The 257122-nt window shown below is 37.4% G+C and overlaps 4 protein-coding genes and 1 pseudogene across 21 annotated transcripts; 3 read left to right on the top strand and 2 right to left on the bottom strand.

The window, feature by feature from the left end:
- Positions 1–15085: 15085 nt before the first annotated feature.
- Positions 15086–52981, bottom strand: KRIT1 (KRIT1 ankyrin repeat containing). Of its 3 annotated transcripts, XM_079932136.1 has the most exons (18): positions 52920–52981; positions 52572–52756; positions 48129–48254; positions 47021–47180; positions 43597–43689; positions 42304–42433; positions 41061–41304; positions 40735–40850; positions 40361–40504; positions 33838–33994; positions 32547–32654; positions 30281–30437; positions 29116–29267; positions 23952–24118; positions 23222–23309; positions 22523–22729; positions 17015–17131; positions 15086–16696 (listed from the first exon to the last, which is right to left on the bottom strand). In XM_079932136.1, exons 3-18 carry the CDS (start codon positions 48228–48230, stop codon positions 16628–16630), a joined length of 2211 nt encoding a protein of 736 aa, XP_079788262.1. In that variant the 5' UTR covers positions 48231–48254; positions 52572–52756; positions 52920–52981; the 3' UTR covers positions 15086–16627. The 3 variants fall into 3 exon arrangements, with proteins under 3 accessions (XP_079788262.1, XP_079788261.1, XP_079788263.1); XM_079932135.1 differs by having other exon boundaries at positions 52572–52974; XM_079932137.1 differs by lacking the exons at positions 42304–42433; positions 47021–47180; positions 48129–48254; positions 52572–52756; positions 52920–52981 and having other exon boundaries at positions 43597–43683.
- A 326-nt stretch (positions 52982–53307) lies between these two features.
- ANKIB1 (ankyrin repeat and IBR domain containing 1) lies at positions 53308–212544 on the top strand. Of its 14 annotated transcripts, XM_079932121.1 has the most exons (22): positions 53538–53604; positions 97725–97789; positions 124250–124527; positions 143471–143771; positions 158209–158391; positions 163198–163315; positions 170029–170237; positions 171417–171505; positions 177025–177169; positions 178325–178381; positions 178832–178998; positions 185027–185115; positions 191343–191473; positions 196736–196870; positions 197826–197912; positions 197998–198064; positions 200103–200248; positions 201605–201783; positions 202610–202661; positions 206437–206551; positions 208948–209081; positions 209437–212544. In XM_079932121.1, exons 3-22 carry the CDS (start codon positions 124340–124342, stop codon positions 210175–210177), a joined length of 3333 nt encoding a protein of 1110 aa, XP_079788247.1. In that variant the 5' UTR covers positions 53538–53604; positions 97725–97789; positions 124250–124339; the 3' UTR covers positions 210178–212544. The 14 variants fall into 14 exon arrangements, with proteins under 14 accessions (XP_079788256.1, XP_079788249.1, XP_079788253.1 ...); XM_079932130.1 differs by lacking the exon at positions 97725–97789 and having other exon boundaries at positions 53308–53604; XM_079932127.1 differs by lacking the exon at positions 97725–97789 and having other exon boundaries at positions 53471–53604; positions 206455–206551.
- Positions 175593–176624, top strand: LOC307191872 (small ribosomal subunit protein eS6-like; annotated as a pseudogene). The gene has a single exon. The product of its transcript is annotated as a small ribosomal subunit protein eS6-like (transcript).
- Positions 212545–219260: 6716 nt separating the features above from the next.
- LOC307191735 (protein lifeguard 2-like) lies at positions 219261–234110 on the bottom strand (the record flags this gene model as incomplete). The annotated part of the gene is given in 10 exon segments (XM_079931941.1): positions 219261–219428; positions 219431–219443; positions 223487–223534; positions 225000–225089; positions 226435–226522; positions 226613–226650; positions 229493–229583; positions 230615–230668; positions 231383–231461; positions 233840–234110. Coding segments are annotated over 10 exon segments (909 nt in total). The 3' UTR covers positions 219261–219291.
- An 8972-nt stretch (positions 234111–243082) lies between these two features.
- Positions 243083–254553, top strand: GATAD1 (GATA zinc finger domain containing 1). 2 transcript variants are annotated; one of them, XM_079932047.1, is made up of 5 exons: positions 243083–243614; positions 244414–244539; positions 246165–246224; positions 250948–251131; positions 252824–254553. In XM_079932047.1, the coding sequence occupies exons 1-5, from the start codon at positions 243363–243365 to the stop codon at positions 253012–253014; spliced, it is 813 nt and encodes a 270-aa protein (XP_079788173.1). In that variant the 5' UTR covers positions 243083–243362; the 3' UTR covers positions 253015–254553. The 2 variants fall into 2 exon arrangements, with proteins under 2 accessions (XP_079788173.1, XP_079788174.1); XM_079932048.1 differs by lacking the exon at positions 244414–244539.
- Positions 254554–257122: the final 2569 nt, after the last annotated feature.

Raw genomic sequence — 257122 nt, 5'->3', positions numbered from 1 at the left:
TGTGCCTCATTTAAGAAATTCTTAAATATTTACTTCTGTATCGGTCGGGGTCCCACAGGAAAGACATGATCCATTCAAATTGAGTAATTTGAGGAAAATTTAACAGAGAGCTTATTTTCAAAGGTGTGGGTAGAGTGTAGGGAAACCACAAAGGATAGCGTTGTACTCTAGGAGAGAGAAAGATACAGATAGATAGATGGTAGGTAGGTAGGTAGGTAGATAGGTAGGTAGATGGATGGATAGATAGATAGATAGATAGATAGATAGATAGATAGATAGATAGATAGATAGAAAAATAGAACCCAGATAGTGCACTGTGGAGAAAGGCCACCTGACTGGAGCTGGGCCTTTGGATGGAGAAACCAGTCAGTCTGCAGCAATGTGCTGCAGCAAGAGAGCCAAGGGAATAAATCCTCAATCTCACTCTCCTCCATTCCTCTTATCTTCTGCTGCTGTTCCCCATTTGCTGAACCCAAATGGAAGCCAAAGAGCATGAGACACACTTGATGCAGTCCATATGGTTCAGCCCCTGGGGCAGAAAGCAGAATCAGAAATTACAAAATGGCCACAAATGTTGCCTATCTCTGTATTTCCTCCAAGAGTTAGAATCAATATTTCCCCACCTCTTGTATCTCAGCTTGGCCATGTGACTTATTTTGGCCAATGGAGCATTAGCAAACATGATGCCAGCAGAGTTTTGAAAGACGTTGGGGCTTATACAACTGTCCTGTCAACAGTTATTGAGACCCTTACCTACGTGAAGTAGTCTGGGCTAGACTACTGGGTGATGAAGGACATTTAACTTGTCACCCCAGCCTTTCGCCAGCCAACACTCAGAAGCAGAGTGACCCAGCTGACTGGCAGCTGACCACAGATGCGTGAGTGAGCCCAGCCACAGTCATCAGAAGACCTGTCCAGCTGAGCCAACCCCAAGTGGCTAACCCAGAATTGTGAGCTTAATAAAGTGTTATTCAAGGAATTCCCTGGTGGTCCAGTGGTTGGGACTCCACGCTCTCACTGCCAAGGGCCCGGGTTCAATCCCTGGTCAGGGAACTAAGATCCCACAAGCTGCGTGGCATGGTCAAAAATAAATAAATAGAAGTGGTATGCAGCAAAAACTGATATAAGGTGCAGATGAAAGATACCCAGCATCTAAAACATTTTATGCTTTGCCTTTTACAGTTGGTTCTTTAATCTATATGGAAATAATTTTGTGTATGCTTTGAGGAAAAGTATCTTATTTAATTTTTTTATCATATGTCTAGTCAATTATTTCCAACACTTCATTGAATAATAAGTCCTTTCTTCACTGATTTCTAATGTTGCCTCAATCATACTTCATATATGTGTGGAAGCTGTTTCTGGACTTTCAATTCTATTCCTTTTATCTACTTGTGTAAGTTTGCATCAATACTACATGTTTTTTTATGATTATAATTTTATAATAAAACGATATCTGGTAGAGAAAGTGCTCTCACCTTATTACCATTTTTCTTCAAAACTATAGTGGTTATTTTCAATCGTTTACATTGCCAGATCAATTTCAGGATAAGCGTGCCAAGTTCCACATAATATCTTGCTTGTATTTCAATAAGAATTGAATTTGTAAATTAATTTGGGAAAGAAGTGATGTATTTATGACGTTGAATCTTCCTATTTAATAATGTGATATAGCTCTGTTACTGTTGGGAATGATATCTGTTTCCTGTGTCTTTTTTTTTAGTTTTTTGTTTGTTTTTGCGGTACGTGGGCCTCTCACTGTTGTGGCCTCTCCCGTTGCGGAGCACAGGCTCCGGACGCACAGGCTCAGCGGCCATGGCTCACGGGCCCAGCCGCTCCGCGGCATGTGGGATCTTCCCGGACCGGGGCACGAACCCGCGTCCCCTGCATCAGCAGGCGGACTCTCAACCACTGCGCCACCAGAGAAGCCCTTTTTTTTTTTAGTTTTTAAAATACTGGTATACAGGAACACTACTAATTTTTGTTTGTTGATTTTGTATCCAGCAAGCTGACCGGGCTCTCTTATTAGTTCTAATAAATTTACACATTCTCCTGGATTTTCTACAGGGACAATATCATAAATATTGGTGTTTTTTTTCTTTCTTCTTATCCAGTCCCTGACTCTTGTTTATTCTTATGGTCTTACTACACTTGTTAAGCCCTGCAACACAATGTGGAATAGGAGGAATGATAGCCGCTGTCTTATTTCTTTAATCTGCTAATGTGGTGTATTACATTGATAGATTTTCTTTATTGAACATGTGGCATTTCTTGGATAAATCAAACTTGGTCATAATATATTACTTTTTAATTTACTTCTGAATTAAATGTAACATTTACTCAGAATTTTTAATGCCTATGTCATTAGTAATTTTGCTAGTAATTTCCCTTTTCTGTACCGTTCTTGTCCAGTTTTACTGTCAAGGTTATACTATGCTCATAAAATGAGCTGGGTAACAACCTAGTTACCTACTTCTTGAAGTATTTTATATATTATAGGAATAATCTCTTCCCTGAAGGTTCTGTAAAATTTGCTTTTTGATCTCTTATTGAGTTAATGGTTACTGGTTTGTCCAAATTTTCTTTTTCTTCTTGAGACATGTGGGGAAGTAACTGCTTTCTCCTGACTTCAAGTTTTCATGCTTTCTCCTGACTTTCAAGTTTCTACTCATGCAATGCCCTTGGTCTTGAGCCTCATCTCCACTATATCTCCTCTTCAGAGAAGAGGAGACTTGGATGACGGATGAACTCAGGCCCTTTTGGGCTCCCTCCTTCCAGTCTTTCTGTCTGCAAGATTTGTGTTCTAGCCGGTTGTCTTCCATAGAATAAAAGGGCTGCATACCTGCTGGGGCAGCCAAGGCTGTCCATCTGTGTGATGACAAGGTAATTATGTCAAATTCAGTGGCAAATTATTACAAGTTCACTTAGCTGTAGACCAAAGCCACTCTCTCTAAACTGCTTTATCAGTCATAAATGTGATGTTTTGACTTCTTTGTAGCTGGTTATATTTAATGATAAGAAACTTGGGAGGGGAAGAAAGGGTGTTATTCTTTGTCCACAATTTGCAACATCTGGTGTATCGGCTGAACACTTTGAAAAATAAATACAACTAGGGAAATTAAGGCTCTGGGGGTTGTGAGGGTTCATGGTTTACAGCCTTGGAGTTTTGACCTTGGTATTTTGTAGCAGATTGTGCAGTTGGCTTTTGTGGGAATGCCTTCTTCAGGTGGCTTTAGCCCTTGTGCTTTAGTAAGCATGGCATACATGGGGTTGTGATATTGATGGGTCACCATAGTTTATGGTAGTTTTATCCTCTGGTATTTGGTTGTTTTTCTGCAAAAGGGGTGTTGTTTTGTTTTTATTGTGGTAAAATATACATAAAGTTTATCAGTTTAACCATTTTAAAGTGTACAGTTAGCAGCATTAGGTACATTCCCATTGCTATGTAACAAAAGGGTTGTTTTTAAAAGATACAGAATCAAATAAGTGTTGCTCTGGTCTCCATGTGTGGGTACCTACAGATTGGCCATGAATGCTGCACCCAGTTTGGACTGGTATTGGAGAAGAAACTGAGTCAGAGATGATATCTGTGTGTGTGTGTATATATATATATATATACACACACACACACATAAACACCCACATATATACACATATCGGGGAGATAGAGCAATCCAAAGGAAGAATAGGTGCTGGAGAAGCAACTATGATGTCTGTTTCTTAGAGATAGCCAGTGATGAATATCATATATATACTTTTTTTTAAACAAAATTGAGACTGTCCATCATTGTCCAATATGGTAGCTACTAACCACATGTGGCTATTTCAATTTCAATTTAGTTAAATTACAGTTTAGCTCCTCAGTCATACTAGCCACAATTGAAGTGCTGAGAAGCCACAGTTGGCTGGCGACTACATTATTGAACGGTACAGATATGAAACATTTACATTTCCACAGAATATAAATCATAGTTAACATACCATGGTTTGAAATCAAATATTTGAAAAGTTTATCTTTCATGCCTGAGAAATATTCCATAGAAGGATGTACCATCAATTATTTAACCATTCCCATGTGAGCATTTTTAAGGTTGATATACACAACTAAATAACATTCTAAAAATGTATACTATATTGTCTGTCCTCATTCTCACAAGCACTGAGAGTTTCAGTTAAAAACAAATATTGCCAATTTGATAGGCAAAAATAGGTACCAATACTGTTTCCCTAAATATTAGTAAGTTGAACAATGACCCAATGTAATTTGTTACAGAGCTGAAAGACATGGACGTTCAGGGAGCCACAGGGGCATTTTTATACCGTGCAGCATCGACAAATTGCTTCCTAGAATGTGAAGAAATGGCCACTGAACAGAGGCTAAAGCAACGTAGGACAGGATGCACACACTCTCGAAATGGGTATCCCAGGGGCATAGAGAAAAGGGAAGACACGCAGAGCCGCAGGTGTTGAGGGGAAACGGGAGGAGAAAACCTGGATTTGGCTTAGAGGGCCGCCAAAGTAAGTCACAGAGCTTCGTGTCACCTGGAGTCTTTCCGCAGCGAGTGGCGGGAGGAGTCGCCTCCAAGGACTCCAGCGACGGCGGCGGCCTGCTGTTCGGCTCTGACGCGAGCCTGGGCCCACGGCAGCAGTGGCCTGGCGCCTGGGTTCTGCCGCGCCCCCGCGCGTTTGTGAGCTGGCCCCCGGTCACACTAGGACACCTCGGGGGAGGCCCGGGCCTCCATTCAATTCCCCAGGAGGGACGCGCGCCGGCCTCCGCGTGCTGAGTAGAGAACGCGCGCCTGGGTCCTCGGCTTGAGCATTAGAATCTCCCAAGTAGATAAGGGTTCTGATTTAATTGGTCGGGGGCGTCCCAGGCTTCTGATTCTAAGAAGCCGCGGGGATGAAAAGCCACGGGCCAGGGCCCTGGTCCCCAGAGGTTACTACCACGCTAATCCACTCGAGTCCGACTTCACGGATAGTCATGCTCCGAGGTTTTTCTCCCGGAACCTGATTTTCCTGCCTGTGGGATGAACAGCAGGCGATACAGGCGCGGTGAAAATGGCATTTAGTGACATGGAGGACGCAGCTTGTCACCGAACCAATTCATTTGGTTTAACCAAACAGCCAGTCCAACCTCTTTTGTCTCGGTTGCTCCCGGGCTATTCTTCAGGGTGGGCGAGGCTCCCAAACCACGAACCAGGCTGAAGGAGAGCAACCCGAGCTCAGGAATAACCGAGTTTATGCTGATCTCCAGGAGGTGGCGACTGCACCTGTGTTTAAAGGGATCCCCGAGACCATGAGGATTTGATTTGGAGGCGTGTCTGCCTTTGAAGTTACCAAGAATAGTACTGGGGAATGAATGTAGGCAGGAGAGGTGGCTGAGCTTTGAGAAAGCTCTTGGGGTGAGTGTGACTTCCTTTCTCCCATCATCTAAACAACAGGAGGAGGAAAAGTTACAGGACTAATTTAGTCCTAGCCTAATATAACAAAAACACGGTATTTATCAGAAAAACAGGAATTATTTGTAGAATGTGAGAATGTAATTGAAGAACCGGATAATAGAACTTTAAGAAAAGGGAAATAGAAAACTTTAAAAGGAATTCCTTGGTTTACTAATAATGTTGCAGAAAGGGGGACCCCTTCCAGAGACCGAGAGTGGGCTCTTGTCTAACACTCGGAAATGAATTGCCCGAGGAGACACATGTGCTGACAAAGCAAGAGACTTTATTTGGAAGGGGCACCTGGTGGAGAGCAACAGGGTAAGGGAACCCAGAGGACTGCTCTGCCACGTGGCTCGCAGTCTTGGGTTTTATGGTAATGGGGTTAGTTTCCGGGTTGTCTCTGGCCAATCATTCTGACTCAGGGTCCTTCCTGGTGGCGCTTGCATGCTCAGCCAAGATGGATTCCAGCGAGGAGGATTCTGGGAGGCTGGTAGGACACATGGACTGACATCTCCTCTCTCCTTTTGACCTTTCCCAAATTCTTACAGTTGGTGGTAGCTTGTTAGTTCCGCGTTCCTTACCAAGAACTCCTGTTGTAAGATAACTCATGCCAGGGTGGGTGGTTTCAGTGTTTCCCCTAACAATACCAATATCTAAAATGTTACAAAATTGAATATACCAAGTGTTCTATCATGATTGAAATAAAGTACTCTAAAAATGCCACTTGAATTCATTCATATCTTTTGATGAACACCATCACATCCCTATTTCAAAGTGATGTTTAAAATGTCCTTTGAGTGCCGGTTTAACAGGAAAACTCCTATGCGTCATTATCTGTAGACTCATATCAAAGGCTCACCTTTCATTTGCAAGGTCCCTGGTCTAGGCAGTTGGATGCTTCCCCTCGGCCTGGATGTTGCTGCCTTGGTGAATAGTCATGGCCCTCCTGGTTATCAGGGTGGTTGGCCCACGACTTTTCCCAGTCCTTTTCCACAGCCTTCCAACCCCTCCCGTCACCACCAAATTCAAATTTGGAATTTAAAGTTGAATAATGATTACGGCTTACTTTTTAGAATTTATGAAAAGCGGTGAGGCTCCCTTCTCTATAATAATTCTACATGTGTAGCCTTTTAGCATGCTATTTTGTGGATTGTACTTGTAATTTGTCATCTGCCTAATGAGTTAAGAACTTGGTGGTTTTTAAAATTGAGATATAATTGACATATAACATTGTTAGTTTCTGGTGTACAGAATGATTCAATATTTGTATATGTGCAAAACGATCACCACAGTAAGTCTAACATCTGTCAACCTACATAGTTACAAAATTTTGTTCTTGCGATGAGAATTTTTAAGATCTACTCTTTCAGCAACTTTCAAATAGTACTTATGTCCCTAGGACTTTATGCTTTAACAGAAAATTTTTACCTTTTGATCCACTTCATATCTCCCCCTCCATCCCCTGCCTCTGGCAACCACCAATCTGTTCTCTAGATCTATAAGTTCAGGTTTTTTTTGGGTTTTTTTTTGCGGTACGCGGGCCTCTCACTGTTGTGGCCTCTCCCGTTGCGGAGCACGGGCTCCGGATGCGCAGGCTCAGCGGCCATGGCTCACGGGCCCAGCTGCTCCGCGGCATGTGGGATCTTCCCGGACTGGGGCATGAACCCATGTCCCGTGCATTTGCAGGCGGACTCTCAACCACTGCGCCACCAGGGAAGCCCTGAGTTCAGGTTTTATTACAAGATAATATTGCCACATCCTTACAAGATCATATGGTATTTGTCTTTCTCTGACTTATTTCACTTAGCATAATGCCCTCAAGGTCCATCCATGTTGTCGCAAATGGCAAGATTTTCTTTTTTATGGCCAAGTAATATTCCACTGTGTGTGTGTGTGTGTGTGTGTGTGTGTGTGTGTGTGTGAGTGATTTTTTGGTGTCAAATTCAAAAAATCATCACAAAGATGTATATCAAGGAGCTTACCCACTATGCTTTCATCTAGTTTTATGGTTTCAGATCTTAAGTTAAAGTCTTTAATTCATTTTGAGTTAGTTTTGGTGTACAGTGTAAGATAGTGATCCAGTTTCATTGTTTTGTATATGGCTGTCCAGTTTTCCCAATGCCATTTATTGAAGAGACTATCCCTTCTGCAATGTGTATTCTTGGCTCCTTTGTCATAAATTAACTGACCATATATGTGTGGGCTCATTTCTGGGCTCTCTGTTCTATTCCATTGACATATATGTCTGTTTTTATGTCCCTATCATACTGTTGGAAATACATATAATTTGCTAGTGTTCCAGAGGTCTGGTATTTGTTTAATCAAGAGCATTAGAGTACTAATTAGTATACTTACCTTCTTTACTCAGCATAAGGTAGAGGTGAAAAAAGCTTTTTAATCTTAATATTGCAATTTATATTACCTTTGGTCTTCATAATACAGGTAGTTTTCTTATCCCCCTCCTCCCGTTTCTTTTAGGGAATTTAAATACTAAGGTTCTGACTTGTGATTTAAACTCCACCTTAAAAAGCAGACTGGGATTACTTCTACCTAAGAATTGTCTCAAATTTTGTTTAGAACTTGAAAATAAGCTAAGTTTCAAAAACATTTTGTTGTGGTAACTCCTATAATAGTATTTAATCCATCTTGGAAAATGTCTATTTCTGAATCTTTCCTCATTTATACAGTAATGTAAATGAGAAGTGATATATTTACCATTTCAATGATTATGACTAAGAAAGAGGGAAAAATGTAATTAACTTTATACCACATAGTGAAACCCTGCTTTTAAACTGTTATACAATATAAAACATTGAGTGGTGTGTGAATATCCATGTATTTTAAGATAGGAGGTAACTTAACAAGTAAGCCAAAGTTCAGATAAAATTAATTAAAATCCAACTTTTAACTGTATACAGTAAATTATTTGTGAGTGAAGTGGCTGAAATAAATTAAAAATCCAGATTTGGCTTTTCTTCCTCCTAGTGGTTATATGTACGAAACTAAATTCAATATTAATTGAAAGCCAACAATCCAGAAAGGAAAAATGGTGCATATTTGAATTAAGTGAAAAATTTATCTGTTTGTCTATCCATATATGACTTGCCATTTTAGGTTCTTTCCCTTTCATTGCCCTACTAGTATGTATTCAGTAAATACAAACAAGTATTATCAGCATCTGTAAAATATAACTGGGAAGGCATGTTATTAAAACATAACATATTCCAAAATCAACAAATGATTCGCTGACTACTGGTTTGAGATTATACATACATTATTTGATCATATAATTGAGTTAATGGCATTATTACATGATCCTGTAACAACTAAAGCATTTGGAATGCTCTGGTGGAGACTTGTTTTAAAAGCAATTGCCTTAGGTATATATTATTTTTAACTGTACAATTTTCTTCCAGTTTTACAGTAATGTTAGACAACTATTACTTTTTTCCCCTGTTGAATTGCATCACATATGGTTTACTTCCTAGGCAAGTAAGGGAACTTGTGCCAGTAGAGCACTGCAAATGAGAAAGTGGGGATAGTGGGCTCATCCTTGGATTGTCCTCAATGTGGGATCATCAGGTCAAGGAGAGTAAACATTTCCCAGATGGCTTTAGCAGCAGATTAAACCAATTTTCAGTACTACCCAGAATATATTCTCATATGTTGTCTTAATCCTGCGTTGTCATTGATTTTTATTAATGTAATTAGTTGTTTTATTACTTCATACTATTTTAACTATTTTAATAAGGTTGTTTTGCATTTTTGTTAGCAAAGATTTGTATTTTTCCACTTTTTATAGTTGTCTGCATTTCTGAACGTATAAGCTGTGAATCTTCTTTGACCACTCACTATTAGAATTTGAATACTGACTTATATTTCCATTAAATCTACATATATTTTTGGTAAATTTTCAACACTTGTATAGCAAGTTGTGATTCGTTTCTTTAATGTACTTTTAAAATTTATGTAGAATCCTTTCTGATGTACAGTTTTGTGAGATTTGACAAATACACCGAGTATTTGTCAATCATGATGAGGATATAGAACAGTTTTTACTCCCCCAAATTCGTTTGTGCTGCCCCTTTATATCCCAACATCCCCTCACCCCCATCCTTAACCTCTGATAATCATTATTTGCTTTCTGACTGTATAGTTTTGCCTTTTCCAGTATGTCATCTAAAAGGAATGCTACAGTATGTAACCTTTTGAGTCTGGCTTTCAGTTACCATAATGCATTTGAAATTCATCCATTTTGTTCATCAACAGTTTATTTTTTGTTACTGAGTAGTATTCCATTGTATGGATGTACCTGAGTTTGTTTATTCACTCACCCACTGAAGGATATTTGGCATGTTTCTAGTTTGGGGCAGTTATGAGTAATTACATTTCATTATGAATTATGAAAAAATGAGAAATGTATGCTATAAATATTTGCATACAAATTTTTATGTGAACATGTTTTTGTTTCTTGGATAAATTCTTAGGAGTGGAATGACTGGGTCCTACAGTTGGTATATATTTAACTTATAAGAAACTACCAAACTGTTTTTGAAAATGGTTGTGCCATTTTGCATTGCTATTGCTATGTAGGAATTCCAGTTGCTCTAAATTCCCTGATTCTTTTGCTTTCCTTTTTATTGTGTACATTTAAAGGCATTTTAAACACCTATTTCTCATGATACCCATTAAAAAATCCATAAATGAATGTGCTCTAAAATATATTGATCTGTTTTTCTCTAGTGATATTAAGGATCCCTTTATTTTTTCTTTTCTCGTTGTTTTTCTGTTTGTTTTTAGGCCACACGGTGCTGCTTGCAGGATCTTAGTTCCCCCACCAGGGATCAAACCCATGCCCCCTGCAATGGAAGCGAGAGTCCTAACCCCTAGACCGCCAGGGAATTCCCTAAAGATTCTTTTTTTTTTTTAAAATTTATTTATTTTTGGCCGCGTTGGGTCTTTGTTGCTGCGCACGGGCTTTCTCTAGTTGCCGCCAGCGGGGGCTACTCTTCATTGCAGTGCGTGGGCTTCATTTTTTTTTTTTTAATCATGATATTGCTTATATGTGGAATCTAAAAAAAATGACACAAATGAACTTATACGCAAAACAGAAACAGACCGACAGACATAGAAAACAAACTTATGGTTACCAAAGGAGAAAGGAGGAGAGGGATAAATTATGAGCCTGGGGTTAACACATAAAATATAAAATATAATATAGGTAACCAACAAGTACCTTCTGTATAGTACAGGGAACTATATTCAATATCTTGTAATAACTTATAAGGGAAAAGAATCTGAAAAAGAATATACATATATATAACTGAATCACTTTGCCATACACGTGAAACCAACACAACCCCGTAAATCAACCATACCCCAATTAAAAAAAAAGAGATAGAATATTCCAGTACCCTTTTTGTACCTTGTCCCCGTCACTCCCCTCACAAGGTAACTACTATTCTCATATTTATCCCCATCAACTTGTTTGGCTGATTTTTGAACTTTATATAAATGAAATCATGCAGCACACTCATGATTGTACTGTTGATGGACATTTAGATATTTCTAGTTTGGGTCCATTATGAATCATATTGGTATAAATATTCTTCCTTGTCTCAGCCTTTAGGTTTTACTTGCCATAAAAGCTTTCTTTAAACTCCTGGCCTTAGTGATGTGGTTACCAACCTCCCTGCAGCCCTGCCCCTACCATCCAACACAAACCCATAAGTCATCACTCTAACGCGCAGACTTCATACTGCGGTGGCTTCTCTTGTTGCAGAGCATGGGCTCTAGGCATGTGGGCTTCAGTAGTTGTGGTGCACGGGCTTAGTTGCTCTGCGGCACGTGGTATCTTCCCGGACCAGGGCTCGAACCCGTGTCCCCTGCAGTGGTTAAGAATCTTCTGCACCACCAGGGAAGTCCCCTAAAGATTCTTTTAATACTTACTTCTGCCCATATGAAATTTATTAATATATAGTATGCAGGATGGTGCCAAGCTGTTTCTTTTCCATACTGATATCCATGTACCTAACAAGATGCTTTGTGTGTTGCCCTACCTTTGCCCATTTCTCAAATGGCATTCTTTGGCTTGCTTCTCTCTACTCTCTTCCTGGGTGACTTTAAATATGTTCCTGTAGTTTCAACTGCCACTCAAGCAGAGCCTTCTGAGCTTCAGGCCAGGGGCATCTCCACCTACATGTCCCTTAGGCACCAGGATTTCAACACATTTCTTCAAACCCTCCTCCTCCCTTCCCTATGTTAAGCATATATGGTGGTACCATTTTTCCAGTTGCCCAAGACAGAAAGAGGGAAATTATTTGTGATTCCTGTCTCTTCCTAATTCCTCATATCCAAAAGGTCACTGGTTTTGTCAAAACATTGATCCATTTCTTCCCATTGTTTTATATCTTCTTGCTCAGACCCCTTTGAGCCCTTCTGTACAGTGACCTAGGGTGATCTTTCAACACACAAATCTGAACTAGTCAAGTCCTAAATGCTCCAATGGCTCATTAGCAGGGAGCACAACATCCTTCAAGATTTGATCTTTTTTTTTTTTTTTTTGGATAAACCTCTCAGCTACCTCTCCTTTACCTGACTAATGTCTAAATTCAGAAGACAGATTGCCAGATTTTGAATTCTGATTACCACTTATTGGTTTTTGATCTTAGACAAGTAACATAACCTCTACATATAAAGTTGTACTCAGGTTATACAACATAAGAAAATGAAAACATTTACATTACTGTGTTAGGAAGTTTGGCTCCTAAGCTTTTTAAAAGATAGAAAACAAATGTTTTCTATGTTCTTTCTATGTTCTGTTTCTTCATCTGTTACATGGGAATTATAGTAACTGCCTCAAAGTTATTGTTATGAGGATTAAACATACATATATATCTCTATATATAGATATATATGAATTAATATATCTAAAAGTGCTTCAGACAATGCCAGCCATATAGTATGCACCATTTTAAAGTATTAGTTATTATTATTATTTAACTGATGGGGAAGTATTTCCTGTTTATCCTTGGTGCCCTTCAAATGAATTCTGAACAACCAGCACTTCCTCTTATAATAGAAATTGGCACAATGTACTGAAATTGCTTTTCTCATCTACACCCTAAGATGTCTAAAATATATTTCTTTGCCTGAAGCACTTTGGTTTCTAAGAGCCCCCAGGGTTTACCCCTCTTTTGCTTTAGGACCTTTTCAGTCTGCCTATCCTGCCTCTTCAAATACCAGATATGACCATGGAGGCATTCTGGCTTTACGAATACAAATGTTAAATGGGAATCATACCATCACAGATGGATTTTTGTTGAGGAAATATTTTTTGCATGTACTCAAACCAGTTTAATTTCATGATCAGTTTCCTATACACACAGTACAGCAAAAACAATTTAAATTTTTCCCATTTTCATCTGACTGACATTATTTCGGTAAGAAATAATTTCATTGTTTTTTTCTCTGTAAATTTTAAAGGAATTGATTAATAAATCAGTTTTTTGCACATATCAAATTCTTCCAATTACAGTTTTTGCCACTGAGTTCCTCAGGATCAAATTAAAATCTATATTTTATTTATGCAATTCTTCTATTAAATTTGGTCAAGAACTATGGGCAGTTTTACTTCATTATATATTTCTATCAAGTCTAATTTTTCTAGGGTCAAATTTTGCAATTTTTAATCTTACAAGACGTAGTTCTTCAGTAAGTTTTCCTCTTTACAATGCAGTTATCATGCACAGGGTTACCCATTCTAGTTTTATTTCTACAATGGAAATTCATTTGCTGTGATTTGGATAAACAACTGTTTGAATTCACTTCTTAGCTAAAAATTGTAATTCCTCTCATGAATTCTCCAAGACCATCCTTGAGGTCAAAATATCTCACCTCATTTCCTTTCCCCTCAACTCTCTTCACATCATTCATTCCTGCTTACTCCTCAGATGCCAGCTCAAGCAGCACTGGCTCGAGGAAGCCTCTCCTGATCTCTAAGACTAGATCAAGTTTCCCTCTTCTTGCTTAGATAGTACATTTTATTTTTCTTTCATCATAGTTTATGGGTGAAGATTTTTAAAAAATTTTTTAAAAATTAATTTTTTGGCTGCGTTGGGTCTTCGTTGCTGCACGCAGGCTTTCTCTAGTTGCGGAGAGTGGGGGCTACTCTTTGTTGCGGTACGTGGGCTTCTCATTGCGGTGGCTTCTCGTTGGGGAGCACAGGCTCTAGGCATGCGAGCGGTAGCTGTGGCGCACAGGCTCAGTAGTTGTGGCTCACGGGCTCTAGAGCACAGGCTCAGTAGTTGTGGCACACAGGCTTAGTTGCTCCGCGGCATGTGGGATCTTCCCAGACCAGGGCTCGAACCCGTGTCCCCTGCACTGGCAGGCGGATTCTTAACCACTGTGCCACCAGGGAAGTCCCTCATCACAGTTCATAAATATGAGTACTTATTATCTCCTTCACTAAACTCTGATCCCTGAAGGCAGGGACTTTTTCTTACCACTGGATCCCTGGCACATAAAAGGCACTCAAAAATTTATTGAAAGAATGATGAAAAGGAAAATAATATCTTTTATCCCCAGTGCTCGTATAGTGCTTGACCAATCCTAGGCACTCATTAAAAGCTGTCTGCATTTTCCCCTTATTGTTTATTTCTGGTTTGTTATGGTCTGGCAATGATGAATTTTTTTTCAATATTAACTTTGAAATTGACTTCTTAATGCTACATATTTTTAAGCTTTTAAGAGCCATGCTACTCCAATAATTTCCTCTTCCTTCTCTCAGGGCAGCCATACTGTACAACTCTGGCAGGGTACACTGTACTCAATGGAGCAGGGAGTTGTTTGATGCAGCACTGATGCATCCTCACTTCCCTCTGTGGAAGGAAAAGCATTCAGCTATTTCCTAAAGTTAATTACAACAGCAGTTCTAAACCCTAAGCTATAAATCAAAAACACCTGGGATACTTTCACAACAGAAATGCTTGGGCCCCACCTGAAAATTATTGAGTCATAAAGTACCAAAACTCCCCAGGTAACTGCAGAGCTAGTGTTGGGAAACACTGGGGTAGGAGCACAGGATGAGTGTGGGAGAATTGGTTAGAAATTAATCTAGATAGGCAGGTTAGTGTATTCAACACTTAGGAATTGGAATTTAACTTTACATCAGTGAGGAGGGTTTTAAGAGGGTAATGAAATAGTCAGATCTATGAGAAAGGTTAACTTGGCACCAGTGTGGCAGGGTTTAGAGCCTGAGCTGGGGAGGCCAGGGGAAGAAGCTACAATGAGCCCAAGAATAGACTGCGAGGACTTGAACTAGGGTGGCTGCAGTGCAAACACAGAAGAAGGGAATAGGAAAGGACTCACAAGACATTTGACAGAATTCGCTAAGTGGAATGTGTAGGGTGATTAAAGAGGGAGAAGTTATAGACCACTCCCAGATTTCCAGGGTAAGCAACTGGATGCAGTTTGATGCCATTAACCAGAGAACACAAGTGTAAGGATAGAATGGAGCAGGTAGATGAAACAAATTCCGTTTCCAGCTATGATGAAACAGACGTTGCTTGTGTAAACCATTTAGGTGGAGCTAGAATACCAAGAAATTGGAGATTAAGATCTAGACTTCAGAAGAGAGGTTGAGGCTGAAGTTTTAGGTTTGGGAGCCAACAGCGTATTTGGTAACAATTGAGGCTATTGGAATGGATGAAACTGAACAGAGAACTGTCTATGTAGAGTCAAAAGTGCTTAGCACAGAATTAAAGATAAATCAGGCTTTCTCATTAAACTTACTAAACCACATAATCTTAATTTTATTTATTTTATTTTTTAATATTTATATTTATTTGGCTGCACTGCATCTTAGCTGCAGCATGTGGGATCTTCATTACCGCGTGCAGGATCTTTTTAGTTGCTGCATGCGGGATCTTTTAGTTGAGGCATGCGGGATCTAGTTCCCTGACCAGGGATCAAACCCGGGCCCCCTGCATTGCGAGCATGGAGTCTTAACCACTAGACCACCAGGGAAGTCCCCTTAATTTTAATAAAGCTCAGCAGACCACCATTAAAAATATGCAGATGTCAACGTGAAGAGTAGATGATAATATAAAAAAATTATCTGCAACCTGTATGATAATTTTAAGTATTACTACTGTTATCTCTGGACTTACTTAGAACACAACAACCTGTTAGCTTGGAAAGACTAATTTCTAAGCTTATTAAATAGCAGATTAATCAAGTTAGCTCCTAATATGATACCTGTGCTCCCCTAAATAAAACAACCAGATATTTGGTGATCTACTTCCTACAATATAAAGGCAATATAAATACATCATTGAGCCAACTCATAAAAATACAACATGTTCTTAACAAATGCAACTAGTAATATTCAGAGATTGTCACTTAGTCTATGTGTCCATGTATGTTTGTGCTTATGTGCCAGGCAGTTCTGTGTAATTTACTTAACTTTAATAATACAAGTTCATCATTAGGTCTGGAATTATTTCAACAGAAAATTAAGTAAAACTTAAGAAAAAATTCCCAGGCCCTGCTATTTCCAAGAGTGAATGAACTTGTCTAGAACTTGTCCCTGAAATCCTTGTTTTTAAGAGGCACTCAGGTAATTATGATGCAGGGGGTTCAAGAACTATAATACTTTGAGAAATACTAGCTTATACCAAATAAACATTTTAACTAAGTCTTTTAAAAACATGTTGAGAAATGTTCAGAGATTACAAAAAAAATTTTAAGTAACAGTGTTACATATGCTTTAAGTAGAAAACACATTTTCTTTATTCAAATCATGTGACTTTCTGTACATTTTGAAATGATACACAAAGTCATAGCAAAGCTATATTTTAATTTCATCATATTCCACTCTAAATTCTGTACCATTTACCAAAAATAACTTTTTATAAAGCTTACTGTTTTGTCTAATATTATACAGACTATCAATCTACACATTTTTGTGTGTTTCTCCTAAAAATTAGATTACCTTATTAGGATATTATATAAAACTAATTGGTATATTACACACCAAACATAAGTACAGATTCTGTACAATGTAATAGTATACATATATATTACAAGAGACTAAATGCCTTGTTAAAAGTAATAGTTTAAGAAATCTTTCATGGAAAAAATCTATATCACAAAATGTGGTGGCTTAAGTATCAGTTGCTTTCCTCTCATGAATTTCTTTCGGTGGGCATTAACTGTCCATTTAGCTTCATTAGTAGTTTTACCACAAGGCCGGCCTACAAAGTAAAATACGTTGACAATAAATTTGAAACATGTAAGAATGTGTAAATGACATACATGGCAGTGGACAGACAGTTCTCTATGTATTTGAAAAGGAACTTTTCATTGTTATAAGACTGCAATAAATTATTCAGATAAGTTTCTGGCTTTGCTTAGGAAAGGCCTGCCTTTTTACCTTGGTCTTAAATATGTTAACTTCATGTTAGAGGTTTTCCTTAAAGTAAAATGGACTGTCATTTTTAAAAAAAGAAATAACTTTATTAATACAGTAGAGTTTATTACTAGAAGTCCAGAATAACTGATTAGGTACTTACCTGTTTTGTATGTACTATAAAGCTCATTTTATATTCCATACTATGGATCTGAAAACATGTATCAGCATCTCCCAACTGCCACATAAAACAACCATACTTAAGACTGATGAGTAAAGCCTGCAACATAATTAGAAATCATTATATTGAAATATTTATTAAAAACAACACCCATCTTCTCTTACTATCTACACCTATCTAGACAGGTCTAAACACAGTGGTTTTGACAGTTAGAATAAAACTTGTTCAAAGTGCCCACACTAACTTCACACAGCCTGCAGTACAGAGCCACATATATGGTAGACTCTTAGAAGACTGCCTTGAGCAATGATATTCTTATCAGAATGACAATTTTTTTTTTTTTTTTTTGCGGTACGTGGGCCTCTCACTGTTGTGGCCTCTCCCGCTGCGGAGCACAGGCTCCAGACACGCAGGCTCAGCAGCCATGGCTCACGGGCCCAGCTGCTCTGTGGCATGTGAGATCTTCCCGGACCGGGGCACGAACCAGCGTCCCCTGCATCGGCAGGCGGGCTCTCAACCACCGCGCCACCAGGGAAGCCCAACAAAATTATTTAAAGATGCCCATTCTGTGCTATGTATTTGTATATGTGTACACAGAAAGAAGTATTATTCAGCCATGAGAAATAAGGAAATCCTATCATTTGCAACAACATGGATGGAACTGGAGGGCATTATGCTAAGTGAAATAAGCCAAAGAAAGACAAATACCATAGGATACCACTTATATGTGGAATCTAAAACAGCCAAACTCACAGAAACAGGAAGTAGAATGGTGGTTACCAGGGGCTGGTGGGTGGTGGAAATTAAGGAGATGTTGGTCAAAGTAGTACAAACTTTCAGTTATAAGTTCTGGGGATCTAATGTGGGGCATGATGATTATAGTTAGCAATACTGTACTATATGCTTGAAAGTTGCTAAGAGAGTAGATCTTAAATGTTCTCACCAGAAAAAAGAAACTGTAATTATGCAATGTGATAGAGGTGTTGGCTAATGCTATTGTGGTAACCATTTTGAAACAGATAAGTGTATCAAATCAACATATTGTACACCTTAAACTTACCCAATGATGGGGGAAAAAAAAAAGATGCCCATTCTATCAGTGGCTTTCAAGAAAATTAAGTGTACTGCAAGTTTTTACTTTCTGCATCTTAAAAACAATTCCTTTTCTATTGATATATTCAGTACCTTTTGAATATTCATATAGTACTTTCAGATCTGAAATTTATGTAATAGGGTAACATGTCGATTTAGGCAATTTCATATCACTGAAAATAAGTACGCTGATATATTTATTGTAAATATAAGCATTATTTAAAAAATTAATAATATATCCTTCATATATTCAACAGAACTATTTAAAACCAATTACAGTACCCTATTCCTACATGTTGTAACATAATGGTATATTTAAATAGGAATCCAATATATTCTTTGGACTATTTAAAAAACAATTATCTCCTAGTAGTAACTTACATTTTCTTGCCCTAAAAATATATTCTTTGTATACACATATACAAAGAAAGTGTTCATGCCATCCTTTAAAATAAGTATGTTGAGAAACATTACCTCTCTATGACTAGCAGTTCTTAACATAATGATTGTAAATAATAAACTAAGGATATGCCAGAAAGGTAATGGTTTAGGGCATTCTGAAAGGTTCTGTAAGTGAAATGTAATATAATTAATTTACATGAGTGTATACCACTTATAATGAGAAAATAATATCTTGCTTTAAAATAGCTATACTTATAAAATATAACTTATAGACAGGATCTACTAAAATAGCTGTTTACCAAAGTACACAATGAAACACTGAATTAAGATATCATAAAACTTTAAACTATCTATCTTTTGGATCAGTGACTTGAAACTTCTTTAATCAAGAGACAGGAAACTGTCCATTTAATATGTCCTCAAAACAGTTTAATATACAGAAAAAAAATACATCTGTGGTATAGCAACTCCTAGATTACATGAAGGTCAAATGACCAACAAAAGCACTGAAGCCATAAGTTAAAAATAAAGGTTTTGTTTTTAAAGGACAGTGTGCAGGGAGAAAGGAATTCTTGAGAAATCCACAATAATGAAAACGGCTGAATGGAGTTGAAGAGCCCACATGGCTGTTTTGAGAGACCAGTCTGCTCCAGAAGGAAAAAGTAGCTCTCATTAGGAGGTAAAACCTACAAAGGGGAAGGTGCTTAGTGAAGGAAGTCAAAAAAGTAAGAGAAATGACAGGGATAGTTGAGAGCAGAAAAGGAAAACCATGTAAGTCAGAAGTAGACATAGCCAACCAGGACACACAGGAGAAACAGTGATGTTGACAAGTGACCATGAACAATGGCACTATATGGGTATTTAAAGAACCAGTTTTATTTCAGAAGGGCATTATGGTCTACATAAATTGACATCAGCAAAGGGTAATCTATTGCCTGGATGTAGCAGTGGTATTAAGGCTGAAGATATATCAACAAGTACAGTTCAGTTATGAAGACTGTAATGCTTTCACTATAGTAAAACATTGAACTGTAACACTGCATTTACCTATTCGATAGTGCCTACATTTTATGTAAGTAGAAAGATAGGTCTCTGATGAGTATATGAAACTGGCTGAGCTGTATTTTCTGAGGGGCAACTTTTATTATTCCAAACAATAACAAAATATAGAAGGCAGAAGTAATTGAGATTAAAAAAAACAACACAGCTGTATTCTATGGCTTTTCCTGAGATTTAATCTCTGAGGCTAATGTATCCCATATGTAGACTTTTAAATGCAAATGAATGTATTTTTGCAGATGAAGATGTTTATTTAAGCAAGCTTGTCATATTCAACCCTAGCAGATTTGGTCAATCTAAGACAACTGAGGACAAGCTGATTGTTCCTATATCGTTTGAAAATGTAATTATCTTAGAGCTTTTATAGGTGCCATAAATTTATCAGTAGCTTACAGAACACAGGGTAATGATTATGTGGACAGAAAACATTGTTACCCTTGGTTTCAATCACCTTTTTATATGCCCAATGACAGCATTTCTATTTATATTTCTAGAAAAAGCAGATTCTTAATAACACTATCATCCTCTGCCTGCTACTGCTATCTCACTTACTCAATTCCTGGACCAGAATATTATTCATAATATGAAATGTTATATTACTGAAACATCATTTGAATACTATATAAAACTTTTCATTGTTGCCTAAATTTGGAATGCTCCCAAAAGTCAAACACAAAATATAGTTTAGAGAAAAGGCTCAGTGTTATGCCCACAGTATCACCATCCAGTTCGATGAAGAAGAATTTGCAGATATTTGTATAAAATGCTCTGAAATAGCAGAGGAAAAATTTCTTGAAATGACAAGGGGAATTTCTCCTTCATTTCTTTAGTACAACAGGAATAGAAAAAGTAGTTACAAGCTAATAAGAAGCAGCTTATTTTGTATGAGTAAAATAGTCTAAATAGAAAATGATAAGCAAATGACTCCAAAGCAAGCAGATATCAGAGACTTCAAAAAATCAAGTTCCAAGTCAGTCACTGCCCTATGTCCCTGCATATTCTTTATCTCCATTCACAGGCATTTCTAACAGTATGGGAAAATAACTGTTGCCCATAATGATGATCCTGAGTTATCAGGAAATAACTAAACTACAATTGGGATACTTTCAGAAGGTATGTGATTACATAATAAAGACTTACAAAAATGATGAAAAAAGTTAGGTTTACGATGAAATTCCCTAATCTAAAATGCCTTTTAAAAATGCGTAAGCTCAGTTACTTAAACTGATTTGGAAAATAGTCTATTCGTGACATATATGAATGAACAAAACAGATTTTTATCTGCTTCCTATTACTAACTAGAAAGCTGTTTATCCTGTGAAATGTGTTAAATATGCTAAAATTAATTGATAACACCATATTTATATTATCATGACTTTGATTAGAAAAAGGGGCACAATACAGTAATAAGCCTCTGACTGAAAAGCTCTGAAGTAGGGGCGGCCAGATCAAGATGGTGGAATAGTGGGGCTTCCCTGGTGGTGCAGTGGTTGAGAGTCCACCTGATGATGCAGGGGACACGGGTTCGTGACCCGGTCTGGGAAGATCCCACATGCCTGTGCTCCGCAGCGGGAGAGGCCACAACAGTGAGAGGCCCGCGTACCGCAAAAAAAAAAAAAAAAAAGATGGTGGAATAGAAAACCTCTGAACAGTTCTAACAGGTATTCACAGTCCCATCCACACTTCATCTTGCCCCCCAAAATGTTCTTATAACTTATTCTAATTTGCAAAATGAACCACTTGTGTCAGATATTATATTTCCTTTTTTAAATCTGTATTTTTTTCATTTAAATCTAATTTTTAGAATAGGTAATACATTCACAGTTAAAAAAATTTTTTTTAAGTTGCAAAATGCTATATAATGAAAAGTCTCCCTTCTACTCTTATTCCCAGTTACATGGTTCCCCCCCTCTAAAGGCTTTAAGAGACATTTTATGCATACAAAAGCAATACTTATGCAAATATAGTATTCACTTCCCCCCATTTTTTGAGGTATAATTGACATATAACATTATATTAGTTTCAGGTATACAACATAATGATTCAATATTTATATATATTGCAAAATGATCACCACAATAAGTATCATTAACATCCATCACCATACATAGTTACAACTTTCTTTTTCTTGTGATGAGGAATTTTAAGATCTATTCCCTTAGCAACTTTCAAATATGCAATACAGTATTATTAACTATGGTCACCATGCTCTATACTACATCCCCATGACTTATTTATTTTACAGCTGGAAGTTTGTACCTTTTGACCCCCTTTACCCATTTTGCCCATCTCCCAACTCCCTGCCTTTGGCAACCACCAGTCTGTTCTTTGTATCTTATGAGCTTGTTTTTTTTTTAAAAAAAAGATTCCACATATAAATAGTGAGATCATATAGTATTTATCTTTGTCTGACTTATTTCACTAGGCATAATGCCCTCAAGGTCCATCCATATTGTTGCAAATGAAAGACTTCATTCTTTTTAATGGCCGATTAATATTCCATTGTATATATTTACACATTTTCTTTAGCCATTCATCCACTGATGGACACTTAGGTTGTTTATCTTGGCCATTGTAAATAATGTTTCAATGAACAGGGATGTGCATGTATCTTTTTGTGTTAGCGTTTCTGTTTTCTTCAGATAAATACCCATTTCCACCCATTTTTACATGAATGGTAGCATATTACATATGGTTCAGCACCAAATATATCTTAGAGATCATTCCACAGAAAAATATTCTTCATTCTTTTATATGGCTGCAAGGTATTTCAATGTTACAATTAATATGTTAACTCCCTATTGATAATCATTTCGTTTTCACCCCCCTATCCTTTGCTATTATAAATGAATGAAATTGTTCATGTAGGCTAGTACTGTTATTTTAGATATTACATAATGTGACTGGTCAAAAACAGCTGAAAAGATGAAAATCTACCTTAGTTTCCATATTGAGAAGATGAAGTCCTTTTATATTCACACCTACATACACAGGGATGACTTTATGATTACTGGGGCTTGCCTTTGTAAATATCTGTCCTATGAAAAAAGCTGCTCCATATGTAGGAATTTCCCAACAATTCTGTAAGAACATGCGCTGTAGGTGATGCATTTCTTTACTGACACCTTCACTTGTACTAAGATTCTAAAAACAAAGTAAAATAAACAGATGTGAAAGGAGAATGTACCTTTGATAATCCACACAGGTCAACTAAACAGTTTCTAAAATCAAGGCTATCCCAAAGACAAATAAAATTGTGTGACATTATACCAAAGGCAGTTTTTCTTTTGAGATCTTATATTAAAAAAAAAGAAATATCAAGGTCTAAAAATAATGTTTATCTATTCTATTACATTTTTAAGTGCCTCATGGATAGAGATAGTGTATTATCTCATGTTTTTTTAATCTCTAGCACTTACCACAGTATCCAGCATACAGACGGTATTCAGTAAAAGATTCTACATTATTAAAAATAAAACTATTTTGCTCCTTTTCCTTTCAGGCATGTGAACTATAAGATCCTTATTTAATTTCAAGAATAAAATGTAATGTACCTATGTTTAAAACATATTAATAATACTAACAAAATTTCAACTAGGCTATAAAATGTCTTTTTATTTCTATTTAACAGCTTACCTTGTATTCATGAAGTATTCGGTTTGTCCAGTGAGGTGCCTTACTTTTCAATTTGGTAATAGGTACAATGGATTTTAGATTTTCTTCACTGTAAGCAAATACACCAACATCTTTTAAATAAATCATCTTTAGTAGCTACAGTAATATAATCATTTACATGTAAATGGCTTTAATTAATATGATTTTTGAGCTGAAAAATATTATATTGTAACATATCGGAGAACTCTCAACATTTTAAGCAAAAAGTCACGATCCTAATATTGCTCAATTTAGAGAAATGTTTCTTCTTTCAGTAGCCACAAAATATTTTTGAATATTTAAAACTACAATAAACAAACTTTAAATGTGCTAAACCTCAATGTTTTCTCTCAATATGAAACATGTACTAGTTTTTGTGGTGGTATATGGTGAAATGCATCTGCCTTGTAACATTTTTTCTACTAATCCAAGTCAGGCTTTAGTGAACTTATTTAAACATACAGTAAAGAAAGATAAAGCTAACAAGTATAAGGCATATCAAACTATATTCAAATATAAGAAAAAGAACTTTGGAGAGAGTGTAACGTAAAGAATGCTTTACTTTTTTTTTTTTTTTCTCATTCCATGCCTTATATTATTTAATTCCAAACCAACGTCTAAATAGTTCTTAGTAACGTAATATTTCTAAATTTTCTTGGTTAAACTGAACCTTGGGTATAGCACAAGACCATGAATTGTATTAAATACTTACTTTAGGAAACCTTGCTTGTGTTTCTTACTCTCATAATTTCCATAAACTATCTGCAACAGTAGACTTGCCAATGTTATCAGTTTAGCATCAGGAGCCGTATAAAAGCCCTTCAATAAATTATATCTGGCTTCATCAAAGAGAATAAGAATAGCTAATGGGTCTTCAATCTTAAAAGAAAAAGTATAATTTGGTTATTAGGTCACAATTTCCTGTTATAAATGTACAACTTGCCACTATCTAATATGAAAAAGCAAAAGCTATGTAATTTCATATAAATACGCTGTTATTGCTTTAGAGCAAAGGTTGACAATTTTTTTCTATTAAAGCCCAGATAGTAATATTTTAAGCTTTGTGAGTCAGATAGTCTGTTAGAATGACTCAACTCTGCTATTGTAGCACAAAAGCAGCTATAGACAATACATCTACAAATGTTGGAGTTCTACTAAAACTTTTTATATTGATTCTGAAATTTGAATTTCATGAAATGTTCACATGACATGAAATATTCTTTTGAATTTTTTTCAACCATTAATAGCTTGCAGGATATACAAAAGTAGGCAACAGGTCAGATACAGCAGTAGGCCATAGGTTGCTAACCTCTGATTCACAGTTCAATAAAATTATCATCAGTTTATGGATATGAGTGTGTATAACTTATAGTACAATTTTACTTAAATTCTTTATATTCCTCAAACATTCTTCTACAATCTGTGCTTCACCCAATATAGTAGTGAACCTCAAAGAAGATAAAAGGAAGTATTAACTCCCAGAAGGACACATGAAGTTTGAAAAAAGCTTAACATTTTTTATTTGACTAAAAAATATTCAGTACTTTGCACTTTCAAATAACACTAAAGGAGAGCATACTTTTTTAAGTTTTGAAAACTTTAAAGTTTCACTTTATCTGATAAGATTAACAAACATTGAAAAATGCCAGCCTAAAGAATACATTTCTACTTGGAAATAATCACCAATTATAGAGATTCTGAATGAATACTTAGTATGTTTCCAAATATGATTCAAAATGACCCAAATTCCTTATGGCAAAAGAAATGTTGTCATACTAACTAAAATACTATAATACTCCATATATTGATAATATTAAAAAAACTGAAACAGAATTTCATGGGGAAAAAAAGATAAGGGGATTGCTCTAGATTAAAGGAGACTTAAAGAGACAGTAATCAAATGCAAAGCATGAACGCTGACTAGCTCCTTCAGTTGGGAGTTAAGAGACTGAAAAATTGGGGGGAAATCTGAATATGGGTCTGATATTAGAGGTTATTATGGAAACATTAATTTTATTAGGGTGAAAGTGGTACTGTACTATGTAGGTACATCCTTGTTCTTAGAAGATGCATGTTAAAATATTTAGGGATGAAGTGCCAGGATGTCTGCAACTCAATTTTAAATGGTTCACAACCAAAAGAGAGGAAAGATGAAACCAATGTAGCAAAATGTTAACAATTAGTGAATTTAATGAATGGTATATGATGGTATGAAGTTTATTACTTTTTCAACTTTCCTATGGGTTTTTAATTTCTCAAAATAATTGTTGGGAAAAAATGAAAGAAAACATTTTTCTAATAAAAATTAACTTAAAGAATTTGAAGAGTTTGAATAGAGAATAATTATAATTCCTAATAGTGTGTTCAGTGACTATTAGTCAACGATTGTTCTTTTTAAATGAAAGCAGGCTCTTTTCATCCTAAAAGAATAATCCTAACCAAAAAAATACAATTCTTCTATTTTTCAGGTGGTAAAAATAGGAATTTTTCAATTACACAATGAGTGAAAAAGAACGCAACCACTTTATCAGATGATCGTGATATTCTGATTCACCTTAAGTACTCACTAAGCCTTGCTTCTTCTCACTTGAACCTACTTTGTATTATTTGTAACATAATATGCAATTAATTAATATCCAAGTATTATCATTATTGCTCTTTCTCTACCAGCCAACTTTAAAAATATTACTTAGAAAGAAAGAAGACAGGCTGAGTATATTTAGATTATTTGCAAATTTCATACATCTATTACATTTTAAGAACTGCTAACAAAGTTTACCATTTTAACTATTTTTAACTGTAGAATTTAGTGGCATTAATTACATTCACAATGTTGTGAACCATCACAACTATTTCCATATTTTCATTGCCCAAACAGAAACTCTGTAACCATTAAGTCCTCATTCTCTCCCCCCATCACACTAATATACTTTCTGTTTATAGTATCTATTCTAGATATTTATTTAAGATAAGTAGAATCAAACAGTATTTGTCCTTTTGTGTATGGCTTATTTCACCTAGCATGTTTTCAAGGTTCATCCATGTTACGACATGTATCAAAACTTCATTCCTTTTTATGGCTGAATAATATTCCATTTTCTTCATCCATTTATCTGTTGATGAACACTTTAGCTTGTGTCCACCTTTTTGGTTATTATGAATAATGCTGTTAAGAATGCTGGAATGCAAGTATCTGTTTGAGTTCTTGTTTCCTTTAGGTATATACCTAGGAGTGGAACTGCTGGATCAAATGGTAATTCTATGTTTAGTTTTTGGAAGAACCACTCAACTGTTTTCCACAGCAGCTGCACCATTTTACACTCCTACCTACAACATACAAGGGTTCCAATTTCTCTATATCTTCATCAAAACTCAACATCTTCTTTTATAAATTTTTATTATTACAACCATTCTAGTAGGTGTGAAGTGGTTTCTCATTGTGTTTTGATTTGCATTTCCTTAATGACTGATAATGCTGAGTGTCTTCGCATATGCTTGTTGGCCACTTGTATATCTTTACTGGAGAAATGATATTTAAGTCCTTTACCCAATTTAATTGGGTTGTCTTTTCGTTGTGGAGTTGTAGTTCTTTTAATATTCTGGATAGTAAACACTTACCAGATTTATGATTTGCAAATATGTTCTTGCATTCTCTAGCTTGTCTTTTTCTTGATAATGTCCTTTGATTTACAAATGCTTTTAATTTTGATGAAGTCTCATTTATCGATTTTTTCTTTTGTTACTCATGTTTTTGGTGTCATATCTAAAACTCCAAGGCCAAATCTAAGGTCATGAAGACAACCCATATATTTTGTCCTAAGAGTTTTATGGTTTTGGCTTTTATATTTAGGTTATTGATACACTGAGTCAATTTCTGATGTGGTGTGAGATCAGGGTCTAATTTTATACTTTTTGCATATGAATTTCCAGTTGTCCCAGCATCATCTGTTGAAGAGACTATGTTTTCTTCATTGAATGCATTTGGCATCCTTGTCAAAAAGCAGTTGGCATGGATATATGGGGTTACTTCAGGACTCTCAATTCTATTCCACTAGTCTATGTCTATCCTTATACCAGTACCACATTGTTTGGATTACTGTAGCTTTGTACTAAGAAATTTGGAAATGTGAATCCCACAACTTTATTCTTCTTTTTCAAGAATGTTTTGGCTGTTCAAGGCCCTTTGCAATGAATTTGGGGATTGCCTTTCCCATTTCTGCAAAAACGTCTGTTGTTAGGGAATTGTGTTGAATTGGTAGATCACTTTGCTTGTATTGATGTCTTAACAATATTAAGTCTTCTTATCCTTGAACATGGGAAGTCTTTCTAGTTACTTATGTCTTCTTTAATTTATTTCAGCAATGTTTTTGTAGTTTTCAGTGTACGAGTTTTGCAGCTCTCTTGTTTAACTTATTCCTAGGTATTTTATTCTTTTAGAAGTTATTTTAATGGAGTTTTTAGTTTCCTTTTTTGGGGGGGGGAGTGTCTGTGGCTGGTTATAGAAACAACTGATTTTCGTGTGTTAAGCTTGTACCCTACAACTTTGCTGAATCCATTTATTAGCCCTAGTAGCTTTTGTGTAGATTCTTTAGAATTTCCTATATACAGGATAATGTCATTTGTGATCAACAGAGACAGTTTTACTTTTTCCTTTCCAATCTGGATGCCTTTCTTTTTTTTTCTTTTCTTTCTTTCCTTTTTTTTGGGCGGTGGTGGTTGGGGGAGTGTGGCTCATTGCTTTGGTTAGAACGTCTAGTTCTTGTTAAACAGCAGTGGTGAAAGCAGGTATCCTTGTCTTGTTCTTAGGAGGAGTTTTCAGTCTTTCACCACTGAGTATGTTAACTGTGGGTTTTTCATAAATGCCATTTATTACACTGAGGAAGTTCCCATCTATCCTAGTTTTCTGAGAGTTTTACCATGAAAGGCTACTGGATTTTGTCAAATGGCTTTTTTACCTTTAGATTGATAACAGAAGAGGGACAATATGGATAGTCAGGCATAAAACATTTACCAAGTTTGGACAAGGTCACTGAAATTTTCATGTGCTAAAATTTGTTTAACCTTGTCTGTTTAATATTTTCTTGAATAAAGAATCTGGAAATTGTGTATTTTTTCTTCACCAAATTTATGAGAGCCTGGAAATTTTCTTTTTCCCCCAGTTTTCACAGCTACCACTGTACTTAGATTATCACCTAGTTTAACTTGTAACATCTCCCTTAGGTTTCTTCCTTGTCCAGTCGTCCCTCAGATGACATTATTTCACTTCTCCTCTAAAATTTACAGTAATTCAAATCCAAACATACTTGTTTGGGACAGACCTTTTTTTAATCAAATGTAAATTCCATTCTCATTTTTTACTATCTATATAGTTCTCTGTTGAGTCAAAAACAGCTATTTACCGACTGTTGAGAATAACTTTTTAATGTCCCCTTTGTAAATATAATCTTCTCTATCCAGAATATTTTTTCTGTTCTCCCCTTACACCAATGCATCTCTTTGCTCCTTTGAAACTTACGCAACTGATTAGCCATTTATTAAGTTTATCTGACACTGTACTCCCTTTCTAACTACTCTAAAATTTTTTTCTACTCTAAAATCTTTCTCCCATCTGGTTGGTAATTCTCCTTAGGATGGATTCTCTATTTCTTTTGTATTCTAAGACAATGGAGGTGGGGAAATGGAAAAACCAACCAGGGGCTTTGTAAGTAGACTGACTCAAACTCTACCACTTACAACAGGGATGTAAGGATTGAACAGAAAAACAGAAATAAAACCTCCTGTAAAGGAAGAGTACAATTTTTGCCTCTAGTGCTTAAAACAGGAACTCAGTAGATTCTGAACATTTAAATGACTGTAAAAAAGATTTCTGAGCAAACCTTTTTCTCAACTTCCAAAGGAAGTCTCACATCTCTTCTTAGGAAAAGCTGTGGTGTCTCCCTTTGGGGATCCAAATTAGTCAATTCAGCAAGTATTTCTGGCCAGTCACGAACATGTTGCAATGGTTTATGATAAGGCTTGAGTTGAAGGCCTGAAAAACATCTTTCCTTTTATAAATGATAATGTAAAAATGAACCAATTATATCAACACATAGAAACTTTTTATCAAACTCTCTGTACCTAAGTACTGAACACACACAAATTACAGATCTAAATTTAAATCAATATTGACTTTAATCAACATTACTACCCAATTTGAGGTTAATTGTTTATTAAGAATATAAGAATTATGAGACTAAATCTGAAAATGAATAAAATTTATCAAATATATTTAAGATCCTTAATTCCATGATAGCCTATTTAATGAGAAAATCAGTAGAATTTGGTGTTTAAAAAAATACAATTAAATCACTAGATAACCAATCACAACCACCTCAATGAAATCCCTTATGTATCTGCAATACTTTGTCTGAGAGACAAATCTATAATGACATTGGGTCGAGTTTAAATAACAAAGATCTGATAGAAAACCAATATATAGAAAAAGAAAATCTGTATTATTCTGAGATGAGGTGAGCACTGAAAATAAAGGCAAGTTGGATGAGCACTACGTTTAACAGCATTCAAATCAAATTCATTGCCAAAGAAAAATGTTTTGGTTTTTATCATTTCAAACATTGTACGCGGGCTTCCCTGGTGGCACAGTGGTTGAGAGTACGCCTGCCGATGCAGGGGCCGCGGGTTCGTGCCCTGGTCCGGGAGGATCCCACATGCTGCGGAGCGGCTGGGCCCATGAGCCATGGCCGCTGAGCCTGCGCGTCCGGAGCCTGTGCTCTGCAGCGGGAGAGGCCACAACAGTGAGAGGCCCGCATACCGCAAAAAAAAAAAAAAAAAAAAACCATTGTATGAACAAAGAGGGGCCAGGAGGAAGCAGAGGTTTATCTGTTTCAGCAGTCTGAACATAAACAATCTGTATAAAAGAGAAGAACACTGTCTCATTTGAAAATTTAAAAGTCAATAATAATTGATGCTATACTTAAGTTTACCAACCCACTCTCAAAAAGGAATAATCAGGTTTATACAACAGAATAACAAATTTCTTACTGAGATTTTCTGAACAGATCCAAATAGTGAAATATTGCTGTGTTTCTTGAGAGAGACGCATTCCTTCCATTATCTGCTGCACTGAGGTATTATTTCCATGCTTCAGTTCAACAGAACGGTATGATCCATCCATTCTGTATATTCGAACTTTTTCATACTAGGACAAAGAATGATAATAAATTATGCAACCTGGTTATAAATTATACATCCCAATACAACAAAATGCTTTAATTTCAACTTCATCTGCTTAAAAACAACTTCAAGTGAGAATCTTCTGGCAATATTTTATTTATTTTTGCCTTGCCATGTGGCTTGCGGGATCTTACTTCACCAATTAGGGATTGAACCTGCACCCCCCCTGCAGTGGAAGCACAGAGTCCTAACCACTGGACCTTCTAGCGATATTAAAAAAAATTTTTTTTTCATTATTTATATTTTCTAACATGTTTTCCTCTGAATATTCCATGGTCAAATAAGTTTGAGAAACTAAGGCAAATGGGTTTTTAAAAAATATTCAACTTCAAAATCTTCTGAAAGTATATTTTAAAGCCATTAATGTACAATGTAAATATCAAATGGGGGATATAGACTTGGTTAACTAAATCTGGTGTTAGTCAAGTACCTCGTGAGTTTAGTGAGCCACAAATTAGAATGTAGAAATGTGTACCAGCAATAATTTGTCCTAAGAGGAATCTGTGATAGAAGACTTTGCAGATAAAAGTTATGAAACAATGGACCATGAGCCAGTTTCTTTCCTCCTGTTCAGAAAATCCCAGAGAGAAATGATATTCTCAATACATTTTTATTGTTATAGGAAGTAACTGATGCCACCAAACAACTTCCAGGACAGTTCATTTTAGATAAAAGTACCTAATTCCTTTTACACATTCAGATATAAAAATTATATAAGAAATAAAAATGGTTTTTTACAAAATTTATTTATTTATTTGTGGCTGTGTTGGGTCTTTGTTGCTGCACACGGGCTTTCTCTAGTTGTGGCAAGAGGGGGTTACTCTTCATTGCAGCACACGGGCTTCAGCAGTTGTGGCTCGCGGGGTCTAGAGCACCCTCAGTAGCTGTGGCGCATGGGCTTAGTTGCTCCACAGCATGTGGGATCTTCCTGGATCAGGGCTCAAACCCGTGGCCCCTGCATTGGCAGGCAGATTCTTAACCACTGTGCTGCCAGGGAAGTCCCTAAAAATGTGTTTTAACTATACAAATAGAAAACAAATTGCAATGAAGTATAACATAAGGGTGCCTGTACTGCTTATCTATTTCCTTGCTTTTGTCCTGTACTCAGGGAATAGTGTTTTGACAAAAATGTGTATGAATGTGTGTAATTTTCCTTAAAGGCAGAGATCATGTACTGAATAAATAAAGAATATGTATTCTTTATCACATCACTTTCAGCATTTTATGGTGTTAAATTTACAAAAATATTCAACAAATACTCATTGCCTACTTAATAGAAATGTCTGGAAAGGCTCAAACATATGGGTTATACCTGTTGGTATAAAACTTTTATCCTTTATCAGTTGGTATAAATCCTTTTATCTGTTTTTTAAGTTTCCAAACAATTTTTAAACTGATAACAGTTTTAACATCACTATAACTTTCAGGCATAACTGAGTTTTTTCTAATTGTTAATTCTTCTCTATTTTAATGTCACTGCTAATTATTTTGTACATAAGTAGGTGGAAAGGCCAGGTTGAATTGGCAGAATAAAAGACTTAGAAATCTCCTATTTTAACCCATTCACTATCTTGAGGAGGAAGATGAATCTGTAATAGATGACAACTTGCCAAAAATAAATTACCAAATGATGTGTAATATTATTATTGGGTTGGCCAGAAAGTTCGTTCAGGTTTTTCATACATTATGGAACAACTCGAACGAACTTTTTGGCCAGCCCAATATTTACAAATATATTACTTAGAAGGCCTAAGTAGAGAGAGATGCTCCAATGAATAGGCTAAAATTTGTAATCAGCACACCAAGTATACAGATTACACTGGAAATTAGATTAATTTTAACTGATCGAAATATTTATTTATGCAGTTTTATTTTGATATGCAAGAATAAATATCCAAATGTTAGGGATGATAACAAATTTAATACCTATGAAGTCTAACCATGAGGTTTTATAAAAGCAGGAAAGAAGCCATCCATACATTTATATCCTTCCACCCTTGACACAGATCCTCAAATTACTTATCAATTTAAATACAATGCTTGGCTCTAATTAGTTTATGAAGATAATTCTTACTGGTTTGTTAATGGCTTCCTTCAACAATTTTGCAGCTTCTTCCCAATTATTTTGTTTGTTTTCTTCACAAATATTTAAAGGAGATCTTCCTTGTTGGTCTGTTATGTGCTAGAAATGTGGGGGAAAAAGGTTAAAGATAAAAGGCATTACAAATGTACAAATAAGGGAAAATATCAAAGTTTCATTACAAAACTATTGTCAAGTGTTAAGTACATATTAAGCAAACTTAGTGCATGCTATACTTAAACATGAACTGCCAAAGATGACTCAAAGCACTAATCAATGTGATTACTGTTTTTCAAAAGTTCTGATTATAGGGCTTCCCTGGTGGCGCAGTGGTTGGGAGTCCGCCTGCCGATGCGGGGGACGTGGGTTTGTGCCCCGGTCCGGGAGGGTCCCGCATGCCGCAGAGCGGCTAGGCCCGTGAGCCATGGCCGCTGAGCCTGCGCGTCCGGAGCCTGTGCTCCGCAGTGGGGGAGGCCACAGCACTGAGAGGCCCGCGCACCCCCCCCCCAAAAAAAGTTCTGATTATAGTAACAACAAAGGTTTTGTTAAAGCTTTTTTGAAAAAAAATTATTTATTTAATTTATTTTTGGCTGTGCTGGGTCTTTGTTGCTGTGCACGGGCTTTCTCTAGCTGGGGCGAGTGGGGGCTACTCTTCGTTGTGATGCGTGGGCTTCTCATTGTGGTGGCCTTTCTTGTTGCAGAGCACGGGCTCTAGGCGTGTGTGCTCAGTAGCTGTGGCTCGCAGGCTCTAGAGCACAAGTTCAGTAGTTGTGGTGAATGGGCTTAGCTGCTCCGCGGCATGTGGGATCTTCCCGGACCAGGGCTCAAACCCCCGTCCCCTGCATCGGCAGGTGGAATCTGAACCACTGCACCACCAGGGAAGCCCCAAAATACTTGTTAATACAAATTCCAAAATATCCTTTTCCTTCTTAAAGATATTTTTGAGAAAATACACTATAAAGTGAAAAGAGGTTAAATTTTATGTACATTCTGTAGATGCATGGCGGTGATGGTTCTAAAACAATGTAAATGTACTTAATGCCAATGTACATCTAAAAATGGCTAAAATGGTAAATTTTATGTGAGACATATTTTACTATAATCTAAAAAAGTATGTACAAAAGCAAAGTATACCCATAAATATTACTTATTCTATATAGTAAGTGAAATTTGTTTTTATTTTTCAGCTGACCTCTCAAGTGTATAACTTACCATTTTAGTGTCATTGTTATTCACTGTTTGATCATTAAAAAAAAAAAAAAAAAAAGCCTGGAAAATAACTTACTCTGTCAACTTCTGGATGGTTTAGGAGAATCTGTACTATTTCAGCATGTCCTCCTCCAGCAGCAAAATGAAGAGGAGAACTAAGTTGTCCATTTAAAAGGTTTGGATTGCACTTTCCCTTCTCTAACAATATGCGAGTGGCTTCAACTTTTCCATACCTATAAAAAAATAAAACACCTAAAAAGTCACCTAAAATGTTTGAAAAATCCAAATTTTAGACAATATCTAAGATCTTTCTAGGGCAGAGAACAAGCAATGAAGACACAGATGTAATGTTTTCAGTGCTTAGGGATTTCTTATGAATTACTCTGATTCAGTTCAACTGTTTCTATTTCTGATCAACTGGAAGAAAATATAATCTCAAATACAAGATAGAGTAGATGACAGAGAATCACTATCACACAAAATACAATACAAAAATTATAAATTAGGGAGATAAAATTTTTAGTCAAAATTCTTTTCAGAAGCAGAAAGTAACCCATAAATTTAATAATGCTTTTTACTCAGCCCTGCCTTTGATTTACAAAATAGGCCCAAAGACGTAATTCTCCACATAGCTGCTGTATGAGGCAATGTGGGAGACACAAAGATATGTTACGATGAACGGTCTCTGCTCTGGTAAAGGCTTATAATGTAATCAGAGAGGAAAACAAAAACATAAGATAAGTTACATAACACTGTAAAATTTAAGTAACAGTTGAGGAGAACAATCAAAAAATATATATTTGTCAAATCATAATAGTATATAATTAATGCTTTAAAAAATGTTGGAAAAGGAAGATAAGATTTCAGTCTCAGTTCTGAAAAGTGTTCTGATAGAAGAATAATTTGAACTGGATTTTAAATAGGAAGAAGCTGAAGAGATGCTGAAGAGAAGTAAATATTCTAGATAGTGGGAAAAAGAGTACAAAGAATGTGCGAGACATAGTGAGTCCACCATTTGGTTATAAAGACTTATATAAGGTCGCAATCTAATGCAATGGTGGAAAGGTAATTCATTTTTTGGAAATAAATGGGTAGAAGGGGAAAGGAAATTTGCTTTTAAATATGGTGCATTTGAGGGGAAAATAGCATCTTTAGAACTAATACTATTTGCTGTCAACTTTCTTCCCCTTCACATACCCTATGGTTTTCCTACAGCCTGAACCTGCTAATTGTATCCTAGCCTTCTTATTCATATGACTGTTTGCTCATGTTCTTAGCTATTCTTGAGATGTCCTTTTCCCCCTCCTGACTTTGTTTAGGTTAAGTTCTATTATTTCTCTGAAACAGTTTAAAATCTACCTCCTGTATATTCCCACTACACTTTACCATTTCAGTTTTAGTTTTTAACCTCATTTTATCTACTTTCATCCTTGTATATATACATTTCTATCAGCCTGGAAGCTCCTTGAAGGTTATGTCTTTGCATTCTCCAAACTGCCTTATGTATATAAAAAAAAAAGAAAAAAAAATGAGTGACTAAATTGTTCAGTTGGCAATTGAAAATGCAGACTTGGTACTCAGGAGGAAGGCAAAGGCTTGAGATATCTAAGAATATGCAAATTCATCCAACTGAGAAGAATTACTGTTAAGGCTGGGAGGAATGGATGAAATCTTTCTGAGAGAATTTTGAGAAAGATGAACATTTTAGAACAATGAAATGCATCTTGAAAAACACTTTCAGGATAGGAAAAGATACTAGGGGAGCAATTCAAGAAGTAATAATAAAAATAATTAATATAAACATATTTTGTATGATTCTTTAAAGTTTTCAAGGTACTTCCTTATATAATTACTTAATATAATCTTCACAGCAAATTATGATGCAGGCAGAGATATTTCTAGTGCACAGATGAAAAAAATGAAGCTTGTACCAGTTAAGTAACTTGCCCAACGTCTCATGGTTACCAGCCAGTTAGAATCCAGTTTTCTGAATCGTGGTATAGGTGTTTCCATACTATAAACACATGCTTGGGTCACAGAATGGAGACCAGTATTTCAATAATAATAATAATGGTATCAGTTATATCTTGCATTTGTACTGACCTTTACTATAGCTCCATTATAGCTGTCCTTTCAACTGCAATTTGTTCCTTGAACAAAGGGGTGGTCAACAGCATTTAATGCAGCAGAGCAGGGAAAGAGATTAAAAACTCAGAAAAGGTTAAGAAGGTTCATGAAGAGTGAAAAAGAGAAAGCAGTGTGTGTGGCCCCCTTACCATTGAAGTCTGGCTATGAAAGGAAGGGAATAAACACGATAGTGGCCAGAAGAGGCAGCAGGTTCAAATTAAGGTTCTTTTTCAAGGAGGGAGAGGAACCATGTATGTTTGAAGACAAGAGGAAAGAAAGTGCAGAAAAGTAAGAAGTGAATTTAATGGGGAACAAGAAGGATTTTTCATGCAAACTCTATGATACAGGAGAGAGATGGGAACAAAAAAACTGATGATTGGGGTGGAGAAGAAGGACATTTCTGATGGCGTCAACTGTCTTTGAAAATAGGGGGTAAAACTATCTGATGAGAGTAGAGAAAAAAGGTAGTGGAAGTTTAAGTGCTTAAGAGTAGAAAGATTTAGAATAGTTTATAGGGGACCAAAAGGCTGCCAAGATGAATGAGACAAAGACAACACACAACTGGCTACAGTGAAGGCCCAAATGAAATCAGATGGAATAATTTGTAGGGAGCCAAATCATCATAGTTCTAAAATACTCTTTAGCAATGATAGGAAGCCTGAAGGTACTATCAGAGAGAGAAGATACTGATTTGAGAGAGGTGAGAAAATATGAGATGTCAGTGAGACTTTTACTGAGTGGCTGACAAGTTACCCATAAGGGGAGAAAGCCAACTTAAATAGTTTTGGAAAATGGTGATTCTAGTAAAGAAAATTTTTAGGCACATGTCATCAATATGAGAATTTTTGAAGTTGGAGTAATCCTAGGAGTGATTTAATTAAGTGGTCCTCAAAGAGTGATCCAGGAAACTCTTTGATCTCTGAAATCTTTTCAGGGTGTCCTCTTGGTCAAACATATTTTCATAATAATACTAAGATGTTATCTGCCCTTTTCATTATCATTTTCTCATAAGTGTACAATGGAGTTTTCTAGAAGCTACCTGACATGAAAATTGCAGCAAATTAAAGGCAGAATCAGATGTGAGAATCCAACTGTCTTCTACAAGGCTAGTCAGTAAAAAGATGCAAAAATGTAAAATAATGCTACTTTTCTCATTAATTTTTTTGTTTTTGGAAAATAAGGGCATATTTCATAAAACTTTGTTATTTATGTTAATATATATTTACTGTTATTTTAAAATGAATTAAGAAATGCTTAAAATATTTTTCAGTTTAAACTTCTAATATAGTAACACTAGATATACTTCACATAAACCAACGCTAATTGGGATCCTGTAATTTTGAAGAATGACAAGGAACCCTAACACAAAAGTTTGAGAACCACTGATCTAATAAAACCCCTCATTTTAAAGATGAGAAAACAGAGAAAGATGGGTAAAACATCTTGTCTAAGCTTATAAAGATAGGCCCCAAATCCCAGTCTCTCGATGAGATAGCCCAGTATCCCCCTTCTCAATCCTCGTACCAGTTAGTGAATAAGAGTACATTTCCAAGATAAGGTAATTTATGTTCTTTACTAAACAGTTAAATCAGTCTTCATTCAAATTCACATGAATCAAATTATCTATCTTATTAAAAGTATTGCAGGACTTTCCTGGTGGCGCAGTGGTTAGGAATCCGCCTGCCAATGCAGGGGACACGGGTTTGAGCCCTGGTCCGGGAGGATCCCACATGCTGTGGAGCAACTGAGCCCATGAGCCACAACTACTGAGCCTGCACTCTAGAGCCCACGAGCCAAAACTACTGAGCTCACACGCTACAACTACTGAAGTTCGTGCGCCTAGAGCCCGTGCTCCACAACAAAAGGAGCCACCGCAATGAGAAGCCTGCACACCACAATGAAGAGTAGCCCTCGCTCACCACAACTAGAGAAAGCCCGCGCACAGCAACGAAGACCCAATGCAGCCAAAAATAAAAAAAATAAAAAGTATTGCAAGGTGACCTATACTACTAGTGGTGTATTAAACTTGGTTATTATTTCCAGCTAACAGAAATTAGTTTTATCGAAGGATAAAACTCTTCCTTGGTGTATTGCAGTAATACGACTTTACAAATAAAAATACAACAGGTAATGAATTTTAGATTCAGACATCAAAATCTTTAAATTTTTATAACACTTTAATAACAGACAACATTTTTTGAGTGCTTATTACTGCCAGGTACCCTTCAAAGCATTTATTTGCATTTTCTCCTCTAATCTGAAGAGAGGCACTAAAATTAAGCTCATCTTTTAGATAAAGAAACAGATCCTTAGAGACATTAAGTAATTTGCTAAAGGCCATACTTTTAGGAACTAAAAGTTTCAGTTGGGTCTGAAACGTAGGTACATTCCAAAGCACATTAAATACTATACCATACTTCTGTTTTTATGTAATAGGCAATTGAAAATATTACCATTCTTTTAATAGAGAAGAAAAAAAGGCCCTGCCGCAAAAAGGGCAACAATATAGGCAAATATAAATTTGGGATTCCTAAGCTAAAATTTACTGCCTCTGTCTTTTTCAATTCCACAGTGTACTTTCTTGGAGTTTGAACTATATTCTCTACCTCTTTCTGTTTAGCTCAACAAAAAGCATGTGATTTCTTCTGGTACTGCTGCTGCTACCAGTATCTACCAGTAATCTGAAGAAACAACTGTAAGTTCAGTGTAAGAAGATTTAGGGTAACTCTTTCCAAATCTGAGTATAAAAATTCCCTGTAATGGTAAAACAATTAAGAATACATTTATAGAATAAAAGATTATATTTTTAAGGAAACAGAAAAAAAATTAAGAGCATATTTATTTAATAAAGGAGCATATTTTTAAGGAAACAGCATATTTTTAATGGAGAAAAGATATATATTAAAAGCAACTATATTTAGCTACTAGATCAGAAATATTGATCAATAAGCTGTTTGATCACAGTGAAATAAAAAGAGTTTGAGTTGAAAATGATCTAATTAATGTATTTTACATATAGATAATAAACTAAGATGCAGAGAGGTAAAGTAAAGCAGCAGTAACCTTTCTGGCACCAGGGACTGGTTTCATGGGAGACAATTTTTCCATAGATGGGGGATGGTTCAGGCGGTAGGTAACGCGAGTGACAGGGAGCGGCAGATGAAGCTTCGCTTGCTCGCCTGCAGCTCACCTCTTGCTGTGTGGCCCGGGTCCTAACAGGCCGCGGACAAGTACCGGTCCACAGCCTGGGGGTTGGGGACCTCTGAAGTAAAGTCACTTGCTCAACGTCATGCAGCTAAAAAGTTGTGGACTTTAACAGGCCGTAAATAGTGCAGGCACTTCTTAAACTAGTCAAAGAAGTTCACTTTAAACAGTAAGTCAAAGGCAACTTTCCCATAAGAAATAATAGTAAATAACTTAACTTAATTACATCCTTTCTAGAGGACAGGCTACAGCAGATAGTTAACTACTGCTATGAACATAAATTTAAGAACGTAACCCAGGCTGAGGGGAAGAGTTATTATTATGTGAGAAGAGTACCAGAGCAAGAACTACACTGGGCAACTAGTGGAAAGAGCTAACTCCAATCCTGTGAGCTAATCCCTCTCATAAAAAAAAAAAAAAAAAAGGAAGGCTTTAATTCTAATGAAAACTTTTGGTGTTTCCTGATACCACAGCTTTCCAAAGAACTAAAAGAATACTTTTCTAACATGATGCAAGGTCAAACCATAAGTAGCTAACACATGTAAATTTTATAAGGATAGGGCTTCCCTGGTGGCACAGTGGTTAAGAATCCGCCTGCCAATGCAGGGGACACAGGTTTAAGCCCTGATCTGGAAAGATCCCACATGCCACGGAGAAACTAAGCCCATGTGCCACAACTACTGAGCCTGAGCTCTAGAGCCTGCAAGCCACAACTAATGAGCCCATATGCCACAACTACTGAAGCCCACGTGCCTAGAGCCCATGCTCTGCAACAAGAGAAGCCACTGCAATGAGAAGCCTGTGCACTGCATCTAAGAGTAGACCCCACTCACTGCAACCAGAGAAAAGCCTGCACGCAGCAACGAAGACCCAACGCAGCCAAAAATAAAAAATAAATAATAACAATAATAAAATAAAATATAATAAGGATAAACAAACATAACACAACTCCAATACGAAACAATAGAAATTGCAAGGGTGAATAAGGGACTGTGTGCTGTGCAATGGCACTTGCTAGTCATTAGCTATCCTACTGCATGACCTCAGGATGCCTGAAAACATTAATGATACTTTTCCTGTGGGGCAGACCTTGTAAATCTGAACGGTGTGGCACATACACAGTAATCAAAGATTACTACAGAGAAAGCTCATAAGGCAAACATGGTATAGGAAAAAGTGGCTGGAATGAGAACAGCTTTGAAAAGAAGCACTAACATTTATAAACTAAGGATTCATTCTTTCTAAAAACAAAAGAATAATCTATTTACCAGCATGCATAATGAATGGGTGCCCAGTGGTCACTATCTAATTGGTTGACTGAAAATCTTTCATTGAGAAGTCGGCTTAATAATTCCGAATCTCCTTCACAGGCACTTCGATGGAGAGGAAAATCATCTACCCACTGTCGTTCCCTAATCATTAAAAGAAAAGAAGAAAAAAAAAAACAGGCACTGTTGAAATTCATATTGTTTTGAAACAAATGTGACATATCTATGAAAGCTATGTTTCACTGAGCAGCTGTAAACTAAATCATTTATGTAATGATTACATTGCATACTAATTGCATATATCATTTTAAACAGTATTTTAACATTAGAATTAGGTGTTTAAAAAGCAATGTGAAGGAAAACCAGAACAATACTTGTCTTCTGAGACACTGCTCATGCTTCTCTGCCATTTTTCCTGTTTGGGAATTTGGATTTTTGAGTAGTCTGGAGCTCCTAGACCAAAGTATGGATTTATTACCACTTTATCTACCTAGAAAGGGAAAACAAAACAAAACAAAAACAAAAACAGCTTTAGATACTGAGCTTTAGACACCTGACTTTGATGTATAAAAATAGAGCTAAGTACGGATGTCATCTTAATGTTTACAATTAGTAATAGATGCATTTATCTCAGGAAAAAAAATTACATTTGAAATGACATGTCTTTTGAAATCAAAGCCAAAATTCATTCAACTCTTACCCGGTTTGTATATTGAAGATCTGATCCAAACAAAGGGTTGTAAATACAGGTATCTGCTTTCTCTAGGGCTAACATTTTACTCTTTATTTCTAGTGCACTATAGCCCATATGTAGCGAGTTTTCTGTCTGACCTGATTCAGTAGCATATGCAGGGTTTATAACATTAGTTTTTATCCGCTCAAGAGGAGAAGGTCGGAATAAAGCCGGAATAAAGTGAGATTGTGCATGACGTTCATCTAACCACCTGGCAAAATAAAAAGAAGAGGTAGTAGATGTATTTGTTAAAAAGTGAAGATGAAAAAACTAAACTACTATCCAACTCTGATGTGTGATTCTTTCTAATACTACATTCAGATTTTTCTAATTTTTTTAAAAAATAAATTTATTTATTTATTTTTAGCTCTGCTGGGTCTTCGTTGCTGCGCGCAGGCTTTCTCTAGTTGCGCGAGTGGGGGCTACTCTTCAGTGATGTGCACAGGCTTCTCACTGCAGTGGCTTCTCTTGTTACAGAGCACAGGCTCTAGGTGCATGGGCTTCAGCAGTTGTGGCACACGGGCTCAGTAGTTGTGGCTCGCGGGCTCTAGAGCTCAGGCTCAGTAGTTGTGGTGCACGGGCTTAGTTGCTTTGCAGCTTGTGGAATCTTCCCGGACCAGGGCTCACACCCGTGTCCCCTGCATTGGCAGGAGGATTCTTAACCACTGTGCCACCAGGGAAGTCCCGGGATTTTTATAATTTTAATTAGTGTTAAGTACTTCATTTACTGTAAATAAAAGTTCTGTTATTGGACATAGCAAACTATTTTTTTTAATGCATGTAACAAATAATAATTAAAATCCTTTTCAAAAAACACGAAGCCCTTTAAAAATTTAAACCACTGAGATGTAGGTGACATTAGACCTGCTGTTACAGAAAGACAAAAGGCATGACAGGTGAAACGACTTGTTCACTGATAAGGGTAAATCAATACTAAATCTAGTTTTATAACAAAGGAATCTTAATTCTTAGGCCAGGGCAATCTTTGTCATTTTCTAAGAATAAACTTAACATGTTGCAAGCAAATCAGGACAATCTTGTCTTTGGGGTTTAAAATTTTTATATTATACTTCAAAAACTTACCATTTCTTAATATATATATTATTAATTTTATTATTTTCTTCCAAAAGAATTTCTATCTCTCAGAGCTAATATCTAATATGAACATGTATTTGATTTATTAAAAAATATTTTTAATGGCAGTTCTTACTTATCCAAGGCTATTAACATTCTTGCTGTAAGTGCAGCAAAGTGAGTGCTGGATTCACTACAGACTCGCATAATATCTTGTAAGCAGTAAAAAATTGGGCATCCTGGAGTATACGTATATTTAGTATTATCTGAAAAAGAAAAATGAAGAATTATGCCATCATATAAAAGGTTTACGACTGCATGATTTTTATTTAAAAGTACACAGTATGTTAAAAAAAATTGTTAAGTATAACATAAATTGTTCTAGATTTTAAATTAGTAGACTTGGATTCAATTGCTGGCCAGCTCTGTGACCTTATCCATTTGGGTGAATGCAGGATTTAGAATCCTGGAGGACTACAGAAATTGTTTCCCCTTTCTCTTCCTCAACAATGTTGTAAAATTCTGATTAATAATAAGGTTTCCAGCACCATTTAACATACTGATCTGTTTAACCTAAGTATGGCTGGGGAAAAAAAAAATTCTGTAATGATAGAGCTGGCTAATAAAATACGTGTAAGTACTGTGTAGCAGCAGTCTGATGAGATGTCCACAGTGGGTCATTAATATATCATTAGTATTATTACGGCCTTACATGAGGCCAGTACTCTACAGGTTCCAAAGTGATTTTTACATCTAATACCTCACTGAATTCTTCCAGCACGATGAACCAAGTAGGAGCAGGTATCTATCTTACAAATAAAGAGGTGAGGCTTAAAGAGGTGATTTGCCCAGAACACAAAATTAGTGGGCTGCATGGTCTGCACTGAACCTCAATATTTTTTCTATTATTCCAGCATAATAGGATAAATTCCTTGTCAAAGCTCAAATTAAATTTTCATATTAGATCTAAGTTCTTTAAATATTACCACTACTGTTGGGAAGAGTATTTTAGAACTATTACTGACACTTTCTTTTCCCAAATATAAGATAGGTTCTGATCATAATCTGTTAATTTTCCAAAATACATAAATTTTTATTTCTATTCTACGTATATAGCACAGTCTGAAAAATCCCTCATTATAAGCTAAAAACTTTTTGTTTCGATTATGGCTTCCTTCCTCACTTCTTTGTTCTACTTTTAAAAACAGAAACAAAAATATTACTGATCAGTCTGGAAGCCTGAATATTACTTTGAAATCAAACCATCTTTTTAAGTAACAAATTTCTCCATCTTCCATTATCTTAAAAACATGTATTCTATAATAGTATTACAATAGTAACTATGAATCCAAATTCCTAAGTTCCTCAACAGACTTTAGCTTAGCACCTAAGGTATACAAAGATTCATAAGGTGAAACTTAGACTTTACCTTTGACAACTGATGGAACAATAAATAATGCCGCTTCTCTGCCCATCTTCTCCCCATCCAGAGGAAATTTCTTCATTAGTACCACTCGTTTTCCTAATCATTTTTTTTAAGTCAGTAAAGATAAAAATAATGGGCCTTTTAAAATCATATATATTACCTTGAGAATTAGAAAAAAATATTTTAAAGGCAGTATTAAGAGGAACTGAAATATAAAAAGTCAATTTTATTATGGGCACTAATAAAAACTGGTAATTCTGATAATAATGTAAATCATTCTGTGGACAATCAACCAATAGATCCCCTGTTCTGACTCACTAAAAGAGAAGCTTCCTATACGTAGCAAGGAAAACCATCCTGCTAAGGACTGATAGAGCAGCTGAACAGCAACACATCCTGCAAGGTGAACAGGCATATACTTCATTCAGTTGGGATGTAGATGGTAAGAGTTTCACTAAAGTCTAAGCTGGCCAAGAAGCGTAGTGTACATAAACTGCAAAGTCTTAAAGTTTAGCAGCTCTTCATTTAATATTCAACCTCCACTCTCAATTTCAGTTTTTATTAAAATCTGATTGGGCTATAAACTGTTGTTCTGAATTGTAACCACCATTCTCTTTTTTTTTTTTTGCGGTTCGCGGCCTCTCACTGTTGTGGCCTCTCCCGTTGCGGAGCACAGGCTCCGGACGCGCAGGCTCAGCGGCCATGGCTCACGGGCCCAGCCGCTCTGCGGCATGTGGGATCTTCCCGGACTGGGGCACGAACCCGTGTCCCCTGCATCAGCAGGCGGACTCCCGACCACTGCGCCACCAGGGAAGCCCGTAACCACCATTCTTATACTTAGTCTGTTGTTCCTGATTTGGCAGCAAGGGGGCTATAAATAACAACCTACAAGTCTTTCACTCTAAAACCTTTCATATTCTGGATATCTTTGTCATAATTTTTATCAACCCTTCCAATCTCCCCATCTCAAGAAATAGAACCTTGTTCTTGACCCAGGTAGGAATGCCTGGCTGGATGCCTTCTGCGGACAGGTAGATAATATGAGCTCAAGCAGCTTCATTCATTCACAAAATGCTGGAGTCAATATTTGTGATTATTATGGCACATTATTATTATAGCCCCCAAACAATTTTTTACAAAATAGACACTTGTACAAAATATAAGTGTTAGATACATTCTAATAAATTTGAGAGGCAATATTTCTTTTGTCTGGCTTGAGGTCTTGTCCCACTTAATCTTTCCTGCCTTGCAGCTTCCCTAAATCCAGTTCTGATCCATTGTTTAATTGCCTACTTTGCAAATTATATATGCAACTGTGAGATCTGTCATGCGGGGAAAGAAAAGCACTGATTACAAGTTGGGAAATGAAGTTCTAGTCCTAACTCCTCCACTAATGGGAATATGATTTTTGTAGGTGACAACCTATGTTTGCATTTCCATTTTACAGATGTAAAAATGACTATATACTAACTCACAGGACCAATTTAAGAATTTCATTAATAAGTAATTGTGGTAGTGTTTTATAAACTATATATAGCACTGCACAAAAAGGCACAACTACTGCTATTATAAAGTCATTGGTAATTTTCATGTGATGCTTATATAAGAAATCATATTACTCTATAAAAATATTTCACACTTTTAGAAAACCTCAATTGAATAGGATAGTCAGGTATGGCATGGTTCATTGATATAACTGTCTATTTAGTTAAGTAAAACTTCTTTACTTTCATTTCTCTTATTAAAAGCTGCCTGAAAATGTATTAGTACATTCTACTGTCTAAGTATATACGATATAATTGTGCTAGACATGTTTCAGGGTGCCTATCCACTTGTAACTTCTCCTAAGAAAAACTACCCAGCCCTCTGGGCCGGGGGATATTTTTGTTAACACTGATATCACTTATATCCCCCTGCTTGGTAAATGAACCAAGTGGTAGAGTTCGGCTAATTCATAGCAAATTATGACTTGTCTATCTCAGCTCAAATATGTGATTTGGGCTCAGACTTTGTCTCAGTAATTTGATCTCAGAATAGATCCTGATAACTATAACAATTTAGTGATAGTAAAACAAATCTGGATGAAAATTTATCAGAGAAGTCCAAGACTGAGGTAGAAAAGGCTGACAAATTTGTGGCATCCAAAAGAAGAGCCTTTCACTTGCCTTGATCACCCACAGGGATAGTCCCCCTTTTTAGCTAAGATCAATTTCTAGATCATTTTATTTAAAAAGTCAATCTGATAATTAGGGAAAGGGGATTCTCTCTGTAGTACTCAGAATGTGTATCAAAGATCTGTAAATTTATGCAGGAACTTCTTATAATCTCGAGTTACAATGCTTAGAGCCCCAAGCCACAAAAACCCTGCAGGCCCTATTGAGGAGGTTACCAGTTGGGGAGATAAATATGGTGAATGGTACCTCCAGAAGTTATGAAACAGGCTTAGTTCAGCTATCTCTAGAGAACAACTATCCCAAATAACCAACAAATCAAATTACAGGATTCAGCCTTATCTCTGCAACAAAAATAGTCTCTTTAGTGAGAGATGAATTAGACAACTAATCTCTATAAAGATGAACAAATAGAAAAAAACACTAAATAAGCTTTAAAAAACTGAAAACTAGGCACAGAGAGGTATGCTTTACCTCACTATCAACAACTGTTTTCAACTGCTGTTTGACTGAAATTAGCTTTACCTTTTTAATTATAATGCCTGAATCCTGGACAGAGTATGTAATTTCTGTAACTTCTGCTATATGCTTCTTGTGAGGCCACAGCCTGATAAAATTGATCATTAATGTTTAATCAGTTTCATAGGCTATAGATTATCTAATATTTTTAATGAGGCCTGAACCTTTCAGGGTGAATACTTCTACAATTTATTTTGGCTCATTGAAAATGATCTTCTTCTTGTGACCAAATGGGAAGAAAACCTCTGCTGCCTGGTAATTTATAGGACTTGCTCTAATACACAAAATCTTAACTGTTACTTAGTTATGGAGAGAGGTTTATAGTTTTCTCTTGTCCTGGAGTAGAGAAACAAACATAGTAGTTCACAGATACTTATCTAGGGAAATATACACTTCTAACAAAAGTAATTTTATGCTTTCTTTTAATTTTTAAGCCACCTGTTGGCTTCCTCTCTCTCTTGAACAAATCATTAACACAATTTAAATATTTTCAATTTTTTTTTTACTTAAAATTATCTAAACATTTCAAAAATATTTTTAACTTAAAAAAATTGTTAAGTTGCTTTTTGAAGGGGGCTTGGCTGCACCTTAAAAAAAAACCCTAGAAATTTCTGAGTCTTTTTCAAGTTTTTCAAATGAAAAGGAACATAAAAAGAAACTGATTTTAATCTACTTTTTAAAATGTCTTTCTCCACAAGCATTTAAAGCCAACTGTGTTAAAAAGAAAAGTTTCTTACCTCTGATACCCTGGTTTGCAGGAGAAATTGGTTTGGTGGTTTCTACTACATAATCCAATATGCCTTGTGTTATTTCACTGTTGCCTTGAAGTTTAGTTTCCAACAAAACCTTCTTTCTCTTTTTTTTCTGTCCTTCAATGGGAACTTCATGCAACAAAATCTTAGATGAGAAAAATAATATTAAGAGAGTGTTTAAAATTAAATTTACTTGCCCTAGAATATAATAAGCCAGCAGTCTTTCTTAACCCTAGCTGCATATAAGAATAACCTGGACTCTTTCAAAACAGTATCAATGCACAGCTTCATCTCAGACCTATTAAATCAGAATGTCAGGGGAGTGGGGTCCTGGTACTGGAAATGTTAAAGTTCCCCAGGTGATTTAACAGTGTAGCCAAGACTGAGAACCAGTAAGTCAGAGCACTGCTGAAGCAGTAGTCTCCTCAGAACCCCTGCAGTATCCCTTAATAGGTTTCAGAAAACTAACCTTAAAAAAGCAATTAAAGCAAAATACTAGAGAAGTTAGTTCAAGTTAGATTAGATTAGAAGTATTTTATGATGCTTGAAATCTGCTGCATAGAAAAGATAACAATTCTGCTTTGGGTTTTTTTTGGCAGGAGCCTCAATCATGTTTACTAATATATGTATTCAAGACTACAGAGAAGTAACTTAATTGCCTAAAACTTAATTAAAGGTAAAGATATTTTTTAATGAACTTTTAAAAACAGTTCTTTGGGAAAACAGCCAAGAACAAAATTTAGGTTGGAATTTTGAATAAGCTGAATTTTGCAATTTCTTTTTCAATTTTTGAGAGCCATTCTGTAAACTGTACTAAAAACCAAACTCTCATAAGTTATATAAGTAAAACTCAAATAAGTAACTTTTAATATCTAATAATTTATCCATATCAATGAATAGAAAAATGGTCAAAATACATGTAGCGGAAAAGACATGATGATGGGCAGATCTACGACTGTAAATTCTAGCTTGTCAAGATCAAGGTTATCAACAAGAATTTACAGGCTATGGTTATACTTTATATGTAAATGAAAATGATAATGGAGAATGACATTCAATGGTTGAAAATCAAATGTTAGTAAATCGTTCTCACTTCATATGACTTAGCTCTGTATTCCCGAGAATTGAGACTGGCAGCATTCTTTGGCCGAATAACAGCAACGTACGCATCTTCTATGTTTTCTGGATTTCCCATTGCTTTATAAAACAAAGAAATCCCCTGAAAGATTAAATTAAAGGACACATAACCACTCTGAAAAACAATTTAAAAAATAAAATGTTGATTTTTCTATCTTAGAATACATATACTATGTAAAAAGCAAGTCAGAGATAACTGATAATATGTTACCATTCAAAACCTTTGTTTATAATTTAAGATTACCTTGTCCTTTTTTCCTTTTCTATTAAAGGTAGATTTTTGTTTTTTAAAATGAGGATACATACTTTCATAGGTCTTAACAGCATAAGAATCTGCCTTTTGGACCTATAAAAAGGTGATATGATTATAAAATGTCTTGTAAATACTAAGTAAAAAATGGCTTGAACTAGCAATTTAGAATAGTACCCACTTATTTTCCATAAATTGCACAAGTGAATGTCATACTGTTAATAGTTTGGAAGCTAGAAATAGATAGCTGCCATTGACATTCTTTCCAGAATCTTTAAAAAGAACTTTGATATCTGACATTTGGATGAACTAAAGGATAGTTTATAATTTTCATTGGAGCTGCCTATCACAGACCCAAAAACATTTAGTCAGTTCATAAAAGCTTTCTGATGATGATTTAAGAATATTTCCCACTTCCATTATCAATTCCCTACATAATCCAAAAATTTTTTCCAAATATACAATATATATATTTAAATATACATACACATGAACACTTTTTTCCCCAGACTAATTTGAAGTCTCCATTAGGCAATTTCTAACAAGTAATTGAAGTTCAAGCACTCTTGGTTGTTTGATAGTTCCATCTCTTCATTAAGTGCTATTATTAATTTTTTTTCATGGCTAGACTAAAACAAATCTCTTTGTATTGAATATATTTTATTTATTTGTTTTAAAAAAACTTCCTCTCATTTATATGCCAGTAAATTTCTAAAAGAACATCAAGCAAGGAGTTGCTTTCCTAGCCATGGTGAGATGAACCTTCTTCAGTTTTTTTTAAAGTCCATTAGGCATTAAAATGACCTGTTCATATTTAATGATTTCCTTATTGCCCCAACTCTCATAGAAAAAAAAGAGCTCATTTTCAAGAGAGGTTTTGAATATCTTTTGAGAGGAGATAGAGGACTTTACTGTTTTCTCAACTGCAATTAATAGTCATTTTGAAACCTTTAATTTGCTTCCTTGTGTAATAACAAAAGCCTTTAATTTACTTCCTTCCACTGCCTTATAACTGGAAAATTTCCTTTAAAAGAAATGTTTTTAAAATCCAGTAACTTATGACATTTTAAGTAAATGTTAGGCTAAAATTAAAAGAACCATTAAAATTATTGCACAAAATTATTTTAATTTATAAATTATTTTAAATTATAAAATTTAGTTATAAATTATAAAAAATTTTATTTTAGATTATAAAAATGTTCACTGATTTAGATACAGAGAAACTACAGCTATCTCAACAGAGAAACTACAGAAAACATTAGGATTGAGACATTTCATTTTGTGAAAAGTTTTGAAGACATTCATTTTCACTCTATACCTTGTTGAATTATTTTCAGTTCAGTTTTTCCATAAGATCATCTTAAAACCCACCTCATACAACAGCACTTTCTATACTAAGTGAAAAAGATGAGGCTTTTTTCTTTTCAGAATTTCTATTTAGCAATTACTTTTCACCTCAGATTAACAATGACTTCAAGATAATAAAACCCAACAAATTTTGAAATGTATGGATGCCTCCTTGAAGACTGCCAGCCCCCAAAAGAAAGACATTGCATTGTGAATACATTTTGTAACATATATGGCACTATTATGGAAACCCTTTTTTCTACTAAGCACCTAAAAAGAGAAATCAAGTAATTCTTAGTTTTCTAAACACGATTTAAAGCAAATCAATTCCTGCGCTGGTCAACTCATGTTAAAAAAACATCTATTAGCAAAAAAGCTTTATTTGTTAATACTTATCACTTCTCTAGAATATTTGGTATTGCACAATACACTCAATTTTTAAAAGATAAACAAATGTGATATAATTTTTAAAAACCGTGAGGGTTATAGCATTTTGTTTTTACGCCATTTAATGTTAATGTACCCCAAAGATTCTAAAAATTGAGTTTCAAGAAATAGTCATACTTGAATGTTTGAAATATACATACTTCCAGTGACATGAAAGAAGGAAACAAAGGCTTAAGTGAGGAAAAGAACAGAAGCTACTAATATATGAAGGCAAAACTGCTAGGGCAGAAACACATGCAAAAGGATTGGAAGAGGGTAATTTGAGCTAAAAATAACAGAAAAAGCTATAACTAAAATTTGTAGTGTGTTTAGACTGAATTTTAGATAAAGGTTCAAGTGACCAATAGGAAATATGTGGCATTTTCTGGAAAATGCTTAAGAATAAATGATAATATGCTGCCTAACTAATAAAGCCTTACAAATATGTAGAAGTGGTTCTCAATTGGGAGTGATACCTACCTGGGATCATTTGAAAATCTGTACGGGCATTTCTCCTCACTATGACTGGGGAGAAATGGGGTGAACAGATGCCATTTAGTCCCCATGGGGGGAGGTTTGTTAACATCTTTACTAAAAACAGTCCTGTTGAACAAACTGCCAATAATGTCTTTAATGAGAAACATTTGTTGTATAGAGTACAGACAGACAAACTTTATTTATTTATTCTGGCCGCACTGCAAGGCTTGCAGGATCTTAGTCTCCTGACCAGGTATTGAACCCGGGCCCTAGGCAATGAAAGGGCAGAGTCCTAAACCACTGGACCGCCACGGAATTCCCCAGATGGACAGACTTTAAAAGTTGTTTGCAATGAAGAAAAAGAGAAGATTCAGTACATGAATATAGGTATTGTAAATTTAGTTACCAGAAGTCAAAATTGACAAGATGATTTACAAAGTACATGCTAATAGAAATTACCAATAATGATCAGAAAGTGTACTTCATGAATAAAAACAAAAAAAGGAGCATTATCTTAGGGTTCTGTAGGATGTTCCTGATCCATTCTCCTCCATCCTTAAGCAATGTTTTTCAACCTAATAAAACCCATGTTATTATGCTTTTAAAATAATAAATGCTAACACCTATAATGTTTATTATGTGCTAGACACTGTGCTAAGTGCTTTACATGCATTAACTCATTTTATTCTCCCCCAAACCTGATGAAGTATTATTATTATCTCCATTTTACAGGAAAAAAAAACTGAGGTAGAGTAGCTACATGCCACTTCTCCACTCTCCTGGAACAATTTAATATTTTAAAGCATTGTTACATTAGACAGAAGTGATGGCAACTAAATATCTGTAAGAATTCCCCTACAGGGATATGTTGACGATTAAAAATTTCATCCTTTTGCCACTCAAATTGGTTTATAGTAATAAAAAGAGAGGAAGTAATAATAAAGCAGAATAGAAAATAGTCATTGGTGCTACTTCTAACACAGCTTGTTTTGTCCTTGTCCTTTCAACCAGTTCTACCAATCATCAGGTAGTATCAAAAAGTACCATCGGTAATTTTCAAGTACTTTCCTTCTGTTAAGTGACATTCTATTCTGTAATTTAAGATATTTAATAATCTTCAAATAACTTCTGAATGCAATTATACTAAATCTGGCTAACAGAGAAGGAACTAAGTAATAGTGGAATTGGGAAACAAATGAATTCCTACAAGTATATTTAAGGAGGTTATTTGGGGGAGCATGATTTCATCCGTAGTATATCTAAACATGCTTTATATCAACTGCTACTATAGTTCTTCAACCCAGTTCGAAGGGGAAACCAACTAACACATTAACTCGGGTTTAAGTCGAAAAGATCATGGAATGAATTATTTGTTTTCCTACTGTTATGAAAACATTTTTGAGTTTTTGACATTTTCCCCAAAATAAGATGAGGACATCATCAAAGCAGTTAAAAGACATGATGCTGAGAGAAGCATCTGCAAGCAAACTGAAGATACAAAAACTCTCCAAGAGTGAGAAGGGAATCATGGAGGTGAGGTCCCGAGTCAGGTCAGCTAGATCAAAGATTTCTGGTGAAGCTAAAAACACCATGGAGAACCGAGCAAAGAACGAAAGCCCAAAGCCTTAAAAGATGGAGAGAGGGAAAGAGAGGAGCGGTGAGCTCCAAGGACAAGTTGTGAATCGCTTTTCCTGAAATGACAAAAATCAACACTCTGCCTAGGAGGTTTTTCCTCCGCCACCGCCCATCAGCGTCCACTAACGGAAAAGGACGTGCACGCCTCTCTGCACCGAGAGCCGCCACCCAAAAAGGGTCTTTGGCGTCTTTGTAATTACTTGTAAGAAGTAAAGTCCTTGCCTGGAAAAACTAGATGTGGATGGAGATAGTTCGGCCTCCTACCTTTCCGTTTCTCTCGCTGGAGTCTGAATCGTGCTCCTCCTCGTCTCACCCGTGTGGGGGGCCGAGGACCTCCCGGGCCACTACATTCAATTCAGTGGGTGGGACAGTCACCTGGGGGGCGGGGGACCGTCACCGCTTTCTCATTTCTCCTTCCCTTCACTTTCCCAGCGGCCAGGCCCAACTTCCTGTGACAGGAAAACAGTCGGTCGCCACCAGAAGCCACCCGGCGTGTTCGGCCGCCCTCCGCACCCCGCGCCTCGAGAGCTCTGATCTCTGGACTCGGAGAGCCTCTTGTCCACAAGCTCTTTATTGGCCTTCCCTCTCCTCTCAGCTCAGCGACATACACACCTCACCCCCTCCCCAAACTAGGGGATTCCAGATCTTCAAAGGCCTTAGCTTTCCATCCCGATGCTACCGGGGCGAAGAAATCGCTTCCGGGTTCACGCCCCTCGCGGCCTCGCGGTTGGTGGTGGAAGAGCTTCCGGGTCGGCTGCTGAGCTACTGCCGTTCTTGTCGTTTCTAGCTGGGGCTGAGGGCTGTCTGGGGCAGGTGGCGGGCGGCTCGGGGACTGGGGTGGTGGCGGCAGTGGGCGCGCCAGCGGCTGAACCGGAGGCGGGGGAGGGGAGGGGGCGGCCCGAGCTGCAAGCGCGGGCCAGGCTGGAGCATGAGCCGGATTTGACCGCGAGGCGGAGGCAAGAGCCACCGCCCCCTCTTCTCCTCCCCCGAGTGAGGCGGCGCGGCGGCCGGAGAGGCATGGGGGGCGCCCGCCCAGTCTGAGCCTCGTCGCAGGCGCTTCCAGCTCTCGCAGAGTTCCCCGCGGGCCTCCAGGGCGCACCCTCGGCCCCGGCAGCCTTTGCCCGGCGGGCGCACCGGGGCCGGTGAGGAGGGGGCGCAGCGCGAGGAGAGGCGTCCGCCCGGGTGGGTGGGGCGCGGGGAGTACCTGAGGTCACCGGCTCGGCGCGAGAGGCAGGGGCGGCAGAACTGCAGAGCTGCGGAGTCCATCCGACCCTTACCCTCAGTCCGGGAAGTAACCGTAAGTCTCAGCTTCGACGTACCGGTCTTTTTGAGGCTGTCTCAACCTATTTTCGGCTCCGAGTTCAGCGCTACCGAGTTCACGCCCTTCCGGGACTCCTGCAAATGTGCCTCCCTTCATTTGTGGAGGATTGTGTGTCCCCATCCCTGAACAGTCAACATCCTCTGTCTGACCCATTGGGAGCTCTTCTCCCAGCGAATTTGCAAGCCTCTGTGTTTCGGTAGCACGTCCCATCCTCACCATCTGGATGCATCTTCTTGTCCCTCTGTCCTCAAAGGATCTATGTCCTCCCTTTTTTTCTGTTTGTACCCCGGACTTCACAGCTTCCCCCGCCCATTCTTTGAGACGTGGAAAGCCACGGGTTCGGCTGTTCTCGTGAGCTCGAGAGTCTTGAGCGGGTGGATGGATGAAAGTGAAGGGCTATGATGGGTGGGGATAGGGGCACATAGCTCTAGAGAACCTTTATTTTTGCATCTTCTGCTACCAGAAAAGAATGGACCTTTCCCCTGGACCTTCATTCCTCTCCCTTCCTGTGTATAAGCTGTTTTCTGTACGTTGCTGTTTGAGTCGCAGGAAACTGGAATTAGAGCTGTAAATTAAGAACTCCCGAGGAGGTTTTGAGGATGTCTCACAAGCTCTATTCACACGAAGTGGCATATTGAACAGCCTTGTATTGAAATGAAGACCCATTCCAGGGAAGATTTACTAGTAGGTCTGAGAAATCAATGTGAAAACAAAAGTCTGATGTTTCAAATGTATTTTGGATACCTTTAGATAATTTTTTAGTGTGTTGAATTTACATTTAATTCTTAATTTAAAGTGTGTGTGTGTATGATGTGAAAATCTTTGTATTGGAAGTTTTTGCTTTGTTAGTGGTTAAAAAAAACTAAAGTGATTTTTGATCATGTCAGATTATATTTGTCAAGATATTATCTTAAATCCTTAATTTCATAGAGACTTTTTTTTAAATTGATGTGGCTCAACCATCTACAGATGTTACACACCTTTGTGCCTGTCACCTTCCTGCTTCTTAGTTAAAAAAAAAAAAATTAACCGTGAATATCTTCAATGTGTATATCCAGATTTTAAACTAGGCATTTTTTCTCGTTAAAATTTGGTTTCCTTTTTAAACTACCACAGCAGAACTTTCCAGAAATTAGACTAAAAAGTAACTAATGCTGTCAGTGACTGGACAATAGTTCTTAGCTGACTTCATGCATTTTGTACTTTTCCAGGTACTGTAGGAAGCAAATGATAATTTAAGAATGATTTTCCTCTGTGAACTACAGGTTCTTTGTTATTGTTCTCTAAATTACTCTAGTTTAGACTGGTAGCTTTGGTTATTGTTTTCAGAAAACGTCATTTTGTTCAGAAAGGTAAATGTTTAATAATAATGATTTTTTTGTTTTCAAAACCTCCTTCTAGCAGTTGATTTGAGGTTATTATTTGATTTGTAACTGCACAGCGTTCACAAATTTTAGTTTGAACTAGGCTTAAAAGATGTATCTCTAGCTGTCTCTCTGGAATTGTACTTTACCGGCTTGTGTCAGAAGCCAAGCGCTGCACAGAGTTGAATGTATTATTAAGGGTGTGGTTTTTGCTTTTCGTAAAATTGATCAGTTTGCAAATAAGAAGAGTGAGTGCTGTAGTGAGGTGATGGGCAATAATTTGAAAAGGTCCTTCTTAGAAACAGTAAATTGACCCCTATTATTCTTGGACGTAGGGTGGAAAAGATAGGACTGTATTTTCACATTATGCTTTTTCCTGTGCCCATTGCACTGGGAATTTTGAGTTTTCAATATGAAAGTGTTCTGAAACCATGCAGACCGTGCCATAAGTGTGGGCTCTATCAGGTGGCTGCTGAGACATGGGAGAGAAGTTTTGTTTGCTACTCTTTTATACTCCTATAGCACTGCCCACTTTTGAGAGAGTTGGTTTTCTTTCTTTCCTCTTCCTTTTCTGGGGTGCACTTGAACTTGTGAAAGTGAAATATGTGTATTTACAACTTACTTGTAGGTAAAAGCTCAAGCTAATTTTCATGTATAAATAGATGGAAGAACTATGAATTAACTCTGATTCTTCTTGAATGGAAGTTAGGAAAGATTCCTCAAGTGTTTTGGGTACTTCTTACCTCTTTGAGTATGAACATTTATTTAGATGAAATTTAAAAATCCTTCTCTCTAATATTGAACTTTATATATGACACATTTGCCAAAACAGATTTGAAAGTGACTCAGTCATTATTAAAAAGACCAGTCTGAGAGGATTTTCTGTGCATGGTTCTAAAAATGCTTAGGTATTTTGTTTTCTTTCTTAAAGTATGATTTGCTTAGGGAATAGTAATTTGGTGACTCTTTACGTTTATTTTTCAGACAACCTCAGATTACCTCTTTTTTTTTTTTCTTTTCTAGATAACTTACTTTCATACTCACTTCATTTCAATAAACCTTTATTGAATGCCTACTCTGTGTACCAGGCACTATGTTAGATTCTGGAACTACAAGGATAAATAAGTTAAGATTCCTTTCCTCCCTGAATTTGCCAGTCTAGATATTTGACTGTGATTTTATCCATATGCTTTTACAGACATCTCTAATAGGTTTTTAAGTTACTTGACCATATTTCAGGGTTGTTTCACAACCTTTCTATAAGAATTAACACAGTAAAGGCCATTTATTGAGCACTTAATTCACACTAGCTACCCTGCATTTAGTTATTACATTATCTCATTTAATTCTTAGAAGTGTCCTAAGAAGTATTTTATCTCCATTTAAAAACCACACTGGGGGGCTTCCCTGGTGGCGCAGTGGTTAAGAACCTGCCTGCCAATGCAGGGGACACGAGTTCAAGCCCTGGTCCGGGAAGATCCCACATGCTGTGGAGCAACTAAGCCCATGCGCCACAACTACTGAAACCCGCACACCCTAGAGCCCGTGCTGTGCAACAAGAGAAGCCACGGCAGTGAGAAGCCTGCACACCACAAGGAAGAGTAGCCCCCGCTTGCCGCACTAGAGAAAGCCTGCGTGCAGCAACGAAGACCCAACACAGCCATAAATAAATAGATAGATAGATAGATAGATAGATAGCTAACTAACAAACCCACACAGGGCTTTCCTGGTGGGGCAGTGATTGAGAATCCGCCTGCCAATGCAGGGAACACGGGTTTGATCCCTGGTCTGGGAAGATCCCACATGCCATGGAGCAACTAAGCCCCATGTGCTACAACTTATTGAGCCTTGCTCTAGAGGCCGTGAGCCACAACTACTGAGTCTGCATGCTGCAACTACTGAAGCCCGCATGCCTAGAGTCACTGCTCTTCAACAAGAGAAGCCACGGCAATGAGAAACCTACGCACCACAATGAAGAGTAGCCCCCGCTCACCACAGCTAGAGAAACCCCGCGCAGCAACGAAGACCCAACACACCCAAAAATAAATAAATAAAATAAATAAATTTATTTTTTAAAAAAAGTCTTTCATTTCTCTTGTCCCTCAAAGGGACTGAAATAAAATCTAATTCATGACCCCCAACCAGACTTTAAAAAAAAAGCAAAAAAATAAACCATACAGATTCTGGTTTATAGTAATGATGAATGTTGTTTTACTTCTTATATGCTAGAAAAGATTTGACGTTAAGATTTCTCATTAAGGGGAAGAACTTGTAATATAGTTTTAACAGTTTTTAATTTTTTTTCCTGTAGGTGATTTAAAAAAATTTTTTTAATTGAAGTATAGTTGATTTACAATGTTGTGTTAATATCTGCTGTACAGCAATGTGATTCAGTTATATATACGTTCTTTTAATATTCTTTTCCATTATGTTTTATCATATGATATTGAATATAGCTCTCTGTGCTATACAGTAGGACCTTACTGTCTATCTGTTCTCTATATAAAAGCTTATATCTGCTAACCCCAACCTCCCTCTCCAAACCTCCCCCAATTCCCTGCCCCTTGGCAACCACCAGTCTGTTCTCTGTCTGAGATTCTGTTTCATAGATAGGTTCATTTGTGTCATATTTTATTGGGTTGGCCAAAAACTTCATTCAGTTTTTCTGTAAGATCTTATGGGAAAAAACCGAGCGAACTTTTTGGCCAACCCAATAGATTCCACACATAAGTGATATCATACGGTATTTGTCTTTCTCTTTCTGATATACTTCACTTAGTAGGATAATCTCTAGTTGCATCCATGTTGCTGCAAATGGCATTATTTTGTTCGTTTTTATGGCTCAGTAGTATTCCATTGTATATATGTACCCCATCTTTATCCATTCATCTGTCAATGGGCATTTAGGTTGTTTCCATGTCTTGACTATTGTAAATATTGCTCCTGTGAACATAGGGGTGCATGTATCTTTTTGAATTATAGATTTGTCTGGATATATACCTGGGAGTGGGATTGCTAGATCATATGGTAATTCTATTTTTAGTTTTCTGAGGATCCTCCATACTGTTTTCCACAGTGGTTGCAACAACTTACATCGCCACCAGCAGTGTAGGAGGGTTCCATTTTCTGCACGCCCTCTCCAGCATTTGTTATTTGTAAACTTTTTAATGATGGCCATTCTGACTGGTGTGAGATGGTAACTCATTGTAGTTTTGATTTGCATTTCTCTAATAATTAGCAATGTTGAGTATCTTTTCACGTGCCTATTGCCCATCTGTATTTCTTCTTTGGAGAAATGTCTATTTAGGTCTTCTGCCCATTTTTGGATTGGGTTGTTTGTTTTTTTGTTGTTGACTTATATGAGCTCTTTGTATTTTTTGGAAATTAAGCCGTGTCGGTCACATCATTTTGCAAATATTTTCCCATTCTGTAGGTTGTCTTTTTTTTTTTTTATGGTTTCCTTAGCTGTGCAAAAGCTTGTAAGTTTTAAGTCCCATTTGTTTATTTTTGTTTTTATTTCTATTGCCTTAGGAGACTGGCCTAAGAAGACATTGGTATGATTTATGTATGTCAGAGAATGTTTTGCCTGTGTTCTCTTCTAGGAGTTTTATGGTGTCATGTCTTATGTTTAAGTCTTTAAGCCATTTTGAGTTTACTTTTGTGTATGGTGAGAGGGTGTGTTCTAATTTTATAGAATTGCATGCGGCAGTCCAACGTTCCCAGCACCACTTGCTGAAGAGACTGTCTTTTTCTCATTGTATATTCTTGCCTCCTTTGTCAAAGATTAATTGACTGTAGGTGTGTGGGTTTATTTGTGGTCTCTCTGTTCTGTTCCATTGGTCCATATGTCTGTTTTTGTGCCAATACCATGCTGTTTTGATTACTGTAGCTTTGTAGTATTGTTGGAAGTCTGGGAGAATTAGGCCTCCTGCTTTGTTCTTTTTCTTCAGGATTGCTTTGGCAATTCTGGCCTTTTATGGTTCCATAGGAATTTTAGGATTATTCTAGTTCTGTGAAAAATGTCATGGATAATTTGATAAGGATCACATTAAACCTGTAAATTGTTTTGGGTAGTATGGCCATTTTAACAATATTAATTCTTCCAATCCAAGGGCATGGGATATCTTTCTATTTCTTTGAATCATCTTCAATTTCCATTATTAACGTTTTATAGTTCTTAGTGTATAAGTCTTTCACCTCCTTGGTCAGTCAGGTTAATAACGCTATGAGTAGAAAGATTCTAATTTCATAAGGTATTAGTATCTTTTATTTACTAGAGCAGATGAATTGTATAGTAGCAAAATGTAATTTTCAGCTGTTGTTTAAACCTTTGAAAAGACAGTTCTGAAGTTCATTATGGTTAACTGTAACACAGATTTTCAAGCATGCATAACTTTTTTTTTCTTCTAGTTAATTAGTGGGACCAAGAGCCTAGAAAATGTACTAAAAAATGTTCGTATTCTCCAGGAAGGAGAGAGTATTGAGCTACATGAAACCTATTTAGCTTTTAAACATTCTCAGTTCAATTCTGACAATTCTTTGATGCTTTGGAGAGTTTTGGTTTCTGCAATAAAAATGTATTCTTTCATATTTAAAAATGACCTTACTCATCTGTTAGTAGGATATATGCTTTATCAGCAGTATGATATGGTTCAGTCTAATTGTTTTTCAGACCTTCTCAAATTTTTTTTTTTTTTTTTTTGTGGTACGCGGGCCTCTCATTTTTTGCAGTACGCGGGCCTCTCACTGCTGTGGCCTCTCCCGTTGCGGAGCACAGGCTCCGGACGCGCAGTCTCAGTGGCCATGGCTCACGGGCCCAGCCGCTCTGCGGCGTGTGGGATCTTCCCGGACCGGGGCACGAACCCGTGTCCCCTGCATTGGCAGGCGGACTCCCAACCACTGCGCCACCAGGGAAGCCCCCCTCTCAAATTTTTTAAAGGATTGTCATCCACTGTCAGCTCTTTTCACCAAGTTTCATTTGTATTCTGTTCTGTTTGGTTGGTTTTAACCAAAAACTGTCAACAGTTAGTCATTCTTTAGACTAAGGCCTTTTGCTTCTGGTTATACATTCTTGTTTTTAGGACTGTAGAGCATATAATTATTCCTCCTCCAAGTTCCTAAGAAAGGTATCCTTGATATTTTTCGATCCTCAGTCTGACATATATATTTTAGCTTAACATATACAGTTTTTCCCTTTCAGTGTAACAGAATTCTTGGTACTTAGATCACTGTGTTTTGTTTTCTTAACATCTTTATTGGAGTATAGTTGCTTTACAATGTTGTGTTAGTTTCTGCTGTATAACAAAGTGAATCCACTATACATATACATATGTCCCCATATCTCCTCCCTCTTGTGTCTCCCTCCCACCCTCCCTATCCCACCTTTCTAGGTGGACACAAAGCACCAAGCTGATCTCCCTGTGCTATGCAGCTGCTTCCCACTAGCTATTTTATATTTGGTAGGATCGCTGTATTTTCTGGCTGGAATAATATTGGGGATAGAATTCCTATTCAAGACATAACTGACAAAAGTCATAAATGCATTAGGTACTGGAACCACAGAGATGAATAAGTCAGAATTCCTTTTCTCATTGAACTGTAAAATGCCTATTTAATATCCATGAAGAGAAAGGAAAGTTCACTTAAAAACATTGAGATGCCTTTACGCCAAATAGGCATAAAACATTGTCCTCCTATTCATGTATCCCCTCAGGGTATTGTAAAGGAATGTTATGTAAATAAACATATTAAGCCAAGGTTTTCATTCTGTCTCCTAGCCTCAGACAGTAGCTGCTTATCATTTGCTGTAACACCAGATGTTCTGTATCACATATTAATAATCACATTTTTTAAAAACTATTTTGAAATAATTTAAAACTTAAAAGATGCCAGAACAGTACAAATAACTCCTTTATCTCATTCATTCAGATTCCACCATTGTTAATATTTTACTGCATTTCTTCCATTGCCTGTCCTCTCTCTTTCTGTCTTCATATATATGTTACATACATGTTTGTATATGTGTGTATAAATACATATGTACATACCCATTATCATAGTCTTTTTCAGAACCTTTTGGAGCAAGCTGTAGACATGGTGTTCCATCACCCATAAATACTACAGTGTCTATTTCTCAAAAACAAGGCACTCTTACATAACCCTCCAAGTCGGAAGATAAGCATTGGTACAACACTACTGTCTAGTCCAAGGAACCTATTCATATTTCATCGACTATCCCAACAATATCTCTTTCTTTTTTGATCTAGGATCCTATCTGGGAATACATGTTGTATTTAGTTGTCATGTCTTTTCAGACTTCTTAAGCCTCATTTTCCCCCATCTTTCATGTCCTTGACAGTTTTAGGTAGTACATTCTGTAAGATCACCCTGAACCTAGGTCCATGTGATATTTCCTCATGACTCCAATCAAGTCTTGCATTTCTAGCAGGAATATCACAGAAGTAGGGCTGTGCCTGTCTCGGTGCATTGCAACCACAGGCGTATGATGTCAAATCATGCTGCTACTGGTAATTAACACCTTGATCATATTGGTGTCCTTTTGTATTTGATCAAAATTTGTGGAGAGGTATTCCAAAATTATGCATCTTGATTCTCATCAAACCTCTACTCACTATCCTCAGTGTAGGTATCAGTGATGACTCCCACCTGAATTAACTACTTTTATAATTATATTTCTCTATTTTTTTTATTCCTTCTACATGTATTAGTTGGTATTTTATTGTAAGGTAGAACTTTTCTTTCTCCCCTATTTATTTGTTTATTAAATCAGTAAGGACTTGTGGATTTTGATTTTAGTGTGTTGTGATTTGTTACTATCATTATTTATTTTGCTGTTTAAGTTGTCCCTGATTTAGACAGTGGGAGCCCCTTCAAGCTGGCTCCTGTGTCTATCATGCTCCCATCTCATCCATTGTGCACTTCTGGCAGAACATGCTGTTCCTGGTTCGTCTTGTACTTTGCCTGGTCCAGCCCTGGAATCAGCCATTTCTTCAAGGAGCCCTGTTTGTTTTTTGATATTGTTATTTGTTTTTGTAAAATATGGTGTTTAAAAACAAAGATTTAAGGGCTTAGTTTCTCATTGCTACTGGGGTGTCATTGCTTATAGGGACTAGGAAATGTATGAGTATGTAAGGATGGTTTGTATACACATACATATATGTATAATGTACTAATATACATCCATAATTATTTCTATATCTATGTGTGTGTTATAAAACCAGAAGTTGGTTCCTATACTTCCAGTTCCAATCCAATACCCCAGGGTTCTTTCTAGTCTTTGCCCTTTCCATGTTTATAATGCCTTCTCTGGTGGTAAGAAACTTAGCTTCACATTAGTCTCATTATAGTTATCACTTGTCTAATTGTTTTGTTACCATTTTCCCTGCCTTGTAGACCATCACCTCCCTTTATCTCTCCCTATCACACCCTGCCTCATTGATTGCTGGGCCTGTTGGCCTGTGCCTCTTTGTGAATCCATAAGCCCTCCCTGGGCCCACAGCTCTGTGCAACTCCCTGTCTGCACACAACACCCGGTTATCCTCACCTCTGGGCCACACCTGTGTTGGCCTTCCTGACATGCCCTCACTGCCCTGCATCCTTAGCCAGCATGCTGACTACTTTACATAGCTCAGTATTTCATTAGTTAATTTTTAAGCATATTTCCAGGATTTACAAACATACGTGTATGTGATGACATATACAACTATATAGCATTGCTATAATAAAACTATAGATTTACAAATACACATATATATAATGAAATATACAGCTATATAGTACACACACATAAACACACACTACCTGTGGTAGACTAATTAACAACCGTAAAGTTCTTCCATCCTGGTATGCATTCCCCTTTGCCATGGGGCTTTGTTGCTTCTCCCATCTAGTTCTCCATCTCTTGAGTCTTGTCTAGCCTTGTGATTTGCTTCGGCCAATGAATATGGTGGATGTGATATGTGAGTTCTGGAGCTTAGTCCTTAAGAGAAGACTTCAAAGAGTGCTTTCCTGTAGCTGCCATGTAAGGAAGCTGGTCTAGCTTATAGGAGGGTGAGAGAACCAAGACACCCCAGTCAGCATCAACCAGCAGACATGAAAGTGGACTATCTTGGACCTACTAACCCAGCTGACTGTTTAGCTGAATGCATCTGCAGAGGAACCAGAGGTGAAAACAGAAAAGAAATGGCCAGCCAACCTATAGAATTGTGAGAAATGACATTGTTTTGAGGCACTAAGTTTGAGGTGGTTTGTTTTGTAGCAGTAGATATATGAAACCATATCTGTTTTCATTTTGGACATCTGTGTTGTCTCTAGTCTTCTATTATGAACAATATTGCAATGAATATCTTGTACATAATATATAATGTTTTAATTTTAATACATAATGCCAGATTATTTTCCAGAAATGTTGATGTAGTTCTTACTGCCGTCATTAAAGTCTGAGAGTAACTATTTCCCTCACAGACTCACTATCACTGATGTTTTCTTTGACAACAAAATCAATTTTAAAAGCATCTTATACTTCTTCATTTTCGTAACTACTTGTGAAGCTGCGCATCTTTTGATAATTTTGTTGGTCCTTTCGATTTTTCAGTTTTTTGAATTGCTTATTCATAGCTTTATTCACATTTTCCTATTGGGTTTTTTTTAATTTTTGAGTTTTATTTATTTATACAGCAGGTTCTTTTCCTTTTTTTTTTAACATCTTTATTGGAGTATAATTGCTTTACAATGGTGTGTTAGTTTCTGCTTTACAACAAAATGAATCAGTTATATATATACATATGTTGCCATATCTCTTCCCTCTTGCGTCTCCCTCCCTCCCACCCTCCCTATCCCACCCCTCCAGGCGGTCACAAAGCACCGAGCTGATCTCCCTGTGCTATGCAGCTGCTTCCCACTAGCTACCTACCTTACATTTGGTAGTGTATATGTGTCCATGCCTCTCTCTCGCTTTGTCAAAGCTTACCCTTCCCCCTCCCCATATCCTCAAGTCCATTCTCTAGTAGGTCTGTGTCTTTATTCCTGTCTTACCCCTAGGTTCTTCATGACATGTTTTTTCTTAAATTCCATATATATGTGTTACCATATGGTATTTGTCTCTCTCTGTCTGACTTACTTCACTCTGTAGGACAGACTCTAGGTCTATCCACCTCATTACAAATAGCTCAATTTCGTTTCTTTTTATGGCTGAGTAATATTCCATTGTATATATGTGCCACATCTTCTTTATCCATTTATCTGATGATGGACACTTAGGTTGTTTCCATCTCCAGGCTATTGTAAATAGAGCTGCAGTGAACATTTTGGTACATGACTCTTTTTGAATTATGGTTTTCTCAGGGTATATGCCCAGTAGTGGGATTGCTGGGTCATATGATAATTCCATTTGTAGTTTTTTAAGGAACCTCCATACTGTTCTCCACAGTGGCTGTATCAATTTACATTCCCACCAGCAGTGCAAAAGGGTTTCCTTTTCTCCACACCCTCTCCAGCATTTATTGTTTCTAGAGTTTTTGATGATGGCCATTCTGACCGGTGTGAGATGGTATCTCATTGTAGTTTTGATTTGCATTTCTCTAATGATTAGTGATGTTGAGCATTCTTTCATGTGTTTGTTGGCAGTCTGTATATCTTCTTTGGAGAAATGTCTATTTAGGTCTTCTGCCCCAGGAGGTTCTTATTACTCATCAATTTTATACACATCAGTGTATACATGTCAATCCCAATCGCCCAATGCAGCACACCAATATCCCCACCCCACCCCCGTAGCTTTCCCCCCTTGGTGTCCATACATTTGCTCTCTACATATGTGTCTCAACTTCTGCCCTGAAAACTGGTTCACCTGTACCATTTTTCTAGGTTCCACATATATGCGTTAATATATATTTGTTTTTCTCTTTCTGACTTACTTCACTCTGTATGACAGTCTCTAAATCCATCCACGTCTCAACAAATGACTCAATTTGTTCCTTTTTATAGCTGAGTAATATTTGATTGTATATATGTACCACATCTTCCTTATCCATTAGGCTGTCGATGGGCATTTAGATTGCTTCCATAACCTGGCTATTGTTAATAGTGCTGCAGTGAACATTGGGGTGCATGTGTCTTTTTGAATTATGGTTTTCTCTGGGTATATGCCCAGTAGTGGGATTGCTGGATCATATGGTAATTCTACTTTTAGTTTTTTAAGGAACCTCCATACTGTTCTCCATACTGGCTATATCAATTTACATTCCCACCAACAGTGCAAGAGGGTTCCCTTTTCTCCACACCCTCTCCAGCATTTGTTGTCTGTAGATTTTCTGATGATGCCCATTCTAACTGGTTTGAGGTGATACCTCATTATAGTTTTGATTTGCATTTCTCTAATAATTAGTGATGTTGAGCAGCTTTTCATGTGCTTCTTGGCCGTCTATATGTCTTCTTTGGAGAAATGTCTATTTAGGTCTTCTGCTCATTTTTCGATTGGGTTGTTTGTTTCTTTAATATTGAGCTGCATATATATTTTGGAAATTAATCCTTTGTCGGTTGATTCATTTGCAAATATTTTCTCCTATTCTGAGGGTTGTCTTTTTGTCTTGTTTATGGTTTCCTTTGCTGTGAAAAAACTTTGAAGTTTCATTAGGTCCCATTTGTTTATTTTTGTTTTTATTTCCATTACTCTACGAGGTGGATCAAAAAAGATCTTGCTGGGGAATCCCTGGTGGCACAGTGGTTGAGGGTCCGCCTGCCGGTGCAGGGGACACGGCTTCGTGCCCCGGTCCGGGAAGATCCCACATGCCGCGGAGCGGATGGGCCTATGAGCCATGGCTGCTTAGCCTGCACATCGGGAGCCTGTGCTCCGCAACGGGCGAGGCCACAACAGTGAGAGGCCCACGTACCACAAAAAAAACCCAAAAAACATCTTGCTGTGATTTATGTCAAAGAGAGGTCTTCCTATGTTTTCCTCTAGGAGTTTTATGGTGTCTGGTCTTACATTTAGGTCTCGAATCCATTTTGAGTTTATTTTTGTGTATGGTGTTAGGGAGTGTTCTAATTTCATTCTTTTGTATGTAGCTGTCCACTTTTCCCAGCACCACTTATTGAAGAAACTGTCTTTTCTCCATTGTATATCCTTGCCTCCTTTGTCATAGATTAGTTGACCATAGGTGCATGGGTTTATCTCTGGGCTTTCTATCTTTTTCCATTGATCTATGTTTTTGTTTCTGTGCCAGTACCATATTGTCTTGATTACTGTAGCTTTGTATTATAGTCTGAAGTCAGGGAGTCTGATTCCTCCAGGTCCGTTTTTTTCCCTCAAGACTGCTTTGGCTATACGGGGTCTTTTGTGTCTCCATACAAATTTTAAGACTTTTTGTTCTAGTTCTGTAAAAAATGCCATTGGTAATTAGATAGGGATTGCATGGAATCTGTAGATTGCTTTGGGTAGTGTAGTCATTTTCACAATATTGATTTTTCCAATCCAAGAACATGGTATATCTCTCCATCTGTTGGTATCATCTTTAGTTTCTTTTATCAGTGTCTTATAATTTTCTGCAAACAGGTTTTTGTTTCCCTAGGTAGGTTTATTCCTAGGTTTTTTATTCTTTTTGTTGCAGTGGTAAATGGGAGTGTTTCCGTAATTTCTCTTTCAGATTTTTCATCATTAGTGTATACGAATGCAAGAGATTTCTGTGCATTAATTTTGTATCCTGCAACTTTACCAAATTCATTGATTAGCTCTAGTAGTTTTCTGGTGGCATCTTTAGGATTCTCTAGTATAGTATCATGTCATCTGCAAATGGTGACAGTTTTACTTCTTCTTTTCCAATTTGTATTCCTTTTATTTCTTTTTCTTCTCTGATTGCCGTGGGTAGGACTTCCAGAACTATGTTGAATAATAGTGGTGAGAGTGGACATCCTTGTCTCGTTCCTTGTCTTAGAGGAAATGCTTTCAGTTTTTCACCACTGAGAATGATGTTTGCTGTGGGTTTGTCATATATGGCCTTTATTATATTGAGGTAAGTTCCCTCTGTGCCCACTTTCTGGAGAGTTTTTATTATAAATGGGTGTTGAATTTTGTCCAACGCTTTTTTGCATCTATTGAGTTGATCATACGGTTTATATTCTTCAATTTGTTAATATGGTGTATCACATTGATTGATCTGCATATACTGAAGAATCCTTGCATCCCTGGTATAAAACCCACTTGATCATAGTGTATGAACCTTTTAATGTGTTGTTGGATTCTGTTTGCTAGTATTTTGTTGAGGATTTTTGTATCTATATTCATCAGTGACATTGGTCTGTAATTTTCTTTTTTTGTAGTATCTTTGTCTGGTTTTGGTATCAGGGTGATGGTGGCCTCATAGAATGAGTTTGGGAGTGTTCCTTCCTCTGCAATTTTTTGGAAGAGTTTGAGAAGGGTGGGTGTTAGCTCTTCTCTAAATGTTTGATAGAATTCAGCTGTGAAGCCATCTGGTCCTGGACTTTTGTTTGTTGGAAGATTTTAAATCACAGTTTCAATTTCATTACTTGTGATTGGTCTGTTCACATTTTCTATTTCTTCCTGGTTTAGTCTTGGAAGGTTATACCTTTCTAAGAATTTGTCCATTTCTTCCAGGTTATCCATTTTGTTGGCATAGAGTTGCTTGTAGTAGTCTGTTAGGATGCTTTGTATTTCTGTGGTGTCTGTTGTAACTTCTCCTTTTTCATTTCTAATTTTATTGATTTGAGTCCTCTCCCTCTTTTTCTTGATGAGTCTGGCTAATGGTTTATCAATTTTGTTTATCTTCTCAAAGAACCAGGTTTTAGTTTTATTGATCTGTGCTATTGTATTCTTTGTGTCTATTTCATTTATTTCTGCTCTGATCTTTATGATTTCTTTCCTTCTGCTAACTTTGGGTTTTGGTTGTTCTTCTTTCTCTGGTTCCTTCAGGTGTCAGGTTAGATTGTTTATTTGAGATTTTTCGTGTTTCTTGAGGTCGGCTTGTATAGCTATCATCTTCCCTCTTAGAACTGCTTTTGCTGCATCCCATAGGTTTTGCATCGTCGTTTTTTCATTATCATTTGTCTCTAGCTATTTTTTTATTGCCTCTTTGATTTCTTCAGTGATCTCTTGGTTATTTAGTAACGTACTGCTTAGCCTCCATGTGTTTGTGTTTTTTACATTTTCTTCCCTATAATTCATTTCTTATCTCATAGCATTGTGGTCAGAAAAGATGCTTGATATGATTTCAAGTTTCTTAAATTTACTGAGGCTTGATTTGTGACCCCAGATGTGATCTATCCTGGAGGATGTTCTGTGCGCACTTGAGAAGAAAGTGTAATCTGCTGTTTTTGGATGAAATGTCCTGTAAATATCAATTAAATCTGTCTACTCTGTTGTGTCATTTAAAGCTTCTGTTTCCTTATTTATTTTCATTTTGGATGATCTGTCCATTGATGTAAGTGAGGAGTTAAAGTCCCCCACTGTTATCGTGTTACTGTCAATTTTGTCTTTTAGAGCCATTAGTAGTTGCCTTATGTATTAAGGTGCTCTTGTGTTGGGTGCATATATGTTTATAATTTTTATATCTTGTTCTTGGATTGATCCCCTGATCATTATGTAGTGTCCTTCCTTATCTCTTGTAACATTCTTTATTTTAAAGTCTATTTTATCTGATATGAGTATAGGTACTCCAGCTTTCTTTTGATTTCCATTTGCATGGAATATCTTCTTCCATCCCCTCACTTTCAGTCTGAATGTGTCCCTAGGTCTGAAGTGGGTCTCTTGTAGACAGCATATATATGGGTCTTGTTTTTGTATCCATTCAGCAAGCCTGTGTCTTTTGGTTGGAGCATTTAATCCATTCACGTTTAAGGTAAATATCGATATGTATGTTCCTATGACCATTTTCTTAATTGTTTTGGGTTTGTTTTTGTAGTTCCTTTTCTTCTCTTGTGTTTCCCACTTAGAGAAATTCCTTTAGCATTTGTTGTAGAGCTGGTTTGGTGGGGCTGAATTCTGTTAGCTTTTGCTTGTCTGTAAAGTTTTTGATTTCTCCATCAAATCTGAATGAAATCCTTGCCAGGTAGAGTAATCTTGGTTGTAGGTTCTTCCCTTTCATCATTTTAAGTATATCATGCCACTCCCTTCTGGCTTGTAGAGTTTCTGCTGAGAAATCAGCTTTTATTCTTATGGAAGCTCCCTTGTATGTTATTTGTCATTTTTCCCTTGCTGCTTTCAGTAATTTTTCTCTGTCTTTAATTTTTGCCAGTTTGATTACTATGTGTCTCAATGTGTTTCTCCTTGGGGTTATCCTGTGTGGGACTCGCTGCGCTCCTGGACTTTGGTGGCTGTTTCCTTTCCCATGTTAGGGAAGTTTTCAACTAAAATTTCTCCAAATATTTTCTCTGGTCCTTTCTCTCTCTCTTCTCCTTCTGGGACCCCTATAATGCAAATGTTGTTGCGTTTAATGTTGTCTCAGAGGTCTCTTAGACTGCCTTCATTTCTTTTCATTCTTTTTTCTTTATTCTGTTCCGCAGCTGTGAATTCCACCATTCTGTCTGCTACGTCACTTATCCATTCTTCTGCCTAAGCTATTCTGCTATGGATTTCTTCTCGTGTAGTCTTCATTTCAGTTATTGTATTGTTTATCACTGTTCGTTTCTTTTTTAATTCTTCTAGGTCTTTGTTAAACATTTCTTGCATTTCTTGGTCTTTGCCTCCATTCTTTTTCCAAGGTCCTGGATCATCTTCACTATCATTACTCTGAATTCTTTTTCGGGAAGGTTGCCTATCTCCACTTCGTTTAATTGTTTTTCTGGGGTTTTATCTTGTTCCTTCATCTGGTACATAGCCCACTGCCTTTTCATCTTGTCTGTCTTTCTGTGAATGTGGTTTTTGTTCTGCAGGCTGCAGGAGTGTAGTTCTTCTTGCTTCTGCTCTCTGCCCTCTGGTGGATGAGGCCATCTAAGAGGCTTGATGGGAGGGACTGGTGGTGGGTAGTGCAGACTGTTGCTCTGGTGGGCAGAGCTCAGTAAAACTTTAATCCTCTTGACTGCTGATGGGTGGGGCTGGGTTCCCTCCCTGTTGGTTGTTTGGCCTGAGGCAACCCAACTCTGGAGCCTACCTGGGCTCTTTGGTGGGGGAAATGAGAGACTCTGGGAGGGCTCACGCCAAGGAGTACTTCCCAGAACTTCTTCTGCCTGTGTCCTTGTCCCCATGGCAAGCCACAGCCACCCCCTGCCTCTGTAGGAGACCCTCCAACACTAGCAAGTCGGTCTGGTTCAGTCTCCCCTGGGGTTACTGCTCTTTCCCCTGGGTCCCGATGCATACACTACTTTGTGTGTCCCCTCCAAAAGTGGAGTCTCTGTTTCCCCCAGTCCTGTCAAAGTCCTGCCATCAAATCCCAGTAGTCTTCAAAGTCTGATCCTCTAGGAATTCCTCATCCCGTTGCCTGACCCCCAGGTTGGGAAGCCTGACGTGGGGCTCAGAACCTTCACTCCAGTGGGTGGACTTCTGTGGTATAAGTGTTCTCCATTCTGAGTCACCCACCCAGCAGTTATGGGATTTGATTTTACTGTGATTGTGCCCCTCCTACCGTCTCATTGTGGCTTCTCCTTTGTCTTTGGATGTGGGGTATCTTTTTTGGTGAGTTCCAGTGTCTTCCTGTCAATGATTGTCCAGCAGCTAGTTGTGATTCTGGTGTTCTCACAAGAGGGAGTGAGAGCACATCCTTATACTCTTCCATCTTGGTTCCTCTCTCACCTGTTTCTTTCGTGCCACCCTAGTTTGAAAGTTCCCGCCCCTGCTCCTGGGTCACTCTTGATGTTGTATATCCTAAATTGTTTCTTGTTGTCAGTCTTTGTAAGTTCCTAGTGAATATCCATTCTCCTGAGATCATCTAGTTTCCAGTGAAAAGCACCACCTTCTGGATTTTTTTCCCTATTGATTTGTTGCTTCTTTTTGATATATTATGGATTTAATCCTTTAGCTTTGTTTGCCAAAAGTATTTTTGTTAAGATATATTATTTACTTATTTATTTATTTTGCCTGCATTGGGTCTTCAGTTGCAGCAGGTGGGCTCTTTGTTGTGACGTGCAGGCTTCTCTCTAGTTGTGGCGTGTTGGTTTTTTCTCTTTAGTTGTAGCGTGCAGGGTCCAGGCCACATGGCCTCTGTAGTTGTGGCACGTGGGCTTATTTGCCCTGTGGCATGTGGGATCTTAGTTCCTTGACCAGGAATCGAACCCACATCCCGTGCATTGTAAGGCACATTCTTTACCACTGGACCACCAGGGAAGTCCCTGCCAATAATGTTTTGTCAGTCTGTCTTTTGTTGTTTGTCTTAGTTTATGGTATCATTGGCCATACATTTTCTTTTGGTACTTCATATTATCATTTATGTCTATCTTTTTCCCTATGGCTTCCAGTGTTCTTGTCTTACAAATGTCTCTATCCTCCTGGGTATACCAACTTTTTTCTAAATATTCTTCTAACTTTGTATTGTCTTTCTTATCAATCAGAAATCATATTTAGTTGCTCTAGAAATCCAAAAAAGAGTGGTAGAAACAAATGGGGGGGCATTTTCCTTAAGTATAGTCATCCTTCTATATCTGCAGGGGATTGGTTCCAGGACCCAGTGTGGATGCCAAAATCTGTGGATGCTCAAGTCCATTACATTCAGCCTCCCATATCTGCTGGTTTCTCATCCATGGATATGGAGGGCCACTGTAATGAGAAATTAGAGAGAGGACATCCAGGGCTGTTTTTGTGGTTCCATTGGCCTATCAGGAATGCAGGTTCGTTTTTCTTTTCAGTCATCTGTAACAGGTGCTTGTCACCTTTTAGTCCCAGGATGGCATTCCAATCTGAGCAGCAACTTCTTTCTGTTTCTTCTTTCATTATCCATGGCTCTGCTTGTTTTAATTGAGGATCAAATCCAGTTTGGAAACTGTAACCTCTGGGGATGGGGCCAAGAGAAAACAGGTCCCCCATTGGTTGCAAGTACTTGTGAAATATTTTTTCTGTTCTTTGAAAAATATAACGCTGATTTTGCTTTTTGTGTCATAGTAAATGTGTGTGCTGAATAAAGCCCCAGAATCTTTTTCTTTAATCTATTAGGCAGCCAGGTGTTTTTGTCTCTCAGTTCTTTACAAGCAAACAGGGAAATAAACATGATTATATTCTCAAATTGGAAACTATTGTTGTTGAGAACACAGGACTTTATCATTATGCTCAATAAATAGTATTAATTAAAGGTGTTTTATGTGCCAGTAACTGTAGTAAACGGTGGATATAAAATTGAAAGTGGTATGATCCTGTCCTCAAGTTTACCACATAATTAAGGAAGCAGGTTAAACAGTTCATTATAGTATTAGATGGTAAGTTGAATGTATTATCAAGTTAGGGAGGCAGGACATCTAACTGTTAGCTGAGGGTTGGAGAGCTATGATCAGGGACCTTGATAGAGAAAATGGCTTATAAACTGAGGCCTGGATGACTAGTAGACGTTAGCCTATTGAGGGGGAGTTTATAGGGGCATGGGAAGAACATTCCTGGAGCTTGAGTAGTACCTACTCAGAGGTAAGTCTGAGTTATAAGAGAGAAATTCTTGTCTTGTCAGGAACTTCTCCTTAACTGCTTAAGGGCTGGAAGCCTTGGAAGGTTTTAAAATGGAATTGGACAAAATCAGATTTTTCTTAAGCTAGTTGGGGGTGATGTGCTTTGGGAGCTGGCATCTGGAAGCAAGGGTACCTATTAGGTAGGAAGTTTATCTGATATATTAAAATCTATTCCATATTAGTTAAGTAAATATTTATTGAACACCTAAGTGAATATAATGCGGGGGAATGCAGAGGTAACATAAAACATAGGTCCTATTCTTAAGGAGTTTGTATTTTAAAATAACTGAAGACTAGATATCAACAGTATGAGGCAGTATACTAATATTATGGCTTCTATCCTATGTGCGGGCAAGTAAGGACTAGAATTAAAACTTGAACCCACACAGAACTACAACAAATAATTCTAAAATTTATATGGAACCACAAAAGACCCAGAATTGCCAAAGCTATCCTGAGAAGAAAGAACAAAGTTGGAGGTAAAACGCTCACAGATTTCAGACTATACTACAAAGCTACAGTAATCAAAGGAGTATGATACTGGCACAAAAACACACAGATCAATGGAATGTAATAGCTCAGAAGTAAACCCATGTACTTACAGACAATCTGATCAAAAAATGGACAGAAGACTTGAGTAGATATCGCTAATTGTTAGAGAAATGCAAATCAGAACAATGAGGTATCAACTCACACCTCTTGGAATGGCTATCTTCAAAAAGTCTACAAATAATAAATGTTGGAGAGAATGTGGAGAAAAGGGAGACCTTGTTCCTCAAAAAACTAAAAACAACTATCATATGATCTAGTAATTTCAGTGCTGGGGATAGATCCTTAAAAAATGAAAACACTAATTTTGAAAGGTACATGCACCCCAGTGTTCATAGCAGCAATATTTACAGTATTTACAATAGCCAAGACATGGAAGTAACTCAAGTGCCCGTCAACAGACAAATGGCTTAAGAAGATGTAGTGTGTATATACGTATACATACACAAAATGGAATGTTACTCAGCCATGAAAAAGAATGAAATACTGCCATTTGCAGCAACATGGACCTAGAGAATATTAATCTTAGTGAAATAAGTCAAACAGAGAAAGACAAATGCTATATATCACTTATATGTGGAATCTAAAAAATAATACAAATAAATGTGTATGCAAAACAGAAACAGACTCACAGACATAGAAAACAAACTAATGGTTGCCAAAAGGGGAGAGGGAAGTGAGGAGGGACAGATTAGGGGTATGGGATTAACAGATTAAAAACTACTATGTATAAAATAGATAAGCAGCAAGGATTTAATGTATAGCACAGGAAAGTATACCTATTATCTTGTAATAACCTATAATGGAATAAAATCTGAAAAAATATTGAATTTTTATGCTGTACACCTGAAATTACACAATATTGTAAATCAACTATATTTCAATTAAAAAATTTTTTAATAAAAGCCCTTTAACAGGTCTTACAACACACACACACACACACACACACACACACACAACACACACACACACAAAACCTTGAATCCTGCAGATCTTTGTGACTCCTAAGTCCATATTCTTTCCACATATAGTAGGCTGCCTTCAATAGCACTATATCCCCTTACCTTATTTAATCATCAGTATGTTGCTTATAAATTGCTTCTGAATCCTTGTGAAATAAGATTAGAGTACAATTAAACTTGTTTTTAGTTTGAGACACAAAGTATCAAAGGAGCTTCACTCTGGCTTTCTCTAGGCAGTCTCTGTGTTGGATGGAGTATAACCAGGAAGATACATGTTGGTCAGAAAAATTGCCACATTACCTGAATGAAACTGTTGTTGTAAAGTGTCTTGAGATTAGTTTCTAGGAAACTTAGTATTGAACTGATATGACAGTGGAGGACTAGACTCTGGCATTGCATGCCGTTTCACTAGATAGCTGATAGCATTCTTATTAATGTTAGGGATCGTTTTTTCCCACAGTTAATGTATAGATCGAGGAATGAGAAAAGGGCACACACTATTGCCAATAAATAAATAAATAAATAAAAATAAATAAGTGATGGATTTTGATGTTATATTTATTTTTATTCCCAGAAAGCGGTTGTAAAGTTAAAATGATTCTGTCCTTCAGTCTAACATCTTACTTTATTTAAATCTAATAAACTGGCTATTTTGACTCAGGCCAGATAAGGTTGGCTGAAGATAACAATTTTATCTTTTAGTGTCTCTCTACTTTTGTAAGGATGTGCTTGTCATGTGATATCTCCAGGCCTTAATTTTCTCATGTGTAAATTGATGCCCTTGGAGAAATAATCTTCTGAAGGGTTTTTCTTGCTGTGAAATGTGACTTGACATAACATCCACAGAATTGCTTTAAAAGTTAGAATATGGTATTCTGATTGGAAAGACATTACCTGTTCTATAGAATAGGGAGGGCTAGAAAGGAAGGATAAAGGTTGTGCTTGTAACTTGGTATGATAGAATGTAGAAAAACAAGGAAACTTAGAGGGAGGGGGTACCTCTGATTCTTTTTTTTTTTAACTATTCAAAAATTCTGAATGTGGGTTAAATGCCAGTTACATAAGGCAGTCAAAAGTGAAACATAATAAAGTTCCTACGTTCAAGGATTTTATAGTCTAGTAGCCTTTTTCAACTGACATTCCTTGAGAGAATTGAGTTTAACGTTCTAAGCTAGAGGTTTTCAAAGTTTAGCATGTAGCAATCACTGGGAGAGCTTGTGAATGCAGATTGCTGGGCCCCGGCCCCAAAGTTTCTGATTTAGTAAGTCTGGAGTGGAACCTGAGAGTTTGCTTTTCTAACAAGTTCCCAGGTGCTGCTGGTTTTGCTGGCATCTATTCTATGAAATTAACTCATTTCTCTCTTATACCTCTAGAATGGTACTATTTGTATACAAATATTGGGAGAATTTTAAAAATAGTTGCTCATTGAAAATCATTTCCTGTGTTCAGAGTTCTTTAGATAACGAGCTCTGACAGGGGAGATAATAAAATGAATGAAATTAACTATAATTCCAAACCTTATCTCATAAGAGAAGGTAAAAACAAAATTGCATGTATGTAGGAAGATTAGCAGTCAGGTATAGGTTGGATTGGAGTGGGAAAAAATAGTTCCAGTCCATTTACACAGGAGCTTCTCTCATTCACTTGTTATCTAGAATATGATTTAAAAGAGACCTCTCGGGACTTCTCTGGTGGTTTAGACTCCTCCTGCCAATGCAAGGGACACGAGTTTGAACCCTGGTCCGGGAAGATCCCACATGCTGCAGAGCAGCTAAGCCCGTGCGCCAAAACTACTGAGCCTGCGCTCTAGAGTTCACGAGCCACAACTACTGAGCCTGTGCTCTAGAGCCCGTGAGCCACAACTACTGAGCCCGTGTGCCACAACTACTGAAGCCCGCGTGCCTAGAACTCGTGCTCCATAACAAGACAAGCCACTGCAATGAGGAGCCCATGCACCGCAACGAAGAGTACCCCTGCTCACTGCAACTAGAGGAAGCCCGCGTGCAGCAACGAAGACCCAACACAGCCAAAAATAAAAAATTTTTTTTAATTAAAGAGACTTCTCTTCATGTGGAATTTTGTGCCCTTAAACTCAGGTAGCATCAACCACAAATCACTGATCTGTTTTAAATATAGCATGTACCATAGCTTCCTCCATGATGCCTCTCACCACCTTCCTTTTCCTTATTCATCCCTTTACTCCTTGGTGTAGTTTGTTTATACTTCTTTCTCCTTAATTGGATTTTTGGCTTCTCATTTTTTGTATGCTATTTAATATGTTTATCCTAAATAATTTGTAATTTAGTAGTCTAGAGTAGATAGGCAGGAAGGAAATCTCAGCATTTTAAAATTGGAAAAATATGGGTGGAAAACATCAGTGGGTTTATATTTTAATATTAAATTGTTTATACAAAAAATATACGATCTGTACATTGTCAGTTCATAAACTGCATCTCCACTCCAAACTTCTCTCTTCAGCTTCAGACTTACATATCCTTTTGCCTACCTGACACCTCATAGGCCTGTCAAATGTAACATGTTCAAATATAAGCAGATCTCCTCCCTTTCCACTCACACCTCACCTCTTGCAATCTTCCCCTCTTAGTAATAACTCCATTCTTCCTGGTGTTTAGGCCAAGAACCCTGGAGTCATTCTTGTCTTTTCCTTCCCTCTTCATCCCTACTTCCAATCTGTCAGCAAATTCTGTCTGTCCTTACCTTTAGAATAAATCCAGAATCTGATAAGTATGCACTACCTTCACTGCTACCTCCCAAGTCCAAGCTACCATCATCTTTTACTTGGATCACTGCAGCTGCTTCCTAAATAGTCTCCCTGCTTCTAACCTTGCCACGATAGCCATTAGTCTTCTTAGACAGCCAGCCAGGGTGATCCTGTTAAATGCAAGTCAGGTCATTTCATTCCTTTACCAAAAACCCTCTCGTGGCTTCCCTTTTCACCCAGAATAAAAGCCTCATGATTTACGATGACTCTTCAAGACCGTAAACAGTGTGCCTGCCCCCATTATATCCCTTGACTTCATATCCTACCACTGTCTTCCTCACTCTACACTACAGTAACACTGGCCTCCTTTCTGTTCCTTGAACACATAGGGCATGCTTCTTTTCACTGGCTGTTTCCTCTGCATGGAATATGCTTGTCCCTAGATAACACATGGCTCACTACTTCAGCTACTTTACTCAGATGTCACCCTCTCTAATTATCCTATGAAAAATTACTGTGTCCCCAAATTCTATCCCCTTCCTGGCTTTATTATTATTTTTTCAATAACACCTTACACTATTGAATACAAAGTGTAAACTCCATGGGGACAGGGATTTTAGTTTATTTTGTTCCTGCTGTATTCCCCTAAATGCCTGGCACATGGTCAGTGCTCAATAAATACTTGTTTCATGAATTTATTATTTTATCTGCTTATTTTTCTTACCCTCTGAGAAATGCACCTGACAATCATGTGCTTCTAGCATAGGCTACTCATCATTGACTCCCAACCCTTAATTTTCTGCTTCTCCCTTTTCTAAAAATGATATATTCTATGCCTCTCTTTTTTCAATTTGAAATTACTTTTTGATTGATTTTTATTGCAACATACTTCCCTGGCATACATTGTAATTCCTAAGTCTGTGTATTCTTTGGGGAAATAAGCATCTTTTAATCTTCTGTAAAGTGTATGAATTTTTAATTGCTGTCATTGAATGTGGGGGTTTCTAACAGTCACAGTTATATTTTGGTATGCAACTTGCTTTTAGATGATTCTGTATCATGATTTATAACTTTATACCGTAGATTCTTTCATATTCTCCAAGAAAGGTCAATACCTATTCCTCCTTGTAAACCTGGATTGAGAGTACTTGGTCCTGATTTGATATTTGAGCATTTTGTAGGTTTTAGTGTTTTTGTGTATCCAGTGCTTATTAACTACCTTTATTGGAGCAGTTAGGTCCCATAGAGGTACCTTGCTCTCTTACTCATTTTCTCTCAGCCCAACAAGACGTGAATTGTATGTATTTGCTATGGAAGTCATAAACTTCGGGTTTTTCATTTCAGGTATTGTGCCTATCAGATCATGTTTTGAATCATGTCCTAACTTTCCAATTTTAAAAAGTGTCACTGAGCACTTATGTTCATCCTATTGCCATTTCTTCAGGATGCAGGGAAGCATTGGTGCCTCAAATGTCAATTCTTCATATCTTTTTTTAGGTGTTAAAGGTTGTTATATTCCTGTGTCCTTCGTTACTTCTTTAAAGTATATGGAATATAAAGTGAATTCAGAAACATTAAGTCAGATACATAGGATTCAATTTCTTGTTTCTGCTCTTGAAGAGTTTCCAGTCTCAGACTTGGTCTTTTGCTTGCACAGCAGACAGTAGACATGAGGAAGCCCTTAACCTTTATTTTGTTGCTATGGCAATGTAATGTATTTAATGCTAAGATTCAATATCAATAGCTAAAGATATATAAAGTATAAATGGATTCTTTCTTCCAGATGCAAACCAGGACTTGAATGTCAACATGTGTAATAATAGTAGGGACTTGGCTGAGAAAACAGATACTGCCACATGGCTTAAGACCTCCTGTGAGGGAAAAAACATAGGTTCAAAGATATATATGTTTATCCATTCTAGTGGATAAATTAGAACCAACTTAATATAAAACAATAGAGAAAGGACTAAATTATTATCTGTATGTCATTAAAATTATGTGTTCATCAAATGGGGAAACGCTCATGATAAAACTTAAGTACAAAAGAAAAAATTCCAACTTTATTATACAGCATGATTCAGTTCTACACCTAAAAGAAGGCTCTCTACAGATAGAAGAAAATATGCCAGCGTGTTAACAGTAATTATTACAAGGTTTGAGGATAATAGTGATCTTTTAATTTTTTTCTATATACTTTATATATTTTCCAAGTTTTACACTCTGTATATAATTTTATTAAGCATTTTCAAAGGAAGGAAAAAAGTTTTTGGAACTAGTTATAGCTGTGTGATTCTAGGCAAGTTAGTAATGACGATGATGATGGCTACATTATACTGAGTACCTACTATTTAGCAAATATTGAATGTATTTTATATGTTTTGTCACCCTATTTTATAATAGCCCAGCAATGGAGGCTTAATTATCTACTTTTACATATGGGGAAAAAGTCTCAAAATTTTTAAGTAGCTTGTAAGCTAGTAAGTGTCAGAGCTTGACAGAAGGTACATAAACCGTAAAACTAGGTTTTTTTTAATGAGCTTCTCCTTATAGATGTAGGCTTCTGGCCTTTTTTCAGTCCACTTCTATACATGTATTGTTCAAGCTGTTGTTAAATGTTTTCATTAACAGGTTATCTGAAATTCAACTCTATAATATTAAGCCTATAAGCTACATTTTTTCAGAGAAGAACAAAGTGAATTCATCAATTGGAATTTTGTTCTTTTATAGTTTTTATGTTTATATAGTACAATTTTGTAGTCATTTTTGGAAGTTTCATTTTCATGAGGGTCAATGATAATATACTTTGTTAAAAGGGATAAAGCTTACGTTTCTCACCTTGTTTAAAAAATGTTTTGTTCAGTGAGGTTTAGAAGGACTTCTATTCCTTCCCTGAGTTCTGAACCAATTGAGAGGTTAAAACAGTTAAGTATATCCAGTTTTTCTCTCCAGATTTACCTATATCCCTGGGGTAGATAAAGGTCAGGAATATTATATCAGTTGGGCTCCTTGCAAATGGAAGAAAGCATTAGGAAGAAAGAGGAAGTTTAAGTTTCATACTTTTCATACTTTTGTCTAGAAGTTTCGAAGTTAGTGTAAAAAGGCTGCTGAAATGCCTAAGTATGATGAATAATTGAGTCCTAGCTGATAGCTATTCTTACAGTCAACAATATAGATGTATTAGATATAGATTGTTTACTCTGATATTCAGTTACTCTGTTGCTTGTGGGTACAGTAAACACCTCCCAGAACATCCAGGGTAAGTATGATTCCAAGTATTATATTTAGGTTCTATATTGTTCTACCTGACTATCTTAAGTTTGGATTTGGGAAATATGGGCACTCTTATCTGTGAGAAATACAAAGGAGTATAAAACTTAACCACAAGTTTACATTTTGATTGGATTAAAAAAAAAAGCCCTTTCTTTAGATTTTTTGGTATGTTTTAGCTACTATATAGTTGTGCCTTGTATGATTAACCACCATTTATTTTATCTGTTCTACTAATGAATAGCTAGATTATTCCATATTTTTAAAAAACCAACTTCGAGGTAGTGGTTTTTCTGGAAGAGAGTGGGAGGGAAATGATGGTAGCAGAGGGAAAAGCTGATTATTTAGTATATCTTTTAAAAATATAGAGATTTGGAACAATTATGGGGGAAAAGACAATAATATTATATACATGAAATAAACTAATGTTAACAGTGTCTTATTTAAAATAGCTTTGCTTATCCTAGTTATGAAGATGTTCCCCCATAGTTTTGTTCTGAAAGTACTATTGTTTTGCCGTTCACATTTAGATTTGCAGTTCACCTGGAATTTGACTTTTGTTTGGGGTTTTAGGTAGTGTTCAAGATTCTTTTTTTTTCCATGTGGGTATAATTGACCAAGCATTTATTGAGAAGACCATCCTTTAAGAAGGAGATTTTTTAATGTGGAAAATAATGAGCATGTTTGCATGTTGATAGGTGATCTAGGCCTAGACCATCCCTTGATTCCAGGGAACTGATGGCATAGGAATGGGATAAGGTATATGAAAGAGTGTAGTTTTTTTTTTTTTTTTCCTTCGGTACGCGGGCCTCTCACCGCTGTGGCCTCTCCCGTTGCGGAGAGGCTCCGGACGCGCAGGCCCAGCGGCCATGGCTCACGGGCGCAGCCGCTCCGCGGCACGTGGGATCCTCCCGGACCGGGGCACGAACCCGTGCCCCCTGCATCAGTGGGCGGACTCTCAACCACTGCGCCACCAGGGAAGCCCAAGAGTGTAGTTTTTGAAAAGGAAGGAAATGTTTTTGAAAAGGAAGGGATCCATCGCATAAATAGATCATTTGCCTTTGCTTTGAAAGGGATGTACTTTGTTTCTAACAGGAAGAAGAGAAAAATGAATGCAAGTTGTTTTATAAGCTTGACTGTGAGAAGATGAAGGAATTCCTTCTGTGTGCTTCTGTTTTTTTCATGAGATGAGGGTAGGTCCTGAGAGGATAGGGGTTGTGGAGGATTGAGGAGAAATGATAAGTATGAAAGCCCAGTTCACTCATGCTTTCTTTCTCATACCTTCAAATTCTGTAAGAGAGAGAATTTGATTGGTTAAATTAGTCACTATCTAGTATAGAACGTTCTTTTGGGTAGAATTCTTGAACCAGATCTTGTAATAGGCTACTGGCTTGCTAGAAGTTTCACTTTGGGTCAGATGTTCATCCTTAGTCCAGATAGCTATGGGCCAGTGGTAATAGGGGAAACACATGATACAAAACACGGCGACTTACACATTCTGTCTTTGTTCAGAAGGAAACACTTCTTTCTTGGTCCCTCCAACAAAAGTCCTAGAATTAAGTCAGTGGTCCAGTTTGCATGACATGAACCATTCACTGTGGATACCTGAATAAAAAACACTGAGTAGCCAGATTTGGGCCTTATGCTTACCACTGGAGTGGAGCCAGCCCTATCTAAACTATGTCCTGATTGTGGTGGAATTTTTCTCCAGAGAAATTGGATTGCCCTTGCCAGAGAAGGGTGGAACAGCTGCGAGATAATAAAAATAAATTGGAATATAATGGAGGAAAGCATTTGTAGACCCTTGATCTTTAAAGAAGTATGACTGTCTTGTAAAATCAGCAAGTTAAGAAATCATGTTGTAAAAGGCTTTATTTAATCTTCTTTTAGAATTTGTCTTTACTGTTAATCAGTGTCCTTTGACTTAATAGCAACACCACCACAATGCACTATGGGTATTTCCTTTCAGCTTACATCTCTTCCTTACGTTTTTATTTAGTACATTTTGTTCAAGGGATTTAAGGGAGAAATACCCTTTGTTATTAGAACAGTTTGTGGTAGGGTGTTTGGGGAGAATCTTACTCTAAAGTATAAAATACTCATCACGAGAAGATACTTTTGCAGACATGGCAGTGGACCACACAGTGTTTACCAGACTTTTCTTGATGTTTGACTTTAAGCACAAACAACATTAAAAATTGTATATTTATCTCATAATACAATTATATATTATGCAGTGCCTGTAGGATAGGTTCACTTTCTTCTGAAATCTCTTTTGTAATAGCATGTCTTACCCTGTTTTTTAGATTGAATCATTGGGACAGCATTGAGGGACAGGAAAATAATAAAATGTCCCCAGATTCTAAACCAATTTCCTTATTAGGTTGAGGGCTGTAGTTACTTAGCAGTAGAAGAGCTTGGCTGTCATCAGATCAGCCTATGATTCTGAAATGGTCTTTCACTTAGAAAAAAGAAGCAGAACCTAATAGAAAAATTAATGTCCTATTAATTCTCCTATGTTTTTTTCTTCTTAAAGTTTTAGGGGTTTTAGTTTTACCTTTAGATCCATAAACCATTTTTAGTTAATTTTGTGTAGGTTGTCCTTTGCACCTTAGGTCATGGTTCTGTTCTTTTCTTTTTTTTTTCTTTTTGCATATGGATGTCTAGTTGTTCCAACACCATTTGCTTTTAAAAAACACATTCTCTTTTCTCTATTGAAATGCTTTTGCACCTTTCTCAGAAATGAATTGACCATATTTGTATGGATGTATTTCTGGAGTCTGTTTTTTGTTCCATGTATCTATGTATCTGTTTCTTTGCCAGTACCACACTGTTTTAATTATTGAAGCTTTAGAGTAAGTCTTAAAATCAATTAATATTTTTCCTCAAACTTTTTCTTCTTTTAAAAATTGTTTTTAATTATCTAGTTCCTTTACCTTCCCATATAAAATTTAGAATCAGCTTGTCTATATCTATAAAAATTCCTGTTAGGATTTTGATTGTGATTGCATTAACTCTATAAATCAATTTGAGGAGAATTGACATCTCTAACTATGTTAAGTATACAAAATTTTTTTTAAAGATTATTTAATATCTTCATAGAGATGAGATGTTACATCCATGATCCAAAAATCAGACACTATAGGAAAAGGAACAAGAAGATGACAAGAAAGAGCTATGGAAATTAAAATGTGATAGCTGAAATTTAAATACGGTAGAATAGTTGGAAGATAAAGTTAAGGAAATAGTTGGAAGATAAAGTTAAGATTAGAAAATTAGAGGATATAGCTCGGAGATCCATTATGCAAATAATAGGAATTCTGGAAAGGGAGAACAGAGAAATGAAGAGGCAGAGATAATCAAAGAATTTGTCCTAGAACTGAGTGAAACTTTATAGAAACAGAAAATAGAATGGTGGTTGTCAGGAGCTAGAGAGAGGGAGAAATGGGGAGTTATTGTTTAATGGGGACAGACTTTAAGTTTGGGAAAAGTGAAAAAGGTCTGGGGATGGATATTGGTGATGTTTACACAGCAATATGAATGTACTTTGTAAATTTTATGTCAAAATTTTATGTTAAAGTCAAAAAGAACAAGGGAGGAGACAACAGCAGATGAAAGACTTCAAAACAGTTTTGAAAGCTAGAGGGCAAATACACAAAAGGCAACTGATTTAGTGAACTAAACTGATTAAGCAAAGTCCAAACCTAATTCTACAATTGTGATAGAAAAAAAGACTGATTAGTGCTAAAGAAACCGAAAAAAGCACAGGAATTGGAGGCACAGGTAGCTGTGAATGAAGAAGTAAGGGATGTGGCTAAAAACAGCAGAGATTGAAAAATTTTATATGGAGTAGAATTGTCCAGATCTTGTGCCTTCTTCTGTGCAGCTGAGCTCCTCTTCTGTCTGGAAGAAAACAGGATGTATATTATCTGAACAAAGTGTGCCAAAAGCACAGGGACAGACAGCTGAGGGTGATGTATCTGTCTCGAAATGGAATTAGGTGGAAGTATACATATTAACTGGTGAGACCTATCCCAGCTTCCTTCATCCATTTAGCCTAAAAGAATAGACCTAAACATTCTGCAGTTGGGGTCCACGATGAAACCACTCAGCCAGTTTTACGGTACAGTGGAGTCTGCTGGTTGCCAAGCCCTGCTATTGTAAATAATGCCAAAATAAGCATCGGTGTACGAGTCTCTTTGAATACCTGTTAGGAGTTATCCTAGGACAATATCTGTTAATTTTTTTAACCCACAGTAAGAAGTAACATTATATATCATAACCTGGTACAAACACACACATACATGTTGTATGTGTTTGTGTGTGTATATATTTATTTATTTATTGAAACAAAAGTTCCACAGAATTACCCTTAGTACATAAATACACTCTGATGTTTTTAGCTTATTAAAAGAAATAAGTTGGCCTCATTATACCTCATTTAAATATAAAAGTAAATATATATGTATTATATAAGAATATATATAGATGACTATATATAGAAGTAGGTTTTCTAGGCCTATGATATATTGATTTTCACCATGAACAAATATTTTAAAATTATGAAATCCTTGTATCAATTTATAATTCCCACCGGTAATATATAAACATTTCGATTTGTTTCCAGACTCCTTTACCAGTCTCATAAGTAGAAATGGCATCTGTGACAGGCACTGTATGTATGCTGACCCAGTCTTTATTTCTAAATCTTTTTTTCCTTCCTGTCTCAAGTATGGAAACCTTAAAAGGTCAAAACTCTATTCTCCAGCTCTCCTTGAAGTTACAGATAACTATGTGATCCAGTTCTGGCTACTGAGACATACGAAGCTTGCAGTCTGGTGCTGTCGCAGCCATTTTATGACCAGGAGAATGAAAACTACAAGCTAAGAATGGCAGAGTATAAAATTTGGGGAGTTGAGGATATTGGTGACATTATGTAGTTTATAATTTATATAGGAGCTTTGGATTATCTCCTTCTGGATTTGTACTTATGTGACAAAAATAAACCTTTATCTGTTTAAGCCATGTTTACAGGTTTTTGGGTTTACTCCTCTGAATTGCTGGTTCATTCCTATAATAGTTAGCTTGCACTAAATTATGCTATAGAAACAAATCACCACAAAATTTAAGTGATTTATAACAACAAACATTTTTTTTTTAGATTTTTTTTTTCCTTTTACATATTCTTTATTATTACTCAGTTGAGGCCTAAAACAGTTTTAAGAAAATGTGTTGCTTTGTCTACGGAATACTCTGATTTGTTCTGTAGAAAATTCAGGCAACTTTATCATCTTATTTTATTTTTTTAACTTATCATTGTTAGCATAATTTAATAGTTTCATATCAGTACAAAGGATGATACTTGTTTACTACTTTTTTAATCAGTTTACTCAGTCCCATGTAATTAATTTTTTTTCATCTTGATCTTTCTTAGCACTTTTATGAATTCATCAGTTTTCCATTAGAGTTCTGAAAATGCTTATTCATTCAGTTCAGCAGTATAGTCAGTTACCAGAAACCTGTACTTGTCAGAGTCTTTTCTATGAATTCCTTGAAGATGAAACCCTTTTATAGGAACATTTTTGTGAAAGCATCAGAGTACACCCAGAACTGTCTGTAAATGAAAAGAGACTTAAAAATGGCCACGATAAAAGATTTGATGAAAGTTCATAATAATGCAATTGACAAGGAAATTTAGTTATTTCTGAGATATACATTTTAAAGTAATAACTAGAATTATGACTTATAACATTATACCAGAACATATAACATTTTTAGAAATTTCATGTAATGTCTGAAACATTTATATTAACGTATTTCCATACAAATAACCCAAAGAAAGTTTAGTATTAGTTTTTTTTTGGTTTTGTTTTGTTTTTTTTAATGCAGGTTCTTACAAGTCATCAATTTTATACACATCAGTGTATACATGTCAATCCCAATCGCCCAATTCAGCACAACAACATCCCCACCCCACCACAGTTTTTCTGCCTTTGTGTCCATACGTTTCTTCTCTACATCTCTGTCTCAAGTTCTGCCCTGCAAACCGGTTTATCTGTAACATTTTTCTAGGTTACACATACATGCGTTAATATATGATATTTGTTTTTCTCTTTCTGACTTACTTCACTCTGTATGACAGTCTCTAAATCCATCCACGTCTCAACAAATGACTCAATTTCGTTCCTTTTTATGGCTGAGTAATATTCCATTGTGTGTATGTACCACAACTTCTTTATCGATTCGGCTGTCGATGGGCATTTAGGTTGCTTCCATGACCTGGCTATTGTAAATAGTGCTGCAATGAACATTGGGGTGCATGTGTCTTTTTGAATTATGGTTTTCTCTAGGTATATGCCCTGTAGTGGGATTGCTGGATCATATGGTAATTCTATTTTTAGTTTTTTAAGAAACCTCCATACCGTTCTCCATAGTGGCTGTATCAGTTTACATTCCCACCAACAGTGCAAGAGGGTTCCCTTTTCTCCACACCCTTTCCAGCATTTGTTGTTTGTAGATTTTCTAATGATGCCCATTCTAACTGCTGTGAGGTGGTACCTCATTGTAGTTTTGATTTACATTTCTCTAATAATTAGTGATGTTGAGCAGCTTTTCATGTGCTTCTTGGCCATCTGTATGTCCTCTTTGGAGAAATGTCTATTTAGGTCTTCTGCCCATTCTTGGATTGGATTGTTTGTTTCTTTAATATTGAGCTGCATGAGCTGTTTATATATTTTGGAGATTAATCCTTTGTCCGTTGATTCATTTGCGAATATTATCTCCCATTCTAGGGGTTGTCTTTTCATCTTGTTTATGGTTTCCTTTGCTGTACAAAATCTTTGAAGTTTCATTAGGTCCCATTTGTTTATTTTCATTTTTACTTCCATTACTATAGGAGGTGGGTCAAAAAAGATCTTGCTGTGATGTATGTCAAAGAGTGTTCTTCCTATGTATTCCTCTAAGAGTTTTATAGTGTCCAGTCTTACATTTAGGTCTCGAATCCATTTTGAGTTGTTTTTTTTTTTTTAAACATTTATTTATTTGCCTGTGCTGGGTCTTAGATGCGGCCTGTGGAATCTTTAGTTGCGGCATGCGGGCTCTTAATTGCAGCATGCGGGATCTAGTTCCCTAACCAGGGATTGAACCCTCGTCCCCTGCATTGGGAGAATGGAGTCTTAACCACTGGACCAGCAGAGAAGTCCCAACAAACTTTTCTTGATATTTAGTCATCATTCAATTCCTGGTCCAGAGAGGAACATACCCTTACAATTGGAGATATCCTTAATAGATGTAAATTTACCTCCTAAAAGGGCATTTTCTACTTGGTTTTGAAAGATTCTCCTGGGTCTGCTGTTTCTTAAATTAATAAGTCCAAAATAATCCTTTTGTCAAATGGGCATATTTTGGGGTGGTGTACTCTGCTCCCCCCCTTTTTTTTAACATCTTTATTGGGGTATAATTGATTTACAATGGTGTGTTAGTTTCTGCTTTATAACAAAATGGATCAGTTATACATATACATATGTTCCCATATCTCTTCCCTCTTGCATCTCCCTCCCTCCCACCCTCCCTGTCCCAACCCTCCAGGCGGTCATAAAGCACCGAGTTGATCTCCCTGTGCTATGTGGCTGCTTCCCACTAGCTACCTACCTTACATTTGGTAGTGTATATATGCCCCTGCCTCTCTCTCGCTTTGTCACAGCTTACCCTTCCCCCTCCCCATATCCTCAAGTCCATTCTCTAGTAGGTCTGTGTCTTTATTCCTGTCTTACTCCTAGGTTTTTCATGACATTTTTTTTCTTAAATTCCATATATATGTGTTAGCATATGGTATTTGTCTCTCTCTTTCTGACTTACTTCACTCTGTATGACAGACTCTAGGTCTATCCACCTCATTACAAATAGCTCAATTTCGTTTCTTTTTATGGCTGAGTAATATTCTATTGTATATATCTGCCACATCTTCTTTATCCTTTCATCCGATGATGGACACTTAGGTTGTTTCCATCTCCGGGCTATTGTAAATAGAGCTGCGATGAACATTTTGGTACATGACTCTTTTTGAATTATGGTTTTCTCAGGGTATATGCCCAGTAGTGGGATTGCTGGGTCATATGATAGTTCTATTTGTAGTTTTTTAAGGAAACTCCATACTGTTCTCCATAGTGGCTGAACCAATTTACATTCCCACCAGCAGTGCAAAAGGGTTTCCTTTTCTCCACACCCTCTCCAGCATTTATTGTTTCTAGAGTTTTTGATGATGGCCATTCTGACCGGTGTGAGATGATATCTCATTGCAGTTTTGATTTGCATTTCTCTAATGATTAATGATGTTGAGCATTCTTTCATGTGCTTGTTGGCAGTCTGTATATCTTCTTTGGAGAAATGTCTATTTAGGTCTTGTGCCCATTTTTGGATTGGGTTGTTTGTTTTTTTGTTATTGAGCTGTATGAGCTGCTTATAAATTTTGGAGATTAATCCTTTGTCAGTTGATTCATTTGCAAATATTTTCTCCCATTCTGAGGGTTGTCTTTTGGTCTTGTTTATGGTTTCCTTTGCTGTGCAAAAGCTTTTAAGTTTCATTAGGTCCCATTTGTTTATTTTTGTTTTTATTTCCATTCCTCTTGGAGGTGGGTCAAAAAGAATCTTGCTGTGATTTATGTCATAAAGTGTTCTGCCTATGTTTTCCTCTAAGAGTTTGATAGTTTCTAGCCTTACATTTAGGTCTTTAATCCATTTTGAGCTTATTTTTGTGTATGGTGTTAGGGAGTGATCTAATCTCATACTTTTACATGTACCTGACCAGTTTTCCCAGCACCACTTATTGAAGAGGCTGTCCTTTCTCCACTGTACATTCCTGCCTCCTTTATCAAAGATAAGGTGACCATATGTGCGTGGGTTTATCGCTGGGCTTTCTATCGTGTTCCATTGATCTATCTTTCTGTTTTTGTGCCAGTACCATACTGTCTTAATTACTGTAGCTTTGTAGTATGGTCTGAAGTCAGGGAGCCTGATTCCTCCAGCTCCATTTTTCGTTCTGAAGAGTGCTTTGGGTATTCGGGGTCTTTTCTATTTCAATACAAACTGTGAAAGTTTTTGTTCTAGTTGTGTGAAAAATGCCGGTGGTAGTTTGATAGGGATTGCATTGAATCTGTAGATTGCTTTGGGTAGTAGTCATTTTCACAATGTTGATTCTTCCAATCCAAGAACATGGTATATCTTTCCATCTATTGGTATCATCTTTGTTTTCTTTCATCAGTGTCTTATAATTTTCTGCATACAGGTCTTTTGTCTCCTTAGGTAGGTTTATTCCTAGATATTTTATTTCTTTTGTTGCAATGGTAAATGGGAGTGTTTTATTGATTTCGCTTTCAGATTTTTCATTATTAATGTATAGGAATGCCAGAGATTTCTGTGCATTAATTTTGTATCCTGCTACTTTACCAAATTCATTGATTAGCTCTAGTAATATTCTGGTAGCATCTTTAGGATTCTCTATGTATAGTATCATGTCATCTGCAAACAGTGACAGCTTTACTTCTTTTCTGATTTAGATTCCTTTTATTTCCTTTTCTTCTCCGACTGCTGTGGCTAAAACTTCCAAAACTATGTTGAATAAGAGTGGTGAGAGTGGGCAACCTTGTCTTGTTCCTGGTCTTAGTGGAAATGCTTTCAGTTTTTCACCATTGAGGACGATGTTGGCTGTGGGTTTGTCATATATGACCTTTATTATGTTGAGGAAAGTTCCCTCTATGCCTAGTTTCTGGAGGGTTTTTATCATAAATGGGTGTTGAATTTTGTCGAAAGCTTTCTCTGCATCTATTGAGATGATCATACGGTTTTTCTCCTTCAGTTTGTTAACATGGTGTATCACGTTGATTGATTTGTGTATATTGAAGAATACTTGCATTCCTGGAATAAACCCCACTTGATCATGGTGTATGATCCGTTTAATGTGCTGTTGGATTCTGTTTGCTTGTATTTTGTTGAGGATTTTTGCATCTATGTTCATCAGTGATATTGGCCTGTAGTTTTCTTTCTTTGTGCCATCCTTGTCTGGTTTCAGTATCAGGGTGATGGTGGCCTCATAGAATGAGTTTGGGAGTGTTCCTCCCTCTGCTATATTTTGGAAGTTTGAGAAGGATAGGTATTAGCTCTTCTCTAAATGTTTGGTAGAATTCGCCTGTGAAGCCATCTGGTACTGGGCTTTTGTTTATTCGAAGATTTTTAATCACAGTGTCAATTTCAGTGCTTGTGATTGGTCTCTTCACATTTTCTATTTCTTCCTGATTCAGTCTTGGCAGGTTGTGCCTTTCTAAGAATTTGTCCATATCTTCCAGGTTGTCCATTTTATTGGCATAGAGTTGCTTGTAGTAGTCTCTCATGATCCTTTGTATTTCTGCAGTGTCCGTTGTTACTTTTCCTTTTTCATTTCTAATTCTATTGATTTGAGTCTTCTTCCTTTTTTTCTTGATGAGTCTGGCTAATGGTTTATGAATTTTGTTTATCTTCTCAAAGAACCAGCTTTCAGTTTTATTGATCTTTGCTATTGTTTCCTTCATTTCTTTTTCATTTATTTCTAATCTGAATTTTATGATATCTTTCCTTCTGCTTATTTTGAGGTTTTTTTTGTTTTTTCTCTAATTGCTTTAGGTGCGAGGTTAGGTTGTTTATTCGAGATGTTTCCTTTTTCTTAAGGTAGGATTGTATTGCTATAAACTTCCCTCTTAGAACCATTTTGAGTTTATTTTTCTGTATGGTATTAGGGAGTGTTCCAATTTCATTCTTTTACATTTGGCTGTCCAGTTTTCCCAGCCCCTCTTATTGAAGACACTGTCTTTTCTCCATTGTATATCTTTCCCTCCTTTGTCATAGATTAGTTGACCATAGGTGCGTGGGTTTATCTCTGGGCTTTCTATCTTGTTCCATTGATCTATGTTTCTGTTATTGTGCCAGTATCATATTCTCTTGATTACTGTACCTTTGCAGTGTAGTCTGAAGTCAGGGAGTCTGATTCCTCCAGCTCCGTTTTTTCCCTCAAGACTGCTTTGGCTATTCGGGGTCTTTTGTGTCCCCATACAAATTTTGAGATGATTTATTCTAGTTCCGTAAAAAATACTATTGGAAATTTGATAGGGATTGCATTGAATCTGTAGATTGCTTTGAGTAGTATACTCATTTTCACAATATTGATTCTTCCAATCCAAGAACATGGTATATCTCTCCATCTGTTGGTATCATCTTTAACTTCTTTCATCAGTGTCCTATAGTTTTCTGCTTACAGGTCTTTTGTTTCCCTAGTTAGGTTTATTCCTAGGTATTTTATCTTTTTGTTGCAATGGTAAATGGGAGTGTTTCTTTAATTTCTCTTTCAGACTTTTCATCATTCATGTATAGGAAGGGAAGAGATTTCCGTGCATTAACTTTGTATCCTGCAACTTTACCAAATTCATGGATTAGCTCTAGTAGGTTTCTGGTGGCATTTTTAGGAATCTCTATGTATAGTATCATGTCATCTGCAAACAGTGACATTTTTACTTCTTCTTTTCCAGGTGGTATTCCTTTTATTTCTTTTTCTTCTCTGAATGCTGTGGGTAGGACTTCCAAGACTATGTTGAATAATAGTGGTGAGACTGGACAACGTTGACTCATTCCTAATCTTACAGGAAATGCTTTCAGTTTTTCACCATTGAGAATGATGTTTCTGCGGGTTTGTCGTATATGGCCTTTATTATGTTGAAGTAGGTTCCCTCTATACCCACTCTCTGGAGAGTTTTTACCATCAACTGGTGTAGAATTTTGTCAAAAGCTTTTTCTACGTCTATTGAGATGATCATATGGTTTTTATTCTTCAGTTTGTTAATATCATGTATCACATTGATTGATTTGCATATACTGAAGAATCCTTGCACCCCTGGGATAAATCCCACTTGATCATGTTGTATGATTCTTTTAATGTGTTGTTGGAATCTGTTTGCTAGTACTTTGTAGAGGATTTTTGCATCTATATTCATCAGTGATATTGGTCTGTAATTTTCTTTTTTTTGTAGTATCTTTGTCTGGTTTTGGTATCAGGGTGATAGTGGCCTTATAGAATGAGTTTGGGAGTGTTCCTTCCTCCTCTGCAGTTTTCTGGAAGAGTTTGAGAAGGATGGGTGTTAGCTCTTCTCTAAATGTTTGATAGAATTCATCTGTGAAGCCATCTGGTCATGGACTTTTGTTTGTTGGAAGATTTTTAATCACAGTTTCAATTTCATTACTTATGATTGGTCTCTTCATATTTTCTGTTTTTTCCTGGTTCAGTCTTGGAAGGTTATACCTTTCTAAGAACTTGTCCATTTCTTCCATGTTTTCCATTTTATTGGCGTAGAGTTGCTTCTGATAGTCTCTTAGGATGCTTTGTATTTCTGCGGTGTCTGTTGTAACTTCTCTTTTTGCATTTTTAATTTTATTGATTTGAGTCCTCTCCATCTTTTTCTTTTTTTTTTTTTTTTTTTTTTGTGGTATGCGGGCCTCTCACTGTCGTGGCCTCTCCCATTGCAGAGCACAGGCTCCGGACGCGCAGGCTCAGCGGCCATGGCTCACGGGCCCAGCTGCTCCGCGGCATGTGGGATCCTCCCGGACCGGGGAACGAACCCGTGTCCCCTGCATCGGCAGGCGGACTCTCAACCACTGCGCCACCAGGGAAGCCCTCCATCTTTTTCTTGATGAGATTGGCTAATGGTTTATCAATTTTGTTTATCTTCTCAAAGAACCAACTTTTAGTTTTATTGATCTTTGCTATTATTTTCTTTGTTTCTGTTTCATTTATTTCTGCTTTGATCTTTATGATTTCTTTCCTTCTGCTAACTTTGGGTTTTGTTTGTTCTTTTTACTCTTGTTTCTTAAGGTGTCAGGTTAGTTTGTTTATTTGAGATTTTTCTTGTTTCTTGAGCTAGGCTGGTATAGCTATAAACTTTCCTCTTAGAACTGCTTTTGCTGCATCCTATAGGTTTTGGATCATCGTGTTTTCATTGTCATTTGCCTCTAGGTATTTTTTGATTTCCTCTTTGATTTCTTCAGTGATCTCTTGGTCATTTAGTAAAGTATTGCTTAGCCTCCATGTGTTTGCGTTTTTTACATTTTTTTCCCTGTAATTCAATTCTGATCTCATAGCATTGTGGTCAGAAAAGATGCTTGATATGACTTCAAGTTTCTTAAATTTACTGAGGCTTGATTTGTGACCCCGAATGTGATCTATCCTGGAGAATGTTCCGTGTGCACTTGAGAAGTAAGTGTAATCTGCTGTTTTTGGGTGGAATGTCCTATAAATATCAGTTAAATCTATCTGGTCTATTGTGTCATTTAAAGCTTGTGTTTCCTTATTTATTTTCATTTTGGATGATCTGTCCATTGGTGTAAGTGAGGTGTTAGAGTCCCCCACCGTTATCTTCTTACTGTCGATTTCGTCTTTTAGAGCTGTTAGCAGTTGCCTTACGTATTGAGGTGCTCCTATGTTGGGTGCATATATATTTATAATTATATCTTCTTTTTGGATTGATCTCTTGATCATTATGTAGTGTCCTTCCTTGTCTCTTGTAACATTCTTTATTTTAAAGTCTATTTTATCTGATATGAGTATAGGTTGTCCAGCTTTCTTTTGATTTCCATTTGCATTGAATATCTTTTTCCATCCCCTCACTTTCAGTCTGAATGTGTCCCTAGGTCTGAAGTGGGTCTCTTGTAGACAGCATATATATGGGTCTTGTTTTTGTATCCACTCAGCAAGCCTGTGACTTTTGGTTGGAGCATTTAATCCATTCACGTTTAAGGTAATTATCGATATGTATGTTCATATGACCATTTTCTTAATTGTTTTGGGTTTGTTTTTGTAGATACTTTTCTTCTCTTTTGTTTCCCACTTAGAGAAATTCCTTTAGCATTTGTTGTAGAGCTAGCTGGTTTGGTGGTGCTGAATTCTCTTAGCCTTTGCTTGTCTGTAAAGCTTTTGATTTCTCTATCGAATCTGAATGATATCCTTGCCGGGTAGAGTAATTTTGTTGTAGGTTCTTCCCTTTCTTCACTTTAAGTATATCATGCCACTCCCTTCTGGCTTGTAGAGTTTCTGCTGAGATATCAGCTCTTAACCTTATGGGAGTTCCCTTGTATGTTATTTTTTGTTTTTCCCTTGCTGCTTTCAATAATTTTTCTTTGTCTTTAATCTTTGGCAATTTAATTACTGTGTGTCTTGGCGTGTTTCTCCTTGGTTTTATCTTGTATGGGACTCACTGTGCTTCCTGGACTTGGGTGGCTATTTCCTTTCCTATGTTAGGGAACTTTTCGACTATAATCTCTTCAAATATTTTCTCTGGTCCTTTCTCTCTCTCTTCTCCTTCTCGGACCCCTATAATGTGATGTTGTTGCATTTAATGTTGTCCCGGAGGTCTCTTAGACTGCCTTCACTTCTTGTCATTCTTTTCTCTTTATTCTGTTCCGCAGCTGTGAATTCCACCATTCTTTCTTCCAGGTCGCTTATTCTTCTTCTGCCTCACTTATTCTGCTATTGATTGCTTTAGTGTAGTTTTTGTTTTTGCGGTACGCGGGCCTCTCACTGCTGTGGTCTCTCCCGTTGCGGAGCAAAGGCTCGGGACGTGCAGGCTCAGCGACCATGGCTCACGGGCCCAGCCGCTCTACAGCATATGGGATCTTCCCAGACCGGGGCATGAACCTGTGTCCCCTGCATCGGCTAGCGGACTCTCAACCACTGCACCACCAGGGAAGCGCGCTTCTAGTGTAGTTTTCAGTTACTGTATTGTTCATCTCTGTTAGTTTGTTCTTTAATTCTTCTAGGTCTTTGTTAAACATTTGTTGTATCTTCTTGGTCTTTCCCTCCATTGTTTTTCCGAGGTCCTGGATCATCTTCATTATCATTACTCTGAATTCTTTTTCGGGAAGGTTGCCTATCTCCACTTCGTTTAATTGTTTTTCTGGGGTTTTATCTTGTTCCTTCATCTGGTACATAGCCCATTGCCTTTTCATCTTGTCTGTCTTTCTGTGAATGTGGTTTTTGTTCTGCAGGCTGCAGGAGTGTAGTTCTTCTTGCTTCTGCTCTCTGCCCTCTGGTGGATGAGGCCATCTAAGAGGCTTGATGGGAGGGACTGGTGGTGGGTAGTGCAGACTGTTGCTCTGGTGGGCAGAGCTCAGTAAAACTTTAATCCTCTTGACTGCTGATGGGTGGGGCTGGGTTCCCTCCCTGTTGGTTGTTTGGCCTGAGGCAACCCAACTCTGGAGCCTACCTGGGCTCTTTGGTGGGGGAAATGAGAGACTCTGGGAGGGCTCACGCCAAGGAGTACTTCCCAGAACTTCTTCTGCCCGTGTCCTTGTCCCCATGGTGAGCCACAGCCACCCCCCGCCTCTGTAGGAGACCGTCCAACACTAGCAGGTAGGTCTCGTTTAGTCTCCCCTGGGATCACTGCTCCTTTCCCTGGGTCCCGATGCATACACTACTTTGTGTGTGTCCCCTCCAAAAGTGGAGTCTCTGTTTCCCCCAGTCCTGTCAAAGTCCTGCCATCAAATCCCAGTAGTCTTCAAAGTCTGATCCTCTAGGAATTTCTCCTCCTGTTGCCAGATCCCCAGGTTGGGAAGCCTGACGTGGGGCTCAGAACCTTCACTCCAGTGGGTGGACTTCTGTGGTATAAGTGTTTTCCAGTCTGTGAGTCACCCACCCAGCAGTTATGGGATTTGATTTTACTGTGATTGTGCCCCTCCTACCGTCTCATTGTGGCTTCTCCTTTGTCTTTGGATGTGGGGTATCTTTTTTGGTGAGTTCCAGTGTCTTCCTGTCGATGATTGTTCAGCGGCTAGTTGTGAATCGGTTGTTCTCTCAAGAGGGAGTGAGAGCACGTCCTTCTACTCCACCCTCTTGGTTCCTTCTTAAAAATTTGTTTTTTGTTCAGTTACATGTGAGTGGCAGATATGCTTCAGATTTGCTCCAAGTCTTCATTCTGGGACCCAAGCTGAAGGAGAAGCTGCTGCTTTGGTCTTGTGGCAAAAAAGAGCAGTGGTAGAACCACATGATGGGTCTTAAAGCTTTGGTTCAGAAATGACATGCTTTACATTTACTCGTATTTCATTGGCCAAAGCAAGTCAAATGGCCAACACTGGTATAAGTGGGCAAGGAAATATACTCCTCCTGTAGGGAGAGAAGTGAATAATTGGGGACAGTATTGCAGTGTATCACTGTATCCTTTTGGTTTTTGGTTCATATCATTTTGTAAAAGTTCTTAATGCATTCTGGATACTGAACTCGTGAGTTTAGCTTTTACACTTAGGTCTGGCATCCATTTTTACGTGTAGTCTGAGATAGGGGTCAAGGTTCAGTTTTTTCCATATGGATATCCATTATCCATGGTGTCATTTGATGAAAGGACTTAACTTTCCCCCATTGAATTGTCCTAGCACCTTAATGCTGTTGAAGTGTGAGTCTATTTCTGAGGACTTTATTCTGTTGCATTAATCTATTTGTTAAACCTTATGGTTAGTATCATACCATCTTGAAATCAGGTAATGAAATTGTCTGACCATCCCCTTTTTCAAGATTGGTAAGGATATTCTTTGGTTTTTGCAGTTCTGTATTTAGCCTTCCAATCTATGAACATAGTTTATCTATCCCTTTCTTCCTTCCTCCCTCTCTCCCTCTCTGTCTCTCTCTCTCATTCTTTCTCTCTTTCTTTCTCCCTCTCATTCTCTCCCTTTCTGCCTTCCTCCCTCCCTCCATTCCTTTCTTTCTTCCACTTTTTGTTTTTGCTGTGGTACGCAGGCCTCTCACTGTTGTGGCCTCTCCCGTTGCAGAGCACAGGCTCCGGATGCGCAGGCTCAGTGGCTATGGCTCACGGGCCTAGCCGCGCCGCGGCATGTGGGATCTTCCCGGACCAGGGCACGAACCCATGTCCCCTGCATCGGCAGGCAGACTCTCAACCACTGCGCCACCAGGGAAGCCCCTCTTTCTTCCACTTTTATTGAGATATAATTGACATACAACACTGTATAAGTTTAAGGTGTACAGCGTACTGATTTGATTTACATACCTCATAAAGTGGTTATCACAGTAAGTTTAGTAAACATCCATCATCTCATGTAGACACAGAATTAAAGAAATAGGAAACATTTTTTTCTTGTGATGAGAACTCTTAGAATTTACTCTTAACAACTTTCATCTATAACATACAGCAGTGTTGATTATATTTATCATGTTGTACATTACATCCCCAGTTCTTATCTTATAGCTAGAAGTTTGTACATTTTGACTGCCTTCATCCAGTCTCCCCCTTCCTACCCCCCCACCCCCGTAATCACAAATCTGATCTCTTTTTCTGTGAGTTTGTTCTAGAAGAATGATTGACCTACAACACTGTGCTACTTCCTGTTACACAACATAGTGATTCGAAATTTCTATACCTTTCAAACTGATCACCGTGATAAGTCTAATTATGATATGTCATCATACAAAGATATTACATAGTTATTGACTATATTCCCCACACTGTACATTTCATATCAGTGATTCATTTATTTAGCAACTGGAAGTTTGTACCTCTTAATCTTCCTCATCTATTTTTTTTCTCCCTTTGCCCATTTATTTAGATCTTCTTTAATCCTGACAATGTTTGTTTCAGCATAGAAGTCTTACACATCTGTTCACTTTAGTGGTAAGTATATTTTTGACACTAACTGTAAATAGAATTTATATTTTATAATAATTTATATATAACTATAAATTATTAACTTATAATTACATAATATATAATCTAAATCTTGAATCCTGTGTATTATTACTTTCAAACACCACACCCATAATTAGATCTAGTTTTTTTTGTTGTTGAAGTATAGTTGATTTACAATTTCAAGTATACAATATAATGATTTGGTATTTTATGGATTATAATCTATTTAAGGTTATTATAAAATATTGGTTATATTCCCTGTACTGTACATTACACCCTTGCATCTTATTTATTTTATACCTAATAGTTTGCACCTCTTAATCCCCTTTCTCTATCTTGCCGTTCCACCCTCTGGCAACCACTAGTTTGTTCTCTATTCATGAGTGTGTTTGTGGTTTGTTATATGCATTTGTTTGTTTTAATTTTTAGATTCCACATATAAGTGAAAACATACAGTATTTATCCTTCTCTGACTTACTTCACTGAGCATAATACCCTCCAAGTCTATCCACATTGTTGCAAATGGCAAAATTTCATTCTTTTTTATGACTAATATTCCATTATATATTCATTACCACATCTTCTTTATCCATTCATGTGTTGATGGATACTTTGGTTGCTTCCATATCTTGGCTATTGTAAATAATGCTGCTACGATATTGAAGTGTATATATCTTTTGAAATTAGTGTTTTCGTTTTCTTTGGATATATACCCAAGAATAGAATTGTTGGATCATATGGGTCTATATTTAGTCTTTTGAAGAACTGCCATGCTGTTTTCCATAGTGGCTGTACCAGTTTACATTCCCACCAGCAGTGAACTAAGTGTCCCTTTCTCCACATCCTCACCAGCATTTATTATTTGTTGTCTTTTTGATGATAACTATTCTGACATGTGTGAGATGATATCTCATTGTAGTTTTGATTTGCATTTTCCTGATGATTAGTGACATTGAGGATCTTTTCATATGCCTGTTGGCCATCTGTTTGTCTTCTTTTGAAAAACGTCTATTGAGGTCTTCTGCCCATTCTTTAATTGGGTTGTTGCTTTTTAAATATTGAGTTATATTAGCTATTTGTATATTTTGGACATTAACCCCTTATCAGACATATCGTTTGCAAATACATTCTCCTATTCAGTAGGTAGTCTTTTCGTTTTGTTGATGCTTTCCCTGCTGTGCAGAAATTTTTAAGTTTAATTAGGTCTCATTTGTTTATTTTTGCCTTTTTTTCTCTTGCCTGAGAAGACAGATCCAAAAAAATATGGCTAAGATTTATGTCAAAGAGTATACTCCCTATTCTCTTTTAAGTTTCTTCTAGGTTATAGTTACAGGTCTTTAATCCATTTTGAGTTATTTTGTATATGGTGTGATAAAATGTTCTAATTTCATTCTTTTAGCTGTCCAGTTTTCCCAACACTACTTATTGAAGAGACTGTCTTTTCCCTGTTGTATATTCTTGCCTCCTTTGTTGTAGATTAATTGACAATAAGTGCATGAGTTTCTTTCTGGGCTCTCTATTCTTTTCCATTGATCTATGTCTGATTTTGTGCCACTACCATACTGTTTTGATTACTGTAGCTTTGTAGCATATTCTGAAGTTCAGGAGTGTGATACCTCCAGCTTTGTTCTTTTTTCTCAAGATTACTTTGACTATTTGGGGTCTTTCGTGATTCTTTATAAATTTCAGGAATATTCTAGTTCTGTGAAAATTGTTATGGGTGTTTTGATAAGGATTGCTTTGAATCTGTTGATTGCTTTGGGTTTATGGACATTTAAGCAATATTAGTCCTTCCAGTCCATGAGTGTGGAATATCTTTCCATTTATTTGTATCATTTTCGGTTTCCTTTATGAATGTCTTACAGTTTTCAGAGGTGTAGGTCTTTCATGTGTTTGATGAGTTTATCTCTAGGTTTTTCATTCTTTTTGACACAATTGTAACTGGGATTGTTTTCTTGCTTTCTCTTTCACCGTTGAGTATGCGTTAGCTGTGGGTTTGTCATAAATGGCCTTTACTATGTTGAGATATGTTCCCTCTATACCAACTTTGTTGAAGGTTTTTATTATGAATTGGTGTTCAATTTTGTCAAGAGCTTTTTCTGCATCTGTTGAGATGATCATATGATTTTTATTCTTTGTTTTGTTAATGTGGTGTACCTTATTGTTTGATTTGCAGATACTGAACCATCCTTGCGTCCCTGGAATAAATCCCACTTGACCATGGTTTATGATCCTTTTTATATGTTGTTAAATTTGGTTTGCTAATATTTTGTTTAGGATTTTTGTGCCTGTATACATCAAGGATACTGAAGTAATTTTCTATTTCATGGTGTCTTTGCCTGGTTTTGGTATCTTGGTAGTGGTGGCCTCATAGAATGGATTTGGGAGTGTGATCTCTTTAGTTTTTTGGAATAATTTGAGAAGGATAAGTATTAACTCTTCTTTACCTGTTTGGTAGAATTCCCCTGTGAAGGTGTCCGGTCCTGGACTTTTGTTTTTTGGGAGTTTTTTGATTACTGATTCAGTTTTAATACTAGTAATCAGTCTATTCATATTATCTATTTCTTTATGATTCAATTTTGGAAGATAGTACGTTTCTAGGAATTTATCCATTTCTTCTACGTTGTTGAATTTTTTGGCATGTAACTGTTCATAGTATTCTATTATGATTGTTTATATTTCTGTGACATTGGTTGTAATTTCTCCTCTTTCACTTCTTATTTTGTTATTTGGGTCCTTTCTCTTTTTTTCTTAATGAGCCTGGCTAAAGGCTTATCAATTTTGTTTATCTTTTAAAAAAAACCAGCTCCTGGTTTCATTGATCTTTTCTTTTTTGGGGGTGGGAGGGGGTCCTCTCTTTTATTTATTTCCTCTCTGATCTTTATTGTTTCCTGACTTCTGATGACTTTCAACTTTGTTTGTTCTTTTTCTAATTCCTTTAAATGGTAGTTTAGGTTGTGTATTCGAGATTTTTCTTGTTTCTTGAGGTACCTATATTGCTCTAAACTTCTCTCTTAGAACTGCTTTTGCTATATCCCATAAATTTTGGAAAGTTGTGTTTTAATCTTTATTTGTCTCAAGGTGTTTTTCTATTTTCTTTTTGATTTCTTCATTCACCCGTTGGTTTTGTGGAAGCATGTTGTTTAGTCTCTATGTATTTTTGTTTTTCCCATTTTTCTTCCTGTAATTGACTTCTAGTTTCTTACTGTTGAGGTGAGAAAAGATGCTTGATATAATTTCTGTCCTTTTAAATTTGTTGAGACTTGTTTTGTGGCCTAGCATGTGACCTATCCTGGAGAACATTCCATGTAAACTTGAAATGAATATGTATTTTGCTGTTTTGGGTTGGAATGTTCTGTAGATACCTGTTAACTACAACTGCTCTAATATGTCAGTTAATGCCACTGTTTCCTTACTGATTTTTTGTCTGCAAAATCTGTCCATTGATGGTAGGTGGGGTGTTAAAATCCTACTATTACTGTATTCTTGTCAATTTCTCCCTTTATGTCCATTATTATTAGATCTATTTTTAAATACTTTTTTTTAATCCCAAAAAGAATAGAGGAAGAATTCCAAATACAGTTGGCATGGTTCTATCATTCAGAGTTAGCAGTGTAGTATATATTTCCTTAGTCTTTTTTCTATGGATGCATATTTTTTAGTTCGCTGTGATGATAGTATACATAACCTTATTTATTTATTGTAAAAACATTTTTCCACATAAAGTTGTAAAAATGATTTTAATGATTGTATTCTAGCATTCTGTTGAGTGGATTTACCATAATTGACTTAATTGGAACCTAAACAGAGAAACATTTGTTCATAGTTTTTTCGGTATTTAAAATTTGAAAGTAATTGAAGTACTTGTTTGTTTTAGTATTAGAATAATTTTCTTCCATATATTTCAAAAGGTACTAGAAGTATGCTGTCCCCTTAAATTGAAAATTTAAAAATACTCTTTTTACTTGACTAGTTTGTAAGAGATACTGAAAAAACTTTTTAGAACTTAAAACTCTTTATGATTTTATTTTGTAGTGTAACTCATTTATTGCATTATAGATATTTCTAATGGTTTTTCTTTTTTTTGAGGGGACTGTAATTCTGTTGTTTCTTGAGTTATGAACACTTAGTTTATAAATTTTCATGCATTGTAATAACCATCTTTACATATGGTCCAGAAAGGAAATGAACCCATTCAAAATTATTTCTAAAATTAGTTTGTGAGTTCCATACAAGGAACTGAAAATGAAATTTTCTTGAAGGAATCCATTTTATATTTGTGGAATAGAATAACAGTGATGCTTTCATTTATCTCACTTGTGTCTAGAGAATGATGGAGTTAAGTAAAGCTCCAAGCATTGTTATTACCCCCTGGGTTTCTCTCTTACTTCACTATTCAAGTAAGATGGTGACATCAGAGGTTAATCAGTCACTCATCCTTGTCCCTGTTGATAATCTTCAAATAGTTTATTGTGAATAAAAAGACTGTGACATCAGAAGAAAATTGGCAGCTTCCCTTCTTTTGTTCTTTCCACTTCTCTTGATATTATTCTCTGTAATAGGTGGTGCTAATAACTTTCCAGTACCCAGAGATTAGATGTTTATCTGTAAATGTAACAAAGCTTAAAACTCCTAAAATTGGAATTTGATTCAGTTTTTGACATGCACACACAGTTTCAGAAATTAGAAAGACCATACAATCTCATACTTATGACTTATACTGAACACAGTAAATGAAAAAACTATAATATTATTAAAAGAATCCTTTATGTGCTAGTATAATTCTAATACTAGTGATGTATATTTATAACATACTGTTTAAAGTCATAGATTTTATGTATTCATGTACTTTTCAGTGTTATAATTTCTAATTTTTTTTTCATATCTTCTTTCCTTTTTGACAGAATCATCCTTTCTAATTTTAAAATTTTTTCCTGAGGTTTCTTAAATTAATAACGTAAATTGTAAGAATCATCATGAAGTTTTGTTTTAAGGTCATCTCTTAATAGGAAAACCTTGAGAGAACATTAGTTTGTATAAAAATAATTTATTTCCTCTTAGTGTTGAATATCCAGTGGGCAGAACACCATGAATTAAAATTAGAATCTTGACAGTGGGAAATCAGCCTTTTTAACAATATTGAGTAATATCATAAGCATATTTGTCATTGTTTATAAGTGTGAAAATTTTTGTTTAAAATGAACTAACATTTTTCAAGTGAGGTAAAACATCCCTTCATTATAGAAACTATATCACACAAACATACCAGAAGTGAATGTGGGTTTGGATTGATTGTTCCATGAGTTCCCTATAAATTTTAGAAATCTCATTTAATGTTATTCAGATTCCTTAACTTAGTGGTCATAAAAGGCTAACACAGATTTATCCTATTTAAAATTTTAGTGTGTGCTTTGCATATATTTCTTTGTCTTTTCTGTTTGATTTAATTCACGTGTATTGGTTTAGCTTAAGTAACTTTCATTTCCAGGACTATTCAGAAATGAATTACAAGGAGGTAATGATAAGATACTACTTGGAAGTTGTCTCACAGCTTAGATTTGGATAGTCATTCATAACTTATCTGGTGGTTAGATTTCTCCCCCTTTCAACTGTCCTAAAGCTATGAACCAATAATTAAGGATAAAAAGGCTTCTGGGGGGAAAACACACACATACACAGGGGAAAGTACACAGATTTATAAGATGCCTTCTGTATTAGCTACTGTGCTAAATACTTCACTTACAGTTTTATTTTTCACAATAATTCATGTTCATTGTATTGTCAAGGAAGCAAATGACAAAAGATTAACATAAAGATTAGGATTCAAGTCTCTTTTTTTAAAGAATTTTTTAAAGTGCTTTTTAGGTTCACAGCAAAATTGAAAGAAAGATACAGAGACTTCCTATCTATCCCCTATGCCCACACATGCGTGGCCTCCTCTGTTATCAATATTACTCACTAAAATGGTACATTTGTTGAGTTGGTGAACCTACATCAGCACGACAAATCACTCAAAGTCCATAGTTTACCTTTGGGTTCACTCTTGGTGTTTTATATTCTGTAGGTTTGGACAAATGTATAACGATTTATATACATTATTATAATATACAGAGTACTTCCAATACCCTAAAAATTTTCTGTGCTCCCTCTATTCATCCTTCCCCTGCCCCTAACACTGTTAATCATCTTTTTAAACCTGTGGATAGTTTTATCTTTCCCAGAAGGTCATATAGTTGGAATCTTGTAGTCTGTAGCCTTTTCACGTTGGCTTCTCTTACTTAGTAATGTGCAATTAGGGTTCCTCTATGTGTTTTCATGACTTGATAGCTCATTTCTTTATAGTACTGAATACTATTCCATTGTCTGGATGTACCACAGTTAATTTATTCATTTATCTACTGAAGGGCATCTTATTTGCTCCCAAGTTTTGGCAGTTAGAAATACAGCTGCTATAAATAGCAGTGTGTAGGTTTTTGTGTGGATGTAAGTTTTCAACACCTTTGGGTAGATACCAAGGAGTGTGATTACTGGATTATGGTAAGAATATATTTACATTTGTAAAAAACCACCACACTGTCTTCCACAGTGATGGTACCATTTTGCATTCCCACCAGTAATGAATGAGAGTTCCTCTTGTTCTGTATCCTTGTCAGCCTTTGATGTTGTCAGTGTTCCGGATTTTGGCCATTCTAATAGGTATGTATCTCATTCTAATTTGTATTCCCTCATGACATATGATGTGGAATATAAATGTACTCATCTGCCACCTGTATATCTTCTTTGGTGAGGTGGCTGTTAAGATCTTTAGCCCATTTTAAAAATCAGATTGTTTTTATTGTTGAGTTTTAAGAGTTCTTTGTGTATTTAGGATAACAATTCACCATATGTGTCTTCTGCAGATATTTTCTCCCAGTCTGGCTTGTCTTCTCATTTTCTTAATGTTGCTTTTCACAGAGCAGAAGGTTTTAATTTTAATGAACTCTTGCTTATCCATTATTTCTTTCATGGCTCATGCCTTTGATGTTGCATCTAAAAAGTCATTGCTATCCTCAACATCATCTAGGTTTTATCCTGTTATCTTCTGGAAGTTTTATGTTTTTGAGTTTAAATTTAGCTCTGTAATCCATTTTGAGTTAATTAAGTTTAGCTCTGTGATCCAGTTTGAGTTAATTTTTGTGAAGGGTGCAAGGTTCTAGATTTGTGGGGGGGTTTCTTTTTCTTTTATTATTTTATTTATTTATTTATTTGTTTATTTAGCTAGCTAGCTAGCTAGCTAGCTAGCTGCACTGAGTCTTAGTCATGGCACGCAGGATCTTCGTTGCCGAATGCGGAGTCTTCATTGCGGCATGTGGGGTCTTTTAGTTGTGGCACACAGGATCTAGTTCCCCAACCAGGGATCAAACCCGGGCCCCCTGCATTGGGAGCATGGAGTCTTAACCACTGGGCCGCGAGGGAAGTCCCCGTGGGGTTTTTTTTTGCATGTGGATGTCTAGTTATTCCAGCACCATATGTTGAAGAGACTATTTTTGCTCCATTGTATTGCCTTTGCTCCTTGTCAAAGATCATTTAACTTATTTATGTGGGTCTGTTTCTGGGCTTTCTGTTCTGTTTTGTTGACATATTTGTCTATTCTTTCACCAGTACCACACTGTCTTGATTATTCTAGCTTTACAGGAAGTCTTCAAATTGGGTAGCATTAATCTTTCAACTTTGTTCTTCTGCTTCAGTATTGTGTTGACTATTTTGGGTCTATTTTCTCTCCAGAGAAGCTGTAGAATCAGTTTGTCAATATTCACAAAGTAACTTGCTGGAATTTTGATTGGGATTATATTGAGTCTGTAGATCAATTTGGGAATAATTGACATCTTGACAATACTGAGCTTTCCTATCTATGAATGGGGAATATCTCACTATTTTTAAGTTCTTCCTTGATTTCATTCATCAGAGTTTTGTAGTTTTTTTAATATAGATCTTGCATATATTTTGTTAGATTTATACCTAAGCATTTCGTTTTATAGATGGTTATGTATATAGTATTGTGTTTTTACTTACAATTTCACTTGTATTGCAGAGCAATGAAGTATCACTGTTCAGTTTTTGTCCATTCTTTTGGACTTTCTGCATAGATGATCATGTCATCTACAAACAAAGGCAGTTTTACTTTTTCCTTCCCAATCTGTATACTATTTGTTTCCTTTTGTCATCTTATTGCATTGTCTATAACCTCCAGTGTGATATTGAAAAGGAATAGTGAGAGGGTCATCCTTGCCTTGTATCTGTTCTTAGTGGAAAAGCTTTGGGTTTCTCACCTTTAAGTTTGATGTTACCTCTTTATCAAGTTGAGATAGTTCCCCTCTATTCCTTCTTTATCTAGAGTTTTCAAAATCATGAATGGGTGTTGGATTTTGTCGAATGCTTTTTCTGCATCTATTGGTATGATCATGTGAGTTTGTTTTTTTTTTAGTCTGTTGATGTCAACCTTTCTTAATTTAATTTTTATTTGATATTGGGGTATAATTGATTTACAATGTTGTGATAGTGTCAGGTGTACAGCGAAGTGGTTCAGTTATACATATATCCATTCTTTTTCAGATTCCTTTCCCATATAGGTTATTACAGAATATTGAGTAGAGTTCCCTGTGCTATACAGTAGGTGCTTGTTTATTATCTATTTTATATATAGTATTGTGTATCTGTTAATCCCAAACTCCTAATTTATCTCCCCCCCAACTTTTCCCCTTTGGTAAACATAAGTTTGTTTTCAAAGTCTGTGAGTCTGTTTCTGTTTTGTAAATAAGTTCATTTCTGTCATTTGTTTAGATTCCACATATAAGTGATATCATAAATACTTTCTCTGCCTGACTTACTTCACTTGGTATGATAATCTCTAGGTCCATCCATGTTGCTGCAGATGGTATTATTTCATTCTTCTTGATGGCTGAGTAATATTCCATTGTATATGTGTACCACATCTTCTTTATCCATTTCTGTCAATAGACATTTAGGTTGCTTCCATGTCTTGGCTATTGTAAATAGTGCTGCAATAAACATTGAGGTGCATGTATATTTTTGAACAGCGTTTTCTCTGAATATGTGCTCAGAAGTGGGATGACTGGATCATATGGTAGTTCTGTTTTTAGTTTTTTAAGGAACCTCCATACTGTTCTCCACAGTGGCTGTACCAGTTTACATTCCCAACACCAGTGTAGGATGTCTCCCTTTTCTGCACACCCTCTTCAGCATTCATTGTAGACTTTTTTTAAAATTTAATTTTATTTATTTTTTTATACAGCAGGTTCTTATTAGTCATCCATTTTATACACGTTGGTGTATACATGTCAATCCCAATCTCCCAATTCATCACAACACCACCACCACCACTCTCCGCTTTCCCCCCTTGGTGTCCATACATTTGTTCTCTACATCTGTGTCTCAATTTCTGCCCTGCAAACTGATTCATCTGTACCATTTTTCTAGGTTCTACATATATGTGTTAATATACGATATTTGTTTTTCTCTTTCTCTTTCATACATCTCTGGATGTATCTATGTCTCTACAAGTGACCTAATTTCATTCCTTTTTATGTCTGAGTAATATTCCATTGTATATATGTACCACATCTTCTTTATCCATTCGTCTGCCGATAGGCATTTAGGTTGCTTCCATGACCTGGCTATTGTAAATAGTGCTGCAATGAACATTGGGGTGCATGTCTTTTTGAATTATGGTTTTCTCTGGGTATATGCCCAGCAGTGGGATTGCTGAGTCATATGGTAATTCTATTTTTAGTTTCTTAAGGAACATCTATACTGTTCTCCATAGTGGCTGTATAAATTTACATTCCCACCAACAGTGCAAGAGGGTTCCCTTTTCTCCACACCCTTTCTAGCATTTGTTGTTTGTAGATTTTCTAATGATGCCCATTCTAACTGGTGTGAGGTGATACCTCATTATAGTTTTGATTTGCATTTCTCAAATAATTAGTGATGTTGAGCAGCTTTTCATGTGCTTCTTGGCCATCTGTATGTCTTCTTTGGAGAAATGTCTATTTAGGTCTTCTGCCCATTTTTGGATTGGGTTATTTTTCTAATATTGAGCTACATGAGCTGTTTATGTATTTTGGAGGTTAATCCTCTGTCCATTGATTCATTTGCAAATATTTTCTCCCATTTTGAGGGTTGTCTTTTTGTCATGTTTATGGTTTCCTTTTCTGTGCAAAAGCTTTTAAATTTCATTAGGTCCCATTTGTTTAGTTTTGTTTTTATTTCCATTACTCTAGAAGGCAGATCAAAAAAGATCTTGCTGTGATTTATGTCAAAGAGTGTTCTTCCTATGTTTTCCTTTAGAGTTTTATAGTGTCCAGTCTTACATTTAGGTCTCTATAATCCATTTTGAGTTCATTTTTGTGTATGATGTTAGGGAGTGTTCTAATTTCATTCTTTTACATGTAGCTGTCCAGTTTTCCCAGTACCACTTATTGAAGAGACTGTCTTTTCTCCATTGTATTTTCTGATGGCATCTTTAGGATTCTCTATGTGTAGTATCATGTCATCTGCAAACAGTGACAGCTTTACTTCTTTTCCAATTTGGTTTCCTTTTTTTTCTTTTTCTTCTCACTGCTGTGGCTAAAACTTCCAAAACTATGTTGAATAATAGTCATAAGAGTGAGCAACATTCTCTTGTTCCTGATCTTAGCGGAAATGGTTTCAGTTTTTCACCTTTGAGAACGATGTTTTTTCTCCATTGTATATTCTCATCTCCTTTGTCATAGATTAATTGACTGTAGGTGCGTGGGTTTATTTCTGGGCTTTCTGTCCTGTTCCATTGATGTATATTTCTGTTTTTGTGCCAGTACCATACTGTTTTGATCACTGCACCTTTGTGTTATAGTCCGTAGTCAGGGAGCCTGATTCCTCCAGCTCTGTTTTTCTTTCTGAGGATTGCTTTGGCTATTCGGGGTCTTTTGTGGTTCCATACATATTTAAAATTTTTTTCTTCTAGTTCTGTGAAAAATGCCACTGGTAATTTAATAGAGATTGCATTGAATCTGTAGATTACCTTGGATATTATAGTCATTTTGACAATGTTGATTCTTCCAGTCCAAGAAAATCATATGTCTTTTCATCTGTTTGTGTATCTTTGATTTCTTTCATCAGCAGCTTATAGTTTTCAGAGTAGACATCTTCTGTCTTCTTATGTATATGTATTCCTAGGTATTTTATTCTTTTTGATGCAATGGTAAGTGGGATTGTTTCCTTAAGTTCTCTTTCTGTTCTTTCATTGTTGGTGTACAGAAATGCAAGAGGTTTCTATGTATTAATTTTGCATCCTGCAACTTTACCAGATTCACTGATAAGCTCTAGTACTTTTCTGGTAGTCTCTTTAGAATTTTCTATGTATAGTATCATGTCTTCTGCAAACAGTGACAGTTTTACTTCTTCTTTTCCAATTTGGAATTCCTTCTATTTCTTTTTCTTCTCTGATTGCCATGGCTAGGACTTCCGAAATTATGTTGAATAAAAGTGGCAAGAGTGGGCAACCTTGTCTTGTTCCTGATCTTAGAGGAAATGCTTTCAGCTTTTATCATTGAGTATGATGTTAGCTGTGGGTTTGTCATATATATTGCCTTTTTTATTTTGAGGTAGGTTCCCTCTGTGCCCACTTTCTGGAGAGTTTTTTTAATTATAAATGGGTGTTGAATTTTGTCAAAAGCTTTTTCTGCATCCAATGAGGCGATCACATGGTTTTTATTTTTCAGTTGTTAATGTGGTATATTACATTGATTGATTTGCAGATATTGAAAAATCCAAACATCCCTGAGATATATCTGCCGGATCATGGTGTATGATCCTTTTAATGTATTGTTGGTTTTGGTTTGCTAGTATTTTGTTGCGGATTATTGCATCCATGTTCATCAGCGATAATGACCTGTATTTTCTTCTTTTGTGATATCTTTGGTTTTGGTATCAGGGTGATGGTGGCCTCATAGAATGAGTTTGGGAGTGTTCCTTCCTCAGCAATTTTTTGGAAGAGCTTGAGAAGGATAGGTGTTAGCTCTTCTCTAAATGTTTTATAGAATTCGCCTGTGAAGCCATCTGGTCCTGGACTTTTTTTTGTTGGAAGTTTTTAAACCACAGTTTCAATTTCAGTGCTTGTGATTGGTCTGTTCATATTTTCTATTTCTTCCTGGTTCAGTCTTGGAAGATTGTACCTTTCTAAGAATTTGTCCATTTCCCTCTAGGTTGTCCATTTTATTGGTGTATAGTTGATTTGTAGTAGTCTCTTATATTCCTTTGTATTTCTGTGGTGTCCATTGTAACTTCCTTTTCTTTTCTAATTTTATTGATTTGAGCCCTCCCCCTTTTTAAAACATTTATTTTATTTTATTTTTATTTATTTTTAAAATTTTTTTGGCCCCATCACACAGCATGTGGAATCTTACTTCCCTGACCTGGGATCGAACCCGAGCCCCATGGAGTGGAAGCGCAGAATCTTAACCACTGGACCGCCAGGAAAGTCCCTCTCCCTTTTTTCTTGATGATTCTGGCTAAAGGTTTATCAATTCTGTTTATCTTCTTTAAGAACCAGCTTTTAGTTTCATTGATCTTTTCTTTTTGATATAGTAGTCTGTATATGTACAAGATTGTTTTAAGTTGCTGGTCTCTTAATTGCCAGTATATTTCCAATATCCTGCATTTGTACAGTCCTCATGATTGCATTGCTGGTTTGGATATCATATTTGTGTGTGGGTGATTTCCTACCTTTACTGTATGTTTGCCTGTACCCATGAACTTGCCCATGTGTCTCTTTCTTGTTTTTAGTTGTGACCTTTTCTGCCTAGAGCAGCAGTCCCCAACCTTTTTGGCACCAGGGACCAGTTTTGTGGAAGACAGTTTTTCGACGGATGGGGGAGGGGAGATGGTTCAGGCGGTAATGTGGGCGATGGGGGGCCTGGTTCAGGTGGTAACGCAAGCAGTGTTTCAGGTGGTAATGTGAGCGATGGGGAGTGGCAGATGAAGCTTTGCTTGCTCGCCCACCCCTCATCTCCTGCTGTGCGGCCTGGTTCCTAACAGGCTGCCGCCCAGTATCTGTCCATGGACTTGGGGTTGGGGACCCCTGGCCTAGGAAGTTCCTTTAGCATTTGTTGTAAAGCTGGTTTGGTGGTGCTAAATTCTCTCTGCTTTTGCTTGTCTGTAAAGCTTTTGCTTTCTCTGTCAAATCTGAATGAGAGCCTCCCTGGGTAGCATATTCTTGGTTGTAGGTTTTTCCCTTTCATCACTTTAAATATATCATATCACTCCATGCCTGCCTGCAGAGTTTCTGCTGAAAAATCAGCTGATTACCATATGGGGATTTCTTTGTAAGTTATTTGTTGCTTTTCCCTTGTTGCTTTTAATATTTTTGCTTTGTCTTTAATTTTTAACAACTTGATTAATATGTGTCTCGGCATGGTCCTCCTTGGGTTTATCCTGTATGGGACTCTGCGCTTCCTGGACTTGAGTGAGTGTCCATTCCCATGTTAGGAATGTTTTTGGCTGTTATCTCTTTAAATATTTTCTTAGGCCCTTTCTCTGTCTCTTTTCCTTTGGGGACCTATATAGTGCGAATGTTGGTGCTTTTAATGTTGTCCCACAGGTCCCTTAGACTGTCCTCATTTGTTTCCGATCTTTTTTCTTTATTCTGCTCCACATCAGTGATTTCCACCAACCTGTCTTCCAGCTCACTTGTTCATTCTTCTGCCTCATTTATTCAATTGATTCCTTCTAGTGTGTGTTTTTTTGTTTTTGTTTTTGGTTTTTTTTTTCAGTACACGGGCCTCTCACCATTGTGGCCTCTCCCATTGCGGAGCACAGGCTCCGGATGCACAGGCTCAGCGGCCACGGCTCACGGGCCCAGCCGCTCCACGGCATGTGGGATCATCCCGGACCGGGGCAGGAACCCGTGTCCCCTACATCGGCAGGCGGACTCTCAACCACTGCGCCACCAGGGAAGCCCCTAGTGTGTTTTTTATTTCAGTTACTGTATTGTTCGACTCTATTTAGTTGTTCTTTATAATTCTTTGTTAAACATTTCTTGTATTTTCTCAGTCTGTGCCTCCATTCTTTTTCCTAGATCTTGGATCATCTTTGCTGTCATTACTCTGAGTTTACTTTCAGGTAGATTGCCTATCTTCACTTCACTTAGTACTTCTGGGGTTTTATATTGTTCTTGGTCTGGAACATCTTTCTCTGCCATCTCATTTTGTCTAACGTTATGTATTTGTGGTCTACGTTCCACAGGCTGCAGGATTGTAGTTCCTCTTGCTTCTGGCATCTACCCTCTCTTGGGTGAGGTTGGTTCAGAGGCTTGTGCAGCCCTCCTTGTGGGAGGGACTTGTGCCTGCCCCCTGGCAGTTGGAGCTGGGTCCTGTCCCTCTGGTGGGCAGGGCTGTGTCAAGTTGTGCGTTTAGAGGCAGCTGCGGACTCAGGATGACTTTAGGCAGCCTATCTGCTGATGGGTGGGGCTCTATTTCCACCACGTTGGTTGTTTGGCCTGAGGTGTCCCACCACTGGAGCCTGCAGGCTGTTGCGTGGGGCCAGGTCTTGGTGCCAAAATGCCGACCTCCAGTAGAGCTCACAGCAGTATATATTCCCTTGGGCCTCTGCCACAAGTGTCCTTGTCCCCCCAGTGAGCTACAGCCGACTCCACACCTCCCCAGGAGACCCTCCAAGACACACAGGTAGGCCTGGCCGAGGCTTCTATGTAGTCACTGCTTTGCCCTGGGTCCCAGTGCATGTGAATCCTTGTGTACGCCCTCCAAGAGTAGAGTCTCTATGTTTCCCCCAGTCCTGTGGAGCTCCTGTACTCAAGTCCTGCTGGCCATCAAAGCCAAATGCTCTGGGGCTCCTCCTTCTGATGCCACACCTCCGGGCTGGGGAGCCTGACATAGGTTCTACTGTAGGAGAACCCCTGTGATGCAGTTATTTTCCGGTTTATGGGTCACGATTTGATTATATTGCGAAAATGCCCCTCCTACCATCTCATTGTGGCTTCTTTGTGTTTGGAAGTAGAATATCTTTTTAGGTAGGTTCCAGCCTTTTTTTTCCCGATGCTTCAGCAATTAGTTGTGATTTTAGTGTTTTCATGAGATGAGGTGAGCTCAAGTCCTACTCCGCCTTCTTGTTTCCGCCTCCTGATTATTATCTCTTGAAAGAATATTTGTATACAAATTTCTAACCTTTTATAAGTGGTGTGTCTTTTTTATCTTTATTTTTCAATTGAATGTAGAGTTGATTTAAGTTTAGGGAGCCTCAGTTTGAGGCATAAGTAATTTCATCTTTTTCTCAACTGCATCGACTTTAAGACTTTGACTTCCTAATACCAAGATAAAACACTTCCAATTTAACATTTTTACTTATTATTTATGAAGTAAGGACAATATAGTATTCAAAAATTATGAAGGCAGATACTGCTGAATAACCAGATATGCCAAAGTTGCTGAAATTAAACTCTTCGCTGACACCACCATAGCATTAGAGGCTGAAATGTTAATTTTCAGTTCTGTATGAAATTCTGAATTCAAAGTATGAAAAGCAGTTGTTAAGGAATTAAAGTATAACACATAACATTTTGAGTAGTTGTAAAGACCAGTGTATGAAAGCTGAATATTGCCTAAGAAAAATTTTAGCTATTTGAAAATTTTACTAGTGGAGAGTTCTGAGTCGTATGATCATTGCAGATAATTATGTTTTAATAGGAAATAGAAAATTAAGAGTGATGTTTCATACGGTGGTTGCATCCCATGTTTGGACTGTTTTCCACTTGTGGACCTCATGCTAGCTATTTTCAGTGTTCATCTGCTAGTTTGGCAAAAAGAGGCAGTCAGTTGCTGCCCTTTGCAGCTATTTTATTTCTTTCTTTACTAACTGCAGCATCCTTTTCCACACTGTGAAAGCTATATAGATATAAAAGGTATCCAATAGCAGCCAGAAATTGTTGGATTATCTGTTTCCTTGGTGGCTCAGAAACCTCAGGCAGCCAAACTGCCACAATGAGTTTTCTAGTATTGTCATGATTATATTTTTGTGTTTGTGTAGCCATTTTATTTTGAATACTGCCATATTAAGGTATTGTAAAAACAGCAAAGTGAATTTTATTTCTGGAATGCATATTACAGGGAATTTCCTTTCTTTGTTAAAAGACTTTTCTTAGCTCAGATCATTTTTGTAGTATTCTCTAATACTCATAAATTTTCCTGTAGAATATGGATGTTCATGAACTTCTTGCAGGAAGCCACCAAGATTAAAGCCACACTTGACTTCAATTTAATATGCAATTAGGCAAGCTAATCCCCAAATCTCTTAACCATACTTCATTTTTAGCAACATTTTGGACTAAGACCTCTTGCTCCTTGCCTTAGATAGGGGTGTGTGTGTGAGAGTGTGTGTGTGTGTGTGTGTGTGTGTGTGTGTGTGTTTTCCATATACCTCCAGTGTGAGATTCTGTCTCCTGCTCCGGCTTTGTACTCAATTCTATGTCCCTTTCACTTAATATTTATAAGGGCAATTACATTGAAGAGACCTTTGTTAATAATGGTAGTGACCTAGAAAAATAGCGAAAGTGGAATTAACTTTGGTTCAGAAGACTGTTGAAAAAATATATAGTTTTTAACTTGCCAGAGGTCAGACACCTAATAAATGATGAAGTCTAGACTACCAGTTATATATTTTCCTGGTGTAGAACATGGAGTTGGTGACATTTTTCTTAAGGTGTCACTGTCCTTTGAAAAGAATGAGTATTGAGTTCTTCAAAGGCAGCGACTAACTCTTTTCCAATGGCTTGCAGATCCTGATAGGAGAAGGGAGATAAAGTTTATTGAGTACCTGCTATGCACTGTATTACATACTTTACCTAGATAATCATGACAATTCTGCAAGGTAGGTGGCCTTATCCCTTTTTTACAGATGAAAAAATTGAGGTACAGAGAGGTTAAATGATTTGTGTTAGCACTAAGGAGTAGTAGATGTGGGATTCCAGCCCAGATTGTTCTACTACACTGTGTTCCTTCCACCAAATCAGGGGTTGGCGAACTACATCCCGTCGGCTCAATCCTAGGTCTTATTTTTGTAAACAAAATTTATTAGAACACAACCACACCCATTCTACTATTACATGTTGCCTATAGCGTTCAAGCTGCAGCAGCAGAGTTGAGTAGTTATGACAGAGATCATATGGCTCATTGAAGACAAATGATTCACTAAGTAAATATTTTAATATTTCCTATCTGGCCTTTTACAGAAAAAGTTTGCTGACACCTGCACTAAACCATACATTGTTTAGAGGTGCTGTGAACTGAGTGTACATTCAGTAATATAAATTTCAGTCCTACTGAAGCATTAAACTTCAACAAGAGGAATAAAGTAGATTTCCCAAAATATAATGATGAAGGCAAACAACAAGCCATGAATGTTCAAAATCTTTTAGTATTAAATTTGGAAAGATAGGCTGGGATGATTTAAATGTCGTTTCTGTTTCTATGATTCTATGCATTATAATTAATGAAAAATCAATACTTTTATAACATTTCAGTTTTCTTGTTACAATAAGTTTAAATTGTTTTTGTTATTCTTTGTTTTATTTTTTTTTGTGGATATAAGCTAACACTTCAATAGTATATGTGACATTTAAACTATACCTCCAATTGTGTTAATTCATGTTTGCACTCAAAGAGAGGTTTTTGTTTATAATAAACTATAATATGGCTTAAAATTTTTAAATTTTTTATAGTAATAGGGTTAACATCAAGGGGCATATGTTAGGGGGGCAGAGGTGCATAGAGACCAGCTGCTACAGTAAGTAACTTTACAAGTAGATGTAAGATTCCTCAATAGACTCACCAGTTTGACATCATATTTCTAAAGGCTATCTTTAATACCAGTTAAACAAAGAGTGGGAGCCAATAATTTTGTTGAGATCAACCTTCAGTCCATAATAATGACTTTAAAAGTAATTTACTTTTGTGGAAAATGATAAATTACATTAGGAGTTGGTTATTTATTTCTGAAGAACTTCATCTTCTATGAAAGATTCCTGGGAGTAGTTTATTAATTTAAGTGCACTTGAGTTTTTGATGTAGATTATTAACCTATGAATGGACAGGTTGAGAGACAAAGATTTAAAGTAAAAATTATAGAGCCCTTCACATTAAAAGTTATTCAGGAAATTAGGGAAAGTTTTCTGGAGTCTGTTGACAAGTTACATTTTTCTTACTTTTTCATTAAATACTTATCAAGTGCTGTGCTTTGCTAGTCAAAGATGTTGAGACTTTGCCTAGATTTTAGAAACCCAGAATAATGAATTATTTTTGCCTCTTTGATAGTCTGTCATTTGCTTCATAAAGCTCTATACATAGATTTATCTTGGAGTTTGAAGTGTTTGATTCAAACAAAGAGGGAACAGTCACTTCAGGCTGTGCTAGCTGTGGCTATGAAAAAGTGAAAGGACACATCTGGCAAATTCTAGGCAAGACTTGTGAGAATAAATCTGAGAGGGAATGGAGCTGTGAATGTTTTAATGCCTTTCCTGGTACCTTTCAGGACTATTACACTCATATTTTAAAAATGAAACAGACTTGAAAATAACTGAGAACCACAAAAAAGTTTCTAGATACCATTATGCTTTTCAACATGTGACAGTCATATTTAATGCACATTTAGAGTTTTATTGATTTTTTAAGTATCTTAATATTATAAGTAACCACCCCAAGATATTATTGCCTTCTTAGATGTTTCTTTTTTCACATCTTGGGTAGAAATTATTTTCTTACAGAACATTTCACTAAAGGATTAATGTAAATCAAGGAAAGCATGTTATCAATCTAATCCAATACTCTAACAATGTTCATAATTTGAGCTACATTCTATCAGAGATGAAAGATAAGACCAAAACAAGTGAAAGTATCCAAGTCCTTAGGAAAGACCCTTTAGAACCCACATGATATCCTTTATATTTGGTTATAGATTAAAATATATTAATATAATAAACTAGAGTTCTCATTAAGAATAATAAACCCGTAAAATGCTTAAGGCAGTGCAACAAAAGTACAGATGATTTCACTGAGAATAAACACAAGGCTCCTAGGTTCTATGAAAAACAAAAGTAAAAAATAAAATCTAGGCTGTTGCTAAGAAGATCCCCAAAGTGGTTGTAGTATATTGTGATAAGCATAGAGTGTAGAAGGGATTTGCTCCTCATTCAATATTCGAGATGATAAAGGAGTAGTAGTTTAAAGATTCAGCAGCCCTCTGAAAAATTAAATAAAAAATTTATAATTATGTAGTATGATCTAATTTATGTATATAAATATTTATACTGTACATATGTATACAAACATATTTACATATGTTATAAATAGGATGAGTACTTATCAAATGCTACCAGTGGTTAGTAAATAGACTATGAGTTCTTTGTCCTTTTTCTTTATCCATATTGTCAAAAGTCTCTACTATGCATTGTATTTGCATATTTAAAGTGAGAAATCAATAACAAAGAACCCTTAAAAGACCCAAGTAATGACCTCATTAAGTATAGATATGAACCAGAAAATGTGTGTGTCTTAAGTAGGTAGTTAACGCCTATCTCTAAAACAGGCTTAGCAGATGTCTTACCTTGCCTGCTCACCTTCATCTCCATACTCTGATGTGACCATTTAGCTAGAGGGATCCAGGAGCTTTTTAAACGGTGGTGTATGCACATTGAAATCACCCAAAGAGCTTAAATACCAGTGCTTGTGACCACCCCCTAAGAGATTCTTATTTCATTGGTCTGAGTTACAGCCTGGACAATGGGATTCTTTGAAGTTTTCCAGGTTATTAAATGTACAGCCAAGGTTGAGAGCTTCCGTTTTATAGGAAGCTTCAAAAACAGCTCATCTGTTTTTTGGTCCTTTAAATTGTATTCTGTTGAAACTGTTGCAACCCTGTGCAACACTTGTGTTGAACAAGTACATATTATTTTCAACTTTTTTTTTTAAAGCTATGTTTTAGTGTCTAGCCTGCCAGCGAGTTAATTGGGTAACGTGATAGACTTTTGTATTCTGCCTCTAAGTGTTTCTGCCTCTAGTCTATCTTCTACAGTGTCACAATAGCTAATATTCTAAAGCATATAACTGCCCTGCATAAAAGGCTTTAATTATCTGTTCTTTACAACTTAAAGTATACATTTCTTAGTCTGACCCCAACCTATCTTCAGTTTTATCTCCTGTTAGTACAGCCCAAGAGACCCTAAACTCCACCATACTCACCAATTGAATAAGCCTTTTATTTCATACCTGCCTTTGCATAAGCTGTTTCCATTGTCATTAATTTTGATAATGGTTCAAGAGTAGATTCAGAAACATTTATTGAAATGGAACAAAACTAGCATTTATTAAGCACATTAGCCAAGGGCTGTGGTAGCTACTTAAAGTTTCTTAATAATCCTTACTGTCGTCCTTAAGAAATGTTTGTTTTCTTTTACTGTACACATAGGAACCTGAGGCTTTTGGAGGGTAATTACAATTACACAGCTAGTGTAGGTAAATACGAGATTTCAGACTCCAAGTTCAATGATTGTTTCCATGTCCTTCTTCCCCCACCGACCTCACATTGCTTCAGTTAGTAAATACCCGTATGATCTTTATGATAACCTCTTTCCAAACATAGTAGGCATAAACATTGCATGTTTCAACCTTGTTTTGAATTACTTACAGTAGAAGGAAATAAGTTTAATAGTATTGTGGTAGAATAATCACTGTTTCCATAGTTCTGTGTATAATTAGTTATAATCACTTGTATTCGTTTGCTGTGAGTTTTGTAGTCCTACTATATATTTACATTTTAAAAATCTTTTCTCTGAGGCTCTTATAAGTAAGTACTGAGCAGTTTCACTTTTCCTTTACTGTAATTTAACACATTCTGGAGTTCCTTTTTTTTTAATTTTTAAATTTAATTTTATTTATTTTTTTATACAGCAGGTTCTTATTAGTCATCAGTTTTATACACATCAGTGTATACATGACAATCCCAATCGCCCAATTCATCAGACCACCACCCCCACCCCCCTGCTGCTTTCCCCTCTTGGTGTCCATATGTTTGTTCTCTGTATCTGTGTCTCAATTTCTGCCCTGCAAACCAGTTCATCTGTACCATTTTTCTAGGTTCCACATATATGTGTTAATATATGATATTTGTTTTTCTCTTTCTGACTTACTTCACTCTGTAAGACACTCTAAATCCATCCACGTCTCAACAAATGACCCAATTTCATTCCTTTATATGGCTGAGTAATATTCCATTATATATATGTACCACATCTTTAACCATTCGTCTTTCGATGGGCATTTAGGTTGCTTCCATGACCTGGCTATTGTAAATAGTGCTGCAATGAACATTGGGGTGCATGTGTCTTTTTGAATTACAGTTTTCTCTGGGTATATGCCCAGTAGTAGGATTGCTGGATCGTATGGTAATTCTATTTTTAGTTTTTTAAGGAACATCCATACTGTTCTCCATAGTGGCTGTATCAATATACATTCCCACCAACAGTGCAAGAGGGTTCCCTTTTCTCCACACCCTCTCCAGCATTTGTTGTTTGTAGATTTTCTGATGATGCCCATTCTAACTGGTGTGAGGTGATACCTCATTGTGGTTTTGATTTGCATTTCTATAATAATTAGTGATGTTGAGCAGCTTTTCATGTGCTTCTTGGCCATGTGTATATCTTCTTTGGAGAAATGTCTATTTAGGTCTTCTGCCCATTTTTGGATTGGGTTGCTTGTTTTTTTAATATTGAGCTGCATGAGCTGTTTATATATTTTGGAGATTAATCCTTTGTTGAATGATTCGTTTGCAAATATTTTCTCCCATTCTGAGGGTTGTCTTTTCGTCTTGTTTATGGTTTCCTTTGCTGTGCAAAAGCCTTGAAGTTTCATTAGGCCCCATTTGTTTATTTTTGTTTTTATTTCCATTACTCTACAAGGTGGATCAAAAAAGATCTTGCTCTGATTTACATCAAACAGTGTTCTTCCTATGTTTTCCTCTAAGAGTTTTATAGTGTCTGGTCTTACGTTTAGGTCTCGAATCCATTTTGAGTTTATTTTTGTGTACGGTGTTAGGGAGTGTTCTAATTTCATTCTTTTATATGTAGCTGTCCACTTTTCCCAGCACCACTTATTGAAGAGACTGTCCTTTCTCCATTGTATATCCTTGCCTCCTTTGTCATAAATTAGTTGACCATAGGTGCATGGGTTTATCTCTGGGCTTTCTATCTTGTTCCATTGATCTATGTTTCTGTTTTTGTACCAGTACCATATTGTCTTGATTACTGTAGCTTTATAGTATACTCTGAAGTCAGGGAGTCTGATTCCTCCAGCTGCGTTCTTTTCCCTCAAGACTGTTTTGACTGTTCAGGGTCTTTTATGTCTCCATACAAATTTTAAGGTTTTTAGTTCTAGTTCTGTAAAAAATGCCATTGGTAATTTGATAGGGATTTCATTGAACCTCTAGATTACTTTGGGTAGTATAGTCATTTTCACAATATTAATTCTTCCAATCCAAGAACGTGGTATATATCTCCATCTGTTGGTATCATCTTTAATTTCTTTCATCAGTGTTTTATAGTTTTCTGCATACAGGTCTTTTGCCTCCCTAGGTAAGTTTATTCCTAGGTATGTTATTCTTTTTGTTGCAATGGTAAACGGGAGTGTTTCCTTAATTTCTCTTTCAGATTTTTCATCATTAGTGTATACGAATGCAAGAGATTTCTGTGCATTAATTTTGTATCCTGCAACTTTACCAAATTCATTGATTAGCTCTAGTAGTTTACTGGTGGCATTTTCAGGACTCTCTATGTATAGTATCATGTCATCTGCAAACAGTGACAGTTTTACTTCTTCTTTTCCAATTTGTATTCCTTTTATTTCTTTTCTTTTCTGATTGCTGTGGCTAGGACTTCCAAAACTATGTTGAATAATAGTGGCAAAAGTAGACATCTTTGTCTTGTTCCTGATCTTAGAGGAAATGCTTTCAGTTTTTCACCATTGAGAATGATGTTTGCTGTGGGTTTGTCATATATGGCCTTTATTATGTTGAGGTAGGTTCCCTCTATGCCCACTGTCTGGAGAGTTTTTACCATCAACTGGTGTAGAATTTTGTCAAAAGCTTTTTCTACGTCTATTGAGATGATCATATGGTTTTATTCTTCAATTTGTTAATATGTTTTATCTCATTGATTGATTTGCATATATTGAAGAATCCTTGCATCCCTGGGATAAATCCCACTTGATCATGGTGTATGATCCTTTTAACGTGTTGTTGGATTCTGTTTGCTAGTATTTTCTTGAGCATTTTTGCATCTATATTCGTCAGTGACATTGGTCTGTAATTCTTTTTTTGTAGTATCTTTGTCTGGTTTTGGTATCAAGGTGATGGTGGCCTCATAGAATGAGTTTGGGAGTGTTCCTTCCTCTGCAGTTTTTTGGAAGAGTTTGAGAAGGATGGGTGTTAGCTCTTCTCTAAATGTTTGATAGAATTCACCTGTGAAGCTGTCTGGTCCTGTACTTTTGTTTGCTGCAAGATTTTTAATCACAGTTTCAATTTCATTACTTGTGATTGGTCTCTTCATATTTTCTGTTTCTTTCTGGTTCAGTCTTGGAAGGTTATACCTTTGTAAAAATTTGTCCATTTCTTCCAGGTTGTCCATTTTATTGGCATAGAGTTGCTTGTGGTAGTCTTTAGGATGCTTTGTATTTCTGCAGTGTCTGTTGTAACTTCTCCTTTTTCATTTCTAATTTTATTGACTTCAGTCCTCTCCCTCTTTTTCTTGATGAGTCTGGCTAATGGTTTATCAATTTTGTTTATCTTTTCAAAGCACCAGCTTTCAGTTTTATTGATCTTTGCTATTGTTTTCTTTGTTTCTGTTTCATTTATTTCTGCTCTGATCTTTATGATTTCTTTCTTTCTGCTAACTTTGGGTTTTGTTTGTTCTTCTTTATCTAGTTCCTTTAGGTGTAAAGTTAGGTTGTTTATTTGAGATATTACTTGTTTCTTGAGGTAGGCTTGTATAGTTATAGACTTCCCTCTTAGAACTGCTTTTGCTGCATCCTATAGGTTTTGGATCATCGTGTTTTCATTGTCATTTGCCTCTAGGTATTTTTTGATTTACTCTTTGATTTCTTCAGTGATCTCTTGGTTATTTAGTAATATATTGCTTAGCCTCCATGCGTTTACGTTTTTTACGTTTTCTTCCCTGTAATTCATTTCTGATCTCATAGCGTTGTGGTCAGAAAAGATGCTTGATATGATTTCAAGTTTCTTAAATTTACTGAGGCTTGATTTGTGGCCCCAGTTGTGATGTATCCTGGAGACTGATCCATGCGCACTTGAGAAGAAAGTGTAATCTGCTGTTTTTGGATGGAATGTCCTATAAATATCAGTTAAATCTATCTGGTCTGTTGTGTCATTTAAAGCTTGTGTTTCCTTATTTATTTTCATTTTCAATGATCTGTCCATTGGTGTAAGTGAGGTGTTAAACTTCCCCACTGTTATCATGTTACTGTCGATTTCGTCTTTTAGAGCTGTTAGCAGTTGCCTTACGTATTGAGGTGCTTCTATGTTGGGTGCATCTATATTTATAATTGTTATATCTTCTTCTTGGATTGATCCCCTGATCATTATGTAGTGTCCTTCCTTATCTCTTGTAACATTCTTTATTTTAAAGTCTATTTTATCTGATATGAGTATAGGTACTCCAGCTTTCTTTTGATTTCCATTTGCATGGAATATCTTTTTCCATCCCCTCACTTTCAGTCTGAATGTGTCCCTATGTCTGAAGTGGATCTCTTGTAGACAGCATATAAATGCGTCTTGTTTTTATATCCATTCAGCAAGCCTGTGTCTTTTGGTTGGAGCATTTAATCCATTCACGTTTAAGGTAAATATCGATATGTATGTTCCTATGACCATTTTCTTAATTGTTTTGGGTTTGTTTTTGTAGTTCCTTTTCTTCTCTTGTGTTTCCCACTTAGAGAAATTCCTTTAGCATTTGTTGTACAGCTGGTTTGGTGGGGCTGAATTCTGTTAGCTTTTGCTTGCCTGTAAAGCTTTTGATTTCTCCATCACATCTGAATGAGATCCTTGCCAGGTAGAGTAATCTTTGTTGTAGGTTCTTCCCTTTCATCACTTTAAGTGTATCATGCCACTCCTTTCTGGCTTGTAGAGTTTCTACTGAGAAATCAGCTGTTAATCTTATGGGAGTTCCCTTGTATGTTATTTGTCATTTTTCCCTTGCTGCTTTTAATAATCTTTCTTTGTCTTTAATTTTTGCCAGTTTGATTACTGTGTGTCTCGGCGTGTTTCTCCTTGGGTTTATCCTGTATGGAACTCTCTGCACTTCCTGGACTTGGGTGGCTATTTCCTTTCCCATATTAGGGAAGTTTTTGACTATAATCTCTCCAAATATTTTCTCTGGTCCTTTCTCTCTCTCTTCTCCTTCTGGTAGCCCTATAATGCGAATGTTACTGCATTTAATATTGTCCCATAGGTCTGTTAGGCTGTCTTCCTTTCTTTTCATTTTTTCTTCATTCTTGTCTGCAGCAGTGAATTCCACCATTCTGTCTTCCAGGTCACTTATCCATTGTTCTGCCTCAGTTATTCTGCTATTGATTCCTTGTAGTGTAGTTTTCATAGTTATTGTATTATTCATCTCTGTTTCTCTGTTCTTTAATTCTTCTAGGTCTTTGTTAAACATTTCTTGCATCTTCTCGATCTTTGCCTCCATTCTTTTTCTGTGGTCCTGGATGACCTTCACTATCATTATTCTGAATTCTTTTTCTGGAAGGTTGCCTGTCTCCACTTCATTTAGTTGTTTTTGTGGGGTTTTATCTTGTTCTTTCATCTGGTACATAGCCCTCTGCCTTTTCATTTTGTCTATCTTTCTGTGAATGTGCTTTTTTTCCCATAGGCTGCAGGATTGTAATTCTTCTTGCTTCTCTGGAGTTCTTATATGAGGAAGATTTCCTACATTTTTCACTATCCTACAAATTGGCTGAGTCAGATTTATATATAATTTATACAGGGATTTAAGTGTATTCATCCATAGATTTAATCAAGCTCATTTCCTGCCTATGTGAAGGAGAAAATTGAAAAGTACATATATGTAGGTAACTTTTATAGTATAAAGTGCAGCCTGTGAAACCTTAACAGTTTCTGTGTGGAAAAATGTTATAGTTTAACAAGTTAATTGGGGTAACATTAAAAGTTTGAGACTTTTTGCCTATTAAGATAAATTTGGTAAATTTAGTATAATTTGTTCCCTTACATATGCTTCCTAGATTTTATTAGTGTTCCTAATTATGATACTGTTTATTTGGGATACTGCTTCATAATTAGTTTTTCACAATCTAATTTAATAATTTTTTCCTCCATTAGAATGTGAAACATGTTGTAGAAGCATTCAAGAAGTGGCTGAAGGGGGAAGGAAAAAGTGCCACTACCTATCAGAAAAAAGCAAAACAAAACATGGGAAATACAACCACCAAATTCCGTAAAGCACTCATCAATGGTGATGAAAACCTGGCCTGCCAAATATATGAAAACAACCCTCAACTAAAAGAATCCCTTGATCCAAATACATCTTACGGGGAGCCCTACCAGCACAATACGCCATTACACTATGCTGCTAGACATGGAATGAATAGAATATTAGGGTAAGTATTACTGTAAAGCAATTGATAACAAGTTAGAGAAAGGAAAGAAAAAACCTGATCTTTAGAAAATATATGCATACATGTGTGCATGTTATGTGGTATTATAGTGAATTAAACTTTGTAGAATTGAATATGCATAAATTATTAAGTATGATTTTTTATTATGCCTAAATTAGACCAAAGGTTTCAGTAGTGAGGTTAGTTCACATATTATTTTTACTGTAAATACAATTTGATCCTCAGTATGTTTCATAGTATGAACTTTTTATAATAGTGTAGTTTTTAATTTACAACATTTCAATTCTAGAAAAGTACTTATCAACTCAAAAAATTGCAGGGAATTGTGCCCTAGGCAATTTAAGTTGAAAAACTAATGTGTTTACCTTACCTATTCATGATCAGATTTGAGTTTTCTTCTTTTAATGGGGTTCAGTTACTGGAAAAAACTTTTCTAAAAGCAAACCATTTCCTTGGAACTGAAAATACTAAGAAACTTAAAAAAAATCTCTTCAACAAGAAAGCATTAGTGGCAGCAAATATGTGAAGATTCTTCCTAATTACATGGTGTTTGCTAGCTTATAAGATGAAAGAAGCAAAGGATAGAAAAGTAATTCCAAAACAAATTTAGTCTTTAGAAGTAGATTATTCAGTTATGGAAGTCTGATGCTAGGAGACAAAGAAACACTTCTTTGCTTACGCAGTGAAATATAATTCTTCAACCAATATCCTGAGCACTTTAGAACTTGACAAAAAACTTTTCAGTCCTTTCTCTATTTCTTTTTATACAAATTTGTCGTTCAAAATAAGCTGCTCTTTTTGGTATCCCTGAATCATGCCATGTGTGTTGTCTGCCATGTTCATTGTGCTCTTTCTGCCAGGAGTATCCCACTCCTCTCAGCTTTCTCTTTCTTACCTAAATTTTAGCCTTCCTTCAAGGTCCTCGGCACACTTTATCTATCTTCTTAGCCTGTCACAACCCATAGGAACTTTAGTCTTTTTTGAACTTCTATGATTCTTTTTTGTTTGTTTGTATTACTTGTTTGGTATACACTATGTCATTGTATTTTATAATTTTGTGTATCTTCTCTTTGCCTACCTAAAGTACAGCTTTTTTAAAGGACCTTCTTAATACTTCTAGCATCTAGCATAGTATCTTACACAAAGTAAGTAGAAATATCATAAAATCATGGCACAGGAAATATCTTTATGATCAGGATTTGTGAATGACAAAAATTCCATAAATAATTTACGTTTTCCAGGCCTATGACTATCAAGTAGTTATTTTTGTAACCTCTTGAAAATAAAATAGGTATTTCTCTTTTTTTTTTTTTTTTTTTTTTTTGCAATACGCGGGCCTCTCACCGTTGTGGCCTCTCCCGCTGCGGAGCACAGGCTCCAGACGCGCAGGCCCAGCGGCCACGGTTCACAGGCCCAGCGGCTTCGCGGCACGTGGGATCCTCCTGGACCGGGGCACGAACCCGCGTCCCCTGCATCGGCAGGCGGACTCTCAGCCACTGCGCCACCAGGGAATCCCCTAAAATAGGTATTTTTTGACTTAAAAACAGGTATTTCTATAACCTCTCCTTTTTGCTTTTATTTTCATTTCTTGTAGAATACCCACTTAGAAGCCGCCTCCAACTCATATTGTTATACTTTTTCTTCCAAAACTGGGTCTTCCCTATGTTAATGACACTAACATATTGTACTAATAAAATAATGGCAAACACATTGAGGCCTTGCTATTTTCTTTTTTGTTTGTTTTGTTTTTATTTCCATTACTCTAGGAGGTGGATTATTAAAGAACTTGCTGTGATTTGTGTCAAAGAGTGTTCTTCTTATGTTTTCCTCTAAGAGTTTTATAGTGTCTGGTCTTACATTTAGGTCACTAATCCATTTTGAGTTTATTTTTGTGTATGGTGTTAGGGAGTGTTCTAATTTCATTCTTTTACATGTAGCTGTCCAGTTTTCCCAGTACCACTTATTGAAGAAACTGTCTTTTCTCCATTGTATATCCTTGCCTCCTTTGTCATAGATTAGTTGACCATAGGTGTGTGGGTTTATCTCTGGGCTTTCTATCTTGTTCCATTGATCTATATTTCTGTTTTTGTGCCAGAACCATATTGTCTTGATTACTGTAGCTTTGTAGTATAGTCTGAAGTCAGAGAGTCTCATTCCTCCAGCTCCGTTTTTTTCCCTCAAGACTGCTTTGGCTATTCGGGGTCTTTTGTGTCTCCATACAAATTTTAAGATTTTTTGTTCTAGTTCTGTAAAAAATGCCATTGATAATTTGATAGGGATTGCATTGAATCTGTAGATTGCTTTGGGAAGTATAGTTATCTTCACAATGTTGATTCTTTCAATCCAAGAACATGGTATATCTCTCCATCTGTTGGTATCATCTTTAATTTCTTTCATCAGTGTCTTATAGTTTTCTGCATACAGGTCTTTTGTCTCCCTAGGTAGGTTTATTTCTAGGTATTTTATTCTTTTTGTTGTAATGGTAAATGGGAGTGTTTCCGTAATTTCTCTTTCAGATTTTTCATCATTAGTGTATACGAATGCAAGAGATTTCTGTGCATTAATTTTGTATCCTGCAACTTTACCAAATTCATTGATTAGCTCTAGTAGTTTTCTGGTGGCATTTTCAGGATTCTCTATGCATAGTATCATGTAATCTGCAAACAGTGACAGTTTTACTTCTTCTTTTCCAATTTGTATTCCTTTTATTTCTTTTTCTTCTCTGATTGCCATCACTAGGACTTCTAAAACTATGTTGAATAATAGTGGTGAGAGTGGACATCCTTATCTTGTTCCTGATCTTAGAGGAAATGCTTTCAGTTTTTCACCATTGAGAATGATGTTTGCTGTGGGTTTGTCGTATATGGCCTTTATTATGTTGAGGCAGGTTCCCTCTATGCCCACTCTCTGGAGAATTTTTATCATAAATGGGTGTTGAATTTTGTCAAAAGTTTTTTCTGCATCTATTGAGATGATCATATGGTTTTTCTTGTTCAGTTCGTTCATATGGTGTATCACATTGATTGATTTGCATATACTGAAGAATCCTTGCATCCCTGGGATAAATCCCACTTGATCATGGTGTATGATCCTTTTAATGTGTTGCCGGATTCTGTTTGCTAGTATTTTGTTGAGGATTTTTGCATCTGTATTCATCAGTGATACTGGTCTGTAATTTTCTTTTTTTGTAGTATCTTTGTCTGGTTTGGGTATCAGGGTGATGGTGAGGCCTTACTATTTTCTAGGCACTATTAACAGTGCTCTACATGCATTGTCTCACTTAATCCTCATTACAGCTCTGTGAGTTCGTTAATCATCTGCATTTCAGAGGTGAGAAAACTGAAGCACGGAAAGATTAAGCAACTTGTCAGAACTCTGCAGCTTGTAAATGGTAAAGCTATTTGCCCAGGCAGATGACTGTAGGCTGTAGACTTTTCAACACTGTGATAACCTCTTATCTCTATAGTCAAATAAGCCTATATGTCAGGGCTGCCTAAAACACTTATTAGCAAAACAAATTAGTCACTCTGAACTTAAGTTTCCCTGTCTATAAAATAGATACACATGAAACTTGTGGGACAATTAATGTTTTATATGTCTCATGGTGCCTAGCATATAATATTATTACCTCTCATGTTTGTAACCCTAAATAACTTCCAATCATCTTTGACTTACTCCTTACTCTTCCTTTACCTAACCTGCTACTAATGCAAAGTTCACTAAGTCTTATCTCTTGGATTCTCTTCTTTGCATTCCCGTTGCCCCAAGCTTTGTTCACTCTTACCAACCCCTTCTTCCAATACTGAAAATACCTGACTCCTGAATGATCTTTTTACAAGTCTTTTTCTCCTATAATCTCATGTCCAGGTTAATCTTGCTAAAAGTATAGCCTTTTCAATGTTCTATCATGAGAAAACTGTAACTACACTACCATCTGCCTTATTCTATTTGGCTTCTGAAGCCAACTTTTCTATGCCCTAATTCTACCGATTCAGCCTAATCTCTCATTGTTCTCTAACATGATCATATCAGTCAATCTGGTTACTCTCCCTCTTGCTTTCCCCACTTTTAAAAATGCCACCCCCTTAGCTTTATTCCTGTTGGTCCTTGATTCTGAAATGTCTTCTTTCTTCTCTAATTTCTTGTCCTTTACGTCCTCCCTTGGTTTCTGTCTTTTCATGAATTCATTACCAACTATTCTGACCTGCAGTATTCTTTCTGTTCTCTGAAATTCCTACAACTTAGATTTTAAACCATCCAATTGTCATTAAACTCATCTCTTTGACTAGATTGTAAATATTACAAATACACTGCTACACAGTTAGTAATGCTCTCAATAGATTAACTCTTGATTACTTAATGTATTAAGGCTTTCTTTTTTTGAGTTGAACATTTTCAGTGAAATTATAAAACCGTTGCTTTAGCTTCTGAATATTGAACACTATAATAATATTTAATATCAAGTCTTGTTATGTGATTAATTAAAACTTGCTTAGAATACCAAGGTAAAATGTATTTAAATATTATTATTTCTAAGTAATATGTATATTTTAATATAAAAGAAATCAAGTAGCAAAATATATTCTAACTATTTATAGTATAATTTAAAATATACTTTATGAAATTAGGAAACATTGTATAAGAAAGTTATCTAATCCAGTGAGTCTTTTTTTTAATTTATTTTATTCAAGTGTAGTTGATTTACAGTGTTGTATTAATTTCTGCTGTACAGCAAAGTGATTCAGTTATGTGTTTATATATATATATATACACACACACACATTCTTTTTCATACTCCTTTCCATTATGGTTTATCACAGGATATTGAATATAGTTCCCTGTACTGTACAGTAAGACCTTGTTGTTTATCCATTCTGTATATACCAATTTGCATCTGCTAATCCCAAACTCCCACTCCTACCCTCTCCTACCCCCCACCCCCTTGGCAACCACCAGTCTATTCTGTGTCCCTGATTTTGTTTCTGTTTCCTGGATAGGTTCATTTGTGTAATATTTTAGATTCCACATATCATGATATCATATGGTATTTGTCTTTGTCTGTCTGACTTACTTACTTAGTATGGTAATCTCTAGGTCTATCCATGTTGCTGCATATGGCATTGTTTCTTTCTTTTTTATGGCTGAGCAGTATTTCATTGTGTATATGTACCGCATCTTCTTTATCCATTCATCTGTTGACATTTAGGTTGTTTCCATATGTAATCCAGTGAGTTTTAAAGTGTGTTCTGAGGACTCCTCGATCCTGAGACTCTTTCAAGGAGGTGCAGTAGGTCAAAACTATTTTTATACTAATTTTAAGATGTTATTTGCCTTTTTTTCACTGCGTTGACATTTGCAGTTGTAGTTCAAAAAGCAGAGGATAAAACTGCTGACGCCTTTAGATGAATCAAGGAAGTGGCACCAAACCTTACTAGTAATTGGATTCCTCTCTGCCGGGCTCTTGCTGTTTTTTTTCTTAAAAAAAAAAGCCGTTTCACTTAAAATGTCCTCAATGAAGCATTAAAATTACTAATTTTATTTAATCTCCATCCTCGATTACACATCTTCTTAATATTCTATGTGACAAATGTGAAGAATTCATAAATCACTTCTGCTGCTGTATGATGTTAGGTTTGAGAAATAGCACTTGTACTTTTGTTTGAGGTATGAGTTGAACTACTTATTTTTTCGTGAAACAACATTTTAAATTAACAACATTCAGACTGGGATACTGGCTGGCTGACATTTTTCTTGAAAATGTATGACATAAGTGAGCCTATCAATTCAAGGGAAAACTGAGAGTATTTGTTGCTAATGATAAAATTTGAGTTTTCAAGTGAATATTGGAATTTTGAAAACTTATATTTGCTGCCTTCAGCTTGATAGTTTCTCATTACTTAGGGACTTTTCTGAATAAGAGTGGTGGTGATATAAATTAATATGATTTTTTAAAATATTGTATAATGAAATGTGACAAAAATCTAGAAGCTCTGTGTAACTCACTGAATTAGTATTTTTCAGAAGATCAGTATATGGTTTTTTACAATTATGCATGGGTAAAAGATTTATTCAAAATGCAAGGTAGACCAATGGATTTTAATGTAATAGAGTACAAAAGTTCATTTCATAAGATATCATATTTTATATTGCAAGTAATCTTTAAGAAATGACCACTTGTTGAATTTTTAGCGTAGTATCAAATATGACTATTCACAGTTATTTGAAAAGGCTATTTTAAAATACTTCTCCCTTTTGTGATTATATAAGGCTGGATTTTTTTCATATGCTTGAACCCAAATGACACATATCACAACACATTGAATGCTATGAGAATCTGTCTGTCTTCTGTTAGCCAGATATTAAATAAAATTTGTAAACATGTAAAACAATGCCATTGTGCTCACTTAATTTTCAAAAAATGTATAGTTATTTTTTCATTTTAAGATATTAGGAATGTTAACTATGTAATGATATTAGGAATGTTAAATATGTAATGAGTTTATTTTTTTAATTAATAAATGTTTTAAAATATCTTTTAATTTTTAATATGATGAATATCTATATAATTCACATAAACAAAGTTCTTAGGAATCTTTTCATTTTTAAATTTTTATTGGGGTATACTTGATTTACAATGTTGTGTTTCTGCTGTACAGCAAAGTGAATGAGTTATACATGTACATATATCCACTCTTTTTTAGATTCTTTTCACATTACAGAGTATTGAGTAGAGTTCCCTGTAATATACAGTAGGTCCTTATTAGTTACCTATTTTATATATAGTAGTGTGTATATGTCCATCCCAATCTCCCAATAGGAATCTTCAGTAATTTTTAAAGTTGTGAAAGTTGTAAAAGTCTACTACCAAAAAGTTTAAAAATTGCTGATCTGATCAATATTCCTGGTTCCTCTAAGAAGGAATATATCTGTCTCCATCCTCTGGTTATCATTCTATTGAATGAGTATTTAAAGACCTAAAGAAAGGGTGACTATATATTCTCTTTTAATTACTGTTTTTATGATTTAGCCATATACTTCACACTTATATTTTTACTTTATACTTAACTTTCAACTTCAGCCTGAAGTGTTTGGTGTTTTCTTTTAATTTTTATTGGAGTATAGTTGCTTTATAATATTGTGTTAGTTTCTACTGTACAGCAAAGTGAATCAGCAATACGAATACATATATCCCCTCTTTTTTGAATTTCCTTCCCATTTAGGTACCACACAACATTGAATAGAGTTCCCTGGGCTATTATAGTAGGTTCTCATTAGTTATCTATTTTATACATAGTATCAATAGTGTATATATGTCAATCCCAGCCTCCCAATTCATCCCAGCCTGCCTTATCCCTTTAGTATCCATACATTTGTTCTCTATGTCTGTGTCTCTATTTCTGCTTTGTATATACGATTGTCTAAACCAATTTTTTCAGGTTCCACATATATGCTTTAATATACGATATTTGTTTTTCTCTTTCTGACTTACTTCACTCTGTATGAGTCTCTAGGTCCATCCATGTCTCTACAAATGACCCAGTTTTGTTCCTTTTTATGGCTGGGTAATATTCCATTGTATATATGTACCACATTTTCTTTATTTCATTCTTCTGTTGATGAACATTTAGGTTGCTTCCATGTCCTGGCTTTTGTAAATAGTGCTGCAGTGAACATTGGGGGTGCATGTGTCTATGCCCAGTAATGGGATTGCTGGGTTATATGGTAGTTCTGTTTTTCGTTTTTTAAGGAATCTCCCTACTGTTCTCCATAGTGGCTCTATCAATTTACATTCCCATCAACAGTGCAAGAGGCTTCCCTTTTCTCCACAACCTCTCCAGCATTTATTGTTTGTGGATTTTTTGATAATGGCCATTCTGACCAGTGTGAGGTGATACCTCATTGTAGTTTTCATTTGCATTGCTCAAATAATCAGTGATGTTGAGCATCTTTTCTTATGTTTGTTGGCCATCTGTATGTCTTCTTTGGAGCAATGTCTATTTAGGTTTTCCACCCATTTTTTGATTGGGTTTGTTTTTTTGATATTGAGCTGCATGAGCTGTTTGTATATTTGGAGATTAATGCTTTGTCAGTTGATTTGTTTGCAAATATATTCTCCCATTCTGAGGGTTATCTTTTCATGTTGTTTATGCTTTCCTTTGCTGTGCAAAGCTTTTTAAGTTTAATTAGGTCCCATTTCTTTATTTTTGTTTTTATTCTCATTATTCTAGGAGGTGGATCAAAAAAGATCTTGATGCAATTTATGTCAAAGAGTGTTCCGCCTATGTTTTCCTCTAAGAGTTTTATAGTGTCTGGCCTTTCATTTACGTCTTTAATCCATTTTGAGTTTATTTTTGTGTATGGTGTTAGGGAGTGTTCTAATTTCATTCTTTTACATGTAGCTGTCCAGTTTTCCCAGCACCACTTATTGAAGAGGCTGTCTTCACTCCATTGTATATACTGGCCTTCTTTGTCATAGATTAAGTGACCATAGGTGCATGGGTTTATCTCTGGGCTTTCTATCCTGAACCATTGATCTATATTTCTGTTTTTGTGCCAGCACTATACTGTCTTGATTATTGTAGCTTTGTAGTATAGTCTGAAGTCAGGGAGTCTGATTCCTCCAGCTCCATTTCTTTTCCTCAAGATTGCTTTTGCTATTCGAGGTCTTTTGTGTTTCTGTGCAAATTGTAAAATTTCTTGTTCTTTTCTATGAAAAATCCCATTGGTAATTTGATGGGGATTGCACTGAATCTGTAGATTGCTTTCGGTGTATAGTCATTTTCACAATATTGATTCTTCCAATCTAAGAACGTGATATATGTCTCCATCTGTGTCATCTTTGATTTCTTTCATTATTATCTTATAGTTTTCTGTGTACAGGTCTTCTGCCTCCTTAAGTAGGTTTATTCCTAGGTATTTTATTCTTTTTGTTGCAGCGGTAAATGGGATTGTTTCCTTAATTTCTCTTTCTGATCTTTCATTGTTAGTATATAGGAATACAAGAGATTTTTGTGTATTAATTTTGTATCCTGCAACTTTACTAAATTCATTAATTAGCTCTAGTAGTTTTTTGGTGGCATCTTCAGGATTTTCTATGTATAGTATCATGTCATCTGCAAACAGTTACACTTTTACTACTTCTTTGCCAATTTGGATTCCTTTTATTACTTTTTCTTCTCTGATTGCTGTGACTAGGACTTCCAATACTATGTTGAATAATAGTGGAGAGAGTGGGCACTCTTGTCTTGTTCGTGATTTTAGAGGAAATGCTTTCAGTTTTTTACCATTGACAATAATGTTTGCTGTGGGTTTGTCATATATGGCCTTTATTATGTTGAGGTAGGTTCCCTCTGCCCACTTTCTGGAGAGTTTTTATCATAAGTGGATGTTGAATTTTGTCAGAAGCTTTTTCTGCATCTATTGAGATGATCGTATGGTTTTTATTCTTCAATTTGTTAATATGGTGTATCACATTGATTGATTTGCATATATTGAAGAATCCTTGCCTCCCTGGTATAAACCCCACTTGATCGTGGTGTATGATTTTTTTAATGTGTTGCCGGATTCAGTTTGCTAGTATCTTGTTGAGGATTTTTGCATCTATGTTCATCAGTGATATTGGCTTGTAATTTTCTTTTTTTGTGATATCTTTGTCTGCTGTTGGTATCAGGGTGATGGTGGCCTCATAGAATGAGTTTGGGCACGTTCCATCCTGTGCAATTTTTTGGAAGAGTTTGAGAAGGATACGTATTAGCTCTTCTCTAAATGTTTGATAGAATTCACCTGTGAAACCGTCTGGTCGTGGACTGTTTGTTGGAAGATTTTTAATCACATTTTCAATTTCAGTATTTGTGATTGGTCTGTTCATATTTTCTATTTCTTCCTGGTCCAGTCTTGGAAGGTTGTAGTTTTTTAAGAATTTGTCCATTTCTTCCAGGTTGTCCATTTTATTGGCATATAGTTGCTTGTAGTAGTCTTTTATGATCCTTTGTATTTCTGTGGTGTCAGTTGTAACTTCTCCTTTTTCATTTTTAATTCTATTGATTTGAGTCTTCTCCCGTTTTTTCTTGATGAGTCTGGCTAATGGTTTATCAATTTTGTTTATCTTCTCAAAGAACCAAGTTTTAGTTTTATTGATCTTTGCTATCATTTCTTTCATTTTTTCTTCATTTATTTCTGATCTAATCTTTATGATTTCTTTTCTTCTGCTAACTCTGGGGTTTTTTTGTTCTTCTTTCCCGAATTGCTTTAGGTGTAAGGTTAGGTTGTTTATTTGAGATGTTTCTTGTTTCTTGAGGTAGGATTGTATTGCTATAAACTTCCCTCTTAGAACTGCTTTTGCTGCATCACATAGGTTTTGGGTCGTCGTGTTTTCATTGTCATTTGTCTCTAGGTATTTTTTTATGCCCTCTTTGATTTCTTCGGTGATCTCTTTGCTCTTTAGTAGCGTATTGTCTAGCCACCATGTATTTGTGTTTTTTACAGATTTTATCCTATAATTCATTTCTAATCTCATAGTGTTGTGGTTGAAAAAGATGCTTGATATGGTTTCAATTTTCTTAAATTTACCAAGGCTTGCTTTGTGACCCAAGGTGTGATCTACCCTGCGGAATGTTTTCTGTGCACTTGAGAAGAAAGTGAATCCTGCTACTTTTGGATAGAATGTCCTATAAATATCAGTTAAGTCTATCTGGTCCAATGTGTCATTAAGGCTTGTGTTTCCTTATTAATTTTCTGTCTGGATGATCTATCCATTGGTGTAAGTGGAGTGTTAAAATCCCCCACTATTTTTGTGTTAATGTTGATTTCCCTTTTTATGCCCATTAGGGTTTGCCTGATGTATTGAGGTGCTCCTATGTTGGGTGGATAAATATTTACAATTGCTATATCTTCTTCTTGGACTGTTCCCATAATCATTATGTAGTGTCCTTCCTTATCTCTTGTTAGTCTTCATTTTAAAGTCTATTTTGTCTGATATGAGTAATGCTACTCCATCTTTCTTTTGATTTCCATTTGCATGGAGTATCTTTTTCTGTCCCCTCACTTTCAGCCGGTATGTGTCCCTAGGTCTGCAGTGGATCTGCTGTAGACAACATATATTGGGTCTTGTTTTTGTATCCATTTATCCAGTCAGTGTCTTTTGATTGGAGCGTTTAATGCATTTACATGTAAGGTAATTATCAATATGTATGTTTCTATTACCATTTTCTTAATTGTTTTGGGTTTGTTTTTGTAGGTCTTTTTCTTCTCTTGAGTTTCCTACCTCGAGAAGTTCTTTTAGCATTTGTTGCAAAGCTGGTCTGGTGTTCGTGAATTCTCTTAGCTTTTGCTTGTCTGTAAAGCTTTTGATCTCTCCATCAAATCTGAATGAGAACCTTGTTGGGTAGAGTAATCTTGGTTGTAGTTTTTTCCCTTTCATCACTTTAATTATATCCTGCCACTCGCTTCTTGCCTGCAGCGTTTTTGCTGAAAGATCAGCTGATAACCTTATGGAGATTCCCTTGTATGTTATTTGTTGCTTTTCCCTTGCTGCTTTTAATATTTTTTCTATGTATTTAATTTTTGTTAGCTTGGTTAATCGTGTCTCGTCTTGTTTCTCCTTGGGTTTATCCTGTCCGGGACTCTGCGCTTCATGGACTTGATTGACTGTTTCCTTCCCCATGTTAGGGAAGTTTTCCACTATAATCTCTTCACATATTTTCTCAGATGCTTTCTCTTTTTCCTCTGGGACCCCTATAATTGAAATGTTGGTGCGTTAATGTTGTCCCAGAGGTCCCTGTGACTGTCTTCAATTCTTTTCATTCTTTTTTCTTTATTTTGGTCTGCAGTAGTTATTTCCACTATTTTATCTTCCAGGTCACTTATCCTTTCTTCCACCTCGGTTGTTCTGCTGTTGATTCCTTCTAGTGTATTTTAAATTTCATTTATTGTGTTGTTCATCACTGTTCATTTGTTCTTTAGTTCTTCTAGATCCTTGTTAAATATTTCTTGTATTTTCTCCATTCTATTTTCAAGATTTTGGATCATCATTTCTACCATTACTCTGAATTCTTTTTCAGGTAGATTGCCTATTTCCTCTTCATTCATTTTGTTGTGGGTTTTTATCTTGCTCTTTTGTCTGCAACATATTTCTCTGTCTTCTCATTTTTTACTAACTTACTGTGTTTTGTCTCCTTTTGTCAGGCTGCAGGGTTGTAGTTCCTCTTGCTTCTGGTGTCTGCCCCCAGTGGGCGAGGTTGGTCCAGTGGCTTGTGTAGGCTTCCTGGTGGCGGGGACTGTGTTCTGGTGGGCGGAGCTGGATCTTGTCCCTCTGTTGGGCAGGGCCACGTCAAGTGGTGTGTTTTGGGGTGTCTGTGGGCTTAATACGACTTTAGACACCTGTCTCTGGTGTTTTCTTTGTTCTTAATTGTTTGGAGATCAGTGGCTCATAATTTCTTTATTAAAGCCTTTAAGATCCTATACTAGAATCAGAAATTACCTTATTGCTCTCCTTTACTAAGAATAAGCAACTGTCATCTCTTTAATCTGTGTATCTTTTGTTTTTCAAAATTTATTTACGTAGTACAGAGAAAATGACAAATCATGATTATTTTAAATGATTAGTTGATTTTGGAATTAAATTACTCTTCTTAACACTATGTCATATAGAATAAGGATAAATAGCATTTACGCATCATCATTAAGTAAAATACCAACTCTGTTTTAACTATTTGTGTTTTAGATAGCTTCAGTTATTTCACCATGTGTAACCTTGCTTAAACTTTCTAACAGATTGATGGCCATTATTTTCTCATGCTGCCTTATGTAATCTGGCATACCTGCCTGCTAGCTTCAGTATAGACCCTGGCTAAGCTTGCCTAGATTCCTGACACATGACATATATGGGTATACAAAGGAATATACCTAGCCAGAGACAAAATACTTTAGTTCCCATAAAGTAAATTACCCATTTGCAGTAAGGCCTTATTTTATCCCCATTTCCTTTAGCTTTATGGTACCTGCAACAGCAGGCATCACTTTCCCCTCTTCTCAGGCAGAATAATACAGCAAAAGAAGGGTAGTTTACAGTTTAGGAGCTAGTTTGCCTCTGTATCTCTCTGAACCTAGTTTACATTATACCATATCACAGTGCTTCTTTCATGGGAAACTAAATTCATATTCATAAATAGTTACTACTTAATGTAGCAAAAAGACTGTTTAGACTTTGGAGTCAGCATGTTCTAGTTTGGATATACAGTTCATTATTTGTAGCTTCTTAGGAAAGTCATGTATAAAATGGGGAATTAGAGTGCTTATTCCTTAGATTTTACAGGGTAGCTTCTTGTGCTTCCTTGGAAATAAAAGGAGCCTGTCTTTTGGTATAAGTAAAATATAAAATCTTTATTAAAGCATGTCTTTATCAAAGCATATGTTAATACTAAACTTTGAGAATTAAAATAGAGTTTCCAGTTATTGATATCTATTTTTTTGACTCATGTTTCAGGAGTTATTAAATTCTTTTAAATTGTTCAATGCAGTTCTTTTCTCCTAACCTCCCTTGTATGCAAACACTATAAGGGCAGGGAGTTAATCTGTTTTCTTAACAATATGCCTAACTTCTAAAATAGTACCTGGCAAACAACGACTGCTCAAAAATAATGTTGCATGGAAGAAAAGTTTTAAAAGCAACTGAAAGTGTATGTGTATGTTAAGTGACTGGGAGGATAAGAGTGTTATGGCAAGAAACTGAGGCCCTAAGAGAGAAGACTGTTATTTTGGGGGGAGCTCAACTGAATATGATATAATGATGAAATATGCAAGAGAAATGGGACTCTGAGAAGTTAGAATATGGTCTAAAGGTCACATTAGACAGGGTGAAAGAGAATTAAGAATTATCACAGAAATGATAGTAGAAGCCCTTTGAGAGAAACCATGATTCTGCTACCACAGTCTATTATTTGGGTTCTGATAAAAGTTTACAGCTTACAAAGTGTATTCATAGAAACCATTGAAAGATAAGTGACTTTAAGAGTAGATGTGCTCTCTGAAAGGAGGGAATGTGTATGGAGAAGTAAATAGATTCAGGAAGTGAATTTGCTTCCAGTAAGGGGATAGGAAAGTGAAGCCATCTTCATGGGTAAAAGATTGTACTGAAAAAAATTAAGAGGTCTGTTAAAAAGATGTGTAGTAGGGCTTCCCTGGTGGCGCAGTGGTTGATAGCCCGCCTGCCGATGCAGGGGACACGAGTTCGTGCCCCGGTCCGGGAGGATCCCACATGCCGCGGAGTGGCTGGGCCCGTGAGCCATGGCCGCTGAGCCTGCATGTCCGGAGCCTGTGCTCCGCAACGGGAGAGGCCATGGCAGTGAGAGGCCCGCGTGCCGCAAAAAAAAAAAAGTGTAGTTATGGAAACCGAGGTGATACAGAGGTCAGGATATAAATGGATTATTAGTAGTTTCAGATTAAAAACAAGAATTGAGGACAGTGATAAGAATTTAGCTCTTAGGAAGTTCTTAGTGATGTGAAAGAGTGCAATTTTAGTACAGTGATCAGAATAGGGTCATACTGAAGTGGAGATTAAATGTAGAAGAAATATAGGTAGCAGATATAAACTGACTGTTTGATATTTAACAGTGAAAGAATCTAGAAAAACAGATGGCTTCTGGATGGGTTATTAGGATCAAATGAAAGGGATTTTTTTTTCCAGGTTAATGTTTTCCTTATTCCATCTTCCTGCCAATTATCTCCTGTCCTTGTTCCAGAATTAACCTTATATGCAAATAGTAAAATATACTTCATACTTACTGGCATAGTTATAGAAAGGTGCCTATCTAAAACTTACATATCAATTATAAATTTATAGTTCTGTTTATTCATTCATGTAAATTAAAGAAGGTACTACTTTTTAAATTAAACATAATAAAAAAGTAGTAATATGAATCAATAAAATTAGAATATCCGGCTTTACAGTTTTAGTACAAAATATTATGCAGGTATTGTACTATGTCTAATAAATTTGAGAATCTTTCCTGAATAAATATGTATAAAGAAGCTATTTTAATACTTTAACTTCAGAATAATAACGTTTGTTTGGTTTGATTAATCAGAGTCTGGCAGATTGGGTATAAGAACATTTGCAAAATTATCACACTATCTCTTCCCTCTATTGGGGAGGATCTAGAATTGTTTAATGAGAGAGAGATTGATAGAGAAAGAGAGCTTTCTCCATATCAGCTGACATCCTTCCAACTTGTATTAAATTCCGTGCTGATAATTCCTTGTATTAAATTCCATGGTTTGTTTCTCTCCTGAACAAACTAAAAGAGAAAATAAATGATATATTGGAAATAGTGATAGGAAAGGCTAAATAAATGTGGTTGTACAGAATCTTATAGACTCTGAATTAATTTTAATAATTTATTTCTAAATTAAATTTTTAAGAATATGAAATCTTTTTTATTCTTAATAATGCCTCTTAGAAGAAGTTTTAATCTTGAACACATTTTTAGAGTATTGTCTAGATTTTTGTTATTCATTATAATCCACTATAATTCAACCATTATAAATACAGGGAGATATCACTGAGAATATTATCATCAGTTGTTGACTTAGGGAAAATATTTTTCCTTTTTTTTTCTTTTAAACTATGAAGCAACATTATGGTTATATAAATAAATAAAACTATTCACATTCCTGCCTCCCTTAAACAACTGTTAGAATTATTCCTTGTTCCCTTCTAGTTTTAGCTATAAGTGTTCATAGATAGACTTTTCAATGACTTTATAATTTTCTATTGTATAGAAAGACCATGATTTATGTTTCCCATTTTTCCTATAACCAGACATTTAAGTTACTACAGATTTTTCTATTCAAAATAACAGTATATTGAATGTCATTGTTCCTATTGATTTTTATTCTTTAAGTTATTTCCTTTAGGATAAATTCCAGGAGTAGGTTTACTTGGTCAAAGACTATCAACCATATATTAGTTGGTTATATATATTACATATATTAGGTATATATTTATGTTGATTATATATATAATATATATGTTAGCTATTATGTAACTTGTGTAAGATCATATAGCTAAAAAGTGACAGAACTGGGATTAGAGTCTGGCAGTCTGTACTAGATACCATGTTCTTGACCAGTCGGCTACACTGCTGGCTTGAGAGAGCTACAATTCTATCTTAATATATTCCCAATAAAAGTAATATTCATTCAGTTCATCTATCAAAATTATAGCAAGAGTCTGCTCTGTGTCTGACACTGTATTGGGGATTCAAGAAAGAACAGGATATAGACCCTGCCATAGAAGGCTGTAAACCAAGTGGGAGAAGGGAAAAGATATGTAAGAAAGTAACTATGATACAATGTAATGAATTATATAATTAGAATATTATAGGAAGACAAAGAAGGTAATGACCAAATGCCACTGGAGGAGGCCGCCTTGTGTAAAGAGGCTTCTAAGTAGGGCTGGGTTTGTTTAGATGGCTAGGTCAGGTCTTGGGGAACCAAAGAGCAGAGCAAGCAATGAAGAGCCTACAAATGTACTGCAGGGGTCAGAATGCCATAAAGGCTATGTAGGACTGTAGAGAAAATATGCACAGTTAGGGTTTTCTGAGCAAATTTTATCAGAACTTGGGACCTGGGCTTAAAAGACAAGCCTTGGAAGTTAAACTTTGACTGAGTAGAGATTGAGAACTCCAGAGAGGTTTACCTCTCAGGAGATACATGTTTACATTTGAATAAGGTGTGGATGAGACCTAAGACCATTGAGATGTTCCCTAAGTTGTAAGACTCAGAGATGCTAGTCTTATCTTCTGCCCAGAAACATATTTTACATTCCAAACCATAAGAACCCAGGATCTTCCCTAGGACAATTTGTTCACACTCAAGGATAGGTTCCCCCACTCTGACACCCCCCCACCCGCTTCTCTCCCCACCTCCCCCCATCTCCAGAGGGGAGGAGGTCTGCTATACAAGCCTTCCAGAGTCTTATTTTTGCAGCTAATTGCTTTATTAACTTCCTATTGTTGCTGTAACAAATTACCACAAACTTGGTGACTTAACGCAAATTTACTATCTTAAAGCTCTGGAGATCAGAAGTCTCAAATGGTTTCACTGGATTAAACTCAAGGTTTTGGCAGAGCTGTATTCCTTCTGCAGGCTCCTGGGTAGAATCCCTTACCTTACCTTTTCCAGTTTCCAAAAGCTGCCTGCACTTCTTGGCTTGTGACCCCTTCTACCATTTTTAAAGACAGAAGCATAGCATCTTCGAATATCTCTCTGATTCTCACCCTCCTGTTTTTCTCTTCTAAGGACTCAAGATTACATTGGGCCCACCTGGATAATCTAGGATAATTTCCCAATGTCAAGAACCTTAACTTAATCTTATCTGCGAAGTCCCTTTTACCGTGTAAGGTAACATATTCACAGGTTCCAGGAATTAGGACATAAACCTCTTTGGGGTGGGGACATTAGTCTGCCTGTCACATTCGCCCACAGTGCAGACCCCAGTACATGTATTGTACTGTGATGTCTGATCGGGCTTGGATTGCATTACCCCAGTGGTAAGAGTTGGGTTATGAGGGACTGGCATGGTTATTATAAGTAATAATATTTCATTTGTTTCTGCTTCAGAGACTTCATGTCTTACTTTCAGGCTAGTTTTGAAGGGCTATATTGCCGAGCTGTGTAGAATCTTGAATTATAAAAACAGGAAATATGCAGAGTTGTTCTGAAAGTCGTCTGGGACCTTCTACTACTTTAGGACAACTTACTCAGCCTTTTTCTGATAAGAGCGTTCCACCTTGGCTAACTCATTCAAATTGAAAAGCCCATCCTAGTTCCTTTTTGGTCAGGGTTTTTGTTTTTTCTTGTTCTAAGCTGAAACTAACCTAAAAACAATTCAGATGAATCTAGGATTTAAGAGTTTGACTCTGCTTCCTTCCCATTGCTCTTCTGCACTTGGACATAGGAACGCAAATGATACCAGCCCTCCGCAGTAAATGTGATTCATCTTCAGATATGGGACTGTATGCCCATTTCATAGTGTATTTGTGTTTTTTAGTACAGGCTGACTGTATTTTAGTAGGTTTTATCCAACTCATTTTCCAGTATCCTATTATGGCCACTGAACTGGCTCAAATATTAATCCATTGACCCTAGCTCAAGGATGTAGTGGATGCTAGGCATGGATGCTAGGCACAACTCTCAGATCTGGGTTTGGCAGTAGCTAAGGCAGCTCACCTAGACCTACCGTTGGTAAGGGCTGCCACCTTGGAATTAGATCTTTTTCTCCCAGAACTAACCATAGCTTACTCCCCTCAAAAAGTATTACACCGTGTAATATGTGCCTTATTCTTTCAAAGCCTAGCCAAAGACTTAGGTAGAGAAATTTTTCCTAGATTTAACATTTAACATTCCCACTAGCTCCCAGACTTATGCATTGCTTGCTTCGCTTATATTGTCACCATCCTTATTAAGTAAATATGTACTCAAGAAAAAAAATAGAGCAGAGCAATAAACAAAAAAAATTGGTGTGGTATGTTTAATACTGTACCTAAGGCATTTATGTTAATTGACATATTAGTCTGTAAGTGGCTCTTTCGGTTCCTTTCCTTCTTCCTCCCCTTCCTTTTATCTTCCTTGTTTCTTCACTTCTCTTTCATTTTCCTTTTCCTTACCTTTCTTTTTTCTTCCTATGCCTTTTTCTCTTTAATTAGCAAATACTGTAAAGATATGCAACTTTGGTTTTTGGGTATTATTATTCTAGAATGGAGTTTTTTATAACTAAGGATTAGTCATTCAATGTATTTTGAAACAGTGCTTCAATAGAAATTGGATTAGCAGCTTAAAAGTAGAGGTTACCTTTTAAATGTATCTTCTGTGTACTATTTCAAGGTAGGAAAAAACTGATTTTCATCCTTTTCCTTTACCATTTTAGGACCTTTCTTTTTGGTAGAGATGGAAATCCAAATAAACGGAATGTGCACAATGAAACATCTATGCATTTGTTATGTATGGGCCCTCAAATTATGATATCGGAAGGAGCCCTTCATCCTCGCTTAGCACGCCCCGCGGAAGATGATTTTAGAAGAGCAGACTGTCTGCAGATGATTTTAAGATGGAAAGGAGCAAAACTTGACCAAGGCGAATATGAGAGAGCAGCTGTTGATGCAGTTGATAACAAAAAGAACACACCCCTGCACTATGCTGCTGCCTCAGGGATGAAAACCTGTGTAGAGGTAAAACTTTGTTGGTGTTTTTTTTTTTAATATTCTGCATGGTAAAATCTGTGTCTTGGTAATGTGTAATAATCAGTTTTGTTTTACTTATCTTAACAGTTAATTTAGCTAGTCATTTCTGTCCCTTTTGTGGTTCTAAAAGAATCAGGAGCCCTTGTTTTAGGGAAAACAAACCCATAAACATTCATCCTTGGAAATAAAATGGAATTAGGAGCAATTGAAAATTTGCTAACATTCCTGAAGATAACAGTCATCATACAAACTCTATCATATTGAGAGTAATAGTTTTAGTAGAGATATGTTTTACATTTTTTGCTTATTTTTAGAAGCCAACTTATAAAATTTATACATTTGGCAAATCTTGACAAGTGGGACCTTTAGCTATATATAGAATTGATCAGTTCCCTAAGCAATTGATAAATATTAATGAATACATTTATTGGGGTCTTTTAAAAACATATATATATTAAAATGTGCTGGTTTTTTCTGTGTAGTCTGCATTAAAGTGCCTGAATACTATATTGTAATTGAGTTTTTCCATATATGTTTTTCATATATATATAAATATCTAACAACAGGCTTAGATAAAATCAACCATATAGTGTAGGATCTTAACTAAGCTAAGAAATCATTACTCTTTGTACTGTCATCACTACTCTACATACAGAAGAACAGGTTTCTCTCAGCTATGTAGAGGTCAGTCCATACATAATTCTTAGAAGTTCTTTTGTATAGATGTACTTAAGTTTCAGTGGGGAGAATTATAGATTGAATCACAGAGTATCCAGTTACCAAAAATGTAGGACTTTATTGGAAAATCAGTGATCCAGATTAAATATATATTAATCAGATTAAAATACATATCTGAAAATTTAGTATTTCCTTAATATTATTCATCTATATAAACTTTATATTTCTAAATTGATAAATATACCAAAAAACATGAAGGTCCTTCATTTTCTTACTCGTGATAAAAGGTTATGGCCATTTAGGGACTTCCCTGGTGGCACAGTGGTTAAGAATCCTCCTGCCAATGCAGGGGGCACAGGTTCAGTCTCTGCTCCAGGAAGATCCCACATACTGCGGAGTAACTAAGCCCATGTGCCACAACTACTGAGCCTGCGCTCTAGAGACCGCAAGCCACAACTACTGAGCCCACACACCAAAACTACTGAAGCCCGCACACCCTAGAGCCTGCGTGCTGCAACTACTGAAGCCCCCGAGCTCTAGGGCCCGCGTGCAACAACTGCTGAGCCCATGTGCTGCAACTACTGAAGCCCGTGCGACTAGAGCCTGTGCTCCTCAACAAGAGAAGCCACTGCAGTGAGAAGCCCACACACTGCAACAAAGAGTAGCCCCCACTCGCTACAACTAGAGAAAGCCGGCGTGCAGCGAAGAAGACCCACTGCAGCCAAAAATAAATCTAAAAAAAAAAAAAAGGTTATGGCCATTTATATGATTTCTTTAGTGTATCTGAAGTGTCAGTTATTTTCACTTCTAGAACCTTTCTGATCTTATCTTGTGTGTATTGCTGTTGTTTGTGATACTTACTAATCTTTTAGAATCTTTGTCATTTCATCTCTTGGGTTTGTGTCACCTTTGCCCACTAGTTAATTAGTGACAGTCATTAACTTGAAACTAATTTTAAGCTTTGCTTTCTAACTTTGATTCACGGTGTGGTGGAAGGATGTTCTAGGATTTTGCGGGAGGGAGGCTATGGGCAGAATTCCTGAAGGCTTTTTACACAAGTCTTTTTGTATATTGTTCTATGCCCACTTCTTATGAAAGAATCACTGCCTATAGTGACTCATCATTGTTGACGGCACTGCATCATATTTCTCAAGTGAATTAGAGTAGAAAGTATCTTATTCTTGATCGTAATAGTAATGCTCTTAAACTGCTGCTTTAATATCTTGCTTCCAAAAATTCTCTATAAGCATTGCTTTAGTAGTTGTTCATTTTGAAGTATGTTTGCAATGACATGTTATTAAATTATTTTTAAAAACTGAATGTGGTGTTTTTACCAACATTGTTTTTTGCTCAGTGAAGGAAATTAGTACCAGGTTTATTCTGAACTGACAGGCCTGATGATTTGCTTGGTGTGAATGTATGTGTAAGTTTTAACTGTTTGATCTGTCAGCAAATCACTTTATACAAACCACACCATTTAATGACTGTTTTCATTTTTTTGTGTTCAGAAGAGCTCTTTGACTTAATGTAAAACACCTCAAATAGAGCCCTATAAATACCTTCATTGCATTTATTCTAGTTGTCATCAACAGATTTTAGCACATCATTTTACCCATATAAAGCTATCTTAAATCTCTTATATATACTTGACTGTATACCCAGCCTTAGGTCTTAAATGACTTTTGATAATGTTTACTGTTCATTAAACCAGAAGAGTTTCACAGGGAAGTGTACATTAATTTCCAGAGGCCTTATGTTTTCTAGTTCTAGTGAGTAAAGCAAATACATTGAAATACATAACCTACTATATAACTGTACTTCTTAGAGAATTAGTCCTCAAGTGTCTTAGTGTTTGTATAAGGTCTTCTAACATTCACTGTGCTCATTGGTACCAAGTATGATATAAAGGGTTTGGGTTGAGTAAAAGACTGTTATCAGATATTTACTAATTTTTTTCATTAAGCTAAGCTATCATAGTATGGTATATAGGGCACTGGTTTCTAGTCTTGGTCCTCACAGAGACTGTCTGTAAGACCTTGAGCGAATCACTCAACTTCTTTGAGATTATCAGTGTCAACCATCCAATAGGAAACTATCACAGTTATCTCAAAAGACCCCTTTTAGTGCTAATTTTCTCTTAATCTGTGATTGCAGTAAAATATATCCCATTTTCAGTGTCTAGCCTTTGAGTTTAAATTGATTATTTTACTCCATGGTTAAGGCCAAGCTATTTTTTTTAACTCTTGAGGACATATCTATGGAAATACGTCTTTTCTAGTTGTTGATGTTTTTCTCTCTGTGTGTTTATTTAAGGACAGAGCTGATAAAGTCAACAGCAGACAATTTCATATGTGCATTTAAACACATACTTTCCTATGGCTTATTATTTTGAACCATATAAATGAAATGTTTAAAAACTTCCCCTTCTCTCTGTAATAATTGTGTTCCATAGTCAGCTAAAGGGACGCACACATACACACACAGAACATAACATAAAAGTATCCTTTTTTTAAATTTATTTATTTTATTTATTTTTGGCTGCATTGGGTCTTTGTTGCTGTGGGCAGGCTTTCTTTAGTTGCGGTGAGTGGGGGACACCCCCCATCGCTGCCCGCTGTGTGTGGGGGCGCCTGGGACCCTTGCTGCGGTGGCCTCTCCCCCTGCAGAGCATGGGCTCCAGGCGCACAGGCTTCAGTAGCTGTGGCTCGCCAGCTCTAGAGCACAGGCTCAGCAGCCGCAGTGCACGGGCCTAGCCGTTCCCTGGCATGTGGGATCTTCCCGGACCAGGGATTTCTGAGGTCCAGCTCTGTGCAGGTGAAAGGTCCCGCGGGGGTCCTGTTTTCTGCTTCCTAGTCTGGGAGAAGAGAGTGTCTGGATCTCTTCAGGGAAATGCAGGAGGTTCAGCAGCCACAGGAGGACAGGGTAGAGGGAAGACTGAATCTAAACGCCTCCCTCCTTTTTCTCTTGTGCTGCTGGCTGCTGCCTCATGCTTTTGCCTCTCTTTCTATCTCTCAGAAGTTGTGCTGAGAGATAAAAACATAGGCCAGAAAAGGGATGCACCCTGGACTGGTGTTTGTGGTGTGTGTGTGTGACTGGTGTTTGTGGTGTGTGTGTGTGTGTGTGTGTGTCCCAGAGGCTGGAACCACAGTTCCTCTGTTGAACCCTGGAGGCGGCCCAGTTCCTGATTGGTGGTTACCATGGAGACCCACCTAAGCCTCTTTCACCTGAGCTGTATTATCTGAAGAGGGGGGCTCTCTGACCTGACAGTCACCTGAGAAGATCAGGGGGTGAGAGAGAGCCTGTGTCCAGATGGCATTCTCTGCCCTGTCCTCCCCCAGCAGGCACTTGGGGTGGCACAAACTGGGGGTGCCAGACCATGCTCGCTGCACCCTCTGTAGAGCCCTAGGTGGACCTGCTCAGGGCAGATGTTTTCAGCTACTTGGTGAATGGTTCCTGGCCAGAACCCACTCTTTCTACCCCCTCCCTCCACCAGGAGAGGGGTGATTCAGGAGCAGAGGGCAGGGGCCTTCACCTTTAATCACCACACCCTCACCTGTCCTCTTTGCTAATCGAAATTCTCTCCTTCCCTCAAGTCAAGCTCAAGTGCAGAAAGTTCTTCTGATGTTCTGGAGGAGGGGCGAGACTAAGGAAATAATCCAGGGAGAGGAGGAAAGATGGACTGTGATTATTGAGTTTGAGGTATTTGAGCTAACATGAGGGGCTGGCAGGAGGCCTCCTGTTGCTCTTCTCCCAAATCCCACATTCACATATGGGCCTTCTGCCTGTCTCTGTGCTCTGGGCACTGTCACTTGCAGACTATGCTGGCTTCGGGCCCATGTGGGCCAGACTGCCCCTAACAGACATCAGAAACCGATGCATGCTGCCTTGTGGGGGGCCTCAGGGGTACTCGAGTGGGCACTAAGCTGCATTGTAATAGACCTCAAGTGATGCTGCACCAGGTACCAGGTGGTAGGGTGACTTCTGGATACACCTTGTCCTGATTGTATTGAAAATAAAGCAGAAGGCATCGCCAAGAAGAAATTAAACCATGCCTGATGAGCTGCCTCACACTGCTTACCCGCCTGCCTGCGTGTTTTGACTGTGTTCCTGGGTGAAACGCCACTTTGCGCTTCCTCTGTGGCTGGTTCCATTAGGCATATCTGCTGTCCCTCCTCATCCAGCTGCTCAAGCAGGGGTCTTGAGTCAGGAGCTGGACCATATACCTCTCTTGACGAGTTCACAGCCCAACAGTCCCAAAGATTGAGAAGGTCTCTTGGGGACGGGAGACTCCCATGTTTTGAGGAGCTGAAGTTGACCTCCTCACACTCACAGTTCCCTGGTGGCCTCCACCCCAGGACCAGCTAAGGCCAGAGCAGCCTGGGGCAGGTAGCCAGGAGTCCCCACCTCTGAGCATCCCACCTCTATCCTGACACAAGGGCAGAAATTCCAAGGCATTTCCATGCTGGGGAGAAGGGAAGAGTGGGATGAGAAGGCTTTGCTCTCCCTTTGGGAAAGTTGCTAAAAAGTGACGAGAAGAGGTCAGTGACTAAGTCACAAATTCGTTCATGCAGCACGTATGTCTAGAGCACTGTTGTGTGCAGGCATACCAGTTGCTGGCTGAGGGTGTGTGATCCCATTCCCCTCCCCCTCGCTCCACACTTCCCAGCCAAGCCCCCGTGAGGCTGGGTCAGATGAGCAGAAGGTGGAATTCTTGTAGGAGAGTGGGGAGCAGAGACAATATTAGGGTTCAGAGCTAAATGCCTTTATCTTCCTGCTGTATAATCTTGGGTCCACCACAGACCATTCTATTTGAATGAAAAAATTCATCCCGTGGATTAGTCTTAAAACCTCACCCTCAAACACACACGTGCACGCATGCACACACACAACGCACACACACACGCAATTAATGTAAAAGAGATCATGCCAGTTCTGAGCCATCAAAGGCAGATCCCTCTGCAGCAGTGTGCTAAGGACTCCTGACCTGTGACTTTGGGGAACATGCACCTAGATGACCAGGTTCTTAGCATCCTCCCTCTCGACACAGCTGGCCCCTTCCCTGTACTTTTCAGTGATGCCTTCAACCAGGAGAGGGGGATCATCTCCTCTCTCCTCCCTCCCCCACCTGCTGCCTTGACACCACAAAGAGGGCTCGTTGTTTGTGTTGACTGCCCATTTCTTTTCATCTGTTAACCTGTGGAGGCTTTGTGATTATCCACACTGAGTGTGAGTTTGTACTGGGGAGAGAAGGTGGTTGTGTTTTTTTTCTCTCATTCCACATCAGTGGAGGTTGTCAAAGCATAGGTAAATATTCAGCAACCATTCAAATGGAGAAACACCAATGGGGCCCGTGACATTGCCTCACAAATGGTGTTTGATTAATAAATTGGAGATGTGGAATTGCGAAGCCATTGCTGCAGGGCTGGATTAAAAACATCTTAATCATAGAGTTCTTTTGGGAACTTGCAGGTGTGACAGTATCAGTGGCTAAATATTTTATATATATATGTATATACATATATATACATTTTTATATATATGTATATACATATACATATATATATATGGAATATCTAGCCCTGAAGTTTCTTATGTTATATTGCTGCCTAGTTGACAGTGGACGTTCCAACAGTCTCTCAAATTCATTGTTTCCAAAACTGTACTCAGTCTTCTCTACCAGGTCCTCCTCTTGACTGCCTTATTCCTATTAATGATGCTACCGTTATCCCCATATCTAGTCTTGATACCTGGATTTACCTTGGGACTGTTTTTGTTTTGTTTTGTTTTGTTTTTGCGGCAAACTTATGCCACTCATTTGCAGAACAGAACTCTTCCTTGCCGCTTTTGGCCAGCCCCTTCTTTTTATCTCTGTTGGCCACCTTCTAACAACAGGTGCTTATATCAGATCCTCACTTTGTATTTTTCAGAACTTCCTTGAGTAGGAAAATCTGGAGTTTCACAAATATTTATCATTCAAAATTATTTATGAGATAAAAGTAACACAAAGAGGAGTGGGCTGCAATTGTTTGAAAATTAGAAATGCTTATATGTTGAACATTTATTAAGGCAAACTATAATTAAAGCCCCTTTAATTTTAATTTTTTCATATTTCAAAGAATTATTTCAAGAGTAAGCAAACTTTTTTCTGTGAAAGCCCATATATTTTAGGCAACTGCTCAACTATGCTACAGTATCCTGAAAGCAGCCATAGACAGTGTATAAGTGAGCATGGCAGTGTTCCATTAAAACTTTGTTTATGGACATTCCCACTTGAATTTCTTATAATTTTCACATATCACGAAATAATCTTTTGATTCCTTTCAACCATTTTTAAATGTAAAAATAGTTTTTAGTTTGTGGGCTATACAGGAACAGGCAGCAGGCTAGATTTGGCTCACAGGCCTTAGTTTGCAGTGGACCCCTGCATTATGCAAAGATTGGGAGAGGAAACCAAAGATGACTCCACACTATAGAAGCTTATTTTAAATATGTAAAATAACGTTATCAATATGTAGCAAGTCCTGTATGCTTTAAGTATACAAAGAACTTAAAAAATACTATGTAATGGATGCCCAGCGTACAAAAATGGAGCCCCATTAAAATATAAATTTTACAAGAATTTAATACTATAAAAAACACACTTTTGTCTTGGTTGCTGAGTTTTTGTTTTTCCACTTTGGAATAGAGATGGACTTTGGAGAGGAATGATGTGTTAGGTCTATTAGCAAGGCCCAATTAAAAGTTTAGTGATTTTTCTTCCCCTTTGCGGACTTCCCTAGATCAAGCCTAGTCATTAGGCCTCATTTTATTTATATTGGTGCTTCACCCGTCACAGTGATTCAAGAACTGGTTGATGTGACAGAGGTGGTGGTTGTGTTTGATAGTGCTTCAGCTCTTTGTGAAAAGCATTTTTTAAAATGAGTGTTATCTTTAGATATTTCCTATGCATCCTTGTTCCACTTGCTTATTCAAAGTTTTAAGTGTAGCTGCTCATTGTTAGATCAAATAAAGGTCACTAGAAAACCAAAGGTCATAAATCACACTTCCATTTACAGCTACAGGGGCTATTTGACACTTTGGCAGCTATCAGAGTATTTCACACTTCATTGAAAAGCCAAAAAAATCATTCACAAATCATACTGAAGAGCTTTACTTAATTATATTGTGTTTTTAGCACCTGGGGTTTTAAAACTGTAAAAAGAATACAGAAATTGTAGTCTCAGCTCAGCAACTGAGTAACTTTGCCTGTTTCTGGGCCTCAGTTTTCTAATTTTTAATCAAGAAAGTTATGATTTTATTATTGCATCCAAAACATTATGATGCTAAGAGCTATTAATTATTTAGGCATTAACTGTTACAGGCATTGAAGGGAAGGAGACATCATTTAAATTTTACTTAGCCCAGGGGCTTCCCCGGTGGCGCAGTGGTTGAGAGTCCGCCTGCCGATACAGGGCACACGGGTTCGTGCCCCGTTCTGGGAAAATCCCACATGCCGCGGAGCGGCTGGGCCCGTGAGCCATGGATGCTGAGCCTGAGCGTCCGGAGCCTGTGCTCTGCAACAGGAGAGGCCACAGCAGTGAGAGGCCCGCGTACTGAAAAAAAAAAAAAAAAAAAAAAATTTTACTTAGCCCAGAAGATTTCATGGGTAGTAGTAATATTTGAGTGGATGAGATTTCAGTTTAAGTATTTGGAGGAGGCTACTCAAAATGTGGCCCTCAGCACATTTTGTACATCAGTAACGCCTGGGAGCTTGTTATAAATACAAATTCTTGTGTCCCACAGACTTCCAGATTCCAAATCAGAATCTCTGGGGGTAGACTCCAGGAATGCTTTAAGCAAGTTTTACTGGTTATTCGTTTGCATGTTATAGTTTGAGAAGCACTGTTCTAGGTCTCAAACAAATGCAGATTGAAGTATTTTGCAGAGGTTTGATAAGACAGATGACTTAAAATGAAGATAGAAGCCATACTAAGTAGAAATACTAATGCCAAGAATTTTGGATTTATTTATAGAAAATTGAGCCATTTAAATTTTTTGACTGGTGGAGTGCTATTATGAAAGCAAATATAGTAAGATTAGCCTAATGGTTGTAATGTAGAATAGAGTTGAAAGGGGGGACTTCTAAAGGAGTGGTTCTTAAAGCCTTGCTACCCAGACAGTGGTCCTCAGACTGGCATTGGCATGAATTTGGGTACTTGTTGGGAATGCAGAATCTCAGGCCTCATCTCAGATCAGCTGAGTCTGAATTTGTAGTTTAACAAGAACCCCAAGGTGATTCATTCATACTCACATTAAAGTTTGAGAATCCTTGGCTTAGAGCAGTAGTCTGTGGGACATAGAATGGAATCACCTGTAAAGAGTTCATATATTTAATCCCCACTCTAGATCACCCTAATATGACTATCAGATTACCTAGATGATTCATAAACAATTTGGAAACCTTTGTGCTGAAACAGTGGTTGTAACCATGTCTGCACAAAAAATCCCATAGTGTAGACCATATCTCAAATCGATAAAATTGGAATTTCTGAGAGTGGACCCCCAGACACTAGTATATTAAACTTCTCCAGATGATTCTAGTGTTCAGCCAAGTTTGAAAACCAGTGTACTAGAGGGAGTGACAGGAGTTAGAATCTTATTGCATTAATTCTGCTGTGAACTGATAAAGGGCCTGGATTTGTATGGTGCTATTAGAAACGGAAAGAATGAGGCAGATGCATTTAGGTGACTTGGTCAGTTGATACAAGAAAGTAAGGGAGAGAAAAGTTTAAAATGATGGAGACTTTAAAATGTTAATATTAACAATGTTGAGCTATCTTTAGATAATATAATTTTCTCTCTTTGATTTTTTTGCATTTTCTGTAACAATCTGCTATCATATCTATAATTAGAGTAAAATAAATTAACTTTATTTTTAAGTAAACTGAGGATGGTTTTGAACCTAGTTCACTTTGAACGCTGCTAACAATTGACAGATATTTTAAAAATGAGATGAGGTGTTGTATGTCAACTACACTTTAGTAGTAAAAAGAAGAAAAAAATTAAGTGAGATGAGGTGAAGGAATTGGTTAGAAGGAAGGGAGAATATCTTGCGTTTTCATTTAGAAGGAGATTGAGGTCTTAGATTATCCACATGAAATGGTATTCAGGCTATTGAAGGCTATTGAAGATTAGAACTAACTGGGAGTAATGAATATAGATTTAGAATTAAATGTTATCTGCAAGATAAGGTATAGATGAGAAATCCAAGGAAAAGACTTTATAGATAAAATTACAGAATTAAAGTCACAGCATCAACTTGGAGAATGCCTCTGTTTAGAGGGAGTGGGAACAGTAAGTGGCCTACAACAAAAACCAAAAAAGCAGAGAAGAGAACCAAAATAATACATTGTCGAGGATGCCAAGAGAAGAATTTCAAGGAGAGGAGGTAGTCAGTCATTTGATGTGCTTCAGAAAGGGCAAGGAATTACAAGAGTGATAAGGCTGTTGGATTTGAGAGGTATTAATGACTTTCAGGAATATTATAGTCAAGTGGGCAGAGTAGAAGTCAGATTGCTGGGAGAAATTGAGTAATTTGCTGAGGCAGTAGAGAGACAGCGGGTGTCAGTCACTAATTTGACAAATGTGGCCAAGAGAGAAAGTAAAGTATTGGGGAAGTGACAAGAAGGCTAACAGAATTAAGATAGGGGACTCCTGTACCAGGAGCCAGTAGAAAGTCAGAGAGTGAAGATGAAAGGAATAATGGAGTGCTCAGGATCATAGAGGAAACAGATGAGGAAATGGTAATTTTACAACCAGAAGAGACTAAGAATCATCTTTTTTTACATTTTTTCTCAAGATTATGTAAGCCTCATTTTATAGATGGACCTGGTAAACTGAGACTTACAGAAGTTAAATGACTTGTTCAGAATCAACCAGCCATTTAGATGATGGATCAAAGGGGTGGGAAGGGATTTGTCATGAACTAAGGGCTGTCCTTCCCCTCTTCCTCTGGGATTATGAACAGAAAGGAAGGCAAAATCGATAAACAGATGCGCTGAGATAGTGATAATTGTATGTTTCTTTTAAGGTAGAAAACTGTATGTACCAACAAGTGTCTGAGATAGGCTAAAAAACATTTGAATAAAATATTCAGTTCTCCTTGCTTGAGAGTGGAGAAAATGATACTTAGAATGCTTTGGTTGAAGCATTTAAAAACTACCTCTTCAGAACCACGTGTAACACCCTATTATATAAAAGCAAAACACCTGACTTCATGCAGCAAAAGTTTAACAGATATCTTGACATCTTCTGCTTTCTTGTGTTCCAGCCTTAGGCCCTAAAGTTCAGTATGCTAAAATTCTTTTTTAAAAAGTAATCCTCCAATGTCAGGCAGTACTGGTGATAGCTAGCTAGCTTCTATGCCAAAGGTAGCATATACGTTGATTTTCCTTGCCAAGACAAATGCTGTAAACATGGACCCTCCATTCCATCACTGATTATGAGTTTCTGTCCAGGTACCAATTGCAGCAATGAGATACAGGTTTTTGTGGCCCCTCACCCCACTCCCATCAGACTCATCTGGGGACTCCTTTCGAATTACCAATCAAGGCAAGAAGTCTCAAATTCTAAAAATAGTCAACAGTGACTCTCAACAATGACTTCTGACACATCCTTTTTTTGTTTGTTTGTTTTTAAACCCCAAGGAATGCAGTCTATACTCTGGAATGTTCCTCTTACCAATATTCTGGAATGGCACAGCCTCTTAAATTTTGTCTTTGCTTTTGCTAAGGAGTAGGGTGATTAAGTTAAAGATGATTTATCTTGTTTGCTAATATTTAGAATCTCTTCTGTGGTAGTATCTGTTGTGGAAGTAAATCAAGTCATGGCTTTGAAAGCCATCCCAGTGTGCATTTTCTGCTACTCTGAATATCAAAGAACCATAGAGTCAAGTCAGCTCTCAGTTCTGTAGCAGCCAGAAGCAAATAGTCTGTTTTGTGTTAGTGAAGCAGAAAGGCTGAAAACAGTAACAGACCCTGCAATAGGTATGATAAGTCTGTGGACTTAATACAAGTCGCCAGTATTGAACAGAGAAGGTAATATAAATATGTCAGTTTCCATGCCACACAGGCCATAGTCTAGGGTCATTGCTTGTCAAACTTTAATGTGCATAAGAATCTCCTGGAGATGAGAATCAGATTCTGATTTAGAGGCCTGGAGTGGGAGGGGCTTGGGTGGTAGCCCTGAGAGTCAGCATTTCTAACAAACCCCCTGGTGTCCCTGGACCACATTTAGACTAAAAAGGTTCCAGGTGGTAAATAGCAGCTGATATGACCTTGCCTTCAGGCTCTAGAAGGTGGCTGCAACAGTGACTGCTGAGAGCTATTGCTTCACAGACTTTTTTTCTGTAAAGGGCCAGATGTAATGGGTAAATATTTTAAGCTTTGTGACCACAAGTCTATGTTTCATATTCTTCTTGGTTTGTTTGTTTGCTTGTTTTTACAACTTAAAAAATGTTTTAAACCATCTTAGCTCTGAGGTATACGTTTGGCTTAGATCAAGAAGCCTAAGTCATATCCATTGGGCTTGTCAAGTTAGCCCATGGCTTCCAGGCCTGGCATTGGTATAAGTCCCTTATTTTATCAGGGCCTCTTGGGATGACTGTGGAGGAACCATAAGGATTAAGGATGACAGTTCCAAAAGCAATAAAAGAACTTTACAGGAAGATCCGTGTGTTTGTTGGAGGGAGAGGAGATAAAATTATTTGGAAGAAAATGAAAAGAACCTACCATTTTTATTAACCCACATAAAAAATGAAAATCTCTAAAAAGTATTCACATTTAGATCATAAATAAGATCTGGCCAGAACTTTATGGTGGGCCCGGAATACATTTGACTTCTTTATTTTGTGATCAGCCTATTCTTTGGGTCAGTACAATGTCCAGTCATGGTTAAGAACTTGGTCAAACTTGTGTCTGAATCCCAGTTCTACTGCTTATTAGTTGAGTAACTTCGGTCAACTTGTTTAACTCTTCTGAAACATTATAATATCCCTGCTACTTGGGGTTGTTAATATTAAGTAAGAATATGTATTTGAAGTCCCAGCATAGTGCTTAGCACTTAGAAAACAATAAATGGTGGCTGTTACTGTGTTGTTATGGTTGTGACTGAATTCTATAAAAGAATCAGCTCCATGACTAATTGTCAGGCTGTCCTTTAGGGTTGTCCTAGATTATGGCCTTCATGGTATTCATGTCCTTGTTAATGTCTCTGCAGACATACTGGGGAAACTTGAACCTATAGCCCTTAATAACAACATATTTAACTTCTGCAAAACCAGCAGAAACCTCAGTAGTGCACAAGACAAGTCCCTATTCCATGTAATTTTAAAAGTGGGATTTCCTTGGGCGAAATCCTACCTTTAAATATCAAGAGATTTGATAGAGTATCTTCCCAACTTGGCTATCAGTAGCTATTCCCATTGCTTATTTTGAGGAATATTGAAAACAGTTTTGCTCTCATTGCTTATTTGGAGGAATATTGAAAACAGTTTTGCTTCAGTGATTTGCTCAACCGAATTTTATTTCAGCGTTTAGCTGGATAATGAATGATACAAATGAAAACTTTTGTCCACCTTGTCAGGACATCCAGGTATTAGTGGTTAAAGTAACAGTATTGGCTGTGTCCTTCTTTTTTAAGAAAGATTTATAGAAATGTATAAAATTTAGAGCATTGAATGACTATAAAATTATTGATTTTTAAGTAAACTTTGGACAGAATGCTTAAGAATTTCTTTGTAAAGTTTAAGAAATTGGTTTGTTGTTGTTTTTAACCAAAGGAAGTCATCTTTTTTTTTTTTAATAAATTTATTTCATTATTTATTTTTATTTTTGGCTGCGTTGGGTCTTCGTTGCTGTGCGTGGGCTTTCTCTGGTTACAGCAAGCAGGGACTACTCTTCGTTGCGGTGTGAGGGCTTCTCATTGCGGTGGCTTCTCTTGTTGGGAGCACGGGCTCTAGGCGCGGGCTTCAGTAGTTGTGGCACGCGGGCTCAGTAGCTGTGGCTCGCGGGCTCTAGAGCGCAGGCTCAGTAGTTGTGGTGCACGGGCTCAGTTACTCTGCGGCATGTGGGATCTCCCTGGGCCAGGGCTCGAACCCGTGTCCCTTGCATTGACAGGCAGATTCTTAACCACTGCGCCACCAGGGAAGCCTCAAAAGGAAGTCATCTTAACGCTAATAAGCAAGAATTGCTAATCTTAAAATTAGAAGCCACTGGTATCTAAATAACTTTTATTGTCATTTCAGATACATACTGTTGAATTTTTGTTGTGCTTACTTTATTAAAATTTTTCTAATAGGCAGCATGAAATAACTTGTCATTTAAGTCTATAGTTGCAAGGTTTTTTCCTTTTTTTTTAATAAATTTATTTATTTATTTTTGGCTGCATTTGGTCTTCGTTGCTGGCGGGCTTTCTCTAGTTGTGGCGAGTGGGGGCCACTCTTCCTTGCGGTGCACGGGCTTCTCATCGAGGTGGCTTCTCTTGTTGGAGAGCAGGGGCTCTAGGTGCGCCGGCTTCAGTAGTTGTGGCTCAAGGGCCCTAGAGCACAGGCTCAGTAGTTGTGGCTCACAGGCTTAGTTGCTCCGCGGCATGTGGGATCTTCCCGGACCAGGGCTTGAACCCGTGTCCCCTGCATTGGCAGGCGGATTCTTAACCACTGTGCCACTAGGGAAGTCCTGTAGTTGAAAGTTTTTGAAAAAATCTTTTTTAGCTTTTAGTAAAACATGGAGGAGACTTGTTTGCTGAGAATGAGAATAAAGATACTCCTTGTGATTGTGCTGAAAAGCAACACCACAAAGATTTGGCCCTCAATCTGGAATCTCAAATGGTATTCTCACGAGATCCTGAAGCTGAAGAAATAGAAGCTGAATATGCTGCATTAGACAAACGAGAGGTAAGTTTTTTTTAATAAAAAAATTATATGGATTTTATATTAAATTTTATTTTTTTCTTCTTTAAAACCCAGTTTGTGTGGTCTTCTTTGCAATGTGCTAAATATCCTGTGATCTACATAGCCATAAGTATGAAAATACATCTAGAAAACCTGGAGGTGGTGTCTGTCCTTTAGCATATGTAAGTATGTTTAATTACATATAAATAGAGATGCTGACTCCAAGACTCCAGTCCTGTACTTCAGTCTCTGCCTGTCTTCTGGATTGCTCTTATCAACAAACATGCTTTGGTAACTCCCATCTTAAAAAACAAAACAACCTCTCCATTGACCACTCTTCCCCAGCCCTGTCCCTGTCCCCCTTCACTTGTAGCCCCATATCTCTGATCTTCATATGAGAAAAACAAAACTTAGGAGCTGTCTATACATACCAACTTCCTCACCTTCCCTTCACTCTTCAGCCCATTGCAGTGTGACTTTCTTCCCTTCTACTCTGATGGAACTGCACTGATGTGGACATCAAGAGTCACTGTGCTGCCAAATCCAGTAGGTGCTTTTCTTACTTGAATTCTTCAGCACCACTTGACATAATTAACCACTCCCTTAGTGAAACACTCTTCCCTTGGCTTCAGCGACATTGCTTTCTGGTTTTCCTTTAAGTCTTCCTTGTCTCAGTAAACATTACCTCCATCCACTCAAGCATAAATGTGGCAAGCATTCTCGATTCCTCACATCCAAGCAGTCTGGGAATTCTGTCAATTTACCTCCAAGGTTGTAACCTAAATCCATTTACTCCTCCCATTCTCTACTCCTACCTCCCTAGGTCCTCTCCACCTTCACTTCTCATCCGAACTACTATAGTAGTTTCCTTACTGGTCTCTTTCCTTCTGTTCTCGTCCCCTTAGAATCCATTTTGTGCACAGTAGCCAGAGTGCCTTTTAAACTTAAATTAGATCATATCACTTAAACCGTAGAGTGACTTTTCATAGCACTTAGAATAAAATCCAAACTATTTGCTCAGATATAAGACCTTATATGGTCTCGCCACTATTTACCTCTCCAACATCATCTCACTGGCACACTTTGCTCTAATTGTAGCACCTAGACTATACTAAAGCTTTTGCATTTCCTGTTCCTTATGTCTAAAATCATCTCCCAAGTTTTCTCTTGACTATATCAGTTCTGCAGAGAGGCAGTCTTAGACCATTCTTTCTGAAGTAGACCCCTCTCCTTCCATTATTCTTTACCATATACCCTATTTATTTTTTGTAGCACTTATCACATGCTATAATTATTTTGTTTATATATTTTTATAGTTTACTTGTTTACTGCCTTTCTCTTTTATTAGATTGTCAACTTTATGAGGGCCAGAACCATAACTGCCTTATTTAGCAGAATATTTTCAGTGTCTAACACACTGCATGCACAGTGGGCATCCATAAATATTTCTTAAATAAAGACATTATTATAAGACACAGTAAATTTTTTCCTCTAAAAACGATTCTGATTCTTCAGTATTCAGTGCTAACTTGATTCTGAGAGGACTTATATAACTATTGTTTGTATGTGTTTAGGCACTTTTATTTGCCATTCCTCTTTAAATTAGTTTTCTTTTTCTTTCTTTGTATCAGTATTGGACTGCTTTGAAGGTTATTGCTGGTTTGTGTTAATCTGAAAAAGAAGCAGTTTATCTTTGCAGCAGGAAAGAGAAAGGCACCTTCATCTTAATCCCTCCTGCAGAAGAAAGGGGTACTGCCCGCTTGGAACTGAGCAATGTATTGAAATGCATCACATGGCCTAGTTATAGTTCCATTGCAGAAATTCAGAGTGAATATGTTACATGTTCATGAAGGGAGTATGTCTTTCTCCTTCAAGGACTATTTTTCTTCCATTGTAACCTATTTAGGTTTTAAACTGTGCATTAAAAAAAAAGAATCTATACAGATTGCTTTATATCAATATTATTCCTTTCTTAATGTATCTAAAGTAAAATTTTATTTGGTTCAACATAAATTAGGTAGAATGATGGCTAATCTGAAAAAGAACATTTAGGAAATATACCAGGAAATAAACAGTTGCCACCACTGGGAATATCAGGAAATATTGATTTTCATTACTGAGGCAGGAAAGATACCTGGAGTCCCAAATCTGAACTTGGAACACAGTTTCTAGAAGCAATGTTATATATAGTGTATAAATTCTAACTGCAATGAGTACTACAAATTTAATCATAAAAGGATTTGGTAGATTTTTGCAGGACAAAGTATGGTTCATAAATTAGCTTAAAAGCAAACTGTATATGATGATTTGGGGGCACTTTTTAAAGGATAGTTGGGTTAAATTTCCCCTTTTTCCTTTTTTAGTTAATCCCTATATAGAATAGTTTAGGTTAAATTTTTATTTCTTTTTCTACTTAAGGTTGTAGGATACCTGTAATATGTAGAGATTCATGGCAGTATAGCTGAATGCATATATAGGTGTAGTAGACTATTAATACAGTATGATATGAAATGTATTCAGCATTAAGTTTTTACTATCATTTGTAAAAAGAGTAACACTGCAGACTGATTGAGTGCGTGCTCTGCCCCTGTTTAAAGCTTTTTAACATCCCCAGTGATTTTTCTTTAATTTTTCTTCTTTTTGTGGCCGTGCTGAGTGGCATGTGGGATCTTAGTTCCCTGACCAGGGATCAGACCCGCGCCCCCTGCATTGGAAGCGTGGAGTCTTAACCACTGGACCACCAGGGAAGTTCTTTAATTTTTTAATTAAAGTTTTTTCAGCCAAACACCCCTTTTATAAGAAGAAGCAGAATGAAAATTTAAAATATTCATTATTCTACCACTTATAAATAATACTTGTAACATTTTGCCTTCCATTTTTCATCAGTGTGATGATATTGTACATTTTACATCCTGTAGTTTTTTTTTTCCTTAACATTTTTTGATATTCACAGACTCATCATGGAAAACATTTTGAATGACTGCTAACTACTCTAACATGTAGATGTCCTATAACTCCCTGAAAGTATATTTGGGTTCCTTGCATTTTGTCACTTTTAAAAGTAACATTGCAGTTGACCAGTTTTGTTCACATTGTGATTAGACCTTAGGATAGATTCCTATAAGTAAAGTTATTGAGTCACAAGATCAGTATTTTAAAGGCTCATGATACGTGATGCTTAGTCATTAAATGATAATCCAATTTCTGTTTTTACCCACAGTACATCAGAGGGCCATCTCACTGCAACCTTACCAATATTGAGGGGTGTTTTTGTTTTTTTCCAAACCTTGGCCAGTTTGTTAGGTAGAGTTTGTATACTTAAGGATGTTTGTGTTTTTATAACTTTTGACATTTTAAATTTACTGATTGTCACAAATTCCTTATATATTAAAAGCAACACACTTTTTATGTTTAAACCTTGGCAGTTTCTTTTGCAGTCAAGTTTGTCAGTCTTTCCTGTCATTACTACACTCATTGCTTGTATATGCTTCCCTGCCAGAAGACATCTTAGGATCAGGAAACATACATCAACTGAGAGAAATTACCCCTGGTGAATAGAGTTCCCACCATATGGGGTTAAGTAAGAATTGATGAAATGGTTTCCATGATAATCAAAAAAACAAAGCAAGAAATAAAGATAATATCTAGTTTTAAAATATCTATAAATCAGCTGTAAGGGATAGGGCTTACTGACTGCCCAGAACTCTCTGGATGTTACCAAAGGACTTCCTCAATGGTTGTTATTCTGATAAGTATTTGAGAATTTCTACTGCTTTTTAAGTTATGGTCTTTAGTTCTATGCTTACTGCAGTAAGCTGGTTACATCTGTTTAAAGGATTGAACTAGATATGTGTATCATTATTAATAATAAAAACACAGTACTGAATAAAAATAAAAGCAAGTTGCTTAGCGATATATTTAATGTTATGCCATAATATTATGATAGCTACAAATTAAATTCATGATAGTGATTGCTGTAAGCAAGGATGGGGAAAATTAGGGAAATGTAATGGGGAAAACATGTCACAGGTTATTTTAGCTTTTATAAATTTCTGAATAGTGAGACATTTGTGATTTTATTCCTTGTATGTTTGCTGTTAAATGCAAAGAAAAAAAAGTATAAAGGATAACAAAAGAATTTTAAAAACAGTACCTTCATGAAGAAAACTGAAATGATACAGTACCTTTATGAAGAAAACTAAGAAGCATTAACACTTGAATAAACAGAGAGAATACATTTATGATAAGAAGTTGAATAGTATGTCATAATCACTTCTCTCCAAATTAATTAATAGGTATCATATAATCCCACTAGCAATCCAGATTGTATCTTAATAAGTGTAAATGTTGGTGGTTCAGTGATTAAAAGTGAGTCTAAGTGAAAACATATATTGATATATTCACACACAATTGATTTGCAAAAAGAAAAGACTGGATAAAAATACTTGAGAACTTTAATCATGACCATTGCTCAGTGGTGGGATTATAGATTTTTATTTCTAATTCATTTTTGTATTATTCAGATTTTTAAAACTATGAAGTAAGATGGTTTTGTCATTATAGTATGATTCTTTTGTTTTAGAATGATAAGGTACATGAGACTAGGCATCCACTTTCCATCTTAAAAAAGACTTGTGAGAGAGTAGTTTGAAGTCCATGATAGTGGAACATACAGAGCCTTTTTAACTTCATTGCCAAACTGGAACTGGAAGGTTAAATAAATGATAATCATATATATTTATTTATAGGCATTTAGAACTTCCTAATAGTATAATAGCCAATTTAACTTTGTTTTTCTTCTTTTTAAAGCCATATGAAGGATTAAGACCTCAGGATCTTCGTAGATTGAAAGATATGCTTATTGTGGAAACAGCAGACATGCTCCAGGCTCCACTATTTACTGCTGAAGCTTTACTTCGAGCTCATGGTAATGAAAGAAATGTGCTTCTGATAACACGAGTGCCTTTTGAAACTTTTCAGAGTTAAAAGGTGGCTATTTTAATGTTTTAATATAAAACAAAATAGTTTGCTAAACAAGCCTAAGTTCATTTTTGTGCAGTAGTTACTGCAGTACTCAGCATCCTCATAACATTTTGTATTTTTTTTTTTAACATTTTGTATTTTGAAGTATAAACTAGCTACAAATTGTAGAGAGAAACAGGAAATTTCTTTTAAAAATTGAGCTACTAAATCAACTTATAGATTGTCTAATTTTAGAAATGTATCTGATTCAAGCAGGGTTGAGAGTTGGAATCCATAGTCCTAGTCCTGGTTTTAACATTAATTTTTACTAAAGTCAATTAAATAAAGTTAACTAACAGTTGTGTTATCAGTATTGTCAGTTGTATTTATTTTATGTAAAAGCTGTTTCTCACCATGAAATGCACAAAGAGAAATTTAGAGAGTCAAGGCAGGAATATGCTATTCTTTTAAGGTGAGGTTTTTTGTTTGTTTTTATTTTTTTGAGGACATTACCAGATTTACTTAGGAAAAGTGCTCAGCTTATTTTAAGTTCTCTGTGATACTTAGCATAGCCATTCTGGGAGTTGTTACATGCTGAGTTGGACCCTCTCATTGCACACTTGATATTTGACATTTTGGCTTATTTCAAAGAGGTTTTTTCTGATTTAGAAATGCTTTTTAAAGATAGGAAGGTAAATGGCTATTCTCATCCAGTAATTTTGAGGCATACTGGTCTGTTTTAACTATAAATCTGTACCATCTATCCTAAAATAGAATGTCAACTTCCAAAAACTTTTATATAACGTTTTGATCAGAAGAAAATTTAAAACTGCATTTCATCATCCTTTGATCACCTCTGTGAATAATTTGGTGTATAACCATCCAGAATCACTAACTTCATTATTGATATTTCCCAGAGTTCTGTGGCTCTATATTTTAGTATAAATAAGGATAGCCTGGGAAACTAACCAGAGATTCCTAGGTCGACTTCCAGAGAGTCTAAGTCTTTAGGTGAGGGATGCAGCATAAAAACGTGTGTTGTAAACAAGCCTTACAAAGTAGACCGTTTTCTGAGAAACATTGCTGTGCACATTTATCTCATGAAACCAAGGGTTTCAAAAACCACCTAAATAATAAAGAATATATCTACCACCTGACCTTAATAAAGTATTCAAGGCTTTATTTCTAAATGCCTTTTTAACATTTTCTCCTCAACCTAAGGGTGTCCACACCTGAACTCATCATTTCTCCCACTGTCTTGATAAATGGACTGCCACATTAATTTAATCACCCTAACTAGAAACTGGGAAGTCATACTTTCCTTCTTCATCTCTATTACATTTGGCCACAGTCTTATCATTCCTCTTCCTAAATATCTCTCATCCTCTCCCCATCCTCCCTAGCTCTTTCCATTCTCACTGCCACTGACTTAAATTCAGGTTGTCATTATTTTTCATCTAAATTGTAGTCTCCGCTGTTGCCATTCCTCTTCATCCTTATTCATTTTTTATATTGCATTTTAAAATTTTGAGCATGTAACTCCCCTGCTGAAAAACCCTTCACTGGCTCTCCACAGACTTAAAATATCCCAGCTCTTTAGTAGACCTTCATGACCCAGGCTTCTTTACCTGGGCTGTTAATTTTCCCATTTATTTACCCACTCCTGCTTGTCCTTATTAATCACTCTTCCAGGAAACCTTTTCTGCTTATGTGTTCCCAAGTATTCACTGAGAGCCTTCCTGTCTCTTCCCATTATATCCTGTGCATGTTATGTGTCGTACACTTAGAATACAATATTGTAATAATCTCTTTATTTGCTTTTCTTCTACATGAGCCTGGGAGCTCTTAGAGGACAGCTTTTTATTGTTTTTTGTTTCCACAATATCTGGCATCCCTTAAGCCCTCAGATCATAGTTACAAAATGAATAGATAATATATCTGAAATGTTATTTATATATTTTTAAATCCATCTTTTTATTATAAAACTATTTTTCTCCATTGCCATCTTTTAAAATTTTGAAGTAAATCCTTTGGGAAAAAAATTTAGACCTGGTTTCAAAAACGACATTGAGAAATTCAGAATAGTTTTTAAAATCTTAGAATTTAAAGATAAAATATTTTCCTCTTAGTAATAATACTTAACATTCATAAAAACTTGTAAAGAAATACCAAATACCTTAAATTGTTTTTCTTTTGTGTGAGGTTCACAGCACCCCGTCCTTTGCTTGAGCTTTCAAATAAAGAGAGTGCATTTAAATATAACATAGAGCTGGCATAAAAGTGGAAGCTATTCATCTGTGAGGAGCTATAACGTGACAGTTGTATTAGTTAGGGTAGGCTGGCTGCTGAAATGAAAGTATCGAGTCAAACACAGTAAACATTTATTTATTTATTTTGTGGTATGCGGGCCTCTCACTGTGTGGCCTCTCCCGTTGTGGAACACAGGCTCCAGATGTGCAGGCTCAGCGGCCATTGCTCACGGGCCCAGCCGCTCTGCGGCATGTGGGATCTTCCCGGACCAGGGCATGAACCCGTGTCCCCTGCATCGGCAGGTGGACTCTCAACCACTGCACCACCAGGGAAGCCCAGTAAACATTTTTTAATCATAATAGTCTAAAGTGTTAGGAATGGGACAGGGGCTGTGCTCCACACAGTTACTTGGACTGACTGAGACTCTGCCATATTAACAAAGTAGCTTCTGAGGTTGCCTGGATTATCTCCATTCCAGACAACCAATCAGAAAGGAAAAAGTGTGGAGAAATAGGTGTGGGAAGTTTTTTGACCCAGTCCTGGAAGTGGCATAAATCACTCCTGCACCTATTCCACTGACCAGAATTCAGTCACATGGTCACACTTAACTGCAAGCAATAGTTCTACTCTGTAGAACTGTTGTGTAGTACTTATGGCCATTTCTGCCACAGGTATCTACATTCAGCTAAATTATATAATATATCATAATTCTAACTTACAATATTATATAGAATCTAAGGCTAACTTAACTAGTAATTTTATTGTAATTAAAACAAAGATTTTCTTCTCTGGTGTTTACACATTGTGTCATCAAGTATTTTTAAATGATCACCTCCATTTTCATTCCATTGATATTTCCCTAAATTACTTCTTTTATATAGTAGGGTCAATTCTAATAACCTGATATCTAACTGAATTTTATTACTTGACCTTTGTCTATTCTGTGATAACTTTTTTGATAACTTAAGAGTTCTATATTTCAGTCTCCTATTAAGGCATATAATAGAGGCTAATGCAGGTTTTCAGATGGACATCTCTTCTATATTGTTTAGGTAATATCAGTGATATTTTGATAATCAAATAAGATTTTCAGAGATAAACCATGCTAGTGAATAAAAAAGACAGTGCACAGAGCTGCAGTTTATACTAATTGCTGTCAAAATCCGGATGGGCTCTGTTTCAGAGCTATTAAACTGAACTATTTGTTAGATTTATAGATTGTATCCTTGGTAACATTCATTCAGCTTTCCACAGGAAAATAGATTTAAGTATTATGTTATCTACTGTCAAATTTAGTCCCAAAGTAATGAGGTTGAAGACAGAAGACAGAAATGTTTGGCAGTATTTACTAAGTAGTAATTGAATTTTAAGGATGACTCTGTTAAGAATACAAAGGTCATTTTCTGAGCATTTCCTCAGTAATAAAAGTAACTTATATAGTTCAAAGCTACCTAATGAGAAAATAAGTAAAATTTACTTACCTGTTTTTTAAAATATGAGACCAAGGCTAGTTTGCTTGTCCTTAGAGTAAATGTATACTGAAGTATTTTTTAAATCTCCTTTGGAGACTCATCACTTCTATAGGTACTTAAACATCGGTATTCCACACCTCCTCTCACTCTACTCTCTTCCTAGGAAATGACATCTTCTCCCACGGCTTCCATAGATACAGATTTCTCCTTCTAAAACTAGACTTCTGAGCTCTGTACACTTATATATAACTGCCGATTTGAAAGCACCTCTAGGATATCTCAAAAGCCCCTTAATCTCATCATGTCTAAAATTAAAATCATGCTTTTAAACCTGTACCTGAGTCTCTGGTATTCCCTATTTACATAGATGGCAGCACCAACCAACCAATGTGGAAGACCTGGGACAACAACTTTGACATTTCCTCTCCCTCAGACCCTATATCCCATTGTTACCAAATTTTCAGTCTCACGTCCCCGATCTTAACTTCTTCCTTTCTCTTCATCTCCACCGCAGCCAGCCATGGCCTTGGCTACCATAATCTCTCACTGGTATTTCCCAGTAGCCTCCTTTCTAGTCTACCTTTCCCTCCACTCTCACCCTATCCAATTTCTTTGTTATTCCATACTGTAGTCAGAATGATCTTTTCAGATCTAACTGTGACAACCTGTTCTTCCTAACCCTAAGCCCAGTTTTCACTGGCTTTCTGTCACTTCTAAACTGATGATAGGAGTATTATTAAAAAGTTCTACATGGCCTAGTCCCTGCCTGTTTTCAGCCTCACTCACACAGTGCTTCCCCTCTGGTCTCCATGCTCCAGCTACATTGACTTTTTTAATTTCACAAGGATGCTACCTTTTCTCCTACCATAAGGCCTTTTAGCATGCTATGTACCATCTGTCTAGAATGTCTTTCCCTCTTCCTTTTACCGAGTTAGCTCCCACTCATCCTTCGGATGTCCACTCCAAGCCATGAGCTTCCTGAATGGGAGTCTCTACCTCTTCTTAATGGTGCTTCTGACAGTGATAATTTTTTTTAATGTGTTGATTTTACTTAATGTCTTTCTCCCTACTAGACTCTAAGTTCCATGAAAGCAGGAATTATGCCTGTTTTTTCCTCCTGTTATGTCCCTACAGCTTGACATAGTATATGGCACATAAAAGACATTCAATAAATGTTTGCTAAATGAATGATATGATAGAATCCAAGCAGGAATTGTGCTGGAAAATATTTGTAGCAGATAAGACTAGAATTTAATTTAATATGTGTGTATATAAATTATAGTAGTTCTTTTCTCCATTTATGAAAAAGTATTGTAGTGGAGATTTGAAAAATAATATTGTTCTAAGAAAGTTTTAACTTTTTAAGTAAGTACAAGTATACCTCATTTTATTGCACTTTGCTTTATTGTGCTTTGCAGATATTGCATTTTTTACAATTTGAACATTTGTGGCAACCCTACATTGTCAGATGATGGTTAGTGTTTTTTAGCAATAAAGTGTTTTAATTAAGGTACTATAGTCTGTTAAGTGTGTAATAGCATTATAGCTAAAAAAACAATGTAGTGTAAACATAACCTTTATATGCACTGGGAAACCAAAAAATTTGTATAACTTGCTTTATATTTGCTTTATTGCAGTGGTCTAGAACCAAACTTGCAATATCTCCAAGGTATGCCTGTAATGTCCTATCAAAACACTCAGGTCCATTTAGCAACATTTCCTAGAATGCACTCATGTGCAGTGTTTTTCAGTTGTTGGATTTTTCTTCTTTTGTAATGACTCCTGTTTTCAATCTTATCTTCCATCTCCCCAAACCACAATATAGTATACTGTAACTTTACAGAGCTGCTCATGTCTCTCCATTATATTTCTGTGCCTTTGCACATATGGAAACACACTGTATCTTCATTGCATGTCTGAATCATAATTATCCTGGTAAACCACCAAATATATTGACTTCATATGGTTGAAAAAGTCTTATATAGAAAGTTTTCACAGTTATTTGTATTTGATTTGTAAAATGATATAGAATGGGCCCATGGTAAATAATTGACTCATATTACTTTTGACCCTATGCTTTATTGGGCTGCAGTGGAAAGAACACAGGCTTTGGATTCACAGAAATTTGTTTCAAATCCTTCATATCTGTGTGAGCCTGGGCAAGTTGTGTAATTTCCCTGAGTCTTGGTTTCTTCACCTCAATAATGATTGAAAAGTTTGTTGGGAGGAGTAAATGAAATATATATATAAAACACCTGGGAAAATCATTGGCTATATCAGTTTATTGTTTTGAATGGGTTAGGTTTTTATGGCTCTGGACTTATAATAACATACTTCACTTGACTATTTTTAAAGTGTTTGTACTAGGAAGGTATCCTTTTTTTAGTTAAGTCAGAATCAGTCTCACTTAATGTGCAATTTATATCAAATTCACTAAAACTTTATAATCATAATCTCTTCAGAAGTTCCTTCTGCTTTCAAGCTGTTTATCAAATGAGTTTTAGGACTTGTTGGCATTTTGACATGCTTATAGTTAGCTGTGTAATCATTTTACAACTTGACAGCAGTGAGGCCAATTGTGAAGTTACATATTATTCTTGAAAAAGTAAAATGGCCTAATCAAACCTATACCTATAAAAATTTAGTAAATTCCAATGACATGTGAGCCACCACTTTTGATTATTAGTAGAAATGACTGAAAATTTTGACCATATTATTAGATATTGACATGGTTGTAAGCCATGATAAATTATAAAACTTTAAATTCTGTTTAAAAATATGAATGGATATAAAATCATAAACATTCATTTGCGATTACTATTTTGATACAAATAGTTTTTTTTCCATAGATGACCTATATCTCTCTAACTTATTCTCTTTTGTTATTATGAAGCTCTTAAAACATCACCGTATTTTCTCTGTTATTTGAGAGATATCCATTCTATTTTTCTTAAAGATTGGGACAGGGAGAAATTACTTGAAGCTTGGATGTCCAACCCAGAGAACTGCTGCCAACGATCAGGTGTTCAAATGCCAACTCCACCACCAAGTGGGTATAATGCCTGGGACACACTCCCTTCTCCAAGAACTCCAAGGACTACACGTTCTTCCATCACGTCTCCAGATGAAATAAGTTTATCTCCTGGGGATTTGGACACCAGTTTGGTATGGTTTAGTATTCCGTGTACTTCCCATAGTTTTAGTTTTAATATTGTTTCATGGAACCTCTAATCATAATTCTTGTAATTGAATCCTATACCCTACTTAAAAGGTTCAATTATTTCATGCTTTGGTAAATATTTATTATCACAGACTATTTTTGAGATCTCTGAATTACAGATTGAAAAGCAAAAGGGGTTTCTTTTTCTCTTTTAAAACAAAACATAAGAGAATTTGGGAAAACCATCTACAATATTTTCACTTAAAATCTCCAATTGCTTAAAATTTTGAGCACACCATACTGAAATATTAAAAGTTGAGTTTGTGATAGGCACCTGAAACCCAAAGATATGAAAATATTTTTATATTTTTCTGAAGACATTTATCATATGTTGATGATTATGTATTTGTTTCAGTAAAACTTCTGGAGTTTGTCATCTGGATACATTTCCAAAATAAATATTTGCTTTTTATTGAGAAACAGTACTGCCATTGTGTGCATTTTTAATTGGCAAACCATTGGTGTACTGTTACAGGAACTTTTTATGTTTCTCGAATAATTCAGCCACACAAAATATGTTATAAATATGAATGCACTCCAGATTTTATCTGGGCCTTCTTGGAAAACAGAATCTTACTTCTGTAATTCACATCTGTAACATTATAAAGGTAGTTATTGTTTAGAAGATACACAGCTTTGTAGCATGGTTCCCTGGGTAGAAATCCTTAAATTGCTCCTCTGAATATCCTGAGTTGCTGTATTGAAAAAACAGAGTTACTCCGTTTTTGTAGATTTTCTGGGGTGCGTATAGGGTGAAGGACATGATATTGAAGTGGTTATTTTGCAAGGAGCAATTTGATCTTGACTTGAATAGATTGCAATGATTTGTTCCTTGTATTTCCTTTTCCAAACAAATAGTTGCTGGCTAATTTAACACATACGTTTGGAATTTAAGAATTTCACTTTTGCATTAAAACATTTAAATCCCACAATAATTTATAATGAGATAAGCATGATATTTGTTATTTAGTCAAAGGTAGGCACACTAACTTTAATTTCCCTTATAACTTTGAAACACTGTTTATAATTACTATGCTAGTATTTTTGCTATAAGCTAATGAACAAAGAGATGTTCTATCTCCAAGGTATGACTTTGTTTAAATCATTTTCTTCTTCACTTCCAGTGTGACATTTGTATGTGCAGTATTTCTGTATTTGAAGACCCAGTGGATATGCCCTGTGGACATGACTTTTGTAGAGGATGTTGGGAGTCGTGAGTATATGTGCAGCTTAGTATTTCTTACTGCATGATAGCACTCTGATTTGGCAATAAAATTGCTTGCTTTCAGTATTTAATGATATGGATTATTTATATTGGTTTCAGAGTTACACTCAAATGTGTTATATTTTACTACTAAAGAAGAATTCTGTTTTTATTTTGACATCTTCCTATCTATTAATTTAGTAAAATTATTTAATTTAGTAAAATTATTTAATTTAGTAATTAAGGTTATTTTGCTTAATGTAAGGTACTTTGGGGAACAAAGCAGATGTAGGTAAATAAGTTTTCTCATCTATTGTAAATTTTAAGGCTGCACCTCAATATCAAGGATCAGTTTCTTATATCCCAAGATTGTTTAAGCATTTGTTTTTACGCTTTCTCTGAACTTTTTGTGACAAGCAGATAGCCTTGGAAATCTGTAAGAATATGGACGCTTAAAATTCCTTTTTAATCAATTCAAAGTTAGATGTCTCTGCTAAGCATGGTTGGTCTATATTACAAACTGAAATTTTATTTTCCTCCTCATGTTTATCTCTGTTCTCCTTCCCATTACCTTGCCAAGATTTATACTTTCTCACCATCCATTAATGTTGCTCTAATGTTGTACTTTTTGAGAGAGGTTTATAAACTAAATGAAGAAGATCAATATAATGAGCAATACGTTATCAGGTTATCTCTGGAGACACGTAAATCTAATGATTATGACCTCAGCAAAGCATATCACTAATATTTAAGGAAAAAGTTTTCAAACTGTTCTTTTTCGTAGAATACTAGGAACCAAGTATAGGGAACTAGGGAATACCATGTTGCGTGAAAGAGCAAGAACCTGAGGAAATTTTCTGTTGTTTTTTTTTTAATAACTTTGTCGTGGTATGGATAGCATACACTAAAACACATATTCAAAATAAATAATTCAGTAGGCTTTGACATACATATATACCCATGAAACCATTATGACAATCAAGATAATGCATATATCCATTACCCCCAAAAGTTTCCTCATTTCTCCTTGAAATCCCTCCCACCCTTCTCTTTCTGCCTCCTTCTTATCCTTCCACCACCACCCTCCACGTCCCATCTGTAGGCAACCACTGATCTTCTTTCTGTCACTGTGGTTTCATTTTGAGTACATTTTCTTTATCTGTTTTCCAAATTGGGATATAAGGGAAGATTATATTTGGATTTATATTTGTATAAATGGATTTGTATATTATATTTATATTATTTATTTGGAAGGGAAAAATAATCTGCTTTAAAAAAAATCAGAATAAGTAAGAATATCTGGTTGTTCTTTTTAAAACATAGATTAGACTCTACTCTGAATCTAATTAGATGGGATCAAATCAGTGCAGCTGATACAGATAAATTAATTGGCAGAGGTCAGAACTCACAACACAAAGCAAACTTTGAGCTGGTTCTGAGCACAGAAAATCTTCCACAGGTTTAGTACTTTATTTAGCTTAAAATTGTCAACTGTATTATATTAGGAAGTATTATCTGGGTTCTACCAAGTTTGTTACTGTTGATGTTGATTTCTCTGTGAAAATTGAGCCCCTCTAAGGGATTTACTTGAATTTTCTTGAACTTCCTTGACCTTCCTCTCCAAACTCCTATCACAGGAACCATCTCCCATACTTAATGGTAAGATTTAAATTTGAAAGCTCTAATTATTGTTTTCGATGGTACCTTATCAGCCTACCTAGGATATTCCTCCTCTCTCCTACCAGGTAGTTCTTGTCAAATCAAGCATCAGTAAAACAAGTACCAGATTGAGTGACTCGTATGTGAATAAAACCATTTTAAAATTAATTGCAGTCCTTTCATGGGCATATAGAAAAACTCTTCAGTCTAAGAAGCAAGGAAGAATTTTTAAAGGTCCCTAGATAGTTTTGAAAACATCTTAATTTATCTTACTCTTCTCTACCCCCTTATCTCATCAGTCTATACAGATGCTTTGAAGCATCTATGCCAAGGGCTTAAATGAAAGAGAAATTACTATTTTCTACCCAGCCTAGAATATCCTTCCTGCTACTGATTAGTTGTTGATTTACTAAGTGGTAACCTTCCTGTGCCTCAATTTCCTAAACTATAAAATGGTGACAGTGGTGAGTACTTTATAGGATTGTTGTTAAATGGCTTAATATATGGAAAATGCTTAGAACAGGGCCTGGCATATAGTAACCACTCAGTAAATGTTAGTTATTACCATCTTACTAAGCTTGATAATAAACAGTGGGAACTTACGATATAATCTGTGAACCTGACCTACAAGATAAAAATATAGGTAAAGTTTGCCCCAGGTTTCTCTCTTTTACTAACATTCATCAACTCTATGTTCTGCTTTTAAATTTAGTGAGAAATTCTATGTTGCTGAAAATTAGTAGACTGGCTCACAGAGAGATGATCCTTTCTTCAGTGAGGTCTTCTCAGTTCTGTCATTTAATTCCCCAGAGATAGTTAAACCTGCTCTGATGTATTTAGAATACATAAAATTCAAAAACATCATTATATAGTAACTATGTCTAAGTACGTTGTGCACTTTGACAGGGGACTATAAGTATTAAGGTAAATTATATCTAACTTTACAGGGAACCTATTCATAGCTAAAAGGAAGAGAATCCTGCTATGTGAAAAAAGGAACTCTGCAGTTAGCTGTTCTCAAACTTTTAGTCTCAACATCCCTTTACACTTTTAAAAATTGTTGAGGACGTTTTTCACATAACTAGAACAAATAATTCTAAAATTTGTATGGACGTACAAAAGACCCTTCATAGCCAAAGCAGTCTTGAGAAAAAAGAACAAAGCTAGAGTTGTCACACTCCCTGATTTTAAACTTTACTACAAAGCTGCAGTTATCAAAACAGTATGGTACTGGCACAAAAACAGACACAGATCAATGGAACAGAATAGAGAGCCCAAAAATAAACCCACACTTATATGGGCAATTAATCTGCAACAAAAGAGGCAAGAATATACGATGGAGAAGAGATGACCCCTTCAATAAATGGTACTGGGCAAACTGGACGGCCACATACAAAGAATCAAGTTGGACTACTCTCTCTCACACCATGCACAAAAATATATTCAAAATGGATTAAAGACTTAAATGCAAGACCTGAAACCACAAACTTCTACAAGAAAACATAGGCAGTAAGCTCTTTGACATCATTCTTAGTAATATTTTTTTGGATATGTCTCCTCAGGCAAGGGAAATTCACACTTCAAAAGTTTGTTTCGGGCTTCCCTGGTGGTGCAGTTGTTGAGAGTCCGCCTGCCGATGCAGGGGACACGAGTTCGTGCCCTGGTCCGGGAAGATCCCACATGCCGCGGAGCGGCTAGGCCCATGAGCCATGGCCGCTGAGCCTGTGCGTCCCGAGCCTGTGCTCCGCAACGGGAGAGACCACAACAGTGAGAGGCCCACGTACTGCAAAAAAAAAAAAAAAAAAAAAAGTTTGTTTCTTCAGGGCTTCCCTGGTGGCGCAGTGGTTAAGAATCTGCCTACCAATGCAGGGGACATGGGTTTGAGCCCAGGCCCAGGAAGTTCCGACATGCCATGGAGCAACTAAGCCTGTGCACCACAACTACTGAGCCTGCGCTGTAGAGCCTGTGAGCCACAGCTGCTGGGCCCGCATGCCACAACTACTGAAGCCCGCACACCTAGAGCCCATGCTCAGCAACAAGAGAAGCCACCACAATGAGAATTCCGTGCACCACAACAACGAGTAGCCCCCACTCACCGCAACTAAAGGAAACCCACACACGGCAACAAAGACCCAACGCAGCCAAAAATAAATAAATAAAAAATTTTTTTAAAGTTTATTTCTTCTTTTTCCATGGGAAATATTAATGATAAAACCCTCACTAAAATTTATGAATTCTTTTTTCTGTGCCAGGCACCATGTAAATATTTCACATACATTATATCATATAATCTGTATAACAACCCTGAGAAGTACATATTGTTATCTCCATTTTACATATAGCGAAATTGAGGCCCAGAACAGTTAAATGAATTGCTTAAGGTCATATAACTTGTTGGTGGCAGACCTGGAACTCTCTAATATAAAATCTTGCTGTTGCTCTTTCTCGTGGCGCCTCGGAGGCGGTCGGCAGCTTCAGAATGAAGCTGAACATCTCTTTCCCGGCCACTGGCTGCCAGAAACTCATTGAAGTGGACGATGAACGAAAACTTCGAACCTTTTATGAGAAGTGTATGGCCACAGAAGTTGGTGCTGACGCTCTGGCTGAAGAATGGAAGGGTTATGTGGTCCGAATCAGTGGTGGGAACGACAAACAGGGTTTCCCCATGAAGCAGGGTGTCTTGACCCATGGCCGAGTCTGCCTGCTACTGAGTAAGGGGCATTCCTGTTACAGACCAAGGAGGACTGGAGAAAGAAAGCGCAAATCTGTGCGGGGCTGCATTGTGGATGCCAATCTGAGCGTTCTCAATTTGGTCATTGTAAAAAAGGGGAGAAGGATATTCCTGGACTCACTGATACTACTGTGCCTCATCGCCTGGGGCCCAAAAGAGCTAGCAGAATCCGCAAACTTTTCAATCTCTCTAAAGATCATGTCCGCCAGTATGTTGTGAGAAAGCCCCTAAACAAAGAAGGTAAGAAACCTAGGACCAAAGCACCCAAGATTCAGCGTCTTGTTACTCCACGTGTTCTGTAACACAAACGTCGGCAAATTGCTCTGAAGAAACAGCGTACTAAGAAAAATAAGGAAGAGGCTGCAGAATATGCTAAACTTTTGGCCAAGAGAATGAAGGAGGCCAAAGAAAAACGCCAGGAACAGATTGCCAAGAGACGGAGGCTGTCCTCTCTGAGAGCTTCTACTTCTAAGTCTGAGTCTAGTCAAAAATGAGATGTTCTTAGAGTAACAAATAAATACGATCAGACATCAAAAAAAAAAAAATCTTGCTGTTAACTACTTAATTCACCTTGGGCTAGATTCCTGCCACTTTCCAGGATGTCTTTTCTGTACTACCTCAACTAGTGTGCCTAGAATAGGACATGAAACTCATTTTAATATTTGTCTAAATGAAATATAAGCAGAAAACCTTTTCTTCAAAAAGTTATGCTGTATTCCAATGCCACCTCAAAAATCTCTTGAATTATCTATGGTTTAATTCTGTACCATTGCTCTCTTTAATTTAAAGGTGTAGAATATTGAGAATTGAATATGACCTTTCTAAACCACTTATTTCTATTTTTAATGTTAAATATATTGTTTCAAATTTTTAAAGAGGATAAAGCAAACAAAGTTAAAGAAATTATAAAACATAGATCTGTATATAAATATTCATACATATATAATGAATGGTTGGGCAGGTAATAAGTGTTCAGTGTTTGTGAATTATATGAATTAATGTATTACAATTGATATTGCAGTTTGTTCATTGGTATATTTTAATTATACTCTAACAGAAAATTCAGCATCAAGAAAAAATTCTTAGAATGTGCAAATTATATCCTTGCCTTTTTTCTATCCATTGATAATTTTAATAGGTTTTTGAATCTGAAAATTCAAGAAGGTGAAGCTCACAACATTTTCTGCCCTGCATATGATTGCTTCCAACTTGTTCCTGTGGATATCATAGAAAGCGTAGTTTCTAAGGAGATGGACAAACGATACCTACAGTTTGATATTAAGGTATGCTGCCAATTATCTGTGTGATTTCCAAAATATAAATTTTATTAAACCTATATAACAGATTTTAATTTTTTTTGTTTTATTTTTGAAAACAAAGTAATGGACTCTGACTTTGTCAGAAAAACTGCATAAAGGAATGGTGGCCTAAATTATAGTTTTAAACTAAAGCATTATTTTATAATCATGATAGAAGTAAAAGCAAAAAGCCATAATAGTAGTTTACAAAAAAAATAAAACTATCGCTCCAAACTATTCATTGATTTGCATGTTGAACTTTTATAACTGATTGATCAAGATAACGTTCAAAGTAAATAGTAACTATTTTAAATTTTCCAGAAGACATATTTTTACTCCTCAGTGTAAATATTTAGAAATAAAGATTATCAACTTGGAAATTTATGGATTTTTTAATTTCAAGTAATAGTTTCATAAAACAAATTATAATGTTTATTTCATCTTTTTTTCCCCATCTTCTTTTTCACTCAGGAGTTATTCAGAAGTGTACGCAAACCTTTGTGTGATTTAAAAGTTACATTTTAACTGTCTTGTTCAGATTTTTTTATGGTCTAATCCCTATTACATGGACTTTTAAAAAAGAAGTCCTACTGTTTCTTTAACATAGAAAGCATCTTAATATTGACTTTTTTTTTACATTTTTCTTTTTTTTATTATTGTGGCAAAATACACATAAACTTTACCATTATAACTAGTTTTAAGTGAACTAAGTACTTTTACTTTGTTGTGCAACCATCACCACTCTCCATGTCTAGAAGTTTTTTCATCATCCCAAACTGAAACTCTGTTCCCATTGAACGCTAACTTCCCATTCCCTCTTCCCACAGCCCCTGGTAACCACTGTTGTGCTTTCTGTCTCTATGTCTTCCACTATTCTAGGCATCTTATATAAGTGGAATCACACAATATTTATCCTTATGTGTCTGGTTTATTGCACTTAGCATAATGTCTTCAAGGTTCATTCATGTTGTAGCATGTATCAAAATTTCCTTTCTTTTTAAGGTTGAATAATAGTCCAATAATGTATATACCACATTTTGTTTATGCATTCATTCATCCATGGATATTTGGGTTGTTTCTACCTTTTGACTGCTGTGAATAATGCTGCTATGAACATGGGTGTACAAATATCTATCCCAGTTCCTGCTTTTAATTATTTGGGGTATATATGCAGAAGTGGAATTGCTGGATCATATGGTAATTCTATGTTTATAATATTGATTTTTATGTATTATTAGAGTACCATTTAGAAATTTACTGTTCTGATGCAACTAATAATCACAAGATTCTATTTATAAAAATTATTTTTCATCAGAAAAGTGGCACATTGTATGAGCAAACATTTTTAAATTACACATTTTCTGTATTTAAATGACAGCATTTTTACTCTATCATCATCTACTTGGTTTTTAGATTAAAGAAAACATAAATTTTAAAAGTCATGTCATTACTAAGGTAATTGCCACATTTTTCCTTCTTATTTTATATATCCCAATACTATTTTAAGTGTTTCTTGAGACTGACTATGCTTTGTTTTTTTATTTCACTCTGTTTTTGCTTTAAAGTAAATTGACGTATGGGGTACACTCCCTATTAGAATTGAGAGTTAAAATGTTTTGTTATGTTTTGTTATTGCTGTTTAAACAGGCCTTTGTTGAAAATAACCCTGCCATTAAATGGTGTCCTACTCCAGGCTGTGAAAGAGCAGTCAGACTAACAAAACAAGGGTCAAACACATCTGGGTCTGATACACTCAGCTTCCCCTTGCTCAGAGCCCCTGCTGTGGACTGTGGAAAAGGACATCTCTTCTGCTGGTCAGTAAAAGACAAGTTGGAATAGCCTAATCACCTTTCTGACAGTTTTTAAAGAGACTTTATACTTTGAATCAGGCCTTTAAATTGTAGTATTTTTGATGTCATTCTTATTCATTAAAAAATATGTAAAGAGTGGTGATAGTTTACATTTATTGTGTGCTTGATGTGTGCCAGCCACCTTGCCACATATTTTCAAATATTGAATTCTCCTAACAATGCTATGAACGGAGTGATATTATTATACCCATTTTACAGATACGGAAATTTAGGCACAGAGGAGTTGCCCAGGGTTATGCAGCTAGGAATTGGCAGAAATGGAATTAAAGCCCAGCTCTGGTGCTAGAGCCCATGCACTTGAACTTTAATACCAAATTACTCACCATAGATTAGAAAATGTTTAGAGTTTAACATCGTTTCTTAAAGTAGAAGTCTCTAGCAGTGATTCTTAACCAGGCATGCCCAGAATTTAGTATTAAGACAGCTTTTCCCAATTTTCATTCTAGACCCCGACAAGAGATATTTTGATTTAGTGGATTTTGGAGTGGGGCTTCAAAAAAAAAAAAAAAAGCTCTTATGTGATTCTAATGCACAGTACCAGTTAAGAACCAGTTTGTGTCTTATGTTTTATTTAATTTCTAGTGCCTGATAAATAATTAGTAAGTATGAACTGATGATAAATCAGTAATGAATAGGCCATGTAACTATGTATAGTCTCTTGACTGTATGTTTGTCTGACATCCGCGTTATACTTTATTCAATTATAACTGTTTTAGTTTTAGTTAATTAAGTGATCAGAAGAAGAAATAGTATTTGTTATGCTTTTTGCTCATTTCCAGATTTATCACATATGCAAGGAAATATTGTACTTGAGGTAGATATAAAACTCTAATCTTTACTTGTATGCTTATCAGAAACCAAAATCAAACTGTAGCACTGCTAGATAGTAAAAAGGCAGTTATGGAAATATCCCTACCGTGAAAGGTCTGTTTCTTAACCCCATCATCATTATCATTAGCTAAAAATATTTCTTGAACTGCCAAGCTATATATAGCACTGAATTCTAGGTCAGGTGTCAGCAAAGTAGTGTCTGCACCAATTTTTAAAAATAAAGTTTTATTAGAACACAGCCACACCCACTCATTGCCAGTTTGTTTACCTATTGTCTGTGGCTGCTTTCAGGCTATGACAGCATCGAGTAGTTGTGACAGAGACCATATGGCTTGCAAAACCCAAGATATTTACTATCTGGCCCTTTACAGAAAAAGCTTGCGAGGCTTCTGGCTAAGTGCTTGAATATAGTGATTAATGAAAGGAAAACCACATTTACTACTTTCATGGCTAAATCAGGTTCAGCAAGTAAAATAGCAACAAAATACTGAATAATAGATTATATCCACATGCCTTAAGATAATTTTTCAAAACATTTAAAAAGCAAATTCCTAATTTTTAGTTTTACATGTTTTACTGTTTGAATTGAGTCCTAATTCTACCTCACTATCCCACCAGAAGAGATAAGGATCCAGCAACAGAAATGAGAAGTGAGTTATTGAATACACACAAGCTTACTTGTTTGCATATAAATTGTCCTTAGATTAATATGAATCTACTTTATTAGTAAGAATATTAAAAGAAGAAAATAAAGGAGTTTCTTCTTTGAAGTTAGTTTCTTGAGAAACTTAAGCTCTAGTGCCCTAAAGCACCCCATCTAGAATAGTACTAATTATGTACTATCCTTCAGAAAATCATTTTCTGAGCCCTCTGGTTCAGGTAAGCACCCCTGGATGAAAAAAGCTGATTAAGAGGATTGGTGGAGAGGCTACAAAAATGGAAAACATAGATTAGTAAAATGTATAGAAGAAGATGATAACATTTGCTAACATCTGAGGATAATAAAATTTTGAAAGGAAAAGAAAAATCTGTGATTGGCATTGTCTTCTTAAACTCTGTGGTTTCTGTGGCCTAGCTTTTATTAGTTTTCACTGTAGATTAGCTTTTACTTTCTTGTATTCTTCCCCACCTCTCTTTGTATGCTGCAAGTAGTAAGTTTGGTTTGACTGAAAATACGGAAACTAATGGAAAAACCTACCAAGGTAGATTAGATTCTAAAAGCTATATATGCCAATAAACATATATGATGCTATAAACTGTACCTTTCTAGTCTAGTGTTTGGAGAAAATATGTCAGCTACTCTTTCTCACACCCCAAAATATCAGGCTGGTTATACTCAGTATCCATTGGAAACTATATGCCAAGATCACAGGCCCTACTTGGAATTTTATCCCAGTTTAAGGGATCTGTGGATGACCACATGGATTTAAGATCACATTTGGTAATTATTTACTCCTTCTGCTATTATAAGGGTGGTAGATAACTTAGCAAATAGTATCATTATTTTCTGACATAGCAATTCAGAACTTAACTTTATTACCTTTCATTTTTGAAATTCATTAAGCTATAGGATTGATATATGTAGGTATATGATATATGTATATTCTAGGATTTTTACATTGCTTCACCTCTCTAAGCATTAATTTGCAATTTTTGTTTTTACATAGCTTCCTACTTGTATTCATATAGTATAAAAGCTTTGCCTATAGTCAGAAATTCTAAGAAAAAAAGGAAATTCTAAGTAGAATTCTGCTGCCCTTACTTATCTAGTGTTTCAAAGAGAAAGAACGTCTGCTTCATGCAAAAAGAAGCTTTGCAAGAGAGATCTTTATAAAATAAAAGCATGTGGTTCAGGGTTTTCTTCTTTCTTTCCCCCCAAAGTTCAAAAATATTTTCTAAAAATGATTGCAAAAACCACAAGAAATGCCAATAACAGTTTCTTCTTTTTAAGAACTACGTGTGACAGAATCAGTTGAGAGCTATCCCCAAGAGATGTCTGCTTGGATATAACTGAATATATTCATTGTTGGGAGGGAAGGTAGGAGTAGGCATTTTCCTTCCCACCACAGGATAACCCCTTCTATTATAACTTGTTCACCAACAAGTTCTGTGCCCTTAATAACTGAACCTAGAATGCTTTTTCCCACTATCCGGTGTAATTACAGTTTGTCTGTCAGAGTATTTGCTACCAGTCATTGGTGTCTTGGTTAAAGCTTTCTTCAGGAAATTAGTTTTCCAGTATCTGTAGAACATTCCAGTATCTTCATTATTTCTGTCAGAATACTCTGTCTTCCTACACATGGCATAATCCAGATTATCAGTCACCTATTACATCTGATAGCATTGTCATCACTGTACTGTACTTTGGAGAAGTTGAGGCTTATTTTCTCTGATGTGTTAGTTTTCAAAGATCTACTTTGAAAGATCTACTTTGTAGATACTATCTACTTCTACTTTTAATCAATGCAATATTTTATTAATGTCTATTAAATTATCACTAAGTTACTAAGGAGCTGTATAAAACCACAGTTATGGAAAAGGTTTCCCAAATGCCAGATTTGGTAATAAGTCAGAAATTTAAGAAAATTAAGTTATTCTTTCCAGGTATTTAGTGATTTTTTTAGGTATACAATTCAATGGCATTAAGTACATTAACAGTGTTGTGCAACCATCACCCCTATCCATTTTAGAACATTTTTATCATCCCAAATAAAAACTCCACAACTATTTAAGCAATAGCTCCCCATCCTCCCTCCCCGACCCCAGCTCCTGGTAATCATTATTCTACTTTGTCTCTATGAATTTCCCTATTCTAGATATTTAATATAAGTGGAGTTATACAATATTTGTCCTTTGGTGTCTGGCTTATCTCACTTAGCATAATGTCATCAAAATTCGTTACATGTTATAGCATGTATCAGAAGTTCATTGCTTTTTATGGCTAATATTCCATTGAGTGTATATAGCACATTTTGTTTATCCATTCATATGTCAGTGAACAGTTGAGTTGTTGCCATCTTTTGGCTGTTGTGAATACTGTTATGAGCATTGGTGTAAAAGTTTGAGTCCTTGTTTTCAGTTCTGTTGAAACTATTTGAGGAACTACCAAAGTGTTTTTCATAACAGCTGCATCATTTTACATTCCTACCAGCCGTGCTCAAGGGTTCCAGTTTTTCCACATCCTTCCCAGCACTTGTTATTTTCTGTTGTTTTTCAAAAATAGTAGCCATCCTAATGGGTATGAAGTAGAATTGATACATTCTTAATATAGTGAAATGTTACCTCATAGTTAGTTAAGACTCTACCTGTCAGTTGGCATGTCTTCTTAACTTAAACTTTGTAAACAAGATCTTTGTTTAGGGACTTCCCTGGCGGTCCATTGGTTAAAACGCTGTGCTAAGTGTCCATCATCGGATGAATGGATAAAGAAGATGTGGCACATATATACAATGGAATATTACTCAGCCATAAAAAGAAACGAAATTGAGCTATTTGTAATGAGGTGGATGGACCTAGAGTCTGTCATACAGAGTGAAGTAAGTCAGAAAGAGAAAGACAAATACCGTATGCTAACACATATATATGGAATTTAAGAAAAAAAATGTCATGAAGAACTTAGGGGTAAGACAGGAATAAAGACACAGACCTACTAGAGAATGGACTTGAGGATATGGGAAGGGGGAAGGGTAAGCTGTGACAAAGCAAGAGAGTGGCATGGACATATATACACTACCAAACGTAAACTAGATAGCTAGTGGGAAGCAGCCGCATAGCCCAGGGAGATCAGCTCGGTGCTTTGTGACCACCTAGAGGGGTGGGATAGGGAGGGTAGCAGGGAGGGAGACGCAAGAGGGAAGAGATATGGGAACATATGTATATGTATAACTGATTCACTTTGTTCTAAAGCAGAAACTAACACACCATTGTAAAGCAATTATACTCCAATAAAGATGTAAAAAAAAAACCAAAACAAAACACTGTGCTTCCACTGTAGGGGGCGCAGGTTCCATCCCTGGTCAGGGAACTAAGATCCTACATGCCTCTTGGCCAAGAAAAAAAAAAATTAAGAAAAAGAAAAGATCTTTGTTTAAAATGAGACTGGTGATGATGATGGCACCCATAGATTGGGTTTTTCTTTGCCCAAAATGACATTTTGTTATTAAGAATGATTAACTTTGTGCTACAGAATATAATGTCATATTGAATTAAATAATTCGTAAAGGCTCTAAGTCATTTTTGTTTGACTTTTTAAATTTTATTTATTATTTATTTATTTGGCTGTGCTGCGTCTTAGTTGCAGCATGCAGGATCTGTAGTTGCGGCATGAGGGATCTTTTAGCTGTGGCATGTGGGATCTAGTTCCCTGACCAGGGATCAAACCTGGGCCCCCTGCATTGGGAGCACAGTGTCTTAGCCAGTGGACCCCCAGGGAAGTCCTTAATGTTTGACTTTTATATACCTATAGAAAGAATATATAATTAAGTTACAAATAATAAATTGCTACAGTTTTAATTATTTAAATAAAAATTTGCCAAATTCCAATAAGACAGAAAATTGGAATTTATCAAACTTGAAAGTAAGTTAGATTGCCCTTGCTGTTACTTGGGGATTCAGAGGTAAAAGTAATGACAAGAATGTGATGTAAAATAGTACTTCCCAAACTTTAAAATGCAGAAGGGTCATATGGTGATTTTGATAAAATGCAGATTCTAATCAGTAGGTCTCATGGGGCCTGCTCTTCTGCATGTTTAACAAGCTCCTGAGTAATGGCAATGCTGCTGGGCAGGGTAACACCCATTGAATTGCAAGAATTTAAACTATTAGTGAGACAGAACCCAATTGATAAAAAATACTTTACAGCTCTTAAGGCATGAGAGGCTAAATTATAAATATTAGGTAATCTATTTGGAACTTTTTAAAATGTGTGAATAAATGTACTGATGAAAGAAAATCTGTCCTAGTGGTATTGAGCTTTAGAATCATGCTTCCAGTTCCTCTATTGAAATGCTTCATCTCTCAGTAGTCACTGTGCCTCAGTGTTCTCAACTTTACATTTGGAACAGTACTTCCCACCTGTGCTTTTACCTTGATGTTGATGAAGGATACTTTTAAATTGCCTTTTCCACGTTTTCCTCTTTAGGGAGTGCCTTGGTGAAGCCCATGAGCCTTGTGACTGCCAAACATGGAAAAATTGGCTACAAAAAATAACTGAAATGAAACCAGAAGAACGTAAGAGGAATTTTAGATAGCTACATATTTTATAATAGCATTCAAAAGATAACATGGTTTTATTTCTTAGAGTCTTCATTTAAAAATGAAGTTTTAAGTTTTCAAGTTTGTTAATGCGAGAGCCCGCCTTTTTAACCCCTCTAACCAACATCCTTTTGGAGATCCCAGGGGGGGAAAGCATAGACAGGTTCCATGTTTCTAATGGACTTATTAGGACTCCAGGGTAAACAGGGGTCACATTTAAGTTCTGCTCCTATAGTCCTTCCCTTTTATCCTGGGGTGGGCTAACTAGCTTTTCTGTACTTCATGAGAAGAAATGTATGATCTGTACTGAGAGGAAGCTTCTTATTTCCTTGGAAACTTACAGTGGAGGATAAGGCAAGTTAATTTCTTGCTTATGTGGTTCTGTAGATTTACTTACATTAAATGCCATGTCTATAACTGATTTTTACTGAGATGTCTATAAATATATTACTTCTGTTAATCCTCACACAAATGCTATGAGATTGATGCTGGTTGTCCCATTGTACAGATAGGAAGCTAACAGATTGGATTGAATGACACAGGGGAAACAGAATGGGTTTGAATTAGCCTTCCTAATAGCAATTCCCATGTTTGACAAGTAAATATATCTGCTTTGCCATAATTTCTCACCTCCTGAAGTAAATATTTTATGACAACTGTCATAAAATTAATATAAATGAAAACTAATTTGGTGGTTTTTAACATTTTAAAGAATAGTGTTAGTTTGAAGTATTGCAGATGAGGATTAAGAATTCACACACTTCATCTACACTTATTATGAGCAAAGCACATAATAAAGATGATGCCAGCCTTCAAAGAGTACAGAGGCTAGAAGGGAAGCAGTCAGATAATTACAGTATCATATGTTAACTAACACAGTTGGATAAAGATGAGAATACAAAAACAGAAACAACTAACTCAGATTGAGGACAGAGGATGTTAAGGAATCTTCCTGACAGCAGCAAGATATGAGTTGGGTTTCAGCATATCTACAGAAGCAGAGATGTGGTAGGTAATGTCAGCAGCTGAAGTGACACTGGGAGAGACTGGCTGGCAGCCATGAGTCCCTAAAGGCTTGTATTATATTGGGCAATATACCATTGCCCGAGAGATTATTCTCAGCAGTTTATATTCACAAGATCGATTTTGTGCACTGACTCGGGGTTATTCAGATCCATGGAAAAGACACTACTTAGGTAAACCAGAATACCAGTTTATTCATTGACAATGAGGGCGATCCCTTTCACATGATGAGAAGGCTCATGTCCTTTAAATGGGAGCAAAGGGAAGTGGATAATTTTAGGATATTTTTTAGTGAGGGCTGATTAATCATTTCTGTCCTGAACATTCATCATTCAGTCAACAAATATTTTTTGAGTACCTGCTTCCCAAATCAAAAAGATTTGTATAGATTGTTCTTGTTCCCCAGGTTCATTGTATCTCTCTCTTGAATACCAGGTAGAGCTTGCCATTGCTCTCTGGATACCCACCCATTAGCCCTATCTGTGTATGGGTATGTCTATGTGTGTGAGTTTCATAAAGAGATTAATACCATTACCCTGCAACACCTTTAAACATGACAAGACGACTGGATTTTGTTTTCTTCTGCTTCTGACACCTAGAAACATCTATATTTCTATTAGAGATGGCTTGCTATTGCCCACCTACCTGCATTTCTTTATACATTCTGTGGAGTTTAAAATTATGGTCCAGGGGAGACATTTGTGAGAGATGAGGCTGGAAAGGTAGGTGTTGCCAGATTGTGAGGGTTCTTGCCAAATTGTCTGAATTTTTCCTATTAACAGAATAAGCCATAGAATGCATTTTTTGAATAGGGAAGTGGCATTGTTAAAGGTACTTTTATCAAGATAACTGATAACTAGGAAGGGCAGACTAAAGGAGAGTTAGGTCAGAAGTAGGAAGGTGAATTTTTAGTTTGGGTCACAAGGTAGATCATGATGTCATTGGTGAAATTAGGAAATTCAGGTAAAGGAGTAATTTTCAGGGGAAAATAATGAATTTTGTTGTGGGCATTTTGCACCTGAGGTACCTACAGGACATATGTGTGGAGATGTCCAGTGGCTTTTAGAAGTGCTTGTCTCCAGCTCAGAAAAAATGCTGAGAAAACTTAGGAGTAACTTGTTGCTTTTAAATAGTATCTTCATTATGTGTTTAGCATTTATTTAGTGCTGTTTTATGTTAGAGTACAGAAATAAGATGCCCTCTATGCTCTTGAAATTTACATTTTAGAGTTGGAGACAGGTATGTACAAAACTCAGAAAAATAAGTATAAAGGTGGTGTGAGAGAACAGTATACCTGTGATACATAGTGAGGGAGGGGAGGGACAAAGGAGCAGATTAGTTAGGAGATCATCTAGGAAAGAGATAAGGAAAGCTTTATAAAATAATTGATACATAAGCCTTGTATTGAAAACTGATAGATGTTCTTCACACAGACCAGAATAGGAAGGGCATTCTAGGCTCATGGTAAAGTAGGGCTGTGAAATAGCATGGCGTATTCAAGGACTGCAAATAATTCGGTTCAACCAGTGCAAAGGTGCAGTGAGAGATGAGACTGCATGTGCAGGGGTGGGGGTTATATGTAATGCTGGGAGGTCTGACTTTACCCCGAAACACCAAAAAGAAGTTTTGAGTAGGAAAGTGATAACTGAAGATGTTTGCTTAGAAAAATCATTCAGGTGGAAGTGTGGATGATGAATTAGGGGCTATTGAGATACTAGGTAAGAAAGCTGTTTCTGAGACAACTTCAACATGTCCAGGTGAGAGAACATAAGGGCTTGAACAAGACAGCCAATACAGATGGGAGAGGAAAGGTGTTTACAGGAGAAGTAAGAAGATAACTTTTCATTTTATTAAGTTATTAATCTAGTGTACTTACCAGTTGCCTAAAAGAGTTAATGCACCACAAGAAGTAATTAGTACAGTATAGTATTTAATTCTTGAGGAGAAAATGGCCAGAAGTATGTGATCTGAGATATAAAGCAAGTATTTTGAAATGGGTGACTATTTTTAGTTATCCCTTGCCAATGTAAAATTGGATCAATCATTCCATATTCACAAATAAGTCTTATTAGAGAAGAAGGAGGAGAATGACCTGGCTAATCAGTACAGATTTTTGGAGGGACTGTGACAGATTGTCCTTGCATAAGATAATGATCCTGATAATGAAGAGAGAAGAGAAATAGAAGAACTAGTGTATACGTGGTTACCTCTGGTGGCCAGAGATAGGGAGACCTCAAGTAAAAACTGAAGATAGTCCTCAAAGAGTCCCAAATAGGATTTTAATTCAGAAAGATGGAGGAACTTTAGAAAATTGGATAGGAGGCAAGAGACCCAGGACACCCGCAAGTGGTCCACTGCAAAGGGAACCAAAGCCAAGACTGCAGAGAAAATTCCCCATTGCTGAGAAAAAGTTGTCTCTCTGTATTGATGTGTAATCACCACAGTGAAACGTGGTGGTAACCAGTAGACTATTAATGGCCACTTTTAAGTTTATTAAATTTAGGGTAAGGCTTAAAGCAAACAATAATAGGCCACTGTAATACTTAAGTAGAACATCACTGTTAAATATACAAAAATAATACTCCAAAAAAGAAAAGTATGATTTAATGCTGTATTGGGTTCACATATTAATTTGGGTCATGGTCACATATCTTTGGCATAAGAATTTTCAACCGAACTTGTAGATTCATGAGATCGTTTTCTCCCTTATCCCTAGTTTTCCAAAGTCTTTGAGTTATGAGACTTAAAAGGAGTGACAAAATCTAATTGATCAGAAAAATATTAGAAAATATACTGAGCTCAGTTGAAAGAATTAATTCCATATAAAGATTGAAATACTGTTTTTCAGTACTGAAATTGCCTGTATTGCAGCTTATCAGAGCAAGAAGCAGGAATGATTATATTTTCTGTGAAATGATAGTTAATTTATAAAAATTTAAGACCAGTTTTTTTCATAGTACATACTCAGTAATGGTTATTGAATGAAATTCAATAGTCTTTTAAGAATTCAGTCTTTAAAAGCAACTTTGTTTTCACTTGAGCACATGTTGATTCTACTAATAGATCTGAGATTTTTATACTGTAATACGTGATTAAATGAAGTTAATTTTTCTTACAAAGAGACCTAAAAGCACACTAGATTATTAAGGAAAGAAGATCAAGCTATATTAGACATGCATCTGAAGTGAAAAGTTTGGAAGTCAGTAGGGATGGAGAAGACTCACCAGGTAGATTGAAGGGAGTTTGGGTATTGCAGGTATTGAGAAAAGTATGTACAAAGGGCAGATGTATGAAATGAGCATGTTCAGAGCACAGGTAGTAAAGGCATTTCTTCCCGTTCAAGTTTTTGTTGTACTAATAGTTGGTTATTTTCTGAACATGATTTACTTCATGTAATCCTCTAGAATGCAGTCAGAAACTAGCATTCTCTCCAAGGGTAGGAGAATAAAACTGTTAATGTTGCAGGCCACACAGCTGCTTTGTTTTAATGGCTTTGTGCTTTATTTATTATAACAATGGACAATAAAGGTCATAAGAATATGTTGGAGACTCTGAGCTAAAAATAATGTTGATGCTAAAGGGAGGAGAAAGGCCACTACTTTAAACAAAAATTAGACACTGTACTTAGTGATTAGGTTTTATTATAGTACCCTTTGTAAACAGCATTACCTTCACAGCTGACCTTCATAGCCATTAAGTATAGTATGTTCCTTCTGAAACTCCTGTTCTCCACCAAATTATCTGAGCATGCTCTGCACCACACCCTAATCAAACCATCTTCTACCAAGTGGCCTTAGAAATGGAGTGCAGTCTGAGCATTTCGTTGCTATTGTTTCTCTCTGCTATGTGGAATTGAAAACCAGTGCTTTACAGTCCAGCAGTAGCTGCTGTTCTGTTGTTGACACAAACTTAAGTCGGTAGGCACCCAGGGTTCCTTGCAGCAAGACACCCCCTGCCTCCACTCCTCCACTGCTAGGCTCCATCAAAGGGCTGTTGCTGGTGCTCATCTCTTCCAGTTCATATGCAGAGCCAGTTCCCAGGGATCAGACAGCCCAAACCTTTGTCGCCTTTCCTCTCCATTAAATCTGGGGGTTGAGTAACTTTTTCTTTTAAACTTCAAAACTTCTGATTTCTCCCCTGCTTTCAACAGTAGGGCTAACCTGTTACCCAACCCTTCCTAGAATATCTGCATATAATGAGGGTCTTAACTGAATGGACTACTCTCAAGGATTTCAAAGTGATTTTCAGACATCTCTTTCAGTAAAGAAAAGGTAGAACTTCTCTATGTACTTGAAGTTAGAAAACAAACTTCATTACTGTCATTCTTGCAGGAAAAAATAAATTTTTAATTATGTGTCTACCACTCTCTCCAGCCCCTAAATCTCTGCATGGGTGGTGGTGGAGATTTATAGAACATAAAATGTAAAAGTTAGAGTCTTTAAAAACCCTGGCATTCTTTAAGAGTGCAGATCTCAAATTAAAGTAGAATAAACAGAGTTTAAGATGATGAAGAGTATAAGGTTAGTGTGGGGATAGAGAGTGGGAGGACCTTACCAGTAGTTAGTGGCCAAATCATGAAGGGCTTTGTATTCTTTGCTAAAACAGTTTGATTTTATCCTGTAGTCAGTGGGGAGCAATTAGAAGATTTAAAGATTTGTATTTTTAAAAGATCACTTTATAGAGGCAATATAGTGTGGGTTGTGAGGGTGGGGGGAGAAGGATCTGGGAGCTAGGTTGGTTTCTGTGTTTTAATTGTCTGGGAAGAAGGTGTGGACGATCCTAGCTAAAGCAATAAGAAGTGGGAATGGAGAGAAGATGGATATGAAAGAGGAAGAGATAGAATCAATGGGACACAGTAGATGAGGGAAAGAGGAAGGTGTCCAAGATCATGCTCTTCCTGGATCTATTCTGGGTAGAAGATCATATCGTTTAACAGGACAGGAGATAGAGAAAGGAGCAGATTTGGGGGAAATGATGAATTTACTTTCAGACATGTCATTGGATTCATTTTTATTTTGTCTTAACTAATCATGGGTAAAAACTTTGCCATAGACCCTAATAGGAAAATAAGTATATATTTAAAATTGAGAGACAGCCTGCAAAGAAAACTTTGAGTGTTTTTCCATCTGGAGTTGTACACTAAATCATTTATTTCTGTATTTGTGCTTTATATCCCAAAGTTGTGGGAGTTAGTGAAGCTTATGAGGATGCTGCCAACTGTCTCTGGTTGTTAACTAACTCCAAGCCTTGTGCTAACTGTAAGTCTCCAATACAGAAGAATGAGGGATGCAATCACATGCAGTGTGCTAAGGTAAGTTAAAGAGGATTGTACAATACATGCTTTGCAGTTAGAACCTTCATTTGATTGTGAATCCAAAGAAGAAATGCTGTAAGCATAGGTATCTTATTGGCTTTCAGATGGATTCTAGAAGATTGTATTCTACATTCTTTGTTAAATAACATAAATGTTGGTTTATATTACTAAATTTTACAATCATGATGAATGTTAAAAATAAAGGTAAGGATTCAGTGGTACTTGGCCAGATCAGAAATGCCTGAGTCCTTCCCTCCCAGTCACCCACTCCCCCAGTGAGGATTCTGAGAGAGTTTTGTGTATATATAAATAATGTTAAATGATCGAGTGCTACCTTACATAGATCTCTTGCAATGCTGATTTTGGAGCACACAGCATAGTCTCAAGGTCCAAGTCAGGCCCCAAGCAATCCCCTTAAGTCCAAATTTAAATCCTGATGTCTGTATAAGAAAGGTGCCCGAAACAGTGGGCAGACTTTAGGTTTGCTAATGAAATCATCAATTAAATAAGTAACTCATTACTATATTGAAAATGAAAATGTCACTTGGCTAAAAATTATTATAAATAATTACTGTTAGAAGGCTACCTTCCTGACCTAGATTGCATAGAAAGAAACTACCATATTTAAAACAAATATTCTGGAATTAAGTTAATAATATTTTATTAATCCATGCCTACATTTATGAACATTTTTGCTTAACTGTAATATTATTATGACTTCAAAAATAATGACAGTTACCAGATGATTTTATATTATAATAAATTAACATGAATGAATTGTCTTAGTGAGACAGCAGTGATTTCCTAAGAAGAAAAACTTAGTAGTGTTCTGAGTAAAATGCTCAGAATTGCTTATTAGTTTAGCTGATCAGGCCAAAATTATTTCATTTATATGCAGTCCTATCTCCAACATCCATATTAGTTTTTTCTTGGACAGTCTGATATAGACTACATAGATGTGTAAAAAAAAAAAATACATGTTGACCATAAAAATCAGCAGTTGGGCTACTAATAAAAGGGCGGGATCCAACATTACCTTTATTTCAGTCATAGCACCTACCAGCAGTAAGTAGTTGATAGATATGTATTGAGTGAATGAATATTTTCATGAATTAATCAGGCTAATGATGTAAGGTAATTTATCTTAAACAGATTTTGCTTAAACTTCTTTTGCATATAAAAGAAACATTTACTTACATACTATGTAAATGTAGTCTTATTTAACCATCTGAAGTATTTGCATTGAACAAAGGAAACTGATGAGTAATTCTCATGACATAAAAGGAGACATCTAGGAAGTGTTTATACTTTTATAGTTTTTTTTAAATGTGGGACAACAGGTAATATGTAATTGAATCTATTTTCTAACACAATGACTAAATCATAATATACCTTTATTAATGCTTCAATATTGATTATTACTCAGTAGATAGTTTTTACTTTCTGGAATCAAATTGTTAAACATTTTAAAAGAATGACAGGTTTGGCCCTATAAAAATAAGTTCATTTATTTTAAAAACTCTCTTTATTCATTTCCCTTTAGATAATTTTCAGGAAGCTATTTAAATATTGCATCCTTACACATTTTAAATCACTTATAGTAATTTATTGATCTGGCTCTGTGGAAAACTATGCTGCAACTAAAAAATAAAAAATTATTAAAGTTCTATATTCTTTTTCTTATCATAGAATGTAAAATTTTGCTGTTTGTAGAAAGTTTTGCCACTAATTTTGAGAGATCAATGGAGCTGTACTGATGGGTACTTGGATCAAATCAGGCACAAGGTTTGCTTTTAGCAGGCAACAAAAGAACTTGCATACTGTCAGAACCTTGAAACAAGTACACAATTTATTGTGTAAGTACATGTTTGTGAAGGGCTAAATGAGGACAGAGACTTTAATTCAGCTCTCTGTTCGTGACATACCAGGTAGAGAAAAAATTAATGAAGATAAGACTTGACATAATGACTAAGGTATATCTGATTACTATATATTCAGACTCTGTATCCTGAAAAGATGGACTCATGCCATATTTTCAAGTACCCATGGAACATTCACCAAAAAAATTAACCATTGATCATCAAAGAAAATCTAAATAATTATCCAGAAAATAGAGTGGTGTAATCAACATTCTCTGATCATAATGGAATAAAATAGAAATGAATAATAAAGTTACAAAAAGGCTTTTCATTTGGAAATTTAAAATCTCTCAAATAACTCGTGAGTAAAAATAAAATGGAAATTAAAGAATTTCTATAAATAACCAATTTTTCAGAACCTGAGGGCTATATTTAAAGCAATTCAGAAATGTGCATAGCCTTATTCACTTAAAATGATACAAAATAAGGAATGAATTAAGAATATGACTCAAGAAATACAAACTTGAAAACAAGGAAGAAGAATTTCTTTAATCAGAAATCAGTGAATCAAAAACTGAAAAACAATACAACTAATAAATAAATCCAAAAGTGGTTTTCTAAAGGAAGAAAAATAAGATAAACCACAAAGCTTGCAATAAGAAAAATGTGGGGGTGAGGGAGTTCAAATACACAATATAAGAAATAAGGGGACTGGGACTTCCCTGGTGACACAGTGGTAAAGAATCCACCTGGCAATTCAGGCGACACGGGTTCAGTCGCTGGTCCGGGAAGATACCACATGCCACGGAGCACCTAAGCCTGTGTGCCACAACTACTGAGTCTGCGTTCTAGAGCCCATGAGCCACAACTACTGAAGCCCACATGCCACAACTACTGAAGCCCGCACGCCTAGAGCCCGTGCTCCACAACAAGAGAAGCTACCACAATGAGAAGTCCACACACCGCAACAAAGAGTAGCCCTCCACTGGCTGCAGCTAGAGAAAGCCCGTGTGCAGCAACAAAGACCCAAGGCAGCCATAAATAAATAAATAAATTTTAAAAAGGGGACTAATCAATAAACAAAGCAAAGTAAAATAATAATAAGAGATAACTTTGCTCAACTCTTGCAGATAAATTTGAACTTGGTTTTGAAATGGACTGATTTTCCAAGAAAATATAATTTATTGAAACTAACTCTAGAAGAAATACCCAAACAAACTCACTCCGTAGAAGAAAGAGTTTTTCAGTGATCTCTCCTTTAAAAGCAATAGGCCCTAACAGTTTCACAATAGAGTTTTATCAAAGCTTTAAAGAATAGGTAACTCCAATGTGATTCAGACTGTTTCCAGGACAAAAAGAAAAAAAAGAAAATGGAAACTTTCAAATTATTATTATAAACTGAGTAGAACCTTGATACCAGCACTTGACAAGATTATAAAAATTAAAACTGTAGATCTGTCTTATTTATGAAGAAGAATGCATGAGTTCTAAATAAGATATTGGAGGGGAAAATACAGATATTAGCAAATGTAATCTAGCAGAGTGCATTAGAAGAATAATTGAATAATTGATTATATTTCAATGAAAAACATGTTTTTAATTTTAAAAAAAGACTAATTAATCATGTGGGGTTTATTCCGGGAATACAAGAATGGTTTGATATTTAGAAAGCTATTACTGTACCTCATTTTAGTGGTAGATACAAGAAGAAAAACCATGTAAATTTTCTGTAGATGCCAAAAAGGCCTTTGACAAAAACTCAACAACCATTCTTTATAAGACACACAAAGAAATAGGAATAGATAGGTTCTTCCTTTTATCGCAATAGCATGATAAAAATAAATCTATCTTAGTCCAAAAGTTAGCATGATATTTAGTGGGGAAACTAGAGGTACTCTCACTAAAATTGAGAACAATATAAAGATACTCCCCATCACAAATATTATTAACATTGGACTGGAGATACCAGTCAACATAATTTGACAATGTAAAGAAATTGGGGATATAAAAATTAGAAATGAGGTGGGAAAATTGTCATTTTTTACAGCCAGCATGATTGTATACCTAGAAAGCCCACAAGAATCAACTGAAAACCTATTGCAAACAATAAAAATTCAATTAACTAGCAGAGTACAAAAGTAATATGCAGAGAGTAATAGCCTTCACATGTGCCAGTAACATTCAGATAGAATATATACTGAAAAAGAAGACCTCATTTATCTAGAAAGAAACTTAAGAAATGGATAAGACTTACATGAAGAAAATGTTAAGACCCCTATCTGTAGGACACAGAAGATGACAAACAAATAGAAAGATAACAAAGTTCTTGGATAGAAAGATTCCAACAAAAATAGCAACAGGTTTTGTTTCTGCATTTAGATAAGCTAATTAAAAGTTCACATGGAAAAACAAAGTAAGAAGAGCCAGAAAACTCTGAAAAAGAATAGTGAGGAGGAACTAGCCTTGTCAAACAGTAACCCATACTATAAAGGCTCAGTAATTAAGACAGCATGGTGCTGGTACATGAATCTACAGATCAACGAAACAGAATAGAAAGAAAGCCCAGAAAATAGACACATAAATGGGAATTCAGTATATGGTAAAGGAGGCATCTCCAACCAGTAGAGAAACATGGACTGTTCAGTAAATGGTATTGAGACAACTGGGCAGCTATGTGGAAAAAAATAAAGTTTAATTCATACTGAATACCCAAATAAATTCTGAACAGATCAAATATTTAAATATTTTTTTAAACAAACTCTAAAAGTACCAGGAGAAAACATAGATTTAAATTGGAAAGATCTCTCTGGCTCAAAATCCATAAGCATTTAAGAGAGAAAAAGATATATTTTCATACTGGAATACTCATATTTTTTGGCATTGTCTGCAAATTATGGTAATTAAGAAAGAGAATTTTTTTTTTTAAATGAGAAATAGGTTTTATGTTAGCTGTTCTGATTAGAGGCCTTTTTAACTTATTCCCAGTTTAAAAATCAGTTTGTCAAAGTCAACAGAAGTTTTCAAATACACTGGTGGAGCTTTATAGACCAAGGTAAGATTACTATGCACCTGAAAAATGAAACATTTGTCAGGATCTGGTTTTATTATTTGGAAAGAATATCCCATTGATATTTTTCAAACTTTCTTGAGATTACTTAATAATATTATGATTTTAATTTATCCTTATAAGCAATAACTTTAAACTACCCCCACATCTTTCCATAGCGCACATAAGGTCTCCAGAGAAAACCTCAAAAAGAGGAGGGTGTGTCTTTGAGAAGATTTGTTCCTGGTCACACAGGCAGGATTGTTTAATCTCTACAAATTGGTTGACAGGAATTTAGAAAATAATTTGCATATTAACATGGGGCGATATTTGCATATATGTTTTCTTTTGAAGTGCAAGTATGACTTTTGCTGGATTTGCCTAGAAGAATGGAAAAAACATAGTTCTTCCACAGGAGGTTATTACAGATGTACTCGCTATGAAGTCATTCAGCATGTAGAGGAACAATCCAAGGAAATGACTGTGGAGGTAAAGAGAACTGTAGAAGCCAAGATCTCTAAGCCACTTAATACCAGTGGCAGTGTTTTTCATTTCTTCTTTTTCTATCTTGTAATGAGGCATTTAAATTCAATACACTTTAGAGTAGCCTTTAATTTAAGCAAAATAGCTCTATAAACTTGAGCTTTATTTTTAATTTTCTTTTTTTTATATTGGTGAAGATTAGACAAGACGTATATCCCAGCATGTCTCTAAAATGACTTAAAAACAATTTTAACATTATATCAACAATATAATATTATGTTATTGTATATAATAAGTATCTTAGTCTGCTTGGCTGCCATAACAAAATACCATAGACTGAGTGGCTTAAACAACAAAAATTTATTTTTCATAGTTCTTGAGACTAGGAAGTCCAAGATCAAGATTTCTACCAATTCGGTTTTTGGCAATGACTCTCTTCCTGGCTTATAGACAGTTATCTTTTTGCTATGTCCTCACAGGAAGGAGAGAGAGCAAGCTCTGTTGTCTCTTCCTCTTCTTATACGGGCACCAGCTCTATTGGATTAGATCTCCACCCTAATGACCTTGTTCAACCTTTATCATCTCATAGGCCCTATCTCTAAATATAGTCACATTGGGGGTTACACCTTCAACATATGAATTGATGGGGGACACATTTCAGTCCATAGCAATAAACAACATAATAAAACATTGAAGATCTAGTGAACATAAGGTTTGAGAGACATATTTACCTTACACTCTGGGAATTGCGGATTCAGTGGTTTGTCACAGAGAATACAAATACAAGACTTTGTTCTGGGAAGCGTTTAAAATGTATTGGTTATTATTTTCTCAACAAAATAATCGATAAATCTGTATGCACTACTATCTGTTACTAATAAAATTTTGAAGTGATCAAAAAAACAATTTTAATAGCTAGTACTTTTATTTATAAATGTCATTTGTGGACTTCGTTTCCTAGGCTGAGAAAAAACACAAACGATTTCAGGAACTTGACAGATTTATGCACTACTACACAAGATTTAAAAATCATGAACATAGCTATCAGGTATGTCCCAAATCATTTCAAATGTGCTAAACTCTACTGTTGTGAATAAAGAAAATGATATATTTATTTATTTCTATTCTTTTAGTTAGAACAACGCCTTCTTAAAACAGCCAAAGAAAAGATGGAGCAATTGAGTAGAGCTCTCAAAGAAAGTAAGTTATAAGTGATATGTGTGATAATTAATATAAAATAGCTGTCATGCTTAAGTCACTTCATTGGTAGGAGGTTAAGACCCTTAAAAGAATACCTTATCTCCATTTGCTCATTTGGCAGTTTGGAGTTTTCAGAAGCCCAGAGTGTAGTTTAGCATTTGAGGCCTCTGGTAAGATTTTCCACCTTGCTTACGTCACCTGCTCCTCTTAGTGCAAGCTCTGCTGCTGGCAGATAAACACACATTGTGGTTTTGCTTACTCTGTGCCACTGCTGATGATGCTCTACAATGTTGGGAAAAGTGAATGGGCCCAAAAAGGCATCCCTGACCTAGTCAAAGGAGCAAGATTCACAAGCCATCAAATTGTCATGTAACTAAATTCCCAAAGATTCATGAGAAAATTTGGTAGAGTGCCTAGTATAGAATAGAAGTCAAGTACAGTTTTGGGAGAAATCATGTCACTGGTAAATAGCGGACATTGGAGTCAAAAAGCAAAGTCACGAGATAGGGCTTACTTATGGTTCCTAAAATGGAAGTTCAAAAAGAACATTCCTAAAAATGGATTGAATACTAGTTACATAATTAAAATATAATATCTCAGTGACCACACAGAGTACAGGTTCTGGCAAGTTTGTTTTAAAAAGTGACTTTTTTTTTTTTGGCTGCTTTGGGTCCTCGTTGCTGCGTGCGGGCTTTCTCTAGTTGTGGCATGCAGGGGCTACTCTTCGTTGCAGTGCGCAGGCTTCTCATTGCGGTGGTTTCTCTTGTTGCGGAGCACGGACTCTAGGCACGCAGTCTTCAGTAGTTGTGGCTTGCAGGCTCTAGAGCACAGGCTCAGTAGTTGTGGTGCCCAGGGTTAGTTGCTCTGCGGCACGTGGGATCTTCCCAGACCAGGTCTCGAACCCATGTCCCCTGCACTGGCAGGCAGATTCTTAACCCCTGTGCCACCAGCGAAGTCCCTAAAAAGTCACATTTTTTAAATAATCACAGCTTATATATAAAAGGTTTTAAGCCTAAAATGGAATCAATTACCCTTGTGTTTGCTCCATTTTATAAAAGTAATGAGTACTAACACCGTTTTCATGAGGATAACTTCCTAATTAAAACAATAACCATAAGTTAAATAAATTAGAGTGGGACAAAAAGCATCAGTAGCAGCTTAGTCTCCTTGTTAATTACTAGTTCTTAGACTGTAGTAATGACATAACTATATCAAGCCAATACCAAACTCTTGAAGTATTATTGTCCACAGTAAAAATTGAAAGAAAAAGTCCTCACAGGTTCTACAGTCTATTCCATCACGGACGTATCTCAAATACTTAGAACAGTGCCCAAAACATACTAAATATACAATAAGTATTTGTAGATGTAAATTACTGCTTCTGTTCAACCTTCTGGAGGTTCTAGACAGCATAGTAAGACATAAAGAAGAATTAAAAGGTAGAAGATTTGGAAAGGAAGAAATAAAACCACTCTTCCTCCCTTTCTCTCCCTGGAGTATTTATTAACTAGCATTAGTTACCCAGTTGTTCCCCAGAATGTTGTGTCTTTTACCTTACAATGTTGTTTTTGCAGAAGCATAATTTATAATTAGGCTTTTTTTTTTTTTTAGCGAGCAACTTAGCAAGGCATTTGTTCTAATTCTTAATGAGTAGAATTCTGCTAGGGATAACCTAAAAAACTTAGTAAAACATGGAACCTTTGAGTTGACCTAAAGCTAGATTTGTTTACTCACAGGGTGAGAACAGAATCCAGGATCAATGTATGCATTCCTTCATGACTGCCATCAGTACTCCTGGGCTACTGCAGGGTGTGCTCCATTTATAAATGCATACACGTCACCTAAATGCAAAACGTATGAGTGTTTTATGTAGGTTTTTAGTCTAGTTCAAATAAATACTATCATATAGCTACTTCAAACAGTTTCTTCTTAGGGATCCTTGTTCTTTTTTCTTTCTTTTAAGAAAACTTAGTTGTTTAATTTTATAATAGTGTATTTGCAAAAAAAATTTTTTCACTGTGCCTGGTTTACTTTATAGCTGAAGGAGGCTGTCCAGATACCACTTTCATCGAAGATGCAGTTCATGTGCTCTTAAAAACTCGACGCATTCTCAAGTGTTCTTATCCATATGGATTTTTCTTAGAACCTAAAAGCACAAAGAAGGAAATTTTTGAACTCATGCAAGTAAGATGTCTTTTTTATTAAATTTAAATGCAGTTACTATGAAAAACAGATTTTCTCCTTTTTCAACCACTTTATAACTAAGGTTTATCTTACTTGAGTGTAATTAAACAATTTTGTTTCTGTTTTCAGAATGGTTTTTAAATAAAGGAAAAGTTACCAATAATAAACTGAAATTTTCTTTATGTTTGAATTTGTCACTGTGCAGATTTGAATGAGTTCTGAGCTATGTAAACATTTCCTACCACATTTATTTCTTTTTTCTTCTTTTATTTTATTTATTTACTTTTGGCTCTGTTGGGTCTTCGTTGCTGTGTGTGGGCTTTTTCTAGTTGCTTCGAGCGGAAGCTGCTCTTTGTCCCGGTGCGTGGGCTTCTCACTGCGGTGGCTTCTCTTGTTGCAGAGCTTGGGGTCTAGGCTCGCGGGCTTCAGTAGGTGTGGCTCGCGGGCTCTAAAGCACAGGCTCAGTAGTTGTGGTGCATGGGCTTAGCTGCTCCATGGCATGTGGGATCTTCCCGGACCAGGGCTCGAACCCATGTCCCCTGCATTGGCAGGCGGATTCTCCACCACTGCGCCGCCAGGGAAGCCCCCACATTTATTTCTTTATTTTAAACTGGTTGAGGTTGAAATCTGGCCTAATTCTGATTATGTAATTAGGCATTTTATCTTCAAAAACGAAACAAACCACATTACATACTAGATAGGAAAGTTGCTATTTGCCAGTTCATTTTAACAGTACAACTGAAAAACTTAAGAGTACTTGAAAAAACAAAACAAAACATGTCAGCAAACTGACATCAGTGTAGCTGACCAGGTTCATTGTACATTCCTTTTTTTTTTTGAAGTCACCAAACTTTCTCCTCTTGCTACTATTTTTATGTCATCCCTTTGAACTCCCCTCTACTAATTTATATCTTACATTTCCTTCAATGCTGAATATTCTTTTTCTCCATGAGGCCTTCCAGACCTAACCCCAAATTACAAAGGTTTTGCCTTGCTTCACATTCCTTCAGCATTTACATATAGTCTGTACCATGTGGTCAGGCACTTACATGTACAATGCCTTGAAATTTATTAGTTCTTTTTCACACAGACAAATTATAAATTTTTTTTACACAGCTGCTATATTATACTCACTACTTCTTTGTATCCATACCAACTACATTACTCTAAATGCCTATTTAATGAATGCTATTTTCCTAAAATGTGCAAAGTAGAAACATATGTTAAATTGGAAGTTATATAAAATTTGGATTAATTTCTGATTTCAAAAGAGTTAGATTTAACCAAACAGACACTGGATTTGCTATTGACTAACCCACTCAACCTATAATTTTTTTTTTCCTCTTCTTAACATAGACAGACTTAGAGATGGTCACTGAAGACCTTGCCCAAAAAGTCAATAGGCCTTACCTTCGCACACCCCGCCACAAGATAATCAAGGCAGCATGCCTTGTACAGCAGAAGAGGCAAGAGTTCCTGGCATCTGTGGCTCGGGGAGTTGCTCCTGCAGACTCACCAGAAGCTCCAAGACGCAGGTGAAAAGGACACACACCATGGAACTCATCCTAGCACCAGCCACAAATGCTAGCAGGTTTATTTTTTTCTCCAACTAGGGTTCATATTCCTGAAAGTTATTTATACCTAAAATATGGATAGCTGATAAAAGTATGTTAACTTCTTTTTGGTGTTTTTTTTCCCCCAGTACTATATCTATTTTTTTGTTTTGTTTTTCATTGTATAGTTTCTCAGACTAAATTAGGCTAGGTAAATTTCACACTTCAGTGAACTCATAATTCAACAAGTATTCTAACGCATCATTTTGATAGTCAGAAACATCTTATAATGTAGAATTTGGAAGCCTTGCCAAATTGTTATGGTCATATTTGTATTTTTTGGTAAGAAGTTGTAAAGAAATTAGAAATCTGATATTCGTAAAGTTTTTTAAGTGATCCGTATTCATCCATTAAAGAGCAGTTGAGTTTTGGTTGTTTTATTTCAGACACTTATACTATTTCTGCCATTATAAATTGAAGCATATTTTCTTATTCATATTAATTATAAGCATTAGAAATTCCTTGGACCTTTATTTTTACATAAACCCCTAAAAATAAAAGCAATTGTAAAATACTCTGGTATAGCATGGTGGTTTTTAATTTTTCCACCATTTTATACAAACATAAAGCAATGTCGAATTTGAAAGAAAAAATTAAAGAATCATTTTAATTATATTCAGTAGTTGATCTTTGGTTAAGCAAGTTCCAAGCAGAGGAATTAAAAGTAATGTTCAAAGGGCAAGGGTCTGATTGTTTGTACTTTGTAGTACTGATAATAAATCAAATGGTATGTCTAATTTCTTTGTAGCTTTGCTGGTGGAACATGGGATTGGGAATATTTAGGATTTGCATCACCTGAGGTAATTGTTTTGTGCGGGTTTGGTTTGGTTTGGTTAGTTATAATTTTCCTTAGTGCAGTCCTGCTTGCATTTGCACCCTCATCTATTCTAAATATCCTACTGAGATTGTAAGCAATGTTTTTTTCTTTCTTTTATAATAATAATGCCTCAGCAGAGTCTACATTTACCTATTCATTGGATTATCATCACATTATTAAATGCATACCCTCTCTTATTTTTAATTACTGAATAGTCAGAAGGCCAATTTATAGCTTACATTTTTGGAAAACATCTTTAATTAACAGAAATATTAATTTTATTTATTAGAAATGCATTTCTAGTTGTAATATTGTTTCAATCCGAATTTATTAAAAATCTAAATAGACAATCCCTTTTTTTAAAGTTATTGCAACAACCTGTTAGCATTGATTTATAATCAGTTACTAAGGTGGAAACTTGACCTTAGTGTTTATGCAGAAAGAATGCTTTGATAGTTGCTCTCTGCTTCTCTTTAAGATTTTCACACTCTTCTTGTTTTCATTGTTGTTGTTGTTGATATACCATCTTAAAATACTAATACTGCAAATAACATTTGCTGCAAATAGAAATAAGATAAAGTGAAAATCTTAATCACATTGCTATTTTCTGAGATTTAAATTGCCACTGTCACTGTTGAGTCTGATTTTAAATGGTTTTAGCAGTTCTCTCTACTTTCTGGTTCTTTATACAACAGTATACCATTCGACGCTTATATTATGATAACCTTTTAACTTAATTCTTGGAAGGCAGCAGGACGAACTATGAAACCTTTATCATTTATAGTCCATATGTTATCTGCAACTGAAAGACAGTGGAATTGACTGTTATCCATAAATGACTGTGGTTTATTTAAATCAGATACTTTCTCTTTTCAGCTGCTAAGGATACTTGCAATCACCTTGTGGCCTTTTGTATAGGTAGATATATGCAAAACAAGATTTACTTGAGGAAGAGTTTGTACTTAGAGCTCTGATACAGAAATTTTAAATTCACTTAAATTTTTTTTTAAATTTTAATATATTAATGAAATTTCTATTGTAAAACAAATTATGAACCTTTTCTTTACCTGACCCTATGCTTGAATATTTCTGTGTAATCGTATAATTTCAGCTTTGGGGAATAGTATGGAAAACTTCCACCTAAAAGGAGGAATAAACAAGCTTCAGTTATCAAAAAAAGAATACAAAGATTTCAGTATTTCAAGGTAGAAACACAATTTAGCAAAAATAAAACTTTTACCAGTATATTCACAGACATGTATGCATCATCTTGTGGCTTCTGGCTCTGAAAATAACTTTAGTAATTTCAAAATATTTCTCTTGAATATTGAGGGTCTGCTAATATGACTAACACCATTTCATTTTGTAAAAATATAGGCAGGCTTTTTACCTCACATGTGAATACTTATAAATAAAATTATTGAGCTCTTGTCCTCTTGGGATTGAAAACTGTGAAATTATAAATAACATTTTTCTTAAATTTATTTTTTATGAATTAATAAATTTTATAAGGATAATTTAATTCACTTTCAGTTTTCTATTCTTTAAAGTCTTTGGTACATTGAACACCAAGCTTTTATGTAAACCTTATTGCAGATGTAAAGAATTACCACAGTATGAACCTTTAAAATTCTGCATGTGTGTGACTATCAAGTATCTGCCAAAATTATATCTATAAAAATTAGCTTTTTGCCTTCATATGGATTCTGAAAAAAATAATGTTGCCCAACTTCAGTAGACTTTTAGGTTGAATTTATATTTTTCATTAAAGTTAATTACATCTTATTCCTTTTAAACTAAATTGAGTGAGTCATTGACAAGCATCAGTATTTGTTTTGTGCCACTTTAAAGGCAGTGGAGCCCAGAGGAAACAGCATGATCGAAAAGTCTAAGGGACACCAGAATTTGAGGTCTAGCCCTATAACTTAAGGTCTATTTAGGCTGTGTCTTCCTTAATTTCTCATCTTTAAAATGTGGATGGTGATATCTACCCCATGGAAGTTCTGGAAGGATTAAAGCATCTGTTTAAGTCACTAACAAAATTGGTGCTCAATAAATGGTGGCTATTATTATTTATAAAAAAAAAAAAAAAAAAAACTCCTGGAAGCTTTTTTCCCTGTAAATCCTAGAACTTCTCACTCTTCTCTATAGCCTTAACACTCTCAAACCTTTTGGAGTATCCCGACTAAAGCCTTTTCATATGCTTACTTGAAGATCTTAGGAATCCATGGAAATTTTCAGATAAGTTTAATTTTATGAAAACAATTTTTTTAAAGCCTGTTGCATGGTGAGAGAAGGCCATTTGAGTTTTTTATCAGAATAATTGTGAATATAACGTTTCTTTTACAGGTTTTTTTAACCACTTAGTTTTCTTCAATTGGAAATATGTATATTCTATGGTCAGAAATAGTTTATTTAATTCAGAGTAACTTTGTACCATCACCAAGTGTACAAAGTAAACAAATTCTCCCTAAAGATAAATCTTAACTGAAATAACGTTTTCTTGCCATCTTTGTCTGAGAAACGTGGTAGTCCTCAGTGGTCCAGTGAACCATGATGACACATTAACAGTCATCCAGTTTTGGATCATGGGCCTCCAGGAAAAGAGGAAATGATACCCCAGCTCAGCAGTAAATTTAAAGAACCTGAATAACGTCTCTGGGCACTTGTAGTATCTTACGTTCATTTGTTTCTAACCTGGTAGAATGCCTTCCATTCTTTAATTAGGGTCCAGTTGCTTACATAGATGAGGGAGTTTGAATAAATTTAACCAGAGTTGTATGACGTAAAAGTTTTACTGGGGTTTTAAAACTTATTTTCATTTATTCCAGTTACTTTCACAACATAAGCATATTGAATATTCTAGAGTAACCAGATAATCATAAACCTGAATATTTTAGTGTTTATCACTTAAAGAATCTATAACGATTCTCAAAATTAGCCTTTTTATGCTGGTGTCATGCACACTGGCCTGTCTTCTAGTCTCTTCTGTCTCTAAAATCTGGAAAAGTGCATTTGTATGCAGATAATAGCAGGTAGGCCCAGGTTCTGCCTCTGGTGATAGCAAACCCACTTTAAACTATTATCACAAATATAAAATAAACTCAGGGACATCTGCCCAAATCTGTGTTCTTCCCATATGCTAAATAGAAAACACTTCCCCCTGCCTGGGTTGTAGATAACCCCACATATTAACTAATATAGGAAGGAAGCCAAGTAACATCTTATTTTAAAGGTAACCTCATATTCTTCTTTGATGTGAGTATGGTATGTAGTAGTCCCAAAGAATACAGAATCCAACAATCTAACAAGCACTTAACTGTTAGTGCTTTTCTTTATTTTATCTTTTTCTTTTATTTTCTGTTGCATATATCACAGTCATTTTTTTTAAAACCAGACCTCCAGAGAGGGCCTAACTTTTATTAGTAAAATCATTCTGGCATTAGTTATAATATTAGATAACAAGACCCAGGCATATGAAATAAGGCTCAGTTATGATCTGGCATTGGAGCTTGCAAGTATCCCCAATTTATCCAGACAATTATAATGGCTATTTAAAATTTTTTCTTTTTCCATTTTACCATTTCTGTTTCCTTGGCATGGCAATACCTACAGTTTCTTTTTCTAAAGCCAAGTGATTTTATAATATGTATATAAAATCACACATTTTTTTCCTAGAAAAAAAGTGTATTGTTTGTTTTATTTGCATTTAAAAATTTGCATGCTCTCCTGTATTTTATAACCTTTGGTTTATGCAGGAATATGCTGAATTTCAGTATCGGAGGAGGCACAGACAACAGCGCCGTCGAGGAGATGTGCACAGTATGCTTAGTAATCCTCCAGACCCTGATGAGCCAAGTGAAAGCACTTTAGGTGAGTTCTTGAGTTGGGTTTGTTTTAATCTTAGTTCTCTTGCATTTATTGTTAAAAGTGGCTAATCTAAATATTTGTGAAACAGTTTGTAATTTAGATATACAGTCAACATGCAGATGCTTCTAATGTCACAGGGTACAGAAAACCAGGGCGATTAAGAACATGCGCCGTGCAGTTAATGGCTTCCCTTTGTGTCCTTTATCCCATAACTTCTCACATGGACTCTGGTCTTTGTACATCAAGTACAGTGAAAAAAAGATGCTATGTGACTTCTGAGGCTAAGTCACAAAAAGGATATAGTTTCTGCCTTTCTTTCTTTCTTCATCTGGGACACTTATATTTGGGACCAAGCCAGAATGCTATGAGGAAGCCCAAAGTAGCCAATGTGGAGAGATAGTATGGAGAGATCATGTGGAGAGAACTGAGATCCCCTAGCTGGCCCCTTAGCCAGCATCAATTTCACCAGAAAGATACATGGGTGGCAAAAAAAAAAAAAGCACTAAAAATGAGACAGGGGTTTCCCTGGTGGCGCAGTGGTTGAGAGTCCGCCTGCCGATGCAGGCGACACGGGATCGTGCCCCGGTTCGGGAAGATCCCACATGCCGCGGAGCAGCTGGGCCCGTGAGCCATGGCCGCTGAGCCTGCACGTCCAGAGCCTGTGCTCCGCAACGGGAGAGGCCGCTGCAGTGAGAGGCCTGCGTACCGAAAAAAAAAAAAAAAGACAGGCTGGGACCTAGGTCCCTTTGCTGAAGTGCTGCAATGCTTGCACCTGGACATACCTCTCTCTGAGCAACAAAACAAAGAAACTATATGGGACTAAAAATAACTGCATGCATGTACAGTTGGGACAAATTATGGACAAAAAGAAACAAAAGACCCAAAAACTCAACTGCTACTTCTGAATAGCGGGGAGCAAAAACAGGGTGTTGGGAGCAAAGGCAGGGTACTGCGCATGTCACCTGCACTCAACACCCCCAGAGGGGTGGGCAAAACACCTAAGCCACCCCCCCACACACACCACTGGACACACCCCTACCCTCCCCCCATATAAGGAACAAGCTCACCTCCCCTTGGGGAGCGAGCAAGCAAGGGAATCTGTTGTTTGTTAGGGAACCTGTTGTTTGTTCTCGCTCCCCGCTGCTGCAACAGGGGCGCCAGTAAAGCCTTGACTGGAGGGGGAGGAAAAAAAAGTACATGGGCTGTGGAGTCAGACAGACCTGAGTTCATGACCCCAGCTCTGCTGCATATCGGTGTGAAACTTTAGTCAAGTCACTTACCCTCTCCAAGCTTTGGTCTCCTCATTCTAAAGAATAGGGACCTCCCTGGTGGTCCAATGGTTAAGAATCCACCTTCCAATGCAGGGGACGTAGGTTTGATCCCTAGTCGGGGAGCTAAGATCCCACATGCCTCGGGGCAACTAAGCCTGCGCACTCTAGAGCCGGCGTGCCACAACTAGAGAGCCTGGGTGCCGCAACTAAGACCTGAGGCAGCCAAAAAAATAAATAAATAAAATATTTTTTTTTAAAAAAAACAATAATAATAGTATCACTTTGTGGGCTTATTGTGAGCATTAAATGAGATAATAAGTGTAAAACCCTCAAGTACTAATAGCACCTAGTGAGCACTCAATAAATTGTAGCTGTTGATTACTGTTATTGTGTTCATGAAATATTTTTCTCCTAGCCTCAGTTCTCCTAGCAACATTTTTTTTAATTTCTGGTGTTAAAGATAAATTATATTAATTATCAGCTTTAAATATTAAATTATTAATTGAAAATCTTCAAACTATGGTGTCAGCAGATCATCTTTAATAAATCAGGATCGACAGGCCTCAAGATGGGGCTACTCCTTCTTGCGGTGCACGGGCTTCTCATTGCAGTGGCTTCTCTTGTTGCAGAGCATGGACTCGAGGCACGTGAGCTCAGTAGTTGTGGCTCACAGGCTCAGTAGTTGTGACACATGGGCTTAGTTGCTCTGCGGCATGTAGGATTTTCCCAGACCGGGGATCGAACCTGTGTCCCCTGCATTGGCAGGCGGATAACCACTGCGCCACCAGGGAAGTCCTTCTGTAGTTTTAAGAACTCTGAAAACTAAAACATCTTTCTTATTGCTTAAGGGGAAAAAAAAGAGCACTTGGTAGCACTTGTATTTGTGAATAGAACCATTTATAATTCAAGCAAAAATATGAAGAACGATCATGGATTTGAAGTAATAGTGTTAGATATATATTGCTGTTTATGATGAGACAAATATGGATGAGAAATCTCTGAAAGATTAAGTGAACTTGTGAACACAGGTTTTCACCAGCACTCAAAGAGAAATCATCAATTTAAATAAAAAGATGTATGAGATCTTGTATGACTAAATTATCTCTGGCACCACTTGCTTTGAAACAGATATCCCGGAAGGTGGCGGTGGCCACAGGCCTGGCACCTCCGTGGTAAGTTCTGCGTCTATGAGCGCACTGCACAGCTCTTCTCTGCACGACTACACCCCCGCCAGTCACTCTGAGAACCAGGACTCTCTTCAGGTAGCCTTTCTGGGCAGCCTCGTTGCCCCTGCTTTTGCTCTTTCTCTGTTTAGCCTGGCTTCCTATTTTTACTTCTGTTGCTTTCCTTTTCCTTCCTTCCATTCTAAAATCTTTGCTTCAGAGATGTACTATAGGGAAAGATTCTTCTATTTCAGATTTACCTTAAGTAAATTTTTTTCCCTTTAGCATCCACAAGGGGAAAATTAGAATAAGATTTGAGTAGGTCAGATAATTCTTCTGTATAAATACAGGTACTATTAATTATCTGTTTGGTAAAAGAACAGTGGTAGACCTCACTGGGTTCAATCATTTTTCCTTTTAAATTTTAAAGTAATTTTACTTTCTGTTGCCTCAGGCTCTGAGTTCCTTGGATGAAGACGATCCCAATATACTTCTTGCAATACAGTTATCTCTGCAAGAATCTGGGCTAGCCATCAATGAAGAAAATAGAGACTTTCTCAGTAATGAAGCATCATTAGGAGCGATAGGCACCTCTTTACCTTCCAGGCTGGACTCCGTCCCCAGGAACACAGATAGCCCTCGGGCTGCGTTGAGCAGTTCTGAGCTGCTGGAACTTGGTAACAGCCTCATGAGACTAGGAGCAGAAAGTGACCCATTTTCAACTGACACCCTGAGTTCACACCCTCTCAGTGAGGTGAGAAGTGAATTCTATCCCTCATCCAGTGACCCTGACTCAGCTGGCCAGGACGCCAACATCAATGACAATCTTCTTGGCAATATTATGGCTTGGTTTCATGACATGAACCCTCAGAGTATCGCCCTGATTCCTCCAGCAGCTACAGAAATCAGTGCAGATTCCCAGCTCCCCTGTGTCAAAGATGAGTCAGAAGGTGTGAGGGATGTGGAACTGATGCTGCCAGAAGATTCAGTGTTTGAAGATGCTGTGGTCAGTGAAGGTAGAGGAACCCAAATAGAAGAAGAAAATCCTTTGGAAGGAAACATTCTGGCTGGGGAAACAGCATCTCAAGCTGGCGACAGTGGTAATGAGGCAGCCAACAAGGGGGATGGTTCTGATGTTTCAAGTCAAACACCTCAAACCTCAAGTGACTGGCCTGAACAAGTACATTTAGTGTGAGCTGCACACCTCGGGGCTCTAAATCAATTGCAGGTACAGATGGTATGCTAGTGGAATATGCTTTATAGAGATTTGATCCACTTAATTCCAACTAATTATAAACCACTGACATTAGAATTAAATACAAAGGAGTTCCCTTGAATGGTAGCTTCATTTCTGATTTTAACCTTACAGGGAATTAATTTCTTTTGTATTTAATTGGATAGCTTTTCCCCTTTTTGCTGACGAACAGAAGAGTGGGAGAGAGAAACACAAATGAAATAAATAGGTTAGATTCCACATTTTAAGAAAATGCAGTCCTCTGTTTAGCCTAACGTCAGCAATACTTAAATTGAACATTTAAATTAAAGGCTTACTCTCCAATCCTTGGGTGGTTTTTCCTTTTTAAAAGAATGAAAGTTTTCTTCATTTTAGAAGTTATTTTGGACAGATCTAATAACATTTCATTCCTCAATTTCTTCGTGCTCTTCCGTAATTTTCTTTCTTCCTTTTTGTCTGAGCAGTGTGAATTGAGGTATCCAAGGCTTCTCTTTAGTGCAGCATCTACCACAGTGTAATTCATTTTAATTTTCACATGAATCAAAGATCTCTTTTCATGTCTATTTATAGTCCACTTGTGCCAAACTCTGACTCGTGCGCTAACAAGACGTTCAGGTGTGCGGTGTCCTGGAGGGCTCCAGAGCAGTCTCAGCCTTCTCAGAAGTAAAAGGTGCCACTTGGTAGCAATGATATTCCAGAGTTTAATGGGCTTTTGTTGCCATGGAGACTGCATTTAAATAAATGTAGCCTGTAGCTTAAGTTAACAAAATCTAATGCTGCTGTTAAATACAGTTTATTTTAATATTAAAGTACAGTTGATTAGCAACAGCGGTGCTGTATTTTAAGAGACACTTTATTGGAAGTGCAATCATAGTTCTTTGTTTTCACAATTTTACAGTGCATTCTAATTACTAATGGGTGCAATTACTTTTAATGGTAAGTGTTTTATAAAATAGAAAAAAAGTGGAGTTTTCATGAGTTATAGTAAATCCCACAATTATTAAAAAACTCAATAAAACATCCTGCGCAACATGTTACCGTGCCTTTGCCTAACCTAAATGGATAGTTGCCAGTTAAGTAATTCAGATTTCAGTGTCTCTTCCGAAGTAACTATGCTGTGTGAATTGCAAAGACCTCCATAAAACCACCCATGGCCTTGCCTTTACAGTAAATATAACAACTAAATGTTCAATCAGTTTGTTTGCCTAAATCGCAAATGCTGACGTGTTTGTTGTATTGCACAATACTCATTTGCTGTGTGATTACTGTTTAGTGTTGAAAAAAAATCAACTTCCTAGTTATCAGTGTCTTACTGTGAAGAAAATACTGGTCCTAGTTGTAATTAAGATACAATGGTACAGTGTGTAATTAAAACTAGAATAAACTGTTGGAATGGCTGTTTTACTTACATATTATCAAAACTAGCGTAACATAAGCAAAATAGATACGTAATACTCCATTTAATGTTTTGCCAGATTCTTATCAGAAATCTACAGATACCAAAATTTCAGTACCAAGTTTGTACAGGCAAGTCCTGGGCTGGGTAAAAGGTTATATTAGTATTTATATCCACATGAGTTGTAATTGTGGTTTTCGATTACTTTTTTTCCCAAACCCCGCTTTTGAAATTTTCTTGTACTTTAAACCGTATGGCTCAGACATTATATTAGAGTATTTAATATTCCCCTATTCCCTTAGGATAAACTGTGTGGGAATTGCTCCTTTGCCATGGATATCAGAAGTCCACATTAGTTTTTATATCCCCAATTATCAGAAACACTGATATCAATCCCTTTTAAAATTAGTTGGGGAAAATATTAGGTTTATCTGCAGTGTATTACTGTATATTAAACTGAAATAGTCCATTAAAGGATTTTTTTACAAATTTATTTTGGGTTGAAAATATCAACACCAATCAGTTTTTAGGTCAAGTTTTAATTTTTCAATAGAAAGAGTCTTTGTATCACATTGAGGCGCCTTGCAGAGCTGCAGTAAGGTGAGAAAGAGTGCCCTTTGTGCAGACAGTATAGCCGTGGGTTCTGGTTCCTCTCACTTGTGCAGTACCCTGTGTTTCTGTGGTGTTCTCTCCTGAGCATGAAAACGATCATTATCCAATTTGTATTTCCTTGGTACATATTTTAAAAACATAGTCATTGACTTTACAATTCGCAAATAAAGTTTGGCAAAGCCTATTTTGTAAACAAGTTAATTTTATAATGTAAAAAAAAAATTACTCTAACCTTGACTTGTTATTTGCACTTTCATAGTCTATACTTGATACATTCCCACTTTATATACAGTAGGATTCTACAAACGTGTAGATGTTTAGCCAAATGAATGCTGTTAATAATATGTAAAATTCTTTGATTAAACATTTATTACTTAAACTACTTCACTTTTGTCTCATTACATTATAGACTTTGTTTAACCAAGTCAGGAAGCTGATCTTTTTCAAGTTAAATTCCCTCCAGTATGATGGGATTGATTTGGTTCTTACATGTAATAGATTAATTCCTAATATTTTTTACACTAGCCCACTTACTGAGCATTTTATACCCCAGAGATAAGTCCAAAACATTGCATGACAATGCGTTAAAACACTGTGACTTCAACAATCATTATTTTTTATCACTGTAGATTTCAGAAGAAAAGTGTTGTGATTTTTCCTTGAAATCTCTAATAGAAACATACAGAAAAATAGAATTTTAAGATATTTTGTGAAATTGCTTAGGATAGGAAAATTTCTTATGCCATATGAATAGAAATGCCTGCTTCTCAATCATTTTGTTATTTGTTCCCATCTGAGTTATTACAACAGCCCTCGGCATCTGTACTTCAATGTGCACAGGCACAAGTTCCAGGCCACCGGCTGGTGCTTCACAGGATGTGCCCGTGATAACCACCAAGAGTTGTAGTCTTATTTGTGCCTTTCATTGTGTGGATCTCAAGCTTAGCTCCAATGTCCGTATGCATGTTTATTGCAGCCACTGATCTCATTTTTCTTCCCTTTTTAGTCCTCAAATATTGTTGCTTACCTATTATGAATTAAAATCTGAGACTTATTGAAGTTTGGTCATAATTTTAAAAGTTATAGTTAGTAAATCACTAAAGAGTAAAATCTTGGAATCTAAATATTACATGATAATACAAATTTGGGTTTTTTTTCTTTCTTTCTTTTAAGGCTGAAACAAAAACTCCATAGGAGAAAAGTGTTCATGTGCTTGGCTCTTGGGCTGAGTAGTAGTATCTCAGCCCTGGACTATGGGCATAGTTCCTAGGTCATCACCTTAGCAACAGTATGTTACTGCCTTGTCAATCATTATCCCCTTCTCTCTAGAATAGATTTCTTTATAGAAAGATGTAAGTGTCTCTTTCTACATTATTACATGACTGTCATTATTTTAGGAACTGGGAGTAGTCGTACTTCTTAAAGAAAGATGGACCAGAAAAGTTTCCCAAATTTAGCTCTCTGTTGCACTTAGGACTGACAGGTGGCTGACAAACTTAGTGATGGCGAAACTTTTGAAGAAATCCTTCTTCTTTTGTCTTTAAAACTGTAATTTGAAAATATTCCTGATCAGACTATATATCATCTCTTAGCCAGCCGTTGCATAATGGCCTAGCCTGCACGAGGCATCAGTTTACAGACAGGCTGAGAGAGAGATTCATGAAGGAGTGAAGAAAATACAATATAGAGAAGGATAGTTATTAGATGAGACAGTCCAGTTCTCCTGGGCTTCTTATGTGCTTGCTCAGGGTGCTAAGACTGCAAGCCCTGACAAGAGTTTTGCCTGGACCACTCCTCAGGATTTATGTAGTAAGCTTGAGGACAAAGAGCAGGCTTGCTGTCGACGCGTTGGATTCCTCACACTGTTCCACGGCTGCGACACAAACCCCCTGCACACTTGGCATTCATCTAGACCCATTGTGTTGCCCCTGTGGAACTGGGGACTTGAGGAACTGGCACAAGTATGCTGACATGCATTCTGCATGCTGTGCCCTGAGTGATAAAGGTCTTTGCCTCTGACCCAGGGTCTTGTGTCTTCTGTCAGCATCCACGAAACTCTGACAGGCTAACTTACTGGATAAAATCAAATCCCAGACCTGACAATTTTGGCAGCGAGGAATGGAATGCTGAAAGAGACATGATTTTGTAGAAGAGGAACCGTTGGGCCAGGTTTGAGAATGTAAGACTCCCTAGAATCTGTCTGGTAATGAATGCTCTCACTCAAGAGATAGCTAAGAGGTGGGGGAAGGATAAGGGCTCCCGCTGTCCTACCTTTTACTCAACAGGAGTTGAGCTAATGTTTACAGGCTTAACGAAAAGAAGTAGGGTTGAAACAAGCTGTCCTGTGAGAATGGTGCCTTGATTGTTGCTAACTCCTGCAGGCAGACAGGGAAGAAAGTTTTCATGACAAAACAGCAATTCTTGTGGCCCTACCTGAAAGGCAGTATGGCTGTGGCTGCTGAATCAGGGAGCCCCCAGATGTGAACTAATCAGCAGTAAGAACCGTGCTCTTTGATTGAGAACTTTGAGTGGACCAAAAACATGAGAAGTTCATGTGGTTGGGCTACAAGCAGTCCAGCACTGTTCAGATGCAAAAGTGACTGCAAAGCCTTGCCCACAAGTGCAGATCAGGCTACCCTTATGCCCTGGCCCATGACCCCTGACCCCTGACGGCAGTGAGGACGTGAGGATGAAGCGCTGGGTGCAGGAGGGACAGAAGGTGCCAAGGACTCCAGGTAATTGCGGAGGTGTATGTGGGGAAGAAAGAAGCCCGTGGGCCCTGTTCTCTCTGCATGTTGACATGCGTCACCACTGTTGTAGAAGTATTGGCGCCAGTGTTCAGGCACTGGCCCTGGAGCGAGGGGCTAAGGGGGGGATAACAGGCCAACAATTAAGTGTACTCCCCACAGACCTGCCTCCCCCATCTCTTGGGCTCCTTACCCTCTCAGCTGAGGGACAAGGTGATCCGGCATCCTTTTGCCACCTGATGTATGTAGCTCGTGACTCACGCACTTTAGACTATTCAGCCGGGAGAAAGGAATTTGGACACACTCCATAGAGGGGAAGGGAGGCTTCCCTTGTGGGTGGGGCCCTTTGGCTGATTGAATATAATGCAGCTCCCAAATCTGAATGTTTAATGGAATTGACGATTATGTGCCCACAGTTACCTGTCTCATAATTATCGGTGGGGCATCTCCCAGTAGGGACTGCTACATGTAGAGAGGTTAGAGTGGAGCATAAATCACTCGCCATTCTGCCTCTTTGTCCCCTCTCTGGTGGTCAACAGAAACAATGTAGAGTTCCAAGAGGAGAAAGTAAAATCATTCCATGTGTTAAAGACTTGGTGGCAGCCCAAGTGCTTAAGCCATTTCCCAGCACAACACTGCCACCTGCCTGACGCAGCCACCTAGTACACCATTTTGGAGAAAGGCAGCTATTAACTGGCTCCTAGGCTCTTCTTGAAACTGAATGCCTGACCCATGGAAGCCTTGGGACTCACTGATGTGACATCTCCACTTCAGGGTGGGTCACCTGGCACTGGAGAATTAACATGGGCCCAACAGGCCTTGCAAGTCAAACAAATGGTATATTAGAGATCACAGCTAGCCTGACTGTAGCAGCAAGTATCTTAATTCTACATGAAAAATTAGTAGCTACCTTTGGGGGATATTTTGTGTATATCTTCACTGCCTAAAGCAAAGCCACTGGCTTAGTGGGAGGTGTGGGGGGGGGTGTCTCAGTTCACAGAATGCCCGGGTTTGGTTCAATTGCTTGGCAGCAACTTTACCACATCCCAGCAACATTTTCTTATAGCTATAGATAATTCTAAAATTTAGAAATATTCTAAAAATATGGAAAGGCAAAGGAACTAAAACAGCTAAAACTATTTTGGAAAAGAAAAAGTACACTTGATACCAAAAGCATGATCCATAAAAGAAAAAATTGATAAATTGGACGTCATCAAAATTTAAAGCTTTGTTCTGCAGAAGACCTAATGAAGAAGGTGAAAAGACAAGCTACAGACTGGGAGGAAATATTTGCAAACCACATATATAGAATATATAAAGAACTCTCAAAACTAAACAAAAGACAGACAATCCAATATAAAATGGACAAAAGACATGAAGAAACATTTCACCAAAGAGTATGTATGGCAAACAAATAAGCACATGAAAAGTTGTTTAACATCACTATCCATTAGGAAATACAAATTTAAATCACAGCAAAACACTACACACCTATCGGAATGGCTAAAATGATTAGTAGCATCAACACCAAATGCTGCCAAGGTTGCAGAGAAGCTGGGTCATTCATACACTGCCTGTGGGAATGTAAAGTGATACAGCCACCCTGGAAGATAGTTGAGTAGTTTCTTTAAAAACTAAGCATATACTAACCATATGACCGAGCATTTGCACTCCTAGACATTTATCACAGAGAAGTGAAAATTTAGGTCCACAAAAACCTGCACACAATTGTTCATAGCAGCTTTATGCCAAAAACTGGAATCTACCAAAATGTCCTGTAGTAAGGGAATGATTAACTGTGATATATCCATGCAATGGAATACTACTCAGCAATAAAAGGAGTGAACTAGTGACACAAATTCCAACAACTTGGATGGATCTCAAGGGCATTATGCTGAGTGAAAAAAATCCAATCTCAAAATGTCACGTCCTGTATGATTTCATCCATTTAACATTTTTTAAATGACAGTAATAGTGATGGAAACAAATTAGTGGTTATCAGGAGTTAGGGATGTTGGGGGGAAGAGAGGTGTATGTGTGTGGCTATAAAGGGGTAGAAAAAGGGACATTTTTGTGGTGATGCAACTGTCTGTATCTTGGTTACAATGGGGGTTACATGAATTTACATGTGATAAAATGACAGAAATATACATATATATTGTACACAATGTCAGTATCCTGGTTTTGGTATTGTACATTATGTAAGAGATAACCATTGGGGGTAACTGGGTAAAGAGTACACATGGCCTCTCTGAATTATCTTTGCAACGTCCTGTGAATCTATAATTCAAAACAAAATTTTAAAAAATGAAATGATAGCAGGCTAAATTTGGTGTGTGTCGTATGTTTGCTGACCCTTGCTTTACAGCAACAATCAGATAAATGTTATCTTAGTGCATTACAAGCTATCAATAGTGCTACGACTTGGAAACCATTGATGACATCTTCAGCAGTTGATTGATCTGTTTCAAGGAATTTGATTAAGCAAAAGATACTGAAACTGCCAACATTCGTCTTGATAGTAATGTCAAACATATGCCACAACATTTTGGCCATTGATATTCTTTGAACCTATGAGTGCAAAGTGGCATACTGATTTTAAAAAGGCCATGGCTAACTGCTTACTAGCCTTTAACATGAATAGTTTCACTAGGGTCCACTTGTGTATAGATAGATTTGCTCAGCAAACCATGCCTAAAGCTGGATGAGGGAATACCCATTTGGGATAAGAAAAAAGTAACTTATAGGCCCAGGATTTGTGAGCATTATAGAAAGTATAACCTAAATTTTTCTATGGATTCTTTTTCTTTAAGTTTCGATTGCCCCATTGTGGACATCTTGGATTGATTTACAGATGTGCTACCCATCACTGGATTTGGGACCACTCCTGACAGATTTTCAAATCGTGGACTCTCTTCTCAAAAGGTGAATTTCTGTCACTGAGAACAAAGTAATCTACTCATTTGATAGACTGACCATAAAAGGTATGTCTTTCTCAGAGTCCTTACTAAATGCAGAAATCAAAAGGTTGTCATAAGCAGTAGAATTTCTTTTAATCAAGTCAGCACTGCTATATGATGGCACATACAATAGACTCACAGTGGGCTGTGTGTGGCTGGGAGCATTGCTGAGACAAGAGAAATGCCTAATGTGGTGTGGGGATGGCAGAAACTTCAATGGAGAAACAGATTGGCCAGTGTGTCCCTATTATATGCAGGAAGGTTGTCTTGATGCCAAAAGAATATGCAAAATCTCAAGCTTCCCAGCTGAATTTGCTTTCTTGTATGGAATTAATTCACCATGACTTTGGCAGGTGTATGTACAGATGGTGATGTTTTTTAAGATATCCTGACCCAGGAGCTTTAGAGGGTCCTCCTAGATTTTTTGCTGGGTGGCTGAAAAGTCCCTTTCTCTTCCACTTGCTCACATTTCAGAGGTTACGCCCATCTTCAGGATTTTACTGGTAGTAATAAGAGATCATAAACACAATAAAGAAACTGTACTAAAATAGTGGAGATATGGCTAATCTGAAATATGTAATCAAAAAGTCAGGTAGATGTATGTGACTATATTGTTTGTACTTAAGTCCATATGTCTTACTTGAGATCTGTATGTTCAGTTAAATTTTGAAATAAAGCTCTATGATAAATACTAGAGAGACCAGAAGAGTTCATCTAATTTCCCCATCCTCCCCCCTGCACAATTCATCCATGCTGGAAATGGCCCCTTCTTATCTTCCTGCCAGACACTGAAGTGGTTCAGACCCAAAAGGCTCCCCTTGGAGCACACAGATAGTTTGAGATAGAAACAGAGATCTCCCAAGATAGAATTTACTTCTCCAGTCTGACTCTGGAATCCAAGAGAAAGGCAGAATTCTTTATAGTTTCTCTTACTCTTAAAAAAAGTCAGATGCCAAAATATTCCCACCAAATGTCCAAATCAAGAGAAGAGGATGGAGTAAATATGGGTTTCAGTAATCAGTTTTATTCACGTAGAGGGATGTTGCTTACAGCTTTAACTAGTGCCTGGAAAACTTCCACAAAGTAATGAGCATCTTACAAATGTTTGTAAATATGTAGTTATGTAGCTCACCTTTTGAATTTATAAAAATCAGAAACGTCCGCCAGAAAGTTTTGCAATGTGACAGTGGAACTAAAAATATCTAACAGCTACAGCTAACATTTACTGAATGCTCACTGTCATTTGACAAAAAAATTAAGTATTTTAAAATAGGAGGGCTTATGGTGTGGTAACCTCTGTATGTCTTCACAGACATCCCTCCTTCCCTCTTTTCAGCACGAGCCAGGCTTGGCCGTATGACTACCGTCCCAGTCCAATCAGTTGCAAAATAAAAAGGAAAAGGTTGATTATGTCCATGTAGATGTTCAGGGCAGCAAAAACATACTCTTCAGGGTCCAGGTCAGAATGATGATGGCGCCCTCCCACCATCACCTCCCATCCATCACCAAGTACTTAAAGAAAAGAAAGAAGAATTAGCTACTTAAGTTGTACATTTCTATCAAATAAGTATCCTAAAATTATCTGGAAAAATTATTTCCCATCAGTAAATACATCACAGAGAGTAAATTTGTGGCTATAGATATTATTCTTACAGCCTCAATCATTCATGATGTCCCCAAGTTTATGCTTTATCTATTAAAGCAAGTGTTTCATTCTCCTGAAGCCAGTGGCACCAAATATGTGAGCCTTACTTTCCTTTCCTTCCAAGTCCAGAAAGCTCTGTGCCTTTAGCCAATGATGTAGACCAGGTGGGCAGATTGGACACAGAGAGAAACTACAAAATGCCCTGTGTTTGTGATTTTCCCATGTGTTCTCACTGAAAAAAAGAATGAAAATAAAGATGGTTCCCCAACATTTAGATTCACCCACAGCAATAATTCTGAACTTTCCTTTGGGTGATAGCATTTTTCAAAACTTGACATTGGAGATGGCTTTGTGACGATGTCAGTATTTCAAAATAGAATGAGAAGACTCATATATGGTTAAATAAACCCCAATTAAATGTTTTAGCTCAGCTGCAGTAGGTAAAATTATGAGCTTCTAAAGCATCAAGAAAAAAAGTCAGAGAGCCCTCTCACCCTTGTGTTTGTTGCAAAGTGAGCAGATGTGGGCAGCACAAGTGCATTAGAAGGAGGAAAAGAAAACAAGCTGCTCCTCAGGTCTTTATATCCAGCCTGTAGACTAAGAGTCTAGTGCTGTGAGGCAGAGCCGCATCAGACAGGTCAACCCTGGCATTACAAAGAATTCTTGGGGTTTTAAAGACTCTTTAAAATAATCCATTTTAGAACAACATCCACTACAGGGAAACCTGTCCCAAGTAATTCAGGTATCAGCTCTCCCTGTGTCCTGGTTCCCACTCAGCCTTCTAAGAATGAGGAGAAAGGGAGGAAAGAAACAGGAGGAAAAGAATGGGGCACCTTCTGGGTAGCCTCGTATCAGTTCATGATAGATGTCATCTCATGTAATATGGGAATGACCCAGTTGAGGCAGGTGAGGTTAACAGAGCCTCCAAGAAGGGAAGATCACACTGTAGCAGGTGGCAGAGAAGAGAGTCAAACCCAAGTCTGGGGGTTGCCAAAGCGGCTGCTTCACCTGGACCACTAAGTCCCTTCCCACTTATCCTCCCTCTCCCTATGTCTGATTCCAGTAACTCTGTGGCAGAAAAAGCTAGAATGACCAACCATTCCAGTTTGCCCAGGACTTTTGTGTGTCTTCAGAAACCCCTCAGTCCCAGGGAAATGAGGACAGTTGGTCATCCTTTAAAAAAGGCCTCCAGCAGCTGAGCTTCCAGCCTTGCTCTTAGCCTCCATCTGTCACCCTGGAGTCCTTCTGTGGAAAAGTGCTTTTCTTTCTTCCTCCCCTCCAAGAACCCCTGACTTTATCTTATTTCTTCTTACAAGAGAGATAATGACTCCTAATCATTTCATGTATTGGCGGTTAGGAGTGCACCTCTCAGGTGAGGTTATATGTTTGAAGGCAGACAGGAAAGTGGGAGAGTAAGGTGAGATGGGATCCAGCTGTCTTCCCCCCAACCCCAGGGGAAGAGGGCTCAGGACACCATGCAAGAGACAGACAGCCCACAGGGAAGCCCTGGTCAGGATTAGAAGCCCCAGGAGCATCTGAGGGTTCAATAAGCAATTATCACAATGTTGTAGGATGCAAAGTTACTATACAACAGTCAATTACTTTCCTATATGCAGCAATGTATAAGTGAAATTGGAAATTAAAAACACAATACCATTCACATTAGCATCCAAAAAACTTAAATACTTAGGTATAAGTAACAAAATATGTACAAGAACTATATGAGGAAAACTATAAATCTCTGATGAATGAGATCAAGGAAGAACTAAATAAATGGAGAGACATTCCATTTTCGTGGATAGGAAGACTCACTATTTACAAAATATCAGTTCTTCCCAACTTGATCTATAGATTCAACACAATCCCAATCAAAATCCCAGCAAGTTATTTTGTGGATATTGACAAACCATATGGAGAGACAAAAGACCCAGAATAGCCAATACAATACTGAAGGAAAAGAACAAAGTTGGAGGACTGATGCTACCAGACAACAAGATTTACTATAAAGCTACAGTAATCAAGATAGTGTGGTATTGGTGAAAAGATTAAACAAATAGATCAACAGGACAGAATAAAGAGCAAAGGCAATACAACGGAGTAAACATAGTCTCTTCAACAAATGGTGCTGAAACAACTGGACATCCACATGCCAAAAACATGAATCTAGACACAGATCTTACACCTTTCACAAAATAACTCATAATGAATCATAGACTTAAATGTAAAACATAAAACTCCTAGAAGATAACATAGGAGAAAACCTAGATGACCTTGGGTGTGGTGATGATTTTTTTAGATATGACACCAAAAGTATGATCCATGAAAGAAAGAGTGGATAAACTAGACTTCATTAAAATTAAAAATGTCTGCTCTGTGAAAGACAGTGTGAAGATAATGATAATACAAGCCACAGACTGGGAGAAAATATTTACAAAAGAAATATCTGATAAAGGACAGTTCTCCTAAATATACAAAGAACTCTTAAAACTCAACAATAAGAAAACAAACAACTTGATTACAAAATGGGCCCAAGAACTTAACAGACACTTCACCAAAGAAGATATACAAATGGCAAGTAAGCATATGAAAAGATGCTCTACATCATATATCATCAGGGAAATGCAAATTAAAATTACAATAAGGGCTTCCCTGGTGGCGCAGTGGTTGAGAGTCCACCTGCTGATGCAGGGGACACAGGTTCGTGCCCCGGTCCAGGAAGATCCCACATGCCACGGAGCGGCTGGGCCCGTGAGCCATGGCCACTGAGCCTATGCGTCCGGAGCCTGTGCTTCGCAACGGGAGAGGCCACAACAGTGAGAGGCTGGCGCACCACAAAAAAAAAAAAAAAAAAAAAATTACAATAAGATACCACTACACACCTATTAGAATGGCCAAATTCTGGAACACTGACAATACCAAATGCTGGTGAGGACATGGAGCAACAGGAACTCTCATACACTGCTAGTGAGAATACAAAGTATTACAACCACTTTGGAATACAGTCTTACAAAACTAAACATACTCTTACTGTATGATCCAGTGAACATGCTCCTTGGTATCTACCCAAAGGAGTTGAAATCATCTGTCCGCACAAAAACCTGCACATGGATGTTTATAGCAGATTTATTCATAATTGCCAAAACTTGAGAGCAAACAGATTCACCTCAGTAGGTGAATGAATAAATTAACTGTGGTACATCAAGATGGTGGAATATTATTCAACACTAAAAAGAAATGACCTACCAAGCCATGAAAAGACATGGAGGAATCTTAAGTGCAAATACTAAGTAAAAGAAGCCAATTTGAAAAGGCTTAATATTGTATGATTCCTACTCTATGACATTCTGGAAAAGGCAAAACTTGGAAACAGTAAGAAAATTGGTGGTTGCCAGGGGTTGGGGATGGGGAGGGATCAACTGGTAGAACAAAGAGGATTTTTTGAGCAGTGAAAATATTCTGTATGATATTACAATGATGGATACATATCATTATACATGTGTCCAAACCCATAGAATGTACAACACCAAGAGTGAGCCTTAATGTAGACTACGGACTTTGGGTGATTATGATATGTCAATGTAGGTTCATCCATTGTAATAAATGTACCACTTTGGTGGGGGATATTGATAATGGGGAAGGCCATGCGTGTATGGAGGCTGGAGTATATGGGAAATCTCTGTACTCTTCTTTTGGTTTTACTAAGAACCTAAAACTGCTCTAAAAAGAATTGTCTTTATAAAAAATAAAAAGGAGGAGGAGGAGGACAAGAAGACAGAGGAAGGAGCAAGTGACCTGGGGAGCTTTCCAGTAAATTACTGACTCCACTTGACTCCAGGCCTAGCAGAGGGCTTAGGGCCCCATCAATGCACATACCATACTCTTTGTCAAAGAAAGGGAGAAATGCGCTTACGAGTGAGAAGATCACAGTACCAAGTCCAGCATACAATAGATGCAACCACTGCAAAAAGAAAGGAAACAACTGTATATTAAGAGTAAGACTTGGAACAACTCAGGGGATCACTTAGGTCACTGCTGTTAGATAAGATATTAAGAAAGTCAAAGCTGTGGAGAGAATCTTTTCTTGAACATAGTGAACAGCATCCACTCAATTCCATTCAGCAAGCCCCATCCACATAGTTCTTCAAGAGAATGTGCCCTCCCCTCAGCTCAGGGAACATAGTGACTCTCACACAGCCTTGCTAGAGCTGATTGACAAGAGGTGGATGATAACACTCCAACAGCAGTGAATCTCTTGACCGACCAAGAGCCTCTTCCCTGTGACCAGGATCAAACAGATGCTCTAGGCCAGTCAGAAATCAATTCTCAGGATAGAGGAATCCAGGCGGCAGTTCTATCATTAGCTAGTGCTGGAGATATTACTACACAAGCAGAGATGGCCAATCACCTCAGTTCAAGAAAGGGAGGTGGGGTTTCCTTTTCCATGAATTCTGGCTCTTCTTCCCACCTAGGAGCTCCATGAGAGTCTCTGGGTCTTTGCCTTGACCTAGTCTGAGGGGTGTGTGTTCCTTGCAACCAGAACAACCCTGATCAGAATATGTGACAAATTGGCCTAAATGCCAAAGGGTTTGGCTGTAGAAGAGCAAAAGGAAGTGGTGTATAACATCTGAGAAGCATAATGGCGTTCACTCTTTAGGAGGAGAAAGCTAGTCCTAGAGGCATGGGGAGCACTCTGCTAACCAGGGAACGTTCTTGAGGAAAGAGAGAAATCAGGAGTCAGTGACACAGAGAGGGAGGCACAGTGTTTCCAGACTGAGCTAGGTGTAAGAAAACAGCTGACAACTGGAGTCTGAAGGATTCAAAATTGCCAGAGTCCAGCAAGGTTGGACATACTTAGAACAAGGGTCTGTCAGTGGTTCACCCCAAGATCCTCTGAGGGGAGGGCAGCTGTCGCCTAGGGTCGGAGCTCAATCTTCATGCCCAGACCTCCTGTCAGTGGTCCCCTACCACAACTGGTGCAGCAGGTGGCCTCACAGACCTCCAGCTACGGGGAGGGGCATGTAACTGACCAGGGTCCGGTGGCTGTGTGGTGCAACCCACTGTAGTTTGCTCCTGGGTCACGCTTCACCGTCTCAGGTGGGGGCAGCAGGACCTTCCTGGGAGACCCCGGACTGCTGTAATGGTCCACGTTAGCTCCAGGAGCCCCTGACGGCACCACATCCAGAGTGCTCCCACCTTCCTTCCCTCTCCTGAACCTGGGGTCACATATGCTGTCGTGGTCTGACAGCTCTCCCAGCCTTCGTTGCCGCCACACTTTTCTCCCACAGACATTTCTCCTATCACAGTCCTTGCAAGTTTCACCCATCTGGTGTCTGCTTCTCAGAGGATCCAGACCAACAACACAACCAGCACTTCACCCTATATTCTAACAATTCTCTGAGGTTTACAAAGGGGATCCCACTTACATATGATCGTATGAAGATTAAGAGAATTCCATAGATAATAAGTACGAAGAGTAAAACAAACAGCATTCCATTTAGCAAGGTGAAACCACACTGAGGAAACAACACAAAACCAATTAAATTATCATCCATAAGCAATTTCAAGGTGTTTAGAGATGCATCGTGTACCCGCTAGACAGAAACTGGCCCATTTGCTAATCATTTCCCCTGGCTAATCCCAAGAACCATGGAAATCCATTAGCCCCTAAGCACTGAAAAATGCTACATAAAAAGTGTTGTATTTCTTCAGGAGGGAGAAAAGGGTAGGATATGGATGAAATAACAGGAGCCACAAATTGATAATTTTTGAAACTAGGTAATGGGCACATGAGAGTTTATTAAAGTATTCTATCTTTGTATCTATATAAAATTTTCCCTAATAAAAAGTGTACTGAATAAGCAGGATGTAAATTTGTAAGTATAGTATGGTCATAATCATTCATATTTTTAAAAGCATATGCATAGACTACATTAATGGAATTAAATAGACAAAGATGTTAACTGGGTACCTTTTTCACATTTGTATGTATATATTTCAATAAAAATACATATACTAAGCTTTCAAAAATTACTATTAATTATTCTTTTGTAATCTTAAAATTTATTAATATGCTTTTTGGTTTTGCTTCTATAAATCAGTAACCAAGTCAGCCTAGGGAAGATTAGAATTTTTTTTAAAGAAAGAGGAATATTCATCTTCTGGCCTGAAAAAAGAATGGATTAGGAAGCAAAAGAATCCAAGATATTTTCTTGCAAGAGTGTTTTCCTAATTCCTCTATTTTTCCTATTTCACTCCCTACCCTTACCACACCAAGAGAATAATCTACCAGGTCACCAAGTCTGGTTCTCAGGCCGGAAGCATCAGCAGTGCCTGGGAAATGTAAATTATCGGCCCCCATGCCAGACATTGTGTGAAGCAGCAACTCCAGGAGGAGTGAATTCTGTGTTCCACACGCTCTCCGGGTGACTCTGATGCCTGCTAAGAAAGTTTGTCTAGAGCTGTGCTTTCAATACACTTGGCCACTGAGCACTGGAAATGCAGTTAGTTCAAACTGAGATTGCTGCAAGTATAAAATACACACTGGGTTTGAATTTCGAAATAAAGAATGTAAGGTATCTCATTAATATTTTTGCTATACTGATTACATGTCGAAATGATAACACTTCACATATACTGGGTTAAATGAAATATATTATTAAAACTAATTTTACCTGTCTCCTTTTACTTTTTAAACATGGTTACTAGGAAAGCCAGAAGCCTGAAGGCAAGGACTCCATGGAGGTGAGGCCCACAGAAAGCCGAGAGCCCGAGGGAGGAGGGAGCAGAATGGGTCAGGAGGGGCAAAGAAACATATTCACACACTCCCTTATGACAGAAATCTGCTTCAGTAATACGTACTTTTGTTTGAAGAGCAAATAAAGTGAGTGATATCGTCACTAGAGCGGTTCCTGCCGTTGCCCATAACACTTCCTCGGCATTATAGAAACTAAAACCAGAGACTGTGATTATTGTTCACATAACATTCAAAGAAAAGCACACACACACACACACACACAAATGTGTATCAAAGACTTACACTGACACGGTTCCTAGCAGCAGACCTTGAAGTAAATCAGAATGAATCAGAAGCCTGGATCCCAAGGCCAAAATCCAGAAGAGATGGTTTGAGGTTTGTGCATTCTGGCAGGGTCTAGTGAGCTATTGGGAATATGTATGATCCCAGCGCACAAAGCTACAGGCTATGAATATGGGAAATAAATAACGGAAACAAACATTTCCTTATCGTTCTCCCCAAGACTGACAGAAAAAATTATTTCATGTGTAAATATTTCTTAGAACACAATAGTAACTTTCAACATATTCAGCGACTTAACTATGTATTAATTAGGAATGTGGAAACCAAGGTAAAAGCTTTATCTGTAGACCATATTGTCATTAATCAAATAGGGCCATCCACACAGAATCTTAACATTTTATCAGAGCAGGATATGCTATTTCTACTGACGCTCCACCAAAGGTTTCTGTACTGACCTTTCCCATAGTGCTTGGATGAGAATAAAATACTTCAAACCTCAGATGTGGAATGAGGATTGAGACCTCTACCAGGGGATGAGCTGGAGGACACACCTACAAAGCATGGAGCTGCACTGGTAGGTGCCAATCCAGGGCTCTGAAGAGGGCTGCACTGGGGCTGCATTGGGTCTGTATGGGGGCTCTATGGGGGCTGGAGGGTTCCCATGGTCCAAATGGAGCCAGGGATGGGGCAGTGAGGGAGAGAGGGAGGGGACGAGAGCCAGAAGGCAGTCAAGCTGGAGGATGAGACCAAAAAGGCTATGAGGATGTGCCCAGGCCCACAGTCAGGCTCCAGGACAGCCAGCAGGCCAGTGAGAACTACAGTCAGCAGTGGCTGCAGGGCCTGAGGACATTCCCCAGCTGGTAGTATGCTCCATCAGAGACAGATCCAGAGACTAGCTGGTCCATGGCAAGAGCCAGGAAAGAACCTTCTAGTCTCTGGGAGTAAATGTGAGGACACATCCTATCCTCAGTGCTAGGACTGCCTGAGAGGCTTTGAACTTCGTCAGCTGGCTAATGACGTCCAGGATTGGAGACTGGAAAAGAACCGGAGTCCCGGGAGTCCCGGATTGCCTCTCTGGATCTCCCAAACCCAGTGGGTAAGCCTGATTCTCTACTTTGTTCAACGGACCAAAGTAAGCTGTCTTTATTGACCTTACAGGTTTTTTTTTTAAGTGCACCTATTCCACGTACACATGATATTTTAACAATGTACTTGCTTTCGACCTTCCCTTTTATAATATTTCTTCTCTTAGGCTGTTACCAGCTTAGAAATAAATAGCAAAACCTTGGCGATGAGAGCTTCCTTTGAGATCAATAACTTTGATCTCTTCTTGAAATAAACATTAGAACTATTGAAAAAGTTAAAAGAAAACATCCAAAAATTTCTGGAAAAATACCTCTCCCCGTCCCATCGTCTCTTCCCCAGGATTCCCAGTGTCTTTCTATGTCTGGCTTTTAACTCCCACCCCTTCTGAGTGTGGTCTCTGCTGTTAAGTGGAGGAACTGGGAGACTCTACTCGCTCACCTGGACAATGAGCAGTGTATCCACACCAACTAAGAAAGGCCCCTCAATGCTCCGTCAGCTGAAGAAATGCCCAAATGTGGGTATCAAAGGGACAGTCTTCTCCAGCGTAATGAGGAAACTGTTCTTCCCGACATATAATTCACACTGGACGCTGTGTTGTACCCACAGAGAACCTCATCCTTGGCCGTGTGTCCTTGCTCACGTTGACCACCAGGAGGCGCAGATCCAAATCTAGGCTCATCACACTCAAATGCGTGGAACTATGCATTTTGCGCACGAATCTCACCTCTGGCTTTATTTTCCTTCCATCAGATTTCCCCACCAATTTATCTTATCTTCTTATATTTTGCATATATATATATATATTATATATATATTATATATATATAATATATATATATATATATATATATATATATATATATACTTTTTTTTTTTTTTTTTTTTTGCGGTACGCGGGCCTCTCACTGTTGTGGCCTCTCACGTTGCGGAGCACAGGCTCCGGACGCGCAGGCTCAGCGGCCATGGCTCACGGGCCCAGCCGCTCCTCGGCATGTGGGATCTTCCCGGACCAGGGCACGAACCCGTGTCCCCTGCATCGGCAGGTGGACTCTCAACCACTGCGCCACCAGGGAAGGCCTATTTTGCATATTTTATAAGCTACCTCAACTCTGATATGGAACCAGGTGAGGAACAAGTGAATTGGTAAGTAAATCTTCACAGGGAAGGGTGGTCAGCAGTTCATGGGAGCAATCGCAAAGAATCTTTCTTTCCAGAACACTAAATCATACTGAGATTCTGTTCTGGGTTTTCCTAAGAGGAGCAAATACTATTGTCAGTGAGTTTCAGAGAGTCCACTGCTTCCAGGAGGCAAGAGGTTTGGCTTGACTGGTATAAACATTAATAAACAGAAACCTCAATTGCAATAGAGTCCGGACACATTGAAATAGAAATAAAATAAATTTTACAAAAATAAGGAAAATTACATTTCTTGCACACAATTTGTGAACTCACTCTCCACAGCAAAATGTGTTTTTTGTCTCTGACAGAGGGCAGTCAGGTTAACTGTTCCTGAAATGTAGCCCAGACTCCAGAGTGGGCCTCTCAGAAGCAAGTTTGCTGGCACAGAGGAGTAGCCCATGGTCTCCAAATTCTCTAGTTTGTTAAAAGGGTGTGGATTCCAGGTCATAAGTAAGTTTATGACTTCAAAATTCATCCAAGAGAATGTCTCACAAATAATTTCTATCTGTATTATTCCACAGAAATATTTTCCACAATAAATGGAATTAATTTAATAATGTGATGAAAATATATTTCAGAGATGAACGACAACGGATGCTAATGAGGTTTACTTACAAATAATCCCAGAAGAATGTAATTCGCAGGCACCTGGCGGCGGAGCTTCCCACAGCAAGCAAGTATAATAAATACAACAAAAAATGCTGGCCTGGGGATAATTTAAAACCATGTGTTATTTGCTTATATCATATGATATATTATAGGTAGATAGATATAGAGATGTATTATCTGATAATAAGTATTATAAAGTAAACAAAAATGTAGATTATTACCTTTACCTCTTTTTTTTTTTTTTTTGCTTTTAAAATTAACTTTTCTCATTGCCATCCATGCACAGCTTGTGGGTTCTTTTTTCAAATTTTTTATTTTGAAATACTTGTAGATTCACAGGAAACTGCAAGGGAACAGAGGTCCTGTGTAACCTTTGCTCAGTTTCCCCCCATATTACATATTTAAAGTAGAATACCCAAACCAGTAATGTAACATTGGTACAGCATGTATATACGTAATGCTATGTCATAGACCTATGATGCAAATCTATGTGCAGATCCATGTAACCAGCACCACAATCAAGATGTGGAACTATCTCATCATTAAGATATCCTACCATCCCATTATGGTAACACACACACACACGCGCGCACACACACACACACACACACACCCCTAACTCCCAGCAACCACTAATTTGCTTATTTTCCATCTTTATAATTTTGTCATTTCAAGAATGTTATACCTTGGGACTTCCCTGGTGGCACAGTGTTTAAGAATTCACCTGCCAATGCAAGGGACATGGGTTCAAGCCCCGGTCCAGGAAGATCCCACATGCTGAGGAGCAACTAAGCCCGTGCGCCACAACTACTGAGCCTGTGCTCTACAGCCCGCGAGCCACAGTTACTGAGCCTGCATGCCACAGCTACTGAAACCTATGTGCCTAGAGCCCGTGCTCTGCAACAAGAGAAGCCACCGCAATGAGAAGCCCACGCACCACAATGATGAGTAGCCCCAACTTGCCGCAACTACAGAAAGCCCACGTGTAGCAACAAAGACCCAACACAGCCAAAAATTAATTAATTAATTAATTTAAAAAAAGAATGTTATACCTTTACCTAATTTTTAATAAGGACATCAATCAATAGCTAGTGGAAAAAACTTTTAATTTAATCCAATAATACTTACAAGAGTGCGTAGGTGAACCAGGGATTCTTGACCACCCGAACTCTTAAAGCCTTCCTGGTTAAAAAAATAATAGTTTTACACAATAAGTAGCTTATTTTGCTAACTAGTGTAATATTTAAATAGACGTTAAACAATCTCATGAGAAGAAAGGGGGGAAACCCTAAATGGTTGACAATGACAGATGGGAAAGGAAACAGTAAAACATAAAACTGTATCTTGCTTCTTAAAATAGATTCACAAAAAAGCACAGTCTTAAGTTGTAAGTGAAATTTGGATAAATGCAAATGTCCTAGTGAAGTTTTAATTTTAAAAAATACTGAGATTGATATGTACCCAAAGCAAAAGTAATCAAATTCTCATATGTTTGTTTGTAAACACAGATTTTCAAAGGATGGGTTTAAGCCGTGACGGATCATAGTCCCTGAAATAATTTCTGCATTTAACAGAGCTCCAGCCTCCAAGGCCTCCATAGTCTCACCTTTCTTCCTTTACCCAATTTTATCTGTGGAAATAGCTTGGCGAAAATAAAAAAGAAAATAGTGCCCAAAATAAGGGAAAATTCTTAGCTTAGGAAGTTAAACTCCAGAAATCTACCAACACCTTCGTCTAGAAGTTGCCTCAGAAAAACAAAGCGACAGAAATATTATATCCTATGAATGATTAAGGAAAAATAGATAATCTTTTAATGATAAAAATTAAATTGAGCTATTCAGTGAGAATTAATATGGGCAGCTTAATACTTAATTTACATCAGTAATAAAGACTTACCAGAAAAGAAACAGGCTGATGATTGCCCCAGTGATCAGCAGCTGAACTGACAGGAGGAAGAACACTTTTACGATGAAAGCTGAGGAGACAGAAAGCTTATTTTTATGACACGATATTCAAAAGTAAAAATATAAATGTAATTACCTATTTTTGACACTTAATGAAAGAAAATTTTCCTCTGATTTTTTTGATGATAGGAAAGGGAGTGCTAATTTAGAGTTGGCCAATAGAGTTACAACAATACAGCTCTGCAGAACTCTCGGAAAAGACTCAGTCCAGACTGTTAGAGGCATTTTATTGAAGATCTGAGGGTTTATCCATGAAAGCCCCCAAATTTTAAAGACCAAACTCAGGGATTTAATTCCTTATTATGGACACCCCATCCTCCTTAGGACCAAAAGTGACCTGAAAGTCTCAGAATGTTGCAAACCCATCATTAGGGATTCACCTGCACCCCTGCATAGATGGAGCCCAGTGATGCCCTCAGAACTACCGAGGGAGAGGGCGTTTACCCCTCTGCAGAGGGACTTGGGCTGCAGGGAGTTTGCAGAGCTTCTCCACCACTTTTCTCTCTATCCTCCCTGCCTTTAGCAACTCCCTTCCCTCCTGCTTGTGCAGAAACTTGATAACCTGACGAATTGTTAAGTATGACCAAGGAGTTCCAAGACAATAGCATGCCAAAGCAGAGTGCAGAGCATGTTGGCATCTCTGTTTGCTTACTTCCAGCTGACTACACAGGTTTTCCTGGAGCCCTTGGAATATGACACCAGTGATGACCATTTACTTTTTTGTGGCCTTATCCCAGTTTTAAAAGAAAAAAAAAGAAAGAATGCTGCTTAAAGTTGACTTATAGGATTGTCAACTGTGTCCTTCTGCTGGGCAGTTTCTGTGCATTTGAAGTGTAACAACAAAGAAATAGGACTGAGCTATCTTAATAAAAATGCCAGAACATATGTGTGCTGCCTACATTAAAATATCCACTTACTTAACATTAAATTCACATCTAGTATGTATCAAGGACTGTGAGGGAATAGATGTTAAATGTGGTCCAGCCACATAAGACTAGACATATAGATCAACGAAGTAGAATTGAGAGCCCTAAAATAGTCCCTTACATTTGTGGTCAATCCTACAAATATGGTCAACTGATTTCTAACAAACATACTAGAACAATTCAATGGAGAAAGATGAGTCTTTTCAACAACTTGTGCTGGGACAATTGGACATACACGTATAAAATGATGAATTTGGGCCCCTTTCTCATATCATACATACACAAACGTTAACTAGTTAAACATGGATCATAGACATAAACCTAAGAAATATAATTCTTGGAAGAAAGCATAGGTGTAAATCTTTGTGAGCATGGATTAGGCAATGATTTTTTTAGATATGATACCTAAAACACAAGCAAAGAAAAAAAAACAAATAAATTGATTTCATCAAAAGTAAAAGCTTTGTGCTTCAAATGACACCTTCAGAAAGTAAAAGAAAACCCACAAACTGGCAGAAAATATTTGCATATCATGTATCTGAAAAGGGATCTAATACATAAAGAACACTTACAATCCAATTACAAGAAGACAAATAAGAATTTAAATTGGGTAAAACCTGTGGAGTGCCCTCCCACATTGACGCTGGGCTTGGCCACATGACATGTTGGCCAGTGAGACATTAGCACTGGTTTGATTAATAGAGACTTGATAAATGCTTACACACTGGGGCTTGTCCATCTGGTCTACCTCTTCTTGGGACCCAGCCCCATGTGATGAGAAGCTCAAGCCACAAGAAAAGAGCCAACAACCAACACAAACTGCCATCCATGTCAGGGAGTCATAATGGCCATTGCAGCCTCAGCTGCCAACTAAGAGCTCCAGAAGGCCTCTTTCCAGCCACAAGGTAGAGGGTGAGGGCCACAGGGAGACAGCAATGAGATTCAAAGTTCACAGTCCATCTTCAAGTCGTCCAGGTCCTAAGAAGGCATAAAGGTGGCAGAGTGTTCACCGGGGACCTAAGCATTTGCCTTGAATTGCCTACCTTCCAACTTTGTATTTCATGAAAGAAAAAAAATTCTCATTTATTTAAGCCACAGTTTTTCGGACTTCTGTTACAGCTGAATGTATTTCCTATACAGAATTAATATGTAGGGCTCTGAATTAGTATTGTTTAAAACTTAAGCCAATATCATGGTATCATCTTGTATGTAGGCAAGAACGTTCAATGACTAATTCACGTTTCCTAAGAAAACCACAAGTTATTCACCATAATATGTGTATCATGAATTTATGAATGCCCTGGAAAACTTGGGGACCATCTGTTATTGCAGCCCTATGTCATGTTTCATGGTAAAGCATGACTGGGAAAAAACTAAAAGCAAAATTAAATCCTACAATCCACCCTGTGTAAACATTTTAAGAGAACTTTTCTCTTCCGAAAAGGTCATTTCTTTATTCTCACCTCTGCGGATAGCTGCTTCTGAGAATGGGCCAGATAAAGAATTGCTGTCCTCTGTGGTGGTCTCTGCTGCAATTTCTACCACATAGGTATCCCCTCGCTCACCAGCTTTGGAGCGTGGATTCCCATGAGTTTGTTGTGGCCCATGAGTTGAAGATGAAGTTCCGTAGGACCGAGCAGATTTGCTCTGGATAGTATCATCTACTGCTTTCCGAACCAGATGTTGATGATCTCCAGAACTAAAGTCTATTGGTTCACTGACCTCCAAGTCCATTTTCCTAGAAAGGGAAAATTGTTACTCAGGTCCTTATGATCATACCACTACAACCTTAGCATCTTCATAACATTAGATGATTTTTTTTCTTAATTTCAACTCCTTGGTTCAGTACTTCCCAAGTCAGTGCTCAACACATATTTGTTGAATGAATGATGAACAAATACTTTTTTTTTTTTTTTTTTTTTTTTTTTACAGTACGTGGGCCTCTCACTATTGTGGCCTCTCCCATTGCAGAGCACAGGCTCCGGACGCGCAGGCTCAGTGGCCATGGCTCACGGGCCCAGCTGCTCCGTGGCATGTGGGATCCTCCCAGACCGGGGCACGAACCCGCATCCCATGCATCGGCAGGCGGACTCTCAACCACTGCACCACCAAGGAAGCCCACAAATACTTTTAATATGAGGCCTGCAGAGTAAAATAACTTGCATCCTATTATGAAATTAATGTTTATGAATTCATTCTGCAAGGAGTTAATAAACTCCCTCTTGTGTGGAGCTGCCCTTGTCACCTTTGCCCTCAAAGAGCTTACATTTTGGGAGAGAAGATAATCAAATAAGCAATAATATAAAAGGCAGTATAAGCAGGGCCAGAAGCAATGGAGGATGTTATGAGAGCAGAAAAGTCTGGGAGAAGATGCAGGGAGTAGAAAAGGTTGTCCAAACCTTCCAGAGAAAGTGAGGTTTAAGCCAAGGCTGGAAGATGAAGAGGAGTTAGTCAGGTGAAGAGGTAGGGAAAGGTTTTCTCAGGCAGAGGAATCAGCCTGGACCAGGACTGGAGGAAGCAGAGAGGGCAGGCTCCAGAAACTGAAAGAAGTTCATGTGGCTGGAGTAGGGCGTTCAAAGGGGAAAGCAGAGTGAGTTTAGACAGGAGAGTAGTGGGGGCCAGTCACTGCAGGGCTGGCAAGCCAAGTTCATCCCCAAGCCATGACTGAATAGTGGTCCCCCAAAGATGTCCACATCCTCATCCCTGAACCTGTGAACGTGTTACTCCATATGGCAAAAGCAACATTGCCGATGTGATGAAGTTAGGGACTCTGAGGTGGGAATATGATCCTGGACCAACTGGATGGGCCCAGTCGAATCACAAGGGTCCTTATGACCATACTTATAAGAGGCAGGAGGATCAGCATCAGAGAAGATGTGACAAGAGAAACATAGGGCAGAGTGATACAGTGGCTGTTTTTAAAGATGGAGGAAGGGGCCATGAGCCAAGAAATGCGGGAGGCCTGTAGAAGTCGGAAAAGGTAAGGAAATGGGGCTTCCCTGGTGGCGCAGTGGTTGAGAGTCCGCCTGCCGATGCAGGGGACACGGGTTCGTGCCCCGGTCCGGGAAGATCCCACATGCCGCGGAGCGGCTGGGCCCGTGGGCCATGGCTGCTGAGCCTGCGCGTCCGGAGCCTGTGCTCTGCAACGGGAGAGGCCACGGCAGTGAGAGGCCCGCGTACCCCGCCCACCCCCCCAAAAAAAGGTAAGGAAATGTATTCTCCCCTAGAGCTTCCAGAAAGGAATACAGCCCTGCTGACACCTTGATTTTAGCCCACTGAAACTGATTTCGGACTTCTGACTTCCAGAGCTGTAAGATAATAAATTTGTGTTGTGTTAAGGTGTTACATTTGTAGTAATTTTTTACAGCAGCAATGAATAATTAATACAATGGAGAATCACTGAAGGTCTTCCAGCAGGAGGCCATGGGGATCTGACTAGAAAGATTACACGAGGCACAGTGTGGAAAGTGGGCCAGAGTAAGCAAAAGTGGAAGCAAAGAGGCCAGAAATCCAGGTAAGAGATTATGATGAGCTTTGCCCCAGCGCTTTGCAGCAGAACATAGTTCTCAGAAAACCAGTACCAAGCAGACCAAAAATGGCAAAGAAAAAGGACCCCGTTAACCTCCTGGGGACATGAAGACTCAGGGAAGCCCCTGCTACTGACCTCCTGTCCCACAAAGAGAGCCATGGAGGAGTCTGAGGAGATTGCTGAGATGGCAAGGGCTTGGACAAACTGAGGACCAGCTGGGAATGGCGTCTGAAGAAGGTCTGAACAAGATACCACACGCCTGGGGATGCAGACGCTGTTTTATAAAATTGCCCCTTACTCCTCAAATTAATCTCTAAATTTTACAAAACTTATGGAGTTTTTAATTCAGCACTTGAAAACGTAACTCATCAGAAAGAGCAAATGTGTGAGAGTAATCAAGACAAAAATTGAAAGAGAAGGATTATGGGGAAGAGGGAGAATAGTGATATACCTAATCAGAGACCAAAATATAATTAAGCTAAATAATTAAAAGTGTGGTGCTGGCAGGGCAACAGATAAACGGATCAACGGGATGGAAGAGATTCAAGAAATAGACTCATATATATAATAAGAGATTAATATTTGGTAAAGGTGGCATTTCTGTTGTCTCATGGTGTTGGAACAATTAGCTATGCTTGGAAAAGAAAGTTTAATAGTTATTTCACATCTTTTACAAAAATGCCTTGCAGATGAATTAAAGATATTATCATACATATTAACAGCCATAGAAGAAAATATCAATGAACATTTGTGTAAGCCTTTGTAAGAATGATACCATGTAACAAATTCTTGCCAGATTTGGGGTACAGGAATACTTTAAACATCATCATAAAAAGATAGCAATAAATCTGAAATGCAAAATTCTGAAAATAAAATTTGCAATATTATAATGTAAAAAGAACTTTTTTAACAAGGAAAAGATGAGCAACTCAATAGAAAGATGAGAAAGGAGCATAAATAGGCAATTCATAAAGAAAATTTAAATGGTAATTTAAATCAACTTTTCAATTTAAATCAACTTAGGAGACCACATCTCATAAATAACCAAGGAAAAGAAAAACAATCATGAAATGTCTTTTTTTGTTGTTTGTTTTGCATAAAAGACTGGCAAAAACTAAAAAGAATTCTCAGAGTTGCAAGGGTGTGGAGAAATGGATAAGCCAGGACCACATTATGACTTGTAGGGGCCTTACACACATTTGCCTTCATGGGTCCCTTCTCCATAATAAAATATGAGAAAGCACATTTTATGGCTTCATTAGTATAAAAAATATAATCCAGGCTGGATTCAGTGTATATTATATATTCATTATTATTATATTCGGTTTTTTCTTCTGATTTTAAAAGAAATTAAGAAGTTTTCATGACCCCTAAAACTATTCTGGGCCCTAGGCAACATGCCTTCTGTGTCCAGTGGCTAAGTCAGCCCTGAGATAACTTCACGGGAGGCGGCAGGTGTGTGAACTTTTTTGGGTGAGTAATCTGGCAACATCAATCGTTAGACCCAACAGTTACATTTTAAGGAATTTATCCCATAAAACTACTCACACAAATAGGCAACAATACACGTGTAAGGAAGTTCATTACATCATTCATTGTTTGTAACTGCAAAAAATTTAAAACAGGCTAAATATCCAACATCAGAGGAATGGGTTATCTCTATCACAGCAGAATTGTATGAATTTTTATAATGAGCATTTATTATTTATATTAAAAATATATTTACATTTTGAAGAGTAAAATAATTATTTCTTTTTTTGATAAAATCTGGAACTCCTCTGAGGAAAGCCGTCTTCACACAGAGCTGAGAAGGATTAAAAGATACTCAAGCAACCAAGTTGGTTTCTTCCCCAGCCGTCCTGCAAATCAGAAGGGGGAGAGGCAACAAGATTTTAGAGTGCTCAAAACCAAAACCAAATAAACCAAAATCAAAGACAGCTGAGTTTTCCTTATAAAACTAGAGTTGGCAAATGCCTGAATCACAAAATGTGGCTTTCACCTGGTCCTCAAAAAGCTTTCCCAGCTCCTAAGCCAGCAGTCGTCTAAAGGACAGGTAGGCACAGGCAAGGGTACTGAGAAGCAAAGTTCTAAGTGACAGTTAGGGGAGTGGCAGTTGGAGGACAGGGTGGGCCAGGGACCCCACTGCCTAGGAGAGGGGCTCTGAGTCAAGTCCCTCCGCTGAGCCTCATAATGGTCATTCACAGCCAATGCACATGGTTCTCAGTCTCAGGGGGGCCCTATGCCAGCATCTCCAAACTGACTCCATGTCAGGGAGTGTCCCGAGGCCTTAGCAGAAAGTCTTCCAGAGGACATGGTGTCTTCCTCACCATGTCATCACCTTCTCTCAAGCAGAAGGAAGACGCTTATGAAACTCCACCAGGGATCCTGCACAATTATTTCAAATAAGACTCGTTTATGATAAAGTTGGCTTTTTTAAAATAATTTTTTAAAAATTTATTTATTTTTGGCTGCACTGGGTATTTCTTGCTGCACACGGGCTTCTTCTAGTCGCAGTGAGCTGGGGTACTCTTCACTGCGGTGCGCGGGCTTCTCATTGTGGCAGCTTCTCTTATTGCGGAGCATGGGATCTAGGCGCGGCGCGCGGGCTTCAGTAGTTGTGGCTCACGTGCTCTAGAGCGCAGGCTCAGTAGTTGTGGCGCATGGGCTTAGTTGCTCTGCGGCATGTGGGATCTTCCCGGACCAGGGCTCAAACCCGTGTCCCCTGCACTGGCAGACATTCTTAACCACTGCGCCACCAGGAGCACCCCGGCATTGGTTTTTCTGGTGGATGATGATGTCGTTGGTGACCGCCATGATACAGGGAGATGCCTACTTGGGCTGCAGGCCAGTGAGGAGCCGCGGAGAGCTGATTCGGGCTGCTTGGTGAGAGAAGTCAGACGACGAGGTGGGGGGCAGTGAGGAGGGGAATGGGAGCAGGCACTTGTCCTGAGTGGAGGCTGTTCATTCAGCTGACAACGGGCTGACTGATGTATTAACCCACACATTAGACTGCTAATTAGCGCCTGCTTACCAAGTGCAAGGTGTGGGGAGGTAGAAGAAACCCAAAGAGGAAACAGGCAAACTTCCTTTCCTCAACATGCTCCTAGTTCGGTGAAGGAGACACGGGTAGAAAGCTGTACCCTAAGGTGGAAGGAGGGAATAGCCACCGCAAGGAACAGCTACTTAATTGGGGGGAGGGGAGAAAGGACATGTGAGTCCTGGAATGAGGCTTCCTGGAGGAAGTGATGCCTGAGCTGATTCTGGCAAGATGGGTACGCCGGGTGTGATGCGTTGAGAGGAAGCACGTTCCCGGCGAAGAGAACACCCTGAGCCAAGGCACGGGCATGGGAACCATGGGGCACACACGCAAAATAGAAAGTAGTTCCGTTGGGTTACACACAGAAGGTAAGAGTGCAGTGAGAGACGGTGCTGTCATGACGCCCCTCCTGAGGATAAAAGACGAAAAGGCAAGAATACCTGCCCTGACTCTTTCTCCCTTCTTGCAGTTCCATAGGTCTCACTCTTTCTCTCTGTGTCCAGTCCACAAGCTCTCTTTCTCTAGTTTGTCAGTGCTAAGAGGCCACTTGAGTTAATTGCATTTTTTCCAAGATTACAGCTGGGGGAGAGGGGTATAACTAATGACTTAACCAGCCTGGTCAAAAGAAAGCCTCCTCTTGTCTTATCAGTCTCAGAGTTAACATTAAAACAGGCACTGACCAGATGAAAAAGTTGTTTACAACCTCATATGTACTAACTCGCTGACTCCTTGCATCAACCTTAGGAGGTATGCTCTCTCATTATCCTCATTTGACAGGAGAAGACTCAGTGACTGTGTGCCCCTGATATATACAGGACAAGAGCGTGAGTGGGCAAGGAACCCTATGCTGCCCATACGCACCAAGACACAAGATGTGGTGAATCTCATCTCTTAGAAACTGGCCCTGGGATACATTTTATGCATCTGCCTTTTTTTTCTTTTCCAAAGAGTTTAATTACTGAACTATTACCAACACCTAAATTATGCAAATTAGACTGCATGCTGACAGTGTTAGTCCCCTGGGGAACTCAGCTTTCTTTCTTTCCCTTAGTGTGAATGTTAAGACCTTGAGAGGTATTTATTTCTATATTCACAGCTTACACACACACACACACACACACACACACACACACACACACACACACACATATACACAGACATACCCCACCAGCAGAATTTTCTTGCACAACCCCATAGGCACCAAATGATCTCTATGTGCTCCAATCGAACCCTTCCTCTGGGTTCAAGCTAGGTATCTCTCTCTCCTTATATCAATCTGAGATCTCTCCCTTGGCACCTCAGGGAGCCCTGGCCAGGCCAATTGTGGCTCCTGCTCTTCCTGAGGCACCCAGGAAGGAGCAGTGTATTGGGTCAGAGCCTTCATTGACAGTGCCTTCCTGAATCCTTTTCTCCTACCCATTTCTCTCACCTCCCAACAGCCCCCCTTCCCCTGCCCCAGTCACCATCTCTGCCACATAGTCCTATTTATCCTTACAGCATACTGCTCTATTCTATTAACACTCTACTACATCTGCACAGGAGTTTTGTGATACTATAGCTTTGCTGCTTGTAGGAGAAGCCCCATGTATTGACTGAGAACTATGTGCCAAGCATGATAATTGATCAAATCTTCATGCAGCACTGAGGGGGGCAATTGTCGATTTATAGACAAGGGACTGAGCTGCAGAGAGGAGGTCTGCTTGCCAGTCCTTGAACTAGGTACTGTCCACTGTGCCCCAGGACCTCTGGCTAGGAGAGGATATTTAGGACCAAGAAACTGCCTATTTCCTTATTTTCCATTTGATACTTTCTCCTCTTTTTATTGTTTTTTTAAAATAGAAGTAACATGTAATGTGGTAAAAAAAATATTTCAAATGATAAAAAAGGGTGCAAAAAGAAAAGTGAAAGCCTCTCTCCCTCACCACTTCTGTTAGCATCAATTGTCAACAGTTTCTTTGTCTAAATAACTAAAAAAAGTACACACCACACTCACATAGATTTTTAATTTACACACAGTGATCATGTTCTATACACTGTTCTATAAATTGCTTTTTTCACTCCTAATTATGTCTGAGATCTTTTCATATCAGCAAGTAGAAGAGCTTCGAATGGTTTCCTGTCTCACTCAGAGTAAAATCCAAAGTCCCTACTTTGGCTGACATAACCTTGCTGCAAAAGCCTAACAAAGATATTACAAGAAAGGAAAATTATAAGCCTATCTCACTCTGAACATAGATACAAAAATCTTAAAATATTAATAAAGCAAATCCAGCAATATGTGAAAAGAATAGTATATGATGACCAAGTTGGATTCATTCCAGGAGTGGCAGTATTAATTTAACATTCAGAAATCTATCTGTGTAGTCCACACATTAATAGATAAAGAAGAAAAAGCATTATGATTGTCTATACAGAAAACTATTTGATAAAATTCTACACATTCATGATGAAAATAGGAATAGAAGGGACCTTCCTTACCCTGACAAAGGGAATCTACAATGTTAGAAATCAGTATAGTGGTTATCTCTGGATAAAGAGCAAGTGAGGGGCTTTTGTGGTAGTAATGTTCTATTTCTTGATTTGGTTGCCTGAGTGCGGTGACTTCGTGATAATCAACCTGTACACAGATGCACTGGATACTCTACAGTATGTGTATTATACTTAATTCTAAAAGGTTGTAAATTTTTTTTTTAAAACCAGGAAAAAAATGTAGTTCTTCCTGATGATCTCAGAAGGGTAGAGGGTGTGACCAGGAGCTATGGGAGCTAGCAAGGACAGGAGAGATGGAGGTGTTGGGATGAGGAGAAATGGAGAAAAGAGTGTGTTGAGTGGTTACACATATGGATATGGACCAGATCCAGGATGGTGTCCTTTGGTGAAGAGGAAGCTGGTGATCCAAGGGCCTAAGTCTTCAGTGAATGAGAGGCAGTAATTTGGAGATGAAGTGCAAAGACAGGTGCACTAGAGGGAGAGATATATTAGGGAGCATGGAATTTAGTACCTAGACACCCCTCACAGAGTGCATTGTTCTACAATAAGGAGACAACACTGTGTACCTACTCTCCTCAACCACTTTCACAATTGGTCTTAAACCCCATAATGGTCTGGAAAGCAGTTAATATTTTGTTTTACTATTGGAGAACCCCAGACTCAGAGCCAGGATGACTGAGCCACAACTCAGGACCCAGAGCTGCTTCAAAGGCCTGTCCAGATGTGCTTCCAAGACCAGTGGCCATGTGGGCATCTGGGCCAAATCACGGTCCCTCTGTTGATCATCAGTTAACAGTAAAATATGGATAATATCTTGTTCCATGACTGGCATAAGCACTAAATGTGGTTTCACGACATCATAAGGCGTTCAGTACAGTTTTCTTCTTCCTCTTTCCCCAGCACTCCACCAACATATTCATCATGATCTGTCCAAGAACATCAAGTCTAGAAAACCCAGGATCATGAAGACAAGTATGCAACCACTGCTCCACTAAGTGAGGCTGAGGGGTGACTCGTTTCTCTGGTGAGCCCTGTACTGACCAGTGACATTAATAGAGGCTGGATTCTCATGATGCCCTTGTCCTGGGCCAGCTATCCTTGAGTACGGTCCACAGAGGTCCCAAGACCCTTTCTGGCGGTTCTCGGGGCCAAACCTGTTCCCCAACAATACCAAACCAGCACTCTGTCCCTGGCGTACAGTTCAGAGGATACGAACACTGTCATTCAAGGGCCAATGAATGTATGCGTGGCATCTTTGGCTTGAAAATGTTTCAACTCCTAATACACAAATGTCCATGGATATAACCCTTATTAGCAAACGTATTTGGGGGTCTAAATCATAACTTTAAAGAGTGTAAAGGGGTCCTAAGTAGGAGTGCCAGATTTAACAAATAAAAATACAGGATGCCCAGTTATATTTGAATTCAGATAAACAACGAATATTGCATGGGATACACTCATATTAAAAAGTTATTCGCTGCTTATCTGAATTTTAGTTATACTTGAGCCTGCAGTATTTTAGTAGTCAATCATAGGCCTAAGACCGGAAATTCCGCGAACCGTGCTCTGTCCCAGGAGTCCCGGGCGGGGCACTTCCGGTCAGGCGGGCCGGCCTGGGCGCGGGCCCCGTGCATCGCCGGAAACCTCCCCAGGCCAAGGCTCGGCTTTCCTCCCAGGCCAGGCCCCGCCCCGGCCCCGCCTCCCGGCGCCGGGACCGCAGGGGGCTGGAGCGGGCGGTGGAGCGGGCGGAACAGGCTTCCTGCCTCCAGGGGGCAGCGGCCGCGGCCTGGTCCCAGGGTGGACAGCTCGGCGCCGCGCCCGGCCGCTCTTTCTGTCTTTGGGAGTGACGGGCCGGCCAGCGGGCCGCCGAAAGCCGGCGGTCGCCATTCCCGTGTCGCTGCGCCCGCGGGGGCCGCCCGAGCCGGCCACGATGCCACTGGGCCTGAAGCCCACCTGCAGCGTCTGCAAGACCACATCGTCCTCCATGTGGAAGAAGGGCCCGCAGGGGGAGATCCTCTGCCACCACTGCACGGGCCGGGGCGGCGCGGGCGGCGGGGGCGCCGGCTCGGGGGCGGCCGGCGGGACGGGGGGCAGTGGCGGCGGTGGCGGCTTCGGCGCGGCGACCTTCGCCAGCACCTCGGCCGCCCCTCCGCAGAGCAACGGGGGCGGGGGCGGCAAGCAGGTGAGCTCCTCCGGCCCCTCCCTCCGGCGGAGGTCGACCGGGCGCTTGGCGGGCGGAGGCCGGGTGGGCGCGGAGGAGGCGGGCGGGGGCCTCCCGGGATCGCCGTGCTCATACTGGGCCGGGCCGCCCCTTCCCATCCCGGTTGAGAACATGGTCTTTGGTTCGGCCCATTCTCAGCACCTTTTCTAGTGTGGAACTGAAAGGCTAGAGAAGCAAGAAAAGTGAAAACGCTTCAGAAATCCCCCCATTGTAATGTTTTGGATAGCAACCAGACATCTCAGTATACACATGTATACATAGAGATGTCAGCAGAGTCATGCTACTGGACCTCTTTACCTGTTAATAAAGTTCATTTTGTCATAATGTCGTGCTATTAAGATTATCATGTCATCATTTTCAGTGGCAGCATAAGTATTACATTGCAGGAGGTGGCATACCAAACCCGTTCTCTGGCGTAGGAGAGTTGAGTTTTTAAGCATTTTTCTGTTATAAACACAACCGATGAATAGTTCTTGCCTTGGCCTGGACTGACTCTTGTTGCTGCCCTTTGACCTATCACAAGTAGCTCACACCTTTTTCAATGCTCTGGAGACGCTTGCCTAAGGCTCTCCCTGTTTGAATTAGGCCAGTTGGTGTGATTACCCGCCATAAAAACAAAAGGTGCACTCTTACTTAATTTTTAAATGATCGTTTAAAGTGCATACTCTGGGATCCTTGTAAGATGTTTGTATCGGGACAGCAACCTTTCTGCACTTTTTATTTCTTTCTCTTTTTTGTTCTTTAATTGTTTATGTAACAGAGTAAGCAGGAAATTCACAGGAGGTCCGCTCGGCTCAGAAACACTAAATACAAATCTGCTCCAGCTGCTGAAAAGAAAGTTTCCACTAAAGGAAAAGGGAGAAGACATATTTTTAAATTAAAAAATGTAAGATGATTGTGGACAGTGTCTTGTACTGTAATGGCATTGTGTGTGTAGTGTGTCCTGCCACTGCCTTCATCTCTCATCACTGAACTTGGACTCTGCTCTGGCAGCTATTCTGTAGTGTTCTGGGGACTGGTCCAGACTTTCTAAAAGGGAGTGAGCTCTGTTGTAGGAGGCTTACTGTTTATAAAGTTAATAATACCCTGTCTCTGTTTTTTTAGCTTTTATTTTTTTCTCTGGGAAATATAAAATATTCTAAAAGAAACCTAAACCTCCAGCGCATTTTACTGGGTTCTCTGGAAAGGATGAGATGGGGTTATAGTTCTTGGTGTGGCCAGGTATACTGGGAAAACTTTTTTTTTTTCATTCTTAAAGCTCTAAGTAAATAATACCGAAACTCATTCATTTCCATATTTGTTTGTTATTATGGCCCCAGAAGACGTTTCTTACTGATTTATAATGATCAACTTGATGAATATGAATGAAAAATTTTACTAAATCTTCTTTATCTCTTCTTCTATGAGAAAGTAGATGGTCGAAAGACTTGTGCTGGGGTAGTGGAAAGCATATTTTTGTTGCAGTAAATTCTCATTGTTTTTGTAAATACAAGGGACAGTGGTCAAACACAATGGGCAATGCATTATATACTATTTTTTTAAAACCTCAGTATGGTACTCTTTGCTTTCAGAACAGGAATGCTTCACTTACCAGTAAAGGCATTTCTGAAGTTGGGTGTGTTTATTTTAAAAACTCAGAGAAGCCTTGCGTTATATTCTTGTGCAGATTGTCCTTTTTCTTGTTTAGAATAGTTGCCCCTAATTTATATAAGAGTTTTATAATTCAGTTTTCTAAAATGAGGTGTTTATTGACTAGACAAAACATGTAACTATTGGACTATAGTTGTATACACTTAAATGCTCTAAACACGTTTTCCTCTTAAGTATGGTGGAATATGTTCTCTGCAAGTATTTTATTATCAATTTCTCTAACAACGCCTTTCTTCAAGGATAATACCAAGACATATTTGGGAAGGCCTAGTTACTGTGTTGTGGCGTCAAAGTGTGTGTTACAGCTTAGGAAGGAATTTCAATGATGGTTGAGTGGTGGCAAGTTACTAAGAACTCCCAAGAAAGTTTCCTTTGGCCTTGGTTCAGGCTTGCTAGGAAATTAGTTCTGATGATACTGTCATAACTAGTTCCATAGTTAAGTGGAGATGGAAAATGTCTTTGAGGAGACACGTTTTTTATTATTCCCACCTCCGTCATGCTCAGGCCATTAGAGCCAGATCTTTTTTATAACTAGAATGTGTAGTAAAGCTCTGAGAAGGCTTCTGTTAGATTTCAGCCACGTAGTCAGGAGCCGGTCCTTTGGGGCTCAGCAATTTTTAAGCTAAAGGTAGCAGAAGTATTCAGACCAGGCTTTGCCACAACGATCAGAAAAGCATTGTTTTTTCTTTTTTACTGCAGTTCTTGTCACCAAACAACAACTTTAGTATTTCTTAAATTACAGAACTCTCATATATGGCTGGAAAAATGCCTGTACACGCTACACACACACACACACACACACACAAACACAAACACACACATTATGAATGTGCTAATATTTTTACTTTTGTTTTTTCACAGCCCATCAAAGCCCCTGAGTCAGTTTCCACCATAATCACTGCAGAATCAATCTTCTACAAGGTGAGCATCTGTAGTTACTGAAGGAAGGTTTGAACTTATTGTATAATGTGCTACTAAAATGCTGGGTTAGTCTAAAAGTCTCTGCTACTCTGTATAAGGTGTGATTGTGGTTTTCGTTCCTTTCTAAGCTATTTTCCCCTGTAGGTGGCTATTATAAAACATCTCATCCAGAGCTGAGTTGGGAGAGGAAGTTGCCTAATGAAATACGATATGAGGATCTTAAGTATTTTTTAATGTAGATTATGGGAATCGTTTTTAAAATGAAAATGTATGGTATGGAGCCATTGAGTATGATGCTTGCTGTGGGTTTGTCGTACATGGCCTTTATTATGTTGAGGTAGGTTCCCTCTACGCCCATTTTCTGGAGAGCTTTTATCATAAGTGGGTGTTGAATTTTGTCAAAAGCTTTTTCTGCATCTATTGAGATGATCATATAGTTTTTATTCCTTAATTTGTTAATGTGGTGTATCACATTGATTGATTTGCATATATTGAAGAATCCTTGCATCCCTTGGATAACTCGCACTTGATCATGGTGTATGATCCTTTTAATGTGCTGTTGGATGCTGTTTGCTAGTATTTTGTTCACAATTTTTGCATCTATGTTCATCAGTGATATTGGTCTAGATCTTTTTTTGTGATATCTTTTCCTGGTTTTGGTATCAGGGTGATGGTGGCTTCGTAGAATGAATTTGGGAGTGTTTCTCCCTCTGCAACTTTTTGGAAGAGTTTGAGAAGGATAGGTGTTAGCTCAACTCTAAATGTTTGTTAAAATTCACCTGTGAAGCCATCTGGTCCTGGACTTCTGTTTGTTGGAAGATTTTTAATTATGGTTTCAATTTCATTACTTGTGATAGGTCTGTTTATATTTTCTGTTTCTTCCTGGTTCAGTCTGGCAGAATTGTACCTTTCCAAGAATTTGTCCATTTCTTCGTGGTTGTCCATTTTATTGGCATATAGTTGTTTGTAGTAGTCTCTTTAATCCTTTGTATTTCTGCAGTGTCAGTTATGATTTCTCCTTTTTCATTTCTAATTTTATTGATCTGTGTCCTCTCCCTTTTTCTCTTTTTTCCTTTTTTTTTTGGGGGGGGGTGGTTTGCGGGCCTCTCACTGTTGTGGCCTCTCCTGTTACGGAGCACAGGCTCCGGACACGCAGGCTCAGCGGCCATGGCTCACGGGCCCAGCCGCTCTGCGGCATGTGGGGTCTTCCCAGACTGGGGCACGAACCTGTGTCCCCTGCATCGGCAGGCAGACTCTCAACCACTGCGCCACCAGGGAAGCCCTCCCTTTTTTTCTTGATGAGTCTGGCTAAGGGTTTATCAATTTTGTTTATCTTTTCAAAGAACCAGCTTTTAGTTTTATTGATCTTTGCTATTGTTTTCTTCGTTTCTGTTTATTTCTGCTCTTTATGATTTCTTTCTTTCTATTGACTTTGGGTTTTCTTTGTTCTTCTTTCTCTGGTTGTTTTAAGTGTAGGGTTAGATTGTTTATTTGAGATTTTTCTTGTTTCTTGAGGTGAGATTGTATTGCTATAAAGTTCCCTCGTAGAACTTCTTTTGCTGCGTTCCATAGGTTTTGGGTCATCGTGTTTTCATTGTCATTTGTTTCTATGTATTTTTAAATTTCTTCTTTGATTTCTTCAGTGATCTCTTGGTTATTTAGTAGCACACTATTTAGCCTCCACGTATTTGTGGTTTTTACAGTTTTTTTCCAGTAATTGATTTCCACTCTCATAGCATTGTGGTCAGAAAAGAAGATTGATACAATTTCAATTTTCTTAAATTTTCCCAGGCTGGATTTGTGACTCAAGATGTGATCTGTCTTGGAGATGTTCCATGTGCACTTGAGAAGAAAGTGTATTCTGCCACCTTTGGTGGAATGTTCTGTAAATATCAATTAGATCTATCCGGTCTATTGTGTCATTTAAAGCTTGTGTTTATTTATTTTCTGATTGGATGATCTGTCCATTGGTGTAAGTGGGGTGTTAAATTCCCCTACTTTTATTGTGTTACTGTCGATTTCTCCTTTCATGGTTGTTAGCATTTGCCTTATGTATTGAGGTGCTCCTGTGTTGGGTGCATAAACATTTATAACTGTTATATCTTTTTCTTGGATTGATCCTTTGATCATTATGTAGTGTCCCTCCTTATCTCTTGTAACAATCTTTATTTTAAGGTCTATTTCATCTGATACGAGTATTGCTACTCCAGCTTTCTTTTGATTTCCACTTGCATGGAATATCTTTTTCCATGCCTTCACTTTCAGTCTGTATGTGTCCCTAGGTCTGAAGTGGGTCTCTTGTAGACAGCGTATATATGGGTCTTGTTTTTGTACCCATTCAGCCAGTCTGTGTCTTTTGGTTGGGGCATTTAATCTATTTACACTGATGGTTATTATCGATATGTATGTTCCTATTATCATTTCCTTAATTGTTTTGGGTTTGTTTTTGTGGGTCTTTTTCTTCTCTTGTGTTTCCCGCTTAGAAAAGTTTCTTTACTATTTGTTGTAGCACTGGTTTGGTGGTAGTGAATTGTCTTAGCTTTTGCTTGTCTGAAAAGCTTTTGACTTCTCCATGGAATCTGAATGAGATCCTTGCTGGGTAGAGTAATCTTGGTTGTAGCTTTTTCTCTTTCATCACTTTAAGTATATCCTGCCACTCCCTTCTGGCCTACAGAGTTTCTGCTGCAAAATTAGCTGATAACCGTATAAGGATTCCTTTGTATGTTATTTTTTGTTTTTCCCTTGCTGCTTTTAATATTTTTTCTTTGAATTTAAATTTTGTTAGTTTGATTAATATGTGTATTGGTGTGTTTTTCCTAGGGTTTATCCTGTATGGGACTCTGTGTGCTTTCTGGACGTGGGTGATTATTTCCTTTCCCATGTTAGGGAAGTTTTCAACTGTAATCTCTTCAAATATTTTCTCAGACCCTTTTTTTTTCTCTTCTTCTTATGGGACTCCTATAATTTGAATGTTGGTGTGTTTAGTTTTGTCCCAGAGGTCTCTGAGATTGTCTTCAATTCTTTTCATTCTTTTTTTCTTTCTTCTGCTCCTCAGCAGTTATTTTCACCATTTTGTCTTCCAGCTCACTTATTCGTTCTTCTGCCTCCATTATTCTGTTACTGATTCCTTCTAGTGTATTTTTCATGTCAGTTATTGTGTTGTTCATCTCAGTTTGTTTGCTCTTTAGTTCTTCTAGATCTTTGTTAAACATTCCTTGTATTTTCTCAACTCATGCCTCCATTCTATTTCCGAGATTCTGGATCATCTTTATTATAATTACTCTGAATTCTTTTTCAGGTAGATTGCCTACTGCCTCTTCATTTATTTGGTCTTTTAGGTTTTTACCTTGCTCCTTCATCTGTGACATGTTTTTTTGCCATCTCATTTTTTTTTTTTTTTTTTATGAGTGGGATTGTGTTCCTGTCTTACTGGTTGTTTGGCCTGAGGCTTCCAACACTGGAGTTTGTAGGCTACTGAGTAGAGATGGGTCTTGGTGCTGAGATAAGGACCTCTGTGAGACCTCACTCCAATGAATAATCCCTGGGGTCTGAGGTTCTCTGTTAGTCCAGTGGTTTGGACTTGGAGCTCCACTGCAGGAGCTTCAGCCTGACCCCAGGCTCGTGAACCAAGATCCCGCAGGCCGCCTGGAGTGGGGAAAAAAAAAAAAAAAAGAACAATAACAAAGTAAAAAATAAAATTAGACTAGGAAACTAACAGATATGTTAGGAAGAATATAAAAATAAAAATATAGATTAATTGACAACCAGAAGGTACATCAGTACCACAATAGTAAAAAAAGAGGAGGAGGGAAAAGAAATAAAAAAGGAGGGGTGTGGGAAGGCCTTGGCTTTGGAGGGCGGGGCCTAAGCAAGGGTGAAGTTTGGGTGGTGGGCGAGGCCTATGCTTAGGACCCACAGGCTGGAAAAGGCCCTGGGGGGTGTGGGGGGTGGGGCTTAGGCTCAAGGAACAGAAGGGGTCCAGGCGTGCCCCACACCCCTGGTCTCAGAGGGCAGGGGACCTCCTCTGGGAGCCCAGCAGGCTTCCTGGGCTCGAGTGGGTGGGGCAAATGCCCTCCTCTCCTCTCCTGCTCCTCCAGTCTGGGAGGGCCCCTACCCCATGCTTCTCCTGATCTCCCCGCCTCCCTCTTATGGCGCCAAGGACCCACGCGGCCTGGAGGGGCTTTGGAGGGCAGGGGACCAGCTTGGGAGATCAGCAGGCTCCCCGTGCCCAAGTGGGTGGGGCAGTTGCCCTCCACTGCTCTCCTGCTCCTCCCGGAGGGCCCCTCCCACTGCCTCTCCTGTTCTCCCCTTGGCCTCCTTCCTATGCCCCCAGGGACCCACGAGACCTGGAGGGGGCTTTGGAGTGCAGGGGACGGGCCTGGGAGCTCAGCAGGCTCCCAGGGCCCGAGTGGGTGGGGCAATCACCCTCCGCTCCTTTCCCGCTCTTCCTGGAGAGTCCCTCCCACCTCCCTCTCCTGATCTGCCCAGCCTCAGGGGTGCTGATCCTGTCTGGCTTCCACTTCTCCTCCCCCCTCAGTCCCCCTACGTCCTACCGGTTCACTTTGGGGTTCCTCCCATCTCCTTGGGCGTCAGAGTCCACCACCATTGGCCAGCAGGCACCCTAGTTGCGGGGAGACACTAACTCCACGTCTACCCACACCACCATCTTGACTCCACCTCCTATTTTTATTTTAAATATGGGGTTATCTTCTACTTCCCCCAGGGAGTCTATTACCAAATTGGAGATGTTGTTTCTGTAATTGACGAACAAGATGGAAAACCCTACTATGCTCAGATCAGGGGTTTTATCCAGGACCAGTATTGTGAGAAGAGTGCAGCACTGACGTGGCTCATTCCCACTCTCTCTAGCCCCAGGGACCAATTTGATCCTGCATCCTACATCATAGGTGAGTTTGACAGGTAACAGACAGGTTCTTGAACCCAGTTAATTTTCCATTATTATGTGAAAGTATATTCATCTGCTTGGGCTGCCATGACAAAATACCATAAACTGAGTGGGCTAAACAACAGAAATTTATTTTCTCACAGTTCTGGAGGCTGGAAGTCCTAAGGTGCTGTCAGGGTGGGTTTCTAGTGAGAGCTCTCTTCCTGGCTTGTAGACAGCCACCTTTCCTCACAGGGGCTTTCCTCTGTGTGTGTGCACTCCTGGCATCTCTTCCTCTTCTTATAAGGACACCAATCCTGTTGGATTAGAGCCCCACCCTTATGGCTTCATTTAACCTTAATTATCTCCCTAAAGGCCCTATCTCCAAATATTATCACATTAGGGATTAGGACTTAAACATATGAATTTGGCGAGATACAATTCAGTCCATAACAGAGAAGCGTAAGTACAAAAAAGTAGAGATTATTATAGAAAATATGAAATTTATATAGCTGGGGTTTGAGGGCTATACGTTATTTTGAGTTCCGGGGCAGTATAGTATGCACGTACTAGAATGCTATGTGGATAAGATTTTTCTGAGTGACCCATGGTTAAACTCTATTAAAAGAATTTATTGCTCAAGAACTAGGTTATTTAGGTAACATATAAAAATTTACTCAAAAATGATTTCTAGAGGAACTGTCACGTTTATGTCTAAAATCTTACAAATTCTCATTATGTGTCCCTCTAGATGTCACACACACATCATCCTAGACCTTTTGCAACCTTTTATATCATTGTTGGTAGTTGAAATGGCAGCCACTGTACTCATTAATTTCAAGGCTGACTAAAGAATTGGTTCTTGACGTAGACTCACAAGAAGAAGTTGTTGATAAATAGAATTTTGAAAGTGTTCAGAGTTTTAAAATTACCCCAAACTCTTCAACCTTTCTGCAATGGGCATACGTTACTTTTGCATTCTAAGAAAAAAGATACAAAAGGTTTTTTTCAGAGAGAACTCAAGGACAAGTAAAATACCACTATTATTCCCAGCTGCATGTCAAGTGTGATACATGACCAAGCAGTTTTAGTCTTCTGCTTGTAAGTATTGATACATAGAAGAGTGAACTTTCATTAACCTGTTCTATCAGACAGGATTGTCAGCAGAGGCAGTAACATGACTGAATCACCTCTAGGACTTCTATCTCACCTCCTCTTCCTAATCCTCAGATTATAAAGGAGACAGCATAGCATAAAGGTTCAGAGCACAGACTCTGGAACTAGACTGTCTGGGTTCCTAGGACAGCCACTTACTAACTATGTGATCTCAGACAGGTTCCTTGATCTCTCTCGCCTTATTTCCTCATGTAAAATGGGAATAATAATAGTGCCTAACTCAGAGGGTTGTTGTGAGGATTCAAAGTATTGATATATATATCAAGTACTTAGAACAGTGTCGACATAATAAACACTATATAAAGCTAAATATTATTTTTAGAATCCTTTCTATATTGAGTTATATTTTGGGGAGAATGCTATATTCCTTAAGCAATTAAAGCAGAAAAAAATGATGGAAAGTAACTTCAAAATAATATATGTTTCAAGGGCTAATGTCAAGTTACCACCAGACCAGTTTCTCCTAGTGTCTAGGAATTTTAACATTTTATGGAAATGATATATATCTTCAAAAATGTGAATGTTGGCTGCCTTCTAGGACCAGAGGAGGATCTTCCAAGGAAGATGGAATACTTGGAATTTGTTTGTCATGCACCTTCTGAATATTTCAAGTCACGTTCATCACCATTTCCCACAGTTCCCACCAGACCAGAGAAGGGCTATATATGGACTCATGTTGGACCTACTCCTGCAATAACTATTAAGGAAACAGTTGCCAACCATTTGTAGTTTAAAAAGTGAACATGGATTTCCAGTTGTCTTGTATTTGTACTACCATAAGACATGCCACATGTTTCTTTAATGAAATTCTTGGATGGAAAAATGACTAAAAGTTTTTTCTCTACTGCCCAGTAATCATTAGCTTGTTTATTACTAGTCACTTAGAAAATTAAAACAGATAGAAAAGAATTAAATATATTTTGAAGTTAAATATTACATACACATTAAGTGTGTGTATCCTCCCAGGCAAAGACTGTAATTTCCAAGGAGACAATTAGGAACAGGTAGTGTCTATTTTTCTCCATAATTTATTTCTAGAAACTCATAAAATGGATTGTATTTTTCTACAAGAATAAAATATTAATTAAGGTTTGAATTTCTAACCAAGGGCTGAATCAAATAAAATGTAGCCGTTAGCAACAGTATCTATCACCAAGTTAAAAAAAAAGCTTTATTTTATCATCTAGAAAATGCTGTGACAGACTGTTGGCTGCTTTAACCTTAAGGAAAGTGATTGGTGGATGATGTTGTTAGCCTAGGCTTTTTAAAACTTTCATCCAGTTCTTCTGTAGTAAGCAGGGATTCGGAATCATTTGGTTGATCTTAATAGAGCTGCTCTTCACTGCTCTCACCTACCTTCTCAGTCAGAGTGAGGCTTAATCAAAACATTAAGTTTATAGTTCAGACAGACAACTTCACTAAAAACACACAGGAAACGTACTGTTCAGGCATCCCTGAGCAGTAGTTTCTTGACCACCATTAGAACAAACATTGGGCAGTCATAAAAATGATTAATCATTAGCACTGATATCTAAAAAAAGTCCACCCCAAAGTTAAAACCATCTGCTATGTACTCATAATAACAGGCCTAAAACAATGTCTGGGACTTAGAAGTCCAGGCACAGGAATTCTATTCAGAATTCAGGGACAGGTTTTACTTCAAGTGTAGGTCAGCTAAGTAAGGGAGCAACAATTTAAAAGAGGGAAGAAGTGGGATTTGCACACACTTGCTTCCTCTCCTGTTCTGACTGGACCATTATTCCTCAACCCCAGCAAAATTTGTCAGGATCTAATTGAATTATGGTGATTTTGAATTGTGGGAGTTTTAACTGTTACCATTTTTCTACACAGTTAATGTTTGTATGTTGTAAGGAAGTTATGGTTTGTATGTTGTAGATAGATAGCTCTATGTACATAGTTCTTTCTCCACAAAAGTTATAGTAAAATTGATTGTAAATACCATTGTAAATAACTAAATGCTAATATTCAGACTTTTGGATTAAAATGTATTTTTCACAGTGTATCTTTGGATTTATTTCATGCATTTATTTATTTCGTTTAAACAATTAAATAGGGCTTTCTACCACAAAATGGTGTAAATAGAAGACACCACTGTTGTAGTACTCATAATTTGGAATGACAGATTCGTCACCAGTATGTAATAGATATTAGGAAACTCAAAGAATGGCTGATAGATCAAATGAACATTTAACATAAGGTATTTATTAAAATGAAATATTTAAAAACCAGTGTATATATGGACGATTTGTTTATAAATTCCTAGATACTTGTGTAATATCTTTTAAAATAAAGATCGAATTTTCATATTCCTCCTTAACAGACACCAAATGGCTCCTGTTACTCACAGCGTAGATCCATAGCTTTTCTCCTGTGATGGAAGGCCTGCGCTGATGTGGCCCCAGACTATGTTCCCAGCCTTGTCGCCAAAGGGGTGAGAGGCTGAGGCAGTGCTCTCCTCCACTTCAAATCCATCTTCCCTTTCAGACTGCCTGCCCTACTGATTTTAGGCCCCAGCCCAGACACAGAAGCAAAAGCCTTATACAGACTGTTCAGCGGGCTCCCACAGTTGTGTAAGGTAAAATCTCTGTAATAGATACTTCATTCTATTTCATTCCTAGTGGCTCTGTTTCTCTAATCAAATCCTGACTGATACTGAGACACTGAAAGATAAAGCAAGAAACTGTTGTTTTTCGTTACAAGCTATTTAGAATTACTTGGCCTTCTTTTTATAAAAACTGTGTACATGTATTACTTTGGTAATTTTTTTAAATTGAAAAGTAATGAAGGATATCACAAAGGGAAAGATGAATAGATTGTATTATAAAAAACTAATTTCTAACTGTCAAAATGTGTATACAAAATTAAAAACCAAACAAGTGGGAATCATTAACCAGTATTTCTTATTCAACATGACAGACTGGCATAAATTAATTACCCAGTTACAAACAAAAGCTACAAACATAACCTCAACTTCTTGTAACATCATCACCATTTGGAATTACCATAACTCCTATTTCCACCTGTTTAGCAGAAGCTGGGTAGAAGGGAGCAAGTTTATAACAAAAACACCTTCTATACCTTCAATACTTCTCCCTGTGGATAGGGAAGGTGCGAGTTAAAAAAATGTAACTTAATTAATTAAATTATTTATTTATTTATTGGCTGCACTGGGTCTTAGTTGCGGCAGACGGGATCTTTGTTGCTGCATGTGGGCTCTTTTAGTTGTGGCATGTGGGATCTTTAGTTGCGGCATGAGAACTCTTAGTTGCAGCATGTGGGATCTAGTTCCCTGACCAGGCATCGAACCTGGGCCCCTTGCATTGGGAGCGTGGAAAAAGACAGTAACTTTAGAATAGAGAGTGAAGGTGCTGTTGGGGAAATACAATTTGAAAAAACTTTCAATTCAGACATCCCCTCCACAAAGATAGTAGAAAAAGAAAACACTTTTATTACTGACTGAGGATTAAACCAGCATGTGCTGCTCATCACAGGCAACTGGCTGAGGTTGCAAAGACAGAAAGAAATCTCACCCTTTTATGCAGCCACACAGGTGTGGTCGTTACATACAGGTTCTCAAGATAAACAGTAACTAGTCATCATTTAAGAGAACTTGACAGCACCATTAATCACACACAGTTCTTCCTAAATTTACCTGGTGATTGGGGTGACCACCTACGTTAGCTAATTGACTTTATGGGGGGCACGGGGGACAAACGTCTTTATGACAGGAGGTACTTTAACAATTCGGAGCACTAAAGTCTGGCTCCCACCCTCCCACAGAAACTGGAGGACAGGGGTGCTGTCTCCTGACAGTTACATTTCAAAGAGATGGCACCCAGGTCCTTGAGAAAAACATTACTAGATCGCAAAACTGACAGAGACTTATTTAGTTTCTAAAAAGATACATTTCAAGGAGACTGAGAAAATGCAAGTTTTCTAAGGTAAGTATTCTGACAAAAAAGGGAAACCTTTTGCCTTATTTTTAACAGAGGGAATTAAGCTGCTTTTTTTTTTTTTTTTTTTTTGCGGTACGCGGGCCTCTTACTGTTGTGGCCTCTCCCGTTGCGGAGCACAGGCTCCGGACGCGCAGGCTCAGCGGCCATGGCTCACGGGCCTAGCCGCTCCGCGGCATGTAGGATCCTCCCGGACCGGGGCACGAACTCGGGAGGCGGACTCTCAACCACTGCGCCACCAGGGAAGCCCTGAAGTTTCTTATTTTAAATTTCTATTTGTCCTTACAGTGCCCTAAATTTGGAAGAAGGAGGAAGTGGGCAGCTTTGTGATTCAGGCCTCATGTCAGGGCTGCTATTAGTACATGTTGGTGTCTGTGAGGGTTTCAATATGGCGGCCACCTGAGGGCTGGGGGAGAGTCCCAGGGCTGGAGTCCATTCTCCACTCAGCCAGGACTGTCCGTCAGGGCATGTCCTGCACCACCGTACTTGGTGGTCCTCATGGTTGTGGCTCTATTAACACGACTAAGAGGTTCTGAACTTACAAAGGCCAAAACCATAATCTCATGCTGAAGGAAAATTCCTTTTCTTTTCATTCTCCTCCGTGAGCAGTTGCAGGTGCTTTGCACCTAGCAGATTCACAAATATCTCACTCAGTTATCCCCGTTTTATATTTTAATAATTAATCATATGGATTTTAAACATGTTTTTAGATTCCACTGCCCTTTCCCACCTTTATATAAGTGAATCACGAACACATTAGAATCACTTCTGGAGCTTTAAAAACAAAAACAAAATACAGGACACACAAAAAAACCCTGCTGGAAAGTTCCCACAAGCAACTAAGTAAATCAGTATCTGTGGGG

The sequence above is a fragment of the Stenella coeruleoalba genome (assembly GCF_951394435.1).
Source record: "Stenella coeruleoalba genome assembly, chromosome: 9".
NCBI lineage: Eukaryota > Metazoa > Chordata > Mammalia > Artiodactyla > Delphinidae > Stenella > Stenella coeruleoalba.
Note: the sequence above shows the minus strand (reverse complement) of the source record. Positions and strands in the feature narration are given on the sequence as shown.

Bases quoted from the DNA above. Each gene is read 5' to 3' on its own strand.
- KRIT1 (XM_079932136.1), bottom strand. From the start codon at position 48,230: ATGGGAAATCCAGAAAACATAGAAGATGCGTACGTTGCTGTTATTCGG. The intron at 30,438-32,546 runs GTAAGAATTATC...TCTTTGTCCTAG, and splicing joins AGGAAGCCATTAACAAACCA to TATGAAAAAGTTCGAATATA. The intron at 23,310-23,951 runs GTAAGTATTTAA...ATTTGCTTACAG, and splicing joins CACAAGCAAGGTTTCCTAAA to TGAAGAAAATCTAAAATCCA.
- ANKIB1 (XM_079932130.1), top strand. From the start codon at position 124,340: ATGGGAAATACAACCACCAAATTCCGTAAAGCACTCATCAATGGTGAT. The intron at 171,506-177,024 runs GTGAGTATATGT...TAATTTTAATAG, and splicing joins TGTAGAGGATGTTGGGAGTC to GTTTTTGAATCTGAAAATTC. The intron at 206,552-208,947 runs GTGAGTTCTTGA...GCTTTGAAACAG, and splicing joins GCCAAGTGAAAGCACTTTAG to ATATCCCGGAAGGTGGCGGT.
- GATAD1 (XM_079932047.1), top strand. From the start codon at position 243,363: ATGCCACTGGGCCTGAAGCCCACCTGCAGCGTCTGCAAGACCACATCG. The intron at 243,615-244,413 runs GTGAGCTCCTCC...TTTATGTAACAG, and splicing joins GGGGCGGGGGCGGCAAGCAG to AGTAAGCAGGAAATTCACAG. The intron at 244,540-246,164 runs GTAAGATGATTG...GTTTTTTCACAG, and splicing joins ATATTTTTAAATTAAAAAAT to CCCATCAAAGCCCCTGAGTC.